The 240,671-nt window shown below is 43.7% G+C and overlaps 2 protein-coding genes across 3 annotated transcripts; one reads left to right on the top strand and one right to left on the bottom strand.

The window, feature by feature from the left end:
• Positions 1–1,405: 1,405 nt before the first annotated feature.
• On the bottom strand, positions 1,406–237,055 carry CYFIP1 (cytoplasmic FMR1 interacting protein 1). 2 transcript variants are annotated; one of them, XM_082244824.1, is made up of 31 exons: positions 236,815–237,055; positions 192,808–192,931; positions 188,776–188,865; positions 185,848–185,925; positions 177,947–178,048; positions 173,514–173,695; positions 171,019–171,115; positions 161,026–161,154; positions 157,690–157,794; positions 155,250–155,341; positions 136,181–136,298; positions 129,052–129,174; positions 122,552–122,677; positions 120,644–120,810; positions 119,991–120,138; positions 116,044–116,191; positions 109,877–110,033; positions 109,654–109,750; positions 106,819–106,895; positions 106,632–106,740; positions 94,704–94,823; positions 77,144–77,343; positions 69,637–69,724; positions 46,829–46,972; positions 30,600–30,690; positions 13,405–13,535; positions 6,878–6,950; positions 2,888–2,982; positions 2,479–2,717; positions 1,833–1,980; positions 1,406–1,660 (listed from the first exon to the last, which is right to left on the bottom strand). In XM_082244824.1, exons 2-31 carry the CDS (start codon positions 192,922–192,924, stop codon positions 1,496–1,498), a joined length of 3,756 nt encoding a protein of 1,251 aa, XP_082100950.1. In that variant the 5' UTR covers positions 192,925–192,931; positions 236,815–237,055; the 3' UTR covers positions 1,406–1,495. The 2 variants fall into 2 exon arrangements, with proteins under 2 accessions (XP_082100950.1, XP_082100949.1); XM_082244823.1 differs by lacking the exon at positions 116,044–116,191 and adding an exon at positions 115,079–115,232 and having other exon boundaries at positions 236,815–237,054.
• On the top strand, positions 50,079–59,087 carry FNDC9 (fibronectin type III domain containing 9). The gene is made up of 2 exons (XM_082248575.1): positions 50,079–50,372; positions 58,121–59,087. Exon 2 carries the CDS (start codon positions 58,164–58,166, stop codon positions 58,833–58,835), a length of 672 nt encoding a protein of 223 aa, XP_082104701.1. The 5' UTR covers positions 50,079–50,372; positions 58,121–58,163; the 3' UTR covers positions 58,836–59,087.
• Positions 237,056–240,671: the final 3,616 nt, after the last annotated feature.

A 240,671-nucleotide genomic window follows, 5' to 3' on the forward strand; every position in this document is an offset into this window, starting at 1 on the left:
GTCACACTGCAGAGTATAGAGCAGGAATAGGGGTGTAACTGGAGAGGAGGAAATAGACAACCCTCTCTACATAGGAGCTTATAGAGAAACAGTGGTGGTGGCATAACCGGTCAGAAGTGACTTATGCAGCTAGAGGGGGGAGAGAGGAGACAGAAATCACACTAGGTGCTTTGGATAAAGTCAAGTGCACGCTAGAATGTTTTGTTCAATTTTCATTTCAGAAGTTTACAATCACTTAAAGATTTGTTTTACCTCCATCATGCTGAGTTAAATAGTAGTTAAATATAACACATGTAACCTTGATGAATGCGAAGCACTGTGTTTGACATCTGTCCAGGCTCTAGTTGTCCAGCAATCAGCCAAGAAAAATGCTGGCCACTTAAGATTGACACTATGCACGTCATGGTGTCACCCAGCCCCCCCCCCCCCCCAAGTTATTTACATCCTGTAAATGCAATCCCTGACTTTTAGGCAATATGAGTGATGATTACCCATTTACTCCCTCTACCTCAGGGGTCTTCAAACTATGGCCCTCCAGTTGTTCAGGAACTACAATTCCCATCATGCCTAGTCATGTCTGTGAATGTCAGAGTTTTATAATGCCTCATGGGACGTGTAGTTCCGCAACAGCTGGAGGGCCGTAGTTTGAAGATCCCTGCTCTGCCTGATCTACCCATCTACCAATCTTTTTCTCTGAAAACCAAAAAAACATGCACACATTTAATTTTACCTGCCCAACAGCCACATTTTCTAGTGTTAATATAAACTTTTATTGTAAATGGACAATACAGAATGATCTTGATTACATGATTACATTTTTTGAAATTTCTGAAATATAACCGGAAAATTTAAATCTTAAGAATGTTGTAACTGCACAATTTTATGTTTTCTTATTTCAAAGAAAAATATGGAAAAAAAAATATCAGAATGACTGGTAGTGTTATACACAGTAAATTTTTTTATGGGCTAAATAACTTAAGTTGCACACAGAACAGGCTCCTGTAAGATCATAATATCCTGTTTGTCTGACTGCCTACAAAAAGAATAGTTTGCATACAGCATTGTTTTTTTATTATTTTTTTGCCATGTTTGTTATAGGTTAAATAGGTGTACAATCTGTTAAAAAACAAAACCCTTACCCCTGCAGTGGCACCCCTACATACATTGTTTACAGTTTTCTAGAGCCTCAGCTCCCAAGAAAGGTCCCCCTCAAGTATTCTCAAGTTGCAGACAAATGGGTGGAATCTGCTTTAGGCTGGTCTTCATACACAGACCCTGCCCATTTATCTGCAGCATGAGGACAGCTGGGTCTATTCATATGAACAGTGGTAAATAAAACAAAAAATATACCGATTTAGCATTTTTACAGAATTCATTGCAATTCGTTAACTACTGTTAGGATTTTCCTGCCTTATTTTTCATTCTCTACCAGCAAAATACAGTATAAGGAGTCAACATACAGTGTGGCAATAGAAATAGTACAGTAGGAGGAGCCTTAGTTGCTGGCTAGTGATTGGTGTATGGGAGGCTGAAAGCAGCGCACATGTTCTACCGGTGTATTTTCTCCATCTCCTGACTTCAAGTACTTGTCCAAGATGAAAATTATCTCATCGTTCAGCATCTGGAATTTACGTATGCGCTCTACCATTTTCTTCAAGGGCTGTAAAAGACAGATGAAGACAACAATTAAAAACGTGACGTGTAATTCTGCATGCCATAAGCATAAACATTTTTTTACAACTATTTTATTTTTTACCAAAGCAAAAAATTCTGGTACAAAAGAGAACAAACAAGAGAGCATATTGTATCCAGAAACTTTGTTATTTACATACCACATTTTTGATAATCTCATCCTTGCCATCATGTTTCTGTACTTTCAGAAGATGATAACAGAAGTCCATAACATCAAAGCGACGGTGCTGACCCAAAAGGACAATGATCATACAGCCGGCCCAGTGAAGTCCATCACCAAAACACTGCCTATTATAAAAGAGATATGAAATATTACCACATTTTATGTTTATATACTTACCAAAGAAGACTACAAATTAAATTTGCACATGGGAGGACTATAAAAATGAATGTAATACATGTCAATGCTGGAGGCTCAAACGACAATTTATCAAACATCTAGCAATCTTTTCTAACACTTGTACACATTAGAGGGATTGAGCATTTTGAAGTGACAGATCCATTATTCTTCTAGAGGATGAATACGTCATTGGCAACACACGAAGAACATGAATAGAACAATGACTGACCACGTGCTCAAATGCATCATTATCATGCAACTGAACTAGAAATGATTTGGAGTCTGGTCATTCAAGGAAAGACACTATATAGCTACATGGTTACCTCGCACAAAATATTTACTAAATAATTTAGCTGCAGTGAGCTCCACAAATGTTTAAATGAATCACATTTGATATTACAAAATAGGCCTGTCTGATAATGCTTGATGTGACACAGTATACTTACTCCACAGTGAATTCATGAGTACCCACAGGTATGCAGTAGACGAATTGCATAGCACTCCAGAGTCTATGAAATTCTACACACTCATCTACATGCATCACACCATTGCTGGGAAGGGGGCCACGCCAGATAGGATCATCGAGATAACCACGGATTCGGGTAAGAATAACTTCAAACATTGACAGGCCGCAGCAGAGACGTTCTTTGGTCAGTAAGTCGCCTTCTCTTGCTATGGCAATTTGCTGTGAAAAAAAGGCCAATATGAAAACTAGCATTCTAATATGTATAACTAACTAGCATTCTAATATGCACAAGAATAGTAATGACTAAATGTTTGAATCGCTATTTTACCACCCATTTAAAACAATCATCCAATTTGAATATTTTAGGTTTGCAGTCACTGAGGAAATACCTGAGGAGTCCCTAATCTTTCTATGAGTGGTACCAGGTGGAGTGGAGCATACTTTGATTCCAGTCTTTTCATTTTTGCCTCCAGACGTTCTCCCTCTGGAAATCAAAGCATATACATATATGTCAAAGGGAATCTAGAGCTTTTTATATACTTATTGTACACTAAAATACACCAATTGTTTTGGTTTTTCATTTCTTTTTACCACAGAAAATATCAAATGCTACACACAGGGGAGGGGGGGTTTATGTACTAAAACTGGAGCATGCAAAATTTGGAGCAGCTGTGCACAGAAACAAATCAGCTTCCTCATTTAAGCCCTCGTTCACACTGAACTCTGGTTTGAAATTGTGAGTCAGTCAGCCTAACAGGAGAGAGAGGGGGCGGGGCGGGCTGGGTCACAGCTACGTGTCTGAATGGACACAGGGAGCTGTGACACAGCTTGGGTGCCCCCATAGCAAGCTGATTTCAGTGGTGGCACTCAAAAGGAGGGAGGGACGGGGAGCACAGAAGAGGTACTTGAGAAGAGGAGAATCTGAGCCACTCTGTGCAAAACCAACTGCACAAAGGTGGTAGGTAAAACTAGACTGTACAATCACTTTAATTGACCAAGCTGAAGTTAGAAGCTGATTGGCTATCATGCGCAGCTGCAACAGAGTCTGTGTGCACCGGTTTTAGTAAATAGACCCCACAGATATTATATATATATACATATATTTAATTTGCAGCTAGCAGGGAGAGACCTATGCAAAAGCCAGCCTCTGAAATCTCATCCATTCAGGTTATGCTAAAAATAGGCTCTGCTAGCACAGAAAAAGTCTTAACAGTGTGAAAACGAATTAAAGCATAGTTTTCTAAATACAATGTCATGGATGTGCCCTGTAATGTACATTTGTAGATTAAATGTTCTGAAAATAACTAAAAAGAAAGTGTTATAAAACACCAGTTTACAAACCTGTAAATTAAAATTAGTTAAATGTTTCCTTGTAACAGATTCTTCTCAAATGTTCATAACATTGTTGACTTAGTGTTCATAAGGTTAGATTTCTGCTTAGCAATATCAGCTATAAATGTGTGTGTACATATAGCTAAAGTGGGGTACACACTACAAGAAAATCGGGCAAACGATTGTCCGATTTTCCTCGTTGTTTCACGGCAAATCATAACCGATGAAAGAATTTTCTTACGAAAATTCGTACGAAAATTCTCATACAACAAAGGCTTTTTTTGTTGTTTGTTTCTGATAATGCGCAGTCTTTCTTTTCTAATTTTTCTTGTGCAAAAATTGTACAAAAACGGTACACATTAAACGAAAACAGTTTTTTACCGTATGAGAAAAATTTTGGAGTTTGTCCCTTCAAGAATGTTCGTACGAAAATTCTGAATCGTCTGTAGAAAGTTCTGTACACACTATACGAAAATCGTACATTCTTTGGACGAAAACGTTTGCCGATTTTCTTCTAGTGTTTGCGAGCCTTTATTCCACACTATCCAGACATCTTTCATCTCCATACACCTCCACACCATAACTGTGTAGACCACCAACCCTCCGCCCCACACAAACCATTCTATTCCTGACTGTACAGACCTACAACCCCATCTCAATCTCTTTTGCACTACATACTGTATATACCATTTTTTTTTTCGGATATTCAGACGCCCCTAGCTCAATCCCCCTCTACACACATAAATATGTTATGGTCATTCCAATTTCCCCATCTCAATCCCCCTCTACCCCACGTACACCATTTTATTCCTGTTGTCCAAAAATCCTCCATCTCAGCTACATATCAGTCTATTCCAGTTATCCGGACATACTCCATCTACGCACAAACACAATTCTACTGCTCTCCCATATGTACACAGTTCTCCACATCTGTACTTACACAACCCCCCCCACCCACACCTAAACATACACACAGCCCCCACCTGTACACAGAGCCCCTCCCATCTCATCCTGTACACCAGTGGTCCTCAACTCCGGTCCTCGGGGCCCACTAACAGGCCAAATTTTAAGTATAACCTTAGGGAGATGCAGACTAGAATACTGCAATCACTGAGCAGCAAATGTGATCACCTGTGTTGTAATTTAGTTATCTTGCAAACCTGGCCTGTTAGTGGGCCCCGAGGACCGGAGTTGGGGACCACTGCTGTACACACACAATCTCCACCTGTACAAAATCTCCACCTGTACTCACACAACTTCACTACCAAGCCATACACCGCCTTCCCCAACCTGTGCACACAAAGCCCCTCCCATCACATCCTGTATATACACACACACACACACACACACCTATTCCCATCCCCACTCATACATACACACACCTATTCCCATCCCCACTCATACATATAGACGCACAGCACCCCCCCCCCCCCCTTAAACATAAAGGCTAAGCACATTGGCAGGTGTCTTCCCTGTTTCATCCCTTGTTGTCTGATGCCATGATCGAGACACAGAGCTAAGCTGGAGCACACACAGGTGGAGCACACATGCAGCAAGCAGCCAGAAGTGGAAGCAATTAGCCAGACGTGAACTCAATGACGAGAATGCAGCACAGCAGTGCCCCTCACCCACATAAAAACATTGCATCTGAGGCAGGTGCCCCTCCTGCATCTCCCCACCCCTGATTTCCATTATTCAGATATGCTATCTAAATACCCATCTACCCTTTCCTATTTCAGCTATCTAGACACCCTCTATATCAGACACCCTACCCCGCACACATACCATTCTATTTCCGCTATGTAGACCTCCCCTCACCTCCACTTCACACACACCATTCTACTCAGACCTCTTCCCACTCCACATATAAAATAATATTGACACTATCCAGACCAAGCTCGCTCAACTTTTTTTTAGCCCTTGAATTATCGTTCAGGTCTTAAGGATTGCCTGCTAAAATTATTATATCTATAGCTCACAGTACTTAAAAAAAAAAAAAGTGGTGTTTATGCATTTGACATCTAGAGTGGATCGCTTCTTAACTTCCCTTGTACTATACACTAAAAATTATTTTAGTAATAGCCAGAAATGAAACACAGACAATTCAAACTGTAGCATTCCTTTACAATGGTGGTCAGTGGAAAAATGTCCCTATACTTTAGTGGTTAGGGAAAATGTGCTCAATTACACTGGGGGTCAATAAGTGAATAGGTCACCTCTTTGATCTACAAATGAATAAAAATAAAGTGCGACAACTGTTGCATTTAATTTACTCCATTATACTTTCTAACTACTGCACTCATGCTATGCGATACATGGAAAGTCCTGGCTATCATTTTGACAGGTCATATGAGATAAACTCTAGAAACCTTGTTGAAGTTTTTTTAAAACGCATCTACATCTACAGCTAAGGACCTACAAGCACCACATTATTTATTTATTTTTTCCTGGTACAATAAATTTTTATTGAGAAATACACATATGCAGATCAACAAGTCACCCGCGCAGGGGGATCAGGTGAATAACATAGGATTACACAGAACATCAATGAATGAACCAAAAACAGGTCTATTTTATAGAGCAAGTGCTCAGAGTATGACCCCGCAAGCACATGCCATAGGTCTGTGAAAATGACCGAAGTCTAAAGGCCCTGACAAATAAGAAAAGCACGAGGGTGAGAATGGGCAGAAGCCCAGAGAGAATGAGAAAGAAAGTGGAAAAAGAAGAAAGAGGGAAAAAAAGGGGGGGGGGAACAAAGGGAGGAGAAGGGGGTGATGGGCAGGGTTCGTGGGTCTTCAATCATTTTTAGAAAATTGTACCTTTTTAGTACAAACATATTACATTAAATGCTAAATGCTTAATAAGCTACAATCATTTCTTTAGCCTTTCTACTGCTTCCACTACTGTGGTCAAATGTAAAACAATGGTTCATGTGTGTTTTCTGATCATCAGTTACCACTTCATTCTAACCTGCTGAGCCAATTAAAAAAAAGTGAAAATAACCTCGTCTGAGGGTCTATAAAACCAACCTCTAGGGATACACTCACCTTTAACATGGACTCTGGGCAGAATGTTTTGAAAAGGTGCTGCATGAAGCAGGTCACACACTTCTTCTAGTGACTAAATGGTTAAATAACATACAGTTAGAGAAAGAAATATGTGCCATACATAAGAAACATCTTGAAAAAGAGATACAGGCATACAAATTCATAACTTGCTGACTGCAGTGATATCAATCTTCTTCTGTTTTATTCTTTCCTGTGATACTGCTGCTTGCTGCCAGCAAACAAGAAACATTTCTTTCAATTAGTGTCTAATGTTCTAGTTAAATGAAGCCAAATTGCTGCACTTCAATGACTAGGCTAATACTGTTGCTATGATACATCGAGCTTTCAAAAGCATGTGATTAGCCAGTCATTTTGTCGGACCCCTCAGCGCATTAATCATAAAATCTCCTGTATTTCCCTAGAATGATTGTTATTGAACTGGTACAATTCAGCAAACGCACAACAATCTCCAAAGAAGTCCAGTCCCATTTTATAGTGTCCCCTGTATCACACAGAAACCCTTACAAGGACATGCACTAATACATCACTCTCATGCAAACACCCGAGAGATCAACAGAGAATAGTGAAGCCAGGGCTAATATAGGCACAATTATGAAGACCTGCAATAGCTGAATAACTCATCTCTATATCCAAAGAGTTAATATAATCACCAAGATGATTTCAACCAGCTGCTGCTTAAAAATGAACCCTCTTACACTTACACTTGATTATTTGGCAATATCTATGTCATTACTTAAAGTAGCATTAAAAACAAAAAAAAATATTAATTTGCAGCTTGCAATTGTTAGATGTGGTGTCTGTGATCCAGCCAATTAGTCTTCTTTTTTTTAACTTCTATTACCAGACCAAGCTGTCCAGACAAAGTAGTAGTTGTAGAACACTAACAGGGGTGCTTACAATAGCCAGCTTTTATTTATGTAATGCCTTGATCTCCAAAGGAAAAAATGCTTGCACAAAGTGTTTGCTGGAGTTCAGCTTTATATATTAGTCAAGTCAATCTATATCTGCTAGTGTAACATTACCCTTTCCCCAGGCTGACAATACTGCTGTCCAAAGGCGTCTGCTTTACTACTTCATCCAGAATGCAAATATCCTAAGACATGAAGTGTGTTACTAGCTGGATCACCAGGTGAAACAAAGAAAATTCGAATGAAAGTAATACATACAGTGCCTTGCGAAAGCATTCAGCCCCCTTTAACTTTTTGACCTTTTGCCACATTTCAGGCTTCAAACATAAAGATATAAATCTGTAATTTTTTGTGAAGGATCAACAACAAGTGGGACACAATCATGAAGTGGAATGAAATTTATTGGATATTTCAAACTTTAACAAAAAAAAAAAAAAGTGAAAAATTGGGCGTGCAAAATTATTCAGCCCCTTTACTTTCAGTGCAGCAAACTCTCTCCAGAAGTTCAGTGAGGATCTCTGAATGATCCAATGTTGACCTAAGGCTGGCCATACACTATACAATTTTCTTATTCCATTTCCTTTAGATTTACCTTAAACTATGTAGTGCAAGGGCCTGCCTGACTGCATACAAATTGAAAGTGTTTAGGTTTGACCCTATATTACATGGTTTTTGTAAATCTAAAGGAAAGTTGAACAAGAAAATTGTATAGTGTATGGCCAGCCTAAATGACTAATGATGATAAATAGAATCCACCTGTGTGTAATCAAGTCTCCGTATAAATGCACCTGCACTGTGATAGTCTCAGAGGTCCATTTAAAGCGCAGAGAGCATCATGAAAAACAAGGAACACACCAGGCAGGTCCGAGATACTGTTGTGGAGAAGTTTAAAGCCGGATTTGAATACAAAGAGATTTCCCAAGCTTTAAACATCCCAGGGAGCACTGTGCAAGCGATAATATTGAAATGGGAGTATTAGACCACTGCAAATTTACGAAGACCTGGCCGTCCCTCTAAACTTTCAGCTCATACAAGGAGAAGACTGATCAGAGATGCAGCCAACAGGCCCATGATCACTCTGGATGAACTGCAGAGATCTAAAGCTGAGGTGAGAGACTCTGTCCATAGGACAACAATCAGTCGTATACTGCACAAATCAGGCCTTTATGGAAGAGTGGCAAGAAGAAAGCCATTTCTTAAAGATATCCATAAAAAGTGTTGTTTAAAGTTTGCAACAAGCCACCTGGGAGACACACCAAACATGTGGAAGAAGGTGCTCTGGTCAGATGAAACCAAAATCGAACTTTTTGGCAACAATGCAAAACGTTATGTTTGGCGTGAAAGCAACACAGCTCATCACCCTGAACACACCATCCCCACTGTCAAACATGGTGGTGGCAGCATCATGGTTTGGGCCTGCTTTTCTTCAGCAGGGACAGGGAAGATGGTTCAAATTGATGGGAAGACGGATGGAGCCAAATACAGGGCCATTTTGGAAGAAAACCTGAAGGAGTCTGCAAAAGACCTGAGACCGGGACGGAGATTTGTCTTCCAACAAGACAATGATCCAAAACATAAAGCAAAATCTACAATGGAATGGTTCACAAATAAACATATTCAGGTGTTAGAATGGCCAAGTCAAAGTCCAGACCTGAATCCAATCGAGAATCTGTGGAAAGAACTGAAAACTGCTGTTCACAAACGCTCTCCATCCAACCTCACTGAGCTCGAGCTGTTTTGCAAGTAGAAATGGGCAAAAATTTCAGTCTCTCGATGTGCAAAACTGATAGAGACATACCCCAAGCGACTTACAGCTGTAATCGCAGCAAAAGGTGGCGCTACAAAGTATTAACTTAAGGGGGCTGAATAATTTTGCACACCCAATTTTTCAGTTTTTTTATTTGTTAAAAAAGTTTGCAATATCCAATAAATTTCATTCCACTTCATGATTGTGTCCCACTTGTTGTTGATTCTTCACAAAAAATTACAGTTTTATATCTTTATGTTTGAAGCCTGAAACGTGGCAAAAGGTCGAAAAGTGCAAGGGGGCTCAATACTTTCGCAAGGCACCGTATATACAGTGGGGAAAATATTTGATCCCCTGCAGATTTTGTACAGAGAAATGAAGGGTCTATAATTTTTATCATGGGTGTATTTTCAATGATAGAGACAGAATATCAACCAAAATTGATCCCCTACCAACAATAATTCTCACTCCCACAAACTGGCTACAGTATGTGCTCATGTGGTAAACAGATTAGTCCTATCAATTTAAGAAGGTGCTCCTAAGGACAACTCGTTATGTGTATAAAAGACACCTGTATACAGAATCTCTTTCTTCCATTCAAACACACCATCATGGGCAAGACCAAAGAGCTGTTAAAGAACATCAGGAACAAGACTGGAATGGGCTACAAGACCATCAGCAAAAAGCTTGGTGAGAAGGAGACAGCTGTTGGAGTGAAAGGAAGAAATACAAAATGACAATCAATCGCCCTCTGTCTATGCAAGATTTTTACCTCATGAGGTAAGGGTGATCATGAAAAAAGTTAGGGGATTAGCCCATCACTACACGGAAGGAGCTTGTGAATAATCTCAAGACAGTTGGGATCACAGTCACCAAACAAACATTGGTAACGCAATACTCTGCCTTTGAAATCCTGCAGCGCCAGCAAGGTCCACCCTCCTCAAGAAGGCACATGTTCAAGCACGTCTGAAGTTTGCTATTGAACATCTAAATGATTCAGAGTAGGAATAGGAGAAAGTGCTGTGGTCCGAGGAGACCAAAATTGAGCTTGACATTAACTCGACTCCATGTTTGAAGGAAGAAAAATGCTGACTATGACCCTAAGAACAATATCCCTACAACCATCCCTACTATCAAGCACGGAGGTAGAAACCTTATGCTTTGGGGCCGTTTCTCTTCTAAAAGGTACAGGCTGACTTTGCTGCATTGAGAGGCCAATGGACAGGGGCCCTGTATTGTAAAATCTTGGATGAGAACCTTCTTCCCCCGAACACTGAAGATGGGTCGTTATTAGGTCTTCTAGCATGACAATGAGCCAAAACATACCACAAAGGCAACAAAGGATTGGCTCAAGAAAAAGCACATTAAGGTCATGGAGTGGCCTTGCCAGTCTCCAGACCTTAATCCTATAGAAAATTTATGGAGGGAGCTGAAACTTCGAGTTGCCAAGCTACAGCCAAGAAACCTTAAGGATTTAGAGAAGATATGTAAAGAAGAGTGGACCAAAATCCCCCCTAAGATGTGTGCAGACCTGGTCACAAACTACAAGAAACATCTTACCTCTGTGCGTGCCAACAAGAATTTCTCAACCAAGAACTAAGCCATGTTTTGCTTGGGGATCAAATAATTATTTCACTCACTGAACTGCAACTCAATTTATAACATTTGTATCGTGATTTTTCTGGATTTTTGGATGGTATTCTGTCACCTATGATAAAAATTTTAGACCCTTCATTTCTTAGTAAGTGGGTAAACTTACAAAATCTACAGGGGTTCTAATAATTATTTTCCTATATATATATATATATATATATATATATATATATATATATATATTTTGGGTGCCTGCAAATATTGTCCTGCAGCAATTTTACTCCAGTTTTTCATTCGTGTCCTTGGATGATGGATCCGCTCCCCTCTGAAGAAGTATTTTTCTTTTTAAATCCTTAATTTCTTTCTTCTGACACTTCTATCAAGAACTGACTACTTGTTGTTTTGGGGTATCTAACAGTTTCTGGATCAGTAAGCATCAGTGTGTACCTTAGAGAGCGTACCCAGAGCCACTGTGTGAGCTGGCCCATGATGTTTAATATGGGAACATGATTCTCAGTAAGGCACTCACGTTGGCGAGAAGTGCACTATGTGAAGTTACCTGCAGGGTGCTATACAGGTCCAGCCCTGTTGTCAATTTCTATAGGTCCAGGACCATGAAGACCCCTTTGGGGAGTATCCTCATTGTGACTAGTGAATCATGAAACTCTAGTAGGCTCAGGATCATAGAAAAGGTAAAACAGGGTTTCCCTTTATGATGGTATACATTCCGGGCTTTTGATAAGGCAACCCCCCCCCCCCCCCCGTAAAAAGATTTAAAAACAAAATGCCCAAGAAATGAACTCTTTTCACCAAAGATGCCTACTAGAAAATTCTGGGCCTCACATACAGAGGCTATCAAAAACGAGGAAGTGCTGAAACTCAGTGTTATGCAGAAGTTAGAAGATATTGTCACTGATACTGCTGACCAGATATATCTTGTGCTTACCTGACCCACTGCATACCCAATATTGTAATGTGCTGGTTAGCACCACCTAGAAGAAAGGGAAACCGCTGGCAACCTGGAACAGATCTGACCACCACTGAGGTCCCATGGGATGAGGCTGACAGATTTCAATGGAAAAGCATGTACTGCCCAATGCGCCAAAATGCAGTGGAGAAGCCAAGTCTAAGTCCCCTCGCCTTGTCTCTCAGGCCTGCGCCACCTGGCCTTGCAAAAGCAGATATTTCTGTTACCATGTCTGAATTCTTTGGTAAATTTTTGGTACTTCTAGAACTTTTCGTTTTCAGAGGCCAGAAAAGCTACACATCCTTTAGTCTTCCTAGCCTCATACTAAAGTTAGAGTCAGCGTTATTTTGTTGTGGTTTGCACTAATCTTTGCCTAACAGCACCTGACTCTTCACAACCAAAGCAAGCCCTTATGGGCACTAAGGGGATGGCTAAGAAAGACTTTTTTCCATACAAGCACAGACTGTGCACTTTATGAAGACAGGCTCAACCCTGAGAGGGTATTCACTCCTCCCAAGCTTTCTGGGGAGATTTACCCTATGGAAAAGGATATTATTAAAAATTGCTATTACGGTAGTGGATCCTGCTATTTCAGTTCCTACGTAATGTTCCCTCTTACATGCATTTTGATAAAAGCGTGTCAAAGATCCATGAAGGAGGTTTTTTTTTTTCTTCTTTAAACACACCACACCTAAATAACAATAATAATTAACAGGGCCTTACTGCTTGTGTTGACGCTCCAAAGAATGTAATCTTCGAAGTCTCTAGAGTGTCCCTCATCACTGAGAAGCCCAAGTCTCCTACTTCTGCTCAGCTAAAGAGATATTTTCACTCTCGCCAGACATCAACCTTAAACCAAAGCTTAACACTCCATTTCGTCACAAGCCCTGGACTTCTAGGTCCACCAAGCCTACCCAGAAGCCCTCTTAACAATGAAGGGGCATCCCTATTTCTCAGAGAGGAAACCCTCTGTTGGGGTTTATGCCAGTATGGATCTGAGTCATCCCAAAACTCTGGATCCAATCTGTTATTTCAAAGGGGTGCAAAAAAGAGTTTCTACAGTATCTCTGCCCTTACTTTTTTTTTTTTTTTTAAGGTAAAAAGAAATGCTAGAAATATATCACTCTGTGTGTAACACATCTATACAACATATATGAGTTTCACGTTTTTGATTTAAATGATTGAAATAAATTAATATTTACATTTTTTAAGATGCACCTGTATATACCAATTGCACTAGGACAAGAAACTATACAATATCCAACTAGGTGTCATGGAATAATATACATACCAAACTTTGTTCAATAAGAAGACAGAAGAGCAGAGTATTGCCTACTTCCCTCAGATTCTGGAAGCACACAGTCTTCAGTTCAGCATATTCTACTATGTCTTTCAGCTGATGATGGAAGAATTCCAAGATACCTAATGTACAAGTTCAAAAAGAAATATACATACATATTTTTATTTATAGTTAATTTTTGCAAGAAACAAAAAAAATAATGAAAAAGGGTACAAGAGAACACTACCGAAATGATGGAAATTCATAGTAAGTGTATTTTTTAAACTGTTGACAGCCCTAAGTTTTTTGGTACTTGGACATTCATGGTTAAAACATGGTGAAATCATGGTTAAATAGTAACCTGTTAGCCCCAGAGTATAAGTGTATACTCTTATCCATATGTGCTTCTTTGCTCCAACAGAGTGGGCTTTCAGGTATTGGTGAACATGTAACCTCTCCTAGGCCTGTACCACTGCTCAGGCCTGAGTGGCCAGTTACCTTGGGTGGACTCCTAACAGCAGGGAGGTGGCAAGGTGGCATGGATCAGTGAGTATACCTTGCTGGAGGTGAGATATCTGGTTGCACTGTCATTCTGCCCAGAATGGGCCAAGAAAAAAGACTGTGCATCAATTTACTTCTGTGCTAATGGTCATGTCTCTTTTTTTGAGCTGCTATGTCTAGGTACTGTAGGTTTTCAAAAACCTAGCAAAATGAGATTCTCTATAAGCAAAAATGTTTAGCACAGAAGTAAAATTGATGCACAATCTATTCAGAAACGAAAACCAAGTTTTCTTTGTTTCATTCCGGATGTGAATTCTCCTAATTTTATTAAAATGATAATATTTTTACTTACTTTTAATAAAGATCTATTGTGAAAATGTTTTTTTATTAAAATGAAGATATTTTATGGATAGGCAAATATTCGAACACATTGCTCTTAATTCACGTGTGATATGGTGCAATACAAGGAAACATCACTGAAGCACATACTTGCTTCAGGTCAGCGACTCACTAGGGGATTATATAAAAGCTAAAGCTCAAAATCTGGATATTGCACCTCCAAAAAAAAAAAAAATGGCAGCTCTCATAGCTTCTCCTGACAGGTTCCTTCCTTCAACTTCAGATATTGGCACTTCCATCAGATTTTTTCACCTTCCTCTGGATCAACTGCGGGTGTAGGATTGTGTATATGGGATTGTATGGTTGGGTTTTCTTTACTGTTTTTTGTTTTTTATTGGTTGAGCCAGATGGACTTGTGTCTTTTTTCAACCTAACTATGCAAGATTAAAACTGGTCATAAATGTCAAGGTTTTTCCCATTCAGCCCACAGGGCTAAACAAAAGAAATCACTTCCATCCAAACTAATCAGCATGGATGGATAAATCTGCAGTGTGGGCTATTGTATTTTGAAAGCTGGCTGCCAGAATGCTGAAATGGGGCTGATTTGATTGGATGCAGCTGCTGTATTGCCACAAACCTTAAGTGCAATTGAATCAGTGATATGGCCAGCTTTAAATTTCTAGTTTCCAGTGAAGACTGATGTATTTACTGATCCAGTGATACAGATTAATTCATATGTGCAAACTAACAAATTCTGGTAACATAACTTCTCTGGGAAACACTGAAAAACTGACATATATGACTGAGCTAACTAGTTTCACATCTGCCTCCAATCTGACAGAGAAAACCTATAGCAGTAATGACGAACCTTGGCACCCTAGATGTTTTGAAACTACATTTCTCCTGATGCTCAACCACACTGCAGAGTGCTTAAGCATCATGGGAAATGTAGTTCCAAAACACCTGGGGTGCCAAGTTTCGCCATCACTGACCTATATAGCCTTTTTAAAACAGAACTATAAATAAAAACTCTGCACTTAGTGTAACAAATTAACCACTTCTGGGCCAATTCTGAGACATTCCTCTCCTACATGAAGAAATATTTTTTTTAAAGTGGTAGTATACTCCACTTTTTCCTTTTACCTACAGGTAAACCTATTATAAGGCTTACCTGTAGGTATAATTAATATCTCCTAAACCTGCAAGGTTTAGGAGATATTCATCCTGCATGCAGCCGCTGAAACCAGCGGCGCATGCGCTCTGAAGGTCCGGCAGACCTGCAGAGCTCTTTGACGGTTCCTTGCCAGAAAGTAACTTGCGCACGCATGCGCGGGAGTGACATCATCGCGGCTCCGGCCACTCACAGCGCCGGAGCCACCGAACCAGGAAGAGACCCTGAGGGAACATGACAGCTCCCTCAGCAGTGATCGGGTGACCATGTCGGGGCTTAGTTTTAAGGAATTCCATAATGAGCTAGTATGCGATTGTTGGCGAGTTTACAACCGCTTTAAGCAAGGGCCTTGAGAATAAAAATGCTGAGAGTTACATATTTTTATATCACACAATATTTGCGTGGTGGTTTTTCAAATGCAAATTTTATAGCAAAAAAACACTATATAATACTAAACTGTTTGGTGTAGTATAAAAGATGATCTTACACCAAGTGAACAGATACCAAACATGGCACACTTTAAAATTGCGTCTGCTCGTGGAACAGTGTAAAACTACGGTTCCTAAAAATCTCCATAGGCAATGTTATAAACACTTAAATGCTGGACACTTTCATCCAGTTCCTGCCCAGGCCAATTTTCAGGGTTCAGCGCTGTCACATTTTGAACAACAAATGAGTGGTCATGCAACCCTGTACCCATATGACATTTTTATAATTTTTTTGAGACAGACAGAGCTTTCTTTTGGCGATATATAATCATGTTTTTTTTCTGCTAAACAAAAAAAGGCTAAAAATTTTGAAAAGAAAAGAAAAAAACCACAACATTTTCCTTGGTTTCGATTAGAAAATTTTGCAAATAAGTAATTTTTTTTTTTCTTCACTGATATGCGCTGATGAGGCTGTACTGATGGGCACAGATGAGGCTGCCCTGATTATCAGTGTAAACAGTGTGCCGATAGCCTCCTTGCCGGCTATCGGCACTCTTTTCCCCACACAGACACAGAGCATAAGGAAAGGACTGCCGATAAATCGGCAAGACTGTTTACGTGTGATTAGACACAGCTGATTATATGGTAAAGGGCAGCTGTGATTGGCCCTTTACCCCGATCTGTAAACATCTGTGTCCAAGGGACACAGCAGTCACAGAGCATGCCCGATGCATCTATGGACGCCCACCCAGAACTATAGTACAACGCCGTAGCCGGTTTTTGGCTATAGAGCAGTACTAGAGTGGTTAAACGTCTTTACAGGTTACTAGTTTAGAGTTACAGAAGTGGTCTGGTGATAAAATAATTTCACTCGCGCTGACGTTCACAGCAACACCTCACGTGTGGTGTGATCAGTGTTTATATGTGTGCGGGACCTACAAGCATGGTTCCATTTGCACGTGAGCACGGGGGTACTGCATTGGAATTTTTTTTATTTTATTTTACATTTTTTGTACATCTCTTTTATTGCTATGAGAAAGGATGAACAACATCCCTTGTGATAGCATGGGCCATGACAGGTCCTTTTTATGGAAAGATCTGGGGTCTACGAGACCCCATAGCGCTCCTCTGCCCTGAAAGCATCTGATCAAACCAAGTTTGGCTTGTTCAGATACTTATTCAAGCTGCTAATGGCTTCTTTACAGGAGACTGAAACAAAGTGACAAAATCTTCGTCACTTCTGGTTTCTGTGATCACACAGTGGGAGGAACAACATCAGTGCTTCTCACTGTGTTCCAGGAACCGGATGCTACCAGTCGCGTTTTTAGCGAACTCCCCAATCGCACAGGAGAGCCTGGTAAAGGCGGCGGCGAGGGGGGTATATATATATATATATATATATATATATATATATATATATATATACACATATATACACACACACAGACACACACACACGTACACCGGAATGTGGCCAGTGGGAGTAGAAAATTCACCAGCGTTAGTGGAAGTAAACCATGCCTCAGACTTGGTTTACAGTAGGAGTAAAAAATATTACGTCACGTTTGTGGTCAGTAGGAGGAGGAATAGTGAGCCTTCACTGGTATTGGTGAGAGGAATAGTGGTAATTGTTGATATTCATGTGAGAAATAATGCCCTATTGTTGTGGGAGAACTAGTGCCCCATTGTTGATGTCAGTGGAAGGTATAGTGTCCCATCGTTGGTGTCAGTGGGAGAAATAAAAGGCACAAGTGGAATACCCGTAGATTAGTTCTAAAATGGGCCAGTGAGGGTGCCTTTCTTGCATAGTTTACATGTGTATGTGATTTTTTTTCTCCAACATTTCCCATAGCGCTGTATAAAAAGAATCAAAAACTGCATTTTTGTCTTACCTAAAAATCCTTTTCTCTGATGTTCATTGACGAACATAGCGACATATCTTCATTAGTCCAATGGGACGTCCAAAGCAGTATCAGCATGAAGGGTGGTAAACAAACACAGCCAGAAACAATTCCCAACAGATATGTCACTGTGTCCGTCAATGAACAAAAGAGAATAATGTTTACGCTCTCCACACTGTCAGCTAGTATCATTTCTGTGGGAGGAAGTTCTACATTTTCACCGCTCTAACACTAAGGAACCCTTTCTGTAATCTAAGGTTAAATCTCCTTTCTTCGAACGTCAAATCTTGCCAATGTTTCCTCCGCAGGGACCTTAGAGTAAACAGTTTATTACAGTTACTAAAGTCACCTTTAATATTTTTGTACAATGTAATCAGATCCCCCCTCAAGCAACTGACGACTGGTGTCAGTGGATGGAATAGTGCCCCGTCATTGGCGTTAGCAGGAAGAATAGTGCTTTGTGAATGAGGGGGGGGGGGGAATAGTGCCACAAGGGCCGGATAAAAGGCAAGCAAAGGGCCACACCTGGCCCACAAGCTGCAGTTTAGAGACCACTGGGATAGAATAAGTGTTACAATCTATTATATTGCTATTTGAGTTTCCACTGGGAAGAATTATTCTCTCTAATTGTCCTGGTGACCATAGTCCCCAAAACCAAAATTTATGGCAATGCAGAATTTTAGAACTGTCACCAGAACAGGAAGTGAAGCGAAATCTCTCAGATAAAAACAAACTACAAAATAAAACCAAAAAAGGGTTGGCTTTACATGAATTACAATGTTTTTTTCATAGAAATAAATGTGAAATACATTACAAAAATGTAAATCTCAACAAACTGTTAAATGATTTAAAAATCTTGTTTCCATGTAAAGTTTGTAGCTGCTGTGCATACACAAAAAGTGGAACCTGTATTGACTAAGCCGTTTTTATTTATGCTGACCCTCTTAATTATAAGAAAGCATAAACACATATCCAAGTGGCACTGGCGTTTTAAACACTTTGCCTAGGTTTACATCTATGTGTTGGGAACACATTCAAAATCACACACTTTCTTGACATGCACAGAAACATGCTGTCCTTTAACAGACACACGGTGGTCCAATTAGTTGTTAATGGCACCCCCATGCATCTGCAAACAGTTGTGATGCATTTTTGGAAGAGTCAGTGACTTCTCTTCCATGTTTCTTGCATGTACGGCAGCCCATTGATTTCAACACGCGGAAACAAGCATGTGCTTTGTCGCACCTATAGGTGTGAACCAAGCCTTATTTGTTCAGAGTAATGAAAGATGCACTCAATAAGCTCATTGGCTCAAGGTAGGCTGCTCACATAAAAACAAGGATCTTTTCCATATCCATCTAATCGTACAGAGCCTGGTTACGGAATCTGCCTAAGGCTGGCGATGCACAAAGCAAATTTCTTTCCTACAACCATGGGTTGACAGGGGAATCCCTCCTGCCATGCAATTGTCTTCTCTTGGAAACCGTCTCCGCCGATAATTGCAACAGAATCCAGCAAGCTAGTTGTAACAAAGTTGATCGATCGATCAACTTGGTACATTCAGCCTCCCCATTAACAGTTCGCAACTGGACCGGTTTCTTGCTGAACCGGCAGAGATTCGAACAGTCCATGGCTGGCCTAAGCTTGGTTAAAGTTCAGTGAGTCATGATGAGCGGGTGTGTGTTGTGGGCCTCTAAAAGATGCTGGATGTTTTATATGATGTTACTAAAAACCATTAAAAGCATTTTGGACTCTTTACCCTTTAGGCTTGGTGCTCCTGTTGTAGATTTATGAATTTATTACAGTAGGCTCTCTGCAGTCGCAAGTCATTTTAAACAACCAAAATGCACTTGGTAGCCACAGACTTCTTTGCCTAGGCAGTAAGAGCAGCATTCCCCCCCCCCCCCCCAAAAAAAAGATACTTTTTTACTCAAGAATAGGTTATATGCTAATGCTGACAAGTATGGTATGATTTTTAATTACAGGTCTTTAACATCATCTCAGATCACAACTTTGCTGTTCTCATTTTTTCGAGGGTGAAATGTAAGGTTTCATGCTTGAATAATGAGTTATTTTTCCTATAACAAAGAGAGGAGTTCTTTATGCTAAAAAGGCGCTTAGCAATTATCAGAAAACAATAAATGCAGTCTCACAGATACACTGGAGCACAAGCGTCATCTTCAGCAAATATAACAATAATAATACCTTATTTAAACTGACCTGTGTCATGAGCAACTTTTGTATCCATTGTCATTTTCCTCCAAGTGCTGCTACTAAGCCACATAACACAGACAATGGAGGCAAAGTAGTCAAGTATTACGTATAGTAACCATTCGCTTCACTATAAATATTGAATTTTAGGAGCACTGTAATTTCTTTATCTTTATACAAGTTCCAGCAGCATACATAATCCAAGATATTAATATCACAGCAAGTGGAAAACCTAAGGAAACTGCACCCAATACATTGTGAAAAGTTGTTAAACTGATGCAAAATACTTTCCCTATTATTAGTAGGTAAAAGTAAGCTTTTGTGTGGCAAGCTTTTGTTATTAGTTTTAAGCACGTTAATGGTCTGTTAGTTTCTCCCAAAATCACGAATTCATAACATTTAGCAACATTTCTAACTATATTTAAGGAGGACTAAAAGTCCACAAATAAATCTTCAGAGGATCAACCGGTCAATTATAAACCGCTTTAGCAAAAGTATATTTGGTAAAAAAAAAAAAAAGAACATGAAAAATTGCAAAAACCTCCGACATAACAAAAAGTTAAAATGACATTGTCAAAACTAGACAAGAAAGCAGCTGCAGACACCCACACAAACCACACACTTAAGCCCCGTACACACGTACCGATCGTCGGCCAAACGATCGGCCATCTTTTGTCCAGGGCTGTCGTGTCTGTTGAAAAGTGCAAAAGACTGCACACAAATTTTGTCGGCCAACAACAGCCGACTGCAGAAGTGATGTCATGTGATGGTTAACTTTCCTTGTCTTTTTTCTTTTCTGAGCATGCCCAGTCTTGCTAATCTGCTGTCTGCCGGCCGAAATCTGTACTGACTGGCGAACAATCGGCCGTTCTGGTGACGGCCAACAAAAATTTTAATGCTTGCACGACAGATTCTGTTCGGCCGAAAATGCGCTGTTGGCTGTCGGAAGCATCATACTAACAAGCCTACAATCGGCCGATCGGTCGTCGGCCGAATATTTACAGCCGACAATCGGTACATGTGTACGGGGCTTTATCCAATCCAATGGTTTAATCAAAGAGGCACTAGTGCAAATTGCTACAGATGGAGTATAATAATTTGGCTAGTCTGACTTCAAAAGCAGTACAGGGCCAGACGTGATGTGGAGTATATAAAGGGATGGATGGCTGGATCTGCTAAAACTGAGTCAATCTGTGGTGCATTTGCATATTACAGCTGTAAGTACAGGTGAAGGCTGAATGGGGTCTGCGCACCGATGAATGGTAGCCCAACGGCTAACCTGGCTGTGTAAAGCTGGACTGTGGGCGGGTGGGCAGAAGCCGATAGGAGCGGTGTGCCTGCACTATCTTGCTAGGAGGCCATTTACATATGGGTGAGTTGTTGTCCTATGGACAGTATACACAAAGTAAGTCAGTGCAATCCCACCACTCCCCAGCCATGCTTAAGGCTTCTAATGCCTCATGGACAGAATCCACACAGAGGTAGTCCACCAGAGCACTCTTCGTTTGTGCAGCTCCATGTGTGCAATGTCGGTCCACAGGTAGATAACATGGGTGTGGGAGTCTGCAGGATCTGTTCTAGGAATGGACGTCACAAGGGTAATGACGCTGTGCGGACATGTTTCGCATGTGAACATGAGCTTCTTCAGAGGAGTTCAACTGAGGTGCCTTAAATAGGATAATTAGTAGTTGCACAGTTTTCAACAGTAGGGGTTCTCAGCATGACCTATCCATCCAGCATTCTTTGCAACAAATAGGAAAAAGGAAACCCTGAGCACAACATTAAACAGCATATTTTTTAAAAATAAAAAACAACAAACTTCCTTCTAGGAGGGGATAGATCAATTTAAGAGACAGGGAGCCCTGAGTGTAAAGTCCACCCAAATATTTTTAAGAAAAAAGGAGTACTAGGAAGGCCTCTTTTTGTGAGGGAATGGCTAATTATACAAGAAAAACAATAACTGGAGGGAACAATTTAAAGTACTATGACTTGTCCCTATTACTAGCAGACACTACATGTAAACAACTGCCTTTCAATTGGGATAACGTAAAGGGATTGTAAACTCTCAAAGTTTTTCACCTAATGCATTCTAGGCATTAAGGTGAAAGATCCTTCTTTGCTGCAGCGCCCCCCAGACCCCCCCATTTCCTACCTGAACTCATTCGTTCCAGCGCCGTGCATGAGCCCAGAAGCTCCAATCTCATTAAACAGATTGATAGCAGCAGGAGCCTTTGGCTCCCACTGCTGTGAATCAAATCCAGTGATGTGGGGGGCGGGGCCAAGTCCCTCTGCCTGTGTCAATAGATGCAGCAGCAGGACTCTGGAGTGCGCCCCCTCCCCCCATGGGAAGCGGCTTTCCATAGGGGCACCCGATGAAGAGGAAGATGGGGCTGCTCGCTGCTCTGTGCAAAACCCTTGCACAGAGCAGGTAAGTATAACATGTTTGTTATTTTTATTTGAAAAAATCTGAACCATTACAACCCCTTTAAAAGAGAAAGATATCCAATTCCAACTTTTGCTGAACGCACACTTCCCACACAGACTGGTAAAGAAGATGGATTTAGTTTTTACTTTTTTACATTAATCAGGGTTCCAGGAAGACTGCCAAGTTACATTCGGTATGGAGTCCTCTTGGATGTAAGGTTCCCAATCTAAATATTCTTCTTTCTGGGTCAAGCCATAGATGCCCTGCACTCTCATTCCGCTTGGGTTACCTCTTTAGCATTGTAAGAAGTGAACCGCAAGTGGGTGTTGATCATCCTTTTTGATGCTTTGGATATGTTACCCTAGTTGGAATTAGATATCTTCCTCTGTTAAGTTATCCAAATTGAAAGGCAGTTGTTTACTATGGCTTGTCCCTAGTACTATCAGACACTACATGTACTTTAACCACTTCAGCTCCGGAAGGTTTTACTCCCTTAATGACCAGGCCATTTTTTGCGATACGGCACTGCATTACTTTAACCACAAATTGCACAGTCGTACGACGTTGTAGCCAAATACAATTGATGTCATTTTTTTCCCACATATAGAGCTTTCTATTGGTGGTATTTGATCACCTCTGCAATTTTTAGATTTTGCGCTGTAAACAAAAAGAGCGATGATATTGAAAAAAACACACAATATTTTTTACTTTCTGCTATAAAACATTCCCAATAAAAAAATGTAAAAAATCTTAATTTTATCAGTTTAGTATTTGTATTCAGCTACATATTTTTGGTAAAAAAAAACACAATCCAAAAAAGCGTATTTTAATTGGTTTGCACAAAAGTTATAGCGTTTACAAACTTCAGGATAGATTTTTGGATTTTCTTTTGTTTTTTTAGTAATGACGGCAATCAGGAATTTTAGTGGGACTTCGACATGGTGGACAGATCGGACCCCTAACTGATATTTTTGACACTTTTTGGGGACCAGTGACATTAATACAGTAATCAGTGCTAAATAATATGCACTGTTACAGTATAAATGACACTGGCAGGGAAGGGGTTAACACTGGGGGTGCTCAAAGGGTTAAATGTATGCCTGTGTGTGCTTACTGACTGTGGGGGGGGGGCTCTTTGACAGGCACAGAGAGATCGGGATTTCACCTTAGCTGAAACTCATGATCTCTCTCTGCCTGTGTGACAGAAGACCCGCCTGCTTTGTTTACACAAGCAGAAGGGTCTTGTGTCAGTTTCTGTGAAGATCGGAGGAGGCTGGTTGCAATCGCCCTCGCTCCTCCCGCAGTCTGGCTTCCGCTGTGTAATCCACGCCGGTTCCACGTGCACATAATCACGTAGTTCTACGTGATTATGCGCAGCTGAGCTGCCCTGCCGCAGTAAATCTGCGTGGGGCAGTCGGCAAGTGGTTAAAATTGTCCCCTCCAGTTATTGTTTCTCTTGTATAATTTGCTATTCCCTCTCAAAAAGAAGCCTTCCTATTACTCCTATTACTATTTTTCTTAAAATATTCAGCCCTTTACACTCAGGGCTCCCTGTCTCTCTTATTGATCTATCCCCTCCTGGAAAGAAGTTTGTTGTTATTATTTCTAAAAAATATGCTGTTTAATGTTGCACTCAGGGTTCCCCTTTACCGATTTGTTGTATTAAATGCTGTATTACACACAATGTGAATAAAATGACACATACAGTAAAAACGAATATATCAGCCTTCAAACCCAGTGCCACTAAATCCAACCAGAACAACTAGGAGCGGCTACTATAAAACACATTAAAAATCATAGCGGACGCCCGCTAAAGAAGACGGAATTACGAAACGCGTCCGGGGCGTGACCACAGCATGGAGAAGCCAGATCGTTCGGTATCACCCGGGAATCACCGCTGGACAGCTGGTGAGAGATACCGGATGACCGGTGTTCTGGATATTTTGATATGCGATTTTATCACTTTTACCATGCGAGTGTGATTATATAATGTACAGTGATTAATAAAGGTTAAAACAGGGTCACGCTATGTGTGGCCTTGTATGTTTTATATATAAGCATTAAGGATCGGTGGAGGAGATGAGCTATTAAAACTATTAAGGATTCCACTCTGGATCTAAAACTGATTACTATCAGGAGCACTGGGTCTGATCTTGTTCTTAAACATATAGAAGCAATTCCTGATGTTGGAGGTGGAGGAGAGATATTTGAGGTTGTATCCAAAGCCCTTATACATCACCTTCCGGTGAGCTTGTTTGCTAAAGGGAGAGGACAACCACAAGGTGTGGTGGAAGTAACACATTTTTTGAATATTTCCAACCGAGTCACTTATAATCATGTGGTGGACTGATATATATGCAACATAGAATTTTATTGATGCAGGGTTTATAGCGCTACTATTGTGGTGATTAATTGTGGACTGTTTTTATGGAGTACACTTTTTTTACTACATACTATGAATGAATGCTGTATGGATGAGTGCACACTGAGGAAAACCTAACGGTGTAACCACTAATTATCCTATTAGGGGGAACCTTAGCTGAACCCATCCTTGCTCTGAAGAAGCTCGTGTTCATGAGCGAAACATGTCAGCATGGCATCATTACCCTTGGGACGTCCATTCCTAGACCAGACCCTGCAGACTCACACACCCACGTCGCCTACCTGTACACCGACACTGCACACACGGAGCGGCGCAAAACTCTAGTAGACTACCTCGATGCGTATTCCGTCCATGAGGCATTAAGAGCCTTCAGAATGGCTGGGGATTGGTGAGATTGCATGGACTTAATTTGTGTATACTGTCCATAGGACACCAACTCACCCATATGTAGCCGGCCTCCTAGCAAGATACTGCACGCAAACCGCTCCTATTTGGACCTGTCCAGCCGCCCACAGTTCAGCTTTACACAGGAAGGTCATCAGTTGGGCTACCATTCAGTACATCGGTGGAAAGACCCCATTCAGCCTTCACCTGTACTTACAGTTGTACTATGCAAATGCTCCACTGACTGTTTTCAGCGAACCCAGCCTACCATTCCTTATATACTCCACATCACGTCTGGCCCTGTTCTACCTTTGAAGTCAGATTGGCCAACTGTGGTTAAAAACCACATTATACTCCATCTGCAGCCACTTGCACTAGTGCCTCTTTGACTGGTGGATGTATGGTTTTTGTGGGTGTCTGCAGCTGCTTTCTTGTTTAGTTTTGACAACGTTGTAATTTTAACTTTTTGTTACGTCAGAGATTTTTGCAATTTTTATGTTCTATTTTTACTAAATACACTTTTATCCTGGGACCACCACAAATCTATATTACGCTAATTTGATCAGTGTACACCATTATTCACCTTCAGACAGGCTAACAAAGCAATACCTAAACTAGAATATGGTAGGGTGTAAAACTATATTAGGCTTAAACATTGCTATTTTCAGTCAGTTTATTTTTTACTGGAAACCATCAATAGTCCTAGAACTGTGAACTTTTGTTGACAATTATGCTTTTGGCACTTCTGCCCCCTCAGCAGGCTGCAAACCACGACCCATGATTGACTTCTGTATGATTTATGATCTCTGTTAAGTATTATTCCTGCTCTATGCAAAATATATCCAGAAACGTACAGGATTAGCACAAAGGATTAAGACCTTAGCCCCATCTCCCTCTCACAAATCCCTTCAGAAGGGCTCACACGACAGATGACACATTTTAGCTGTGTATTTCTGGTATTTCATTAAAAAAACAGATATATCTGTAAAACTGGCCTTCAGGTCTACAACAAAGTATGCCTCAGTTAAAACACATTTATTGCACAAAGGCGTTTGGTAAACTAAAGCAGATTATGCATTTTATTTGCCTTATAAATCAGAAATAATAGGATCTGCTTCCTATATTGCCTACAGCAGTGGTCACAGCAGTCACTGGTGAGTGGAACACAAAGTTGTAAAGGCTTGTTGTATGCATGAAGTTAAAAAACTTCAGTATGCAGCACCCCCTAATACTTACCTGAGTCTGTTCTTGATCCAGCAATGTGCATGGGAGCAGCTGCTGTCCAGTCTCTCTGCCTCCTCATTGGCCATTGGCTCCCGCTGCTGTAAATCAGTCAGTGAGGAGGGAGGGAGGGAGCGGAGCCATGCCTCGTTTTGTGTATCCTATGGACACACAGAGCTGAGCTCGGGAGTGAGCATGCACGAGTTCCCCCACAGCAAGCAGTTTGTTATGGGAGCAATCAGCAAGTAACCCGAGAAGAGGCGGATTGGAGCTGCTCTGTGCAAAACTAATGCACAGAGCAGGTTAGTACATGTTTGTAATTTATAAAGAGCATTTGAGCTTTTTTTATTCCTTTAACCTTGTTTTGGCAATACTTCTCTTGTTCGTCACAGGAGTGCCCTTACTTTGGCTCTCTTGTGACCCAGAGTTAGCCAACAGAGGGCTATAGTCTTTGCTCTGAGCTGACCGATAGTTGAGCAATCAACGGTCATGAGCACTCAGTTCTTGGTCATAGAGTTGACATGGGACAGCTGCAGCATAGAGGTATGAAGATTTTTACAAGACGTGCACCTAACTTTAGACAATCAGACTGTAATATAGGGAGCCAACTTCAGGATGAACATATACAGGCAGATATGTTTGTAATATTGAGGTATGGAGTGCTGTCTGTCTGCTACCATGCAAGTTGTCAGTGTTGACATCAGTAAAACTTGTCCAATGGTGATAGAAGCACATATACAGTACTTTTATTATTCACACAAACACTCTAGAGGCTGTGAACAGGCCAACTAGCAATGCCACAAACTGGTAGTGGCGATCCTCTACTGTGAATTGCAGAAACAATTAATGAGGCTAGAAAAAAAAGTCGTAGTTAGGTACTCTTGATGCCAGAAAGTTCCCTCGATGAAGTGGAGCAATCACCAACTGGGTAGACTTTATCCTAAACTTTTGTACCTTCAGGAGACGTACAGGTCTCTTTTTGGCTTGTGAACAGTTTGGAATAGAACTCATGAGACCTCTTTAAACACAGGTTTTAAAAACAACTGGGAGAACAGTTTTTCCAGAGCTGCAAAGTAAACCTCTCTTGTGGCCCTGAAAATACCCTTATGTGCATAATTTATGGAGGGAGAAAAGCAGCATCCCTTCACCTAGCAACCTCTAGACACCCTTTAGTCATCTGTGACTTCCCTGAGTCCAGATGGTTGCAATTGATGAAAATGATGTCCCCCACCTGTGTGAGTGGGGAGGCACTGCTTCACAGTGAAGAAGACAGGTCTCAAGTTCCGGAGGACAGGAGGGGGCCAGTTCTTCTTACTAAACTGGAATACGGACTTCTGCTTAGAGTCAGAGGCTTACTGCTTATAAAAATAACTTCCTGGATTATGAAGGTGGCACCATTTTCTGACCTGTCAACCCTGCCTTCTTCTTTAGGGAGTAGGAGTGTGCTTTTGCCCTCAGTTACCTTCTGGATAAAGGCATTCAAGGATTGTCATAGCAGGCGCACATCCTCAAAGGGCAGCCTCTCTATTTGCTTACTGCAGAAAAAAGTCCACCAACCAGCATTTGAGCCAAAAGTTCCATCTCAAAGGAAAATTTCCACATATTCCACCACAGTAGCACTCATCATTCTATGCTGCATGGCCATCAGAACTCGATTAAACCCCCCTTTCCTAAACAAAAGGTATAATGCCCAGGACTTGTACAGCACCCTAGTTGGCGAGGTCACCAGACGTATTCTACCCTGTCGGCAGGATCCATTATAGACCATCCCTGCTTTTGCATATGGGGTATGGGTACAGTCCCTCTTGGCCATATGTTTCCAATTCCAATGCCTTCCCCTTCTCCAGCAGGGGTACTCAGAATTGGCCATAAATAAATTAAAGCCCATGAAAGGAACTCTTCAGAGAGACATCTATAGACACATCCTTCAACTAACAGCAGCAGCTACAAACTGGAGCTTAACTGAGCTGGGAGGGGTTATACCTGGGTGGTGAATTGCTGCCTTTTTTGGCCCATGTCCCTTGCCCTTAAGATGACAGCATAAACTCAAGTAATCATGAATATTAAGTAAAGTGTCCTGTGATTTACAATTAAGTAAAAAAAAAAAAAAAAACTGAGCAGGTTGGCTGTACACCCACGTATGCATCTCATGACTTTTTCTTCTGTTTGGACTGTACTGCGTTTAAAAAGACTAATATTGCAATGCCCCTTTAGATTTTTCGCTTCCGGGAATCAACCATGTTCAGGCGTGATAGCCAATCCATGAATTTGTTTCATGCACCTCTCATCCATGTTTGTTCTATTACGCTGTTTGCATTTAAATATGACTTCTACTCTCTTATTCAATTATTTTTTCAAGTTACCATGCTGCTTATGCTTCGATGGTGTACTACCGGACATGCTGTAACCCGAACATCTAAAAGTTTGCAGCTGGAACTCTAATATATGCTGGGAAAATTATGCCTGAACAGTTATGAAATATTAGCATCACATATTGAGAAGAAATAAAAAGACACCACAAACAGAAAGGCCTTTTTTTCAGTCAGATTAATGTGAAGGTTCTTCCACCTACAAAGCACTCTCTTTGTACAAATAGTCACTGGAATTAAAACCACATGAAGGTTATTGCAGTACTATTCTCAGATGCAGTACATTATTGCAGATAGTTCATTGAACAAAATTAAAGGTTCAGTTTACCTTTAAAAAAAAAAAAATAGTAAAACCAATTTTTACAAAACAAAAAAAAAATAAATGTATTATTTTTTATTCTAAGGAGCCTGCAGGGCATTGCACCCTCGATCAGCAGACTGTGGATCAAATATCCGGCTGCTTCAGACTCTCAGGATAGCAGTCTACCCGTACCTCTGATAAGGAAAATCAATTACAAGGATGCTCACCAGTGCCCTCAACGTTCACTGAGAACTTCAAGTCATCAGCTGCAATGGTGACGGTGCTTGTAATCTATTGACTCAAAGGAAACTGTGAATGAATGATGCAGCTGGGCTGTTTTCAAAGTGTGACAGTGGGTGCAGAGAGAAGATCCCCCGTCTGCTGTCAGGGGGGAGGGCTGGGGTATCGGGGGGAGAAGGTGCAGATGCTGGAACCCCTGAATAAGCAATTTTAAAAACCCTGATTAACCAATTCCAAAGAGCATGCAAGCTGCAATTTAAACAATGACCAATTAATTCTTTTGGAGCCAAAACTCATCATTTTTTTCCTAAAGTAAATCAGACAACATTACAAAATCAAAAAGTATCTTAAAAACTCTGACAAGCAATTCCCCCAACCCCCATGAATCTTTGCCTACTCCTCTAGGAGGCATGTCCTGGATCAACATATGAGAGGGCATGAATCTCTCTGCTCAGCTGTAAACTCAGGTTTACTCCCTGAACACCTGATTACCCATAAAGCCACTCCACAGAACCCTGAAGGCACTAGTGAGAGATGGGATTTTCTTAGATTGCCTTATGACCTGCACAAACAGATGAACACCTGGCCTCAGATCAGCAAGCAGAACCACACATTTTGCTTAAAAAAAAAAAAAAAAAACAGACAAAAGGCCATAGCTCAGTCCTCAAAACTTTCAAGCAAAGACAGAAATCGCAAGTTTCCACAGCTTGCTGGAAACCATTTAGTCTTCTACCTATCCTGAAGGGTATTCTGGGGAGGACTCTAATAATGCCATCTTGGAGACATCTGGGATCAGGGTGTAGGCTACCAAACTAGCTGCCTGTAAGTGTCTGTACATAAGGGCAGTCACTCAACTTGCATGACTTATTCCAGGTACACATGGAAGTTTTTTTTTTTTTTCAAACCAGCGGGCTCCCAACTGAGCAGAACACAATGGCTGCGAGCACTGATTAGATGCTGGTTTTACAGCATGCTCGTATGGCTTCTGTCAAATGAGGATCTGTACACACGGGCTGAAAGTCCGCTGGTAACTGCCGAACCGAACGTTTTCGACCAGTGTGTTCCTAGCTTTAGAAAGATACAGTATAATGAATTCATATAAACAATGATACTCATGGTGGCAGTAACCATATATTCACTGTCAGGGATATTGAAAAACGGTAATGGTAATAAGTCAATTCACTGTAAGTACCCACAGCTTTAACAAACACATATTCATAGCAAACACTACACAAAGCTCAGCTGTAATATATAGATGTTCACAGAGCTGTAAGTGGGAACAGAACATTCACTCCTTAATTAGGCTTTTTTTGGAAAGTACAGCAGAACACACCTGGGGATCCATACTCATGTCTGGGCAACCTGCAGATTTTCGGCATCACTTCCATCAAGGTGTTCACATACTGCAGAATTGTACCTTGTAACTGAAAATAATAAAGACAAAATTAAAACACCCTTCAAGAACATTCTGAAAGAAACACTTGTACAGTGGGGAAAAATTTGATTTTTGTCTTACCGTAAAATCCTTTTCTCTGATGTTCATTGATGGACATCTGGCTCCAGAATCTTCTTGACCATTGGGCTATGCTGCCCCCTACAGGAGTAGGATACAAAGCTTTTTCCTGCCTAACCATGCCCATGGGGCAGTTCCAGGGGGTATACTCCCACTTCCTGCTATAGTCATTCAGTTTAATTGCAAGCATTGTCAGAAGAAAAATAACTCAGCTCAATAGAGGGGTGGGTGCTGTGTCCGTCAATGAACATCAGAAAAAAGGATTTTACAGCGGGAAAAAAATCCAATTTTCTCTTTCGTTCATTGGCGGACACAGCTCCAGAATCTTCTTAACCATTGGGAGGACCCAAAGCAGTATCAAACATGATGGGTGGGAAAACACAGCAGATGAAAATTCCCAACAAGCTAAACCTAGCCAGCCAGAGAACATGGAGCTCAACCAGGAACAACTGGACCTCACCTGAAAAAAACATACACCCTCAAAGAGGACTAATCCTCTCAAACAGCAGCCTGCAAAATGTTGCAGCCAAAAGCAGCATCCACAGATGCCAGCATATCTATTGTATAAAATTTTGTGAAAGTGTGCACATACGACCAAGTGGCCTGATAGCAGAAGGCCTAGGAGGCACTAAGCACCCATGTGGAATAAACCTCAACAGGGAACAGAGGAACCTGACCCTTGATGGAATAGGCCTGCACCTCCGCCTGTCTTGTCCATCTTGAAATGGTTGCGGCAGACGCGACCAACCCTTGCGAGGTGCATCCGTAAGTACAAATAGTAAGGCTGATTTCCTAAATGATTCGGTTGCCGCAAGATACACCCTGATTGACAACCTAGAAACTAAGGGAGCTGCATCCAGAAAGGCTCCACAGACAAACCGCAACCCCTGGACCAACTGGTCCTCCAGCTCGCAAGGGCAGGGAGAAGCTGTTCCCCCTCCAGATCATGGCTCAAAAGCTTTGTCTACTCCGTTAAGTCTGGTACACCAATGCTATGGTGAACACTGGCCTAGGGACCAAACTGGCCACAGCAAACATGTGGCGGACCAAAGACTCGGCTCTCCAGTCAAAGGGGTCTTTAAAAACCGGAGACTCCTCCACCGCAATTAGAGTGGAGTTATTCAGCCTGAAAACATGAGAATCCACCACATGGGACTGTCCACTTGTTTTTATTTTTATTTTTTATTTTAACAGGGACTCTTTAAAGGGATACCGTCTAGTGAAAATGCAAAGGCACCGACATAAAGCATTTAGGTCACTGACTCGTGAGAATTTTGTCAAGTAGGCGGAAAAAGGGGATACCTTTTGCCGCTTTTTGGGGAGCTTCGGGTACCTTCGGGCTTCGAGCTTCGGGAGGAATAATCCTTACTATCAGAGCACTCCAAGGGCATGGATGCAGACCCCGTAGGGTCGCTACATACTAAGCTCACCCTGAAACATAACGATCAGGATTTTTAAATAGACAAAAATAGGCAGGTGAGGGTCAACGACTGCGATCAGCAAGGGGACCCCAACCCAGCGCTCATGAATGAACCACCTACTAGACCCCGTGAAAAACCCATAAAAAGGGGGTCGCCCTCCAAGCCCCTCCATAGAGACCCGCATGAAAATAAATAACCCCCTTAATAAGGACTGCTAGCTGTGACGCAGACGCACAGGTAAGATACCCGAATGGTCCGCAGCGCTAAAGGGGTGGTGCCTTATGCAATAATGGTGGCATGCTGTCTTCAAACAAAGGTGACCACCCCCACAGCATCCCCCCCCCCTCTCCAGGGAAGGCGCTAAGCTGGCCGCAAGACGCGGCCTAAATTTTGGTGGAGGCCCAGACGCACAGATCCCATCCAAGAGAAGGCGGGTGGCTACAGGACATTCACAGGGGGCCGCGCCCCACAGAGGCGCTCACTCGGCCATGGCCTAAATTTCTCTGGGGGCCCCGCCGCCTGGGCGCAAAGCCTGCAGAAGCCGACTGCCCAGGAACAACAGGGGAGAGGGCGGATGCCCAAACGGAGGGTGGTGGCTCCAGCCACCCTTACTGGGGCCTCCCAAAATAGCGTCCGGCCAGTAGGCTGTGGCCTACATTTTCGGTCAGGTCTGGGTGTGTGAGCCCATCCGCTCCCCCAGCCCAACACAGCCGGGAGCCCTTTGGACCCCCCTGCCCAGGTCACTAACCCCCAGGATGGCGAAGGACCCTGTTGAAGCCCCCAGTGTGCGCCCTGAGAAAACCAGCCAGCAGCAGCCCAAAAGGAAGCGCCCCTACAGAGCACATGGCAAAAGCCAGCTCACAACCTCCAGAGGGGGTGGGGGATATGGAACACCCACGGTGACCCAAGAGGGGCTGGGGAGAAGGAAGGGAACGCAGGGAGGGGCCCACATCCACCCAAAAACCCTCAAGGGGGGGGACTACTTCCCATACCGTGGAACCGGGTGGGCACTGCTCCAGACAGATCACCTGTCCACCAGAATGGGGGTGCAGTCGACCAAGAGGAACAGTGCGACTCAGGCCGGGACCAGGTCGAATGCGTCCTTGCGAGACGTTTAACTCGCAGGCCAGCCCCCGTTCAGTAGGGCTAAGTCATGACCGACCTAGTGAAGAGCTGAGGCCTGCGTGCACTCGCTGGCTGGACTGGGGAGCCATAAGTATCTAGAATACCCAGTCCAGAAGTTGATTGTAGTTCTCACAGGAACAGAAAATAAAAGAGTAAAAAAAAATCCATTGAAAAAGGAAAAAATGCTAGGACCAGAGATCCCAGCAAACTAGGTCCTTACTCCTGACTAGGCAGAAAAAAAACTGAATGCCTATAGCAGGAAGTGGGAGTTTACCCCCTGTGGTAAAGTATTTTCCTGCCTAGTGTCCTACTCCTGTAGGGGGCAGCATAACCCAATGATCAAGAAGATTCTGGAGCTGTGTCCGTCAATGAACGAAAGAGAAATAAATATTTGATGCCCTGCAGATTTTATAAGTTTGCCCACTTACAAAGAATGAAGGGTCAATAAATTTTAACAAAAAAGGTTTTTACCACCTCTAAGAATTGGGACTTTACAGGCAAACATTACACCAAGGACATTTAGTAAAATATATCAATTTATTTTAACATGTTAAAATGGTTTTACAAAAACAGACAGAAAAGAAAAACAAACATATACATGACATTGTAATGGAAATTGGTACAGATCACGTAAAAAATGACACACATTCTTACACAGTATATACCACTGTATAAAGAACAAAAAGAGGGCACACCGACCTTGTGCATTACTCAAGTAGAATTTATTAAAATGAATCAAGAAGAGTTCTACTCACAAAAAAAAATTAGGTAAAAACATATCGATCCACAAAATGGACCCAAAGCAACCAGGTCTCAAGGACAGTGACCAGCATGCCAGAGAACCCTCCGAATGGCTGTCTGAGGAAGAGGGGATCTTACCTCCAAACAAGTCAACCATTCGGAGGATCCTCTGGCGTGCTGGTCACTGTCCTGGAAACCTGGTTGCTTTGGGTCCATTTTGTGGATCAAAATGCTTTTACCTTTTGTGAGTAGAACTTAATTCATTTTAATAAATTCTACTTGGGTAATGCACAAGGTCAGTGTGCCTTCTTTTTGATCTTTATATAGTGTTCTCATCGGCTTTCCCTTGACCCCAGGAGGGCAGCAAAATCTGTGCATATACCCAGAGCCTTAGAGACTTACAGCCACCACATCTCAGTTGAGCACAGGAGAATTTGTCTGTCCACAGTACCTACCATCTCAGATGTTAAGGTAAGGTATGGCTGTATGGTACTATACAGAGGTTATATCTGCCTGGGTGGGATGGGTCAGCGAGAGTGCCACTATCACAGAGTCCCAAAACTTCCCCACAGAGGTCCCCTGAACGGGGGGGGGGGGGGGGGGCATCGATATATGGTCACCAATCGGTGAATAAGTGCTGCAAAACGTAGTAAAAATGCTTTCAGTCTATGTTGTACTTGAGCTATGCATATTAGAGTGAGCAAAATATGAAGTGGGATTTTTGACTTACCGTAAAATCCATTTCTCTTATGTTCATTAACAGACACAGCTCTTCATCTTCATGACCGTAGGGTTATACTGCCTACAGAATTAGAACACTAGGCAGAGAAAAAAGCTTGAGCACGCCTATGTGGCAGTCCCTGGAGGTATACTCCCACTCCTGCTATAGTATTTAGTTTTGTAACAAGCAGTGTCAGAAGAAAAAATCCCAACTCCAAAGAGGGTCGGGTGTTGTGTCCGTCAATGAACATTTAAAATGGATTTTACGGTAAGTCAAAAATCACATTTTCTCTTTCGTCCATTGACGGACACAGCTCTTCATCTTCATGACCGTAGGGATGTCCCAAAGCAGTGTCAAACATGAGGGCTGGGAACAACAGAAAACGAACTTCCCAAGGCTAAACCTAGCCAACCAGGTAACTTGGAGCTCAACTATTAACAACTGGAGCTCACCTGAAAAAAACACCCTCAAAGAGGACAAGTCCTCTAAGCAGTAGCCTGCAAAACTTTGCAGCCAAAAGAAGCATCAGCCAATGCCAACACATCCACTTTATAAAACTTTGTGACTATGTGCACAGACGACCAGGTGGCCACCTTGCAAACCTGCACCACTGATGCCTGATGACGGAAGGCCCAGGAGGCACTAAGCGCCCGAGTGGAGTGCACCCTGCCCTGACAGGCAAAGGAGGAACCTGACCCTTAATAGAATGAGCCTGAACCACAGTCTGTCTGATCCATCTGGCAATGGTCGCAGCAGAAGCAGCCAGCCCCTTACTTGGTCCATCTGTGAGGACAAATAGTGAATCTGACTTCCTAAATGACTCCGCAGCTGCCAGGTACAACCTTATTGCCCGAACCACATCCAGAGAATACAAAGCAACTTCCTTAGGATGCTTAGGCTTTGGAGACAGGGAGGGCAACACAATGTCTTCACATCGGAGATGACCTTTGGAAGAAAAGACGGACATGGCTGAAGAACCACCCTATCCCTGTGAACCACTAGAGAAGGAGAAAGACAAGACTGCACTTCCAGATCAGATACCCTGTGCGCAGAAGTAATATCCACCAAAAAGGCCACCTTCTGGGACAACGTAAGCAGGGGAATCTCCCGAATATTTTCAAAGGGGGGTTTATGGAGAACTGACAACACCAAATTGAGGTCTCACGGTGGCAATGGAGACCGCACCGGGGGAACCAAGTGTCTCACTCCCTGGAGAAAGGTACGCATCAAGGAAGGAGTGTGTGGCCAAAAGACGTTGAAAGAAAACCGCCAAGGCCGAGCCCTGGCCCTTGATGGTACTCAAGGCCAGACGCTACACAACTTCTCGCTGGAGGAAGGCCAAGATCTGAGTCATGGAAAAGGAGCGGGGGTGAACCCTTTATTTTACACCATGCAATGTACGTTTCCAAGTACAATGTTAGATCTTCCTAGAGGTAGATTTTCTAGCATTTAACAGTGTAGGAATCACCGATTCAGACAACCCTCTATCCTTCGGCACCTGGCTTTCAACAGCCAAGCCGTCAAAGCCAGTGACTGTAAAGCAGGATGGAAGATTGTCCTTGGGACAGCAAATCTTCCCTGAGAGGAAGTCTCCAAGGAGCATCAATGACCAGCCGTACCAGATCGGCGTAACAAGACTGGCAAGGCCAGCCTGTAGCCACTAGGATGATCGGAATCTTTTCTGCTTCTGATCCTGCGCAGGAGTCTCGGCAGAAGCTTGAGAGGAGGAAAGACGTAAATCAGACGATACTGAAGCCACTAAGGCGTCTGTGGTGTCGACTAGAGGATCCCAAGACTATGCCACAAAACCTCTGTACTTTCCTGTTGAGGCGAGAGGCTAACGGATCCACCTCGGGAGTCCCCTATTGGAGACACAACTGATGGAACACCTCTGGATTAAGTGACCATTCTCCTTGGTCTAAAGCAGGCATGTCCAACCCGTGGCCCTCATGCAGCCCGGAACCGCAGGCAATGCGGGCCACCGGCCGCGGAACTCCAGACAGCCTCCTGCCTTTGGCCGGCGGCTCACGGACACCCGCAAGTGCCATGCGATCTCCTGGCTGCTGCAGGAGACTTAGGATGTCTGCAGTCCGTTACAGAGCTGCTGCTTCCTGTACAGTTCTGGCGGAGTGATATGAAATGCACCCCGCCTGTGACAGGAGCCATACAGGAAGTAGCGGCTCTGCCCTCTACTGCTGCCGCTGCTTCCTCCAGCAGTACCAGACGTTATGACCAGCAGTACCTGCATTACCAGCATTACCCGCCAGCAGTACCCACCAGCATTACCCGCCAGCAGTAAATCACCAGCATTACCTGCCACCAGTACCCGCCAGCAGTAACCGCCAGCATTACCCGCCAACACTACCCGCCAGCAGTAACTGCACCAGCAGTAACCACACCAGCAGTCTGCAAAATAAGTAGAAAAGATATGTGCATTAGCGTGTGTAAATTGTTGCAATATTTTTTTTTAATAACTAGTTGTCTTTTGTCATAATATGTTGTGTCCTTGTTCATACATGTATGAATAAGGACATGACAAGTCATATGTGCTAGGGTTACAACTAGCCCCCAGCATAGAACTGTAAATATCCCAGCATGTGCAGTGTTTCTGACTCCTACCACCATGACCACTTCAAATCACTGAAGTGGTCATGGTGGTTAGAGTGTTCCTTTAATCTCTCAGAAGAAGTAAACCTCTGTATATTGATTCCATTTCATTTGATTATCGTCTAGTTCTCTAGTTGTGTTAAATTAGTGCGGGGGGTGCGGCGGCGTTTTAATACTTATATACCGTACCGTACTTATATATTTTTTATATGCGACCCGAGAATATTTCTCTACACTCAGTATGGCCCAGAGAAGCCAAAAGGTTGGACACCCATGGTCTAAAGCCTGTCAATTGAGATAGTCCGCCTGCCAATTTTCCACTCCTGGAATGTGCACAGCAGAGAGGGCTGGAACGAATCGATCTTCCCACCTTAGAATGCCGGCTACTTTCACACCAGGAACAGGGTGGGCAGCGCTCCGGACAGGCAGCCAGGAGGAAATGCTGCGACTCAGGCCGAAGACAGTTTGTATGTGCACTCGCGTTTAACTCGCTTAGACGTTTAACTCGCAGGCCAGCCCCCAGTCAGTGGGGCTAGGTCGTGGGCAACCTATCCCGAAGCTGCGGTCTGCACGCACTCCCTGGCCGGACTTGGGGGCCCAAGGATCTAGATTATCCAGTTCGTCGCCCAGTCCGACACTTGATTGTAGATTCTCACAGGAACAAAATAAAAAGGTGGAAAAAATTCCATTGAAAAAAAAATTGCCAGGAGCAGAGATCCCAGCAAGGAACTAGGTCCTTACTCCGTACTAGGCAAAAAAAAAAAAAAAAAATATCTATAGCAGGAAGTGGGAGTATACACCCAGGGACTTTCCCATAGGCATGCTCAAACTTTTTTCTCTACCTAGTGTCCTACTCCTGTAGGGGGCAGTATAACCCTTCGGTCATGAAGATGAAGAGCTGTCTTCGTCAATGAACGAAAGAGAAAAGCACTTTTTTGCTGCCCATGTGGAAATCTACTCATACTGGAACCATATTAAATGCAAGGTTATTAGTGTCAGAATGTTAAAAGGTTTATAGTTGCTTGCTGACAGTTAAAAAAGATGGTATTATCACAATATGGGCTGGTTCCTATAATATATAAACAGAGCTGGATCTATAGTCCTCTGCAGTCCCAAATACAAGGTTTGCCCACTATTCATTTACCTTCAGCCGTGGTGGCAGAGCAAGATGTATATCCTCCCAGGTTCTGCATACAATGTCCAGTCTCCCCTGTTATTTAAGTATGGCGCCGGACGCCCATGCCCTGCGATATCATCTGCGCGCAGGACAGCAGCCAATGGGACCAAAAGTGGGGCGGCGCCATGCATTCCACGGCCACACACAGACAATAATGCCAACTCGGCAATGTCACCCCAATTGAGAACTGGGAGAGCCCACCAAAGCTGGCACCGTTCAAACAAAGGGCCTCCTGTACGCAATGGCCCAAAGGACCCTTTTGAGTGCCGAGTGGGAACGATACAGAACCCGCCCCCGGATACACCCACCGAACCCACCCCTCATCAACTGGCAGAGACACCTCTAAAGAAAAGGCAGCAGATTACATGAGAACAGTGTGAGTTAACAAATAGAGATAAGGGAGAAGAGGGAGAGAAAGACCAAACTAAAATAAACTAAAAATAAAAAAATAAGAGCTATGATGCTAGCCACACGGCAAAGAACCACTGTGACAAAGCCTCCTTAGATGACTATGTATTCTGCACCATATCCTGGATTCCCATATAGCAATATAGTGTTAGGTTGCAATCAGAAACTCTACAATATGAAGTTCCTACTTTCAATAGATTTGGACCTCTGGAAAATGAATCACCTCAACAACACTATCAATCAACCCAAAACCATGGACATAACCAAAGGGGTCCGAGAGGTGGACCACGTGGCTACCACAATAGAGGGTTTAGAAGAGGTAGAGGACAACATCAAGGCCACTACCAGAACAACTATTCCCGGGAGGATTTTCAGAGGAGGGGATCTGGGAGACCCCCCTGGAGAGGGAGGGGGTGGAACAATCCCAGAGGGAGAGGAACCAGCAACTATTACCAGCAGGAACAAAGAGAAGATTGGAGACCATGGCAACCCATGGGGCCCCCTCAGACACAAGGGAGAGAAGCAGAAAGAGAAAGACCAGAGGAAGCAGAGGGGGGAAGAGGAAAAAGAAAACGAAAAATCTAACCGAAGGAATTAGCGGATAACCAGCAGATAAGGGGGGAGGATTGGTGGTTTTAAACCAGAAAGATTTGGATGAACTGGATAGGTTGTTTAATGATACTGAAACATATGAGGAATTAAAAGGAAATCCTAGCAACAAATATAAGGCCAAACTTACAAGATCAATCAAGAAAGCAGCAAAGGATGACATTTTTAACAAAAAGGAAGGTAGGTATCTGGTGCCGGATGCACCTAGAATACCGGTGATCTACCAGTTGCCAAAGATCCATAAAAATAGAGATAGACCTCCTGGAAGACAGATAATAAGCGGAGTGGATTCTTTGTTTTCCAGGGTTGGCGAATATTTGGACTTTTTTTCAACCTGTAGCCCAACAAGGCAAGTCCTATCTAAGGGATAGTAAGCACCTTATGGGTATATTGAATGGGATGGAGATTGAATACGAAGATCTATTAGTGAGTATAGATGTGAACTCACTTTATAATAATATCCAACAACTTCATGCCTTAGAAGCGGCAAAATGGGCCATTGACACTACAAAGATAAAAAGAAAACAAAAAGGAGTTCCTGTTACAGGCCTTAGATTTAGCAATAAGCCATAATTTTTTCTGGCATAACAAAGATTTTTTAGACAAAAAAGGGGAGTGGCTATGGGAGCCAAATATGCTCCGTCCATAGCTAATATTTTTATGAGGAAATGGGAGGAAGAAACGTTTTTTTCTCACCGCCCAGCCCAACTCAAGATATACCATAGGTATAAAGACAATATTTTAATCATGTGGAGGGGCTCACCAGACTCCCTTGCCAGTTTTTTAATTTTCATTGGGGATAACCACTATGGCATATCATTTTCGGAGACAATTGGAATCGGATCCATCAATTTCCTAGACTTGGAGATATTTAAACATGAAGGCAAGCTAATCACCCGCACTCACTTCAAAGAGGTAGATAGAAACGGTACATCCCGACGGGTAGCTGCCATCACCCTAAATGGTTGAGCTCTGTTCCTAAGAGCCAGTTGCTTAGGGTGAGGAGGAACTGTGATTTAGAAGACGATTACAACCAACAAGCTGATATGTTAATCGAGAGGTTTGAGGAAAAGGGATATAATACCAAAGAACTCCAGAGAACCAAAGAAGACGTCAGGAAAATGGACAGAAAACACCTGCTTAAAGACAAAGAAGTAAATACTAGAACAAATGATTATGGCCTGGCTTTTACTACAGGGTTCTCCAGACAATATAAACATTTGGAGCGGATAATAAAAAAAACATTGGCCATTGCTTTTAAAGGATCAAGTCTTAAATACCATTTTACCAACCAAGCCCAAGTTCATTTATACAAAACCCAAGACGTTAAGATTGAAATTAACTCATAATGTAGTTAACCCCCGTCAAAACTTGTACATTTTTAGATCAAATTGGTTTTTTTAGTTGTGGGAAATGCGTGACATGTAGGACCTCAAAAAATAGGAAAAGGAAAACTATTAATTTTAAATCTAATGTTTATGGGAAACAATATACCATCAAAAAATGTATTACTTGTGCCTCCACCCACGTCACATACTTATTAACATGTCCTTGTGGGCTTCAATATGTGGGTAGGACCACCAGGGAACTAAAAATTAGACTACGAGAACACGTCACAAATATAAAGAAAGGGTTTAGCTATCACAGCGTGTCCAATCATTTTAGATTGGTTCATGACTGTGACCCCAGTGGTTAACATTTTGTGGCATAGATACGGTGGAAGCCCATTGGAGGGGAGCGAAACTTAAAAGAGCAATCTCACAAAATGAGACCCAGTGGATACATCACCTGGGGACCCTCCAACCTCGAGGGCTTAATATCGATTTGGACTTAAATTGCTTTCTTTCCAATTGGTAAATTTTATTACAACATACCTTTGTATTTTATACTGTACAAGATTTTTAAACATCTTTTAATTTTTTATTTTCTACCTTTATTTTCATTTTTATTTATTTTACTTTTTTTATTTATTATTTTTTTTTTATTATTTTTTATTTTTATTTTAAATTTTTTTATTTTTATTTTACTTTATTTTATGTTCTAGGTTTTGTAACATTTAGGAATATACATTTATATTTATCTTTTTTTATCAAGTTCATGTGCTAATATTTTCTAAATTTTTTACTAGTTATAAATTATAAATTGCTATTATTGTTTTGAATTAATACTTACTGTGAAGGGGAAGTGATGTAGTGTTTTAAACAAGTCCCCTCCGGGTATTAATAACTGGCTTTTTATATTTAATATATCAATAAATGTAATATTTTTTCTATCAGCTTCCTGGTTGCTTGTTGGGATACCCATGGACTGACCATAATGTCAGGAAGTATTATCATTATCTTTTTGAGTGGGATTTACCCCGATTTTTATGGTAAGAAATGTAACTTATTAGGTCTTTTTTCTCAACTTCTTGGATGTTCGTGGGGACACTGACAGATTGGACCCTAATAACAGGAAGTATTTATTTTCTTCAATGAGCGTCTATTCCGATCTGTTGATTGGCTAATTTAGTTGCCAGTCTTGTATAAATAGACGTAGCCGTAAACAGGAAGTGATGTCTTTGATAACGCCCATTAAGGCGGGTGAAACGCGTTGACGCACTTCCAGCGGACGGCTTAACCACACGACGTCACTTCCGCCTATTCGTGGAACGCCTGCCAGCTAGCGATCCTGGAAGTGGACGCAAGTTATGCTGATGTGGTATTTTAATGCTGTCTGCCATTTCTACATGTGTGGGTACCTTTCTTTATGATGATATTTACCTAATAAATTTTGCGGGCTTCACGATGTTTGGCTCCTTCCCTCTTTTCTTTGAGCATCTGATCAAGAGGGGCTATTGTCCTAAGTTGGAGGCTTGCTTGTTGGTGTGCTGATCCATCCATGCCCTGGTCCACATTGGAGCTATCATCTCTTTTTGAGGCTTGAATATTCTTAATATCTGGTGAGTGGATCCCCAAAAGGGTCGGTTTTGGAGCACATATCACTGTGCGGAGCACTTCCAGCACTTTTTGTCCAGCACTTTATTTTTGGCAACTCAGTGGACTCATATGTTTGGACTGCACTTTATTTTTGCTCTATTTCACTTCAGCACCTAATTTTCATATGTTTGATATATGGTGAATTTTTTTACATGTATTTATTGGCATATATATATATATATATATATATATATATATATATATATATACATACACACACACACACATATATATATATATATATATATATATATATATATATATATATATATATATACATGATTTATTTTCATTATTGAATGCACTTTATATTTATGAATTAGATTTTCATATACCTAAGTATTGAAGTATTGTATTTATCATCATTTATAATCACATTCCTGGTAGCGCTGTGTTTTTATAATGTTTTATTCCATCTTGGCCTTTGCCTAAGTGAACAGCTGCTCCAGGTAACACTTGGTTCACGTATAATTTTAGTGCGGGTTTTAATTTAACATATTTTTAAAGCAATATAGCTTGGTGCAAACTGAGACTATCTTTAAATGAAAACGGTGGCTTATTTTTACATTGTGTGCATGCCAGATACAGACCACTATCATACAATAGCTGTTTTAGTGCCAACTTCAAATTAAATGATTAGAGAGCAGCACTCAGTTAAATTACTCTACCACGGAATTAACCGTGTTGGTTTGTAAAAAATTAACATATTCCTAAGAACTAAAACATGCTATGTATGACAGGTAGATTGTGTGTGGCATGATTACCCCCATTTTTTTGAATGATTATTACTTTTCACAGCCCCCTGAAGTGAACCCTTCTAAGAAGGACAGTAACTAACCATATCATTCAAGCCGGGAGGTGAGGTGGCCTTTAAAGTCACTATCCAGCGTGTTTCTCACTGAAGGTGGTCTTATCCCAGTCACACCCCCCCCCCCACCCGCCAGTGGCCAGATGAACCTGGTCCAACACCAGAAATTTGATCTTGGGATGTTTGCCTTGGTGTACATCCCTAACATGCCTCTCCAATGGGAGATCCGGGTCTCTTGTTTTCATACTAAGTAGATGTCTATATATTTAATTATAGTACTCCAAATTTGGTTTTCCCTACGTAGAAACGACCGCAGGGGCATGACAAAAGATAGACCACCCCAATTGTTTTGCAATTGGCAAAATTGAGGGGGTCTGTAGATTCTACCGTTGGGAAATCTGATGTTTGTGTCGGTGTAGAGTATGAACCTCTACATGCTTACCCCAGGACCAGATCTATAAAGGATTACCTGGTCCATAGTGAATTTACCGGCAAATATAGGAAGGACCCGTGCAAATGTTCAGGGATCTTTAAATGTGAAGGTTGTTCGTACTGTAGGTACAACGTAGACTGAAAGCATTTTTACTACGATTTGCAGCACCCATTCATCGATTGGTGACCATATATCAGTGGCTCATATATCGGTGCCCCCCCTCCTTGTTCAGGGGACCTCTGTGGGGCTGTGTAATAGTGGCACTCTCGCTCTCCCATCCCTCCCAGACAGATATAACATCTTACCCTCTGCATAGTACCACACGCCGGCCATCCCTTGACATCTCAGGTGGTAGGTACTGTGTAAGAATGTGTGTAATTTTTGACAAGTGATCTGTACCTATTTCCATTACAATGCTATTTTTTCTTTTAATAGAAACTGTTGAATATATGCATCTCCCTCCTAATACCCCTGAGGAAAGGTTGTAGACCTGAAACGCATCAGAATGGAGAAAGCATACCTCAGACGGTGGTCCAATACCGAGATGTCTGTATAAAAAGTTGTTTTTATCATCATGTATATATTTTTCTGTCTAATTTTAGAAAACAATTTTAACATGTTGAAATAAATCAATATATTTTACTATATGTTCTTGGTGTACTGCCTGTCTGTAAAATCCCAATTCATAAAAGGAGGTTAAAAACCTTTTTTGATGTGTATTTGGGATGTTGGAAAACAGACACATGATTCTACATTCGTGGAAACCTTTGTCCATAATTTTTTTTTATTATAGGTGTTTTTAAAGATAGACAGAACATCAACCAAAAATACAGAAAAAACAGATATTATACAAATATATATTATAAATATAAATATTATAAATTGAGCTGCAGTTCAGTGAATAAAATTGCAAAACATTGCTTAGTACTTGGTGAAGAAACTCTTGTTGGCAAGCAGCCAAGCACAGAGGTAAGACGTTTCTTGTAGTTGGTTATCAGGTTTGCACAAATCTCAGGAGGGATTTTGGTCCACTCTCCTTTACAGACCTTCTCTAAATCCTTAAGGTTTCTTGACTGTCGCTTGGCAATTCGAGGTTTCAGCTCCCTCCATACATTTTTTATAGGATTAAGGTCTGGAGACTAGCTAGGCCACTCCATGACCTTAACTTCTTCTTCAGCCACTCCTTGTTGCCTTGGCGGTATGTTTTTGGTCATTGTCATCCTGGAAGACCAATCCACGACCCATTTTCAGTGTTCTGGCTGAGGGAAGAACGTTCTCATCCAAGATTTTAAAATACATGGCCCTGTCCATTCGCCCCTCAATGCGGCAAAGTCGGCCTGTAGCTTGAGCAGAGAAACAGCTTTAAAGCATATTTTTCCATCTCAGTGCTTGACTGCAGGGATGGTGTTCTTAGTGTCAGACTGAGGGCGATTGATGGTTATTTTGTATTTCTTCCATTTGCGAAAAATTACTCCAACAGTTGTCTCCTCCTCAACAAGCTTCTTGCTGGTGGTCTTGTAGCCCATTCCAGCTTTGTGCAGGTCTACAATCTTGCCCCTGACGTTCTTTGACAGCTCATTGGTCTTGCCCATGATGGTGAGGTTTGAATGGAAGAAATATTCTGTGGACAGGTGTCTTATACACATAACGAGTCAATAGGAGCACCTTCTTAAATTGACAGGACTAATCTGTGTACCACATGAGAAGATACTGTATAGCCAGTCTGTGGGAGCCAGAATTTTTGTTGGTTGGTAGGGGATCGAATACCTATTTTACTCACTGAACTGTAACTCAATTTATAACATTTGTATCTTTTTTTTTTTACATGGATTTTTGGTTGACATGCTGTCTCTATCATTTAAAATACACCTATGATAACAATTATAGAGCCTTTATTTCTTTGTAAATGTGCAAAATTACAAAATCTCCAGGGGATCAAAAATTATTTTCAAAAAGAGGCTTTCAAAATATACCATATATAAATGCCAATATTGTTTGCCCAAAGTCACAAATTTTTCAAACCTCCTCCTCTTTGTTGTATTTCAGCTTGTCTATTTTTTATTTGGGATCATTTGTCAAGGGGATTTTTGGTTGTTCCAAAACTGGTTCTAAAATCTCTTGGATATTTTCTAAGCCCTATAACTGGAAAAGAACTATACAATGGTTCCCATTAGGAGTTTGTATCATTTAACAGATGCAATGCGCTTTTATAGTTTAAGTACCAACAATTTTTAATAGATAGAAGTGTTGAATTACCAGTAGAGCCTAAAAATCTATGTGAAAAACAGTCCATGTGGTAACCCACTTAGGAACAGTTGTTCTAAAGCAAGCCATATATGGTTCAAATTTATTTTCTGCAACTGCAGGAAGACCTCCCCAAGGAGAAGATAGCTATCGGCTATAGCAGCTGCTAGCGATAATTACAAGAGAATCCTGCAGGCTGGTTGTACCCAAGTTGATCGATTAACTTGGCACATTCAGCCTGCCCATTGGCGGTTTGAATCTCTATGAGTTCCTGCTGAACTGGCCGAGGTTCAAACCTTGTATGAATGGCCTTAGGCTAGCATTGCAAATAAGTCAATCTGTGCGCTTTACTAAAAAGAAAAGAGTTGATGCAACAGGGGAAAAATCAGTCTCCCAAAATGACAGCAAATCCTATATCTGACAGCTGTCACCACATCTTTCACACCATTGCCTTACCTTTTGCTAAAGCAGAAGGCAGCAACTCTCTGAATCAGTAATTTACACCTAAGGGTGGATAGACTATTTTACATCCCATGTATATCTTCAACACAGTAAGACCTTTTCCTTCTTGTTTTGCTATGTATCATTTTAGAGCAATTATGATTGTTATACCTATATTGGATTTAACATTACATAAAATTTACTCCACCTTTTACAATGGCGGTTCCCCGATTTTTCTGTCCCGCTGACAACCATCATTTACATAAGAGAAATATACCCAACAGGGTCACAGACCGCATTAAAGGCTTTACAGGAGGTCAGCTCGGATATACTCACCAGGCTTTTTACAACTTTCAGTAACTCCTCCATCACCACTGCAATGCCTTGATATCCTAGGAGGCGGCAGATCGCTTTAAAATGAGGAGGACCAACAAAGTTTCTGTAGGTAGTGAAAATGCTGCTATATGCCTGGTTAAGATTCTGTAGAGACACAATAATTGTTTATTATATATTGGATTTCTGTTTCTTATGGCTTTTTCATTAGAGCAAGTTCTAAATGAAAACAGACTTACTGGCCAGATTACCAGGTGAAAACAAACAAAACAAAAACCACTAACACAGCCATCAAAAAATTGGTAAACTGCAAAAAAAAAAATTCTTAACATATGTTCTAGCTCTTACCAACAAAGCAAACAAGAAAAAATAAAACACATGCCAGTCTACTGAAAAGGGACCCCCATAAAGGTCTCAGAAATCCACTTTACAAGGAAAACAGTACTAACTGAAGTTTTCTGCTGCTGTACATTTTTATGGCAAGATTGTGCTCCTATACTTATGTGCTACTATAGTGAACTCAGAATCATAAAAATAAGTGAATCACCATCTGCTCCAGATGGAATCCGCAGTGTTGCAGTTGAATTTTCTTAGTGTTAAAGTACAATATATGCTTGACCTTAATATTGTTCATTCTACTGACCCAGAGTTGTGGTCTTACATAAAAGTACTTTTACCAAGCAACCCGGGTGAGCAGTTTGCCTTGTTTTCTTTAATTTGTAATGAACTCTTACTACACCAGATGCTGAGCAGATTAAGCATGACCCTGTTCTATAAGAGCTTTGGCATACTGTTCTGTGATTGTGTTTAATTGAAAAACTATCATGTCAAATGACGCTGCCCTACTTCTTTTTAACAGAAGACACTAACGTGTGAGTGGAAGCTTGTCCATCTCACCTCCAATGAACTCTACTTCTAGTAAGAAAAATTATACAAGATAGGACACGTTATACTTCAGAATAAAATGGATACATAATAATTCACCCTAGTTTGTGAAATGAATTGATACCTTTGCATGTTGGAGTAAGTCTGGGTATCAGACAACGGAATCTCTCAAAGATTCCCCTAACTCAAAGTAGGAAGAAGTGTTATTACATTTAAAAGAGAAACGTTGTTCTTATTTGATTTTTTTCGGTCCATGTGTTTGTAAATTGGTGTATTAGTTATGTTTTTTTTTTTGTTCTTTTTCACTGTAAAACCTTTGTTTTTAAAATAAACACTAAGGCGGAGTTCCACCCAAAAGTGCAAGTTCTGCTTTGAAGGACTTCTGACCACTGACATGCCACATTTGGCATGTCTTTTTTTTTTTGTGGGGAGGGGGCGGGAGCGGGTACCTAGTTTTGACAGGTACCCGCTCCCACTGCTGCTCAGGCAGCCTAGGCAGCTCAAGCTGAAGTTCTCCTCTTCCCCTTCCTCCTTGCAATCTTCTGGGACACGTCACATGTCCCAGAAAATTGCCCGGCCTTTCAGAATGTGCAGTGCGACTCGCGAATGCGCGGTGGGCACTCGGCTGTGAAGCCACAAGCCGTTACCGCCGGGTGCCCACACTAGTGATGCCGGTGCCAAGGAGAACCGAGGGAAAGAAAAAAGGCTTCGGGCGGCCGCATCGCTGGATCATGGTACAGGTGAGAGTGTGTGTTTATTAAAAGTCAGCAGTTACACTTTTTGTAGTTGCTGACTTAATACACACAGAAACGGCTGGAACTCCCTTTTTTTTTTTGATAAAGCGGAGGACTCCAACAATACAATTGGTTACCTAAACAGAAAGCAGTAGTTGCATGCTTGCTTAATCTGAATGACATTTCAGTTAGAGTTATTCAGTAAGAGATGAGTAACTGCAGTGTGGCAGCCACCCTTGTTTTCAAATTGCAGCTTGAGCTGCAGAGGGCTGTAAACCATTGTTTTTTCTTCAAGTGGGCTAAAAGGAGTTTCTAAACATGTAAAACACAAATGAGCTCCCTCTGCTGGCTAAGGCCCCATGTATAGTGGGCATTTAGCCCAATTAAACGAGATTCCGGTGTTTAGGTGTAGGAGGAAAGCAAAGGTAAACCATCCAGCCCTGCTTCTGACCGCCCGATAAACTCTATGAGAGGCTGAAAGCTTCTGTGGCTGGACAGTGCACTGTGTGCTTCAAATGTTTAGGGCAGTATGCACCCAGAGATAAATGCCTGCAAAATGCTGACTTCGTGCAGCTCGGGGGAACCTCAAGCCTGCAAAAACGTAGTATATCTGCACACAACTTTGTCCATATTCACTGGAAAAGCTCCTATTTCATATTTTAGACCATATCTAACCCTTTATCTAGCTAGGAACAAATTACCAGTTTTCTCTTGATAAAGGGCTAGACAGGGTCTAAAGGGTTGCTATGTAAAATGGGAGTTTGACTTTTTTGTGGTGTCCATTCACCATACTTTACCCACCACGCTGTCACAGATAATACTTTTAATCCTTGATCTTTGAGAACTCTCACTGATCATGTGAGCGGAGATCTGACATTCAGGCCATGACAGCAGACCAGGATCTCACAAGAATCAAAGTGACATCTACAGATGCAGAACTGTCCTGCTCCTTTTTGTCCATGAGCTAATGTCAGTTGATAAAAGGCATGTAGAGAGGGCAGAGGAATCTAGCTTTACTTGAAGAGAAGAACTTTGTTTTTAGAACATAAAACACTAATTGAAGCATTCCATTTTAAGAGCCATCTTTGGATTTAAAGATATGCTTGAAGAAAAATTCTGCATTTCACCTGTCTTTTCAGCCACCATGACACAGTGAAGAGAGTGGGCAGGGCCACATAGTATTTAGGAGTATAATATATGTATTTGCATTAACAGGTTATATTTTGCGATATAAATAATCCCCAGATTTCAGTTAGCCTGGATTTCCTTAAGATAAATACATAATAAAAAGTCAATAAATAATATTCTACATGCAAAAGCATAATTGTTTGTGCACAGGGCTTTGCCAAGGATAATTTAAAGCTATGGAAGCCACTTTTTTGCAACAAGACTACCAAGATATTTATTTCTGTCCATGCAGAAAAAAAAAAAAAAAATTACATGCAAAAAGGCACCAGGAAGCATTTTAAACAATCACCTGATGCACTATTGCTGAACAGGCAGCAAAAGAAAAAATAACCCTTTCACTTTAGGAAAATAACTGCCTTTCCGAATGACATGCTATCTTTTCAGTGTCTGGTGACGATCTCAAAAAGGGGAGGGTCATACTAGAATGTAGTGTTCTTCCTAAAAGAGAGAGCATAAGGCAGCAAAGTAAGTCAGGCTGTAGAGGGGGGAGGGTGAAAAAAAATCATCTATATAAGTCTTTGAAAACCAAGGCAACTGAACAAGGGAATATGCATTCACACATGAATTCAAGCAGCACAGACAAAGGAGTCACTTTATCAGTGTCCCTGGAGAACATAAATAGACGTGATGGGCATTGGGAGCTGGCAAACTGAGGAATGCAGGCAGCGATAAGCCACAGGTGCATACTGCATCAAACAGATCTTCCTACAGCAAGAGCATACATCATTTCCACAGCTAAGGTAGGATATTACTTTCCAACTAGGACTCTACATCTGAGAAATCATATAGGAAAGTGTTTCCATTTTTATTCTTTGCTGCCAAAATGTATTTTCCTAGATGAATTACAACATACGGACTATTCCAAATGAGGAAAGGAAAGTGTATAGAAGGCGCTGAACATATTCGCAGTAAACTGATGACACACATGTAAAGAGAACAGCGCACAGATCATTAGAACTTGGGCTGTGTGTCAAAAAACATGCATAAAAACACACACACACACACATATATATATATATATATATACACACACACATACATACACACACACATACATACACACACACACACACACACACAATGAAAACACATTCTGGAAGTGCTGTTCTTGGAAACCTGACTCCAGAAAAAAAATGCAGCTATCAGAGTAACATCAAATAATCTGAAAATGTACAGGGATTTCTATGTAATATCAATTAAGTGTGATAACCCATAGTGGCATTTTAGCTCGCACTTGTCTGGTACTATTAAAACATGAAATATGTTGGTTGTTGGCTTTCCACAGATTTAGACTCCTGTAACTACATATTGTGATATACCTACATCTACATTTAATACATCTGTATGTACATATCAGTATCGCAGGCAAAAAGTAAACAATATAAATAGACACAACACATACATACAACTGACACTCCACACACATACAGCTGTAAGAAAACGGATGCCAGAGTAAATCCATCATAAAGCCCATTTGCTAAGCTGTAGCGTGTTAAGTGAACTCTGCAGCTGTCTCATACATACCTCTGCCACAAACACAAGCATTTGGATCTAAGGGAGAACACTTACAAGTATATATTTCAAATAATTCAGACATTATAATGTATCTATTTCTGTTAGGCTGAAAGTAGAACCCAGACTAACTATTTGAGGGTGATCTATTTGACTAGGAAATTCTGATGGCCAGGGCTGTCTTTGCACCATATAACAAAAGAAAGAGAAAAAAAAAAGCACACTGAACCAGAAACTGATATGCAAGTTTCACTTAGCCACATGCAGTACATGGACGGATATCAGTGACATACAAGCCTCACTTAGCCATATGCATACGCTACATAATGGATGGAGATCAATGACATACAACCTTCACTTCGCTATATGCAGAACACAATGGATGGACATCTGTGACAGTGTAGTTTGCCAGCAGTGTTGATTTAGTAGAGGTGGGCACAAATAGAAGCTCCACAAGGTTCCAGATTTTTTGTACACAGGATGATTTCAAGCTAAATTCTAGCACAGTGAGACTAAAACAGATTATACTGCACTTTTCCTACAGAGGAACTTAAACAGTCAACTAGTTTTATTAAAATAAACACATTTTACTTAATTAATAAAAATATATATAAAAGTTCTTTAGATCTTTAAAATTACCACGCAAAAAAGCAATCTGGGTTGAAAAAACTCCAACGGATGAAAATAATTGATGTCCACTGTATGATCTTTGGAAAGGATAAGCAGGTATTCGACTACCTACACTAACAGAAGATTTTCCATTCCACACAGCATTTTCACACCATACATGCACAAGTGGAATATCTGTAGATTCATTCTAAAACAGCCATTACACAATATACAAAATTGAAAAAAAAAAAAAAAAAGGACACAGGTCCATCCAGTTCAACCTAAAGGGATGATTTTTTTAAAACTGGAATGTGCAAAAATTGGATTTTTGACTTGCCGTAAAATCCATTTCTCTGATGTTCATTGACAGACAGAACTCCTGATCTTCTTAACCATCGGGTTATACTGCCCCCTACAGGAGGACGACACTAGGCAGAAAAAAAAAAAAAGTTTGGCTATGTCTATAGGCAGTCGCAGGGGGTATACTCCCTCTCTCTGCTATAGGTACTCAGTTTTGTTACAAGCAGTGTCAGAAGAATTACAACTCCACAGAGGGGTGGGTGCTGTGTCCGTCAATGAACATCAGAGAAATGGATTTTAAGATAAGTCAAAAATCCCATTTTCTCCTTCGTTCATTGACGGACACAGCTCCTGATCTTCTTGATCATTGGGACATCCCAAAGCAGTGTCAAACATGAGGGGTGGGAACAGCGAAAAAGAAACGCCCAAGGCTAAACTATAGCCAACCAGGTAAACAGGAGCTTAACCAAAACAACTGGAGCTCATCTGGAAAAAAATATATATATAAACCCTCAGAGGACCAGGTCCTCTAAACAGCAGCCTACAACACCTTGAAGCCAAAGAAAGCATCTGCAGATGCCAACACATCCACTTTATAGAACTTTGTAAAAGTTGTCCCACCGGAGACACAAGTGAGGAAACCCCTCCGAATGAATGGACCACTCCCCTTGGTCCAACGCCTGCCGACTGAGGTAATCTACCTGCCAGTTTTCCCCCCTCGGAATGTGTACGGCGGAGAGGACTGGGACGAACCTTTCTACCCACGTTAGAATGCCGGCTACCTCCAGAGCCTTTAGGACACTTCTTGTGCCCCCCTGGTGATTGAGATAAGCCACGGCCGTGGCATTGTCTGATTGAATGCGCACTGGACATCCCTAAAGAAGATCCGTCCAATGTTCCAGGCACAGTCTGATGGCTCGGAGTACCAAGACATTGATCGGTAGTCTGGACTCTTCCAGTGTCCAGACCCCCTGAGCAGAAATTTTGCCGAGGATGCCACCCCAACTGGACAAGCTGGTATCCATGGTGATCACTGTGCAATACAAGTGGAGGAAGGATTTGCCCAGCCACCAGTACGAAGTACGAAGCCACCATATCAGTCAGATCGGATTGTCCAGAAACTGCGGATTCTTGTCCATTTTGCCAGAATCTCCCTTGCACGGACCTCGTATGGAACTGTGCAAACGGAACCGCCTCGAAGATAGACACCATCAGGCCCAGCACCCGCATGCAAGTCCGGAGGAATTACCATCTGCTGGACAGCAGGAGACGAATTACAGCCTGCAGTTTCTGGAGTTTGCCCAGAGGAAGGAGCACTCTGGCTAAGGCAGAGTCCAGAGTCAGACCCAGATAGCCCAGCTTTGTAGCAGAACCCGAGCAGACTTCTGAAAATTCAGAATAAAGCCAAACACCCTCAAGCTCGTATGGTGATTTCCAGGTTTTCCACCAGAGCAGTTGGAGACTCCGCTCGCAGAAGGAGGTCATCCAAATAGCCCAGTACCACGATCCCCCATTGGCATAACAATGCTAGTACTGGGGCCAACACTTTTGTGAAGACCCGAGGAGCAAAAGTGAGACCAAAGGGTAATGCCACAAACTGATCATGCTCCTCTCCCACGGCAAAGCGGAGGAAGCACTGGAGACCGACACATATTGGAATGTGAAGGTAAGCATTCTTGATGTTGATGGAGGCAAAAAAAATCCCCCTGATGAAGGGAAGCCACCACCGTGTGAACAGACTCCATTCTGAACTTCTGCACCCGCTCAAAGCAGTTCAGCTCTTTGAGGTCCAGAATTGGACGCACCTTGCCTTTCTTCCTGGGGACTGTAAACAGGTTTGATTAAAACCCCTGAAAACATAGCGAAGTTGGAACCAGGACCATCACACTTTAAATTAAAAGGTCTTGCACCGCCCCAAAAAGCCTGCAAGCGGACTGGGGACAGTCGCACATTGGAAGGAAGAAAATTACCGGAAGGTAAGAACGAAACTCTACTCTATCTTCTAGCCAGACTGAATGACCTTGTGGACCCACCTGACTTGTATCAGGGGAGCCCACGGGTCAGGAAACCAGCAAAGACATCCTCCCACCCCAGATACAGGTGAGGGCGCACCTTGCTGCTGAAGGGGCCTTGTCTGCGGGTCTGGAGAAGCCCACTCTTGAATTGCCAGACCCAGTTTTCTTGGATCCTCCAGAGGAGGCCCTGAAGGGCTCCGATCCCTTGTCAGTCGACCTTGAGGGACTATAAATTTCTTATGAGCCGAGAAGGAAGGCCCATGTCTACGACGAGGGTCCTTGCCCTTAGTAGCCTGCGGAAGAAAAGGTACCCCCCGTGAGATCTTTAATGATGTCATCCAGGGTAGTACCAAACAGGCGATCTCCTTCAAAGGGAAGATCAGTCAAGGCCTTTTTAGAAGTCTGGTCCGCAGACCAGCATTTGATGCCAAAAGACACGCTGAAGGAACACTGCCGAAACAGAGAGCCGAGCGACTAGGGGAGCCGCATCCAAAAGAGATATCACAGATAAACTGTAGCCCCTGGACCAGCTGGTCTGCCAGATCAGCAAAGGCAGGGGGGAGCTATCCCCCCCCCCCAGGTCACGGCACAAAAGTCTAGCCCATTTCAGTCAGAGTCTGCGACACAAGGGCAATGGTGAATATTTGCCTCAGTGCCGAACCAGCCAGGGTGTACATATAGCAGGCCACAGCCTCTGCCTTCCTGTCAGCCCGGGTCCCTAAAGGCCGGGGACTCTTCAACTGGAATCATGGTTGCCTTGTTTAATCTGGAAACCAGAGGGTCCACCAACGGTGGAACTGTCCACTTCTTAAGAAAGGACCCCTCATTGGGGTATAGCCTAGCAAAGCCCCTTAGGGCTTTGGTTGTCCCCACTATTTAGTGACAATTCTGTCAAAGTAGGAGGGGAAAGGGAACACTTTCTGCTCTGGCCAGCTTGTAAATGCCAAAGGGAACCTGCGCCCTTGCCGCATCTTCAGCTGTGTCCTCCATCTTTAAGGTCTCATGCACAGCTACAATCAGTGCGTCCACCAGCACCTTTTTGTACGCAGTTGCAGAAGTGGAATCCTCCTCACTTTATGAGGATTCAGGGTGCCCCAGGGTTCAGGATCTGATAAGGCAGGGGGCACTTTTTGCCAGCCCATCGCCCAAAAAACACCTCCACCTGGGACCCAAGGATTCTAGGACCGCCGTCAGTGCTTTGATGGATGGGTGGATGGATGGGACCCGGAGGGCCCTGCAGCGTCTGAGAAGGGATCAGGTGGGGAGATGTGCTCCTAAGACTCCATGAGTCACCAGGGGGACCCCACAAAAAAGTGTAAAACACTGCTAAGGGACAACTTCCACTGCTCTGGCACCCCACCCGGTTGCCAGCCACAGAGCACCAATCGATCCTCAGTAGAGAGGGAGAGGACCCCACCAGACTTATCACCCTGCAGAAACCAGGCAACGCAGGTAGCAGGAGAATCTGCACTGCATGAACGGCGATCAGGAAATGAAAAGATCCAGGAGTCAGCACCAGGGTATGAGGAGGGAGATAGAGAGTGAATATACCCCCTGGGGCTGCCCATAGGCATAGCCAGACTTTTTCTGCCTAGTGTCCTACTCCTGTAGGGAGCAGTATAACCCAATGGTTAAGATGATCAGGAGTTGTGTCCGTCAATGAACGAAAGAGAAAATCTGGTGCAGCTCTGCATAGAAACCAATCTGCTTCTAGTTTTTTTGTCAAAACGCAATAGAATAAGCTGAAGTTAGAAGCTGATTGGCTACCATGCACAGCTGCACCACAATTTGCACTCTCCAGTTTAAGTAAATCAACCCCACTGTGTATGGATTTTATTCCCTAATAATTCCCATAGCCCTGTATATTTTGCTTATTGAAGAAGGCATCTAACCGTTTTGAAGCTGTCAACATTTACAGCTAGCAACATTTCCTAGGGGAGTAAGTTCCACAATTTTACTACTCTGATAGTAAAGAAGACTTTCCCAAATCTAAGGTTAAACCTGCTTCCTTATGACCTCAATCCATGGTCACATGTCCTTCTCAGGGACCCTACAGTACACAGTTTTTTACAGCTATTGGAGTTCCCTTTGATTTACAGTGCCGTGAAAAAGTATTCATACCCCTTGACATTTTCCACATTTTGTCAGGTTATAACCAAAAAACGTAAATGGTCATCCATCCTCCTTATTAATTGTATTGTCCTCTTTGTAATTCAACAACATCCTTCCTGAAGATTAGTGACCAAAACTGAACTGCAATGCAATGCCAAGATCATATTTTGCTAGCTGCGGCTTGGCATTGCAAGCTATTGCGAAGTCTGGTTTACAAGAGCCCCCAGATCCATTTCCATCACGGATTCTCCCACCATAGCCCCTTCTAATGAGTAATTTGCTTGTGGATTTTTGGTACTCAAGTGCATAGCTTTACATTTCTCAGTATTGAACCTCGAATGCCATGTAGTAGGCAGCCCAATCCCCTATTTTGTCAAGGTTTTCCTGTAACAATACTACATACGGTGCCAAGATTATTTCCTGGCATACTTTGAGATCATCAGCAACCACTGAATTAGGGCTCCTAATTTCAACCTTTAAATCATTAATAAACTGAACAGCTTTGCAGAACCCTATGACACACCACTTTAGACTATTCGGATACTTAGTTATTCATCACTACTCTATGGACCAGTTCATGTAACCAGTTTCCTGTCCATGTACATACAATTCCAACAGACCTTATTTTATAGATTAAACATTTATGTGATACAGTATCAAATGCCATTGTATAATCTAGATAAACTATGTCCATTGGACATTTGCAGAGGAAAGAAATAGAAAGGATTACCGAACTATTAATAATACAATTGATGGCCAGATCATGTTGGTTAGTTGCAGTGTCCATATAAAGAAAAGTAAACTGGACTACTATAAAGGTTAGGGAGATACATTCATGGGCGTGTAAGACTTTTGACTACTAAGAATGTAACAGTTTATTTGCAGCACTCTCCTATAGTCTTTAGTATAACAACTTTTGGAGACTTCCCACTTACCCAATTTAAAAAAGTATTTGTATTTTACTATCAATATACAAAAAATTATAAACAAGCCAACTCTGATATTCTTTGTCCAGACAAATTCATAGCATATATATAATTATTACCTCCAAATAGTGTATGCCTGTGGTCACTGCGGTTCACTGGATACATGTAAAATTACAACTGCATTGTGCAAATTAGAATTGCAACATAATTATGTCAAGAGATGTCAATGTCACTCATTCGAATGGGCCTTCCTTCGTTCCAAAAAGGTGCAAAAACAGCTCATGTAGCAAATTTTGGACATGAGTCAAGCGTGATTGGGTTATGAGGTTTGCCGTGTGTAAAAAATGCTGCAAATGCATGACTGCTATTGGCATTTGGTGTGCCATTAAGAAATAATAGCTCCACAAGAGTGTTGTGCCTTTTAACGCATTTCTTGTACATTTTTGCTACACCCAAGTGTAAACTGGGTCTAAAAAAGGTGAATATTGTACAATATTGCCCTTTTTCTATTATTCTCTCACAACAGAGAGCATACAAAGGTAATGCTACAAACCGCTGAGGTTACCCAACATGTACTGTATACTGTAGGCATTTGGACAAAAAGGTGTCAGGGAAACAGGGAATGTTATCAAAATAAAAAAAAATATTGATGGACCATGGTAAGCATTTTTTTTTAATTTAGCAAGAAATTTAACAGATCAATAAAATTGTATTTTGTTTATGATAAAAATTGTAAAATGAGGGATTGAAAAACATTTTTTTTTTTTTTTTTTTTTTACACAAATCAAAATACAGTATGTTTCAGGAAGTGTGTAGTTATTTTTCACTTTTATTATTGCATTGTCATTGGCCACTCTGTTTCTTAGGAGTTGATACAACTGTGGCTGAACTGCTCTGTGGCTGAACTGCTCGTTTTTACTGCCTGTGTGAACAAGACCTTAGACAGAAAGGAAGAGCCTGTGCATACACAAGGTCTAGATACACTTTAAATAGAATATTGTTTTTGTGTTTCAGAACTTTCATTGTCCCCTCATCTGAAGAAATTTCTCAAGATACCATGGCCATCTCTGTTCAGAATATTACAGGCAACACGGCTGTGGTCATTTGGCCATCAATCGCAAGCTGTGCTGACAGCTTCTATAGTATCATGTATCAGTCCAACTGGAATACAATGTTGTCTGGGTATTCCAGAGAGAAATTTAAGGAGGAGCGGATTCCTACAAGCCGGACATTCTATACTGTGGAGAACCTCACCCCTCTCACCGCATATATTCTGTGTGTGACTTGTCAGTCCGCCAATCCATCCAGTGACCAGTGCAAAATCTTTCACACTTTAGGCCAAGATCCAGCAACTGTAAACAGCAAGAAAAAAGATCTAGCACTAGGTATATGGCTCACAAGCAGCATTATACTTCTTATTATAGCCTGCATTTTAATCTATGGCTGCTTACACATATGGTGGCGAAAACGTCAAGAACGTGCTATGGCCCAAAATGTCGAAAGCAATGATAGGAACAAGAGACAGACCTGGACAAAAAATGAAGAACCAGTAGAGGAGTATGAGAAGCCTGGCCTGTTAGCAGTGACCAAGGAGGACAAGAGAGAGGAAGTCTGTGCAGAGAACACCCCAGAAGACACACAGAATGATCCTTTAACAGCAGATGAAACCAATAGCCTGAACTGCACTGATCAAGAACAAAAAGCTGCACAACCAACTGCAGTGAACTGACAATGGCCATGCCTCAATGCGTCACCTGACAACAGCTAGTCTTCAATAGTTTACCAATCTAGCCGTTCTTAAAGAATCAAAACCGCAGTAAATCAGTAACAGATTTTGCTGAGATTTAAGCCTAGTACACACGATCAGAAAATCGTACAAAAAATACAGCTTTTGAAGCGATCGTACAACAATCTGATCATTAGAACACAGCTTACATCTAAACTTATCCAAAGGGGCAAACATGAAAATTTCACATATGATACAAGATGGGATGATTTCCGTTTAATCAGCACAGTTTTTATCCAAAAATACAATAGATTACATCACTTCTGAATTTTTTCCCTGTAGTATGAGAGCCTTCGTAACTCTAGTAATCTCTTCATTTTCACTACAGACTAGCACGCAAAAAAAAATTCATCTGATAATAATCTTATCGTGTGTATCAGACTTAACCCCAAAGGGTTCAAATCTCGGCTGGTTCGAACCATGTATGGGTAGGCTGAATGCACCAAGTTGATCGTTCAAACTGCGTACAACCAGCCTGCCAGATTTTACATGCAATTATCGTTAGTGGCTGGTATAGCTGCTAGGAATAATTACAGTCTTCTCATGGCAGGGGGGCTCAGTGGGAGGGATTCTCCTGTCTACACTGTCTGTATTGATGGGGAAAAAGAGCAAATTTCTTTCCTGCAACCACATGTTTTAACAAGAAATTTGCTCCGTGTATGGCTGGCTTTAGGTTACAGATATTTACAGAGTACACACGAGGCATTGTGACAAAAGGCTGGATAACATAAAACTACCTTCACACTCTCCATTTCAAATCTTTTGCCATCAAGTATGCTCAGGATTCCTTTTTAACATATTATATTACAATTGAATGTAATTTGCATGTAAGAAATGGATGCCAGGCAAACTTTTACATTTCATACAAAACTCTGATATTTGATACACTGCTACCATCTAAAAAGGCAGCAAATGTCTTTTAGCATGAGGTATTGATCATTGATAAATATAGGTTTCAGATTAAGAAAACATGAAAATTTTATAACAAGTGAACAGTAAGAAACAAATGTGCCACTTAATACAATAATCGTCTGTATTTTAGATGTACAGGAAAAAGACCAGCTTAATGTAAGATATGATATCAATGTGTGAAAAGGTTTCAGCAAACTTTGGATCTTTAGAGAGTTAATAATTATGTATATGTACATGGCCATATTTGCTCAATATACGAAGAGTATAGAACAGAATCACCCCCTATAAAATAATCACATTTTGTTGCTTTGCAACCTGAAATGAAGACACACATTTTGTTTTATCCAGCAGTATTTCCTTTAAACATTCAAGCAAAAAATATAACACCAACATGTCAGAGAAAAATTGTAAACCTTTCCAAAAAAGAATCAGAGCTGGAAAAGGGATCAAAATGCACCTTGAAGAGTTTGACACCACACAGAAAAAGGTGTTGTGTCCGATGAGACTAAAATGGAATTAATTGGACTCAACACCAAACGATATGTCTGGCGGAAATCCAGTACAGCTCACTATCTAAATAACACTATTCCTACAGTAAAAGTGTGGAGGTGGTAAAATCCTGTTATGAGGGTTTTTCTCCGCAGCATAGACTGGAGTACTTGTCAGGATAGAAGGAAAAATAGATGGGGCAAAATGCTAACAAATTCTTAAGGAAAATCTGCTGCTCTCTGAAAAAAAGTTGTCAATGGGAAGAAGATTTACCTTCCTATGTGACAATGACCCCAAGCACACAGCAAAAACGACCACACAGTGGTTGAAGGAGAAAAGGGTGAACGTCTTGCATGGCCTAGTCAGAGTCCAGACTTAAACCCCACTGAAAATCTGTGGAATGACTTGAAGATTGCAGTCCACGAACTGTCACCATCAAATTTAACTGAACATGAGCAGTTCTGCAAAGAAGAGTGGGCAAATAATGCAAAGTCTAGGTGTGCAAAGTTAATCGAGACATATACCAAAAGACTAAAGGCTGCAATTAAAGCAAAAGGTGGTTCAACAAAATACTGACACAAGGGGTGATCCTTTTTTTGAACTCAGGGATTCTGTTTTTGTTTGTTTTTTGTTTTTTTTCCTCTGCACGTTGGGGGTTATATCTTTCACTTGGATGTTACAAGTTGTGCTGAGTAAATACAGCTGGATAAAAAAAAAAAAAAAAAAAAAACTGTGCCTGTCTTAATTTCAGACTGCAAAGCAACAAAATGTGATTTAAAAGGGGGCGATTCATTTTTTTTTTTTTTTTTTATTCCCACTGTACACTCTGGCTCTGCTTCCTGCTTTGCAGTGCTACAGTGCCTCTGCTTAACTGCTAATTTTCTTAATGCAAATTTCCTCCTTGTGTTGTTGATATCTTATCATGCCTTTTTTTGTTTTTGAGGTAGCCAATTTACAATGGTTTTAGTAGCTTATATACACATTTCTATATTTAATTAAATCAAAAATATACGAGCAAGCATATCAAATTTAAAAGTCACTAGTCACTTTAAAGTAAAGTAAACACTGCATAGCTTGTATTTGTACTCCCAAGAAATGCACATTATTATCCCTCCAGGCAAAAACATCTTTACATGTCCTTGTTCTTGATTTCCTACCTTCACTAAATTAGGTTATTCATTTTCTGGTTCATTCAGTAGTTGCTCCGAAATAGCCTATGCATTTCCAAATCAAACCGTTAATTCTCTTTGGTTTCCTGTTTGTAAGACCGCTGGGTGCTATGCCTCCTATTCCCCCAACCACTTGTCTTGGCAAATCCCTTCCGTGTTTTTTTCTCCAGGAAGCAGTGATGTAATTCAGGCCCACTTGCTGTGGTGGGCGGACCGGGATGCTCAGACACATTCAACATGTACAGGCCTAGTGTACCCTATCCACCCACATTTACTAAGAATCCCTGTGGTTGACGGGAACTGTAGTTTCCTTTAGAGGGGAGGATATGACATAATCCCAGCTGATACACCTCCTTGGCAGAGCAGATGCGGTTACCTTTTGAAGAGTTAAGCTAATGAAAATTCAATAAGACTTTTGCCCTCAATGGTAAGGATTTTCAAAATTGTATTAACTGCTTAGTATTTTGTGTAGGGGGTGTAATAATGGGTTATTCTTTTGGAGTTCTTCTTTAATGTGAAAGGATGCAACAAAAACAAGACGCTACATGAAAAAGTAATGCTTTATATAGTCGTACACTTAAAAGTCCTATGTATACATGTTAAGTGAAATTATTATTTAATATGGGCCTTTTTTCTCAATTCTATTTATCAAACCCAACACTATGTGGAGACACAATCATGCTGTTTAACTAGGTGTGCAAAATTATCATTGTAAAATTAAATAGTCTTCAAGACCATTTTAAAGGGGTAATGGACAATAAATGATTAAACAAACCATATGATCTCTTTTTCATAGTCTGATGAAGTTTACAATGAAATCAAAGTGGTTACAGTGCATGATGACCTTATTTCTTTCAGGACTATATATAAAAAAAAAAATGTACACTGGGTGTGCAGCTATTCCCAACTACAGTATATGGTATAAAAAAAGAGGTCCAGATCTTAGGTCATTTAGAAAGAAAATTGCACAGGGCATTTTACACAGGCAGAGCTTACTCTTTCACATGGATTTGGGAACACATCACCCAAAAAGGTTTTCAAAATTGTATTAACTATTTCTTCTTTATTAAGCCAATTAGTTCATTCTTTATGTTCAAATGTCTGTTTGTCACTTCTATACACAAAAAAACACAGGAAAAGAAAAAAGGAGAGTAACCCTTTGCTGTCCAGGATATGGATATCTGCCAACATTGGCATTGAATCTTCTGATCAGCTTGGGTATCATTCATAGAATGTCTATACACATTAAATCATGGGCACTCTTACAGGGCATGTTAAAATTTGGCTACATAGGGGGTCATGTGCGCAGTAGGACTAAATATTTCAGACTAGGGTGCAAATACATTTGAATATATTTTTTTCTGATTTAACGTTAGATGTTAGTTATCTGTGCTTGGTGCAGCCATTTTGTTTGCTGCCATATTCTATTTTCAATGAAAATGGGTCATCAGAACTGATATAATGCTATTAAAGCGCAACACCATGCAGATATAGGAGGCTCAAAAAGCAGTTTATAAACACTATTAAATGTCTTAATTTAAATGCATGCAATACCTCATTTGACTTGGTATCAGCCTCTTTCATGTCCTGTACAACAGAGCTCAGACAGGGAAAGAAGCAGCACAGGGAAAGAAGCAGCACAGGGAACCAAGTTGTGCTGCAGTAATCATGTGCCAACTAGGAATATCCCGAAAGGGGGAGGAGGAGAGCAGAGTGACAGCGAAAGGAGCTCATCAGGCTGGTGCCTCTACTGTCCAGTCAAAAGCTGGGGAATGGACGGAGGACAGGACCTGTAAGTGTAACTTCATGCTTAACAAAGATTCCGGTCTTCGGCCCTGCCAAACAGGGTTGTGCTGCGTGCTAGAGCAATACGAATCCTTTGGCAGGTAAAACCGCTGCCTCATATGTATTTTCTCTATGTATTTAGCAATTTTTCTGGAGGTCTGCTTTAATTTAAACAAAGTATAGCAAAAACTAATGAAAAATAAAACAGAAAGACAAATTATTAAAAATGTATAGATTGGAGGAGGTCATGAACTGAGAAGTATAAAGAGGCAGATTCAGATTTGACTGTACACAGCATTATAGCTTTAACATTATGCAGGCTAATGCATTTAGAGTGAATAAAGTCATGTTCAGTACCGCCACACAATGAAGACTTTAAAGATCTTTCTCCGCATGGTCTTCTATGTGAACTTGCACCAAACATATTACTGAGAGGTCGAGTGCAAGGGTATGAGCCCCAAACCCTCATTGTATTTCTTGCCTTTTGTGGTTTATAAATAGATCAGATTTAGCAAAATTTATTTTGTTCATCTCTGACTCAGTTCAGTCCATTTACACACACGCACACATCTTTTCTCCAAGTCCCTGAGTTTTGCATTATAATCAGATACCAAGTTACACTACAAACAGAAATGCAATTTGAGCAAGCTATTAGACAGATATGGCACTTTTACAACAAGTAAACTCGAGGATTAGGCTAGATTAATACTGGTGCGATGAGGGAACCACAGCAAATCCTGTGCGGGTTCCCACACCGCAACAGAATAGCAGGCAGTTCACACTGCGCTCCGTGAACTGCTGTGGGTGTCAATACAAAGTTAATGACACCCCCTAACCGGTTTGCAGAACACAGCTCAAACTGTGGAATCAGATCACATGGGTCTGAACACCCATGCAATCCTATTCCAGTGTGGGGAGAAAAAAAAAAAAAAAGGTCCTGCCCCATGCACCATTTTGGTGCGAATGCGATGCGAATTCGCAACACACAGACATTGCATGTGATATTCACAGGAATGCGGTGTGAATCAAATGCAATGTCTGTGCGGTGCAAGTGTTGAAGCTGAACTGTACCCAAGCTACAAAGGTTTTATTTTAAGATACTCCTGTATACTGCAATGTGGGCATTTCCAGGAGTGCTGGCGGCGTGTCAGAGGCCACACCCATTACAGTTTCAGGCACTGCTGCACTTTGGTCAATATCTTTAGGACAGTGATAAGTAAGGCATGTTTAAAAGGGTACAACAGCTGCTAAACTTGCCAAAACCTTGCAGAGAAAGGCCATATTAACTGTGGTACAGTTTAATTTTGAGAATTATCAATGCAATGATTATAAAAATGACTACAGTCATTTTTAGGAACAGACAGAGTGGAGCCCAATGGACCTTTGGTATGCTTCTGTGGCAGCACTAGCCACGTAAACATACAGTGGGTACGGAAAGTATTCAGACCCCCTTAAATTTTTCACTCTTTGTTATATTGCAGCCATTTGCTAAAATCATTTAAGTTCATTCTTCTTCCTCATGAATGTACACATAGCACCCCATACTGACAGAAAAACACAGAATTGTTGACATTGTTGCAGATTTATTAAAAAAGAAAAACTGAAATATCACATGGTCCTAATTATTCAGACCCTTTGCTGTGACACTCATATATTTAACTCAGGTGCTTTCCATTTCTTCTGATCATCCTTGAGATGGTTCTACACCTTCATTTGAGTCCAGCTGTGTTTGATTATACTGATTGGACTTGATTAGGAAAGCCACACACCTGTCTATATAAGACCTTCCAGATCACAATGCATGTCAGAGCAAATGAGAATCATGAGGTCAAAGGAACTGCCTGAAGAGCTCAGAGACAGAATTGTGGCAAGGCACAGATCTGGCCAAGGTTACAAAAAGATTTCTGCTGCACTTAAGGTTCCTAAGAGCACAGTGGCCTCCATAATCCTCAAATGGAAGACATTTGGGACGACCAGAACCCTTCCTAGAGCTGGCCGTCCGGCCAAACTGAGCTATCGGGGGAGAAGAGCCTTGGTGAGAGGTAAAGAAGAACCCAAAGATCACTGTGGCTGAGCTCCAGAGATGCAGTCAGGAGATGGGAGAAAGTTGTAGAAAGTCAACCATCACTGCAGCCCTCCACCAGTCGGGGCTTTATGGCAGAGAGGCCCGACGGAAGCCTCTCCTCAGTGTAAGACACATGAAAGCCCGCATGGAGTTTGCTAAAAAAACACCTGAAGGACTCCAAGATGGTGAGAAATAAGATTCTCTGGTCTGATGAGACCAAAATATAACTTTTTGGCCTTAATTCTAAGCGGTATGTGTGGAGAAAACCAGGCACTGCTCATCACCTGTCCAATACAGTCCCAACAGTGAAGCATGGTGGTGGCAGCATCATGCTGTGGGGGTGTTTTTCAGCTGCAGGGACAGGACGACTGGTTGCAATCGAAGGAAAGATGAATGCGGCCAAGTACAGGGATATCCTGGACAAAAACCTTCTCCAGAGTGCTCTGGACCTCAGACTGGGCCGAAGGTTTACCTTCCAACAAGACAATGACCCTAAGCACACAGCTAAAATAACGAAGGAGTGGCTTCACAACAACTCCGTGACTGTTCTTGAATGGCCCAGCCAGAGCCCTGACTTAAACCCAATTGAGCATCTCTGGAGAGACCTAAAAATGGCTGTCCACCAACGTTTACCATCCAACCTGACAGAACTGGAGAGGATCTGCAAGGAGGAATGGCAGAGGATCCCCAAATCCAGGTGTGAAAGACTTGTTGCATCTTTCCCAAAAAGACTCCTGGCTGTATTAGATCAAAAGGGGGCTTCTACTAAATACTGAGCAAAGGGTCTGAATACTTAGGACCATGTGATATTTCAGTTTTTCTTTTTTAATAAATCTGCAACAATGTCAACAATTCTGTGTTTTTCGGTCAGCATGGGGTGCTATGTGTACATTCATGAGGAAGAAGAATGAACTTAAATGATTTTAGCAAATGGCTGCAATATAACAAAGAGTGAAAAATTTAAGGGGGTCTGAATACTTTCCGTACCCACTGTACATTTCTATGTTAAATAGGAATAAGATAAGAAAGGAAAACTGCAACTAAAATAAACAATTTAGGATAAGGCAGCCTCAGCAGTATTATATACCTGCTGTATTTAAACTTTAAGGCTGATCTGTCTCTGTTTAGATTGTTAAGCCCATATTTTTCAATTTGCTGGGCCCAATTAATGTATTGTCCTTAGGCACAGAGACCGTAAGAGCAGTAGGAGGATCCTGAAGAGTATGCAAACCAAACATTTCATATTCCTGATATGTGCCTGCTGTACCACGTACTAGTATGAGAATGTTTCTTGTTCTTGTTTTTTTTTTTTTCTTCTATTGTGTCAAATCCCTGGTGTTCCTGCCAGTCCCTCTGCTTTCCTATAAACAAAAAAAGTGACCACTCTGGGCATGAGTACACGTCGTGGTCAGTTCTCTAGCTGTGCTGAGAACTAAGCCTGCCCTCCTCAAACGATCAGACTTGTCCTGACACCCCCCCTCTCTTCCCTTCCCCACAGCCTTTCACTGGGAAATTCAGTGTATTGCGGTTTCTCCTCCCTCAGCTCTGATGCAGCTGAGAACAGTGAGAATGTGATAACTTACAAAAAAAGGGAAGAAGGTATTCATAATACTTTTTATATCTATACAAAAATAGTTTGCCTTTCATTTATATTTTAAACTGAATGAGATGTTTTACAAGGTGATCGTTTACAATCACTTTAAGACTGTGGCAACAAATGACAGAATAATTGCGCTAGCATAGATTCCTTATTACTCTTCAAAGTAAAACAATGTATTTTCTCAAAAGGAAATACTCTTTCCCGGTGTAGTTTTTTTTTTTGGATATACGACAAAGGTAAATGTCCTAAAGACTGTCCCTTACCCCCCTATCAGCTCTCTACAGGTTTACATAAAACTTGACATAACACTATTATCTCAAATTGTACTTAAAGCGGAGTTCCACCCGCTTTTGTTTCCTCTCCCCCTTCGGTGCCACATTTGGCACCTTTCAGGGGGGAAAGGTGAATAAGTACCTGTTGTTGACAGGTACCCTTCCCCACTTCCGGGATACAGCACCGCGGCGCCGTCCCTCAGTAGCTCGGCCCCCTCCTCTGACGCCGAGCCAGTAGGAATGTGCAGCACGCTTTGTGCATGCACAGTAGGGACCTGCCCGTGAAGCCGCAAGGCTTCACTGCCGGGTTCCCTCACTGGCAATGGCGGCGGCAGCACCCGACAGCCGATGGAAACATCGGCTGCGGTGCCGACATCGCTGGACTCCAGGACAGGTAAGTGTCCTAATATTAAAAGTCAGCAGCTACAGTATGTGTAGCTGCTGACTTAATTTTTGGAGGGGGAGGCGGAACTCTGCTTTAAACAGGATAAGCTTACTATAATTACTATATTTATAGTTACAACAAACACACAAATCTTAAAGTAGAAGTCCAGTTAGATCCTAAGTATACTCAACCCTGCTGCCACTCCCATTCTAAGCCTTTTCTAACCTGGTAAAGGAAAGATGTCTATACCCATTTACACTGAGGGCACTCTGGTCCGGTCACATGATCTCCTCAGCTTCAGTGGAGAGATTTCTGACAAAGGCTGAAGAGCCTGGGTGGTGACCTCACCCATAGGCTCATCATGGAGCATCCGTTGTAGACAGTCTCTCCTCTACAATGAGGCCAGTGCCGGGAGCTGATCATGTGACCAGATTAGAGCACCCTGAAGCATATTTAAGCACAGACATCTTTCCTGTACAGGGTAGTTAAAATAGACTTAGAATGGAGGTGGGAGCAGGTGCAAGTTAAAGAGGCATTCCAGTCATCTGTCAAAAAAAATAAAAGTCAGCAGCTACAAAAACTGTAGCTGCTGACTTTTAAAAAACAGCCACTCACCCATCCCATGATCGTCCCATGATCCAGCGGTGCACTCAGCCCAGCAGTCTTCCTCCTCTGCCCTCCCTCGGCGGCGCCGGCATCTTCACTATGGGCACCCGGCTGTGACCGCTTGCGGCTTCACAGCCGGGTGCCCACTACGCATGCACGAGTTGTGCTGCGCATTTTGAATGGTAGATGCAGTCTTCTGGGACTCCCAGAAGACTGCAGGGGGAGGGAGGAACGGAAGAGGGAAGCGGCTACCTGACAAAACCGGGTACCCCCCCCCCCCACCCCTCAAAAGGGCCAACTGTGCAAGAGGAGCGGGGGACGAGTCCTTAAAGTGGAAATTCCCCTTTTGGGTGGAGTTCCGCTTTAAGGTTTGACTGAACTTCCACTTAAAACTCCATAGCTTATATAAAAATGGGAAAATGACTGGGGGATTAAAGCCCAACTACGGGGAACACAAAAATTCTCCCTTACAATTAAAATGCCCTAGCACCACAAGACGTAAATACTCCTATGTTTAGGGTATCGAAAAAAAGCAGTTTTCCATACCTGATCTGCCGATGTACTCGCAGCTAGTGCGATTTTCTTCTCTCTTACGTTTCAGCTTGTGGACTGCCACTCAACTGCTTCTTGTCTAATGCAGGGCTATGCATTATACTTAAAGCAGAATTCTAGGCTTTACCTAACTAGTTTGAAAAATACTCCATCTCCCCCCTCCTAACCTGTGTGAGAAAGCTCTTTATACTTAAATAGTTTTAGATTGCTCTGGTCCAGTCACATGATCCGGCTTCCCACTGCAGGGGAGAGGAGGGAGCACCGACAACCATAGGAGCCTATGAGTGACGTCACTAGTCCCAGGCATTCCCAGCCATTGTTGAGGGCTCTCTCCTCTCCCCTGCAGCTAGCATTGGCTGACACAGGGGATATCACGTGACTGAAACAGAGCGGGCTAAAAAGAATACACTTCTTTTTTCCATGGTTAGTTAGAACAGGTGTTAAGTGGAGGGAGTGTTAGATGAAGCCTGGAATTCTACTTTAAAGACATTTGTAGGCATACATCCACTGCAGTATAGGGAAAAACAGGCTGTTGGTGTTGGTCTTACTAGTATTAGAACCCTTGCAATGCTAAGGCAGTTTCAATTAAAGAGAGGATATTTGTTTTTTCCAAGATTCAGCTTTAAGTCAATATCTACATTATACCAAGAACATGAATTCTTAGCATTTATGTTTGTTGGCAATGAGGGGAAGACTGGATAGAAGACTGTAGTGGCCATTTATTTCACCTGCTTTATTTTGCTATACAATTTTTGTTCTGCAACAAAAAAAAAAAAAAGAAAAAAAAAAAAGAAAAACGAACGGGGGAGAAAAAATAAAAAAAAAAGGATATTGGCATTTACAAACACACTGGGTCAAGTTAATTTAGAATTCCCAAACAAACATTCTACTAAAAAGAAGTGTCCTTACCTTGGAGCCATATAAATATTGTGGTTGGGCATTGGGTGGTTTGTCACGTTGAAATTCTTGAGAAAATGGAAGAACTGTACGAACAAATCTGGAGAATTATTCAGAAGAGTAAACAATTAAGGCTGAAATATATGGATATACTATGCAAAATAAAAATTACAAGTGTGTGGTACTCCAATTAACTGATACATTTACATTAATGACATCAGATATCTGTAAGCTTATGGTGTGGTATTGTGAAAATAAACAGAAGACATGCCACAACCTCAAATTGTGCTGCCCCCATTAAAAGAGCAGCTGCTGAAACACTTCTAACTTCTCTGGGCACTTACTACTCTTCTTGGAGTGCAGATTTTCAGAGGCAGGTGATTTTTACCTTTTGCGGATTTCATATTACACTACTTCTTAGTACTGATACTGTACTGTAAGAGTTCACAGGAGTTTAAGGCATGGTAAGTAGTCAAAGCTGAACTCTAAACTGAAAAAAAATTGGATTTTTAACTTGCCGTAAAATCCATTTCTCTGATGTTCATTGACGGACACAGCTCCAGATCTTCATAACCATTGGGTTATATTGTCCCTTTTAGGATACTAGGCAGAAAAAGAATGTGGCTACGCCTATGGGCAGTCCCAGGAGATATTCTCCCTCTCTCTGCTATAGGTACATCAGAGAAATGTATTTTATGGTAAGTCAAAAATCCTATTTTCTCTTTCACTCATTGACGGACACAGCTCCTGATCGTCATAACCATTGGGACGTCCCAAAGCAGTGTTAAACAGGAGGGGTGAGAACAGCAAAACAATTCCCAAGGCTAAAAACAGTAGCCAACCAGGCAACATGAGCTCAACCAAAACAACTGGAGCCCACCTGAAAAAAACAATACACCCTCAAAGAGGATCAAGTACTCTAAAGAGCAGCCTGCAAAACCTTGCGGCCAAAAGAAACATCGGCAGATGCCAACACATCTACTTTATAGAACGTTTTGAAAGTGTGCGCCGACCACCACCAGGTGACCGCCTTGCAAACCTGCATCGATGACGCATGATGAAGGAAGGCCCAGGAGGCACTAAGTGCCAGAGTACAGTGCATCTCGACAGGAAAAGGAGGAATCTGCCCCCTGATGGAATAGGCCTGAATAACCGTCCATCTGATCCATCTGGAAATGGTCGCAGAGGAAGTGGAAAACCCTTTGCGAGGTCCATTCGAGAGCACAAATAGGGAGTCTGACTTCCTAAAAGAATCCAGAGCTGGCAGGTACATCCTAATTGCCTGGACCACACCCAAGGCATGCAAGGCAATTTCCTTCGGATGTTTTGGCATGGGACACAGGGAAAGCAACACAATGTCTTCATTCAAATGAAAATCAGACAACTTTTGGGAGGAACGACGGACAGGGGAGAAGAGCCACCTTATCTCATTGAATCACCAGGTAAGGTGAACGACAGGATAACACCGCCAGTTCCGGCACCCTGCGTGAACAGGTGATAGCCACCAAAAAATCCACCTTCTGAGACAGCGTAAGCAAGGGAATCTCCCGAAAATTCTCAAAGGAAGACTTCTGGAGGACCGAAAGCACCAAATTGAGGTCCCAAGGCGGCAACGGAGACCACACTGGAGGAACTAAATGTCGGACACCCTGAAGAAAGGTAGGCACAAGGCAGTGTGTGGCCAAGAGTCATTGGAAGAAGACTTCCAATGACTCTTGACTGACACCTCGCCATTGATGGTACTCATGGCAAATTTCTGTTCAACCCCCTGTTGAAGGAAGGTCAAGATCCGAGCCACCGAGAAGAAGCAAGGATGAACCTCAAGAGACTCATACAACGCAACGTACGTCTTCCACGTACGAGGATAGATCTTCCTGGATTTCCTAGCTTTTAACAGCGTTGGAATCACCGACTCCGATAAACCTCTATCCATCCGCACCTGGCGTTCAACAGCAAAGCCGTCAAAGCTAGCGACTAAAGTAGGATGGAAGATTGGTCCTTGGGGCAGCAGATCCCCCCTGAGAGGAAGCTTCCAGGTAACGTCGGCGACCAGCCGCACCAGATCGGCGCTCCAAGCCAGGAGAGGACAATCCGGAGCCACTAAGATGACTGGAATCCCTTCGATCTCGATCCTGTGTAGAAGTCTTGGCAGAAGCTTGAGAGGCGGGAAGGTGTAAATCAGATGATACTGACCCCATGGGGCCAACAGCGTGTCTGTGGCGTCCGCCACAGAATCCCGTGACTGAGCCACAAACCTCTGCACCTTTCTGTGGAGCCGATATGTCAATAGATCCACCTCGGGGATGCTCCACCAGAGACACAACTGATGAAACATCTCTGGATGAAGGGACAACCCCCCTTGGTTGAACGCCTGCCGACTGAGGTATTCCACCTGCCAGTTTTCCACCCTGGAAATGTGTACGGCGGAGAGGGCTGGGACGAAAACGTTCTGCCCACCTTAGAATGCAGACTACCTTCAGAGTCGCCAAGACACTTTTTTGTGTCCCCTCCTTGGTGATGGACATAAGCCACGGTCATGACATTGTCCAATTGAATGAGCGTGGGACAACCCTGAAGACGATCCGTCCAATGGTCCAGGCACAGTCTGATTGCTCGGAGTTCCAAGACATTGATCGGTAGTCCGGACTCTTCCAGTGTCCAGATCCCCCCCAACAGAATTTTTGCCGAGGATGCCTCCCCAGCCGGACAGGCTGGCATCCATGGTGACTACTGTCAAATACAAGGGGAGGAAGGATTTGCCCAGTCAAAGTGCCAGAGAACGAAGCCACCATATCAGGGACTCCTTAATTTCGCGGCTCAGCCAGATCCGATTGTCCAGAGACTGTGGAGTTTTGTCCCATTTGGCCAGAATCTCCCTTTGCAGGGACCTAGTATGGAACTGTGCAAACGGAACCCCCTTAAAAAGGTAGACACCATGAGGCCCAACACCCGCATGCAAGTCCGGAGGAATGACCATCTGCTGAATAGCAGGAGATGAATTGCAGCCTACAATTTCTGGAGTTTGTCCACAGGAAGGAGCACTCTGGCTAAAGCCGAGTCCAGAGTCAGACCTAGATAGTCCAGCTTTGTGGAAGGCACCAGAGCAAACTTCTGAAAATTCAGAATCCAGGCAAACTCCCTCAGAGTTCGTATGGTGATTTCCAGGTTTTCCACCAGAGCAGTAGGGGACTTTACTTGCAGAAGGAGGTCGTCCAAGTAGCCCAGTACAACGTTCCCCCGTTGGCGCAACAAAGCTAGCACCGAGGCTAACGCTTTTGTGAAGACCCGAGGAGCACGGGTGAGACCAAAAGGTAACGCCACAAACTGAAAATGCTCCTCTCCCATGGCAAAGCGGAGGAAGGGCTGGTGACTGGCACATATTGGAATGTGAAGGTAAGCATCCTTGATGTCGATAGATTGGATGTACCTTACCATCCTTCCTGGAAAATGTAAACAGGTTAACCTGTCGGAACCGGGACAATTACCCCTTGAAGCAACAGGTCTTGTACTGCCCCAAACAGACCCTGTAAATGGTCCGGGGACAGGTGCAAGTTGGAAGGAAAGAACATTGTCGGGGGACAAGAGTGAAATTCGATCTTGTAGCCGGACCAATTGAATTGGTGGACTCACTTGTCTTGTACCAGGGAAGTCCACGGATCCGGAAACCAATGAAGACGTCCCCCCACCTCCGATACGAGGGCACACCTTCATACTTTAGGAGCCTTGTCCATGGGTCTGGAGAAGCCGCTCTAGGCTTGCCAGACCAGGTTTGTTTGGATCCTACAGAGGAGGCCTGAAAGGCTTCAAGCCCTTGTCAGTGGACCCTGAGGGATGAAAAAAACTTCTTATGAGCCGAGAAGGAGGGCCCACGTCTACGACGAGATTCCTTGCTCTTAGTAGCCTGTGGAAGAAAAAGTACTCTTTCCCCCGTGAAACCTTTAATGATGTCATCCAGGATAGCCCCAAACAGGCAATCCCCTTGAAAGGGGAGATCAGTCAAGGACTTTTTAGAAGTCTGGTCCGCAGACCAGTATAGGCCAAAACACACGCCGAAGGACCCACTGCCAAAACTAGGGGAGCTGCATCAAAAGAGGCATCACAGATAAACTGCAGCCCCTGGACCAGCTGGTCCGCCAGCTCAGTAAAGGCAGGGGAGAGCTGTTCTCCCACCAGGTCACGGCGTAAAAGCTTAGACCACTCGGTCAGAGTTTGCGACACCAGGGCAATGGTGAATACCGGCCTCAGTACCGAACCAGCCAAAGTGTACATATTGCGAGCCAAAGCCTCTGGCTTCCTGTCAGCCGGATCCTTAAAGGCCGGGGACTCTTCAACCGGAATCATGTTTTTTTTCACCTTGTTCAATCTGGAAACCGGAGGGTCCACGACCGGTGGAACAGTCCACTTCTTAAAAAGGGACTTCACACAGGGATAACCCCTCGTAAATCGCTTAGGGACCAAGGAGACACTTTAGTCGCCCCTGCTCTTTAGCAACAATTCTGTCAAAATAGGCGGGGAAAGGAAACACCTTTGCTGCCCTGGACGGCTTGTGAGTGCCAAAGGGAACCTGCGCCTCTGTCGTAGCTGCGTACTCTATCTTCAAGGTCTCAAGCACAGATACAAATCAGTGCTTCCACCAGCACCTTTTCGTGCGCGGTTGCAGACGTTGAGGAATCATCCTCACTATCTAAGGATTCCGGGCGCGAGGTTGGAGACCCAGCAGGGTGACCCACGCCTGCATCAGATTCAAGATCTGATAAAACAGTTGAGTCAGGGGGAAGGAGGTGGACGCTTTTTGCTAGCCCATCGCCCGAAAGCCACCTCCACCCGGGACACAAAGGACTCCAGGACCGCCGTCAGTGGATAGATGGGTGGTGGCCTCAGAGAGGGGATCAGGTGGGGAGATGTGCGCCAAAGACTCCATGAGTCACCAGGGGGACCCCCCAAAAAGCGTAAAACACTGCAAAGGGACAACCCCCTCCACTCTGGAAGCACCACCTGGTCGCAAGGCACAAAGCACCAAGCGATCCGCAGCAGAGAGGGAGAGAACTCCACCAGACTCACCACCCAGCAGAAACAAGCACCTGCAGCCACCAGGATAATCTGCATTCCATGTGCGGCGATCAGGAAGTGAAAAGATCTAGGAGTCAGCACCAGGGGATAAGGAGGGGCTCCCACCGCCGAAATCGCCACCCACAGAACTCTACTGTCATGGCCGCCACTATTTTCAATGGCAAACCACTGCAAAACGACCGCTGGACTACACAAACATGCAACTGTGCATAGAAACACAGACTACAGCAAAATGCAGCACTACGATGCTCCCAGGGACCCAGGAGGGATCCCTAGGCCTCAAGGACAGGCCCAGGCAGGACAGAGAGCCCTGGCAGGAGCCCCCACCAAGTACAACCCCCTACAGCCGATCATTTGGTTGCAGGCGGCGCACCCCTCCCCTCGGACCCATCGCCAGCATAGCGCCCTGCCCCCACCACAGGAAGCGGACCAGACCACCAACACAGTCCAAGCATAAGTGGAAGGGGGGTAGGATGGGGTACAGATAAAAGGGGGGTACCTGGCGGGAAGGAGGGCGACCCAAGGGTCCGACCCTCCACCCCAAAACCATCCAGGGGGAGAGGGGGGACAGCTACTCACCATACCAGGAACTGCTCGAGAAAGGACCCCTCACCATTGAAATGGGGGGGGGGGCTGACGGCCAGCAGGAGCGCTGTGAGTCGGGCTGAGACCCGGCCGTATGCGACCTCGCGAGGCATTTAACTTGCAGGCCAGCCCCATCCAGTAGGGCTATTTCACGGCCGACCTAGCGCGGAGCTGCTCCCTGGCCAATCTGAGGTGACCACTGGATCTAGATTATCCAGCCCATCACCCAGTCCCGCAGTTTGATTGTAGATTTTACAGAAAAAAAAAAACAGAAGAAAAAATTCTACCTAAAAAGGAAAAAAATTGCCAGGACCAGAGATCCCAGCAAGGAACTAGGTCCTTACTCTTGACTAGGCAGAGAAGAAACTGAGTAGAAATAGCAGAGAGGGGGAGTATACCCCCTAGGACTGCACATAGGCGTGGCCAGATTCTTTTTCTGCCTTGTGTCCTACTCCCATATGGGGCAGTATAACCCAATAGTTATGAAGATCAGGAGCTGTGTCAGTCAATGAACGAAAGAGAAATTTTATTTAAATACATTACTTCATAGCTGCAAAGGATATATTTACACTTTGTGTGAACCAAATGCCTTTACCTTATAAAAGCAGTACTTGAATCATCAATGTGCTGCACAGCTTTGTTAGAAGGGGGGGGGGATTTCAGGGGCAGGGTTATTTGTGTTAGAAGGGGGAAAATACATTTTGCTGTGAGGAAGAACAGAGGTGGGCAATTTGTACAGGAAAATGAATTTTAGAAGGCGGGGAGAGACTTGTGTTGGGAGAGGAAGAGGATTTGTGAGAGGGGGGACTGCTGGGAGGGGTAAGCGTGCAGACTGGTGCTTTGTTTTCTTTGGAGGGGGGGGGGGTGGGGATTGGCTAAATGCGTAAAGTGGGAGAGAATATTGCTTGCAGTAGGAATTTTTGCACTCTGACCTCTACACTGCAAAACACACCCTATACTCCTGTCTTTTTTTTTTGTGTGCTCCTGACCTTTACTATGCAATACATGCACCTGGGCCCCATGTTCCATCCATTTACCTTTGACCTCTGCTCTGACTGCAGCACTCTATGCATTACATACTCCAGAACCTTGAACTTCTTGCATTACACACCCCAGGCTCCTGCACTCTACGCATTACACCCTCCTGACACCTGCATTGTTTTTCTAAACCCAACACTGACTGAAGCACTCTGTGCATTATGTACTCTTGTCCCTTGCACACCACTGACCCCTGCATTCTGCCTTGTAGACTCTTGCACTATATAAACTCTTTTGTACACGTCACCAAAGTGCTGCTTGTCTCAACAGGTTTTGGTTGCTAAGCAAGCCTCAGACAAAGTGTTAGCGCTATTATTATGATTAGTATTCGCTCTATTTTGAGAGTGCACAAAAGCATATGCCATGGAAGCGTTTATTTTTATTTTTTCCTCGTTTGTGAATGTAAATTAAAAATAGGGGCATGAGAAATAAAAAGGAATTAAGGGGCTAAATGTCCTAGAATACTTTCTGCTTCAGTCCCTTAGTCAAGTAACATCAAACAGAATCCCAGCATAATTCTTAGCTAGACATCTGTCCATTCCAACCCTGAAACACTAAGGGGCTATCCATAAATGACATCAAAGATTTATACAACTTCATCCATGATTTACATATCCAATTTGAAAAATGTGTGAATCATGCGATTACATTTATAAACAGATATCGAAGGTATCAAATACAACAACAAAAAAAAAAAAAAAATAATCACATTATCTACAACATAAGAAACAGACCTTCACAATGTTGGTTTTAGCATGCTGAAGTATTAATGAAATATCAATGGCAGATACCACATCGGTAAATAAGATTTAGTCAGAGCATTTACCTGTATGTGGAACCATTATAGCAGTAATTTGGGAGGAAATCATAATTGAGTTCCCAGAAGACATGAAGGGTGATTCTTCCATAGGGGGCAGAGACATTATGATTCGCTTCCCGAAACATGGCATCATAGCTGTCCAAGGTCAGGTACTTGCTCAGTAATTTGTGAGTCAGTCGGTTTATTTCAAGAAGGCCATCTAGCTCCTGTCCGTAAAAAAATAAAAATAAAATAAAAATGAATCAACCAAAATAAGTGTTTACTGTATTTCATAAAATGGATTATCTATTCCACCCATAGATTTACTTCCCTTAATCTTGTACCCCCTCAAATAAAAAATAAAAGTTTCACATAAAGTAGGTATTTTGTACTCATTCTGCCTTCAATGCAAAGCAGCATTAAAGCGGTTCTAAAGTCACAAGTGTTTTTTATTTTTTTACCTTAAAAGGAGTTGTAAAGGCAGAAGGTTTTTTATTTTAATGCATTCTATGCATTAAAATAAAAAGCCTTCTGGGGAGCAGCCTTTCCAGCACCCCCTAATACTTAGCTGAGCCCCATCTCTCTCCAGCGAAGTCCACTGGTCCCTGGGCCATCCGGGACTTTCCCTCCTAATTGGCTGAGACGCAGCCACTGCGCCATTGGCTCACACGGCTGTCAATCAAAGTCAGGTCAGCCAATCGGGAGAGAGAGGGGGCAGGGCCAAAAAGCAGCTCCATGTCTGAATGGACACACCGAGCAGCAGCTCGGCTCAGATGCCCCCATAGCAAGCTGCTTACTGTGGGGGCACTCAATAGGAGGGAGGGGCCAGGAGCAGCAACGAGGGACTCGAGAAGAGGAGGATCCGGCTGCTCTGTGCAAAACCAACTGCACAGAAGAAGCAAAACACGTTTGTTATTTAACAAAAAAAAAAAAAAAAAAGAGACTTTGCAATCACTTTAATGCATTACCTGAATTGGGGGGGGGGGGGTGGGAAACAAAAAACAAACCTTTACCTAGCTGTTTAATCCCCCCCCCCCCTTTCCAATTACTTACCCAGAGACCTATGTCAATACAGCGCTTGGCATGTCTGCAGCAGTGCTGGTCTCTCCCTACTCTCACAGGCCAGATTGATAGTGGCAGGAGGCATTGGCTCCGGCAGCTGTCAATCAAAACCAGTAAAAAGGGAGTGGAAGACGGGTTGAGGTGCTATGGATGGACACAGCCTGGCTCGGGAGCATGCCTGCAAGTGTGCCCCATAGAACACGGTTTGCTATGGGGGAATACTAAAAATAAGGAGGAGCAGACAGCACTCTCAGGGAACACCAGAAGAGGAGATAAGGAGTATGCTCTGTGCAAGGATATGCTGGACAAAAATAAGGAAAAACACTACATGATTTGCAGGTGTGAAAGTGATGACATGTTTTGCATTGAAAGCGGAAGTGATTTAACATGGGACAATAGGTGACAAACTCCAAACATACAAAAAATGCTAGACACACCAAACTGGATTAATAACAGCTGCGGCCTTGTTCATTGGTTTTCACAAATCTAAACAATTCACCATAACTCTTAAATTGGAAGTAAACTTCCATCTTTAAGATTTACCTATAGGTAAGCCTATATTAGGTGTTACCGATAGGTAGTGTAAATATCTCCTAAAAACCATGCACCGTTTAGGAGTTATTTAATGTCCTATCAGCCAGTTACGTCACTGGCACATGCACGCTAAAGGAACGGTCGCCCGTGGCATTCCTTCAGAGCACTGTGCCGTGACCGGCGGCGGCGCAGGAGTGACGTCATCGTGGTTCTGGCTAGTCACACACCAGGACCCAAAAACCGGGAAAGAAGACCAGGTATAGATGGATGCCGTCTCCAGCAATCACATCGCATTGCTGGAAGGCTTCGTTTTCAGATAAGTTTCACATAATGTACTAGTACACGATGCATACTAATAATGTACTAGTACACTATGCATACTAGCACATTATGCCTTTGCCTTGCAGGTAATGAAAAAAAAAAAAAAAGTGCAGCGTTTGACAACCAGTCACGTACCTGGAATGTCACCAGTCTTCAAGTGGTTGTATCAGGATGATGCCTGCAGCTGCAGGCATGGCACGGGTACTTTTTATTTTTTATTTTTAAGAGACAGCAGTCGGCTCTCTTGTAATAGCAATCAGAGCGGCTAAGTAACCGCTCAATTGCGATTACAAGCAGTGGGAGGGGACGTCCACGAGCATCCCGTCTATGGATAGAAAAATTTACGTTTTTTGTCGCCGCTGCGCGGGCATCGGGTAGAATTTTAAAGCGTGACAGGTTTGGTATCTATTTACTTGGCATAACAACATCTTTTATATTTTACAAAAAGAAATAGTGTATTGTGTTTTCACATCAGATCTCAATAGGTAAAAATATAATTCTGGATATCTATACTGAAATGGACTGGGTAATGTGTTAGGAATGCAAGGATGCCACATTGTTAAATGGAAATGAAAATTATCAACCTACAGAGGGCTGAATTCAAAGACACCCCGAGAATCAAAGTGAAAAAAATGATGCAGCAGGCTAGTGCATTTTGCTGAAATTTCATTGCAGCTACTCAAAAATGGTGCTCAGTACTTTGTATGGCCCCCCACGTGCTTGTATGCATGCCTGCAAATGTCGGCACATGCTCCTTTTGAGACAACAGATGGTTTCCTGGGGTATTTTCTTCCATATTTTAACCAGGGCATCACGGAGCTCCTTAACAGACTGAGGTGCAACCTGGTGGCTTCAGATGGACCAAAACATAACGTCCCAGAGGTGTTCTATTGGATTTAGGTCATACGGGCCATTCAATTGTATCAATTCCTTCATCCTCCTGGAACTGGCTGCATAATCTATCCACATGAGGCTGGGCAATATCGGGCACCAGGAGAAACCCAGGACCCACTGCACCAGAGTACAGTCTGACAATGGGTCCATGGATTTCATGCCAATTACCTTATGGCAGTCAGGGTGCCATTGTCTAGCCTGTAGAGGTCTGTGCGTCCCTTAATGGACATGCCTCCCCAGACCATCACTGACCCATCAAACTGGTCATGGTAAACAATGTTACAGGCAGCATAAGGTCCTCCACGGCTTATCCAGACCCTTTCACGTCTCATCTGTGCTCTGGGTGAACCTGCTCTCATTTGTGAAAAGTACAGGGGGCCAGTGGTGGCTCTGTCAATGCTGGTGTTCAATAACAAATGCCAATCGAGCTCCAAAGTGCCGGGCAGTGAGCACAGGCCCACTAGAGGACATCATGCCCTCAGGCCACCCTCATGAAGTCTGTTTCTGATTGTTTGGTCAGAGGCATTCACACCAGTGGCCTGCTGGAGGTCATTTTGTAGGGCTCTGTCAGAGCTCATCCTGTTCCTCCTTGCACAGCAGATACTGCGGATGGGTTAAGGACCGTCTTCGGCTCTGTCTAGCTCTCCTAGACTAGCTGCCTATCTCCTGGAATCTCCTCCATGCTTGAGACTGTGCTGGGAGACTCAGAAAACCTTCTGTAAATGGCACGTACTGATGTGCCATGCTGGAGGAGTTGGACTGCCTGTGCAACCTCTATAGGGTCCAGGTTTTGCCTCACACTACCAGTAGTGACACTAACCCTAGTCAAATGCAAAACTAGAGAAAAAAACGGTCAAAAAGGAGGAGTAGGGAAAACTTGTGGGCCACTTCATTAACATTTTCCTTACTTGGGCCACTCCAGCTAATAAAAGTGTCTATTTAAAAAGAAAAAAAAAAAAACTTCTCTAATGAAGGTGTTCTATTGCTCAAACCAAAATAGGTAACACACTGCTACACAGACTACCAGAGCAACTAAATAACAAGGCCACAGTGTCTATGCAAGGAATTTTATGGAAAGTGCATCCTTCGGACCTGGTTATACCCACCTCTGCCTCATAGCTCCCTGCAGTTGGATGTGAATTTGGCTTTGTTGTTGACCTTAGATTAGTGAGGTGATAGTGTCATCAAGTGTAAAAAAGTTTATTTCAAATGATGAAAAATGTAATATCTTCCTCCCCCAAGCAACTTTGAAAGTACATTATGAATGGATTAATGTAAGTCTTGCGCTTTATAAAGTATAAGATTGGCACACTAACTTTAGAGCAGTGTTAAAATTCCCAACCACCTCAGAAATAACTACTACCCAAAGACCTAGGCAAAATTATACTTGCAAGCTTACATTTAAACAAAGACAGTTGTAAAAACAAATGTTTTGTAACCCAATATCATCCTTCCTATTGGGAAACACTGTGGGGTTAATTTACTAAAACTGGAGAGTGCAAAATCTGGTGCAGCTATGCATCTTCAGCTTGTTCAATTAAGCGTTGAAAAAAACAAAAACAAAAAAAACAAAAACTGGTTTCTATGCAGAGCTGCACCAGATTTAGCACTCATCAGTGTTAGTAAATCAACCCATATGTTAAGTAGCTTAGTTTCTCTGGGAATGACTAAATATTTTCTGAAATCTGGACTTGATAAACCTAGGGGGCTATGCTTATAACTGGGCATATTTCACAGGCAGACATTTCTGCATCATTCCTATTTGCTCTTGTAAAAACTCAATACAAAACAAAAAACATACAGGGCTGTCAGCCAATTTGAAAGGCTCTATTTTATACATTAGTCTTTTCTAATCTAAACCTGTAAACTCTAAAGAGCATCATGTTCAGAAAGCATTAACAATTCAATTACAAAGCACAACTCAACCTTTCAAATTGCTTGTTTTAAGCTAAAAAAGTTTTTAAGTTTTTAAACAGGCAGTGTTAACTTTTAAGGACAGAAAAGAAAAAGGCAGGTGCATTGCTCATTAGCTTTTTAAAGATGCAAACTTTGAGGGATCGCCTTAACGTTTGTTTAGCTAACTTTTGGAGTAAGCATGCAGAATTAGGAGTTATTGATCCATGTCAGACAGAAGTCAGATTCACAATGCAGGTACTGTGTTTCTATCTTCACAGAATCACTTTTAAGTCTATCTACAGCCCAAACTTATAGACGCATCTCAAAAAATTAGAAAAATCATCAAAGTATTTATTTTAGTAATTCAATTCAAAACGTGATTCATTACACATGAGTGATATATTTCAAGCATTTCTTTCATTTAATTTTGATGATTATGGCTTACAGCTAGTAAAAAAAAACAAAATTCAGTAGCTCAGAAAATTAGATTCCATAAGACCAATAAAAAAAAAAAAAAAAGAAAAAAAAAAGGATTTTTAATACAGAAATGTTGGCTTACTGAAAAGTATGTCCATGTAAAGTATAGTATGCACGCAATGGTCAAGATACGCGCGTGTGTGTGTGTGTGTGTGGTGGCTCATGTAGCACTGACACCAGTCGTAGTCTGCTCCTTGTGAATCTCCCCCCAAATTCGTGAATGGCCTTTGCTTCACAATCCTCTCAAGACTGCGGTTATACCTGTTGCTTGTGCACCTTTTTCTTGTGACATTTTCACACTAATGGGTTTTTTGACTTACCGTAAAATCCATTTCCCTGATGTTCATTGATGGACACAGCTCCTTATCTTCTCGACCATTGGGTTATACTGCCCCCTATAGGAGTAGGACACTAGGGAGGAAAAAGCTTTACTACGCCTATGGGGCAGTCCCAGGGGGTATACTCCCACTCTCAGCTATAGGCAACTCAGTTTTGTTGCAAGCAGTGTCAGAAGAAAACCAACTCCGCAGAGGGGTGGGTGCTGTGTCCGTCAATGATCAGAGAAATTGACTTACGGTAAGTCAATCCCATTTTCTCTTTCGTTCACTGACAGGCACAGCTCCATGTCTTCTAGACCATTGGGCTTATGCTGCTCTCTTCATGAGTAGGACTAGGCGGGAGCGATTTTGGGTACGCCCCTGAGGCAGTCCCAGAGAGTATACCATCACTTCCTGCTATAGGACTCAAGTTTTTTGCGGTGGACTGCTGGGAGTAATGCCCATCTGATGCCATGGCGTGGGGAGTAATGTCCCTCCTCCTTTCTTTTGAAATTGCTGGGGTGGTCATGGGCCCTCCCTGGGGATAGTAGGCCACCTCCTGTGTCCTTCCTCCCCTCACATTTTCCCCCCTCTCCCTAGCGGGGTTCAGTTGCCCTCACCTGCCCCGTCTCCCCCCCTTAACTCCCTTTTGGGGGGCACATGTGTATTTTTGGGTAAGGTGGCTTCTCTGGTGTTGGGCCAGAGAGGGGTGGGTGGGTGTCGATGTCGGCCCCCCTTTTGGGGTTGCCTGTACCTGGGTGCTGTGGGGGGGGCCCTGGGGGGTCCCCTCCTGGTGGATGCCTTCTTCCCTGGGGTCCAGGGTCCCGTGCAGCGCTGCCATTTTGCCATGGATGCTGCATTCCTGGCTTTGGTGGCCATGTCTGTGTAGTCCAGCGGCCATGTTTTTGGTTTCCCATTGAGAATAGCGGCAGCAATTTTCTTGTAGCCAGAGTGTGGTGATGTGCTGCGGGGGCCTCTAGTGTCAGTGTCAGCGCTCCCTCTTCAATCGCAGTGTGGCAGGCTGTTTGGCGCTCTCCAGATCTGGGGTGGTGAGTCTCTGTGGGTATACGATCCTTCCTCTGCTATATAGCGCTGTGGGTGCGCCGATTCTTGTGGTGCTCCAGTGGTGTGTGGGGTTTTCTTTTTTTTAACTTTTTCTTTTTGTGCACGCCATGGCTCTGATTAACCATGGAACCTCAGGAGCGTGTATCACCACCAGGCCCACTCCTGGAAGCTGCGGGACCCTCTGGGTCTCAGTCTGCCCTGGCGGCCATGACGGCAGCCCTGCAGTCACTTGTTTCCAAGGTAGATATGGCCCTGCAAAAGATCCTAGCAAGAAACGCCCCCCGCCTTCACTTGTATCTTCTGCCTCCTCAGAGTCTGAGGTGGATTTGGCTGCTGGGGACGAGAGTCAGCCCACTGGGTCTGCGTCCACACACACTGAGTGCTCTAATAGGATGAATCCACCTCCTCCTCCGCAGCCGCGCATGAAAAAGCGCTGGTGGAGGCATTGCGTTAGTGCGGGAAACCTTAAAAGTTGGAGGACTCAGCTGATGCCGAGTCGGCGAAGCCGGTGCAGTTTGGCACCCACAAATCTTCCAAGGTGACAAAAGTGTTTCCCTTTCCTGCCTACTTTGACGAGATTGTCACTAGTCAGTGGGGTTCCCCGAAATGGTTGGAAAACCTAAGCGTTTCGCAAGGAGGAGTCTCTTCTGAAGAAACTTAAGGTTCCACCATCAGTGGACTCCGTTTTCCAGGTTAAATAAGGCCACACTCTTGCCGGTGGAGGATTTTCTATCCTTTAAGGATCCAGTGGACAAGAGAGCTGAGGCCCTGGTCCTTTACCTTTTCACCTAGGAAGGTTCAATGTTGAGGACGGGGTTTGTTATCACCTTGGTATCCGGAATGGACAAAACTTTTACGCCAGGATCTAGAAGGGGGTAAACACCCTCCTGAGCTGGCGGAGCTGGCTGATCAGTTGATCCTGGGGTTACAGTACATTTGTGATGCAGCCTCCTTGGCCGGCAGGGTATCTGTGATGACGGTCATTCTTTGCCGCATGATTTGGTTGAAGTACTGGTTGGCCAACCAGGCTTCTAAAAAGGTGCTGACTGATCTACCTTTTGTGGTGACTGTTTGTTCGGTGCCTCTATGCAAGAGATCATTAAGGGCTTTACGGGAGGTAAGAGTACATTACTTCCGCAAGTTGCTGGGGATAAGGAACCACGTCGTAAACGTGGTCCTTTTTTCTCGGCTCATAAGCGGCCCTTTCATCCGTCTGGATCGCAGGAAAATGGTTTCAGATCCACCTGTAACTTTGCGGGAGGCTCCAAGAGACACTGGAATGGTAAGTCAAAGGAGGGCACCACCGGTTCCACAGACAAGCCTTTCCCAGCCTGAAAAAGGTTCCCTCACCCGCATCTGGGCTGGAGGGGATGTCCTCCCCTTTTTCTAGGACCATGGGCCTTGCTCATTCAGGACAAATGGGTCCACGCGTTGATTCAGTTTGGTTACAAGATCGAGTTTCGGTCCTTGCCTCCGGCAAGGTTCTTTCCTTCCAACTTGAACCTGTCTAAAGATCGGCTACAGGGCCTTTCAGGAGCAGTGCAGGACCTGTTAGAACAAGGAGTCATTGTGGCGGTACCAGAGTCTGAACTTTTTTTATTTCAAATTGGTTAACAGCTCCCAGGTAGGAAGGCAAGGTTTGTCGATCTTGGACCTCAAGGCTCTGAACCACTTTGTGGGGGTTCAGAAATTTTGGATGGGTTCAGGAATTTCGGATGGAGTTCATTTGCACGGTATTAGCTTTCCTCCATCAAGAGGATCTTCTGGCTTCTATCTATCGTAAGGACGCTTACCTTCATATTCCAATATATGTCGGGAATGAGCGTTTTGTTTTGTTTTACCTTTGGCGAGGAGCACTATCAATTCGTGGCGTTAACCTTTGGTCACGCCTCAGCTCCTCGGGTGTTCACAAAAGGTTTTGGCCCCAATGCTGGCCTTGCTACGGAAGAAGGGGATCGCGGTATTGGGTTACCTGGACAATCTGCTTCTGCGTGCAGTCTTCTTCGGCTTTAGAAGCCAACTTGGACATCATGCCACAGCACCCAGATAGGATAACTTAGGCACTGATTCAGCGAGTGGCAGTATGCGGCCCAATCAGACCTTGTATTACTGCCACAAATGCTGAAATAGTGCCGGCATGCCACAGATTGCTACTAATGTTCATTGATAATTAAAAATTCAGATAAGGCCGGCAGTACAATGTTTTTGGGCGTTAGCATCCATATCTTTCAGTGCAGTATTGAGTCACATAACTTTCTGCGATTTTGACCAGTGTGAATCAAAGAGGGATCCTCTGATTAATGATGGAGGCAGCCACGCCGCTAAGTTACTCAAATTTCTCAGCTTAACTGTTCACAAAGTAAAAGTACTGTTCCAGCAAATATGGATATATGTGCATATAAATCCTTTCATATTATTCCATAGCAGCATAGAGTGAGGTAGTGAGATTTTCGGACAATCTACGGTTTGTGGTAAATCACACTGAACTATACATATGCAGATGGAGTATCGTCAAGAATTCTTGACCAAGTGCCTGCTAGTCCGAGATGGACGGTGGGGGAGGGATGAACCCTACAGGGAAGAAGCTTTTGGTTAACAGATAGATAAACCTCAGTGTCCACAATGCGATAACAGGGAGAGACGCTGTGTAGTGGAACAGCGAGGGCTCGCACCAGGTGGATCTCCTACGGTATAGGGAATCCAAGCCGCGGTTAGGTAGAAAAAATCTAGTCATATGGATTCTAGCAGGTTGCTTACCGCATCACCGGAGTATTCCATAGTTCACAAATACCTGGTGATCACGGCCCTTTCTCTATCCCCTTCGCTGGTTCAGTGGATCATCCGACGATAGCTTTACTTCCGGGTCTTATTCCTAGAAGGGGATTCAAATGCGCCCACAATATCCAGGTTCCTCCTATTGGTGTATTCAGTTCAGCTCATCATTTCCGCTGGTAGTACTACAGGCAGCGTCAACTCAAAGCCGTCACTTAAACATAGGCAGTGTTTGGCTCTGGGCACCATCAAGGGCCAGATCACCATCAAGGGCCAGATCTCCACTTTGGCCATATTTTTCCAAAGGCCATTGGCTGCGAAGTCCAGTCCTTGTGCAGGGAGTTTGCCATATGGCTCCTCCGGTGCAATCCCTGGTACCTCCATGGGATCTCAATTTGGTACTGTGGTACTTCAAAAGTCTCCTTTTGAAAACATTTGTGAACTTCCTCTGCTCACTTTTTTCAGAAGGTGGCCTTTTTAGTCGCCAATTACTTCTGCATGTAGGGTGTCGGAGTTATCGGCGTTGTCCTGTCGGTCTCCTTACCTGGTGATTCATAGGGACAAAGTGGTGTTGTGACCCTGTCAGGCATTCCTTCCTAAGGTTGTCTTGGGGTTTCATCTGAATGAGGATATTGTGTTACCATCCTTATGTCCCAAGCCAAAAAATCCTAAAGAAATTGCTTTACATTCCTTGAATGTGGTTAGGGCGATTCGGGAATCTATTTGTTTGTTCATACGGATGGACTTCGTAAAGGGCAGGCTGCATCTGCTGCGACCATTTTTAGGTGGATCAGGTAGATGGTGGTGCATGCTTAGTCTATTAGAAGGGTCCATTTCCCACTTTCCCTGTCAAGGTGCATTCTACACTCAGTGCCTCCTTGCCCTTTCGTCATCAGGCATTTGTTGGGTTAGGTCATGGAGGAGTGGAAGTGGAAACAGCAGCCTGCAAAACCTTGAGGCTAAAAGAAGCATCAGCAGATGCCAACACATCCACCTTAAAAACTTTTTGAATGTGTGCACAGACGACCTTGAAAACCTGCATCACTGACCTCGGACGTCGGAAGGCCCAGGAGGCACTAAGCGTCCAAGTAGAATGCGCCTTAACATAATAACGGGGTGGGCAACTACATGGCAGATGAGGTTTAATGTTGGAAAATGTAAAGTAATGCACCTGGGGGCCAGAAACCAGAAAGCAAACTACTCACTAGGGGGGGAACCTCTGGGTGAGTCTAGGATGGAAAAGGACTTGGGGGTACTGGTAGACAACAGGCTTGGCAGTGGCATGCAATGCCAAGCCGCCGCAAGCAAAGCCAACAGAATACTGGGATGTATAAAAAAGGGGATTCACTCCAGAAATAAAGAGATTATTCTCCCACTCTACAAGACTCTGGTCCGGCCACATCTGGAGTATGCTGTCCAGTTCTGGGCACCGGTCCTCAGGAAGGATGTGCTGGAACTGGAGAAAGTCCAGAGAAGGGCAACAAAAATGATTAGGGGAATGGAGGACATCAGCTATGAGGAAAGCCTACAAGCACTGAACCTATTCTCTCTGGAGAAGAGACGATTGAGGGGGGATATGATATCAATGTACAAATACTGTACTGGCGACCCTAGCATAAGGAACAAACTATTCAGAGAAAGGGAGATACAATAAGACACGTGGCCACTCACTAAAACTAGAGGAAAGGCGGTTTAACCTTAAAGTGCGTAAGGGGTTCTTCACTGTAAGAGCGGTAAGGATGTGGAATTCTCTTCCACAAGCAGTCATATCAGCAGGGAGCATTGATAGTTTCAAAAAACTATTAGATGGGCACCTTAGAGACCACAACATACAGGGGTATACGATGTACGGTTAAAAGCAAACACACACACATCATAGGTTGAACTGGATGGACTGATGTCTTTTTTCAACCTCACTAACTATGTAACTATGTAACATGAAAAGGAGGAATCTGACCCTTAATTGAAAAGATCTGAATCACTGTCTGTCTGATCCATCTGCAAATGGTCGCAGCAGAAGCAGCCAGCCGTTTGAGGTCCATCCGTGAGTACTAATCGTGAGTCTGACTTTCTAAAAGGCTCCGTAGCTCCCGGGTACACCCTGATTGCCCGAACCACATCCAGGGAATGCAAGGCAATTTCCTTGGGATGTTTAGGCCTGGGGCATAGGGAAGGCAACACAATGTCTTTATTCAAATTGAAATCAGAGATGACCTTTGTAAGTAACGACGGATAGGGACAAAGAACCACCTTATCGCTGTGAACCACCAGGTAGGGTGAATGACAAGACAACACCGCCAGCTCAGACACCCTGCGTGCAGAAGGAATTGCCACCAAAAAGGCCACCTTCTGGGACAACGTAAGCAGGGGAACCTTCCAAAGACTTTCGAAAGGAGGTTTCTGAAGAACTGACAGCACCAAATTGAGGTCCCACATCGGCAATGGAGACCGCGCTGGAGGAGTCAAGTGTCGAACTCCTTGGATAAAGGTATACACCAAAGCATGTGTGGCCAATGGACGTTGAAAGAAAGCCGCTAAGGCCGAAACCTGGCCCTTGATGGTACTCAAGGCCAGACGCTGCTCAATTCCCCATTGGAGGAAAGCCAATACCTGAACCACCGGAAAGTGCAAGGGTGAACTCCAAGAGACACACATCACACGATATACAGTATCTCACAAAAGTGAGTACACACCTCACATTTTTGTAAATATTTTATGATATTTTTTCATGTGACAACACTGAAAAAATGACACTTTGCTGCAATGTATTGTAGTGAGCATATAGCGTATATAACAGTGTAAATTTGCTGTCCCCTCAAAAGAACTCAACACACAGCCATTAATGTCTAAACTGCTGGCAACAGCACCCCTAAGTGAAAATGTCCAAATTGGGCCCAAAGTGTCAATATTTTGTGTGGCCACTGTTATTTTTCAGAACTGAATTAATCCTCTGGGGCATGGAGTTCACCAGAGCTTCACAGGCTGCCACTGAAGTCCTCTTCCACTCCTCCATGACAACATCACCGAGCTGGTGGATGTTAGAGACCTTGCGCTCCTCCACCTTCTGTTTGAGGAGGCCCCACAGATGCTCAATAGGGTTTAGGTCTAGGTCTGGAGACATGCTTGGCAGTTCCATCACCTTTACCCTCAGCTTCTTTAGCAAGGCAGTGGTAGTCTTGGAGGTGTGTTTGGGGTACTTATGTTGGAATACTTCCCTGCAGCCCAGTCTCTGAAGGGAGGGGGATCATGCTCTGCTTCAGTATGTCACAGTACATGTTGGCATTCATGGTTCCCTTAATGAACTGTAGCTCCCCAGTGCCGGCAGCACTCGTGCACTCCAGACCATTACACTTTCACCATCATGCTTGACTGTAGGCAAGACACATTGGTCTTTGTGCTCCTCACCTGTATGCCGCCACACATGCTTGACACCATCTGGACCAAATAAGTTTAGTTTGGTCTCATCAGACCACAGGACATGGTTCCAGCAATCCATGTCCTTCGTCTGCTTGTCTTTAGCAAACTGTGGGCTTTCTTGTGCATCATCTTTCGAAGAGGCTTCTTTCTGGGATGACAGCCATGCAGACCAATTTGATGCAGTGTGTGGTGTGTGGGCTGAGCACTGACAGGCTGACCTCCCCACCGCTTCAACCTCTGCAGCAATGCTTGCAGCACTCATACGTCTATATCCCAAAGACAACCTCTGGATAGGACGCTGAGCACATGCACTCAACCACCTTGGTCGACCATAGCGAGGCCTGTTTGCAGTGGAATCTGTCCTGTTAAACTGCTGTATGGTCTTGGCCACCATGCTGCAGCTCAGTTTCAGGGTCTTGGCATTCTTCTTATAGCCTAGACCTCCTTTATGTAGAGCGACAATTATTTTTTTCAGATCTCCGAGTTCTTTGCCAGGAGGAGCCATGTTGAACTTCAAGTTACCAGTATGAGAGAGTGAGAATGATAACACCAAATTTAACACCTGCTCCCCATTCACACCTTGTAACATTAATGAGTCACATAACATCGGGGAGGGAAAATAGCTAATTAGGCCTAATTTGGACATTTTGACTTAGGGGTGTACTCACTTTTGTTGCCAGTGGTTTAGACATTAATGACTGTGTGTTGAGTTATTTTGAGGGGACAGCAAATTTACACTGTTACACAAGCTGTACACTCACTACTTTACATTGTAGCAAAGTGTAATTTCTTCAGTGTTGTCACATGAAAAAATATAATAAAATATTTACAAAAATGTTAGGGGGGTTTTTGTGAGATACTGAACGTCTTCCAAGTACGATGGTAGATCTCCCTAGAGGTAGAATTTTTAGTATTCAACAGCGTAGGAATCACGGATTCAGACAAACCTCTATCCTTCAGCACCTGGCTTTCAACAGCGAAGCCATTTAAGCCAGCGATTGTAAAGCAGGATGGAAGCTTGGCCCTTGGGACAGCAGATCTCCCCTGAGAGGAAGTTTCCAAGGAGCATCGGTGACCAAATGTGCCAGATCGGCATACCAAGACCAGTGAGGCCAGTCTGGAGCCACTAGAATGACTGGAATCACTTCTGCCTCGATCCTGCACAGGGGTCTTGGCAAAAATTTGAGGGGGGAGGCGTAAATTAGACGATACTGACTCCAATGAGACACTTTAGAACACCGTCTTTTTCCCGAACCGCCAGGGCACTTCTTGTGCCCCCTTGGTGATTGACATAGGCCATGGCCGTGGCATTATCCGTTTGAATGTGTACCATCCCCCCCAACCCAGATATGGGGGAGGGCGCCCCTTTTGCAAGTCTTGAAGAGCCCCCTCGTGGATTGCCAGGCAAGGTCCTCTTAGAACCTCCGGTGGAGGTCCTGAAGGGCTTAGATACCTTCTCTTGAGACCCTGAGGGATGAAAAGACCTCCTATGAGCTGAGAAGAATGGCCCCCACCTACGACAGGGCTCCTTGCTCTTAGAAGCCTGTGAAAGAAGAGTACCCCCCCCCCCCCCGTGAGGCCCTTAATGTTATCATTCAAGGGAGCTCCAAACAGGGGATCCCCCACAAATGGGAGATCAAATAAGGCCTTCTTAGAAGTCTGGTCCGCAGACGAGCATTTCAGCCAGATAATACCCCGAAGGACCACTGCTGAGACAGACAGCCTAGAATTCAATGGAGCCGCATCCAAAGAGTCATCGCAGACAAACTGTAGCCCCTGGACCAACTGATCTGCCAGCTCCGCAAAGGCAGGGTAAAGCGGTTCCCCTTCCAGATCCCGGCATAAAAGTTTAGCTCACTTGGTCATCGTTTGCGACACCAGGGCAACAGTAAATGAGTAAATATGTGTCAAAGTGCTGAACCAGCCACAGAACATATGGCGGTCCAGAGCCTTTGACCTCCTATCAGCCGAATCTTTAAAGGCCGAAGATTCATCAACCAGAATTAAGGTGACTTTATTTAACCTGGAAACCGGTGAGCCCACTACAGGTGGGAATATGCACTTCGTAAGCAGGGAATCCGCATAAGGATACCGCATCGCAAAATGGTTAGGGACCACAAAAGTGCGTTTTGTTACAATATTACCAAAGTAAGTAAGAGGACACCCTCGTCGCCTTAGAGGGCCTGTGGGTTCCAAAAGGGACTGGTGCTTCCGGCGCAGCATCAGCCGCATCATCCATCTTTAAAGTATCATGCACTGACACAATCGGCGCACCCACCAGCACCTTTTCATGTGCGGCTAGAGGAGCAGAGGAATCATCCTCACTATCTGAGCACGCAGGGTGTGTGGAAGCAGACCCAGAAGGGTAACTCGCATCTGCGGCGGCCGAATCAGATTCAGGATCTGATGAGACAGATGAAGCAGGTGAAGGTGGGGGATGCTTTTTGCTATCCCCTTTTACCAGGACCAAATCCACCTTGGACACTAAGGACTCCAGGACCGTCGTCAGTGCAGTCAGAGATTGTTGTGATCTGGAGGGCCAGGCAGTCTCTTAGAGCGGATCAGGTGGGGAAATGTGCTCCAGGGACTCCTTTAGGGGGACCCCTCGACTAAAGATTACAACACTGCTAGGGGCACTCCCACCACGCTGGCGGCACCACAGGGCCCAGCACAGAGCACTACCGCTGCTATAGCAGAGAGAGGAAGAGAGAACCCCACAAAAAGACTCACCACCACCGATCAGGCACTTACAGCACCAAGCTAATTGCACACCATGCGGTGATCAGGAAGAGAACTAGGGACTAGGTGATGAGGAGGGGCCCCCATCACCAAATCACAGTCATATAGCTTCAAAAACATGGCCACCGCTATTTTCAATGAGAAAACCACAAGAAATCGGCAGCCAATCTACAGCACAAAGGCACAAGAAAATAGCGCCACCACATGGCTCCCGGGGGCCAGGGGGGACCCCAGGAGCTCCGAACATGATCCCAGCAAGAAGGTGGGGCCCTGGCAGGAGCCCCCACCAGGTACAGCCCCCTCCCAAAAAAGTTGATAGTTTGGTGATGGGAGGGGGGGCGGGGGGGTATTCTGCATGGGAAGGAGGGGAACCCAGGAAGGGGCCATGTCCACCCCAAAACCCCCCAGGGGTAGAGGGAGGACAGCTACTTGCCATACCAGGAACAGGGTGGGCAAAGCTCCTAACAGACCACTGCTCCATCAGAACGAGGGGACTGTCGGCCAGGAGGAACGCTGCGACTCAGGCCGAGGCCAGGTCATATGCGCCCTCGCGAGACGTTTTAACTCGCAGGCCAGCCCCCGTTCAGTGGGGCTATGTCACAGCCGACCAAGCGTGACGCTGAGGTCTGCGCGCACTCGCTGCCCAGACTGGGGGCACCCTCTGGATCTAGATTATCCAGTCCATCGCCCAGTCTGGCAGTTGATTGTAGATTCTCACAGGAACAAAATAACAAAGATAGGAAAAAGTTCAATTTAAAAGGAAAAAAGAATTGCCAGGACCAGAAACACGAGCAATGTCCTTACTCCTGACTAGGCAGAAACAAAACTGAGTGCCTATAGCTGAGAGTGGGAGTATACCCCCTGCGACTGTCCCATAGGCATAGTCAAGTTTTTTCCTGTCTATGCTTTTTCCTGCCTAGTGTCCTACTCCTCTAGGGGGCAGTATAACCAAATGTTCAAGAAGATAAGGAGCTGTGTCCCTCAATGAACGGAGGAGAAATTCTAATTTTCAGAGTAAATGAGTTTTGGGTTTTTACTAGCTGTAAAGCCATAATCATCAAAATTAACAAATTAAGAAACAAAACGCTTGAAATATATCACTCTATGTGTAATGAATCTATATAATATATCGGTTTCACTTTTTGAATTAAATTACTTAAAAAAAAAAAAAAAAAGAAAAAATGTCTTTTTGATATTCTAATTTTTTAAGATGCACCTGTCAGTTTTTTGTGCTCATCGTCCCTTTGGTAATAATTCCATTCACTGCATGCCCCATAGACTGAACACAAAGTGGGAGTAAATCTCTTCAAAACAAGAAAATCTCCTCAGACATTTGTCCTCATGTAAAAATTCCCCCTCTATCCCTTCCTAATCACAACTCAAAATTTAGAATTTTCTCTCACTTTCAGTCCCGTTGCCAATGGTCAGCAGGACAGACAGAGAAAATTAATCTCTTGAGCGGGACACGGAGCAATAAACTTGACAGTTGTTATAACTCTTCTTCATATTATATTAAAGTGGTTGTAAACCTCACACAGGAAAGGTGAACAAAGCACATTCTTCTATAGTATGTACTAGCCCGAATCCTAAGGACTCAGTTTGTTTTCTCTCTAAACTTTCCTTCCTCTGCTATCTTTAGGAGTCACTGATAAGACACAGCAGGTGAATGACAGCCTCAGCTTTGTAAATTTACATAGGTCAGTGTGCAGAAGGGGTTATGTATTTCCTGAGGTTTCACTGGAGCTCTGTGCTGTAGATCTACAGTGTGTGATGTCAAACTCCTGCCCCCTGACTCATAGAGCAAAGAAAAGTCCTTTGATCTATGTGTTTTAGAAAGCTTGACAGGAAAAACGGCTGCAGATAGATAAAACTTCTATAGGAAAATTGGTTTCATTGCTGTTTATCACCTAGGGCTAACCACTTAAACAAAAAAAAAAAAAAAGGACAACAGGGATACAAGAATGCAGATTGCTCACATTTAAACTGTTTTTAATCTTGCTGAATCAGATAATCTTCTATACTAGAGTTTACCTGCTGCAACCAAAAATGCATTATGTGCAAGACTTTCATAAGCAAAACACACTGTTCCTTACCACTATGGAAGTAAGATCTTCACTCTCAAATCGTCCTATTGCCAGTTCTAGTGACTTGTACATGGCTGCAGTGATCCTCTGTGTAATTAATCGATTAAGATCAATTGATCTGCCCAAGAGCTAAAAAAGGAAAGCATACTTTACTTTAGTTTTCAGATAAAGACTCAAGACAGTTCAAAAGATTTTTTTCAGCACCAAAAAAAATAAAAATACTTTGCACAGAATTTACATTAGCAAATATTTTCAATGGAAGAAGTGTGTTTTTGAAAAAAACATTAAAAATTGTCTGTTTTTGCTTTCTGTAAAAGAGTGATAAATGTTGGAACAGGATAAGAGAAAGCATACCATTTTGCATATGCTTTTCACCTCAAAAAGTGTTCAATCTTTAACATTAAATATCCAATTATCACAAAAAAAAAGTGAAAAGCAAGGAATCTTGGCTTACCTGTAAACTCTATAGCTTGAAGTGCAGCAAAGGACACAGGACTTATATTCATAGACCATGAGTTATATGCATGCTACCTTCAGGTGACTGGACAAAAACATGCTAGGGCTGCCCCTATAGCACATTCATATTACCCTGCCAGCTCCATGAGATTCTGTTTTTTTACCAAGAAATAATGAATGATCAAGACACAGAGGGGCTTGTGGAATGAAGAGGTCTGCAGTGAAAGATGTATTCAACTCAAAAGCAAACATTTATTATATTGCAGCTTACCAATTCTTAGGTGTGATGGCTGTATTTGTTTCCTTTTTTTAGGTTTTATTTCCAGTTTTGCTGGTAATCCAGCCAGCAAAACTGTTTTTCACAGCACAAATGCTCCATACATAGTTTACATAGATGAGACAAACCATTTAACACTGGCATGGGTGACTAAAATGTTGCTTTATTCATGCAAAACCTTTATCCCAAAAGGAAAAAAAACTGCTGCAACTGCTTAGAAAGTATGAGCTAGAGTTTGGCTTTAATTTGTTGGTGGTTCTAAATCTTCTAATACATTTAACCACTTGCCGACTGCCTAACGACGATTTACGTCAGCAGTCAGCCCCTCACAGGCAAAGTGACGTAGATCTACGTCACTAGCCTGTGAGGGTCTAGGGAGCGAGTGCGCGCCGCCGGAGGCACGCTCCCGCGGGGTCACGGACCCCCCCGCGCGTGTGACCGGCGGACCCGATGTCCGCCGGTCACTCTGCGATCGCCGCTGCAGAGGGAGAAAGTCTGGCGGCTAGTGTAAACAAGCCGCCTGTCATTCTCCCCTGTGTAGAAACTGTGATCACACGGTTCTACTATGTAGGACCGTTGATCACTGTTTCTACAGCTCAACCCACAGCCAATCACAGTTAGAATCACGCCCCTAGGGACACACGCAGCCCCTCCCTCTCAAATAAAGTTAACCCCATCACTACCAGTGTCATTTTGCAGTAACAGTGAATATGTATAGCACTGATTACTGCAGTAATGTCACTGGTAACCCCAAAAGTGTCAAAAATGTCAGTCAAGGGTCCGATCTGTCCGCTGCAATGTCGCAGTACCGCAAAAAAAAATTGCAGATCGCCGCCCTTACGCGTTAAAAAAAAAACAACAAAAATGACAAAAATCTTTCCCTTTGTTAGTAAACGCGATAACTTTTGCGCAAACCAATCAAAATACGCTTTATGCGATTTTTTTTACCAAACATAGGTAGCATAAAACAAATTGGCCGAAAATGTTAAAAAATTGATTTTTATATTTTTTTTTGGGGAATTTCATATAAAAAAATGTGAAAAATATTGCTATTTTTGCAAAATTGACGCTCTTTTTTTGTTTATAGCGCATGATCAAAAAAAAAAAAAAAAAAATCGCACAGGTGATCAAATACCATCAAAAGAAAGCTGTTTGTGGGGAAAAAAGGGACGTCAAATTTGTTTAAGTACAGCGTCGCACGACCGCGCAATTGTCCGTTAAAGTGACGCAGTGCCGAATCGCAACATACCCCCTGGTCAGGAAGGGGGTAAAATCTTCCGGGGCTTAAGTGGTTAACGACCCCCCCCCCTCCCCCCAAGGGTGTGTCTGAGAAGTCCTTTAGTAAGGTAACCAGTGAATTCAATGTCCAGGTTCCCTCTCATACACCATGTATGTGGCCAGTCTGACAAAAACAATTTTCTGTCACAATGTCTGAATTCTTTGTAAAACCTTCAACACTTGTACAGGTGAATCTCATAAAATTCAAATACCCTCAAAAAGTTAATTTCAGTAATTAAATTCAAAAAGTGAAACTCCTATTTCAGGGGGTCTCCAAACTTACTAAACAAAGGGCCACTTTACTGTCCTTCAGACTTTAGGGGGCCAGACAAAGGCCAGTGGGAGTAGAAAATGTCCTTGCGCCCAGTGGGAGTAAACATTGCCCTATCTTTGGTGTCAATGGAAGGAATGGTGGCCCATTGTTGGTGCAGTTGGAGAAATAGTGCCCCATCTTTGGTGTCAATAGGAGGAATAGAGCTCCATTGTTGATGTCAGTGGGAGGAATAGTTCCCCATAGTTGGTATCAGTAGAAGGAATTGTGTCCATCATTGGTGTCAATGAAAATAACTTTGCCCCGTCATTGGTGTCAGTGGGAGGAAATGGTGCTCAGTGGGAGGAATAGTGCCCCATTTTTTGTGTCAGCTTCCCCTCATTTACTAAGCTCTAGAGCAGGGGTCTCTAAACTTTCTAAACAAAGGGCCACTTTACTGTCCTTCAGACTTTAGGGGGCCAGATTAAGGCCAGTGAGAGTAGAAAATGTCCTTGCGCCCAGTGGGAGTAAAAAATGGTGTCAGTGGAAGGAATGGTGCCCTATTTTTGGTGTCAATGGGAGAACTAGTACCCCATCATTGGTGTCAGTGGGAGGAATAGTGCCCCATCGTTGGTGTCAATGGGAGGAATAGAGCTCCATTGTTGATGTCAGTGAGAGGAATTGTTGGTATCAATAGAAGGAATTGTGCCCATCATTGGTGTCAATGGAAAGAACTTAACCCCATCATTGGTGTTTTGATGGTGTTCAGTGGGAGGAATAGTGCCCCATTGTTTGGGTCAACGACAAACATTTTGCCACATTGTTGGTGTCCATGGATGAAATAGTGCCCCAATGGCCAGATAAAGGCAAACAAAGGGCCGTATCTGGCCCTTGGGCCACAGTTTGGAGACCACTGTCCTATTTTATATAGATGCATTATACACAGTGATATAGTTCAAGCATTCCTTTCTTTTACTTTTGACGAATATGGCTTACAGCTAGTGAAAACCCAATATTCAATATCTTAGCAAATTACAATATTACATAAGACCGTGGGAAAAAAAAAAAAAAAGATTTTTAATACAGAAATGTTGGCTTACTGAAAAGTATGTCCATGTACAGTATATGCACTCAATATCTGGTCGGAGCTCCTTTTGCATGAATTACTGTATCAATGCGGTGTGGCATAGAAGCGATCAGCCTGTGGCACGGCTGAGGTGTTATGGAAGCCCAGGCTGCTTTGATAGCGGCCTTCAGCTCATCTGCATTGTTGGGTCTGGTGTCTCTAATCTTATGGACCATACACACTATAAGATTTTCTGAAGACTTTTTCCTTTAGACTTACCAAAACCATATAATATGAGGTCAAACCTAAAGACTTTCAATTTGTATGCAATCTGGCAGGCCCTTGCACTACATAGAAAAGGTAAATCTGAAGGAAAAAGTCTTCAGAAAATCTTATAGTGTGCATCCAGCTTTACTCTTTACAATACCCCACAGATTCTCATCACTGACTGTGGAAACTTTACACTGGACGGCATGCAACTTGGATTCTGTGCCGCTCTACTCTTCCTCCAGACTCTGGGACCTTGATGTCCAAATGAAATGCAAAATTTTCCACAGTCGGTGATGATTTAGGGAGTCATGTCATCTGCTGGTGTAGCCCACTGTGTTTTATATACAAAGTCAAAGCAGCCCTCTACCAGGGAATTCTAGAGCACTTCATGCCTCCCTCAGCTGACCAGTTTTTTGGAGATGCTGATTTCGATTTCCAGCAGGACTTGGCATCTGCCCACACTGCCAAAAGTACCAATACCTGGTTTAACCTCCCTGGCGGTATGATTATTTCAGATTTTAGGTGCTGAAAGCGGTACATTGTTTTGCATAGAAATCTGTTTTACATTTTAAAGCTCACCTTCCCCTGCGATCCCCCGTCGTCGTCCTGCTGTGTGCTCGGCCGATGCCGGGACCAGTCTTCTGGTTCCCTTCCCTCTGAGCGTTGTGACGCAGGGGGTGGAACCGGCGGCAAATTCAAAACGGATTACATTGTATCATGCCATTTCACCACAGGATTTCACCTGGTGACTTTTCCAGTGCCCTGCCTGTGCTTTTCCAGTTCTTTGTGCCTGGAAAATAGAGAACGACCATGGCGTCCAAAAAGCCTTATTTTTGTACAAAATCGCTTTTAGAGGAACTAGAAAACAGTGACAGTGAAACTGAGTTACTTGAAGAACTGAGCGATAGCGATTCGTGGGAAAATTCGTCATCAGGTACGGAAAGTGACGACAGCGACGATTCTGATGTCTCTTTCTGGCACATAGCTCGTCGCTGTCGTCACTTTCTGTACCGGACGACAAATTTTCCCACAAATCGCTATCGCTCAGTTCTTCAAGTAACTCGGTGTCACTGATGCCGTTTTCCAGTTCGTCTAAAAGCGATTTTGCGCAAAAAAACGCTTTTTGGACGCTATGGTCGTTCAAAACTTTCTAGGCACAAAGCACTGGAAAAGCACAGGCAGGGCACTGGAAAAGTCACCAGGTACAATCCTTTGCTGAAATGGCATGATACAGTGTAATCCGTTAGGATCACAGCTTTGTATCAGGTCATTTAGTGTTTTTACACTTTTGAATTTGCCACCGGTTCCACCGGAAGGCAAGTGCCGGCAATCGGCCTTGCACAGAGCAGGGAGAGACTGTAAGGAGGATAGGGAGGACGGCAGGGGATCTCAGGGAAGGTGAGTAACAACATTGCAGGGTAATGTTGGTTCGGGGTTACCGCTTTTGGTACTGAAAATTAACCCCGAGCCACTCGGGAATACCGCCAGGGAGGTTAATGATCCTGATATCATTGTGCTTGATTGGCCAGCAAACTCGCCTGACCTAAACCCCATAGAGAATCTGTGGGGTATTGTCAAGAGGAAGATGACACACACAAAACCCAAGAATGCAGATGAGCTGAAGGACGCTATCAAAGCAACCTGGGCTTCCATAACAGCTCGATAAAGAAAAAAGTTACCAAGACTTGGTAATGAGTAAGCGACATCTCTAGTCGTGAAACCCGTCTACCTTTTGTCCCATGTCTCACAGTTTGAATCCTTGATGTTTATTTGATGTGGAATAAATCACTCCTTTTTGATTTCTACTTCGGAGTGCGGTCACTTTTTTCTTGATCAACCAGTTACCGGATTACGGATCTGACCAGCACCCGACACTGCCTCACCTGGAGCGGTCACACCCAAGCTTGGAGCCCAGATAATTTTTTCCATAACAGCTCAACAGCGCCTCCATGCCACGCCGCATTGATGCAGTAATTCATGCAAAAGGAGCCCTGACCAAGTATTGTGTGCATATTACACTGGACATGCATGGACAAACTTTTCAGTACGCCAATATTTCTGTAATAAAAATCCTTTTTTTTTTTTTTAACGGTCTTATGTAATATTGTAAATTGCTAAGATATTGAATATTGGGTTTTCACTAGCTGTAAGCCATAACCAACAAACGTAAAAGAAAGATATGCTTGAATACACTGCTCAAAAAATTAAAGGAACACTTTGAAAACACATCAGTTCTCAATGGGGAAAAGTATCTATACTGATATGGACTGGGTAATGTGTTTGGAACCAAAGGATGCCACATCATTTGGTGGAAATGAAAATTATCAACCTACAGAGGGCTGAATTCAAAGACACACAGAAAATCAAAGTGAAAAAATGATGCAGCAGTCTAGTCCATTTTGCTGAAATTAATTGAAGCAACTCAAAAATGGTACTCCGTAGTCTGTATGCTTGTACACATGTCTGACAATGTTGGGGCATGCTCCTAATGAGACGATGGATGTGTCCTGGGGTATTTCCTCCCAGATCTGGACCAGGGCATCACTGAGCTTCTGAAAAGATTGAGGTGCAAACTGGCATCGGATGGACCTAAACAATGTCACAGAAGTTAACTAGGAGTAGAACAAATCACAATTAATAAATCCTACTCACCCAGCGCTCTAAAATCAATAAAATATCCTGCTAGAAGAAATTTACAACTAGCAGGGCAATAAGTGAAAAAGGTGTATTCAAAGAAAAATAATAATAAACCTCCCAAGAATCCACTAGCGACGCTAATGATATATCATCAAAAATATACCAGTACTGCTATAAAAACCAGCACATAAAATCATGTGAGTATAACTGAACCTCAGGGGGAAAAAGTCCTCAATGCAAACTCACTGGTTAAAACAGGATTACGCTATGTGTATCTCGCTATTTGTTTACATGCACACCCGGGTATGCTGAATGCGTTCCATCCACCTTGGTGAGGAGTCACTTTGTTCCAGGGTTCCAGTGTCTTGAGGAAAAGACCATCCTTTTTGAAACAGGCTTAATTTTAAGCCGCCTCTGGTAAGTGTATTACCATAAGGCGTGCACAGCGGTGAGGTGGAGGCTTTCTGCATGTTGTATGCACGTTGCTGGATGTTCTTACTCACCTTGGAATCATTTGGACTGTATTCCCAATTTACATTGTATACATGAAGAACTTTTAGCGTTCATCCTTACCTGAAGTTTGCATTGAGGACTTTTTTCCCCTGAGGTTCAATTATACTCACATGATTTTATGTGCTGGTTTTTATAGCAGTACTGGTATATTTTTGATGATATATCATTAGTGCCGCTAGTGGATTCTTGGGAGGTTTATTATTAATATTTTTCTTTGAATACCTTTTTGACAATGCCACAGAAGTGCTCTACTGGATTTAGGTTAGGCAAGTGTGGGGTCCATTCAATGGTATCAATTCCTTCATCCTTCTGGAACTGCCTGCATACTCTCGCCACATGAGGCCGGGCATTGTCGTGCACTAGGAGGAACCCAGGACCCACTGCACCAGCGTAGGGTCCGACAATGGGTCCAAGGATTTCATCCAGATACTGAATGGCAGTCAGGGCGCCATTGTCTAGCCTGTAGAGGTCTGTGCATTCCTCCATGGATATGCCTCCCCAGATTATCACTAACCCACCACCAAACCAGTTATGCTGAACGATGTTACATACAGCATTACTTTCTATAACTTGGTGCGCAGAAATTTTCGGAGGAAAACGGGCCGATCCCATTTCGGCCGAAAACGGGCCAATCCCATTTCGGCCGAAAACGGGCCAATCCCATTTCGGCCGAAAACGGGCCAATCCCATTTCGGCCGAAAACGGGCCTATCCCATTTCGGCCGAAAACGGGCCTATCCCATTTCGGCCGAAAACGGGCCTATCCCATTTCGACCGAAAACGGGCCTATCCCATTTCGGCCGAAAACGGGCCTATCCCATTTCGGCTGAAAACGGGCCTATCCCATTTCGGCCGAAAAATTGTCAAGGATGCCGAAAGTTAATGGCCGCCGCGAGGAAGGGGGGCGCAGCACAGGTGAAGTGTATATGAATTAACCCACCGGGCAGGCGGACGAGCGGCCACTAATAGCTGTAACGAAGTGAGCCCTTCTCAAAGTGAGGGCTCACTTTGTTACAGCTATTAGCGGCCGCTCGTCCGCCCGCCCGGTGTGTTAGGTCATATACATAGTCACGTAGTAGTGACATCACTGAGAGGTGGGCCGCGGGCCAGAGGCAGGATTTTGAGAGGAGGACGCAAAAGGAGAGGAGCAGAGAGTTCGCCTGCCTGTGACATGGAGGAGCCGGCGAGCGGGAAGAAACGAGCACATTGTTAATCCCACAAGTACTAAGCAGATTGCCATGATTAACTCTTTGGGGGGGGGGGGTGGCTGAGGCAAGGTTAATTACCAATGGTATTTGTATTATGCAGCTTTAGGGGGTTAACATATTGCCACTATGCTACCAGTAGTGATACGGACCCTAGCCAAATGCAAAACTAGTGAAACAGTCAGAAAAGATGAGTAGGGAAACAAAGAAAATGTCAGTGGCCTTCACCTTTAAAATCATTCCTGTTTTAGAGGTTGTCTCATTGTTGCCCATCTAGTGCACCTGCTAATTTAACACCAAAGCAGCTGAAACTGACTAACAACCCCTCCTGCTACTTGACCAGATCAGTTTATTTGACTTGATGCTATACTCTGATTAAAAAGTGTTCCTTTCATTTTTTGAGCAGTGTATATCACTGTGTGTAATGCATCTATATGAAATAGGAGTTTCACTTTTTTAATTGGATTACTAAAATAAATTAACTTTTTTATTCTAATTTTGTGAGATGGCACCTGTAGAACCTTCAAATTTCAATAGGTCAAAAATGCCACACAACCTTTATCCCCTTATCCCTGTTCAAGAATCAGAGGTGGAACCTCCTTTACTTGAGGGTATTATGGAGGAAAGTATTGAGGACCTGGATCTTGGTATCAAGAATGCACAGAATTTCCCTTTCCCCTTCATTTTATGAGCCACTACCATGGACACGTTAATTGATGCGGTGACACTAGCGTTTTGCCTACCTGCACCTGACTCTCCACCACCAAAATAAGCCCACCTGGGCACCAAGGCTAGCTAAGTCAAGAAGGACTTTTCCCATAGACGTGCAGTTTGTTTCTGAACTTTGTGAGGACTGGCCCAATTCTGAGCATCTTCCAGGTCTAATAATCTGGAATAAAGCATATTCTTTGCATGGGACCCCTGGGCTTGACATCTCCCACCCCACCAGTCACTGCAGGCTGCAAAGCCACTACTACCAGACAAGATGCTTTAAAGAGGAGCTCTAACCTCCTATCTGTGCACCTTTAAAAACAAAGACCTCTTTTACTGGAGCTGCTTAGGTCCTATTTAACCAGTTACCGCTGGAGGTACGCATATATGCGGCCTCTCAACAGTTGGGCTTTAATGCCGAGAGACTGAATATATGAGTCCCGATGTATACATATTTCTGTGCTCCTGGCACAGTTACCAGTGGGTAATGGAAAACTTCTGATGCATATTTGAGATCGGGAGCTTTCCAATCATGTGACCGTAGTGACTGCCAATCACAGTGGTCACGATTGGAATGCCCGCCTCCATCTCCTGGCATTTAGAACCTCTTAAAGGGGATAAGTAGGAAATAGCCTGATCAATAGCGGAAGAACCCAATTTCTTGTACAGTTTCTCTTCCATGGGGTATTGGTGAGCAAAATGCTTCAGTGGTGAAAACAATTTCTGTTGGTGAGCTCATCTGACATATATTATTTTTTCTTAAAGTGAAGTTTCCTTGCAAATGAGAATGTTTTTGATGGCCGCCAGTGTCCAAAAACAATGAATTTAGAAAACGGGGACTCTAGCAGCAATGATTTTAGATTACTTAGAAAGAGATTTAGAAAGCCCACTGTGGTCTTCGGTGTCTGAGACAGCCCTGGGCCCCAAGATTCCAGCTTCGAGAACTCGCCTATAGAGAATTCCTGATTCCCAGCAGCTTCCTTTCCTTTATCATGAGAAGTTTCTTTCAACACTACATCCTTTACAAGAGTACGAGAGGGAAAGGTGGCGCCCATGTTTACGACCCAGGCAGTCCAAACCAGAGAAAACCCCTGACAGCCGATCACATAGTTCAGATATGGCAGCAGAAAATTCCTCCCTTAAAACAAAAGAAGTGGAGGATTGAGCTCCTAAAACAGTGGAAATACCAAATAAGGGGCAGGGATTCAGGGCTAATATGAGACCCCCTTTTTGTACTTCCTACTTAAAAGCAGGATTTCGAAGCCCACCCCATCGTCTTTTCCCCCTGCCTGCATGAAGCCATGACCTGCTGAAGGTAAAATTAACTGTAAACCGACAGAGGCAAGTTGCCACCTCATGGAAAGGAGTGTCAGCATTTCCACAACACGGAGTGCCACCTCCCTGAAATTAGTTTTTGATCTGGCGCTCTGTCCTTACCGGTGAGTGGACAGGGAGTGTGGGGCAGCTGGTTGTAACGGCCTCCATTTACAACCTCACAAAGATGGAAACAGTTTTTTTTTTTTTCATAAAACTAAAATGTATTATTTTTCATTCTCTCCCTGTCATGCCACACAGCCGAAGGCCCCTTTCACATGGGCTGTTAAATCAGGTTCGCCTGTCCATTTTTAAGGCTGACCTAATCGGATTCTTCAGTATCCTCTATGGAGCGGGGATGTCCACTGACAACCACTGCCATCCGATCCTGTCCGCCAAAAACAGACGGATGGTGGTCCTATTTTTCACCCGCCTGGCGGATTGAATCATCAGGCAGTTTATTTTCATTTGAATGCCCCGTAGAGGAGAGTGGGACTGTGTTAGTGTTCGCTCTGCAAAGCGGAGCGGACAGGACCGGCCATCTGCCTGCTCAGCTGGGATTAGCGGAAAAACATCAGCCGGTTCAATAAAAACTGGCCGCCATTCAGCCGGTGTGTATGGCAAGTGGTCCAACAGAAGCTGACCATTCAGCAAGCACGAAAAAAAAAAAAAAAAAGACTGGCTCCTAACTTTTTTAGCTGGCTCCTTGATTCCTAGTAAATTTGTCAAGCCCTGACCTAAGGACACTATTACAAAACTAAGGCTTAGTGGAACTGTAAGAGGTTATTCCTAGGACAGGGATTTTTGACTTTTTAGGTCAGTGTCCATTCACCTAAAGTTGGCTGTATGAGCTCAGTAGTCACGAGTCTAATGTCCTTGGTGTCCTGTAATGTACAATTAATATTAAACAAATACATAGGGTTATATGGTGAGATAGTACCATATATTCACTGCAAACAAAGCAGGAGCACAGTTTTGTTGACATTACATGCTATGGCCATGTAAAGGAAACAAAAAATGGACGAGATGATGCCACTAAACTATATAAATGCAGCAAGATATGTTATGTAAAGGTCATATTGCCTACAGCATCCTTGCAATAACATGCATCCCACACAGCATATATTCAAAACCCATATACACATTTTATACTGACTTAAGGATAGGATAAAGAAAGATAGGATATTAATCCTGCTTTCATGTATAAACTATTGTGAATTGGGCTGTGAATGTAATTTGAGCTCTCCTATTAATGTCCATAGAGCTTGTCCTGCACAGTGATAGACAACATAGTAATAAAATGAAGTAAAAACAATGCCCAGAGAAGTAGATAGCCAAGCAGTGAGTGGGCTTTTTCATAATGTAGTGTTCTCTGTAGTTGTTCAAACAACTCTGCAAACTCCCAAAACCACTTTGCATTACAAGTCATTCCAAAAATATCAAAAGTCACAATTTACATTAACTATTACAGTTCAACCTGTTGTAAAGATTGAATAACCAATTTTGCTATCTTAGTACTGTATTTGAGACACAACACAGTCTTTACATGCAAAACTGCCCCAAACTGTCTCTATAACATTTTTTATATTTGTGTCCATCATATAATTGATTACATATAGCATCACTGGGCAAACAAAACAATGTCACAAAGATGTAATATAAATATACTATTATTTGGAACCAGGCCCTGACATTTTCATTGTCTTAAGCATTATGATCTTTTAACATAAGCAGTTTAGGAAAAAAACAAAAAACAAAAGTAGGTTGGGTGGGTGTACAATTGCCCCTATAGTCTGTAAAATAAAAAGGTGCTGGCCTTCAAAGCCCAGGAACGATTACTGAAAGAAAGCGTATACTTGGGCTTTGGCTACAGGCACCAGCCTTACTTTTTTCCTCATTTCTTTTATAGGTTAACCCCAGTGCAGGTTTAGGTCAACATTAGTTTGCAGACGCGTACTAACCTGGACATGTCTCTGCTTTAGCAAAGTATCATAGCGATTGGATGCGGGTTGTGAGATATGGGCTCCTTGATTTTTACAATCTGATCGTAATCGTTTGTCCAACAGTAAACTGTTAAAAAAAAGGCAAAGGTTATAAGTAAAGCCTGTACACAAACTGGAAAAATGGAGTGATGGGTGATATACACACCTGCCAGCTACAATTTTATAGTGCGCAAATATTTGGTCAGCTAGTTTGTAGACAAACTGGTCAAAACACAGGTTTACCTAAGGATAGTTTTAGAAAAAAATAGGATTAGACTATAAAAATGGGGAAAAAAACAAGCACACACATCAATCTAAACAGCTTTTCAACTAAGTGTAACTAAAAGGCAAAACATTTTCTTCCCCCATTTTGGATTGACTAAAGGGAGGGTTATAATGAGAGACAGAGAATTAGTTATAATTCCTCTCCACTCTATCCAAAACTGAAAAAAAAAAAAAAAAGTTTTTCCTTTAGTTCCTGCGGATGCAAGAATCTGTTTTTTTTTTTCATTCAGCCTGCTGGTTAAACAAAAATAAAAATGCAGTATATCAAAATACCTTTCTTCCATATGAACAAAAAATAATCAGTTAAAGCCCCTAAAAATTTTGAAAGTGACACAGCTGCTATGTCACACAAAATACAGCGCTGAAAACAAATAACAAATAAATCATTGCTAACATAATCCATTCTTATTGTATGTTAGTGCAAATAAAAAAAGTATCACGGACAGTTCTCAATTGTCTCTGTCGCAAGTGCACTAATACAGCTACAATGACCTTAAGCATAATCCATTCTTCAAAGAAAAGTGCATAGGCAAAAGGACAAAACAATCTACTGTGAAAAAACTAATTAAACAATTCAACAAATGTCCAAAGCAATATAAAGTCCAATGGAGTGTTGTCTAAAATTTTCCTTCACCAGGTAGTTCTTCCCAGGTGCTTGAGAAAGTTAAATCAAAAAGTGCTCCTTCCACCACAATCAAGGATTGCACTTTCCGGTCCGAGGATTTGAGCGGCTGGATGATTTCTGCATCCTGCTGCCGCAGGCATTCTCCACAGGGATTTTTAATTTGCCTGTTTACTTGCAGTCTATGCGAGTAGTTTTTTTATTGACCTTTAATTATCCCAATGTTCTCACAACAACATTCTCCTATGCTCTTTTTATGAATCCATCTGAGAGATTTGTGAAGAGAGAGCAGAGCAAGTGGTGGATTACAGCCCATGTACCTGACATGAGCCTTGTTCGCCTAATCCAGGGATCCTCAAACTACACAACCCATGAGACATTGTAAAACTCTGACATTCACAGCCATGACTAGGCATGATGGGAATTGTAGTTCCTGAACAACTGGAGGGCCATAGTTTGAAGACCCCTAGCCTAATCTGTTCCTAGATAGGTGTATAGGTTTGGTATATGCAACCCTTGATTGTGGTGGAGGGAGCACTTTTTGATTTAACTTACTCAAGCACCTGGCAAGAAATGCTTTGTGGAGGAAAATTTTAGACAACACTCTACTGGACTTTGTATTGCTACTGACATTTGTTGAATTTTTTTTTAGTTCCTTTTTCACTGTGGATGCTTTTGTCATTTTTATATGCACCTTCGCTAGTTGATTATGTTAGCAATGATATTTTTTATTGTTTTCAGAGAAGTATGTTGTGTATTTGATAATCCCCAGCTTTATAGACACTATTAAAATACCTATACTACATGTGAATTTTGCCCAGAATACCATATACCCCAATAAACAGCGGGAAACTTCTAGGGTAAGCTTTCCACCATTGAATACATCTTAGAACACCTGACTCTATAACCAAAAAATATGGCAAATATTCCTGACTTATAAATGAAAAAAACAGTGCAGCACTCTAGAAATTTAAAAGAATCAAACAGTAACGAAAACCATAAATATATGTGCTGAATGATATACAGTGACAAACGTAAGTAGTGCAACATATGATAAAAAATAACACAATCACTTAAAACAGCTCAGTGTAAATAAATACAATATGTGTAAATCAAGTCCATATAAAATAGACCACAGCACACTGGAAGATTTTTTCTGCTGTTATCCCCACACGAGCGTAAAGTAGACATTTGTCATGCTATAATTCACAGTGGGGACTACTTTTTATTAGACTCCATATACACATTTATTTCCACTGAGCGGATCTAAGGGATTGTGGTATTTTTATCATCCGTTACATCACGTATGTCACCCACTGTATATGATTCAGCACATATATTTATAGTTATCGTTGTGGTATACTAGGTTTGTAATTGACAAGTGAGGCAGTTTTAATTTCTACAGTGCTGCTTTTTTTTCCATTATTGGTTAGTGTGTGAAGCAAATTTTAGAAGTGGCCGCTTTGGGTGTAGTGCAAACATTTTTTTTTTTTTTGGTTTGGCAGCACGGGGTTGCCATCTGTCTGAAATATTTCTTGACTTTACCATATATAAAGGCAGCTATTTGTGGGTTGCAGAAATATTCAGAATAATTCAGTCCATCAAATTTAAAATTGCATGAGTTTCTGCCTTAGTGAGGTTTCTGCCTTAGTGAGGTTTCTAGGATTTGTTTAAATCATGCTTTAGCCCTGGTTCACACTGGTGCGGCTATGAAATTGTGCTACTTCAGCGCGATTTCAAAGCCGCAGATCAGTGTGATTTGCACCTACGATTTCATTGCAGCTTGACACTTTAACAGAAGTCTAGGCAAGTCGCAATAAAATTGGCAAAAAGTAGTGCAGGAGCCTTTTTCAAGGTAGACGCAGCATAAATCACAGCAATTTGAACGATTCCTTAGCCGACAATAGGGTGCAACTGGTCATGTGATTTGAAACTGTCAAAACGCATTACAAATTGTACAGGTGTGAAAGGGGGCTTAAATAAGTTCAGTCCTCAATAGCCTCCATATCATTTAACATACTGTCACAGATTTAACACTTTTTTTTTTTTTAACAAAGTTCACAAAATTATTAACAAATAGAATGATATACTTACTTCGGCCTCAATCTCATCATAGAGGAATTGTTTTTTAAATTTTGTGAGGGCATAGTGTGCACTGTCATTATACAGATCCAGAGAGTAGAGAACATACCTAGAGAAAACATTAACATTTAATACTTCAGATATCATATCTAACATTTGTAGAAAAAAAAAACTAAGATATGTACATACAGTAACTTTTACACAGAAAAAAATAATAGATTATAGATGTCCTTACTCCATCATGGATGCCTCCTTTGTTTCTAGGATGTGGTCAGTTAAAATCCAGGGCATGGACATTTCAATAGGGAACTGAATCCTGCGACCCATGGTCAGCTCCAAGAAGAATTCTCTGAACCAGAGCTGGGAAAGGTCACAACACTGCTGTAGGGTTTCTTCAAGAAGAAGTGGATATGGAAGCAAATAAATCAGATACAAGCATAGTCTAATACCATTACACAAAGAAAATACATAAAAAGCAATGACCACAAGACAGACGCAGTCCTATATATTCATGTACTTGATTTTTAAATTTGTGAAAAGTTGCATGAAGGGAAAACAAAAAGGTTGCTTTATGCATTGCAACTCAGCAATCTAAATTTTTGTTATAAATGCACATTAAAATGCCATCATAAATAACTTCAAGCAAAATTTCCAAACATTTTACAGCTTTGCTCTTGCTGTGCTAGGAGAGGTCTGCTGGAATCCTCAGCTGTTCTGCCTATTTACTGTTTCCTGTGATTAATAAAAGTCATTCACAGACACCTTTACACACAGCATTATAACAAATAAAGTATTCCTTAGCATAATTTAGAAGTGCATACTTTTACTTTAAAATCTGCTCTTATCAAACTAATCTAAGCCATCATATGTCAAGTTTATAAATAATTACTGTACTTAACCCTCTGCATTTTAACATATACTGTATGTGGAAATGTGCTAAATGGCCTAAACAACATTAAACATTAACATCTGGTAAGAACAGAATATTTAAATACAGATTTGATCATCACATTCATTGGTGTTAAAACCTGTAAACGCTTGTGGAAGTACATTTGTTACCTATCATTTTATATTCTCCAGTAAAGCAATGCAATTTCAGATATGTCTCTTATTCTTAGACCATAATCTTTACTCCCATCAACATTTGTCGCTACTTGGGAGGCAGAAGAAAAAACTGGAAACTATTGCTAGCTTACTGGTAGGATGTATAGTCAGTTAATTCTAAAACTCCAATAATTTCACTGCAATAATGGGATTTTTGATTTACAGTAAAACCCATTTCTCTGATGTTCATTGACGGACACAGCTCCTGATATTCATAACTATTGGGTTATACTGCCCCCTACAGGAGTAGGACACTAGGCAGAAAAAAAAAAAAAAAGTCTGGCAACGCCTTTGGGCAGTCCCAGGGGATATACGCCCTCTTTCTGCTATAGGTACTCAGTTTTGTTACAAGCAGTGTCTGAAGAATACAACTCCACAGAGGGGTGGGTGCTGTGTCCGCCAATGAACATCAGAGAAATGGATTTTACGATAAGTCAAAAATCCCATTATTGCAGTGAAAAAAACTTTCCCTGTATTATGGGCAGGAGGATAGGACCAGGAGTTTGTAGTATAAGTCAGGAAAGCAGCCTAGGATGACAATGATGCTGGGGGCCATCACTGCATCCGCTGACACCAATGCTGGGTGCTGGGGATTATTATTGCATATATTGATACCGATGCTATGGATTATTGCATCCAGTGAAACCAATGCTAGGGGTTAATATTGCGTCCACTGACACCAATGTTTGGGCTTATTATTGCATCCATTTACATCAATGCTGGGAGGTTATTATTGAATACACTGGCGCAAATGTTGGGGATGATTATTGTATTCTCTGACACCATTTCTGTGGGTTTTTTATTGCACTCACTGACACCAATGCTGGGAATTATTATTGTGTCTACTGACACCAAGACTAGGGGTTACGATTGCATCCACTGACCCAAACACTGGGGTTATAAGTGTACTCAACACCAATGCTGAAGGTTACTGTACTTCCAACTTTTTAAGCATGCAATGCAATCTGCTACAGAAAATGCAGCAGATTGCAGAAATATTTGGGCGATCAGGGGCGAAAACACACTGCCCTCTGGAAGTTTCAGGGAGGCACCACTTGAGGCCCTCTATAATTTTTAAGTTGAACACTACTGACCTACGGCCTAATAAACAACAATATATTACATTTTTGATCTTGAGTTTAGATATACTTAAAGGTTTAGGTTAACAAATCCTAAAGTATTGGTAATGGTTTAAAAAAAAAAAAGATATTATACAATTTCTAAGAACAGTACTCATACCATCCCATCTAGAAGCATAACAAAGCACTTTTTACTGTTTTTGCTCTAGTATAGAGCGTTAAAGGAAAAGTGGATTTTTGTCTTACTGTAAAACACTTTTCTCTGATGTTCATTGACGGACACAGCTCCAGATCTTCTTGACCCTTGGGTTTATGCTGCCCCCTACAGGGGTAGGACACTAGGCGGAAAAAAGTTTGACTACGCCTACAGGGCAGTCCCAGGGGGTATACTCCCACTTCCTGCAATAGGTCTTCAATTTTGTAACAAGCAGTGTCAGAAGAGCATAAAACCCAACTCAATAGAGGGACAGGTGCTGTGTCCGTCAATGAACATCAGAAGAAGAGGATTTTACGGTAAGACAAAAATCCAGTTTTCTCTTTCGTTCATTGACGGGACAAGGCTCCATATCTTCTTTGACCCTTGGGACATCCCAAAGCAGTGTCATATGAGGGGTGGGAAGAACACAGCAAGAAAAACACACTCCCCAAAGACTAAATATAGCCAACCAGGTAAAACAGGAGCTCAACCAGGAACAACTGGAGATCACCTGACAAAAAACACCCCCAAAAGAGGACTAATCCTCTCCAACAGCGGCCTGCAAAACCTTGTGGCCAAAAGAAGATGCCAACACATCCACCTCATAAAATTTTGTGAAAGTGTGTACGGATGACCAGGTTGCCGCCTTGCAAACCTGCACTACCGACGCCTGAAGACGCAAAGCCCAAGAGACACTAAGCGGCCTAACAGAGAAAGGAGGATCCTGACCCTTAATGGAATAGACCTGCACCACCGTTTGCCTGATCCATCTAGAAATGGTCGCAGCAGACGTGGCCAGCCCCTTACTGGGTCCATTCCTAAGGACAAAAAGAGAATCTGATTTACGGGACGATTCAGTTGCCGCCAGGTACATCCTAATTGCCCGAACCACATCCAAAGAAAGCAAGGCAATCTCTTTAGGATGCTTAGGCTTAGGAAGGCAACACAATGTCTTCATTTAAATGGAAACCAGAGACAACCTCGAAAGGAACGACTGGCAGGACCATCTGGTCTCTGTGAACCACCAGATTGGGTGAACGACAAGAAAACACAGCCAACTCTGACACCCTGCTCTCAGAAGTAATAGCTACCAAGAAGGCTACTTTCTGTAACGGAGTAAGCAGAGAAACCGCACAAATATTTTCAAAAGGCGGTTTCTGAAGAACCGACCGCACCAAATTGAGATCCCACGAAGGTAACTGAGATCTCACCGGGGGAGCCAGGTGGCGGACCCCCTAAACATTGGGGTGTGAACCAAGGAATTCGTGGCCAACGGGCGCTGAAAGAATATCGCCAGGGCTGAAATCTGGCCCTTGATGGTACCCAAGGCCAAAACCTGATCTACACCTCATTGGAGAAAATCTAAAACATGAGACACCGAAAAGGAACTGGAATATGCACAGCAGAGATGGCTGGAATGAACCCTTCTGCCCACCTTAGAATGCCTGGAACTTCCCGGGCTGCAAGCATACTTTGGTGCCCCCTTAATGATTGACATATGAAACTGCAGTGGCATTGTCCGACTGAATCCTTACCAGGCGCTCCTGCAGAGGAACCATCCATTGGGTCAGGCAAAGCCTGATTGCCGGAAATTTCAGGATATTGATCGGCAGGCTGGACTCCTTCAGAGTCCAAACCCCCTGAGCACAATCTGTGCCCAAGACACCTCCCCACCCGGACAGGCTGGCATCCTTGGTGACCACCATCCAGTAGAGAAAGGATTTTCAATGTCAAAGTGCCCGGAGAGCAGAGCCACCCGATCAGGGACCCCCTCATACCCCGGCTCAACAGGATCAGATTGTCTAGAGACTGTGGCTTCTTGTTCCATTTGGCAAAAATCTCCATTTTGCAGACATCTGGTATGGAACTGAGCAAACAGAACCGCCTCAAATTTGGAGACCATCAAGCCCAGCACTTGCATACAAGTCCTGAGAGATGACGGCCGGCTGGACAACAGGAGCCATATCGTATCCTGCATCTTCTGGAGTTTCACCCCTGGAAGAAACACCCGGGCTGAGGCCGTGTTCAGGGTCAGACCCAGATAGTCCAGCTTTGTAGATGGGACCAGAACAGGGGGGTTTGCTAGGCATGGGTGAATGGTCAGCAGAGGGACCCCGATAGAGAGGGGGAGCGACATGAGGGAAGGAGGGACATTCGGGGGTTCGACCAACCTAGGGATGGGCCAATGTCCACCCCGAAAAACCACCAGAAGAGAGGGAGGACACTACTCACCACACCTTGGGACCAGGAGGGCACCACTCCAGGGGCAGACCATTGTACCATCTTGGAATGGGGTTGCTGCGGGCCAGAAGCATGCTGCGACTCAGGTAGTGACCAGGGCCGTGACCAGGGCTATGCATCCTCACGAGCCATTTAACTCGCTGGCCAGCCCCCGTCTAGTGGGACTATGCCATGGCCAACCTAGAGCAGAGCTAAGGTCGGGTCGCGCTCGCTGGCCAGACTGGGAAGACCGTAAGGATCTAGGATATCCAGTATGTCGCCCAGTCCGGCAGTTGAATGTAGTTCTCACAGGAACAGAAAATAAATGAAAAAATAATTCTGTTTAAAAAGGAAAAAAAAGTTAGAACCAGAGATCCCAGCAAGGAACTTAGTCCTTACTCCTAACTAGGCAGAAAAAAACGGAAAACCTATAGCAAGAAGTGGGAGTATACCCCCGGCACTGCCCTATAGGCATAGTCAAACGTTTTTCTGCCTAGTGTCCTACTCCTGTAGGGGGCAGCATAAACCCAAGCGTCAAGAAGATCTGGAGCTGTGTCCGACTGTCCGTCAATGAACAAAAGAGAAATAGAGGTTTACAAATACTTGCATTATACCTACTAATAATTACCAAAGTAGTGCTTTCCTTTTTGGTGGCTGCACTGTGAAAGAAAGCCTACAGGAGAGAGGCCTCATTTATACACAGACGCCCTAAAAACAAATATATGCTACTGTTTGACAAGCATTAGTTGATAAATGTGACAAATACAGTACATATTCCTAACAGCAAGGTTAAAGCTGTCACCAAAGCACCAGCATTGAAAACAGACCATACTCTTACCACTGAAATTAAGCAAGTGTGTGTAGAAGAATGATTCACGGTGAAATTTTTCTATGTCCAAAATGGTGGGGCCCTCTAGGCTACTTCGCAGCGTTTTCTTGGAACCGCTTTTTTCAGCAATGAGGGACTCTAGCATGGTTCTCACCATGTACAGCTGTGTCGTTTAAAAGGAAATATATTTGCAGATAGAGAAATACAAGAAGAAAAATAAAATATATTCATGCAAAAAGACCTAATGACCTTTCAAAACTGATCTGCATTTTACTACCCTTGCCTTTTAAGATGCTACCTACATGTTTCACCTGTAGCAAACAGCACTAAAACAAATGCACCAAGCAGAATTCTTCTTAATTTAGAATGTTAATTTAATAATGTAGATAGTTCTACAAAACTGAAGGGAACCCATCAAAACTAATCAGAATGCACATTTACTGAATTGAGATATGATTGGCAGTTGTGGGTTATTGCACTTTGTAAATCATTGCTGCTCTATGTACTTCCTTACTAAAGAAGACTGCAGTATGTTGAGCCATCCTAAAAGTGAAATGGTTATCAATATAGAGTGAAATAATCCATAAAAAGACAAGTATAAGTAGTGTGCAGACTTTAGGTAGTTGCTCCACTTGCAGAGTGAAGACTTTTCTTTTCTGCAGTGGAGACTGTATTTTCACTAAGATGAAGAGATCATAAAAATGTAACATTTAGGCACAAACATCATCAGGTTGTGGCATGTGTCCAGCACAGATTTATAAAAGCATTTATTTTATATAGCACAGTTATCTAACATTTGGTGAAAAATGCTGCAGAGTACAGGCAAAACATTTAAAGAACATGTAAAAGATCTGGGTATAAAATGCCACTTGCAGTGGTCTCCTGTCTCAAACACTAGTTTGGCAAAACCATTTTTTATCATACAAGTACAGAGTCAATTTACTAAAATGGTGCAAAAATAAATATCGGCTTACCACCAAAGTTTAACAGAGTTGGATAGGCGTAGGACTGCCTCAGAAACTTTTTTACCACAAGCAACAACTTTTCCATCCCAAGAGACTTGAGCTGTTTGAACAGCTCAGCAGAGCTCAGAGACTCTGCCATTGTGCGCACCATGAAGAGCTGAAATCCAACAGACAGGGAATACAGGAGACCAAGAAGAAGGAGCAAGGGAAACATTCAGAGGTAGCGGTAGAAGGAGGAAAGCAAAAAAGGAAAGAATCATTAGTGTGTTAGAGTTACAGACCTACCACTAATCTGACTTCCATTTTTTTGTTCAAGCACTTTAGAACCCCTAAACTGAAAATAGTACAAGGGAGTAATGTGTTAAAATTAGTTTTAAAAACAAGTCGTATTTACGGACCTTAATTATGGTGTCCACTTTTACACATATATTTATAATAGAAAGTAGATTTTAGCATATACTCCTTGAAATTGAAGGTGTACACAGCAGATAGCAAGCGCCAATGATGACATAATATATTGGTTTACCAATTTCCCTTTGACTTGACTACGAGTGCATTCTGTCCCTATGAGCCCAAAAAAATATATTCAGAATTAAACAGGGGTCTATTTGAGACTAGCTGGAACTGTACTGTGTAGAGAGTAGGTTAATGTTATAGCTAAAATAGAGAATTCCAAGAGCATGCAGCCAGTTTAATTGCTAGTTTTACTGAAAATCAGCAGTTTTCTTAGTATAGTTACCAGGTAGAAAGAACAGCACTAAACTTGTTAGCAGGAAAGCAACACATAGAAGATTGCAGCCCAGTAACCCAGTGAGAGTTGCACATCACTTCCAGCCATCAAAAGCAAAGCAGCAGAGAAGAGAAGAAAACATTGGTGGTAATCGATTGGTTCATTTGTAAGATTAACCTGGTCATTTTTGAATTAGATGAAGCTGAAATCACGTCATTCCCGTCAATCTCTATCATTACAACTTAAATGATAAAAACATACAATTAAGCAACATTCACAGCAATTACACATTTAACAACAACTAAACACAAAATTAAGAACAAATATGTCAAAACTATGGATCAAGGAATTTCATCAATTCAGAACAAAAATTAATACAATTTTTTGTTTTTCATAAACTATTCATTCCTGTTGTACCCTCGGATTGTAGGGAGTATTTCAATGCTGGAAAGGGGGCAGGCTGTAAGGTCTAACACAGAGGAGAAGCACCTTCCTTGTTGTCTATGTTGCGCTCTAGGAGTGCGCCTCTTCTGCGCTCCAGTGATACACAGCGTGGAATTACTCTCACCGCCTGTGTAAGTCTTCTGCTATCTCTACTGGCTGCAGTTGCACAAGGCAGGATGTGAAAAGCTTATGGGTCACAGCCTTCTTGCAGCAGTGGTGCTGGGTGAAGGGGGTGTCTAAATTTAAACAGACACAGGCATGCCAATGCTTGCATCTCTTTTATGGAAAGAGACACAAACTGACCACACTTGCATGGATCTTCTTCCATGCCCAACGTGCTCAGTTTGGAAAAGTAAAAGGGACTGGCAGGGTTATTGGGTAATTGTACTTTAAAAACACATACAGAAAAACAAGGGGCTTTTGTGTGTGCCAAAACCATACCCTATTAAAAACATATACACTATAACAATTTTAGAGGTGACAAATGTTTTAAACTGGTCATATATGGCTCCAATTGTGCCCAAATGTCTGTGTGACACCACCCAGATTGATAAACTTCTATTGAAAAATTGAAGGGGCTGGGGGGAAAAAGGAAACTGAACAGTGACTGTCAGACTACAACGCCCATTAGCGGGTGATTCATCCTCCTACGCTGTTTAGTGTGGATGGGGGAATCTATGAATTTCCCTTATTCAGCTCAGAGGACTTTGCATGTACAGTATAGCTAACCTAACACTTCTGCACTTGTAGTAAAGTAAGCAGACGTTTTGTCCCAAAGTCCAATTGACAACAAGTCCCATGATACTAATAGTGCTGTACTCCTAGCAGAGGTTTTGGCTGTCTACAACTAGTGTACTGTATTTTCTGGCGTATAAGACTACTTTTGAACCTCAAAAAAATCCCCCAAAAATGGGGGGTCGTCTTATACGCCGAGTATAATATCTCCAAGGTAACCTAAGTATAAGTATTACCGGTAGATCATGTAATAGGGGGGTCGTCTTATACGCCCAATCGTCTTATACGCCGGAAAATACAGTATTTTTTTTCAATCAAGTCACATATTACTGTAAAGGAGGGAGGAACGGTCTTTTATTGTTGCATAAAGTGCAGTAAAGTAAAAAACTGTCTGACTGTCATAAGCAAAAAACAACTTTCATTGACATTTCCTTCCCTGTTACTAACACTCCTGTACTGCTAGCAAAGTTGTAAGCTGTCCCTGAGACCAGAAGGAGAAATTATGTTTTAACCATACTTAACCAATTATTATTTTCTGTAACCTGGTAACCCAAACTGAGGAGATGGATAAAATGCATTAGCAGAGGTCATCTTCAGTGCATGTCAAAGCAATCAGAAAACTGAGAAACCGAGGTAGACAAAGCTTATGGAAATTCCAACTGTTCCTGTATAATTCGACCTCAGACTTGTTTCTTCCACATTCCTATTGGTCTTTCAATGAGATGGAAGATTTCCTAACCAAGATGTATAGATTCCTATATTTCAGGATCAAGTAATCTTTGTAACGTACAGTGTTCACTGATTGTAACCTCTGCTTATGCAGTTTTTCATCATATTGTCAGTGACAGGTTTCTTTTAACTACTTGCTGACCAGGCCCTTTTTCTGACATTTGTTGCTTACAAGTTAAAATCTGTATTTTTTGCTAGACAATTACCTCCAAACATTATAGATTTTTTTATTTTTAGCAGAGACCCTAGAGAATAAAATGGCGGCTGTTGAAATTTTTTATGTCACGCAGTTTTTGCACAGTGTTTTTTTAAACGCAATTTCTTTGGGGAAAAAAAAGAACAAAAAAAAAAAACCTAAGATAAACCCCAATTTGTTTGTATAAAATATGAAGGATGATATTACGCCTATTAAATAGATACCAAACATGTCATGCTTTAAAATTGCACGCGCTCGCGCAATGCCACCAAACGACGGTACAAAAAAATCTCCATAGGCAATTCTTTAAAAATTTCTACAGGTTACCAATTTAGAGTTAGAGGTGGTCTAGTGCTATTATTGTTCTCGCTCAGACATTCATGGCGATACCTCATATGCAAACACCGCTTACATATGTGGGCATGACCAACGTATGTGTTCAGTACTGCACGCGAGCACGCGGGGGCGCTTTAAAAAAAAAAATTTTCTTTAATTTTTACACTATCTTTTAAAAAAAAAAAAAATTTTTTATCACTTTTATTGCTATCACAAGGATTGTTAACATTTCTTGCGATAACAATACAGCATAACAGGTCCTCTGTATGGAGAGGTCTCATCTGGGGTCTAAAATCTCTCCTTTACCCTAAAAAGCAAAAGATTTAAAAAGAAAAAGTATTTTTTGCTTTAAGGAAAAAAAAAAAAAAAATCATGTTCACATGGCTCGAGAACAGGAAGGGACGTTGACTCGCTTGGGTCCTCCAAGGACAGATAAGAGATGGTCATCTAGCCATCACTCATCTCTATGAAAAAACACAGCCGATCCTGGATGGGTCCCAGGTTCTGCATTCTGCAACGTTAGCCCGGTGCACCTCTCCCGCCGCTTGTAAAAATGACCTTGCGGCCAATCTGCCGCTGCGATCGATTATCGGAAAGCCGGACGCCTAAGGAAAAAAAAAGAAGATACAGGGTTATGACATCTAGCTGTAGCCATAACCCAGGTACTTAAATGTAAAATACACGTTTACAGTTAGGTGGCCCGCAAGTTGTTAAACAATTACCTAATGCAGAAGGAAGCATTTTACCTACCATTCCTAATCACAAAAAAAAAAAAAAATGAAGTACCTGAGTGCTGGATGGTCCTACTGCACGTCTTGGAACTTTGATGTCAAACCCCGTCTTAGGGTCTTTTTCCCCTCTAAGAGCAGGGTCATTAAATGGTTCACATCCTGTACCCCAGTCACAGATGGTTTTTCTGATTGCCTGAAGCACACTAGAACAAAGATAAGTAGACTTTATTAGTTTTATTTGACAGTGGGCCAGCACAAATTTGCAGCATTCCCAAAAACATGCAAACAAAATTATTAGACAACAAACAAAAATGGTAACGGTTTCTGCAAAATCTGTTGACGGTAGTTTAAATCAACCAAGGCCACACTGTAAAATAGTTTTAGATATTTAAAACAGCAGACAACTATACGTAAATATTTTCCCATAAAAAAAAAAAAAACATGCATTGTATGCTTTTACTCTACTAATAAATTTAGTCTGACTCTTTATGACTATTGTGGCAACCTCATATAAAGTCCCACCTGGGCGACCGTTCTCTTGTCTTTACAAAATTTAGGGAGGTGTACACAATTGCAAGTGCTAGACCATTCTCTTCTTTTATAAAAAAAAAAAAAAAACAAACAAAAAAAAGTACACAGGTGTTTCAGACACTTAAATGCCTCCAATATGCACTTTACTTTACATATAAACATGCTCATCAGTTTAACCTTTGGATAACATTTTTCTTCTTTTTGATGGCTTGTCTTAATGGCTCACGAAGGGTGACCTGTGCAAAGTCTTGCAGAGCTGCATATATTGTGTGACGAATCGCATGGTTAAACACACTTTCCATACGACCCATGAGAACTTGTAAACCTTTAATCATGGCAACCACCTAAAATGGATAACAAAAAGGGATCAAATCCTCCAGGTTACATGTATGAGAGAAATTTAAATATATAATTTTTCATTTTGTTAACCATTTGACCAAGACAGACTAGTGAAAGCTACTACAAGTTTGAACTGCTGGGCATAAAGATACTGACCATAAAGTGGCAAAACAGGCAATAGACAGATACAAGTAGTAGTTTTGATACAAGTCCAAAATAGAGCTTATTTCACACACTTAACAGTGATTTTATTACCCACTCTCTCTTGATATATTCCAGAAGACCAAGCAGTTATAGAATACCTTTAAGCTCTGTTTTTCATTTTTTGCAGTTTGAAAGCAGCCACTACAGGGACTGGCTAGTGAAAAGCATTGCTATGTTTAAATTCAAACAATCTGTACTGATCAGCAATGCAACATAGAGAGACATCTCTGCAGATTAGGAACAGGAACATTAAAAATAATAAAACAAATACAACCACTGGAGGAAGACAACCCTCTACATCAGTTTAGCCAAGCTCTGCCCATCTCCATTTAAGGGCTTCCAAACAGAATCACATGTCTGAGGAAGGGGTCATGCAGGGCTCTGAAGCATTGCACTCTTTTTACTTGTGATGTGATCATCGTTTAATAAAAAAAATGGTTTGGACTTAACTTGAAGATCCGTGGTGTGCTGCTAAATATTTACACTTTAACAGAATGCACACAGAGGGATTCCTGTTGCATTCCCGGACGTTCTCAGTCCTTGTCTGCAGACACAGTATGTGCCTCTATATTTAGGGCTGATCATAAATGAATCTGTTTATGCAGGCTTAAACAGATATTAAACAGATGTAAAGTCAATATTAAAAATGTAAAAAGGAGAGGAGGTAATTGGCGCTGCCTAAAAAATATATATATATAATATATGGAGGACAAATTAAATTAAAACCAATACCTAATATATAGGTGTTCTCAGACTAAAATATGTATGGGTGTAAAGTGCAATAGATCAATCAATACAATCAAAAAAATAAATAAATATACATATATCTTATATAAACATTTAAAGTGCAAAGAAAAATAGTGCAATAAACACACGCAATTTGTCCTCCATATATTATATATATATTTTTTAGGCAGCGCCAATTACCTCATCTCCTTTTTACATTTTTAATATTGACTTTACAGTCTATATTTTAGGGGTAGGCACCAGCCTTTTCAATCGTTTAAATTATTTAAATTATTATTTCTCCATAGCGCGGATATTATCGCCTTTTAATATTTTTTAACATTTAACGAACATGTAATCCAATGACAATGTGATCTAGAATATCAACATGGTATCCTTTTTTTCTTCTTCAATTCACCCCGTCAGACAAGCGGTTTCCATTATCTGCTAAGCAGCAGAGCAGGTGACCCTGCTGAATGAGACCAGAAGGCATGACATTCTTGTCTGTTCAATGTTTTCCTCTCACTGAGCTGAAAGTACCCCTGTTAGATCTATGGGCAGGCATATGTAAATTAGCATGCATCCCCTTATATCTCTGAGCCATTACATTTAGGTGTGAACATAAAGAAAAGCCTTTTTTTTTTTTATTCCCCGACCTAGACAGACTCAGGTGTAGTCAGATATAAACCGGCATTCATCTGTTGAAATCCATTGAAACCTGCCTGAAAACTGCTACATTTAAACATTGCTACTTTCTTTCAAATGGATGTTACAAATCATTACATAAGGGGTAAGAAAGACCAACTTATCACATACTTCCACCAAAGCAAACTTCTCCTCGCTGGTGTAATTGTAGCGTGTTGCTCGTTCATACTCTTCAGCATTGTCTGGACAATCTTTGTTAGAATATTTGTCAGTTGGGTGCACCAGCTTCCAGGAATACTAGAACAAAATAAAATTCAGAGCTAAGCATTGATAAATTAAAGTATGTTTAAAAACGTGTCTTACAAACGCAATTTTGGAAAAAATACACTTTTTTGAATTAAAAAATAAGAAAAAATAAGTTACCCAATTTTTTTCTATAATGTTCTAATCTTCTAGATTGTAAGCTCTAACGAGCAGGGCCCTCTAGTTCCTCCTGTTTTGAACTGTATTGTCTTCCCTCACATTGTAAAGCGCTGCGCAAACTGTTGGCGCTATATAAATCATGTATAATATAATGTGAAAGATGTAGTAAACTGGTACCTAAAAAACTCCAAAGGGGGCGCTTTAAAAATCTCTACAGGTTACCAGTTTAGATCACTTTTATTCCTATTACAAGGAATGTAAACATCCCTTGTAATAGCAATAAGCAAGGACAGGGACTCTAATGTGCGATCTGGGGTCAGATCTCACATTTAAAAAAAAAAAAAAAAAAAAAGGGACACAGCTCCTGATAGTCTTAACCATTGTGTTATACTGCCCCCTACATGAGTAGGACACTAGGCAGAAAAAAAGACTGGCTTTGCCTATGGGCAGTCCTAGGGGGTATATGCCCTCTCTCTGCTATAGGTACTCAGATTTGTTACAAGCAGTGTCAGAGAAAATACAACTCCAGAGGGGTAGGTGCTGTGTCCGTCAATGATCATCAGAGAAATGGATTTTACGCTAAGTCAAAAATGCCATTTTCTCTTTCATTCAATGACGGATACAGCTCCTGATATTATTAACCATTGGAACATCTCAAAGCAGTGTTAAACATGAGGGGTGGGAACAGCAAAAAATTCCCATAGCTAAAAACAGTAGCCAACCAGGCAACAGGGGCTCAACCAAAACAACTGGAGCCCACCTGAAAAAAATTTCCCCCTTTAAAGAGGACCAAGTCCTCTAAACAGCAGCCTGAAAAACCTTGCGGCCAAAAGAGGCATTCGCAGATACCAACACATCCACTTTACAGAACTTTGTGAAATTGCGCACCGACGTCGAGATGGCCATCTGAAGACAGAAGGCTCAGAAGGCACTAAGCACCCAAGTAGAGTGCGCCTTGATTGGGAAAGGAGGAACCTAGCCCCTGATGGAATAGGCCCCAATCGCCATCTGTGTGATCCACCTGGGAATGGTCGCAGAGGAAGCGGACAACCCCATCCGAGACCAATCCGTAAGCACAAATAGTGAGTCTAACTTCCTAAAAGACTCCATAGCTACTAGGTACACAATACTTGCCCAAGCCACATCCAAGGCATGCAAGGAAATTTCCTTAGGATGTTTTGGCCTTGGACACGGGGAAAGCAACACAATGTCTTCATTTAAATGGAAATCAGAGACAACCTTTGGAAGGAACGACGGACAGGGTCTTAGAACCACCTTATCTCTGAACCACCAAGTAAGGTGAATGACAGGATAATGCCGCCAGTCACCACAATGTCATTTCATTTCCACCTTTTGAGACATTGTAAACAAGGGAATTTCCCAAAGAATCTGAAAGGTAAACTTCTGGAGGACCGAAAGCACCAAATTGAGGTCCCAAGGCAGCAACAGAGACCACACTTGAGGAACCAAATGGGGAACACCCTGAAGAAAGGTACGCACCAGGGAGTGTGTGCCCGAGGGTCTTTGAGAGAAGACTGCCAAAGCCAACACCTGGCCCTTGATAATACTCCAGGCCAATTTCTGTTCAACCCCCCCCCCCCCCTCCATGAAGGAAAGTCAAGACCTGAGCCACCGAGAAGGAGCGAGGATAAACCCCAAAGGGACTCACACCACGCGATGTATGTCTTCCACGTACGATGGTAGATCTTCCTAGAAGTAGATTTCCTAGCTTTTAACAGCATTGGAATCATCAATTCAGACCAAGCCCTATCCTTCAGTTCCTGGCTTTAAACAGCCAAGCCATCAAAGCCAGGGACTGAAGCAGGATGGAAGATTGACCCTTGGGACAAGCAGATCCTCCCTGAGAGGAAGCTTCCAAGGAACGTTGGCGACCAGCCGCACCAGATCAGCATACCAAGCCTGGCGAGGCCAGTCCAGGGCCACCAAGAAGACTGGAATCCCTTCTGCCTCGATCCTGCTTAGAAGTCTTGGCAGAAGCTTGAGAGGAGGGAAGGCGTAAATCAGACAATACTGACCCCACGGGGCCACCAGCGCGTCTGTGGCGTCCGCCAGATGATTCCATGACCATGCCACTAACCTCTGCACCTTTCTGTTGAGCCAAGATGTCAACAGATCCAACTCGGGGTTGCCCCACCGAGACACAATTGATGAAACACCTCTGGACGAAGAGACCATTCCCCCTGGTTCAACACCTGCCGACTGAGGTAATCCGCCTGCCAGTTTTCCACTCCAGGAATGTCTACGGCAGAAAGGGCTGGAACAAACGTTTTGCCCACCTGAGAATGCTGGCTACCTCAAGAGCCGCCAATACACTTCTTGTGCCTCCTTGGCGATTGACATAAGCCACAGCTGTGGCATTGTCTGATTGAATGCGCACTGGACATCCCTGAAGACGAACTGTCCAATGTTCCAGGCACAGTCTGGTCGCTCAGAGCTCCAGGATATTGATCGGTAGTCTGGACTCTTCAGGGTTCAGAACCCCTGAACAGAATTTGTCGAGAACGCCTCCCCACCCCGAAAGGCTGCCATCCGTGGTGACCACCATCCAATACATGGGGAGGAAGGATTTGCCCTGCCAGGAAAAGAAGCCACCAGATCAGGGACCCTTTTGCACCCTGGCTCAGCTGTACTTTGTTGTCCCATTTAATCAGATTCTCCCTTGCAGGGACCTCGTATGGAACTGTGCAAACGGGACCACCTCAGAAGGTAGACACAATCAGGCTCAGCACTCACATGTAAGTCCAAGAGAATGACCATCTGCTGGACAGCAGGAGGCAAATTGCAGTTTCTGGAGTTTGTCCAGAGGAAGGAGTACTCTGGCCGAGTCCAGAGTCAGACCCAGATAGTCTAGTTTTGTGGAAGGAACCAAGGCAGACTTCTGAAGATTCCGCCACAGCCACAGTCTTCCTGTCATCCGGGTTCTTAAAGGCCAGGGACTCTTCAACCGGAATCATTGTTGCCTTGTTAAATCTGGAAACCGGAGGGTCCACCACCGGTGGAACAGTCCACTTCTTAGGAAGGACTCCTGATGGGGGTATTGCCTAGAAAAGTGCTTAAGGACCCCAAGAGGACGCTTTGGTCATCCCCACTCTAACAATTCTCTCAAAATAGGAGGGAAAGATTACACCTTTGCCGCTCTGGATGGCTTGTGAGTGCCAAAGGGGACCTGCACCTCCGTCACAGCTGCGTCCCCCATCTTTAAGGTCTCAGGCACAGATACAATCAGTGCGTCCCCCAACGCCTCTTCATGCACAGTTGCAGAAGTAGAGAAATCCTGCTATCTGAGGATTCAAGGCGCGTGTTCGCAGACACATGCAGGGTGACCCACAATCTGCAGTGGCTGAATCAGATTCAGGATCTGAGGGGACAGATGAGGCAGGGGAAGGCGGGGGTGCTTGTTTGCTAGCCCATCTCCCAAAAGCCAACTTCACCCGAGACACAAACGACTTCAGGACCGCCGTCAGTATGTCGATGGATGGTTGGGACCCGGAGGGCCCCGCAGCCTCAGAGGAGATAAGGTGGGGAGATGTGCTCAAAAAAAAAACTCCATGAGTGACCAGGGGGACCCCACAAAAAAGTGTAACACACTACTAAGGGACACCCCCACCGCTCTGGCATCACACCTGGTTGCCAGTCACAGAGCCCCAATCAATCCTCAGCAGAGAAGGAGAGGACCCCACCAGACTCACCACTCTGCAGAAACCAGGCACCGCAGCAACCAGGAGAATCTGCGCCGCACGTACGGCGATCAGGAAAAGAAAAAATCCAAGAGTCAGCACCAGGGGATGAGAAGGGGTTCCCACCGCCAAAATCGCCGCCCATAGGTCTCCAACGTCATGGCTGCCGCTGTTTTCTATGGCAAGCGGGCGTGCATTACAGCACAAAGGCCACAAGAAAATGGCGGCCGCACACGGCACCACTAGGCTCCAGGAGGGATCCCTAGGCCTCAGGACAGGCACAGGCAGGACGAGGGGCCCTGGTTGGATCGCCCACCAGGTACAAACCCCCCCCTTCTGCACAGTCAATCGTCCAGTTGCCGGCAGCTGAGCCCCCCCAATCCCCATCACAGCGACCTGCCCCCACCCCGGGAGGTGTACCTGACAAACCACACAGCCCCACCATTAGTGGAGTAGTGGAGGGGGGGGGGGGGGTAGGATGGGGAGACAGATGAGGGGGGTGCCTAACGGGAAAGAGGGGAATCAGGGGGTCTGACCGTCCCATGGAGAGGCCCGCGTCCACCCCAAAACCCTCCAGGGGGGAGACAGCTACTCACCATACCAGGAACCAGATGGGCACCGCTTCAGGCAGAACCTCTAGCTATCGAAATGGGGGGGCTGTCAGCCAAGAGTAACGTATGCGACCTTGCGAGGCATTTAACTTGCAGGCCAGCCCTTTAAGACTGGAGGGCGGAAAGGACATTTGACGTCGCTCCGGTCCTCCAAGGGCACAGAGTCGAGTGGGGGCCATCTTGCCCTCACTCGGCTTCCTGCCCACCAGCACAGGGTAACAGATATTTTTCCCCACCACCGACGGCTCCAGTTAGAGGGGAAAACAACCGGGAAGCGGCAGGAGGGGGGTGGGCACCTCTCACGCGGCCCATAAAAGTGATCCTGTGGCGAAGCGAATCCACCACTGGGACCACTTTTATGTTAAAGCGGACCACCTGCGGTGTAAAAAAATACTGGGTTATGGCAGCTATCTGCTGCCATAACTCCGGTATTTAACGTCAAGGTAGCAACGTAAATACACGGTGGGCAGTCCGGAAGTGGTTAATAAAAAAAAATTTAAAAAACAAACATTCAGTCTTTCAGTTACTGTAAGGCCTGGTTGACACTAGTGCCCCTTCTGATGGGGCTTGAGCAGTACAGAACCGCACAAGGGAAATCTCATGGTTTTCAATGGTGCTAATTTTAACCACTTGCCGACCGTCTGCCGCGTTTTTATTGCGGTAGTGTGGCTCTATTATGGGAATCGACGTACCTGTACGTCGTTTCGTTCAATAGCCACTAGATGGCGGTGTGATTGGCTAGCGGGGATATCAATCAACCAATGTCCGCCGGCCACCCGCAATCATCCCTGGGAGAGGCACAGATGGCATTTTCTCATGTGGTAACTTACTGCATTGAACTGGTTGTTAAGGAGCAGGCCAGGAAGCCTGCGCACCTACTCATCATGGGATGGCCATGCCCCACGGCTATACAAGAACTAGCGGACACTGGAGCTGACAATTAAGAGAGCGAGCGTCAGAGGACGACCGTTTTTTTCTTTTTAACGGGTTGGCGGTGGAGGGAGAAGACATTGGTGGCGGAATCAGAAAAAGACACGTTGGAGCTACGAAGGGGACATTCTCCATTTTTAATATAGGACTCGTCAAAAACCGTCTCTTGTTTTTTGTAATACCCCACTACCTTTTTTCGGATGAATGGGAAGGTGTACAATGTACACTATAGTCATACACATTGGGGGGGGTGGTGTAGACGGGATCCTGGGGCCCCTTTCTTAAAGGGGGCTTCCAGATTCTGATAAGGCCCCTGCCCGCAGACCCCTACAACCAAAGCCCAGGGTTGTCAGAAAGAGGCCCCTTGCCCCCATCAACATGGGGACAAGGCGCTTGCTTGTCTCCCCCCTTCCCTCTAACCTTTTCTGACCTGCCAGGCTGCATGCTCGGATAAGGGTCATGGATTTTGGGGGGCGACCCTACGCAGTTTTTATTTTTTTGAGTGTAGAGTTTTTCCTCAAAATCCATACCAGACCGTCTTGGGGAGGGGGAACCCCATGCCGTGTTTTTTTTTTTTTTTTTTTTTTAATTTTGGCGTGTGGTGCCCCTTTAAGATCCTCAGATCACAAGTCGCATGCCACAAGTTGGATCAGTTAAAATGATGATCCGACTTGGATGCAACTTGCATTCAAATCAATGGGCTGAAATTGTGCTCAAGTTGGACAAAAGTAGTGCAGGAAACTTTTTCAGTCAGGCCAACACAAGTCAGACCAGTTAAGACAGCTCTTATGGGGAACAATGCAACTTGTGCTCTCGAGCGCATGTCAGAACAGAGTGAGCTACCCCTAATTCTTTGGTAACACTAGGGCGTAAACACCTACAAGGCCCAACTGCTACAAAGAGTGGTTGTATTGGTTGCAAATATCAGGTCATGTATGAAAAGTCTAAGCATATGTATATAGATGCACAGCTCCCAGAATGTATGCTTTGCTTGTGTTTGTGGACATACCACTTCCATTACATGAGCACTCCACTGAGATAAGAGCTGAAGTCCTTGCAAGGCCAGGTCAAAGAGTTTCCGGTATTCAGCATCTGTCTTTTGTGCTTCCTGACGACCAGATCCGGTCACTACCTGAAGAAATGGGTAGAATGGAAGATTACTCTTTTTGTACAGCATAGACAGTATAACCATACATGTTATGGTGAGGAAAGACTAAAAGGAATCTACATCTCAACTCTAATCAGTGCGTAGCTCAGTAAAGCTTTAAAAAGTGGGTGGGGCCCTGCAAACTGTTCCTTTGTGCCCCATTAGCCAGATGCACATCCTGAACTGCTGGTGTATGGTGCAAATATAGCCCAATTTTAATGAGCCATTTATACCAAACTGTATACAGCTGTTTTTAGATTTTTGGCCATACTTAGTGCAGTGTATGAAAACACACTAATTAGAGCAGAGATCTCTAAATTGTGCAGTATGAAGGCCACATTGTATACTTTAAAGTTACTGGCAGGCAGAAAAGTACCAAATCGGAGTCCATCCCTTACAACAGGGTCCCCCTTAGATTCTCCAACATTAAGGTCCCTACCATTGTTCCTAGAGGAATCCCCCTTACAGAGTTCAGGTGCAAGTTGGGGGGAAGTAAAACAAAGGCCATAGGCAACCCTAATCCTCAATCTGTGTACATTATGGATTCACCATTTATTATAGCTTTGTGCCAGGTAAAATCTTGTAGAGGGTCAGCTGTGGCCTGCGGGCCGTTGTTTGCCAGTCCCTGGATTATGGAAATTGATGTTCGAAATGAGGACTATGCCTCTACTCCTTGTGATATGTGGTGGAATGAGACATGTGAATACCTGTTTTAAGAAGGCTTCACTGTGTTTTTCTACAGCATAAAAACAATTAAAATGATAGTAAACCCTAATAAAATGAAAACAGTGCTGTAGACCTCAGCACTTTACTTCTTTGCATATCTTATCTAATATGAACAATGTGCTTGCTTCCAAATCCTCCTGTGAAAACTACCAGCTTACGGGTTCCGGTTTTGGGGGTGACCGTCTCCCTACAGAGACTTATGGAGTCACCTTTGCATGTGTGCTCCCGTCTGGCTACATGGATAAGTCTCCTTACAACCAAATTAACCCATCGTCTCCAAACCACACCCCTGATTCTCCCTCGAGCTGCTGATTTACAGAGGTTGGAGCCTACACTGTCCTTTTACGGGTATATGAAATGTGCAAGGAGCATGCTCTACCATCTGGAAGTTTGAGTGAAGCAGTGCTGAGGACCTGGAGCCAGCAGCAGAGGGTAATAAATGTTTGAGAACAGGTGTTAAGGAAAAATGTGTTTTTTGTCTTACCGTAAAATCCTTTTCTCTGATGTTCATTGACGGACACAGCACCAGAAGCTTCTTGACCATTGGGTTATGCTGCCTACTACAGGAATAGGACACTAGGTAGGAAAAATCGTTACCACGCCTATGGGGCAGTCTCATGGGGTATACTCCCACTTCCTGCTATAGACATTCAGTTTTGTTGCAAGCAGCGTCAGCAGAAACATAACCCAACTCAGTACAGGGGTGGATGCTGTGTCCGTAAGTGAACATTCGAGAAAAGGATTTTATAGTAAGACAAAAATCCAATTCTCAGAGATGACTACTCCTCTCAAACAGCATCCTGCAAAACCTTGCGGCCAAAGGCAGCGTCTCCATGTGGCAACACATCCACTTTGTAATATTTTGTGAAAATGTGCACAGACAACCAGGTGGACGCCTTGCAAACCTGCACCATGGACGCCTGATAACGAAAGGCCCAAGAGGCATTAAGCGCCCTTGTAGAATGCGCCTTAACAGTGAAAGAAGGATCCTGAGTCTTCATGCAATAGGCCTGCAACACTGTCTGCCTGATCCATCTGGAAATGGTCGCAGCAGACGCAGCCAGCCCTTTAAGAGGTCCATTCGCAAGGACAAATAGAGAGTCTGACTTTCTAAACTACTCAGTCACCGCCAGACACCCTGATTGCCCGAACCACATCCAAGGAATCTAAGGAAACCTCCTTAGGGTGTTTAGGCTTAGGACACAAGGAAGGCAACACAATGTCTTCATTTAGATGGAAACCAGAAACGACCTTATGAAGGAACGATTGATAGGGATGAAGCACCACTTTGTCTCTGTGTACCACCAGATAAGGTGAACAACAAGACAACACAACCAACTCCCGACACCCTACATGCAGAAGTAATAGCCACCAAGAAAGCTACCTTCTGTGTCAAAGTGAGCAGAGGAATCTCACAAATATTTTCAAAAGGTGGTTCCTGAAGAACCGACAGCACCAAATTGAGGTCCCACGGAGGCAACAGAGACCCCAACGGGGGAGCCAGGTGGCGAACCCTCTAAATAAAAAGTATGAATCAAGGAGTGCATAGCCAACGGCCGTTGAAAGAAAATTGCCAAGGCCGAAACTTGGCCCTTGATTGTTCCCAAGGCCAAGCGTTGATCTATTCCATTTTGAAGGAGCGCCAAGATTCTAGCCATGAAAAGGAACAGGGAGAGACCCCCTCGAGCCTCACACGTCTTTCCAGACATGATAATAAATCTTCCTAGAAGTACACTTTCTAGCTTTCAGCGTGGGAATCACCAATTCCGACACCCCCTCTATCCCTCAGCACCTGGCTTTCAATAGCCATGCCGTCAAAGCAACTGTAAAGCAGGATGGAAGTTCGTCCCTTGAGCCAGAAGATCTTCTCTGAGAGAGAATCTTCAAGGAATGTCAGCGACCAACCATACCAGATCGGAGTACCAAGACCGGTGAGGCCAGTCTGGGTCCACTAAAATGACCGGAATCCCTTCTTCCTCGATTCTTTGCAGAAGTCTTGGCAGAAGTTTTAGAGGGTGAAAAGCGTATATCAAACAATACTGGCCCCAAGGGGCCACCAGAGCATCTGTGGCATCCAGGCCAGAGGATTCCGAGACCTTGCTAGAAACCTCTGTACCTTCCTGTTGAGACAAGAGGCCAACAAATACACTTCGGGAGTTCCCCACCGGAGACACAATTGATCAAAAGCCTCCAGGTGAAGTGACCATTCCCCCTAGTCCAATGCCTGCCAGGTAGTCCGCCTGCCAATTTTCCACCCCTGGGATATGCACAGCAGAGAGGGCTGAAACTAAGTGTTCTGCCCACCTTAGAATGTGAGCAACTTCCCGGGCCGCAAGGACAATTTTTGTGCACCCTTGGTGGTTGACATATGCCACGGCCCTGGCATTGTCTGATTGAATTCTGACCGGGCGCCCCTGCAGACTATCTGTCCAATGTGTTAGGCAAGGCCTGATCCCCAGAAGTTGCAGGATATTGATCGGCAGTCTGCACTCCTCCAGAGCCCAAACACCCTGAGCACAATCTGTGCCCAAGACATCTCCCCATCCGGACAGGCTGGCATACGTGGTGACCACCGTCCAGTACAGGGGAAAAAAGGATTTTCCCTGTCGAATTGCCAGAGAGCGAAGCCACCAAATCCGGGACCCTCTCGTACCCCGACTCAACAGGATCAGATTGTCTAGAGACAATGGATTTTTGTCCCACTTGGAAAGAATCTCCCTTTGCAGAGGTCTCGTATGGAACTGTGCAAACGGGACCGCCTAGAAGGTGGAAACCATCAGACTCAGCACTTGCAGACAAGTCCTGAGATGGCCTCCTGTTGGACAACAGGAGCGGAATCGCATCCTGCAGCTTCTGGAGTGTTTTTCCCCTGGAAGAAACCCTCGGGCTGAGTCGGAGTCCAAGGTCAGGCCCAGGTAGTCCAGCTTGGACAAAACCAGAGCAGATTTTTGGAAATTCAGTTTCTATCCGAACTCTTGCAAGGTTCGCACAGTGATGTTCAGGTTGTCTTTCAAGGCAGTAGGAGACTCTGCTCGCAGAAGGAGATCTTCCAGGTACCCTAGTACCGCAATCCCCAGAAGGCGCAACAATGTCCTCCCGCCCCAGATACTGTTGAGGACAGGTGGAAGTAGGCTTGTCTGCAGGTCTAAAGGGACCTGCTTTTGGCTTAGCAGACCAGGGCCTCTTGGAACCTCCCAAGGGGCTTCAAATAGATTTTGATCCCTTGTCCTGAGATCCTGAGGAAGGAAAGGGCTGCTTTTGACCCGAGAAGAAAAGCTCCCGTTTGCGACGAGCCTCCTTGCTCCTGGTGACCTGTGGCAAGAGAGTACTCTTCCCCCCGTAAGATGCTTAATGATCTCATCCATGGAAGCTCCGAACAGGCGATCTTCTACAAAAGGGAGGATCAGCCATGACCTTCTTTAAAGCCTGGTCCCCAGACCAATGTTTGAGCCAAATCATGCGGTTACAGATACCCTGCAGACTAAAGGAGCCGCATCCAGAGAGGCATCACAGGTGAACTGCAACCCCCTAGACCAACTGGTCCGCCAGCCCTGCGAGGTTAAGGGAAATCTGTTCCCTCTTCAAATCCCGGCGCAAAAGCTCTGGGAGACCAAACTCATGGTAAACACATGTCTAAGGATGGAACCAGCCATGGGAAAAAGATGTCGGACCAATCGCCTTATAGGATTTGCGGGTACTGAAACAGACCGGCTCCTCCGATGCAGCAGCAGCTGCGTCCTCCAGTTTTAAAGTTTCCCGCGCTGCTACAATCAGTGCATCCACTAGCGCCTTTTTGTGCACAGCTGTAGTGGAAGAGGAATCATCCTCACTATCCGAGCACTCAGGGTGCATGGACGCAGACCCAGTAGGGTGACTCGCGTCCGCAGGTGCCAAATCAACCTCCGAATCTGAGGAGACAGAGGATGCAGGTGAAGGCAGGGGGTGCTTTTTGCGCGTCCTGTTTTTCAGGATCATATCTACCTTGGACACTAGTGACTCCAGGACCGCCGTCATAGCAGACAAAGCAGACTGGGCCCCAGAGAGCCCCGCAGCCTCAGAGAGGGTCAGGTGGAGAAACATGCTCCAGGGACTCCATAGTGAACCCAGGGACTACCTTAGCAAAAAAGGAACAAAAGCTGCTAAAAAAATCCCCACCGCCACGCAAGCGGCACCACAAGTCCCAGCACACCAAGTTGCTGCTATGGCAGAGAAAAGGGAGAGCCGTTTACACCCACATGAACTCACCACCACCGACCCAGGTACCGAGCAGAGCGTCCAACTGCACACCGTGCGGCGATCAGAGAGAAAGAGGAATTGCAGGAGTTAACACTAGAGGCCCACCGCTGAATCACGGCTCTGTAGGCTTCAAAAACATGGCCGCTGCTATATTCAATAGGAAACTACAATAAAATGGCCGCCGGACTACATAAACATGGCCGATACAGCAGCCATCCACGACAAAATGGCAGCTCCAAGCATCTCCCGAGACCCCCAAAAATGAATAGGCAGGAAGGGGGGCCCTGGCAGGACCCCCCACCAGGACCATCCCCCCAAAACCACTTTTTTTTTGCAGTCGGTGCATCCCACCCCCCCTTTCACCCTCTCAACATCCAAAAACAGCTAATCCTGTATGGTGGGGGAGGTGGGGGAAGGAGCGGGGAGCTAGATGTGGGCAAATGGGGGGTGGTCCCCGACAGGACCCCGATAAATAAGGGGGGACGTCATGTGGGAAGGACAAGAACTCGGGGAGTCTGATCATCATCCCACGTCCCCTCCCTGAGTGCCTATAGCAGGAAGTGGGAGTATACCCCCTGGGACTGCCTCATAGGCGTGGTAAAGTATTTTCCTGCCTAGTGTCCTACTCCTGTAGGGGGCAGCATACCCAATGGTCAAGAAGATTCTGGAGCTGTGTCCGTCAATGAACAAAAAGAGAAAATATATTGGATAATGGAAAGCAGTGGAAATTTACCCAGTATGTTAAAAAGGGTTTAATGCAAACATTCTTCTTAAAAAAAAATTAACAAAAACCTGAAAAATTGTCTATAAATGTTTCAGATTTTTTTCCAGTTGACGAATAAGGTTTTAAATATTTTTAACTTGTCCTTTTACATATAACCTTTATGTAAAACATTTATACAAGATGCATCCAAACCACTTTCCAGTATGCTGTTTTGGCAGCTTCTACAAACTACTTGGAGACAGGAAGGGAGATGAGGTCCTTTTCAAACTCATGCACATGTCCCTTTGCAGCACAACAGCATTAACAAAGGACCTTGCCAAGATGCGTTGGTCTGTGAATTCCATTGGTGATAATCAGCAAATTCTTGGATTCAGAATTGACAATGTTTGCAATTAGCTGCTGCTCTGCCTCCATGAGTGAACGACAAGTAGTCAGATATGTCAGTGGCTGTACACACAGGTAAATGCATATGCAATGGTTATCTGTGATTAGGGATAGAGGATTGCCCATGGATTCCAAATTGTGTCCAGGGGTGATCATTCGTGCCTGTCAGGAGGTCATTGCTGCATATGTGTTTACCTGGGGACATATCTGCCCGCTGTAAATTTGTCCTTCATTCATACGTGCAGGTAATTATAAAATATTCACATGTTATCAGTCAAATTTACTTTATTAACATTACCTATATATTTGTATTACTGACAAATAATAAAGCAACACTTTGCATTTCTTTCACAGTCCTTGTATATGCAATGTAACTCTACAGAAAACTCCAAACAATCAGCCCCAAGGGAAAAGTCTACTGCTGCCCTGCTGAGGTAAAAGCAGGATTTTGGGATGCTCTCCTGAGGCCAGATATACAAGGTCACATCTAAAAGAAAGCATAGGGGACATATAGAAGTCTAACCGCTGTCTAATGCCAGTATGCTTATAGTCAAATGGTGAAAAGACTGTCTAATTCTGGACAGCATGGTTATGGACAAATGGCAACACTGATGACCCTGATCACAAGAATTTGGTAATGCAGTCTCAGATTGTCTCAATACTGTATACATCATGTATAGACTTGATATAATTGGGAAAGGTTTTATCAATATTTTTTTTCAATGCCTTGCTATGAAACAGTGCCAAACAAATGCTTAAAGCCTGTCTATCATCCAGAAATTTGAAACAATTTTAAGGCTTGAAAAAAAAACACTTGCCAAAAGCACATAAATAATACAAGTTTTATTATCAAAAGCAATGTTATCACTTTAATAAATTATTGCTGTACTAATGCGAAAGGAGTATGTTGTCAAAACTTACTTCACTATTGCTGTAGCGAGCCAACTCTGAGATGAAGCGCATGTGGTCTTCTCTAATCTGGATCATCTGCTCACAGATGTTGTACTGAGGACTACTGCTGGATGAGGTGCAGGTCCATCTGTTTCAGAGCAGCAGGAAGAACATTAATACCTTGCAAACTCTTAAGAGCATTCATCTAAAAAGATGCTAGAGTTGAATATTATGTATTATTGCATCTCAGTCAGTTTGAATGTCTTTTTTATTAATTACACTGACACATTCGCTCGATTACTTTAGCTATGAAAGCAATGAAATATGCATGGTATTAAAACAGAAAACATTATTAAAGAAAAAGAGCCTTATCGATCATCCTCTTTTCCTGGTAATCTAGCACACCCTATATTACACTTTGGGGCAGATGTTTAAAGCTTGTGGAACCAATGCTAATTAACTGCGTAAATATAATCCACAATATAGCTTTTTAAGATGGACGTAAAAGTCTCTCTAAAAAATTTCGCTTCTTTAAAAAAAAAAAACAAACAAACTGGATTTTTGTCTTAGCGTAAAATCCTTTTCTCTGATGTTCATTGACGGACACAGCTCCATATATTGTTTGACCCTTGGGTTATGCTGCTCTCCATAGGAATAGGACACTAGGCAGAAAAAAAAATTGACTACGCCCATAGGGCCATCCTAGGGGGTATACTCCCACTTCTTGCTATAGGACTTCAGTTTGTAACAAGCAGTGTCAGAAGAATACATAACCCAACTCAACAGAGGTGAGTGTCCGTCAATGAACATCAGAGAAAAGGATTTTACGGTAAGACAAAAATCCAGTTCTCTTTTGTTCATTGACAAACACAGCTCCATATCTTCTTTGACCCTTGGGACATCCCAAAGCAGTGTCAACATGAGGGGTGGGAAAAAACACAGCAATAAATATATTTCCCAAAAGGGCTAAACGTAGCCAACCAGGTAAACCAGAAACTCAACCAAGACTAACTGGAGCTCACCTACCAAAGAAAAATACACCCTCAGGAGGCAGGAGCCTCTGCAACAGCAGCCTGCAAAACTTTGCGGCGAAAAGCAGCACCCACAGATGCGAGTACATCCACCTTGTAAAACGTTATGAATGTGTGAACAGATGACCAGGTGGCCGCCTTGCAAACCTGCATCACTGATGTCTGATGGCGGAAGGCCCAGGAGGCACTAAGAGCCCTCGTAGAATGCGCCTTACCAGGGAAAGGAGGAACCTGACCCTTGATGGAAAAGGCCTGCACCACTGTTATGGAAATTTTATTAGGTTTAGTGTGGACATTTTTCAGCATGTGCTTTATTTAGATTGTCATTATGGCTCCTGCTGTAGGTTGGCTTGCAATAGGCTATTTAGAGCATATTTGGGCAAATTGGCATTAAGGAAAGACTACTGGCAGTGAAAACCTTCCCTTAGATGTGTAGACTCGTTTGCTCTACATAGACACCTCCCCCAGTCAACACTCTGTGTGCAGGTCTGTTTGCTAGTAGAGATCTATGTGTATGGTGGTGCGGAGTCAATATTGTTATGATATCCATCTGTCTTTGTGAAGGGATACAATCACATGTCTTTCTACTATGCTTGATCACCCTAGTGGAAACATGGTTATTTCCCTGCAGATAGCCTCACGTCTATGGGAACAGTAGTATAGTCCTATTAGGCATTGTTCGCTGATGGGATTCACACCAGTAGTAATGGAGAAAGTCCATGCCCGGGTTTGATTGGAGCAGGGTTCATGGTTCTACATGCTGGTTTCCTTGTGTAGGGTTAGGCAATAAGCCATGCACACTGTTCTGTTTATTCACATACTTCCTCTTCCTGTTATATATTTGAATGTATACAAGTGTGTCATTGGTTGATTCTATGTGAGTAACTTATGTCATGTGACTGTACATCTGGAACCGATTGGCTGATGGCTATCACTTCCCGTCTCTGTTCTTTTGTTGACCTATAAACGAAGCCCATTGTTCAACAGAGGACTGCTCCTATGGACATCGACCGTGATACAGTGTGTGCCCGTCCCTCTCTTTGTCAACGTGCGCGCTAGGATTTCTTTATACAAAAGAGCTGTACATTGTACTTTTCAGTACAAGGGATTAATGTCCCTTGGCAGTATTAATATCAGCAAGTGCGCTTTTCAGCACAGCTATGTTTTCAGCGCATTGAGGGAATTTCTATGCTCCAAACCCCATTAAATTTACAAAACACCACCGTCTGCCTGATCTATCTGGAAATGGTCGCAGCACATGTGGCCCACCCCTTACAAGAGCCATCCGTCAGAACAAACAAGGAATCCGATTTTTTCGAATTGACGTAGCACCGCCAGGTACATCCCGATTGCCCGAACCACATCCAGGGAATGCAAGGCAATGTCTTTAGGATGTTTTGGCTTAGGGCACAAGGAAGGTAACACAATGTCTTCATTTAAGTGGAAACTCAAGATGACCTTAGGAAGGAACAACTGGCAGGGACGTAGCACCACTTTCTCCCTGTGAGTTACCAGGTAAGGTGACCGACAGGACAACGCAACCAACTCGGACACCCTGCGTGCAGAAGTAATAGCCACCAAAAAAGCCACCTTCTGTGACAAAGTAAGCTGAGGAAGTTCACAAATATTTTCAAAAGGCGGTTTTTGAAGAACGGACAGTACCATACTGAGGTCCCACAGAGGCACCGGGGACCTTACCGGAGGAACCAGGTGGTGTACTCCCTGAACGAAAGTGTGAACCAAGGAATTTGTGGCCAACGGGTGTTGGAAGAAGATTGCCAAAGCAGAAATCTGGCTCTTGATGGCGCCCAGGGCCAAACGCTGGTCTACACCTCCTTTGTAGAAACCCCCTGAAACTCACACCAAGTGATGTACACCCTCCAAACTCGATGATAAATCTTCCTAGAAGTAAATTTTCTAGCTTTCAACAGTGTAGGAATGACCGAATCCGACAACCCTGTCCCTCAGTACCTGGCTTTCAAAAGCCAGGCCGTTAAAGCCAGCGACCGTAAAACAGGATGGAAGATTGGTCCTTGAGAAAAAAGATCTTCTCTGAGAGGGAGTCTCCAAGGGGCATCGGCTACCAGTTTTACTAATCCTGCATACCAAGACCAGCGAGGCAAGTCTGGGGCCACCAGAATGACTGGAATCCTTTCTGCCTCAATTCTGCGCAGATGTCTCGGCAGAAGTTGAATGGAGGAAAGGCATAAATTAGAGGATAGCGACCCCAAGGTGCCACTAGAGTGTCCGAGGCGTCCACCACAGGATCCCGAGACCTTGCCACAAACCTCTGAACCTTCCAGTTGAGATAGGCCCAAAGGTCCACATCGGGAGTCCCCCACCGGAGACACAGTTGACTAAACACCTCCAGGTGTAGAGGCCATTCGCCCGGATCCAGCGCCTGCCGACTAGGGTAGTCCGCCTGCCAATTTTCCACCCCTGGAATGTATACAGTAGAAAGCTGGAACAAAACGTTCTGCCCACCTTAAAATGCCGGACACTTCTCTGGCCGCCAGGGCACTTTTGGTGCCCCCTTGGTGATTGACATATGCCACAGTTGTGGCATTGTTCGATTGAATCCCTACCGGGCGCCCCTGCACACGATCAGTCCATAGAGACAGGCAAAGCCTGACCGCCCGAATCTCCAGGCTATTGATTGGCAGACTGGACTCCTGAGTCCAAACCCCTTGAGCTGGATCTGTGCCCAAGACACCTCCCCACCCGGACAGGCTGGCATCCGTGGTAACCACCGTCCAGTACAGGGGGGAGAAAGGATTTTCCCTTTCGAAGCGCCAGGGGGCAGAGGCACCATATCAAGGACCCCTCGTACCCCAGCTCAACAGGATCAGATTGTCTAGGGACTGTGGATTTTTGTCCCATTTGGCAAGAAACTCCTTTTGCAGAGGTCTGATATGGAACTGAGCAAACTGAACCGCCTCGAAGGTGGAGACCATCAAGCCCAGCAGTTGCATACAAGTCCTGAGAGATAACCTCCTGTTGGATAATAGGAGCCGAATCGCATGCTGTAACTTCAGAATTTTTGTCTTTGGAAGAAACACCCGAACTGAGGCTGAATCCAGAGTCAAGCCCAGGTTGTTCAGTTTGTTGGACGGATTTAGAGCGGATTTCTGAAAATTCAGTGTCCAGCCGAACTCTTGCAAGGTTGCAATGTCAAGCTGCAGCTGCCAAAGCCGGCAGAATATTTGCATGCATTAGCAAGGGGATGTTTTCCAGAGATAAAACTATAATCCTACAACTTTATAAAACACTGGTTCAACCACATCTGGAGTATTCTGTACAGTTCTGGTCGCCAGTCCTCAGAAGGGATGTGTTGGAGCTGGAGAGAGTCCAGCGAAGGGCAACTAAACTGATTAGGGGATTGGAGGACCTAAATTATGAAGCGCTTATTATGAATTATGAAATTATTACAAGTGCTTGATTTATTCTCCCTGGAGAAGAAACGCCTGAGAGGAGACATGATAGCAATTTATAAATGCCTCAATGGTGATATCAACATAGAAAAAAAAAGATTCAGTCGCAAAGAATGTATGAGGACACGAGGCCATACAATGCGATTATAGGGGAAGCGTTTTAACCTCAGGCTACGCAGTGGGTTCTTTACAGTAAGGGCTACTAGACTGTGGAATTCTCTACCACAAATGGTAGTTACTGGGGGGAGTATGGCTACTTTAAAAAGACTCTTGGACATACATCTCAAGGATCAAAACATTCAGGGGTATGGGAAATGAATATGTCCACACACACACCCCTACACAGTTTGAACTAGATGGTCTATAGTCTTTATTCAACCTCAACTACTATGTTACTATGTTATGTTAGTATAGCCAACCAGGTAACAGAGCTCAACCAAAAGCAACTGGAGCGCACCAAAAAAAATACACCCTCAAAGAGGACCAGGTTCCCTAAACAGCAGCCAGCAAAAACCTTGCGGCCAAAAGAAGCACCTGCAGATGCCAACGCAACCACTTTACTAAAACTTTGTAAAAGCGTGCACCGACGACCAGGTGGCCGCCTTGCAAACCTGAGCCACTGGTGCTTGATGATGGAAAGCCTGGGAGACATGAAGTGCCCTAGTAGAGTGTACTAAACGGGGAAAGGGGGAACCTGACTCCTGATTCAATAGGCCTGAACCACCATCTGATCCATCTGGAAATGTTCGCAGAAGAAGCTGACAACCCTTTGTGAGGTCTGTCCGTGAGCTCAAATAGAGAGTCTGACTTCCTAAAAGACTCCATAGCTGTCAGGTACACCCTAATTGCCTGGACCACATCAAAGACATGTAAGGCAATTTCCTTCAGATGTTTAGGCCTGGGACACAGGGAAGGCAACATAATGTCTTCATTCAAATGAGTCAGATACCACCTTAGGAAAGAATGACTGACAGAGGCAAAGCACCACCTTATCCTTGTAAATCACCATAAGGTGAACGACAGGATAATGTCATCAGTTCCGACACCCTGCATGCAGAGGTGATAGCCACCAAAGAAGGCCACCTTCTTGGGCAGCATAGGCAGGGAAACCTCCCGAATATTTTTAAAGAGAAGCTTCAGTAGAGCTAAAAGCACCATATTAAGATTCCAGGGTGGCAACGGAGCCCGCACAGAAGGAACCCAATGTCGGATACCCTGAAGAAAAGGTACACACTAGGGAGTGTGTGGCCAAAGATTCGTTGGAAAAAGGCCAAAACCCGATACCTGGCCCTTTATGGTACTAAAGGCCAATTTCTGTTCAACCCCTCATTGAAGGAAGGTTAAGATCTGATCCACAAAAGGACTCACACCACGCGATGTATGTCTTACACGTACAATGGTAGATCTTCCTAGAGACAGATTTCCAACCTTTTAACAGCATAGGAATCACTGATTCAAACAAACCTCCATCCTTTAGCATCTGGCGTTCAACAGCCAAGCCATTAAAGCCAGCGACTGTAAAGCAGGATAGACGATTGGTCCTTGGGACAGCAGATCCTCCCTTAGAGGAAGTCCACAAGAGCATCGGTGACCAGCCGCACCAGATCGGCATACCAAGACCAGTGAGGCCAGTCTGGAGCCACTAGAATGACCAGAATCCCTTCTGCCTGAATCCTGCACAGGAGTGGTGGCAGAAGTTTGAGAGAGCTGGAAGGAATCAGTCAGCCCACCTTAGAATGCCGGCTACTTACTGCTCCGCCAGGACACTTCTTGTGCCCCCTTCGTGACTGACAAACCACGGCTGTGGCATTGCCTGAATGAATTCGTACCGGACACCCGGAAAACGATTGTCCAATGAGCCAAACAAAGCCTGATCGCTCGGAGTTCCTTTACACCAATCGGCAGTCTGGGCTCTGCCAGAGTTCAGACCCTCTGAGCACATCTGTCTGACACTTCTCTACCCAGACAGGATGGCATCCGTGGAGAAGGATTTTCCTTGACCAAGTGCAAGAGAGTGAAGCCACCTCTAGAGACCGTGGATCCTTTACCCATTTCACCAGAATCTCTTTAACAGAGATCTTGTGTGGAACTGTGCAAACAGACCGCCTCCAGGGTGGACGTTATCAGGCCAAGCACACACATGCAAGCCCAGGGGGATGACCGTCTGCTGAGCAACTGAAGCTAAATGGTCTCCTGTGATGTCTGGAGTTTTTACCAAGGAAGAAACACTCTTCCACTCTGGAGGCCGAGTCAGAGTCAGACCCAGATAGTTCAGTCTTGTGGACATAACCAAAGCAGATTCCTGAATGTTCAGGATGTAACCAAACTCCCCCAGAATTCGCAGAGCAATCTCCAGTAGTCAGAGACTGCGCTCGCAGAAGATCGTCCAGATACCACAGTACCGCGATCCCCCGCTGACTCAAACAATGCCAGCATCGGGGCCAACACTCCTGTGAAGACCTGAGGTTCACAGGGGAGACCAAAGGTCAGCGCCACAAACGGATAACGCTCCTCGCCCACGGCAAAAACAGAGGAAGCGCTGGTATTTGAATGTGCAGGTAGGTGTCCTTGATGTCGATAGAAGCGAGAAGTAATCCCTCCGAGGGAGGGGAACCCAGGGGACCATCCCAGGGAGGGGTCCATGTCCACCCCAAAACCCTCCAGGGGTAGTGGAAGGACAGCTACTTAACACACCAGGAACAAGATGGGCACCGCTCCGGACAGGACACTGCTTCATCGTAATGTGGGTGCTGTCGGCCAGGAGGAACGCTGCGAGTCAGGCTGAAGCCAGTTCGTATGCGTCCTCGCGAGGTGTTTAAATCGCAGGCCAGCCCCAGTCCAGTGGGGCTATGTTGCAGCCAACCTAGTGCAGAGCTGCAATCTGCATGCACTCGCTGGCCGGACTAGGGGGACCATAAGGATCTATATTATCCAGTTCGTCGCCCAGTCTGGCACTTAATTGTAGTTCTCACAGAAACAAAATAATTAAATGAGGAAAAAAAAAAAAATTCCATTAAAAATGAAAAAACAATTGCCAGAAACCGAGATCCCAGCAAGGAACTAGGTCCTTTCTCCTGACTAGACAGGAAAAAAAAAAGTGCCTATGGCTGAGTGTAGGTGCATACCCCCTGGGACTGCCCATAGGTTTAGTCAAGCTTTTTCCAGCCTAGTGTCCTACTCCTGTAGGGGGCAGTATAACCCAATGGTTAAGAAGAATCAGGAGTTCTGTCTGTCAAACAAAACAGACTCAAACCATAAAATGTACGCTTTCCACGTACGATGGTAGATCTTCCTAGAGGTAGACTTCCTAGCTTTCAGTAGTGTCGGGATCACTGACCCCGGCAAACCTTTATCCTACAGCACCTGGGTTTTAACAGCCAAGCCGTCAAAGCCAGCGACTAAAGCAGGATGGGAGATTGGCCCATGGAACAACAGATCCTCTCTGAGAGGTAGTCTCCAAGGGACTTCGGCGACAAGCCACACCAGGTTGGCGTACCAAGACCAGCGAGGCCAGTCCGGGGCTACTAGAATGACCGAAATCCCTACTGCCTTGATCCTGCGCAAGAGTCAACAGAAGCTTGATAGGAGGGAAGGCATAAGTCAGACGATACTGGCCCCATCAGCATGTCTGTGGCATCCGCCAGAGTATACCATGACCGTGTCACAAACCTCTGAACCTTTCTATTGAGCCAACAGATCCACCACAGGTGTGCCCCACTGGAGACATAACCGATGAAACCCATACGAATGAAGGGACCACTCCCCTTAGTCCAACGCCTGCTGACTGAGATAATCCGCCTGCCAGTTTTCCACCCCTGGAATTTGTACAGCGAGGAGGGCTGGAATGATGCATTCTGCCCACAGTAGAATGCCGGCTACCTTCAGTGTTGCCAAACACACTTCTTGTTCCACCCTGGTGTTTGACATTAACCACAGCCATAGCGTTGTCTGACTGAATTCACACTGGACACCCCTGAAGACGATCATTCCAGTGATCCAGGAACACTCTGATCGCTCGAAGTTCCAGGACATTGATCGCGAGCCTGGACTGTTCCAGTGTCTAAACACCCTGAGCGGAGCTCCGGCCCAGGACACCTCCCCACCCGGACAGACTGGCATTCATGGTGACCACTGTTCAATACAAGGGGAGAAAGGATTTGCCCTGACGAAGAGCCGGAGGGCGAAGCCACCAGACCAGAGAATCTTTCGTTTCCCAGCTCAGCTGGATCAGATTGTCCGAGATTTTGGACACCTGTCCCATTTGGTCAAGATCTCCCTTTGCATTATGGAACTGTGCAAACAGAACTGCCTGGAAGGTAGAAACCATCAGACCCAGCACCCATATGCAAGTCCAGAGGGATGACCATCTGTTGGACAGCAGGAGATGAATTGCAGCATGCAATTTCTGGAGTTTGTCCAGAGGAAGGAACCCTCTGGTTAAAGCAGAGTCCAGGGTCAGACAAAGATAATCCAACTTTCTGGAGGGAACCAGAGCAGACTTCCGGTAATTTATAAGCCAGCCAAACTCTCTCAGAGTCCGTATCGTGACTTCGCTCACAGGAGAAGGTCATCCAGGTAGCCCAGTACTGCGATCCCCCGCTGACGTAGCAACGGCTGGGGGCAAACACTTTTTGTGAAGACCCAAGTAGCGGAGACGAGACCAAAGTGTAACACCACAAACTGATAATGCTCCTCTCCCATGGCAAAGAGGGGAGGAAGCGCTGGTGACGGACACAGATTGGAATGTGCAAGTAAGCATCCTTGATGTCGATAGAGGCAAGGAAATCCGTGTGATGCAGGGATGCCACCGTGTGAATGGACTCCCATTCTGAACTTCTATACCCGCACAAAGCAGTTCAGTGCCTTGAGATCCAGAATTGGATGCACCTTGTCCTCTTTCTTTGGGATCGTGAACAGGTTTGAAAAAAAACCCTGAGAATGTTCCAAGGTCAGAACCAGGACAATCACACCCTGAAGCAACAGGTCTTGCAACACTTCAAAGAGACCGGGGACAGGTGAACATTGGAAGGAAAACGGAATTTTTGTAAAATCTTACCTGTAAAATTCCTTTCTCTGAGTCCTCCGACAGTCGCCGCCTCACCATATTCGTCACTATGGGGTTATTGACCTTTGCTCCGTAGGAGTAGCTAAGTAACAGGATATGTCAATATTAAAAGCTTTTAGCATATCCCACCCCCAGGGGGTGGTCCCCTCAGTCAATACCCTCCTGCTTCCTGTATCCATACCTCAGTTTCAGTAGAATAGCAGTAGAGTACATAAACAAACCCCAAAAGAGGGGCGGGGGCGGCGACTGTCGGAGGACTCAGAGAAAGGAATTTTACAGGTAAGATTTTACAAAAATTCAGTTTTCTCTTATGTCCTCCGACAGTTGCCGCCTCACCATATTCGTCACTATGGGGACGTCCCAAAGCAGTGCATACATGAGGGGTGGGAAACGCAGTCGCGCCTAAGGCAACGCCGGACCCACATCAGAGAAAGTAACCTTACCAAAGGAAGGAAAACCAGCTGGGCAGCATGAAAAAAAAAAAACTTTGCTCAACAGGAGCAATAACCCAGGAAAAACAAATAACCCAGGGATAAAAACATCCCAACAGCCAAGGGCCCAAAAACAAGGGACCCTAATGTACTGCCGCACTAAGAACCTTGCGGCCAAAGGAAGCATCTGCCGATGCCTGAACATCCACTTTGTAGAACTTTGAGAAAGTGTGAACGGACAACCAAGTCGCCGCCTTACACACCTGGGCCACAGAGGCCCGATGATGACAGGCCCAAGACGTACTCAGAGATCTGGTAGAGTGCGCCTTCACAGGCATAGGGGGAACTTTTCCCCTCAAATCATATGCCTGCTCAATAGTCTGTCTGATCCATTTGGCGATGGTAGAAGCCGACGCTGCCAAGCCCTTCCGAGGCCCCTCAGGAAGGACAAAGAGAGAATCCGTCTTGCGAAAAGATTTAGTCGCTGACAGGTAAACCCTGATCGCCCGAACAACATCCAAGGAATGTAAATCTACCTCCCTCGGATGCTTAGGCTTCGCGCAAAGCGAAGGCAAGACAATGTCCTCATTGAGATGAAATTCCGAGATCCTTTTCGGAAGAAAAGAAGGGTTAGGTCGCAAGACCACCTTATCTAAGTGAATCACCAGATATGGAGACCTGCAGGACAAGGCTGCCAGCTCCGACACTCTGCGAGCCGAAGTGATCGCCACCAAAAAGGCGACTTTCTTGGACAACAGAAGCAACGAGATCTCCCTGATCTTTTCAAAGGGAGCATGTTGCAACACGGACAGAACGAGGTTCAAGTCCCATGGAGGCAAAGGCTCCCTCCGAGGAGGGACCAGGTGTCGCACCCCTTGAACAAAGGTGCTAACCAGAGAATTAGACGCCACAGGGCGTTGAAAAAGAATGGCCAGAGCAGAAATCTGACCCTTAATCGTGGCCAACGCCAAAAGCTGGTCCACACCTGTTTGAAGGAAAGACAACACCCTAGACACCGAGCATGAGCGAGGGGAAAACCCCCTGGACTCACACCAGGCAAAATAGGCCTTCCAAGTACGGTAGTAAATCTTCCCCGAAGAGGCTTTTCTAGCGTTGATCAAAGTATGAATGACCTCCGGGGAGAGACCCCTATCCTTCAGGACCTCGGTTTCAACAGCCAGGCCGTCAAAGCCAGCGACTGTAAAGTAGGATGGAATATCGGTCCTTGAGACAGAAGATCTTCTCGAAGAGGCAGACGCCATGGAGCGTCGACCGCCATATTCACGAGGTCTGCGTACCCAGACCGGCGAGGCCAGTCTGGCGCCACCAGAATCACCGTGAGCGGTTCCGAGGACAACCTGCGAAGGAACCGGGATAGCAACTGAATCGGTGGGAATGCATACATCAGTAGATACTGATGCCACGGAGCCACTAACGCGTCCGACGCGTCTGCCCGAGGATCGCGCGTCCTTGCCACGAACCTTCCCACCTTGTTGTTCAGACGAGACGCGAACAGGTCCACATCTGGGAGACCCCACATCGCGCACAACATCTGGAAGACATCCGGGTGGAGCGACCATTCCCCCTGGTCCAGAGTCTGGCGACTCAGATAATCCGCCTGCCAGTTCTCCACCCCCGGAATGTGAACCGCCGTGGTTGCCGGGACGTGCGTCTCGGCCCAAGACAGAATATCGGCCACCTCCCGAGCCGCTCGGGCACTCCTGGTGCCCCCTTGGTGGTTGATGTAGGCCACCGCTGTGGCATTGTCCGTCTGCACCCGAACCGGACGGCCCTGAAGCCTGTCCATCCAACGCCGAAGGCAGAGATTTATCGCCCGCAATTCCAGAATGTTTATCGGAAGGGAGGATTCCCCCTCCGACCAAGTACCCTGGGCGGACAGGACGCCCAGAACACCACCCCAGCCCGACAGGCTGGCATCCGTGGTGATCACCGTCCACGAAAGAGGACGAAAAGACTTGCCCCCCGACACTGCCGGGGACTGTAGCCACCACAGAAGATCCCTTCTGGTGCGAGGACTCAACGAGATCTGAAGATCCAGAGATTGTGGTCGCCTGTCCCACCTGGACAGGATCTCCGCCTGGAGACCCCTCGTGTGAAACTGGGCAAAGGGAATCGCCTCGAAAGCCGAGACCATCAAACCTAGACACCTCATGCCCGTCCGGAGGGATGAGCACGGAACGTCCCAGAGGGACCTGACTTCTTCCTGAAATGTCCTGAGCTTGTCTTCCGGCAGGAAGACCTTCGCCTGAACAGAGTCCAGGATCATTCCCAGGTAGGGAAGACGAACCGACGGGCACAGCGTCAATTTTGGAAAGTTTATCGTCCAACCAAACTCCTGTAGAGTTTGCATCGTGACGGACAGGGCCTTCACCAGACCCTGACTGGTCGCAGACCGAACCAGAACGTCGTCCAGATACCCCAGGACCGAGAGGCCCTGGGCTCTCAAAGCCAGAACCGGTGCAAGCACCTTGGTGAACACCCGCAGAGCCGAAGCGAGACCGAAGGGTAACGCCACGAATTGGTAATGATCCTCCGCAATGGCGAATCGAAGGTACCTCTGGTGACCCTCGAAAATGGGGATGTGAAGGTACGCATCCTTCAAGTCGATGGATGCCATGAATTCTCCCGGAACTAGAGCAGCCACCACCGAGCGCAGGGATTCCATGCGGAACTTGCGAACCCGCACAAAGCGGTTCAGAGCTTTTAAGTCCAGAATTGGACGTACCTTGCCCTCCTTCCTGGGCACAGTGAACAGATTTGAATAAAACCCCCGAAATCTGTCCCGATGAGGCACCGGAACCACCACTCCCTGAGCCCGCAGGTCCTGCACCGCCAGGTGCAGATCCCGCAAACGCTCCGGAGACAGTTGAAGATTTGAGGGAAAAAATCTGCTCGCCGGCCGAGAGAGGAACTCGATCTTGTAACCGGACCAAACGATCTCCTGAACCCACCTGTCCCGAACGCGGGCCAGCCAGGGTTGAAGAAAACCGAGCAAACGTCCCCCCACCCCAGAACTGGGTGAGGGCGTCCCTTTAGGCCGCATTGTTATGGGCAGCGGACCCGGACTGGCCCGGACTTCTGCTTACCTGTCCACGGCTTCTTTTGGGAGCCTTGACCTTTGAAGGGTTTGCCCTTATAGTGCGACCGAAAGGCACGAAAGGACCCCTGAGAGGGCCTAAACGAAGCATGCTTCTTACCTTGAGCACCCTTAGCCTTGTGAGACTGGGGCAAGAGCGTGCTCTTACCCCCAGAGATCCCCTTTATCAGCGTATCCAGGGAGTCGCCAATAAGACAAGATCCCGTATAGGGCAGATTAGCTAAAGTTTTGCGAGAAGATTGGTCCACAGACCAACATTTCAGCCAAATCAAACGACGTGTCAACACAGCCACGCTGTGCACACGTGCAGCCAAAGGGATTACATCTAATTCCGCATCACACAAATACATGACACCCTGATGAATTTGATCCACCATAGCCAACGTTGTCGGGGCAGAATCAGCCACCAGGACGCGCCTGAGCACCTGCGTCCAATCCGCGACAGCCTGAGCTGCCATAAGGGAAGCAAAAATAGCTTTCAGCATGGAACCAGTAACCGAGTAAGTATGGCAGGCAAGAGACTCCAGTCTCCTGTCCGTGGGGTCCCGGAACACCGGGGTATCTTCCGCCGGAATCGCAGTAGATTTATTCAAAACCGCCACCGCGTGATCCACCGGAGGCGGCACACACCAGCGTTCATCAGTGGCGGGCGTGAAGGGATAACGCAGCTTGAACCTACTTGGCACAGCAAAAGGCTTCTTTATATTGCGCCATTGTTCACTAACAGCGCGCTGAAAATCCTCAGTGCAAGGGAAAACCTGCAATGTTTTGCGTCTCCGCTGCGTCCCATAAGAGGCCAGGACGGCAGGAGGACACGGTTCATCCTGCAAATGCAGCGTTTGTTTGATAGAAGCAACCAATTCATCCATGATTGCAAGCTCTTCAGACGAGCCAGGGGGGGAATAATCAACCCCTTCAACCTCTGCCTACCCTTCCGACCCTGCAAAGTCCAGGGACGAACGGGACCCCGATAAGGGGACCCCAGCCATAGCAGCCCCATCACCATCGCCCTCTGAATCAGAGGAGATTGAAACTCTGGGCCGTTTTGTGGATTGAGCAGCCACAAGCATCTGCACCTGAGCAGCCAGGTTAGCCACAATGGTAGCCAAATCGCCCCCATCAGGGGGAGCAGCAGCAGCCCCTTGGCCTCCCATGAAAGTGGGAGGAAATTTGCTTTCCTGAGAATCCATGCCCCCAAAAGTTTGCAGGAAAAAAAGGGTAACTGCCCCTTTAAAATCGATGAATACAGGAATAAGAGAAGGTAAACCTGGAGAGATCACTTAGGCTGCTGCATCGATCGCTGTGCTCAGGGAAAAGGAAGTGATGCAATAACGACCGCTCCTATAAAGCCTATGGAAGGCTACAAAAAAATGGCCGCCGGAGGAGGATGCAAAGGCAGGAGGCTGGAGCGATCGCCGCCAGAATGGCGGCGTTTGGCGCCAAAAACGCTGCTCCCACCCCAGAACTGGGTGAGGGCGTCCCTTTAGGCCGCATTGTTATGGGCAGCGGACCCGGACTGGCCCGGACTTCTGCTTACCTGTCCACGGCTTCTTTTGGGAGCCTTGACCTTTGAAGGGTTTGCCCTTATAGTGCGACCGAAAGGCACGAAAGGACCCCTGAGAGGGCCTAAACGAAGCATGCTTCTTACCTTGAGCACCCTTAGCCTTGTGAGACTGGGGCAAGAGCGTGCTCTTACCCCCAGAGATCCCCTTTATCAGCGTATCCAGGGAGTCGCCAATAAGACAAGATCCCGTATAGGGCAGATTAGCTAAAGTTTTGCGAGAAGATTGGTCCACAGACCAACATTTCAGCCAAATCAAACGACGTGTCAACACAGCCACGCTGTGCACACGTGCAGCCAAAGGGATTACATCTAATTCCGCATCACACAAATACATGACACCCTGATGAATTTGATCCACCATAGCCAACGTTGTCGGGGCAGAATCAGCCACCAGGACGCGCCTGAGCACCTGCGTCCAATCCGCGACAGCCTGAGCTGCCATAAGGGAAGCAAAAATAGCTTTCAGCATGGAACCAGTAACCGAGTAAGTATGGCAGGCAAGAGACTCCAGTCTCCTGTCCGTGGGGTCCCGGAACACCGGGGTATCTTCCGCCGGAATCGCAGTAGATTTATTCAAAACCGCCACCGCGTGATCCACCGGAGGCGGCACACACCAGCGTTCATCAGTGGCGGGCGTGAAGGGATAACGCAGCTTGAACCTACTTGGCACAGCAAAAGGCTTCTTTATATTGCGCCATTGTTCACTAACAGCGCGCTGAAAATCCTCAGTGCAAGGGAAAACCTGCAATGTTTTGCGTCTCCGCTGCGTCCCATAAGAGGCCAGGACGGCAGGAGGACACGGTTCATCCTGCAAATGCAGCGTTTGTTTGATAGAAGCAACCAATTCATCCATGATTGCAAGCTCTTCAGACGAGCCAGGGGGGGAATAATCAACCCCTTCAACCTCTGCCTACCCTTCCGACCCTGCAAAGTCCAGGGACGAACGGGACCCCGATAAGGGGACCCCAGCCATAGCAGCCCCATCACCATCGCCCTCTGAATCAGAGGAGATTGAAACTCTGGGCCGTTTTGTGGATTGAGCAGCCACAAGCATCTGCACCTGAGCAGCCAGGTTAGCCACAATGGTAGCCAAATCGCCCCCATCAGGGGGAGCAGCAGCAGCCCCTTGGCCTCCCATGAAAGTGGGAGGAAATTTGCTTTCCTGAGAATCCATGCCCCCAAAAGTTTGCAGGAAAAAAAGGGTAACTGCCCCTTTAAAATCGATGAATACAGGAATAAGAGAAGGTAAACCTGGAGAGATCACTTAGGCTGCTGCATCGATCGCTGTGCTCAGGGAAAAGGAAGTGATGCAATAACGACCGCTCCTATAAAGCCTATGGAAGGCTACAAAAAAATGGCCGCCGGAGGAGGATGCAAAGGCAGGAGGCTGGAGCGATCGCCGCCAGAATGGCGGCGTTTGGCGCCAAAAACGCTGCTCCCTGTATATAGTAATCGCCATCACACGCCTGCAGTATAATAAAACAATGGCGGACCGCAGCAGCGGCCGCCGCATGTATGCACAAACATGGTCACATCATGCCCCACAGCATACAGCCTGTCACACAGAAAAAAAGCACCCAGTCTGAAACACAAAACAGTGCAGGATGGCCCCCCTCCTTGTAGCCCACAGAAGGCAGCAAAACAGACAGGGAGCCCAATAGTGTGTACAGAAAAGCAGGGTTACACAGTCCCAGACTGACACCCACTAAACAGACAGGTCCCCACACAGATACACTTACCTTCTGAATGGCGTGGGGAGCCCGCCCAAGCGATCAAGCCGCTGCACAGAGGACAGGGAGAGTCGCAGCCAGGACGCAGCAGAACTGCGGTGCGAAACCGCATGGCGTCCAGTGAGGTAGCCACCTCACCGCAGCATCCCTGCAGCGAACAGGGATGGGTCGTTCACACATGCCAGGAAAAAAACCTGACTGAACGCTCGATGGCAGGCTGGGAAGCCACTGACCCACAACCTGCAAACCGGGGGGCCAGCCCGAGACCCAGCCCGCACGATCCTCTTCATCAGAAGAACTAACTAAAGCTGAAGAAATAAACAGCTAAGTAAAGATAGAGAAAAAAACACTCAAATAAAATCAAAAAGAAGATAAAGGCTGAGACAAAAAGCCCCAGCACAGAAACAGCCTGCTACTCCTGATAGCTAGACAATGAAACTGAGGTATGGATACAGGAAGCAGGAGGGTATTGACTGAGAGGACCACCCCCTGGGGGTGGGATATGCTAAAAGCTTTTAATATTGACATTTTCTGTTGCCTAGCTACTCCTACGGAGCAAAGGTCAATAACCCCATAGTGACGAAAATGGTGAGGTGGCGAATGTCGGAGGACGTAAGAGAAAGTACCTTTCCAGAGGGGGAAGAAAAAAAACTTGATCTTGTTGCGTCCTCCATTTTTAAAGTTTTACGCACAGACAATCAGTGCATTCACCAGCGCCATTTCGTGCGCAGCTACAGGTGTGGAGGAATCATCCTCACTATCCGAAAAATCAGGGCACAAGGCCGCAGGCTCCTCAGGGTGGGCCACGTACATGGTGGCCAAATCAGATTCAGGATCTGAGGAGACAAATGAGTCAGGAGAAGACAGGGATGCTTTTTGCTAGCCCCCTGCCTAAAAGCCACCTTCACACAGGACACAAAGTGGGAGGGGGTCAGGTGGGGAAACATGCTCCAAAGACTCCACGAGTAAATAGGGGAGCCCACAAAAAGTGAAAAACACTGCTAAGGGACACCCCCCACCACGCTGGTAACACCGCCCGGTCGCCAGAAACAGAGTACCCCACAATCCTGCAGCAGAGAGGGAGGGCCTCACCAGACAGGCATCGGCAGCACCAGGTTAAACTGCACTCCATGTGCGGCATCCAGGAAAGGAAGAGATCTGGGAGGCAGCACCAGGATATAAGGAGAGGCTCCCACAGCTAAAAATCACCGTCCAGAGGCTTCCTCTTAAGAGGAGGGCCAAGGCCAGGCACAGAAAGGAAAGGGGGGGACCAGGCAGGACCCCCCAGCCCAGGCGTTTAACTAGCAGGCCAGCCCCCCTCTGGTGGACTGTACATAGGTGTAGTCAAGTCTTTTTCTGCCTAGTGTCCTACTCCTGTAGGGGGCAGTATAACCCAATGGTCAAGATTCTCAGAAGCTGTGTCTGTCAATGAATGAAAAAGAAAGTAAGAATCCCATTTAATCAATCAGCCTTAAAGTAAACATGTACTAGGTGCAGGTTTCATTTGCTACCTGTCAGGAAGTGTAGCATGTAACTTACCGTGCATTCTCTACCTTAAAATGCTTCTCCAATGCCTAATCTAGTGTTGAAGCTTCTGGGTAAATGGGAAGGCTCTTCTGCCTCCCACAAATCAGTGCTGAGTGCCTTAGTAGCCAATCACCAGGCTAGTGATTGGTCACTAGAGACAGGAGGGAGTTTGCTTACAATATGCAAATTTCAAACTTTTCCTAAAGTGGATGTAAACCCTCACATATACCCAGTGAAGTGAACAGCCTCAGATGATACAGAGATTAAACAAATCTCCCTACATAAGTTTTACATGCATATTTGCTATCTTCAGCTTTATATATTCTTTAGAAAGTGCACATCGTGTTAAGAGATTTTCTTTTCCTGTTCAGCACTGGGAGTGTTGTGTTGGTACACACTGAGAATGCTTATCTATAGGTACTGTAAATATCTCCTAAACATGCACCGTTTAGGAAAGATTTACTTTGCATGCAGCCAGTGACATCACTGGCCCATGCGCTCTGAAGAAACGGCCGCCCGTGCCGTTCCTCCAGAGCCCTGTGCCGTGAACGGCAGCTCCCATGCGCATGCACAGGAGTGACATGTTTGCAGCCCTGGTCAATCAGATGGCTGGAGGACGCGAACTCGGAAGGAAGACGGGTTAACAAGTCGGCCGTGTAAGTGTTGTGCAGGCGGCGCTGCGGGGGCTTCGTTTTAAGGTAGGTATTTCATAATGAGCTAGTATGCGATGCATTCTAGCTCATTATGTCTTTGCCTTTCAGGTTATTTTTTTTTATTTTTTTTGGGGAGGTTTACAACCTCTTTAAGTAAACTAAAAAAACGATTTCTAAGTAACACCGACATGACACAGGATCATTGTTCTTCAAATATGTTGGCTGGCACTTTTGACCTGCCTCTGAATATGCTAATTTTCTGGTTGTCGTGCTGACATCTGGCTACAGAACTTTCTCAATCACTAAAAGTAGACTAATCAAGAGTTCTGCTTTTATTTGTTGCATACTTGTATGAGGGTCTGAGACTCCAATTGCAAAAACCAGAGTGTCACCAAGATAACAAATAGCATTTTGAAGAAGAGGTCAGCAAGTGGAACATGTTTCTCTCAGAGGTTTACCGTAATTTAAATAAGTATTGGATAGACTGGTAAAGCGAGGAAAAAAAAAACGTTTTAAAATATAAAAAAAGACTGAAGGAAAAATTCTTACCTAGACTTATTCTCCTCATAATGTGCACTGGTCTTAATGTATCTTGCCAATTCTATCTGCATGTCACCAAACAAGGGAACCACCTGCAGCTGCTGTACTCAGAGGGATAAAACACAAGACGATATTACCACAGTGAATACAATAGGATACTAGTGATCATAGCCCATATAGCATGTTGGCCAACCAAACATTGTATTCACTAGTCTTGTAGTAAAAAAAAAAAAAAAAAAAAAAAAAAGAACCTAGTTTACAGCACGATGGCTAGTCTCATTAAAGTTGATCTCCAAGCAATGATTTATTTTGGCTTTTGGGCAGAGTAGTCAAGAATTAAAATTTCATCTTGTCTGTCTGTGACCCAATGGTCTTTTTTTCTTTACTTTGTCTTTGGAAGAAATGGGGGGTATAAGTGAGGTGTCTGTCCTAACAGTTGAAAAATAAAATGCATGTGTTGGGGAAGCAGCCTACGATAAAAACATGGCAGAGGTTGTTTGCCTTCTCCGCTCTGTCCAAACGAAACAAAAAAAAAAAACATTTTTGGCTGAATTTGTGTTCCTTTGAGTATCTATGAACAATTAGGCCAAGGAATGGCCAGGTTAAAGACTAAATCAATACTAAAATTTGTGATCACGCTGCCTCTAAATCACGATTCATAGATGGACTGGCCAAGAATGTCTCCAGTCCTAAATCCTATTGAGCATTTGTGGGGCATCTTCAAACGAAAGGTGGCAGGGTGCAAAGTCTCTAACATCCCACAGCTCCATGAGGTTATCATGGAGGAGTGGAAGAGGACTCCAGTGACAACCTGTGAAGCTCTGGTGAACTCCATGCCCAAGAGGGTTATGGCAGTGCTTAAAAATAATGGTGGCCACAAAAAAAATTGACACTTTGGGCACAATTAGGACATTTTCACTTAGGGGGGTACTCCCTTTGGTTGCTAGTGGTTTAGACATTAATGGCTATGTGTTGAGTTATTTTGAGGGGACAGCAAATTTACACTGTTATACAAGCTGTACACTCACTACTTTACATTGTAGCAAAGTGTCATTTCTTCAGTGTTGTCACATTAAAAGATATAATAAAATATTAACAAAAATGTGAGGGGTGTACTCACTTTTGTGAGATACTGTGTAGAGCTCCATATGAAGCTATGAAGCTACATGCGCTGGTGGTGTAACACGTCGAGGTGGAGCCTGGCGGCTGGAGTTTTCACTGAATTACGTGAGAAGCTGGATTCTATTATTTGCTTGTTTTCTCCCTAATAAACGCGAGTGCATTCAATAAAGTGGGTTCTGTGCGGTGTGTTGAGCTTAACTCAGGTAATGCACTATTAGAGGCTGTATTTTCTGTTTTTTGCCTATGACCTAAGTGTGAGCTGCATGGAGCCATCTTGGAGAGGGAATTCCATTGTTCTTAAAGGAACCTGAACCCCAGAGTTTGGTCCATCAGATTGATCTGCATTTGTGCTTTGTTGACCTTTAGGGGTCTATAATGGAGGGGAGCACTTCACCTGATGAAAAGAGCACAAGTGGAAAATTGCCGTTACACTGTGGTGTTATCTATATGAAGCGCCTTATCAAATAGGGACTACTACTTTCATTGCACAATCTATAAGAAGCTTTATTATTTATTGCATTGGCCTTTTTTGCATTATAGGTTTATGGATTTAATTTGCACTGGCACTTATATATATGAAACACTTAAGTCATTTGTCACTTTCTAGTTATTTTACCTTGATTTAGAGGCAGTGCCATCACACATTTTAGCATCGATTTATTGTGGATTTGGGAACACATTTGGTGATTGCAGCATCTGCATCCTGTAATTTCCTAATTTCTATTACTAGGTGGCAACGCGCTACTACCATATTTAAAGGCTTAAAGACTAACTCCACTTTTGTTGAGGAAAAGTGGGTGATCTATGTACATTAGAAGAATTTTAACAAACTTTCCTGCAGATTCCTACCTTTTTCTATTCTGAAGAAATCCTTGTGCGTGTTGTCCCTTGTGGAAAGTTAATCTAATGGGAGTGATTTCATAATTCTAAATCAACTGCAGCACTTGCAGGACATTATTAATGGAAAGGCTGGGCCTGCATCACTTTAGACAAGATTTCCTATTGGGAGTATCTCACCAAAAATCAGTGAGCCAATCACACAAGCAAAAAATGATGTTTCTGGGGGGCATTCTTTACAGATTCTGCGTACAGAACACCTCCAGGTAGCCTTAAAACATTGCATTTCACAGAAAATTACAGAGCTGCAGATTGAAAAGGAAAGGTAATTTTTAATAACATTCAATTACAATATGACTTGTGTCACAATTGTATATATTAATATTTTTTCTTTGCTTTTTTTCCCCACGAAAGTGGAGTTACTCTTTAAATATGGGTCAAAAGGCAACATATTCAATGTATACAATGTACATCAGCCTTTTCATTTTACCTTAAAGAACTTGTCAATTCTGTTCAGGTTTATTCTCTTTTTAGCATCCAGTTTGTAGATGTTGCTCACACTCCCATCCATGAGGTACAATCCAAACCCCATCACCTAGAAACCAGTCAAAAAGAAAATGAATTAATGTATACACATCACATTTAACCCACAAGTGCTTTGCTATTTAACAGAGCGAACAACAGCTGGGCAGGCTGCACAACAGGGTGTTAAAAAGTGAAGTTCAACTTTACAAAAAAAAAATTAAAAATTGCACACATTTATGCGGGGGGAAAAAATGTACAATTTTTTTCCATAGTTGCCTACAAAGCATTGCACCTATGATCAATGAACTTTGGGTGGAGTGTCAGGCTCCTGCATACACTTCCTCCAGCTCTCTGCCATCACTCTAAAAGAAAGGTGGAGGAAGGATCAGTAGAGAAGAAGCTCTAAGCGCAGTCAAGGGAGGGAGCCCTCTGGGGAGGTGGGAAGCGGGTATTAATATAACATGTTCCTAAAAGGTGAACCAGGCTTTTAAACACTTTTATTTGAAGGTAGGCCTTTTTTTAAATCATCTTCAGTTTCTTTAAAGTGGAACTAAGAGCAAATCTTTTTGTTAATTTTGGATGGAGCAGAGAAGGGTATATCCCTGTCAATTTTTGTGTTACCTGTGCTCCACAGGGAAAATTTTCCTTCACTTCTTGTCTTATAGCCAAAACAGAAAGGGAGAGGAAATTCCTCCAAAGTGTCACCAGAGCTAGTGTCCCCATTGTAAGATTACCCCTTTATAAATTGCTCTAGGACAACCCATATAAAAAAAAAAAATATTTAATTTTTGGTGTTAACCGTAAACATGACAGAACGTGAATCTCCCCAACAGGGACACAGACCGCAATAAAAACTTGACAGGTATTTGAACCTTTAGTTTTACCTTTAGTTATACTTTAATGGCTGCATAAAAAAAGGAAAGGTGCACATAGAACACTAGGCTCCATTCATGAAAGCATAATTGGGCATTAATATGTGTTATTAATACGTTTTTCCTAATCTACCAAGGATTTTTAACTTCATATTACTGCACGGATCCTCTGAATTTATAATATACACTTTTTTTTTATCAATTTTGATATATTTTGACTGTAAATGGTTTACCGCACCTTAAAATACAACCTCAGGCTGGCGGTAGCAATGTGTTTCAAGATATCTATTGAGCAGAAATAAAATAATTCATGAATTATATTTGTTGATTGAACATTTTTAAATGTTAAAATAACCCCATGTAAGTGAACTGAGCCTAGAGCTCTGATAAAAACTTGAAGTCAAAATCAGACCTTAGTAATATCTGATCTAAGAACTATGCACACTTGGGCAGTCAAATGCTTGGGGAGGTGATATGAAAAGTCCTGTAAATAGCATCTTGGCAAAAAATGTATCTGCCATAGACATATTTGTCATAGCCTGAAACATACACAATACATGCATTTAAATATAAGCCCGTCCCATTATACCAGTCTCTCAGCTATGATTTAGTGGGAGAATACATTTTACAATTGTCTAAAATTAGAGATGGTGCCATAACAGGAAGTAATGGGCAGAGCTATCCACGATTGTTTGATGATACCATCTCTCTCTCCCCCCCCCTTCCTAGACACACACATGTAAAAAATGTATTACAAATTCTTTAAATAAATATACACAAAAAATGTTTGGAAAAAAAAAACAACAATTTTTTCAAATATGAACCTGCCCATAGATCTTTCTGAAGATGACCAATAAGTACAAAAAAAAAAAAAAATGGGGCCAGATAGATGTGCAGGCTTTGTCAAAAGAAAACTTCTTTTGGAAAATGCCAGTCCCAGCAGACATTTCAAGTCACAAGCTGATCCAAGTTGCAAACTAATCTCACTTAAATTTATGCCACAAACTTAGCGCATTTAAAAGAAAATATATGGTTTCCACATATCTGCAAACAATTGTGATCTTTACTTGTAAAGAATACTTTTTGCTTATTCAAATTTCCTGCTTAAATAGCAAAGATCTATGACTTAGGTAAAGGAGGTGACATACTGTATTGTCAGTCCTGGTCACTCTAGCACTGAGACCTGCCATGATACTGGTTTATTACAGGCAAGATCCACACATTACATTTGATAATCTGTTCTTCTCTTTCAATATGGAAAATTTGCCTGTTCTACATCTAACCACAGTTCCAGATACACTCCTTATTGTTCAATACAACATCAAAAAACCTGACTGGACTAAACGGAAACTGCACCTCTATCAGGCTGTTTATGATGGCCACCCTATTACTAAATATGCAAGCAAGAACCACATTAAAGTCACACAGAAGAAAAATCATTCTGGTAATCAGACACCAGACCCTTTCAAGGCATTTGTGCTAAACAATGACCAAGCAGGTTGTTAAAGACGAAAGGCTTCACTGTCGGTTTCCCTTACCTTGAATGGCGGCAGCAGCACCCGAGAGCCGATCTGAAAATCGGCTTTGGGTGCCGACATCACGGGAACCCTGGACAGGCAAGTCCTAAAATTAAAAGTCAGCAGCTGCTGACTTTTTCATTTTTTCATGGCGGGCAGAACTCCTCTTTAAGTGGTCCCACTAATGCCCACTGTTCTAAGAAGAAGTTTAATAAAAAAAATAGAATAAGAAAGCACAAGAGACATTATTTATCTACAGTAAGATGTGTCCCTTGTGCTTCCGTCTTTTAGTTCAGTAGTATTCTTCCTCCCCCAATGCTGTAATATGGCTTCTATGAATGCAGGAGCTGGGCAGAAAAAGTGTGGGCATAGTTGGGCAACACTTGTTGAGCGATTGCAAAAGCTTCTCACTTCTTTCATCCCCCACCGTACTGGAAAATTATGGTGGTGGGGGTTTCGGAGAAGGCAGATTACTACTGAACTAGAACACAGAAGCAAAAAAGGACACGCCATAATGAAGGCAATTAATGTCCCTTGTGATTATTTTGAATTTTTTTTTTTTTTTTTTTTTAGCCAAACTGTGTAGACATGAGGGAAACGATTGAACTTTTTAGCACGCAAAATCCCCCAGAAGACAATCATTATACAGAGACTTAACATTTCATGCTTAGCAGTGAACATTTCTACAAAGAATAAAATGATCATTCTAAATCCATACAACAGCTTCACTTCTCAGGCATATCATTAGGAACTTTGTAATATACTTATCCTTAGGATTACCAAACTGCACAATTCAATTTAACCTACTGGTGGGTAAGCTGTGTTACTTCATGATACAGCATGATGCCACTTTATTACCAACTCTCTCTTTAAACACACTTAGCGTACTAAGGCAATTTGTTTTTTCCTTACTTTTAGTAGCATGTGCTTCTCCCCAGGCGTCAAGTACATTTTGTTGTCATAGTAGTCAACGCACAAGTTCACTATATCTGCAAGCAGTTCTTCATAGCCTGGAATAACTTCAAGCTGCTGTTGTAACGACTGCAACAAAGACAAAACATTACAGCAAATAAGTGACGCTCTTGGTTATATTATAGCAATGAATAAAAATGTAATAATTCCGTAAGAAGCAATCTATACAATGGCAGTTTTGTACAGGTCTTAAGGTTTACACATATTTGCTTAAGTGTTCAGGACACTTTGCGACACACTCTACCAGTGCTGCACCGATACCATTTTTTTTTTTAACACCGAGTACGAGTACTGATACTTTTTTCAAGTACTCGCCGATACCAATTACTGATACCCATGCCTAGGAAGAGTAGGTAGAGGGGTGGTTTGGGAGGGCCCCTTCTTGGGCACCCAATAGAGAATTATAAGGTGGCCCATGGGTGTGACAACATTTTGTGAACAGTGGTAAGGGCTTAAAACTTAAGCCTATGCATAGATTGTGGGTGTCAGGTGCATTTAAGGTATAGAGTACAGGGCTCAGGAGTGGGTAACACAGAGTTCGAGGGTCAGGAATGTGTAATGTGCAAAGTGCATGGTCATCCACTGGTTTTTAAAAGGTCAGTTCTTTCAGACCAATAATTTTGCCCCCTTTAAGATTTTTTTTATCTTGTGGGCAGTGATAAAAACCAGCAGCTCAGCTGCAATTTTACTGCCCCTTCGCTGCCCATCTTAAGTCTAGAATCCAGCTGGAGACGGCCATTCACATATGCCACAGCTACAATGGTTTGTGTCACGCCCATGTGAAATTTGGCCATTCAGGTCAATGGGGCCGTGCCACAACCATAAGCCAAACACCTAGCTTGTGGTTGCAGCCCCATAATAAACTGCCACTTTACAAAAAAAAAAAAAAAAAAAAAAGACAGGGTTCAGGAGGATTATCTTTAATAATTTTGCCCCCTTTAATAAAGTAATTGTAATTCCAGCCATATTGCGGTCCTTTAACAAGATGACAGTAAGCTGACACTAATGCTGCACAGGTGTCAGCTTACTGTCAACCCTGTTAAAAGGGCAGCAATATGGCTGGCGTTACAATTACTAATTTAAAGGGGTAAAATTATTTAAGAGAAGCATAGGTTGCATGGGAACAGGCACTTCTTTCAGCTCCCCAGTTTTCCTCTATTACTACTTGGGCAAAATGCAAAACCTTCAATCAGCTCATGGCAGGCAGCCCAGGAGCTCTGTTTAGAGCCGCTGCATCCCACATCTACACCAAGACCGGAAGATCGCGGGATGAAGATTTAAAGTATGTGATGGACAGCGCTCCCTGTGCACCCATTGGCTGAGGAGGCAGCAGGAAGCGGTGCAGCCTGTAGAGCTTTAGGCTGCACTGCCTCCCTAGCCAGTGGGTATTTGAGGTTCCTTTATTAGTCCCTCCCTCTATTAGTCCCTCCCTCATGACATAGCCCGGGATCTCCTGAGTCCCGGCCTGCTAGTTTACTATGTGGGCAGGCCAGGAGGACACGTAGAGGATTTGTTATTGACAACCATCACATACATGTTCCCTGCCTGGCCCATTTGCTGACTCTTTGGGACCCGGGCCCAGTAGAGCAGGTACCCCCTTACCCCTGCACCTAAGGAGACAGCCGGCCAGAGGGGAGGGGAGGCGTTCCGCTACCAAGCTGACGTCACTTCCGGTATCAGCGCATTTTTGTGAGTACCAATACTCGTGAAATGCCTAGTGTCAGCACCGATACCAGTATCGGTATCTGTGCAACCCTAAACTCATCACGCATTTATATTGTCTAAGATTATACACAACCATTCAGTATCTCAGTCCTGGATGCATTGGTTTTCTTTTTTTCCCAGGCCAAGCACATTTTCTGCAAGTACAGAAACACCTGTTGATCCTGACCAATATCTAGGAGCCTTTTTAACTTTCTGTGCACTACACTGAAAACTCACACAAGGTTATACTTACTAGTTCTCTTCTGTGAGCTACAGAATACATCAGCCTTTATGCAATAGAGATGAGGGGAGCAGGATGAGTATGTCTAAATATTAAAATACTGTTTATTAGATAAAATTAGTGTACTCGCATAGCATTAGAATTAAACCGACAATATTATACATGAGTCATGCCCCTAAGTCGAACGTATGATGAAACGCCTTGGGTGGTGCCTAACATGATATCATCATGCACAGCGGCCGCCGATCGGAAGAACGGCACAGTGGATGGTACAAGTGCTGCAGCTTAATTGTATTTTGATGCCGGTTTACTTCTAATGCTATGTGAGTGCACTACTGATCTAAAAAACTGTATTTTAAGGACAATTTGCACTATGAGCTTTTATATTTGACATGCTCCCATCGTTTCTGAGTTGTGCTGGAGTGAAGCCTAAGGGATTACTTGGGTAACACCCATCGCGGATAGATTTGGGATTTTTTCCCTAAAGTGCTATTAGTTTCTTGGTAGTATGAGTGCTATTGGGCTCTGGTAAGCATCCATCCTCACTTTTGTCTTCATAGATTTCTGGGAGCTTTCCTTTTGGATATTTGGAGCACCCACTACACCTTTGGACTTTGTTGTGCACATGAGCACTGTTCATTACTGGACTTTAATTTTTTTTAAGGGTATAATTTATATATCACCTTTTTGGTTGTACTTTTGATAAAAATGCTGCTCTTTATATATTTATATATACCACTTCTGTGGCATTAACTCTACCCTGACTGGATAACCTTGAAGAAGAAGAGAGGCCCAGTGTTCTAAGAGATAATCTGATGGCTCTTGTAAACTCCACTTCGGCCTGTAAGGCTGGCATCCAATGTCATTACCTTCCAGGGCATGTGAAGGAATGTCTTTCCCAATTCCAGGGCAGGATTGGAGATTCACCATATTATGGAGAGCCTTGTCTGGCTGGACAGAAGCACTAGGCAATCTAAGGATTGGATTTGCTTGTTCCATGTCATGAGTATGTTGGATTGACAAAGTCTGGAGAGAAATTGGGCTAAGAGAACTGCCTCAAAGGAGGATACCATCAAGCCAAGAATCAATATGCAGAAGCAAACTGAGGGTGCTGTTTTGACCTAAGAGTCCTCATGTGGTTACTTAGGAAAGCAACTTTCTCCTGAGAAAGGAGAACTCAGTCTTCAGCTTTGTCAAAGATTAGACCCAGGTACTGGATCTGGAGAGCAAGCTTTGAAAAGATGATTATCCAGCCATTGGCTTGAAGGAACTGAATCGTTGTTTAGACAAGGTTGTGGCTGAGGAGTCCTTCAGTATGAGGTCATCCAGGTCAACCCATAACAATAATGCCGTGGGTATGCAGAAGATCCAGAAGCGGGCAAGCAATTCTGTAAACACTTGGGCTTCAGGAGAGACCAAATGATAGTGCTACAAATTGGAAGTGCTAGTCTACCACAGCAAGATGCAGAAAACATTGATGAGGGGAAGATAGGGATGTGCAGATAGGCATGTTGTAGGTTTACGGATGCCAGAAATTTTCCTTGTCTGAGAGAAGCACTGACAGATCTTGTAGATTCTATCTGGAACTTTGGTACACAAAGAAATTGGTTTAGCAATTTTAGGTCCAGTAAGGTTTTGGGACTTGTAAAGAGTTGAAATAGAAACTTTGAAAACATTCTTCTAAAGGAACTGGTACAATTAACCTCTGTGCCTGAAGTTGGTGCACTGAGGTAATTAAATCATTTTTTTTTCTTTTGGTCTGAAGTCAGCAGACTGAAAGGCAAATAGCAACAAGGGAACAGAGACAAAAACTCAATTTGTTATCCCTTTAAAATGACAGATACGGTTTGGGACTTCTTGGATCCAGACTGGGTAAATTGCCACAGATGTTCCCCCCCCCCCCCAAACCAAGAAGTGGGGGCATCCATTCACTGTGAAAAGAGCTTTTTGGCAAGCCTGGTGGACCTGTGAGTCCAGAGCTGGTGACGAAAGGAAGTGCTAAGCCTTGGTCTGGAAGTTGATGCCTGGAGAAAGTGAAAAGGTCCCTTATGCCAAGTAAAGGTAGCAGCCGCAGGAGGCTTAGGAGTTTTCTTATGGGGTAGGAGTACCTTTCTCCCAGTGACTTCCATATTGGATTTATCAAAGGATTCCCCAAACAGGAGTTCACTGTCAAAAGGCATGCATTGAAGACATTTCTTACATAGAAGACCAAGCTTTTAACCACAAATCCTGTGTTTATGCAAACAGATCAGTGAAATTCTAGAGACCTGGTGAATTACACTTTAGAGCACCAACATAAAACAATAAGGCTGAGGGAATCAGTTGCAATTGTTCCAAGAGAACACAGTCATCAAAGAAAGGTTCCTAGTCTCTGTTCATTTGTCTTATCAAGTTAGCATTAGTCTAGGAAACCGACATAGCTGCAATTGCTGGCTGCAGGACTGGACCTGCAAGAGTAATTAGGCCTTTAATAGGGCTTCAAAAACACTGATCAACAGAACACCCTCAATAGGAACGGTAAGATGTTCATTGCAAACTGAAATTGCAGGATTCACTGCCGAATAGCAAATTTCTTCTTAAAATCCTTTTCCTAGGATAAATCAAAGCAAAAAACGAAGGAGTGAACACCCTCTCAGGGGTTTAACCAGTCCTCATAAAATGCACAAATCGATGAAGCCGCCTCTTCAGGAAGGATGAAACATCTGCCCAATGTGGCGGGCAGCTTTCCTCGGCCAACAGAAACATGGTGTCTGCCGAGCAACACGCTGCTGCGAGTTTGTCTGCCATAAAAACTGGGGCAGCACCCCCTGCCAGTGCAGGCTCTCCCCAAGCATAAAAAGTGAGGAGAAGGAGCCCACACTACAAACCCACTAGGAGGCAAGTGGGAGGATCTGAGTCTTCAGGAAAATATAGGTAAGGGAACACGTCTCCCAGGACACCCCTGAGAGATCACAGCTCCCCACAGGAGGTGTTCTTGCCAGACTGGAGGAAACACACTGAAGAGGAGCAGGTGGAGGCCTCCTTTAAAAGGTTGGGTTCATATATAGGCAGGGCCAGTTTCTCTGCAGAGTTTGATGCGATTTCCCATTCAGCTGTTCAAGTGCAGATTTGACACTGAAACCGCACCTGAACTGGACTGAAAAATGCACAGGACCATTTGTTAACTCGCACCACAAACAGCCCGCAAATGTGTGAACCGGCTCAGTTGAAATCCAGTCTGGTTCACGTTATGCAAATCAGATGCAGTTTAAAACACATTTGATTCACATATATGTGAACAAAGCCTAAATCGATTCTATTACGAGACGTTTCCTGCGGCCTGTGGGAGGAGAAATGATCTCAAGTGCTGTCCTGAAAGAAGTCTAGGGAAAAGTCTTAGTGCCCACAGAGGCTTGTATTGGGTGTGGAGAGTCAGGTACCGTTAGGCAAAGACTACTGTACAACAAATTAATGGGAGAACATTTGATGTGAAGCCATAGCTTGCACCTCAAAAAAATGCAGGGGAAGAAAAATCCTCTGCAGTCTCCGCTTCAAAGTCAGGGTCCCTCATACTCACCTACAAATAATCCTCAGGTAAAGGTGAATACTGAATAGGATTAAGGGGGAATGGAGAATGCGTAAAGTTTCTGGCCTCTGGAAACCAAAGGTTTTAGACGTGCTGAAAGATTTCCAACCAATTCAAAAAAGCAGCAATTGGCTTTTGTCAGAGAGACTGCGTAGTGCCTGCCTGAGGAGGGAGCTAGAGCCATATAAGGGAAGCAGTACCATAATAAAATCATTGCACCTGGACAACAAAACAGCAGCTGTCAACCTAAGTGGTGTTTTGAGATTCAAAATAGGCAGTCTGCAGAACACAAGTCATATGGCCCTGTTGTCCCAGCTTCCTTGCACCTATGATTCTGCTATTGCTAACTAAGGTACTCACGGAATGCAGAACAGAGAGGGGTTTGCATGTCTGGATACAGAAACTGCTATAACCCAGGTCCTGATCCTGTTTCTCTGTAGAAGGCGGCACCAAGAGTGCAACAAAGTGTATAAATGTGGTAGTAGCACGCTGCCACCTATTAGGAGAAATTAGGAAATTACAGGGTGCAGCTGCTGCAATCACCAAATGTGTTCCCACATCCGCAACAAGTCAATAATAAAATGTGTGATCGCGCTGCCTCTAAATCAAGGTAACAATCACAACTAGAAAGTGACAAAAAAAATATATCACTAAATAGGTAGAAACAAAAAGCAAAAAAGGCCAATGCAATCAATATAGCTTGTGCAATCAAAAAAGTCTCTATTAGATAAGGTGCTTCATAGGGATGACACCATAGTGTAGAGGCAATTTTCCACTTGTGCTCCTTTCACCAGGTTAAGTGCAAGCTCACCTCCATAATAGACTCTCAACGGTCAACAAAGCATAAACACAGATAGATCTGATGGACCAAACTCTGGTGTTCAGGTTCCTTGAAGAACGATGGACTTCTCTCTTCAAGATGGCTCCACACAGCTCACACCTGGGTTATTAAGCTCAACACACCGCACAGAACCCACTTCATAAAATGCACTCACATTAAGGAAAAAACAAGCATATCATAAAATCAACGCTCAACCTCTACGCGTTATGCCACCAACACACGTTTTCCCTCCAGATGAAGCCACGTGCGTTGGTGGCGTAAGGCGTAGAGGTTGAGCCTGGTGGCAGGAGTTTTCACTGGATCACGTGAGAAGCTGAATTTTATTATATGCTTGGTTTTTACTTACCCTTAGGGTTCTATAATAGAGGCAAGCTTGCAGTTCACCTGGTGAAAGGAGCACAAGTGGAAAATGGTCATTACACTGTGGTGTCATCCCTATAAAGCACCTCATCAAATTGAGACTTTGATTGCACAAGCTATAAGAAGCTTTATTCTTGATTGCATTGGCCTTTTTTGCTTTATATGTTTGTTTATTGATTTTATTTGCACTGGCACATATATATAAGAAACACTTACCTATTTAGCCATTTTTTGGTCACTTTAGATTTATTATTTTTACCCTGATTTAGAGGCAGCGCAATCACACATTTTATTATTGAAAGACTGCAACATGCTGCACAATTTCAGTGAAAAAGGTGAGTAGGAATTCGTTATCCATTTGGAGTGACGCAGTTAAGCTATCTTCCTGAGACTAAGTCTAGATAGGAGGAGAAATATATGTATGTAGCAGAATTTCCAAGCATTGGGCCTGATGTGGGTCTGCCATGGTTACCGGAAGCGCCAGCCGCCCCATTTAAGCTTAATACCCAAGTGTGATATCTGAGACAATGAACAGTCGGGCATCTTTGTTTTGTTTATTTTGTATGAGGATGGGAGAAGGGAATGAGTGGGATACTCCTCTGGCTCAACTAGGTACAAATTGGGACTCTTGAAGAAAAATGCCTACTGACGCTGCCTTGACTTTGGCTGAATGCCGGTCAACGCCCAATGGCGCTTGTGATTCTGACTTGCTGTCTGTGAAGTTGAGTATAACTTCTGACACTTCTGGTTAGCTCAAAAGTCAAGCAATGTACTGAAGACTGACTTGACACTCTGGTTAGCTCAAAAGTCTAGCACTGCTCCCTCCAGTCCTTCCTGACTGAGGTAGCCTTTGTACACTGCATCTGCTGCAACTCTCAACACTGCACGCTGTACACTTAACACTTCAGGGCCCAACCGCTGGCACCCCCTTTACTCTACTGTACACTGCATGCTGTACACTTAACACTTCAGGGCCCAACCGCTGGCACCCTCTCTACTCTTCAGGGCCAACACTGGCACCCCATTTTACTCTTCAGGGTCAACACTGGCACCCCCTTTCCTTTTGCTCCTGCACTGGCTAGCTAGCTCCCGGATCCCTCTGACCTTCTCCGGAGTGGTCCCCTCTCACTAGGGGGACCCCCAGGGGCAGTTTGCAGTACTCACGACTGGGAATGCTTTCCTGAAACTCGACCCCTCTCAGCTCCGCTGGTCCTCTAAACACCGGATCCTCTCTGCAGCTCAGCTCAGCCCTCTGTCCCCTCAGGCCAGCCACCTGGGACACCCGATTCCTCTTGACAGGAGGAGAGACAGCCGTGCTCTCCCTCCTGGGACTCTGCTTCCTGCCAAAGACGCTGCGTCATGTGCACCCCTCAAACTTATACCCACTCCAAGAATGCTGTGCGGCAGAATCTGACTTTCTGGGGTAGATACAAGCCTGGGTGTGCCATTGGCCGGGTTTCCTCCACTGTCCAATGAGAGCCCTCATTGAGCACAGTGGGGATACTTCCTTAGTCTCAACAGCCACACCTGGGAACCATGACATCCTAGCTGAAAATCATGGCCCTGCTGATAAGCAGACAAGACCTACTACACTTTATCTAGCACCTACCTTGTAGGGTGCTACATGTAAATTGCTTATGCCGAGAAATGTTAGAGAGAAAATGGCAGGGGGAACCACAATAAATGGAATAACTCCCAAATCCTGTGCCGAGGTGTAGGCTTTGCTCATCACAGTATGTAGACCCTTTTAGGAGTATGCCGATTCTGGGATCATAGAAAGGGACCTGTATATAACCCTGCAGCAAACTACTTTGGCAGTATGTGCCAAGGTGATAGATGAACACAGGATCCAAACCCTGAATCAAACATTACAGGCCAGACCCACATAGTGGGGTCTGGGTATATAGCCCCCAAAGTGCACACGGAGGACAACCAATTTGGAAACTGCTAGAGAACCGAATGCAGTAAGCAGCCAAATCTTAAAGAGGAAGTAAACCCTCCTCTGACACTTGTACCTATAGGTAAGCCTATAATAAGGCTTACCTATAGGTACTGTAAATATCTCCTAAACATGCACCGTTTAGGAGATATTTACCTTAGATGCATCCAGTGACGTCACTGGCGCATGCGCTCTGAAGGAACGGCCGCTGGTGCCGTTCCTTCAGAACTCCGTGCCGTGACCGTCGGCTCCCGTGCATGCGTCACCGCGGCTCCGGCCAATCAGATGGCCGGATGCCGCGATCCCGGAAGACGGGCGACTGGACATGTCGCTCGTCATACAGCTAAGCGGGAGGCACGGCGGGGGTTCGTTCTAAGGTAAGTATTTCATAATGAGCTAGTATGCGATGCATACTAGCTCATTATGTGTTTGTCTTTAAGGGTGAAAAAAAAAAAAAGGGTTTACAACCTCTAATAGAATCTTCAGAGAAAAAAAAATAATAGTTAAAAAATACTTCCTAACAACGTAAGATTTTTTTTTTCTGTTGTTTTTCCTGAGCAAACCATTATGTCTGCCTTTTAACCAGGAATAGATCTTTGTTTGTTTTAGACATATATATGAGTGCAAGTTATTTTAAAGTTTATACATTTTTTTTTTTTCATTACCATTCAAAGCTGTTTTCTTAAGAAATCAGTTTTTGTGGTGCAGATTTCTTTTTTGGTACAATATTTTGTTTACTAGGGTGGTGGTAATTTAATTTCAACAATTTGGTTTGGTGCGACTTGTCAGGTGATTTGACAGTTCTAAATCGCATAACAAGTTGCACCCTATTGCCGGCAATTGAACCGATAATGTTGCAGCGATTATGAAAAAGGTTTCTGCACTACTCTTTACCAATTTAATTGCGACTTGCATAGACTTTTGTTAAATTAGGTCACAAGCCGCAATGCAAATCGCACTGATGTGCGGCTTTGAAATCCTTCTGCAATAGTGTGGTTTCTAAGCTGCACCAGTGTGAATGGGGATATAGCCATGCAGTAGCCTGTGTTTTAAGAGTTTCTCCCAACAAAATCTGCTCATTGCTAGTGAAATAGTAAACACATTAAAAGTAATTTGCTATAACTTGTGTACCGCTTGCATTTCATAGACAATAATATTTTATTATGTACAACTATAACCAGTATTTAGGTACTTCAGAGCAATAGATGCACCAGGGAATTGGCACTGTATAACAAAATGGTAATATGCACAAATGATGAGAAATGTAGGCAATTTCCACATACCTGGGTTATCTTATTGTGATTTGCAAGAAACATGGAGAGATTCTGCGACTCCTGGATCGACTGAGGGTCTGCCATTTTTCGCAAAAACTGTGCTGCCCTTTAGTAAAATAAAAAAAAAATTGAAATTTAAGAAGGATATTAGGTAAAAATATAAAAAAAAACAAATTATAAAACCAAAACAACTAGCCTGATACTAAAACTTGGAGGGTTTTGGGACAAGAAAATAAATGTATAGTCAAAATGTCAAGTCCAAGGTAAAGATAAATAAAGAATAAGGGCCAGTTCAAACCACAATGCAGTGCAGGTCCCTCTCAAATGCACTGCCCTTGCAATCTGCTAAGAATGCTATTGTATTCCAAACGGCACCCCAAATGCAGATTGCAAGCCCAGTACGTTTGTACCGCAGTACCACAGGATTTGGTGCAGCGCATTTCTAAAAGTATTGTTTGCACTATTTTTTCTGCATTCCAGTGCAATTTGTACCACACAGGAACACATCCTTGTGTGACTCCAGTGTGAACCAGCCCTAAAAGTTAAACTGAAAAAACAAATTACCTTTCCTACACAAAATGTATGATCTCTTGCGAAGATGGGATCAGCGTCCATACCAGTTGATCTTTCCCTTCAACAAAGATCATGTAATGCCTAGTATACACAGGCCAAATGTCAGGAAACATCGGCCGGTTCAATAAAAACCAGCCGACATTTGGCCCATGTGTATGGCAGCCGTTTCGCCCATCTTCTGACAGGCGAGCATGCTGGAAAACCAGCAGCCGGCTGGCTCCCGATTAGTACTCTCAGCCAAAGGCTGAGAGCGCCCCCCCCCCCGTCAGATCACAGCAGCAGGGGAGATCGCTGTACTAACATCATATTGTTAGTACTGCAGCTCCAACCGGAACTAGTGGTGTGTACTAGGATTAATCTGATAATCAGGCCAAATAAAGTCTGGAGGAGCATTATACATCACAGCAGGACTGTCAACATCAAATTTTTAGGTGACTCTGGGTCTGATTTTGCCATCCCAGTGGCTTTGTGCTCTTTGTGTTGCATTTTTGATTTATTTTTATTGAGAATGCAACAGTAGATGCTTAAACACACAAACCTGATTGGGAACAAATAAAACTCCCAGGTAGACAGAAACAATCTAAATAATACTTTTGGGTGCATGGACCCTTTAACTAATTAAAAAAGCAAAGTCTAAGCTAAAGAATGAACGTTTATATTTGCAAAATACAATCTGAAGTGGTTGAAAATGATGGTCTGGATAAATCGGGCAGACCACAGCAGGTAGCTCAAGCCTACAGGTTGCTTTGTAAGCACAAAAACAACCTGTAATAATTTGACAACATACACCTATTTCAGCTCTACAACACAAAGAACCCGTATGGTAACACAGTACCACTAATCAACTTTGGCCCAAGCAGCAGATACATGGTGGAATAGAAGACCGCTTCTCCTGATTCGATTGCCATTACCAATATCAACGACACAAATATTAACACCAAGTTGGTTTACCAATGTTAGTGACTTTAATGGTTCCTACAATGGGAAAACGTTCATGAATGAAAACCTATTACTTCAGGATTGCACTGAATTAAATTGCAAATAAACCCTAACAAGTATTTCAATTTGGGCTACTTCGGTCTGTTAAATGAACCATTGAAAGTGTTTTGTTACTATCCGTTTGATATGTATGAAAAAATTAAATAAAATAAAAATGTTGCTTTAGCCAGAAATCAAGGGAGCTTGTGACTTCATGTAGTGAGCCGACAACACAGTGTCTCCGCCAACTAAAACCTAACTCTTCTTAACCTTGCCCAGATTACCTCTGAACTACAGAACACCTCCCCTATCGTATAAAGAACACCTGCTCTACGGTGACAACATTGAAAAAGCATGGTCTTTTCTGGTAAAAATAAAGAAAGCCCCCCCCAAAAAACAAATTATACACACACAATTTTTAGGTTTTCCTTATTTGTACCGAAAGATTCTAAAAAAAAAAATATATATATATATATATATATATATATATATATACACACACACACACACACACACACACCAGGATCTTAAGTTCAAATAAGGAAAAACTAAACACAGTGTGTGTGTATTATTTATTATGTTGCAGCCACAGTTAAGGACTGGTAAGCTGGAACATATATTCAGTTAGATACTAAATTTAGCGATAAAGAGAATAAAAGTTGACAATCATGAGTAGTTGTAGTATAATCCATGCATGCATGTATGTATGTACGTTATGTAAATATGCAAAACGTTTAGAAATTGTCCATTATGGTGCTCGGGTTGTATGGCATACTTAAAAATGGAAACCGGTAATTTTAAGGCAATTTTGAAGGAGGCACTCCAGGATATCATACATTTCCTTTATGATATAGTGCAAGTAACAGCTTTTAAAAGTAAGGGATATCATTGCTGCCACCTTCTGAAATAAGTGAAAAAAAAAAAAGGAACAAACCGAGCCCCAGGTGGATTACCTTTTGTAGGCTGAATGATCATTTTTTACACTGCACTTCATGTTTTTCAATTCATCCAAGACAGCGAACATGTTGATGAATTTGCCAAGGGTAAGTAAATAAGCTTCAGATACAAAGTCTTTTCTTCTTTCAGCATGGCACAAACGTTTTACTTCTGCACAAAAGCGTTCAGTGGCATTTCTCTGAATAGAATAAAACAGGGTGCGGTTATTTACACCATCATCAGGTCAGCTAACAAATTGCAAGCTTGAGACATGATGATCGTTTTGATGCAATAAGGGAGTTAGGCAAACACTGAAAGACTTGGTTCAAAACTACATGCGATGCCAAGGAATTGGCTACGGATTTCGCACCGCATTACAATCACAACCCGTTTATGCAAACCGACTGCGTAGTGTATGTTTAGTTAACGACAAAAAAGGGTCCTGCACTAGTTTGGTGAGAATGCGGTGCGAATTGAGCCAAATCAATGGCTCAAATCACCCCCCCACCCCATGTAATTCACACAGGAATGTGCTGAAATTCCTGTGCAAATTATTTATGTGTCCCGCATCGCAATAGTGTGAACCCAGGCTAATTCTTAACACCCAATTAAACCCTTAGTTTAAAATCGGCTAAATACATTGCAAGTGTGTACAAAAAGGTGTTCAATACCCTTTCATTTCATTTTCTCTCAAAAGCTGCTACAGCCTGAGCAGAAAAGCCTGTCTTTTGCCAGCAACCTTGGAAAGGGGACCCTTGCTCTAGGTGGAGAAGCAGTGGTCTAATATCACACCCCCTTCTGTGCCACACCTGCAAAAGCTTGGCAATCAGGAAAACTCTGATTTAGCAGGGGGGCATGATGTCTGCCCTCCACTAAATGAGAACTACTTATTCATAGAGAGCGAGGGTTACACTTTGCAGCATGAAGGCAAGACACAGCTCCCAAGCTGCATTTACCCTTAGAAAAGCTAAATTATATTTCCTTTTAAGTGGAACTTCACTCTCCCAATTATATCTCCTTTTAAGTGGAACTTCACTCTCCCAATTAACATTGATTATTTTTAACCCTCGTGCTGCTAGCATTAGTTAATAGATAGGAAAGTATATCATATTTACTTGTTTTAAACATTTTTTAATTTATTCAGTCACTTTCTGGTTTCTAGCCAAGGGAAACGATGTCATGCATCCCAGGAGTCTTCAGGAAGGGAGGGGTTTTCTCTGCTAAGCACACGCTCATGCATGCTTGAGCTAAGGGCATATGGATTCCAGGAAGTAAATGCTACATGAATCATTCGCCCTTACTCAAGATGGCCATGGGCAGAAATGCTAGGGGTTTTTTTTCAAAGTGATTTATTAACAAAATAAAGCACGAAGACATGGATGGATGGGAGAGTTTGATTTAAATAATGAAAAACAAATTAAAATAGTGTGTTTGGTTTGTGGTGCTCAGATGCAGTGTAGTTCTGCCTTAAGACAAGCCAACTTGCATCAAAAAATTGGATTTTTGACTTACTGTAAAATCAATTTCTAGGATGTTCATTGATGGATACAGCTTCTTATCTTGACCACTGGATTATACTGCCCCCTACAGGAGTAGGGCACTAGGCAGGAAAAATCTTGACTATGCCTATGGGGCAGTCCCAGGGGGTATACTCCCACTCTCAGCTATAGGCACTCAGTTTTGTAACGATTGCCCGAACCACATCCAGGGAATGCAAGGCAATTTCTTAGGATGTTTAGGCCTGAAACATAGGGAAGGAAACACAATGTCTTTATTCAAATGGAAATCAGAGACGACCTTTGGAAGGAACGATGGACAGGGATGAAGAACCACCTTATCTCTGTGAACCACCAGGTAAGGTAAATGACAAGACAACGCTGCCAGCTCCAACACCCTGCGTGCAGAAGTAATAGCCACCAAAAAGGTAACTGTAAACAGGTTTGAGTAAAACCCCTGAAAGCGTTCCGAAGTCAGGACCGGGACAATTACCCCTTGAAGTAACAAGTCTTGCACCGCCCCAAAGATACCCCGTAAGCGATCTAGGGACAAGCGCACGTTGGAGGGGGAAGAACCTTTCCGGAGGATAAGACAAACTCGATCTTGTAGCCGGATCGAATTACTTTGTGGACCCACTTGTCCTTTACCAAGGAGGTCTATGGATCTGGAAACAAGTGAAGACATCCCCCACCCAAGATAAGGGTGAGGGTGCCCTTTCATCCAGAGGAAGCTTTGTCCACAGGGCCGGAAGAGCCCGCTCATGACTTGCCAGACCAGGTCCTCCTGGAACCTCCGGTGGAGAGTCTGAAGGGTTTAGATCCCGTCTTGAGACCCTGAGGGATGAACGGGCCTCTTATAAGCCGAGAATAATTGCCCTTGGAAGCCTGCGAAAGAGGAGTACTCTTCCCCCCCTGTGAGGCCCCTAATGATGTCATTCAAGGAAGCTCCAAACAGGCGATTCCACGCAAATGGCACATCAGATAAGGCCTTAGAAGTCTGATCTGCAAACGAGCATGTCAGCCAGCTAATGCGCCGAAAGACCACTGCTGAGACAGTCTGGAAATCCAAGGAGCCGCATCCAAAGAGGCATCACAGACCAACTGTAGCCCCTCGACTAATTGATGCGCCAGCTCCGCAAAGGCAGGGGGAAGCTGCCCCCCCCCCCCAGGTCCCGGCGTAAAAGTTTAGCCCACACGGTTAGAGTTTGCGACACCGGGGCAATAGTAAATATCGGCCTTAAACCCGAACCAGCCACAGAGAATATATGGTGGGACAGAGCCTCCAACCGCCTATCAGACAGATCTTGAAAGGCCAGGGACTTCTCAACTGGATTTAGGGTGGCTTTATTTAAGCTGAAAACCGGCGAGTCCGCTACAGGTAGGGCCGTCCACTTTTTAAGCAGGGAATCCTCAAAGATACCGCATCGCAAAACGCTTAGGACCACAAAAGTGCGTTTTTGACAACCCCACTGTTTAGTGGCAATATTATCAAAGTAAGCGGGGAAGGGGAACATCCTCGCCTCCTTGGAGGGCCTGTGGGTGCCAAAAGGGACCGGCGCCTCAGACGCAGCATCAGCCACATCCTCCATTTTCAAAGTTTCAAGTACTGACACAATCAGCGCATCCACCAACGCCTAAAGGAGCAGAGGAATCATCCTCAATATCTGAGGACGCAGGATGCATGGACGCAGACCCAGAAGGGTAACTCGCATCAGCGGCGGCTGCATCAGATTCAGGATCGGATGAGACAGATGAAGCAGGTGAAGGTGGGGGACTCTTTTTTGCTAGCCCGTTTTCTCAGGACCAAATCTATCTTGGACACTAAGCACTCCAGGACCATCGTCAGTACAGCCAGGGATTGTTGGGACCCAGAGGGCCCGGCAGCCTCAGAGGAGATCAGGTGGGGAAATGTGCTCTAGGGACTCCAGAGGGCGTGGGCAGATGGGGGTAACAAGTCTGCAGAGGACCATCGAGAAGAGGGAGGTGCTGCATGAGGAGGAGGGGAACCGGGTCCCAGGGATGGGCCCACGTCCACCCCAAAAACAGGGTAAGAGGGGGCACAGCTACTTCCCATACTAGGAACATGGTGGGCACCACTCCCGGCAGACCCCTGCTCTATCAGAATGTTGGATGTCCTGTCGGCCAGGAGGAACGCTGCGACTCAGGCCGAGGCCAGGTCGTATGAGCCCTCGCGAGACTTTTAACTCACAGGCCAGCCCCGTTCCAGTGGAGCTATGCCGCGGCCGACCTAGCGCGAAGCCGAGGCCTACGCGCGCTCTCTGGCGAGACTAGGGGGACCCTTGGATCTAGATTATCCAGTCCGCAGCCCAGTCCGGCAGTTGATCGTAGATTCTCACAGGTACATAAGATAGGAAAAATTCCATTTAAAAAGGAAAAAATTGCCAGGACCAGAGATCCCAGCAAGGAACTAGGTCCTTACTCCTGACTAAGCAGAAAAAAAACTGAGTGCCTATAGCAGAGAGTGGGAGTATACCCCTGGGACTGCCCCATAGGTGTAGTCAAGCTTTTTTTTTTCTGCCTAGTGTGGTACTCCAGTAAGGGGCAGTATAACCTAATGGTCAAGAAGATAAGGAGCTGTGTCTATCAATGAACAAAAGAGGAATATATGTTTAGTTTCAAGGACTTAAAGCATTATAATTTATTTATTTTTTTTAAAGGAGAGATGGATAAGATCAGGGTACAATAGTCCCTCTTTAACAAAGACCACTCTTGCTCACTGTTATTAGCAAGTCAAAGATTACTATTGCAGTAATTGTTGCTCTTGGCCCTGTTTAAGACTAACCACCAGAACTCAGGGAACCCTCGATGCCTACAATGACATCACTGGGATTTCCAACGTAACTACAATGGAGAAGAAGGAAGTGCTAGCTGTATCAGAGATTGAAGATTGAAAGCTACAAATTTGAAAATTAAAGTAGCATGAAAACAGGTACCTGAAAATACATAAAATTCATCAGCTTGTTGACCTCTGGTTCCAATACTTCCACTGTCTTCTCATAGATTTCCACACGATTAGGCTGTTCATTACATTTCACCTACAGGAAAACAAAAGTACATATGCGTTTTTTGTTAACCAAAATATAGCAACGTCAAGCAAACCTAACACGTGAATAAATATCTGGCTCAAATCACTAAACATACACATTTCATGCAATTGCAGGACTGTTTTATGCACTTTACAACTCAACTGTACACTGCTACTGAACAAACGCAGAGCAACCTGACTAGAACCAGTAATGGTGTGGTTAATTACATAATATAATATATATATATATATATATATATATATATATATATATATATATATATATATATATATATATATATATATATATATATACACACATATATACATACATACACACACACACACACACACACACTTTTTTTTTTTACCTTAAGGGTCCTTTTACACGGCCGCTCCGTGTGTCCGCAAATCATCCTATTTTTTTGCGGATGATTTGCGGACATAATGTAAGTGAATGGCACTGCGGATGTCAGCGGAATACCATCCGCTGACATCCGATTTTCCTCCTTCCAGTTCTGTTCCGTTTTTTCGAATGGAACGGAACCCTATTTTTTCTTCCGTGTAAAAAACGGAAAGGAAGGAAAATCGGATGTCAGCGGTGTCATCCGCTGACATCCGCAGTGCCATATACTTACATTATGTCCGCATATCATCCGCAAACGGATGGGATGATATGCGGGCACACGGAGCGGATGACAGAAATGTCATCCGCTCCGTGGGAAGAAAAAAAAAAAAAAAAGTCCCGCAGCGGACCTTTCACACGGAGCGGCCGTCTGAAAGAAGCCTTAATGTGACCTATAAACTGTACAACTCAGTTGAACAACAAACCAAAATATTCTAGGTAGAGGGAAGTATAAATAAAAAACTGCACACCCTTAAATGAATACTTTGTTGAAGCACTTGACTTGCCCACTCTTCTTTGCAAAAACACTCCAAATCTGTCAGAATGTGAGGGCACCTCCTGTGCACAGCCCTCTTCAGATCACCCCACAGATTTTCAATCGGATGGGCCATTCCAAAAATGGGATTTTTGTACTTACCATAAATTCCATTTTTCCGAGTTCATCGACTGACACAGAGCTCCATAAATCATAACTAGTGGGTTATATTACCTCCTCCAGGAGTAGGACTAGGCAGAACAAAAAACACCTGGCTATGCCGATGGGCTGCCCTCAGCTGGTATTTAACCCCCCTCTCTGCTCTAGGTAATCAGTTTAGTAGCAGGCAGCATTATAAGGATCAGAACTCTATAGAGGGGTGAGTGCTGTGTCCGTCAAACTCGGAGAAATGGATGGTTTCACATTTCCCTGTAAGGCCTCGCGCACACAGGGCATTCGAAAAAACGAGCTGTGGAACCACTACCAAAGCTAGGAAAAAGCAGCTGTAAAAACACGCTTTTAATAGCTGTCCATTGGCGTTAATGCACGTTTAGCCATGTTAGCCTTTAGCAGCGTTTTTTTCTGCCTCTATTCAAAATCAATGGTTGCCTATGAGCCGTCTTTGATACGGCTTTAAGCCCATTGATTTGAATAGAAGTCGCATCCAAGTCGGATCATGATGATCCAACTTGTGGTGCGACTTGTGCTCTGAGGATCTAGAGGGGGAACTCCACGCCAAAATGGGGAAAAGAATGGTGTGGGGGTCCCCCTTAGGTTTCATACCAGGTCCTTTGAGTCTGGTATAGATTTTGAGGGAAAACTCCCAGAAAGAAATGGCGCGGGGTTCCCCCCCAAATTCCATACCAGACCCTTATCCGACCATGCAACCCTGCAGGTCAGGAAAGGTGAGGGGACGAGTGAGTGGCTCTGCACCCCACCATCCCAAAGCACCTTTTCCCCATGTTGATGGGGACAAGGGTCTCTTCCCAACAACCCTGGGATGTGGCTGTGGGGAACTGCGGGCAGGGGATTTATCGGAATCTGGACACCCCCTGTAACAAGGGGGCCCCCCAGATCCTGCGCCCCCAATGTGAATGGGTATGGGGTACATTGTACTAGGGATTGACCGAATATCGGCAAAGCCGTTATATCGAGGGCCGATATGCACTTTTCCCGATATATATCGGAATCGGCCCCGGAGGTTACAGATATTGCCAATATTTCGGGAAAGTGCAGCTAGAGGCATCACCCCGGTACCGGTGTCCATAGCCGACAGTCGGCTGTCTTGTAATGACAACCGATGCAGTTGAGAAGATGCTCAGCTGTCATTACAAGGAGCGGGAGGGGATGCCCCCCCCCCTCTCCCGCCACCTTGCGTGGCTCGCCCGGGCAAACAGCCTGCACGGCCATCGAAGTCCCAATCAAAGCTGCATTCGTCTCTGATCGGGTCTAAATGCAAAAACCTAGAAGTGATGTCATGAGTGACATCACTTCCGGGTACTGTTTGGCGCCAGATTTAAAAAAATGACAGCATTCAAAACAGCCAAACTTGGCGTTTTTGAATGCTTTTAAGTGCAGAGGAGGGGTTTGGGATCTTTTAGACCCCCAAATCTCTCCGCAAAAGTACCTGTAAAAAAAAAAAAAAAAAAAAATTTTAAATGCACAAAAATATCAGCCAATACCGATAGGCATTGGCCAAAATATCGGTATCAGGAACGAAAAACTGATAATCGGTCGATCACTACATTGTACTCCTACCCATTTATCCCAAAAAAGGCAGTGTAGTGTAAATAATGACACGAGACAGTTTTGAGAAGTCCTTTATTAAAAATCTGCCTCCGGTCTTCTCCGCTGCCAATCCGGTCCTCCTCCGACGATGTCTCCAGTGATTATGCCGGCTCTGCTCTTTGCGGCTTCTTATATAGCCGTGGGGCGCGGCCACCCTGTGACGTTACCTGGAGACAACGCCCCCCTTGTGTCGTCGTCTGACGAGGCATGACACAAGGGGGCGGGGTCTCCGTGTGACATCACCGGGTGGCCATGTCCTACTGCTATACAAGAAGCCGCAAAGAGCGGAGCTGGCATAATCACAGGAGACCAGATTGGCAGCGGAGAAGACCGGAGGAAGATTTTTAATAAAGGACTTCTCAAAACCATCTCTTGTCATTATTTACACTACACTGTCTTTTTTGGGGTGAATGGGTAGGGGTACAATGTTGGATGCGACTTCCATTCAAATCAATGGGCTCCCATATGAACCTGATTTTCACATTAAAAAACAAAACAAAAAAAAAAAAAACAAACAAACAAGGTATGACGTGGCTTAACACTGTATAAGCAACGTTTAGCAGCGTCAGACATTTTTACAGCTAACGCCAGTCCTCAGAACGCACTGGCCCTGGGTTTTTTTTTGCAGCTTAAAAACACCTATGCCACTTACAGATTCAAAACGTTCTGCCTAGTTCTACTCCTGGAGGAGGCAATAAAACCCACTAGTTATGATTTATGGAAAGCTGTGTTCATAGATGAACAAAAGAGAAACTTTAATTTTCTTCTGGTGAAGCCATTCTTTTGTTGATTTGGATGTATGCTTTGGGTCCTTGTAACGCTGAAAGATGAAGTTCCTCTGTTTTTAGCTTTCTAGCAGAAGCCTGAAGGTTTTGTGCCAATATTGACTGGTATATGGAACTGTTCATATTTCCCTCTACCCTGAATAAGGCCCCTGTTTTAGCTGAAGAAAAACAGCACCAAAGCATGATGCTGCCACTACTATGGGTATGGTGTTCTTTTGGTGATGTGCAGTGTTTTTGTGCCAAACATATCTTTTGGAAATATGGCCAAAATGTTCAACCTTGGTTTCATCAGACCAGAACACATTTTCCCACATGTTTTTGGGAGACTTCATATCGGGCTTGAAGGTTTTTCTTCTTAAGAAAAGGCTACCCTTTGCCACTCTACTCCATAGTCCAGACATATGAAGAAAATGTGAGATTGTGGTCACATGTACCACAAAGCCAGTAAATGCCAGGTATTCCTGCAGCTCCTTTGATGTTACTGTAGACCTCTTGGCAGCCTCCCCGACCAGTTTTCTTCTTGTCTTTTCATTCATTTTGGAGGGACGTCCAGTTCCTGGTAATGTCACAGTTGTGCCATATTTTCTCCACTTGATGAGGACTGTCTTCACTGTGTTCCATGGTATATCTAATGCCTTGGAAATTCTTTTTTACCCTTCCCCTGACTGATACCTTTTAACAATGAGATCCCTCTGATGCTTTCGAAGCTCTCTGCTGATCATGGCTTTTGCTGTAGGATGAGACTAAAGAAAATGTCAGGAAAGACCTGCTAGAACAGCTGAACTTTATTTGGGGTTAATCAGAGGCACTTTTAACTGGTTGCCGACCGCCGCATGACGATATACGTCGGCAGTCAGCCCCGGCCAGGCAAAGTAACGTATATATACACGTCACTAGCCTGTCACTTGCTAGGGAGCCAATAGCGGGCAAGCGCGCGCCCGTGGAGGCGTGCTCCCACCCCCGGCTCGTTCCCCAGCAAGTCCGTGCGTGTGACCGGCGGACCCGATGTCCGCCGGTCACTCGCCGATCGCCGCAGCAGAGGGAGAAAGTCAGGCGGCTGATGTAAACAAGCTGCCTGTCATTCTCCCTGGTGTAGAAACAGTGATCATATGGTTCTACTATGTAGGACCGTTGATCACTGTTCCTACACCTCAAGCCACAGCCAATCACAGTAAGAATCACGCCCCTAGGGACACACACCACCCCTCCCTCTCAAATAAAGTTAACCCCTTCACTACCAGTGTCATTTTGCAGTAACAGTGCATATGTATAGCACTGATTACTGTAGTAATGTCACTGGTAACCCCAAAAGTGTCAAAAATGTCAGTCAAGGGTCCGATCTGTCCGCCGCAATGTCGCAGTACCGCAAAAAAAAAAAAAAAACGCAGATTGCCGCCATTACGCGTAAAAAAAAAAAAACACCAAAAATGACAGAAATCTTTCCCTTAGTTAGTAAACACAATAACTTTTGCGCAACCCAATCAAAATACGCTTTTTGCGATTTTTTTTACCAAACATATGTAGCAGAAAACAAATTGGCCAAAAATTTTAAAAAAATTTTGATTTTTAAATTTTTTTGGGGGGGAATTTCATATAAAAAAATTTGAAAAATATTGTTGTTTTTGCAAAATTTACGCTCTTTTTTTGTTTATAGCGCAAAAAGTAAAAATCGCACAGGTGATCAAATACCACCAAAAGAAAGCTCTGTTTGTGGGAAAAAAGGATGTCAAATTTGTTTAGGTACAGCGTTGCACGACTGCGCAATTGTTCGTTAAAGTCACGCAGTAAAAAAAAAAAAAAAACGCGAAAAACCCCCTGGTCAGGAAGGGGGTAAAATCTTCCGGGGCTTAAGTGGTTAAATGATGGCAGGTGTGTACGGACTCCTATTAAGCCCACGTTCACATTAGGCCGATTTGACATATCAAATTGCATGTCAAATCAGAGCCTATTGCCAGGATTTGCGGCGCCGCACTGATTCCGAAAAGTAGTATCTGCACTATTTTTGACAACTTTAGGGGGCGATTGCAATAGACATCTGTGCAGGAACCCGCACAGAGGTCTTTCAAATCGCCCCTGAAGTCAGACTGAAAATGCTGATTTGAAATCATGCGAGTTCAGCGGAACTCACAGGATTTCAAACCGGCCCTCAGAGTGAACCTAGGCTTAACATGAGTTTGAATGTGAATGCTCATTTTGAACACACCTACATCTGCAGTTATAGGAGGGTGTGCACACTTATGCAACGACATTATTTTAGTTTTTTAGTTTTACTTTGCCCCCCCCTAAAAGATTTCAGTTTGCATTTCAATTGAGTTGTACAGTTTATAGGTCACATTAAAGATGGAAAAAGTTCTGAAATGATATATCTTTGCCTCTTTTTTTCGTCACAGAAACCCGACATCTTAACAGGGGTGTGTAGACTTATTATAATCAGCGTTTGTGTATATATATTATTATTATACACACACACACACACACACACACACACACACACACATATATATTAATAAATGAATAAAAAAAAAAAAATGAAAACACAGCTTAAGCCATTTATCAGTAAAGAATGATTTACTAAAATCTTAAAGTGATACTGAAAGTCTTTTTTTTTTTTTTGCTAAAAATAACAAACATGTCATACTTACCTGCTCTGTGTAGTAGTTTTGCACAGAGCAACCCAGATCATCCTCCTCTCAGGTCTTTCTTCCTTGCTCCTGGCCCCTTCCCTCCTGTTGAGTGCCCCCAAAACAATCAGCTTGCTTTGGGGGCACCCAAGCCAAGCCACAGCTCCCTGTGTCCATTCAGACATGGAGCTGTGGCCTGGCCCTACCCCCTTTCTCTCCTCATTGGTTGACTGACTTTGACAACAGACGGAGCCAATGGCACCACGCTGCTTTCTCAGCCAATGAGGATGGGAGTACTGGGCAGCCGAGACACTCTTGCAACATCTAGATGGACCTCAGGTAAGTATTAGTGGGGCTGCTGCACACAGAAGGCTTTTTATCTTAATTTACATAATTACATAGTTTGTGAGGTTGAAAAAAGACATCAGTCCATCCAGTTCAACCTGTGTGTGTGTGTGTGTGTGTGTGTGTGTTAGTACATTGTATACCCCTGTATGTTGTGGTCTTTAAGGTGCCCATCTAATAGTTTTTTGAAACTATCGATGCTCCCAGCTGATACGACTGCTTGTGGAAGAGAATTCCACATCCTTACTGCTCTTAGAGTGAAGAGAACCCCTACGTATTTTAAGGTTAAACCGCCTTTCCTCTAGTTTTAGTGAGTGGCCATGTGTCTTCTTGTATTCCCTTTCTCTAAAAAGTTTGTTCCTTATGCTAGGGTCCTCACCAGTACGGTATTTATACATTGATATCATATCCCCCCTCAATCGTCTCTTCTCCAGAGAGAATAGGTTCAGTGCTTGTAGTCTTTCCTCATAGCTGATGTCCTCCATTCCCCTAATTATTTTTGTTGCCCTTCTCTGGACTCTCTCCAGTTCCAGCACATCCTTCCTGAGGACCGGTGCCCAGAACTGGACAGCATACTCCAGATGTGGCCGGACCAGAGTCTTGTAGAGTGGGAGAATCTCTTTATTTCTGGAGTGAATCCCCTTTTTTATACATCCCAGTATTCTGTTGGCTTTGTTTGCAGAAAGCATTAGGATAAAAAAAAAACCTTCTGCCTTTACAACCACTAAGTCTGCAAACTAGCCTCTCCAATGGTGAAAGAACGTCTGAGTAAAATCTACCTGTTTTTCATGGCAGGGATACAGATCAAGGACTCATTCACAGCATTTTACACTATGTATTCTGGTTTAGTACATATTTCCATTCTCTAGGTTTAGGTTCTTTTAATATGGCAAATGAATGCAGACAGCAAAACATGTTCTTTACAACCTCATAGCTCAATGTAAAATAAACACAATCGCACACATCTCTTAGGCCAACTAATAGCGCTCTGTGAAACCTTTGTTTGAACTGAGGCAAGTAAGTCACTGTAAATAATGCTACAAAAGTTATGTTCTGCCATGGAAATGCCAGCACTTCAAAGAGTTAGAAACAGCAGCCCTAAACACTAGATGGGAGTCACAACATGAAAGAGAAGCCAAGACAGGTTCCTTTTAAAATAAGTGTATCTTAGACAGCCAATATATGGTCAATGTTTGAATACAAGAATGCATCTTTATCGAAGATTCTGCCTGTTCTTTAATTTACCTAGCTTGTCCAGTGTTGGTGTAACTTTCACATTCTCGTAAGCATTTTACATACATAGTACTGCACTAAATCGAGCTTAATAAAAAAATATTCTGACCTGGCATGTTCTACTATTATTTCTCTAGAAGCATGGTTTACTATTACCTGTGGTATAGCCCTTGAGCAGCTTCTCCATGTGTACAGCATAATTGCATACTCTTGCCCTTCTTCCAGCATTTCATTCTATAAAAGCCCAAAATTAATTAATACAGTATTTTTTCAGCAGTCCACTGACAAAATGCATTTCATGAAAAGAAAAAAAATATTTTAACACACCAAACCACATTAGAAAGCTTCAGAAAGCAAAAATTTGAAGAATCAGATGGTAAGATGATTAAATGTGTGTCTCAAGATAAGCTGCTTGCTTTATTTTTTTTTTAAATATAATCATAAAAATAAGGGAACAAACTTATAGGGAGTAATCTTACCCCTGGTCTGTTGCCCTCTCACTTAGTATGACTCAACAGTCTAAAATGCATACTCGACATATTATTATACAGATTATTTGACAGAAAGAAAGGTCTGTCAATACAAGGACCATTCATGTGAGCATCCGGGGCTTTTAATAGACCTTAAAAAATGTAATTTAGCCTACGAAATTACAAATCACTTTATTGAAAAATCTATTAGAATGCTAACACAAGAATAAAACATTCAATTATTTTTTACTCCAAACATTGTCCAGGTATCACTTAAGCCTGATTTATCAGATATTATGGCATAACGGTCATGTTCTGTATATGTGCCTGTTAATTGTCTGCTTACTTTCTAGAAAAATGTAAGTTATCAGCATTGTTTCCTAAGTAAACATGAATACAGAAAAAAGCCATTTCTTAAAGCAAAACTAAAGGCAAAACTTCTATTTTCTAGTTTGGATAGCACAAGGGAGGGTTATAAACTCGACTGATTTTTTTTTGTGCTGCTTAAGTCCTATTGTGGAGATTTTTCTTCAAGGAACAAGGAAGACCGAAGAATGGGCAGACATTTCAAATCGTTGGCTTATATTGCAAGAACAAAGTTTATAAACCATGCTCATTTTTCTTGCCACCCTCTACCCACTCCAGTCAGCGAGTGTTTACTGCCAAAACAGACATAAAACTCAGAAATTACAAAAATCTCTGGACAATACAACAAAATCTCTGACAGACGAGGCATTTAACTAATAGGTTTACCACTGTGTATTTAGTAGTTTGCTTGCAGTACATCTTTAACTACTTCCCGCCCGCATGACGTCATAGGAGGTTGTCTATATCTGGTTAATACAGCTACAGGCATCATTAAAGATCTCTTTTTTTTCAGCAGGCGATTCCCTACATTGTAAAAGTCATCTTAGCGGCTGATTAGCTGATGGGTTGCTTTTATAGGCAGCGGGAGGGGACAAACCCCCCCCCACTGCCGCCTCTCCGGGATCTCCAGTTCAATCTGGAAGCTAGAGAGCCAATCCGGCAGCGGCACCAGATTACCACAGAGCTTGCCGAGAACCAGATGGTCCCCAGCCCTCTCTATGATCCTGGTAGACCAGAAGTGACAACAAAGTTACGTTTTTGATCTCATGCTTTTCAGGGTAGAGGGGATATCAGGGGTCTTATAGACCCCAGATTTCTCCATAAAGAGCATGTCATGCTTTATTTCTATCAAAAGGGATGCTTAAATTTCTTGCGACAGGAAAAAAAGTGATAAAAAGGGGACAGTGTAAATATAAAAAACAAAAGAAAAAAAAAAATTTAAAGTGCCCCCGTCCCCTCGTGCGTAGGTCACTCTGGCATACGTAAACGGTGTTTGCACCACACATTCAATATCACCAAGAGCGTTACAGCGCGAGCAATAATTCTAGCACTAGACCTTCTCTCGAATTATAAATTGGTTACCTGTAAAAAGGTTTAATGCGTAGATTTTAAAGTACCGCAGTTTGGCACCATTCCATGAATGTGCACAATTTTAAAGCGTGACACCTTAGATATTTACTCATCTTTTATATTTTACAAAAAATTGAGATCTATATATACACACAGTGTGTGTGTGTATTTTTTTTTTCACAAAAAAATTGTGTTTGACAAATCGCTGCGCAAATACCATGTGACATAACAAATTGCAATGACAACCATTTTATTCTCTAGGGTCTCTGCTAAAAAAAAAACAACACAACATATTTGGGGTTCTGAGTAATTGTCTAGCAAAAAAAAAAAAAAAATACTGGATTTTTGCATGTAGGAGAGAAATGTCCGAATTGGCCTGGGTGAGAATTAGTTTAACCTGCCCTTGTATGTCTAGCAGGTTAAAGCGGAACTTCATGAAAAAATATAAAGTTAGGGAACAGGCAGGTTTTTTTAATACAGAAGAGATATGCAATAAAAAGTTATATACCAGCCTGTCAACTCTTGTACACTGAGTTGTGCATACACAGCTCATTGTACAATTTTGCCAATGCTGAGATGAATGAAATCCCACGCTTATGCAGGAGTGACACCATCTCAGCCCAGCCAATGAAAGAAGCTAGCGATTGATACCTGTAAGTCAGCATTGATCTTATTGTTACTCAAGGTGAAAAGACCCTACTTGTAATTACTGCCAATAACCTTTTACTGTCACTTTAGTGTTTACCAGGTAAACAAGCTACCATTTCCCATGAATACCCTGTCAAGTCTAATTACCATCAATGAATACTTATTTCATGGTTCTTTATTATCCTTATGTAAACTATGTACCTTTTGAAATATTTAGTTAACCAGGCTGTTCCCCACATACGGAAAAGACCTTGCATAAAAGAACTATAACAAAATCAACAGGCCTCCTTTTGTATGTAAAATATAGTTGGCTTCTGTCAAAACATAGCCTGCATGTCTTAACACAGAAGGAAGAATGTGTGGGACATAATATAGACAGACACACTGAATATCCTACATAAATCATAGCCTACAGCTGGGAGCTCAAGGATACCACATCTCTGGAATGAAGGATGGTATAGCTCCGATTTAAACATTCAAAGTAGCGGATAATCCAAAAAAAAAAAAAAAAAACAGAGTTCTTGCTTACCATACTAGAATGGACAGTTGCTTGTTCAATGTATCTCGCAATGCCAGTGACAAAGGCATTTCGGTCTTCAAAGTTAGTGTTAAAATTTGGCTGTCAATTTACAAAACACAAATGTATAACATTAGGCATTTGTTCATTAACAGTATATGAGTTACAAAAAATTACTACCATAAGAACATGCATAAAAAAATCATACACACACATTTCATTCATGTAGCAATCAAAGGCGTGAACTACCTTGTGCGTATTTTTTTTTTTACTAAAAACTTAGGCTTTAAAGAGGCTGTAAACCCTCTCTTATAACTTGTACCTATAGGTACAGTAAATATCTCCTAAACTTGCGCAGTTTAGGAAATATTTACTTTTAATGCAGCCGATGACGTCATCCGCGCATACGTTCTGAAGGAACGGCCACCCGTGCCGTTCCTTCAGAGCCCTGTGCCGTGAACAGCGGCTCCCGCGAGCATGTGCGGGAGTGATGTCATCGTGCCTCTGAACAATCAGATGGCCGGAGGACGCAAACCATGAAGCAGGACAGCTGAACATGTTGGCCGTGTCACCGGTGAGCAGGCAGCACTGCGGAGGCTTCGTTCTAAAGTATTTCATGATGAGCTAGTATGCAAAGCAACTTTTCTCTTCAACATCAGATTGATCTCCCTATATCTGTGGCTTTATATGATTTAGGATTATTGTAAAATTGAATAATTTTGAAGTAGCTTCATAGCGATTATGCGATGTTGTCTGGCATTTTTCCTTAATCTCTTATTTGATCTTTTTATTTGAGAATCAGAAGGCGGCTTTTTTTATATTTTATATCCTATATTTTAACTGTTATTTTAGACCTATTGAAAGACGGACATTTTATTTGTTTTAGGTCTTGGATTACTTTTAAGATTCGGATTTTAATATGAAAAAAAAAAATGTCTCCCCTCATATATGTGACCACAATTATACGGATTGTAGACATGTTGTTTCCCATCATAGCATATCAGAGATATTAGGGAGCCCAAGTCGAAGCGCTCTTTGAGATTTTCCTTAACTTGCGCCGACTCATTCTATTATTTTATATTTATACTGGTATGGAGTGAACATACTAGGAGTTGGCTGCATGTGGGGTAGGATTGGATCCTAATCTCATAGTTTGATCATCTGCAATTGACATCTATTAGGGATTTATTTACTACAGCTGATTAGAATTACAATTATCCCTCGTATACCGTATACCGAAGTGACAGCGCGCATATCACCCCTTACTTCTATTTTGGACTCTGTATAGTCTTTCCATACTTCATGAAAGAATGAATGCAATAAAAGTATCTGGCGCTGTACACCTTTTTTACATTAAAATATTATGCATTACTTTGTTGCACTGAGATGCAAAGGTAAGGTAGTTTGAAATGTTTGGTTTATGGTATGGAGAATAGATTCCCCAGTAGAGATGAGCTTGGGCGTGTTTGGGATCCCACCTGCCCGATCCCGCCAGAAAGCCGACACTGCACACAGCTAATCACAGGCAGTGGGACATTTCCCAGTAGGCAACTGCACAGCCGTGTAGCAGTGTTGGCTTCCTGGCAGGATCAGGCAGGTGGAATCCCGAACATGCCTGAGCCCATTCCCAATTCCCAGGATCTATGTAATTTTGGGCAACACCACAACATCTCCATGATCTATGATCCATGATCCCCCCTACTGCATTTTGGACACACAAGTTCCGTTAGGAAACCCATTTTAAACAAATTCAAGGGGGGTGTGGTGCACTCTCAGTAAAAAATAGAATAAAAAAAAAGACGCTTAGAGGTAGTCAAAGATGTGGAATGGACAGCCTCTAATGCCACCTCCCATAGCTCACCGGTCAGGACTCCCACATTCAATCCTCAGTTTTGCAAGGCCCTATGGAAGTACACTTCCAAGTAAACTGTCAGTAAGGATGCATAGCAGTTAGATATAAAGTCTCTGTATAGACCCATGTTGCATCATACCAAAGATAGGAGGTGGAGAAAGGCAAAAGTACATTTTGGGCCATGACTGCATGTTACAGCTGTAAATAATAAAAGTGCATGGACTGCGTTAAGTGATACAGGGATTGCAGGGAAAAATACGTCAGCAGTTTACCCCCACGGAAAATATGCCTGTGAGATACCATATATACACCATTTTTTTTTTTTGCATACGGAAGTTTAGCACGCTCTGGGTACTACTAACCGTTACAGATATGACTGCATTTCATAAAGACAGACACCCCTTGCATCTGCTTGACTTGGACTCAAATCTTGTGCGATAGGTAGGGAAAAGCTGGTTAGATTTAGTGTGCCACATATGTTGTAATTGAGCAGCCAGGTAGTATATAGTATTTAGGTGGAACGCATGCCGTCAAACCCGGAAGTCTAGCCTGGAACGCAAACCGCTCTCCACGCTACAGACATTTACCGATGGACAGCGAGTAGCGGTTTTTATCCATGTTTTGCCTTTAAACCTCAATAAATATTTTTAATGGTACTGCACCATCTGGAACCTCTTTTTTCTTTTCCCTAAATCAGAATTGGAGGACCTCGGGACCCGATCCATTTATTGTGGAGGATCCCGGTCTAGGGGGATCAGAGCCCAGCAGTCACCATTTCCCTGACCTGAATGGTCATAAAGCACTATTGGTCTCTTTGTCGTATGGCATTTGAGACCCAACATATCTGGTGAGTTTACACCTTATCTTTCTTCTGAAAGCCACCTTTGTGATTGGATTTCCTGGAAAATTGGAGGATCCAGCAACAAGCACTTGCACTTTTCCTGGCACTTTTTTTGGACTATATATCACAAAGTCACTTATGAACTATTTTGGACTTCACTTGGCACTATTACTACACCTATTTATTTATATTGTCATTTATTTATTTATACTGTCTCACTGTGCATTTTTAAGGGCATAGATTTTAGTTATTTTTGCTATTAGCCTTTTAATTGGTATTTTATCCCTATTTGCATCTGTTCTTACTAGCAAGTGCTACATTATCCCATCTAGCTTGGGGTTTTTTTACTTAACCATTTTATAACCTATAGCAGCTGCTCCGTTTTATACTTAATAGTGCACATACACGTTATATTAGGTACTCCTAGGCGCGAGGTATATTCTTTGAATATATATATTTAGTATATAGTATATGATCTCCAGTCCCAGAAGCTGACTTGTTAGTGGAAATGCGTCGGAGGGAGCCAGCCGTGCTGCTATAAGTCCCGGATCGTTCTGCAGGCGTCCATGACTGTATTGAATATATGCTGTATATCGTTTGGATTGATGCAAGTGTCTTTCTACTTGGTTTTAATAATAAATTTTGGAGGTAATGCACTATCAGTCCCATTCACTTTTTGGTGTGATCTCCTTGGTGGCATTCTCACCCCTGGAAGCCCATAGATCCCCCCACCCGAGAAGCTGATGATCCATCCATTCCAGTTGGGATCCTGTTCCATCTAGCTGGCCAATTTGATTTGCAGATACCACAGTATATGCGTTCATCTCTCTCATATGTGGTAAGAGTCCACACACATCACTGTGTGTCATCACAGAATTGTGTTTTAGTCACGTATTTGGACTGTGTGCTGGGAAGAGGTTAAATCATCTATCCATCACGTTTAACACCCATCATTTACCAGTTCACATGCCTGTATTTATTTGGTATCACCTCCTTTTGGATGTTAAAGGACTTCCTTTCAAGTTGTTGATTCACCTTGATATTATTTATATGGACATTTATGTTCTCTTGATTAGCGCACTTTTGTAACATAAGTAACACAAGTATATAGAATAGTAGTTGCCTGTAGCTGCAGGTATCGTCCCGGTATAACAACTCAAACTGCCACCGTGTATATAGTATTGCGGTTAGCAAGTGGTTAAAGGGTGCCCTTAATAGCTAGATACATTAACGTAATAACTAAATTAACTTTGTAATTAACATATGCTCAGATTTAAATATTTTTTTTTTATCTACATTTAGTAGATGGCAGACCCTAGCTATATACCAAGGCAGAATCTTTAGAACATACCTGATACAACAGCGATGAGGGAGGTGGTTCAATGCAGGGTTGCTGGTCAGGCAAAGGCAGCTCCTCCAGCAGGTCAACATTAGACAAGGCATCTTCAAGTGTTACTTGGGTCGTCATTCTTATGCTGTAAAATCAAAGAGCAGATTTAGAACAGAACCATTTAAAAACATTAGCCAAGGCCAATGTAGAAAAGCAAGAACAGATGTGTGTCATAACCTCCTTAGTAATTTTAATAGATGCATTTCACATCAAGCTATTTTGATATTGAAAATGTTAAACATTTTTAAATGTTTGGTCCTACAGAGAAAAAAGGGAACAAACAAAAAACAGAACAGAACAAAGAGGCTTATAGCGCAGAAAGATCCATATACATGCAGTGATATCATGCAAAAGCCTCAGTTACAACCAGAAATGGACTAAAATGTTAACATTTAAAATTAGGATGCAAGGTGGGCTTTAGGTTTATGAACATGAAGAGGTATTTACCAGAATAACCCTTACAGTTATTAGATAGCAATTGTCTTTGTTCACATATTTATTATCAGTTTAAAATAACCACCAGTTCTTCGTGAACAGGAACCACTATGAACTACACCTATGTGGCATGTTTTCTCTAAATACGACTAATTCAGGAGGTGCAAGAGAAGAATGATGAAAGCCATCTATCCCTAATCAACTGTGGATGTCTTAGCAACAACAAAAACATGTGGTTATCACCTTATAGGTTTCTGCTTGAATCATATAACCTTGTTTTACATATTAAACAAGTGCTGGGTGAAGGAATTTAAGGCAGGCAAGAAAAAGATTTAATTTTTTTTCACCTTATTGTATTCTATGCATTAAGGTGAAAAACCTTCTTGGTTGCAGCTGCCTTCCAGACCCCCCCCCCCCCTCCCCGTTATTCTTATCTGAACCAGAACGTTCCAGCGACAAGCCCAGCAGCTCCAGCCGCTCTCTCGGGTCCTCATTGGATAGACATAGACTAATAGCAGAAGGAGCGGTCAATCAAATCCAGTGACACGAGGGGGGGGCACCCCCCCCCCGAGTCCTGCTGTCTGTGTTAATGGACGCAGCAGAAGGACTCGGGACGGAGTGTTGCCCCATGGAATGGGCCTCTCTGTGGGGGCACCCGATGAAGAGGAGGAGCCAGAAGCAACGCCGGGGGAACCCCAGAAGAGGAGGATCTGGGCTGCTCTGTGCATAACCCTTGCACAGAGCAGGTAGGAATATGTTATTTATATATAAAAAAATAAAAAAAACACAGACCTTTACAATCACTTGAAACTTGGCACTATTCTTTCTGCACAACTGTGCTCCTTTAAATCAAAAACGCAGGGTTACGGAGAAAAACCTCCACAATAAAATTTTTTGCTCTGGATTTAAAATGATGGAAACCATAGGGCTGGCTTGACACCTATGCAGTTATGCTTTCTTAGCAATAAAAACACACAGGTGAGTAAATCCTAAAATTGGCATGCAGTTAAATGGTTTTGCCATTACAGAGCCAAATAAAGTATTTTAGTAAAAAAAAGTGACAATCCTAATAAGATCATATAGTTGTCGTCACCACAGGCACTCGGTCCTATAAAAAAGTGTTACCCTGGAAAAATTGGTGACACACCCTGGAAAAAAATAGTCACCACGCAGTAATTCTGAACAGAGCCAGCTGTCTAATGCTCCATGTCCAGCTCTACTCTAGATCACACCCTGCAAAAGAGATAAAAACGGAACCAGCAACTTCCTGTAACATTGACAAGTTTGTAATCAGTCTGTAGCAGCATGCTATATATTGTTCCTCTTACCATAACAGAAAGTTCAGTGTGAAAATATAAGAGCCTAAAATTTACAAAATCAGCAAAAGTAAACACTAGGCTGATGCAAAAATTTACAAATAAGGGCCGGTTCACATTAGTGCGATGCCAGACAGCGCATGCAATTCACACCGCATTGCTGTGCAGATCATATGCGATGTCTGTGCGATGCGATTTCAGCCACACAAACTGTATGGCTGAAATTTCATCACATTCGCACCAAAATGGTGCAGAACCCTATTTTTGGTCCGCATTGGAATCGGATCACATGGGTGTTCACACCTATGTGATCCAATACCTGCATCCTTTCACAGTTCGCACTGTGTTCTGTCAACTGATCTGGGGGTGTCATTAACTTTACATTGACACACCCAACGGTTCGCAGATCTCAGTGTGAACCACTGGGCGATTCTGGTGCTATGCAGGAACCAGCACTGAATCGCAGGCTTTCCGGCATTGCAACAGTGTGAACCGGGACTAATGCCCGCAGGGCCGCTGATAAGGGGGGGGGACCACCAGCCCTGTTGTAGGGGGCCTGAGCACACAGGGGGGCCCACACAGAGAGGGGGATTAGTGATGGACAACAAATACAGAAATCTTCCTCAAGCACCTGAATCTGATCTGTCCCTCTCCCTGCTATCAGCTTTTATCTGTTGAGAAAGAGACAGTCATCCCTCACTAATCCCCCTCCCTTGTGTGGGCCCCCCCTCCCAGCACTTATCTCTGCTCAGGAGTTTATTTGTAAACTGTAACTTCGTTTCTCTCTCTCTGTCTCTCTGATCACTGAGCTCCAACTGCCCAGCCTGTATATTTTTCCCATCTCATCTTTTTTATTTAACATTGTTTTTTGTTTAGATTTAGCAGGAATTATGTGAGTTATGTTATATTTGTGTCTGATAATAGTGATTTTGTTGTAATTTTAGCTAAATATATATCTTTAATATTTTATTGGGGGGGGGCCTGCCAGGTAGTCTGTTCGGGGCCCCGCGATTTCTAACAGCAGCCCTGAATGCCCGCTACATACTGCAACCCAGTGGGCTGGAGAAAAAAAAAAAAAAAAGAAAAAAAGTGACAGATTACTGTACCAACCAAATCAATCTTGGTACATTGATGTCCCCTGCACAGAGCAGCCACTGGCTGCAAGCTCTGAACGGATGCTGGTTTTCCAGCATATCCCTTCCTCAATAACCAGTCAGTGGTTAGACCAGATTCTGTCAGACCAGCAGCTGTACATACTGTTTGAAAGTTGGCAAAAAAGACAACCTTTGGAAGGGACGATGGACAGGGGCGAAGAACTACCTTATCGCTGTGAACCACCAGGTAAGGTGAATGACAGGACAACACCGTCAGCTCCGACACCATGCACATAGAAGAAATAGCCACCCAAAAGGCCACCTTCTGGGACAACAAAAGCAGGGGGAATCTCCCAAACATTTTTGAAGGGAGGGTTCTGAAGAACGGACAGCACCAAATTGAGGTCCCACGCCAGCAATCCAAACAGCACTAGAGGAGCCAAGTGACGAATTCCCTGGAGAAAAGTACGCACCAAGGAATGTGTGGCCATGTTGAAATAAAACTGCCAAGGCTGAAACCTGGCTCTTTATGGTACTCAAGGCAAAGCGCTGCTTGTGCCACCTTGGTGATTGACATAGGCCACAGCTGTGGCAGTGTCCAATTGAAACCGTACCAGACACATCTAAAGACGATTGGTCCAATGATCCAGACAAGGTCTGATCGCATGGAGTTCCAGTACATTGACACCTCAGCACAATCTGTGCCAAGAACCCCTCTCCACACGGACACGCTGGTATCCGTAGTGATCACCGTCTAGTACAGGGGAAGGAAAAATTTGCCCTGTTGAAGTGCCGGAGAACGAAGCCACCAGCCCAGGGATCCTCTCCTACTCTAGCTCAACAGGATCAGATTGCCTAGAGACTGTGGATCCTTGTCCCATTTGAGAAAAAAAATGTTTTTCCAGAGATCTGGAACTGCGCAAACGGAACTGTCTCGAAGGTAGACACCATCAGGCCCAGCACCCGAATGCAAGTCCTGAGATATGACCGTCTGCTGGACAACAGCTGCTGAATTGCATCTTGCAGTTTCTGGCAGTTTGTCCAGAGGAAGGAACACTCTGGCAGAGTCCAGAAGTCAGACCCAGATAGTCTAACTCGGTGGACAGAACCAGAGCAGACTTCTGGATGTCCAGAAACCAACCAAACTCCCTCAGAGTTCACAGAGAAATCTCCAAGTTGTCCATCAGAGCAGTCAGAGACTCCCCTCACAGAGGATCGCCCAGGTACCCCAGTACCACAATCCCCCGCTGACGCAACAATGCTAGCACTGAGGCCAATACTTTTATGAAGATTCAAGGAGCAAAGGCGAGACCATAGGGTAACACCACAAACTGATAATGCTCCTCGCCCACGGCAAAGCAGAGGAAGCGCTGGTGACCGACACATATTGGAATGTGAAGGCAAGCGTCCTTGTTGTTGATAGAAGCAAGAAAATCCCCGATGTAGGGACTGTGCGAGAAAATCCCGATGATGTAGGGACGCTGCTACTGCGCGAAGAGACTTCATAAGCGGTATGGGGACAAGTGCAGATTGGAGGGAAAGAACCTTTCCGGAGGATAAGACCAAAACTTGATCTGTAGCCGGACTGAATAACTTTGTGGACCCACTTGTCCTGAACCAGGGAGGTCCACGGGACCAGGAAACCAGCGAAGACATGCCCCCACCCCAGATATAGGTGAGGGCGCCCCTTCGTGCAGAGGAAGTCTTGTCCGCAGGTCTGGAAGAGCCCGCTCATGGCTTGTCAGACCAGGTCGGCTTGGAACCTCCGGTGAAGGCCGTGAAGGGCATTGATCACTTGTCGTGAGACCCTGAGGGATGAAAAGGCCTCTTATGAGCCAAAAAGAATAGCCCACATCTACGACGGGGCTCCTTGCCCTTGGTAGCCTGGGGAAGAAGAGTACCCTTCCCCCCTGCGAGACCCTTAATGATGTCATCCAGGGAAGCTCCAAACAGGCAATCCCCCACAAAAGAAAGATCAGAAAAGGCCTTCTTAGAAGTCTGGTCCGCAGACCAGCATTTCAGCCAAATAACACACCGAAGGACCACTGCTGATATAGACAGCCTAGAGACCAAGGGAGCCGCATTCAAAAAGAGTCATCACTGACAAACCGCAGCCCCTGGACCAACTGGTCTACCAGTTCCGCAAAAGCAGGGGGAAAGCTGCTCCCCCTCCAGGCCCCGGCGTAAAAGGTTAGCCCACTCGGTCAGATTTTGCAACACCAGGGCAATAGTAAATACCGGCCAAAGTGCCGAACCAGCCACAGTGAACATATGGCGGGCCAGAGCCTCTGCCCTCCTATCAGCCGGTTCTTTAAAACCCCGGGACTCCTCAACCGGGATTAAGTTAGATTTATTAGGGACTCGTTAAGGACTGGAATAGTACCACTGGATTGGGGTAGGGTCAATGTGGTGTCTATATTTAGAAACGCATCAAAGTCTTTGCCAAGTAACTATAAACCTGTTATGCCCCGTACACACGTGCAGATTATCTGAAGACTTTTGTCTGCAGACTTACCTTTTCTATGTAGAGCAAGGGCCTGCCGGATTGCATACAAATTGAAAATGTTTAGGTTTGACCTCATATTATATGGTTTTGGTAAGTCTGCAGACAAAAGTCTTCAGATAATCTGCACGTGTGTACGGGCATTAGTTTAATTTCTATAGTCTGGATGATACTGGAGAGTTTAATAAAAGACCACATAGATGAGTTCTTGCTGGAAAAAAATATTTTAAGCAACAGACAGCATGGATTCATGAAAGACAGACGTTGTCAAACAAACCTGATTTCTTTTTAGGAGGCGGTACGTAAAACTTTGGACAGGGGGGTGGCTGTGGATGTAGTATACTTGGATTTTGCAAAAGCGTTTGACACAGTTCCCCATACATGGCTAATGTGTAAGGTAAAGTCTACTGGCTTGGAAAGATCAGTTTGTAAATGGATAGAAAACCGGCTAAAAGCTAGAATTTAGAGAGTAGTGGTTAATTATTATTTTTCTGAATGGTCTAAGGTTATCAGTGATGTACCCCAAAGTTCAGTGTTGGGACCCTTACTTTTTAATATCTTTATAAATTATATAGGCTCTGGGATTAAAAGTACCATTTCAGTCTTTTCAGATGACACCAAGCTTTGCAGTGGAATAACTTCTTTACAGAATATCTCCAACTTGCAAGCTGACCTCAATACACTGTTTCATTGGGCAACTATGTGGCAAATGAGGTTTAATGTTGATAAATGTAAAGTTATGCACTTGGGGGCTAGGAATATGCATGCATCATACATACTAGGCGGAGTAGAACTGTGGGAATCCATAGAGAAGGATCTGGGTGTTCTGGTAGATCATAAGCTTAATGATAGCATGCAATGCCAAGCTGCGGTTTCCAAAGAAAGCAAAGTCCTTTCTTGTATTAACAGAGGCATGGACTCCAGAGAGAGATATCATTTTGCCCCTGTACAAATCATTAGTAAGACCTCATCTGAAATATGCAGTTCAGTTTTGGGCACCAGTTCTTAAAAAGGATAATGGGGGGAACTGAAGAAAATGCAGAGAAAGGCAAACAAACTGATAAAGAGGCATGGAGGAGCTCAGCTATGAGAAAAGATTAGAGGAACTGAATTTATTCTCCCTTGAGAAGAGGAGATTAAGGGGGGATATGATCAACATGTATAAATACACAAGGGGTCCATATAGTGAACTGGTGTTGAGTTGTTCACTTTAAGGTCAACACAGAGGACAAGGGGGCACTCTTTACATCTAGAGGAAAACAGATTTTGTCTCCAAATATGGAAAGGTTCCTTCACCGTAAGAGCTATGAAAATGTGGAATAGACTTTCTCCATAGGTGGTTCTTGCTAGCTCACTAGATTGCTTTAAAAAAATGCCTGGTTTATTTCCTGGGTGTACTTAATATGTGGGCACGAACATTTTTTTAAGGTAAAGTTGATGCAGGGAAAATCCGACTGCCTCTCGGGGGGATCAGGAAGGAATTTTTTTTTCCCCTGCTGTAGCAAATTGGATCATGCTTTGCTGGGGTTTTTCCCCTTCCTCTGGATCAACTGCGGGTATAGGATTGTGTATATGGTATTGTATGGTTGGGTTTTCATTACTGTTTTTTTTTTTTTTTTGGTTGAACCAGATGGACTTGTGTCTTTTTTTCAACCTGACTATTCAACCTAGAAACCGGCGAGTCTACTACAGGTGGAACCGTCCACTTTTTAAGCAGGGAATCCTCATAAGGATACTGCATAGCAAAACGCTTAGGGACCACAAGAGTGCGTTTTGGACAATCCCACTCTTTTGCGACAATTTTGTCAAAGAAAGCAGGAAAGGTGAACACCCTTGCCGATATGGAGGGCCTGTGGGTAGCAAAAAGGGATTGACACTTCTGACGCAGTATCAGCCGGATGCTTCATTTTATAGGTCACAGATACAAAACAATCAGGGGAGAGCTGCCGACTGCGATCCCACAAGGGGGACAAGAAATAGCCTCACCCAGCGTGATGTGAACAAGCAGGCAGGGTACCCCGATGGTCCCATAGCACCAAAAAGGGCAGGTGCTCTACACAATGGCAGCATGGCTGCAATCAAAAAATAAACTGTCCCTACAGTGCCACCCCTTCCAAGGGAGGTGCCAAGCTTGCCGTATGGCTTAGTAGGCTGCAATTTTTGTGGGCCCAGGGCAGCCACCCTCACTGGGGCTGCCCCACATGGTTCCTGACCAGTAGGCCGCAAAGCCGCGGCCTAAATATTTGTCTGGATCCGGCCGTGCGAGGTACAGACCTGCGGATGCTAAACCATCCGCTCCCCCAGCCAAACAGCAGCAGGGAGCTCATAGGACATCTCTGCCCTAGTCAACAACCCCCTGGGTGACAGGGAACCCTAATCAACCCCCCATTATGCACCAGGACAAAAACAGGCCAGCAGCAACCCCAACAAGCCCCCCTTAAGAGCAAGTGGAAAAAGCCAGCTCATAATCTTACCCAGGGAGGGGCCCACGTCCACCCTAAAACCCTCCAGGGGTGGAGGAAGGACAGCTACGTATGCAACCTCGCGAGGCATTTAAATAGCAGGCCAGCGTCCATCTGGTGGGGCTGTCACGACCGACCTAGCAAAAGGCTGTTTTCTGCGCGCACTCACTGGCCAGACTAGGGTGAACACTGAATCTACATTATCCAACCCATTGCCAGTCGGGCAGTTGATTGAAGATCTCACAGGAAAAAAACCAGGAGAAAGAAAAATGAACTAAAAAGAAAAAATTGCCAGGAAAAAAGATCCCAGCAAGGAACTTATATATTGAGTATCTATAGCGGAGAGAGCGAGTATACCTCCTGGGACTGCCCATAGGCATAAATAGAGCTGCATGATTCTGGATAAAATAGGAATCATGATTTGTTTTGTTTAGAATAAAGATCACGATTCTCTCATGATTCCTGGGGGCAACATCTTTTACATTATACAAAAAAATTGGGCTAACTTTACTGTTTTGTTTAATTCATTAAAGTGTATTTTTTCCCCAAAAAATGTGTTTGAAAGACTTCTGCGCAAATACAGTGTAACATAAAAGATTGCAACGACAGTCTCTGCTTTATATATATATATATATATATATATATATATATACATACAATATATGTATATATGTGCGTGTGTGTTGGGGGGTTCCAAATAATTTTCTAGCAACAAGTGTCAGAAAAAGGCTTAAGATTGGCCATACTATAGCCGAAAAATCATTCGAAAAATCTGACATTTGGTCTGATCGTTCGTTTTTCGTCCAGTTAATGGGCACAAATAGAAAATCGCTAACTTTTCAGAGCAGAAAAATCGAAGGAACAGTTTGGAAAATTCTGCCGAACTAATGATAAATTGAAAGGTAAATGTGTTTCTTGGCCGAACTGTTTGCACTAGGCATATGTGACAAACTGAACGAAAAACTGATTAATTTATGTCCATTGAATGATTTATTGTTTGAAAATTCGTTATTACATGATGGCACGATCGTCTGCTCTCACGGCCAATTTTTCAAAAATGTAAACGATTTTTCGGCTAGTGTATGGCCAGCTTTAGGCCCCTTTCACACTTGTGCGACTTCAAAGTCGCGCGATTTACCGCGATTTTGACTAGGCTTGAATGTCTTTGGCCTCAAAATCGTGCCAAAGTAGTGCAGGGACTACTTTGAAGTCAGTGCGACTTGAAGTCGCACTGATATGAATGGGGCTCATTGAAAATCATGGAAAACGACTTGTCATTCGATTTTGCGGTCCAAAATCGCGGTACAAGTCGCACTAGTGTGAAAGGGACCTTAGTCTTTAAGAGGTTAAACTGCCCTCACTTAGTCCCCGTTCACACTGGGGCGACCTGTGAGGCGACCTGGTCGCCTCACAGGTCGCCTTCCATAGGGAAGCTGCGGACCCGTTCTAATAGCTCCAACTTAGAAAAAGGGTCCGGAGCGTCTTTGGGGCGACCCGGAGCGACCGTCATAGACTTCAATGTTATGAAGTCCATGCCGGCCACTCCGAGGTCGCGGGGCGAGCAGCGCGCCGCGACCTCGGAGGTCGCCCTGGGAAGTAGCGTCGCTGCTATGTGAACGGGGCCTTACAGATGGAAGTTTCATTCCTTTGATCTATAAGAATGAACTGATACATTGTAAAGCATTGTGTTTACAGTTATCTTGCAGCCTTAACGATGTTGATAAACATTTGCTGGAGGCTCTTTTTTTTGTTGACAGCTGTGAGTGAGCAGAGAACAGCTCTGTAAGAATCAAAGCAAGCCGTTTTATCATGTAATGATTTATCGTGCAGCTCTAGGGGAAGTCAGTCTTTTTTTCTGACTAGTGTCCTACTCCTGAAGGGGAAGTATGACTCAATGGTCAAGAAGATCAGGAGCTGAGTCCATCAATGAACAAAAGAGGAAAAACCTGTTGACTCTTGCTACAAATGCAGTGTCCCTATGAGCTGAACAGAAAACACAAAAGGGGGACATTTATCAAATTTTGTTGCATCCGGTATATTGTCATACGGCATCATTCAATCACAAATTGTGACTGATTTACTATTTTTGTGTCAGTCGTAAAAATTAAAAAAAAAAAAAAAGAAAGAGACTCACAAGAAAGCAAGTGGCACACCATTTGAAGCTGCTTTTGCCACTGTGCATTCATTCAAATGTGCTACTATGTGTCAGAAGGGAGAGGAGAAAACAGATCTCTGCTCCTGCCAATGAAACATGGATTCAGAAGATGAACAGCAGAATAAATGGGAAGCAGGAGTCCTCATTTGCTCCAGATGTCACTTAAAAATTGTATCAAATAGAGGGATTTGTATCCAGCAATGTACAAGCCACTAGAATATGTATCCAATTTGTAATCCAACTTGTAACAAGCAAAACAAATAGAAAAGCTATGATAATTTGCTCAGTATGTATGTACCCTTGCTAGAAGAGGCAAAGCCAACTTTTATCTAGCACTGATCTAGGGAATATAAACAGGTAAACAGTACAAAAGTGCAGGTAATTAAAACTGCTGTGTGTAAGGTCCGGGTCACACTTATGAGATGCGGGAAGGCTGCGAATTTGCAGCCTGTTCCAACATCGCAAACGCACCCCTTGCAGTTCACACTGCCATATGCGATACGCTGGGGGTGTCAATGAAATGTTAACGACACCCTCAGTTTGATCGCATATCGCAGTGCGATCTTTACAGTTCGCATAGGATCGGATCGCACAAGTGTGAACCACTGTGCGATCCGATCCTGATGCGGCTGAAAAAAAAGGGTCCTGTGCGTCTTTGCTGCGAGTGCATTGCGAATTTAGCCATACAAATTGTATGGCTGAATTTGCACCGCACAGCCGATCGCATGTAATGAAGGAGCAGTGCGCTCCGATATTACATGCGATCGCCGGAGCCGCAAGAATGTGAACCGGCACTTAGTCCCAATTCACATCTGTGTGGTGAGCTTTTACATGTGTCTTTTAAATGCATTTTAGGTGCCTTACTATTAACCACTTGCCGACTGCCGCAAGTACATATACTGCGGCGGTCAGCCCCTCACAGGCAAAGTGACGTATGGGTACGTCCCTAGCCTGTGAGGCTTTGAAGAGCGAGCACGCGGAGGCGGGCTCCCGATCCCGCTCGGTCACAGTCCCCCCCCCCCCACGCGTGTGTGCCCGGCGGACCCGATGTCCGCTGGGCACTCGCGATCATCCGTTACAGCGGGAGAAAGGCAGGCGGCTGATGTAAACAAGCCACCGGTCATTCTCCCCTGTGTAAGAACAGTGATCATACGGTTCTACTATGTAGGACCATTGATCACTGTTCCTACACCTCAAGTCACAGCCAATCACAGTTAGAATCACGCCCCTAGGGACACACACAACCCCTCCCTCTCACAAAAAGTTAACCCCTTGATTGCCAGTGTCATTTTACAGTAACAGTGCATATGTATAGCACTGATTACTGTAGTAATGTCGCTGGTAACCCCAAAAGTGTCAAAAATGTCAGTCAAGGGTCCGATCTGTCAGCCGCAGTGTCGCAGTCCAGCAAAAATCGCAGATCACCGCCATTACGCGTTAAAAAAAAAAAAAAAAAAAAATTACATAAATCTTTCTCTTAGTTAGTAAACGCAATAACTTTTGCGCAAACCAATCAAAATACGCTTTTTGTGATTTTTTTTTTACCAAAAATATGTAGCATAAAACAAAATTGGCCTAAAATGTTAAAAAATTTCGATTTTTACATTTTTTTGGGGAATTTCATATAAAAAAAATGTGAAAAATTTTATTTTTGCAAAATTGTCGCTCTTTTTTTGTTTATAGCGCATGATCAAAAAATCTCACAGGTGATCAAATACTGCCAAAAGAAAGCTCTGTTTGTGGGAAAAAAAGGACGTCAAATTCGTTTAGGTACAGCGTCGCACAACCGCGCAATTGTCCGTTAAACACACGCAGTGCCGAATCGCAAAATAGGCCCTGGTCAGGAAGGGGGTAAAATCTTCCGGGGCTTAAGTGGTTAAACTCTAAATGTGCAATGAACAGGGCCTTAGGAAAGTAGCAAGCGATCCTCTGAGGAAACCTGTCAGCAGCAAAATAAACAGTAGTGGATGTATTGCTTGGAATTCTAGCAAAAAAACAAAAACAAACTTGCATCCAGCAGTATATTAATTATTGTAAACAGCCAGCATACACCAAGAGCCCATTCACACTTGAGCGACTCGTCATGCAACTTTGGACATCAAAATCAGACACATCGCACACCATTAATGGCAACAGTTCAAATCACTGCGACAAAGTTGCAGAGTCTTTAAAAAGGTGCCTGCACTACTTTGGTGAGACTTTTGATGTGATTTTGATCCATAGAATGTAAAGACAAATCAAACCGCTCCAAAGTCGCAATGAAAATTGTGCGGCTTTGAACATGCTGTAATGTGAAAGGAGCCTAAAAAAGCAGGTATTTCAGAAGCAGATTGCTGTATGTTGACTACCTATACTTCTAAAATGAAAGTAGCATGTGACCCTTTGTAAGGAAAAGAGACTGCTGTATAACTCCAGTTTGGGGATTGCAGATTTTTTAATAACAAACATGTCAGTCATACTTGCCAGCTCTGTGTAATGTTTTTGCACAGAGCAGCCCCGATCCTCCTCTTTTCAGGTCCCCCACCAGTGCTCTGGGCTCCTTGCCCTTGCTTGCTAAATGGGCACTTATGCCTGCTTGCTCCCAAGCCTGCTTTCTGTATTTATTAAGACAGAGGGAGCGCCTCTCAGCACCGCCTCACTGGCTGTGATTGACAGCAGCAGGAGCCCATGGGCACCTCAGCCAATCAGGAGGAAGAGACCTGCAAGAGCCTCGGCTCTCATGCACATAGCTGGATGGAGTTTGGGCTTAGGTATTAGGGGGGCTAAGGGGGCACCTGCACTTTGAAGGTTGTTTTTCTTCATGCACGGAATGAAAGGTAAAAACCTTCAGTCTTTACAACCACTTTAAAATGTATTAGTATGTCAACCCAAAATGTCAATCCTGATAGGTGTCTGTTGTACTTGGTGTTAAAAAGTATCCTGTTCTTTGTATTGCTCCCTTTGTGTAAGATACCTGGTGATCCTGCCAGTTCCCCTGTTTTAAACTGACCATGCTATGCATTGAGGCACATCCATCCCCAGTGTGGTAACTTTTTTGGTTGACATCAATTGTAACATTTTAGGATTTACGTTCATTTTAAAGCTTTTCAGTTTGCATTAAATTAAGTGCTCAAGACGGCTTCTAGGCATCTGCGTTTGAACAGTAAAGATTTCGGTCACAGTGAGATTTGTGAGCACTAGCACATCGGATGCTAAAGTTGTGTAGTATTTGCACATAAGTGACAATATGAAAACGGCTGCATCACTGAGAAAATTAGAGCAGAGCTTTTAGGGTTTGTTTCTGTAACAGTAGTACACCAAAACTGCATATGCAACAAGCTTAAAGCGGAGTTCAGGCCACAAAATCGACATAGTCCTTGTGTGTGCAGCAGCCCCCCTAATACTTACCTGAGCCCATCTTTACCCAGCAATATTGCAGGAGTTTCTCAGCTGCCCAGGGCCCAGGACTCCCCTCCTCATTGGCTTAGACAGCAACTGGCTCCCGCTACTGTCAAAGTCAGTCAGTCAGCCAGCCAATCAAGAGGGAGGGGGCAGGGCCGGATCAAGGCTCCGTGTCTGAAAGGAGACAGGGAGTTGGGACTCTGCTCGGGTGCCCCCATAGCAAGCTGAGCTGCTTGCTGTGGGGGCACCCAACAGGAGGGAGGACAGAAGAGGGACTTGAGAAGGGGAGGAATTCTGGCCACTGTGTGCAAAACCAACTGCACAGAGCAGGTAGGAATAACATGTTTTTTTTTTTTCTTAAAAACAAAAAGGGACTTTACCATAACTTCAGGGCTTACCTATAGGTACTGTAAATATCTCCCAAACGCGCACCATTTAGGAGATATTTACTGTACATGCAGGCCCTGCCGTTCCTTCAGAGTCCTTTGACACAAACAGCGGCACCCTGCGCACATGCCCGGGAGTGACGTCATTGCAGCTCCGGCCACTCACAAAGCAATACATACTAGCACATTATTAAATTTGCCTTGCAGGTTAAAAAAGAAAAAAAAAAGAAAAAAAAAAAAAAGAAACAGCGCTTTACTACCACTTAAGCGGAGTTCCGGGCACAAAATCGACCTAATCGATTTTGTGGCCATCCGCTTGCTCTTCTTCACCTGAAAAGGAATTGGATACTTAGGATTATTTTTTTTTTTTACTTACCTTGTAATTGTAGAAAGAAATACTCACCTATTTTCCACTTCCTCCCTCTGTGGCCGCGGCCCGCGCCATCACTTCCGGTTTGCAATGATTCCTGGGAGCTGAACGTCATCACTCCCAGGAAACAATGCGACGGCACCCGCCCCGCTTGTCACTTCCGGTGCGACGCCGCATTCCCTGCTAAACAGCTTCTGGGCATGCCCAGAAGCTGTGTAGGAATGCAGCGCCGCACCGGAAGTGACGAGAGGGGCCGTTGCAGGCGCATTCTGGGAGAAGAAGACGCGGAAGAGGACGCAGAAGAGGATCGCGCTGGCTTCAGCTGCCCACAACAGAGATGGCAACGCTGGAGAAGAAATTTTATAAGTGAGTATTTCTTCTTGCAGGTAAGTGCGAACCGGGACAGATCAGAGGCTAGCCATTGTGGAATGTACTAGCCCTGACTGTCCCGGGGGTATGTTCATTGAAAGAATAAGTTATTACCTGATAACTCCCTTTCCAGGAATCCTCCAGGACGGTCACATGAGAGAGATGGCTCCTCCTCCTACAGGAAACACAAGCACAATTAAGTTTAAAAGGCCGCCCCCAAGGCTGCCCCACAGTTGTTAAAAGATGAACTGGCCTGCTTAAGCGACTAGCTCAAACTATAATTCTAAGTATACAATTTATTAATAGGGTGAGGGTCCACCGTCCTGGAGGATTCCTGGAAAGGGAGTTATCAGGTAATAACTTATTCTTTCCCAAGTCATCCTCCAGGACGGTCACATGAGACCCCAACGATGCATACCTAGGGTGGGACTACTGCCTGGAGCACTTTGCGACCGAAGGATAGATCCTGGGCGGAGACCAGGTCGACCCTGTAGTGTTTGACAAACGTCAGGTCACTTGACCAGGTAGCTGCTTTGCAGATTTGCTCTGCTGAGGCCCCAGCCTTTTCTGCCCAAGATGTTGATATCGCCCGGGTAGAGTGTGCTTTGATGCCGGCTGGTAAACTCTGGTCTTGCGCTGTGTACGCTGCACCGATGGACATTCTGATCCGCCTGGCTATGGATGATTTTGAGGCTGCTTGCCCTTTTTGAGTGCCTCCGAAAAGGATGAATAAGTTGGCGGATTTTCTGATTTCTCTGGTGACTCTTATGTAGTGTAGGATACACCTCTTGACGTCCAGAGTAGCAAATACCTCCTCCCCTGGGGAGGTTGGATTTTGGCAAAAAGATGGGAGGACCACTTCCTGAGTCCGATGAAAATCTGATGAGACTTTCGGGAGAAAAAGAGGGTCCGTTTTGAGGATTAATTTATCCGGAAAAATCGTTAAGAAAGGTTCCTTGATGGAAAGAGCCTGTAGATCACTCACCCTCCTGGCAGATGTGATTGCCACTAAAAATGCCGCTTTTAGAGTAAGGTTCTTTAGGTTGCATTCTTCTAAAGGCTCAAACGGAGCTTTGGTGAGTGCCTGTAGAACTAATGTTAGGTCGCATGGGGCCAGACTAAGATCTTTGCTGGGCCTGGATCTTTTGATGGATTTAAAGAATCTCTTTACTAAAGGATCTTCTCCTATAGGTTTTTCCAGAAAAATCGATAGAGCTGCCGCCTGCACTTTGAGAGTGCTTACGGCTAGACCTTTGTCTGCTCCATCTAGAAAAAAATCAAGCACAGTACTAATGTCCCTTAGGTTCCTGTTGCTTGGCTCCATTTTCAGTTTGTATGTCTTCCAGATTTTATTGTAAATTTTCCTGGTCACTGGTTTTCTGCTTTGAAGTAGTACCTCCGTGACTCTTGTGGATAGCCCTTTATTCAATAGTATGCACCGTTCAGGATCCATGCTGCTAATTGTAGCGTCCAACTGGAAGGGTGATGTGCACCCTTTTGAGCCAGAAGATCTTCCTGGGCTGGTAGCATCCATGGTTCCTCTTCTGCCATCTTCTGGAGTGGAGTAAACCATGCTCGTTTCGGCCAAAATGGTGCCACTAGGATTACCCTTGTCCCCTCCAGGTGGATTTTTCTGACTGTTCTTGGAATCAGCTGGATCGGGGGAAATGCATACGCAAGACCGAATCTCCAAGGGAAAGCTAGAGCGTCTATTCCCAGTGCATTCCTTTCTTTGTGTAAAGAGTAGAACTTCTTCACTTTTTTGTTGTTCTCTGTGGCGAAAATGTCCACCTCTGGTGTTCCCCATTTCTGGACCAGTTGGTTGAAAACCTGCTGGTTTAGTTCCCACACCGCTGAGTCCAGGTGCCTCCGGCTTAGGAGATCTGCCAGTACGTTTGCTGACCCCTTTATGTGCACTGCCGAAAGGGATAAAAGGTTTGCTTCCGCCTCTGAGAGAATGTCTTGTGCTATTCTCATCAGGTGCTTTGAGCGTGTGCCACCTTGGTGGTTTATGTAAGAGACTGTCGTAATATTGTCCGACTGGATTTGAACATGTTTCCCTTTTATTTCTTGTTGGAATCCCATCAGAGCTTCTCTTACCGCCGCTAGCTCCCTCATGTTTGAGGATACTTCCTCCCCAGACTGGCACCACGTTCCCTGTCTCACTTGATGACCTATGTGGGCTCCCCAACCGAAAAGACTTGCATCCGTCGTTATTCTGACCTGAACTGTTGGCATCCAGAGTCTCCCTTGAGAGAGGGAGTCTTCCTTTAGCCACCATGTTAGCGATCTTTTTACGGTTGGTGGGACTGATATTAAGACCGTCCAACTCCGAGGTCTTTCTGTTCCAGTGGCTCAGGAAATGTCCCTAAAGTGGTCTCATATGTAGCTGAGCCCACTGTACTGCTGGGATGGCTGCTGACATGAGGCCCAGAACCACCATGGTGTCCCTTCTTGAAATTTGGTGCAGTTCTATTAAGCGCCTTGTAGCTTCTCTGAGCTTCACAATCTTGTTTTCTGGTAGTAAGATTTTCTGCGTGACTGTGTTTATCTGGTAACCCAGGAACAGCATCTCCTGTGAAGGAGTTTTGTGGGATTTCTGGGCATTGATCACCCATCCCAGAGATGTGAGGAAATCCTCTGTTATTTGTAGGTTTTCCAACACTTCTGACTCTGATTTGCCGTATATCAGGAAATCGTCTCAGTAGGGGATTATTTGGACCCCTCTTACCCTGAGATCCTGGACTACCTCCGCCATAATTTTGGTGAATATCCTGGGTGCCGATGAGATTCCGAATGGAAGTGCCTGGAATTGGAATAGGCGCGTTTGTGACCCCCGTCTGGTTGCGAACCTCAGGAACTTCTGGTGCCTTGGATGGATTGGCACGTGTAAGTAGGCGTCTTGAAGATCCAGGGTCACTAGGAATGCACCTTCGGGGAGTAGAGTTCTCACTGAGAAGATGGATTCCACCTTGAACCTCCTGTACCTTACTCTGCGGTTGAGGTCTTTGAGATTTAGAATCAGGCGGTGTTTGCCTGATGGTTTTATCCTTAAGAAGATTCTGGAAAAGAAACCTTCCCCTTGATGTGATAGGGGTATTTCCTTTATTACTTCCTCTTGTAGTAGGTTCGAGATGGATCCCTCCCAGGCTTCCTTCGCTGGTGATGTTCTCGGTAGAGATGTTACCCGGAATTTGTGAGGAGGGGTTGTCACAAATTCTATCCTGTAGCCTTGTTTGACAATCTGTACTATGAACTGATTCGTACAGAACCTTTCCCATTGGGGGGAAGAAGAATCTTAATTTTCCCCCTACCTGCCGTCTGGCGTCACTGGGGCTTGTTGACATTGCTACTATTGGTCGGAAAGGAGTTGTTTGATCTGCCCTTGTTTTTAATTGTATACCCACTTCCTCTGGGTATTTGGTTTTCCTCCCTTGGTTTGTGTGTCGCCTCTTGGGCGGCAAAAAAATCTCTTCTGTTTCTCCCTCTTCTTAGAAGGGAACCCTTTGGACTTGTCTGCCGATCTTTCCAGAACTTTGTCTAGTTCCTGGCCAAAAAGTAGCTTCCCCCTCAAAGGGGATACTGCACAGCCTTTTCCTGGAGGCATAATCTCCTTCCCATGTTTTGAGCCAGAGGGCTCTTCTGGCTGAATTTACTAGCCCGGTGGTTCGGGCTGCAATTCGTACTCCTTCAGCCATGTAGGCCACCCCTTTCTCTATCAAGAGGAGGGAGTCTTGTGCCTTCTCATTACCCGGGACTTTTTCCAGCTGTTCCCTAAGCTGTTCCAGCCAAAAGGATACGTTTCTAGCCACACAGGTATTAGCCATGTTTGGCTGAAAAGATGCCGCCCCCGCCTCGTAAGCTCTCCGAAGTGTCACGTCGATCTTCTTATCCATAGGATCTTTTAGGTGGCCCATGTCTTCGAACGACAGGTCCGACTTTTTCGACACCTTGGCTAGAGGCGTGTCAATTTTCGGGCATTTGGACCAAATGCCTACTGATTCCTCGAACGGGAATCTCTTTTTCATCGCTTTTGGGAAGAAAAGTTTGTTTTCAGGGCATTTCTATTCTTTCTTTATGATCCCTTTCAGGGATTGGTGGACTGGAAAGGTGCGTGTTTTCGGGACCTGTAGGCCCCTATAGAGTCGGTCTCTCACCGTTCTTGGTTCTTCCTCTTCTTGCAAGTCTTCGGTTACATATATTGCTTTCAGGAGTTCTTCCGTCTCTTCGGTTGGAAATAAGTGTCTAGTCACCTTTTCCTGAACTTCGCTACCCTGCTCTTCTGAGTCTGAGCTGTCCCCCGGCAGGAGTTCCCCTTCCTCATCCTGGGAATCTGATTCCGAGGATTCCTCCATAAGTCTGGTGACCTTTTGGATCCTTGCTGTTTTTGTGCGGTATCCTGACGTGGAGGGTTGGTCTGCTCTTTTCATCCCTTCTATGGAGGATTGTAGCGATTTCAAAGTGGATGTGACCTCTTTTTTGAAATCAAGGAAATCCTTTCCTATTGGTTTAGATTCTTCATTGATTACTTTCCTGATGCACTTTTGGCATAATAGCTTGTCTGAGTCCGTTGGCATTTTTGTCCCGCAGGTACGGCAATGCTTTTTCTTTGGTTTAGCAGAAGTGTCAGTAGCTTCTGTAGGTTTGGGCTGTAACGGAAAAAGAGACAGAGATACATAGCTAATTATCTGTCGCCTAGGGGTTATGTACACCCTACCCTTCCCCAGGCTAGCCCCCCCTTTTTTCCCCCTCCCCTGACCCCCAGGGATCAATGAAAAAATAAAAAATTTTCCCCCTCTTTTTTTTTTATTTTTTTTTGGGGGGGGGGGGGCCTCCCGGGTAGGGAGTGGGGCATCCCCCTCTTCTTCCCTTCACTTACCATACTCGGGCTGGGGCCACACGCAACAGCCTCTGGTAACAGGGACTGGTCCTCCGCCACTGGACTTCCGCCTGGAGGGAAGGAATTCTGCAGCAGGTGAACGTAGCCAAGCCGATCCATCTGTGAACTGGAGCCATTTATGTCTGAATTTCCCGCCAGAGCCCTCTGACGCTATTCCGGCGCTTTTGCCCACATCCAATATGGCCGCCGCCCCACTTCCGGTGGCGGCGCCATATTAGCTACGTCACTTCCGCCGCGCCAGCGGCGACGCTGGCTGTCACAACACACGCTGGAAACTCCACCGGGAGCCCAGCGTGGAGAGGACTCTTCCGAGGGGAGATGGCGAGCGGCTCAGCACGGCCTCCGGTAGGCCGCCATGGTCCCCTCTTGGTCGGCTATTCCTCAGTCCCACACGGAGCAAGGTAAGCTGTTTTTGGGCAGTATACTGGACTCTACCTGCTTTGGTCTCCAGCCTCCATTTGCCCAAAGATAACAGGGGGAAGAGGGTGTCTTCTCGGTTGCATTCTGGCCCCCTCCTCTCCCTTAGGACGTCCTCCTCCCTTGCCCCTATTGCTGGTACCTGCCCGCCGGATACTCTTATCGGCTCGGGCCGGTAAAGGGAGGAGGTATCCCGGGACGCCTGCCCAGGATAGGGAAATCAAAAAAACAAACGGGGGATGTTTAGAATCATGCTTGTGTAAGCAGGACAGGAAACACAAGAACTGTGGGGCAGCCTTTTAAACTTAATTGTGCTTGTGTTTCCTGTAGGAGGAGGAGCCATCTCTCTCATGTGACCGTCCTGGAGGATGACTTGGGAAAAAATGTTTTTGTGCCCGGAACTCCGCTTTAAATACACAAGACAAAATAGCTGCCAATGGACAAACACAGTGTGCTAGTTCGCACCTGACTTGTCTTCGCTGCTTTTCAGCTAGTGAACAAAAGCCAGGCAACACCAGAATTTTTGTTCAGGCTGATTTGCCCTAATAAGTCTGCTTACACACCCAAACAGGAGGTTACACAGAGCTGAAAACATCAAGAGAAGAAATAATGCAATAATATATATATAGATTACACACACCTAGTGACCACAAACAAGGAAACCTTTCACTTCTAAATCTCTTGTGGCTTGGTAGTGGTAGTGGTTCAATACAGGAAATTGTGGCAGTTAGCAATAAGGCAAACAAAATGTCTTTTTTTTTTTTTTTGCTTGGTTCAAGTAATCACAACAATATTTTTTTTTTTTTTTATCTAACATGTACCAGCGTAGGAATAACCAAACGTTAAAGTAGAACTAAAGGCAAAACTTTATTTTAAGTTTTGGATAGAGTGGAGAATGAATAAAAACGCTTTTAGTTTTTAATGCAGTCTGTGTCCCGTTTGGGAGATTCACCCTATTTGTCCTGTTTAATTTTATCATTGAAAGCGAAAGTAAAAGAAAATCCCAAGTTCTGGGTTGTACCCAGAAAGGTAATAGTGGGGAAATCTTCCAATGGGGACACTAGTTCTGGTGACCTGGGGGTCCCAACAGAATGCCCTTAATTAGCAGGGATTTGCTCTCACTTCCTGTTTGGTTATGGGACAGGAAGTGAAGGGAAATCACAGCAATAAGACCCAAAAGGTGAAATGAAATCTGACAGGGGTTATAACTCCCCCTTGCTCTCTAAAGTGAAAGAACATTTTTGCCTATAATTCTACTTTAATACATAACAATTTGAGCTAAAAGATGAGCAGGTAGGAAAGTCACCATGCACATGGGCGTTAGAAAAGACAAGCTGCGAAGCCAGTACCAACACCAGGAAAAAAACAGCTATAAAAAGAAAAAAAAAATGCTTTTAGTAGATTTTTACATCGGGCATCAAGTCGTGTTTTTCTGCCTCTTCTACTGTACTTTCCACTCTCAAATACAATTAGTACAGAGCTTGTCACATTGCCCCACCCCAAAGCATCCACCCCCTCCATGTTGAGGGCAAGTGGACTGGTATGGGGGGGGTGCTTACTAATTCACCCTCCCCCATTCCTAACCTGCCGGGCTGCATACTCTGAGAAGGGTCTGGTAAGGATTTTTTTTTTGGGGGGGGGGGGGGGGGGACGACTCCACTTTTTTTTGCTGTGGGGTTTCTCCTCAAAATCCATACCAGACCTAAGGGGTCGCGAATGGTCTTGAGGGTGGTGGGGGACCCACCCCATGCATTTTTTTACTTTTCTTTTTCGGCGTGGGGCTCCCTTTCAAAGATCTATATCAGACTCTAAGGGTCTGGTATGGATCCGGGGGAGGGACCCCACACCATGTGCAAGTAGGATCATGATCATCTGACTTGGATGCAACCTCCATTTACATAAATGGACTGAAAGTTGGATTCGTTAAGACTACTCTCATAGGGAACCAATGATTCCCTGTCAGACGTTTTTACAGCTGTAACGCTGGTCTTCAGAATGCACTGTCTCTAGATTTTTTTTTACAGTTTGAAAACGCCTATGCCACTTACAGCTCCTAAAATCCTGTGTGTGCATGGACACATAGAATAGAGGCATTTTTAAGCTGCAAAAAAAACTAAATTAAAAAAAAAAAAAAAAAAAAAAAAAAAAGCATGATGCTGGTAAAAGAGGCTGTAAAAAGCCCTGTGTGCATGAGGCCTAAATACAAATCTCAATGCTCCCTAATTTAAAGTTCCATCAAAATGAGTTTTTGTTCTAAATTAAAGTTCAGAAAATGTTAAGACAACGGGGGTTTTAATTTTGAGTGTTTTGTAGCTTCAAGTTTTGAGCTACAAAACACTAAAGTCCACCATAGACAGCTCAAATCTCAGCTGGTTCAGAAGACACAGATCAAGATTCGAACCATGTATGGGCAAGTTGAATTTTCTCAAGCTGATTGATCAGTTTGGGTACAACCAGCCTGTTGGGATTTTACAAGCAATTATTGCTAGCTGGTATTATAGCCAATAGCAGTAATCACTGTGTTCTCCTGGTGGGGATGGCTTCTGCCGTTGGGAGAAAACAATGGCTCCACGGGAGGGATTCCCCCATCATCGGCCTTGTTGTTGGGGGAAACAAGTGATTTTCTTTCTTGCAACCTGTGGTTGTAGGAAAGAAATCACTCAATGACTGACTTAAGGCACGAAAGGGATCCAAAATAACACTCCATGACAGATGCAGAGAGAGTGCTTTTGCTTGCAACAGTGATATCCTGACCAAATTTCTATATCTTACAATATTTTACCAAGACAATATTCACAAGTGATAGATTTGTGATATTGTGCTTTACATGGCTATTATAGCACAAAGCAAAACTAATCACAGAAAAAGTTCCAAACAAAAACAGCTGGATCAGTACACTTATTTCATTTTCACAATATAGTCAATGAATATACTTTTCCAGCTCCTTAGACGCTGCTAGTTCTCACAACATAATAAAAGGCTTCTAAAATCAACATAAATGTTCTCAATGCAGTATCATTATCATGATAAAGTATAAAGCAGCTTCTACTGTATCTCTTCACACAAGCATTTTGTTTATGGGCTTGAAGAGAATACAACAAAACTACAGTGGTGTCACACTAAAGGGTGTGCTGACAAACCACATTTTACCTATTATAAAATGAACAATGGTGGAAAAAAACTGGACTGAACAGAGAGACAGCAATGACAATCAAACGCAACACAGACCACAGCTTCACTCTATGCTTACACATGCAGCAAGATTAACCCCTACATTAGAAAAAGAACGAATTGGGCTTATTACAATCGGCTATTACATAAAGTTAATATGGTGTCTTGTTTATTCACAGTAGGAATACCCAGAATGACCAGAACTTCTGCAAAAAAAACAAATGGATTTTTTGCAAAATGATTCCACAGCTATATACAGTATATCCCCATCATTTCCTGACAAACTATAAATACTTTTTTCAGAACAGAAAGAGTAAATTACTCAGTGTAAAGAACAAAACCAAAATGTTCAAAGAAGACATGGAAAAATAAAGCGTCCCGAGTATTACTTGTTAAAGTGGAACTTTAGTCAGAAATTTAAGTCCTGCTAGATCACATCAGGCTGGCCCCTTTTAAAGATAAACCTATGTAAAACATTCAAAATAAGTGCCTATACTGCTGAGAATTTAGTAATACACTGTCTCATCATGCTCTGCACATGCCCAGTTGCTCCCCATTTTTGGGATTGTGCTGAAAATCAGAGCCACTAGATGCCAATCTGCTGACCTCTTAAAGATTTACTGCTGCTCAACAGCTCTGGACTTCAGCAAAATGGAATCTTCCAGCAAGAAGAAACAGGAGCAATACTGGAGGCAATTTACAGCACACTCATTTTGGTGGTATAATTATTAATTTGGAATGTATGTTCCTTGCTAAAGAACATTTTTTTTATCAAGTTGTTATGAGTAAAGTCCCGCTTTAAATGACAAGCTTTATCTGTGCAACTAAAAAAAAAAAAAAGGGAGGTTGGGATTTTAAAAGGAGCACAGAAAAACGTGCCCCCATCCCTAATTGCTTGAATAGAGGAAGAGATTGGGACTTTAGATGAGGTGGAAACCAGAACGCTGGGAAATAGGAGCAATGGAAACATTTTATTGCTATACACCAGCAATTAAATTACAACATGTGAAATATCAATTCATGTATAATCAACACAATCAAAACACTTGGATCAGTCTGATATATGTGAAGGTACACAAATTATATGTATATATCAAGAGTATAGGAACTAATGGCATACCGTATAGGCCACACAGTCCATAATTATTCTGGTGTTGCCATGTTATAGATCAGGCATCACTAAATGGCAGCCCGCGGTCCAGTTCCGGCCCCAATCACTCTCTCACCTGGACCGCAGCCGTCGCGCCATTTAGGAGCCTGTTCTTCTCCCAGCTGTCATGCTTTCATCTTCACAGAGCCAACAGCGGGAGGCGGGGAAAGTTCTGGAGGGAGGGCGGAAGCTAAACAAGTCAGTGATTGGTTGTTAAGATAAAGGGCGGTCCAAGCAGCCAATCACCAGCTTGCAGCTTCGTCCATTCAGAGCTACTGTGCCTCCCGTCTGTGTAAGACAGGGGAAATGTTATGTGTGAAGAGAGAGAGGTGATGTGTGGCGAGGACGGAGGAGGAGGAAGCAGGGAGTGCAGCACAACAAGGTGCAGTGTTTAACCACTTAAGCCCCGGAAGATTTTACCCCCTTCCTGACCAGGGGGGATTTTGCGATTCGGCACTGCGTGACTTTAACGGACAATTGCGCGGTCGTGCGACGCTGTACCTAAACGAATTTGACGTCCTTTTTTTCCCACAAACAGAGCTTTCTTTTGGTGGTATTTGATCACCTGTGCGATTTTTTGATCACGCGCTATAAACAAAAAAAGAGCGTCAATTTTGCAAAAATAACAATATTTTTCACATTTTTTTTATATGAAATTCCCCCAAAAAAAAAAGTAAAAATCAAAATTTTTTAAAATTTTCGGCCAATTTGTTTTATGCTACCTATGTTTGGTAAAAAAAAAAAAAAAAAAAAAAAAAAAAAAAAAAAATCGCAAAAAGCGTATTTTGATTGGTTTGCGCAAAAGTTATCGCGTTTACTAACAAAGGGAAAGATTTTTGTCATTTTTGTTGTTTTTTTTTTTAACGCGTAATGGCGGCGATCTGCGATTTTTTTTGCGGTACTGCGACATTGGGGCGGACAGATCGGACCCTTGCTTGACATTTGTGACACTTTTGGGGTTACCAGTGACATTTCTACAGTAATCAGTGCTATACATATGCACTGTTACTGTAAAAATACACTGGTTGTGAAGGGGTTAACTTTATTTGGGAGGGAGGGGCTGTGTGTATCCCTAGGGGCGTGCTTTCTACTGTGATTGGCTGTGGCTTGAGCTGTAAGGACACTGATCAACGGATCTACATACTAGATCCGTTTTATCAGTGTCTTTACAGCGAGGAGAATGACAGGCAGCTTGTTTACACAAGCTGCCTGACATTCTCCCTCTCCCCCGCCGATCGCCGAGTGACCGGCGGACATCGGGTCCGCTGGTCACACGCGCGGGGGGGGGGGGGGTCCGTGACCACGCGGGAGCGTGCCTCCGGGGGCGCGCGCTCGCTCCCTAGACCCTCACAAGCTAGTGACGTAGCCCTACGTCACTTTGCCTGTGAGAGGCTGACTGCCGACGTAGATCGGCGTTAGGCAGTCGGCAAGTGGTTAAATAGGTCACTATTTTTTCAGCATAAGAAAATCATGATCACTGAGTAGCAGCAGTGATCACTGTGAAGGAGGTAGTAAGCAGTGATCACTGCTGCTGATTGATGGGAGATCAATGTCTGAACCTGTGTAAACCCTACATCTGGTGCCTGCTATGTCTGCTGTGTGTGATGGTTGCAGGAGATTGAAAGGGATCAAAATGCTAAGTAATTGTCAGAGTGCTATAGTGCTTTTATTCTCCTATCTCAAATCTTAAGTGCAGTCATTGTTTGCTGCCCCTTATTTTATGTTAAGGGGCACACTGATGGGCACAGCAAAATGTGTCCATCAGCATGCCCCTTAAAGTGGTTGTAAACCCTCCCCCTCCCCCAAGTAGTGTTTGTACCTACCTATAGGTAAGCCTGTGATAAGGCTTACCTATAGGTACTGTTAATATCTCCTAAACTTGCACAGTTTAGGAGAAATTGACATTGCATGCAGTCAGTGACGTTATCAGCACATGCGCTCTGAATGAACCCGTCTGCCCTGTGCCATGAACGGCATCTCCCGCGGGCATGCACGGGAGTGACGTTATCACTGCTCTGGATGATGCGAACCTGGAAGTGAGACGGCTGAACATGTCAGCCATGTTACCAGTGAGCGGCCGGTGCTGCGGGGGCTTCGTTCTAAGGTAAGTATTTCATAATGAGCTAGTATGCGATGTCTTTCAGGTTTTCTTTTTTTTTTTTTTTCTGAGGTTTACATCCTCTTTAACATAAAATTTTCCCGATCAGAGTGCCCCTTAGCATAAAATAAGGGGCATGCTGATAGGTACATATGTTAGTGGGCTTACGCTGATGGGCACATATGTTAAGGGGGCACTCTGATGAGGACACCTGATGTAAGGGGGCACACTGATCTGAATACCTGATGTAAGGTGGCACTCTGATGGTGCCACCTGATGTAAGGGGGCACTCTGATGGGGACTCCTGATGTAAAGGAGCACTCTAACCTGATTTGATGGGTACAAATGATGTAAGGGGGCACTCTGATGATGGAACCTAATGTAAGGGGGCCTTATGAAGAAACCTGATGTAAGGGGGGCATTCTGATGGGGACATCTGATATAAGGGGGTACCCTGACAGTGGCAACTGTTTCCTGGGGGGACCCAATGTAATGAATCACTCTGGTAGGGTCACCTGATGTAAGGGGGAACACTATTGGGGACAGTTACAGAGTACTACCAGAGCGTGTGGAGAAAACATTAAGAAAAACATCAGAGCGCGTGGCTGTGCCAAAAAAAGGAAAGTATAAGCGTACAATCTTTCATGGTACAGACTTGAGATTCAGACCTCGACCAGAAGAAAATTTTAGTGACCGGACCTCCTTGAATTTTAATTCACTACCCTGGTTATAGATAATCTGCAGGGTACACCATGGCAATGAATGCTGAATTATCAACTTGCTGCAGAAGTCATGGACCTAGTTAGTATAGCGTATATAAAAACACAATAAGCATTTAAAAAGGTAAGTAAACGTTTAAAAGTGATTATGTAGCGATGAAGTCCTGTGCGGTTAAAAAATTGATGACATCCTTGTAGCTCTACACATTTCGTGGTTTAATACCAATCTTCAGGAGCGGATGCCAAAAACTCTGTAAAAAAGTATAAAATGTTCCAATAATCTTTTGGTCTACTAAAATCCCATACATTCAAATTAAAAAGGAGGAAATTGTGACTGTCATTGGCAATGTGCGGTCCTGTGGATGCAAGGCATCGCATGTGCCTCTCCTGGTAATCCCCGCTGTCCTGCAAAACGCACCACACACATCCCCATATAAAAACAAAGTGCAATATGGTGAAAGAAAATAAGTGAGGACTGTGTTGCTGTGAAAAAACAAAAAACTGTACTGAGTGTCCGAAATACAAAAAATTGGTAGAAAAGCTTTATCTGTGCCTCTTCACATAACATATGTTGTTAAGAGGACCTAATTTACCAAATAGCCATTCACGGGCGAAAAAAAAAATGTTCCTTTGCCATTACCTGCACGTGATTTAGTATTTGTGTTGATGAGACTGAAACCTTAGATGCCCATGTCCCTTCCCTGGTCCAGAGTATAGAATCAGTAAGTGACTGGATCTCCTAAACTCTTGGCTTTTGGACAGCCCTTGAAGATCCACAACCTTCCTGGCTGTAGTAATTGCTAACAAAAGAAAAAAAAATTTAGAGTTAGAAACCTAAAGGAAACCTCCTCTATAGATCCGATTTGGTGTTTAGATAACGTCTCTAACACTCTTGTCAGGTCCCATTGTGGGAAACTGCCCTTGGTAACCAGGGTGACCCTTTCCTTGGTACCAGGAAACGCTTAATCAAGGCGTCTTCTGTTAGTCTTGTATCAAGGTAAACCGATAGCGCTGCAGTTTGTACTCGAAGGGTGCTGACCACTAACCCCTTCTCTGCGTCATCCTTGAGAAACTCCAGCATCACTGGAACTGCGGTGGAGGTCACCCGTTTTTGTTTCCACCAGGAACAGAAAGTTTTCCAAACTTTGGAGTAAATTTTCTTAGTGACAGGCTTCCTGCTCAGAAGAAGAGTATCGATCACGCTGTCCGAGCAGCCCTTTTGTTTTAGGATCTGGCACTCACTAGCCATGCTGTTAGCTGGAAAAATTCTGGCCTCGGGTGTAACACTGGGCCCTGCCTAAGAAGATCTGGCCTGTTTGGGAGCCTCCAAGGCTCTGCCACCGCCATGAATCTTAGGCCTATGAACCAAGCTATCCCCGGCCACCAGTGAGCAATCAGAAGGACCTGGCCTGGGGACTGGTTGAGCTTCTGCAAGACCCACAGATTTAGCGCTAGAGGTGGGAAGGCGTATGCTAAACCTGCACTGCAAAGTCTGAGTCAGGGCTTCTAAGCCTTCTGACTCCTCTCAGGAAATAAAGAGAAATCTCTTCACCTTCCTGTTCTATTTGTTGGCAGATAGGTCTATGTCAGGATTTCCAAAGCGCTGTACCAAGGTCTGAAACACCTCTGGGTTCAGTTCTTGCTCCCCTTGTCTTATCGGCTGAGGAGGTCTGCCTCCATGCTGCTTGTCCCTTTTATGTTGACAGCCGATATGGAGAGAATATTCCCCTTGGCCTAAACCAGGATCTCCTTGGATGAGTCCAGGAGAGGTCTGGATCTGGTTCCTCCCTGGTGATTCAAGTAAGCCACAACGGTGGCATTGTCAAAGCGGACTTGAACCTCTCTGTTCATGATGTCTTCCTTGAAGGCCTTCGGGGCCTTTCCCACTGCTCTGAGCTCCTTGTAGTTGGATGACATCCAACCTAGGGAGCTGTCCCATGGACCCGGAGCTTTGGCTTTTCCTAGATGAGTCCCCCACCCCCAGGTGCTGGCATCTGTGATGACCTTCAGGGGATCCCACTGTGCCCAAGGTTTGCCTCCCTTTTGGTTGTCAGGCACTGTCCACCACTCTAGGGAAGACAAGACCTGAGGAGTGAGCACTATCTACTGGTCTGAAACATGACGGGGCTTTCATTAGGGGACACCCCCAACCCACCCACTGAAAAGACCAATCATACTACTTTGTCTTCTGGTAAAAAGAGTTTCTGTCGTCTTGTGTCTATGAAGTAGCCTAGGAAGGTCTTGACCTGTTCTGGCTCGAGGGAGGATTTTTCCATGCTAACTATTCAGCCCAAAGTCTCCAGGACAGAAATTACCCTGATGGTGTCTGATCTGACCTGGGCTACTGAGGGACCGAAGATTAGCAGGTTGTCCAGGTAGGGAAGTAGAGTTATACTCTTGAGATGCAGAAAGGCTCCTGCTTCGGCTAGGATTTTGGTATAAATCCTTGGGCTGGCTGATAACCCGAATGGAAGAGCTCGGAAGTGCCAGTGGAAGATCCCCCCTCTGGTGACTACTGCGAACCTCAAGAATGCCTGATGATCCGGGTGAATTGGAACATGCAGCTAGGCATCCTTGAGGTACAGTGTCATCATGAAGGCCTCCTTCAGAAGATTTTTGCGTACGGAGTACATACTCTCCATTGAAAATCTTTTGAATTCCAGGAACTTGTTCAGATTCCTTAGCTTATAAGACAATATTTTCCTGATTGCTTGCTAATAATGAATATGTAGCAATAAAATCCCTGGTATTGTTCTTTTGGCACAGGTACCACCACCTGCTGCTCTGCCAAACATTGGATTCCCTCCAGAAGGGCTAACTTTTTCAAAGCATCCCTGAAGCAATGTGTAAGGGTGATCATGCACTTACATCCAAGACCTTAAAAATCGAGCAATGTATGGTATAGTTGTGCATGGCTGCCTGCAGAAAAGCCCGCACATCTGGACGTCACATTGCTAGGGCCGAAAATAGCAACATGACGTACATATGTGCGGGCTGTAAGTGCATTATTCAATAAACCCGGTTTTTTATAGTAATGCACTATGAGCCTCTTCCATTGCCTTACGTATCTTTTGATGAGATAAACGAGATCGAGGAAACCTATAAGCTTGAGTTTGCTTCCTGAAGCCAGGTGACCACTTGATTTCAAAGAATTCAAAATACACGCATATGATCTCTTGGTGGAATCATTTAATTTGGTAAGCGGTCAACCTTATGTATATATCATGGTGGTGATGCACTTCTAATGTGGAATCAATCTATTTGCACAACGATCATTTCCTGGGAATATCCTCATGTTTTGATTTTGTGCAACTCACAGTTTTCAGTTATTTGGGGGGATCACATTTCAGATTAGTATATAGTGTCAATTGTTACATATCTGATATTGTTAAAGATTTTGGCATAGTCAAAATACAGCGCATCCTATTTTTTCACAACTCGCATTTCTTCACTATTCAAGGATTTTTTTGATTGCAGCAGTTTTTGATCGCACCTCCTGTATTATTTTAATATGGTTCTGCATTGTATGGTCTGACAGTGATGGGAAGGGGCTTTGGGAGACCAGTCACACAGCATGGAGGAAAGCCTGCAAGGATGAGAAATAAGGCAAGTACATAACCTTATTCATCATCCCTTAGTCTAAACAAGTTTTTTAACCTCAGCAATACAGAGGGGGACACACTGCAAAGGTAAATCCTAACCAACGAGTTCAGCTTTAATATTTAAAGGCAGTTAAGCTTTAAAGTACAGGAAAAAAAAGAAGGCAAGACCAGCACTTCACTGTATAAACCTGGTATGTAGCATAGTTCTCCTTTAATGAAGTATCCACATATACTGTAGTGTCAGCCAACAGACTGCACATCTTCTAGTGAGAATCTGACATTAATGAGGCTAAAGTGTGAATAGGCTGTCTTCCTGTCTGTTTATACTCCCCCCCCCCCCCCCAATGGTTGTTAAAGAGAGAAGTGAATGTTTCGCATTCCTCACCAATAATGTTGACAAAGCAACCCTGAAATGACTAAAGTTCTGTTAAAAAGGAGGAACAAATAGTGCACACTGCAAGGACAGAAAAAGCAATATTACTATTAACAAATAAATATTATAATATCTCTCTCTCTCTCTATATATATATATATATATATATATATATATATATATATATATATATATATATATATATATATATATATATATATATATATATATATATATAATATCTTTATATTATATACACATACATATATATACACACACACACACATTTTTATTAAAATATATAATTTATGCACGCGTACGCACGCACACACACACACAGTATCTCACAAAAGTGAGTACACCCTAACATTTTTGTAATTATATTTTAGCATATCTTTTCATGTAACACTGAAGAAATGACACTTTGCTACAATGTAAAGTAGTGAGTGTACAGCTTGTAGAACAGTGTAAATTTGCTGTCCCCTCAAAATAACTCCACACACAGCCATTAATGTCTAAACCACTGGCAACAAAAGTGAGTACTTTTTTTTTTATACCTTCCTGCGACTTTATTGATAAGATCTTTACATTATAGTACCTGAGTCTATGCAACTGCTGTGGGCACAGTAAAGGGTTTCTGCTCTCCCTGCTGGAGTTAGTATTTATTCTAAATAGAGAATGCGATAGGATGAGTCAGAAAATAAAGTGGGCTGCAACACACAACAACATTCCCATGGGATTGATTCCAGAATTAGTACCAGGAGATGAGTTTTAAAGACATAAGCCAGGGGCTGACCTAACCTACTAGGCTTCACCTACAGCTAAAACATCACTCCTGGGTGGACTGGCCCTTTATCTGGAGGAAGCCACTTGCCACACTCAATGGATGATGCTGCATTTTCCAGATTTTTGTATTTTTAATTAGGGGAAAGCTAGTAAGGACTTCAGAGTAAAACTGGCCACGCACTAATCAAAATTTTGATTACTGTGTGGGCTCCACCACTCAACAGAAGTTGATCATTTAAAAGTACAGACCCCCCCCAATCATACTTACCTAGGTGGATGCATCATCCTCCACAGGCTCAATCACTGAGAACCCATCAATCTAACACCGCTGATCGCTCGGTTCTCACAATTACTCCCGCCCCCCCCCCATGCTCACTGGAGCACTGGGCTGTGGAGGGGGTGGGAGCAGCCAGCTCAGGCTCTCAGCAGCTCTCTGAGAAGTTGAGCCAGGTGCCGGTCCAGGCTTGTGGGCAGATTTTGACTCCATTGCTGCAGTGTTGCTTGAGCATTGACTGGCTCTGACATCAGCAGGCAGCGGATTTTAGGCTGCTGTGTGCTGAAAAGGGGTCACAGGAGTGCAAAACGAACATGTGATCCACAGGTGGGGTACAGCCAAACAAGGGCTCTTTCACACTATCCGCTCTGTCGGCGGACTCCGTTTATCTCAGCGGGGGTCGATTTTTGATTTTCTTTTCCCCAACTTCCAAGCCCTTGTACCTTTACCTTTGAAGTAGCCACTTACCTAAAGTGGTTATAATGGCTGAAGGTTTTTTACCTTAATGCATAATGCATTCTCTGCAATAAAGTGATTGTAAAGTCTTTTTTTTTTTTTAAATATCAAACATTATATACGTAACTGCTCTGTGTTTTGAACAGGGCAGCCTGGATCCTCCTCTTCTTGGGTCCCTCGATGCTGCTCCTAGCCCCTCCCTCTGTCGAGTGCCCTTACAGCAAACAGCTTGCTTTGGGGCACCCAAGCAGGTGTCAGACGGCTCCGATTGCGGCCTGACACCCACGATCGGTCTCTGCCGAGAGAGATGGAGGGTCAGCTGTTGTAAACACAGCCAACCGTCCTCCCTGGCTCATCTTCACCCTGGGATGATCACAGAGCTGATGCGATCCTGCTAAATAGGATCCCATGTCTCTGATCATTTCACAAGCCCAACCCTCCCACAGTTACAATCACTCCCCTAGGCTTACATTTAACCCCTTGATCACCAAAAGGGTTAACTTCTTCCCTGCTAGTGCCATTATAGTAACAGTGCATATTTTTAGCACTGATTACTGTAGTAATGTCACTGATACCCCCAAAAGTGTCAATAATGTCAGTTAGGAGTGCGATCTGTCCGCCGCAATGTCACAGTCTCGCAAAAAAAAAAAAAAAAAAAAATCGCAGATCGCCATTGTTTATAAAAAAAAAAAAAAGTTAGTAGACGTGATAACTTTTGCGCAAACCAATCAAAATACGCTTATTGCGATTTTTTTTTTTTTTACTAAAAAAAGTTCAATGTGCATATTTTTCATAAATAACTGTGCTGTCATCATAGGCTACCACAGCGCTTCTTCGAATATTTTACATTTTTTAAAGGATCACATTATTAATCATTACACTGAAACAGCCAGGAACACCACATAAGGTAGATGTGTCACAAAAACTAATATTTGGTTTGCAGGTTACAAATTTTCCACAAATGCTTCAATAGTTTACATCTGTCCATACTATATGGAATAGAAACAAAAAAGAGTAGTAGTAATAAAGAGAGTAACGGCTCCTTGAGACATATGCAATTAACCATAATCTGAAATAAGTAATAAATACCTTTTATGCTCCCTGATGATTATCAAAGGACAGCTAAGGCCACATACAAAACGTCAAGTCTATGAAAAATATAGCAGGTATGCTGCTTTAAGTTTAAAACAATGGAGCAAAAGGAAAGATGTTTATATTGTCTGAATAAGGCCCCATTCACATATTGCCTATCAAGAAAGCAGGTTCCAGCTAGCAATTTTCAAAGCGCAATTGACTCATGTTTCCACATGTCACATGGGTAGCCCATTCACTTAAAAGAAGCTCAAGAACCAAACTTTAGCCCTGAGCCAGGAGCAATTGTACACACGTTTTCTGCGTGAAATCGTGGCAAAAATGCACCCCGCTTGGAATTGGGGCAGAATCTCGCTGATTCTGCAAACAATTCCTAATCGCCCAAATGTGAACGGGGCCTACACTAAATTAAAATTTTCTTCTAGAACACCTTGGCCACCACTTTTTTTTTTTTAAACTTACATTTTTTATAGATAAGCTCCTGTTCATTCCTCTAGATCAGTGGCCAAAAACCTACACAGTTGAAAGAAAAATCTCTCATATAAAAAAGGACAAATCTATGGATTAAAGCTGGCCAAACACACCTCAAAATTCAGCAGATTCCTGTTGAATCTCTCCAAAACTTTAGCCACGGGTGACTCTGTCGGCACCATCCAGCTCAACACAAGTCAACTGAAATTTTAATTAAAAGGTGATTTGAAAATGTTTGGATTGTCAGATGAACAGTGACAGCATCAAATGCAGTCAATGTTTGGGTATTCAAACAGCTTCAAGTGCTGTTGCTATCTAAATACAAATAGCCAACAGGGGAGATTCCCACATCCATAAGTAATCTATTCATTTTTTTTTCTTTTGTGTGTCTAGTCCGCAGGGGCTGAACAAGAAAGTTTAAAGCTGGGTTCACACTGCCGAATAGGGTGGCTCACAGCAGGGGTCTGGTGCGTCCCTGTTCACTGTTTCAGGTCCGATTTCATTCCGAATTTTTGGCTGAATTTGGACCTAAATGGACCAGAAGACACACAGGACTCCTGTGCAATTCGCACCAGAGCCACTCCGGAGATATTTGAACCCAGCCTAAAAGTATATGGCTAGCTTAAGTAAAAAGCTGTACTTATAAAGGCAGTTTATTAGGCAGCACATATACACTACCGTTCAAAAGTTTGGGGTCACTTAGAAATGTCCTTATTTTTGGAAGAAAAGCACAGTTTTTTTTCAATGAAGATAACATTAAATTACTCAGAAATACAGTCTAGACATTGTTATTGTGGTAAATGACTATTTTAGCTGGAAATGGCTGATTTTTAATGGAATATCTACATAGGTGTACAGAGGCCCATTTCCAGCAACCATCACTCCTGTGTTCTAATGGTACATTGTGTTAGCTAATCATGTTAAAAGGCTAATTGATGATTACAAAACCCTTGTGCAATTATGTTAGCACAGCTAAAAACTGTTGTGCTGATTAGAGAAGCTATAAAACTGGCCTTCATTTGAGCTAGTTGAGTATCTGGAGCATCAGCATTTGTGATTTTGATTATACTCTCAAAAATGGCCAGAAAAAGAGAACTTTCTTCTGAAACTCGACAGTCTATTCTTGTTCTGAGAAATGAAGGCTATTCCATGCAAGAAATTGCCAAAACACTGAAGATTTCCTACAAATGGTGTGTACTACTCCCTTCACAGAACAGCACAAACAGGCTCTAACCAGAATAGAAAGAGAAGTGGGAGGCCCTGGTGCACAAATAAGCAAGAGGACAAGTACATTAGAGTCTCTAGCATTGGAAATAGACTCCTCACAGATCCTTAACTGGCAGCTTCATTAAACAGTACCCGCAAAACGCCAGTCTCAATGTCCGCAGTTAAGAGGCGACTGCGGGATGCTGGCCTTCTAGGCAGAGTGGCAGAGAAAAAGCCATATCTGAGACTGGCCAATAAAAGGAAAAGATTAGGATGGGCAAAAGGAACACATTGGACAGAGGAAGATTGGAAAAAAAGTGTGATGGACAGACATCTAAGTTTGAGTCGTTTGGAACATTTGTGAGACGCAGAACAAGTGATCAGATCCTGGAGGAGTGCCTGACACCAATTGTTCAGCATGGTGGAGGTAAGGTGATGGTCTGGGGCTGCTTTGGTGCTGGTATGTGTACAAGGTAAAAAGGATTTTGAATAAGGAAGACTATCACTTAATTTTGAAATGCCATGCCATACCCTGTGGACAGTGTTTGATTGGAGCCAATTTCCTCCTACAACAGCTCAATGACCCAAAGCACACCTCCAAACTATGCAAGATCTGTTTAGGGAAGAAGCAGTCAGCTGGTATTCTGTCTTTAATGGAGTGCAGTCCCCAGATCTCAACCCTATTGAGCTGTTGTGGGAGCAGCTTGACCATATGGTACATAAGAAGTGCCCATCAAGCCAATCCAACTTGTGGGAGGTGCTTCAGGAAGCGTGGGGTGAAATTTCTTCAGATTACCTCAACAAATTGACAGCTAGAATGCCAAAGGTCTGCAAGGCTGTAATTGCTGCACAAGGAGAATTCTTTGATGAAAGCAAAGTTTGAAGGACAAAATAATTTCAAATAAAAATCATTAAGAAGAAAAGGTGAGAAGCCACGCTAGTTCACAACAAAAATTAACAACAGGCCAAAGGGCCAACAGCACCCAGATAAAGAGGCTGAGGAAAGACTAGGCTGCCAGCACAATAAGATACGATTGATCCAAAGAAACACAGAGCAATGAAAGTGCAGCGCCAAATAGAAGTGACACTATATGTGCTATAGATAATATAGGAAAAAATAACACATTAACGCATCACCACAACAGTTGATAGTATAAAGCATACAAATGACACAACCCTCATAATGAGTCCATAAGAAGGGGGCATGAATTGGAAACAATGTCACAGACCATGACAAGACAAAAGTCCTTCAACAGCTTGGTGTAGAAAGCAGAAGATGCAAGCAGAATTAGGTTGTAATTCCACCGCTGTGCTCCGTACAGTAAAACTCTTACCAGAATGAGTTGACCCTCAAATTAATGAGAGGTCAGATATATGGTATGGCACACTTGTCCTAACAGCGTGTAAGGAGCATTCCATCAACCTATCCACGTCTCCAGCATTGTTCAATGATCATAAGAAATAACCGCTTCTAAGGCTCCGTGAGTCGTCAGCCATCCGATGTGTACTCATGAAGTCTTGAGTATATGTGGAAGGAGAGAATTAAAGACCTTAGGGGTCCTTCACTGATGGTGTGCTATACCCGGCCTGCATATAATCTGGTCTCTTCTCAGGCAAAGCAAACCACACTAGTGCAGGCCTTTATATAAAAACATAGGTTGGATTGATAGCACACCTACACCCACCCACTCAGAAAAATAAAAATCATTATTTCTAACCTCGTCAATGTCTTGACTATATTTTCTATTTATTTTGCAACTCATTTGATGAATAAAAGTGTGGGTTTTCATGGAAAACATGAAATTGTCTGGGTGACCCCAAACATTTGAACGGTAGTGTAAATTTTGGATGACAGACACTTGGAGAATGTAGAAATTCACTGATAAGTTTTCTTCCACCAGAAAAATCTATTCGTAAAAAAGATAAAGAATAATACAGACCATTACAGTCTGTACATAAACTAGCCTATTCTATCCAGAGCATGGACATCTGCTGCAACTGTATCATTTCTGAACTGGACAGCGTAATAAAGAGACCTTAAAATTTGGCTAACAATGCTGTTTTCTTTTTTTGTAATTCAAAAAATTGTATTTTTTTTTTAAAAAAAAATTGCGTTTGTACGACAGCAACGATCTCCATTTTATTCTGTAGAGATCCTGCTAATATATATATATATATATATATATATATATATATATATATATATATATATATATATATATATAAAAATGTTTGGGGTTCTAAGTGATTTTCTAGCAAAAAAATGACTAACTTGTAAACAACAAGTGTCAGAAAAAGGCCCGGTCTAGAAGTGGTTAATGGCTGTGTGTACAAATTTACACTGCTATACAAGCTGTACACTCACTACTTTACATTGTAGCAAAGTGTTATTTCTTCAGAGCCGGTTCACACTACCACGACCAGAAAGTCGCCCCGTGACTTGAAGAGACTTGGAAGAGACTTGTGCACTACTTTGAAGAGACAGGCGACTTTGTCTGTGGGGAATGCCTGGCTAATCTCTTTCTTCTTCCTGGAAAGTCTGATAACAAGTCGCTTCAATTAAGATAAGGATGCGACTCCCATTGAAGTATATGGGACAGTCGGATCACAGGTCGCCTCAAAGTAGTACAGGACCCTTTTCTGAAGTCGGAGCAACTTCAGTAGTGACAATTAAGACGGCACTGATTGATTAACACTGCTTTTGTTATGTCAAGCGACCTGGGGCTACACAAGTCATCTCACAAGTCGTGCTAGTGTGAATGGGCTATTAGTGTTGTCCAATGAAAAGATATAAGAAAATATTTACAAAAATGTGAGGGATGTACTGACTTGTGTGAGATACTAGATTTTATTTATTTATATATATATATATATATATATATATATATATATATATATATATATATACACACACACACACATATACACACACACACACATACACATTTTATTAGGGATGGGTTAAATGACAGAATTTATTTTCTGTCAGTATACCATTCTGTGTATCTTCATTTCCTGTTCCAGAGACACAACAGGAAGTTAGAGGAAATCTCTCAAAGTGGATAATTCCCCTCAGACCATAGAACTTAGGTCTCCATTAGAAGCTTTCCTTTTATTTTTTTTCCTTCTAGTGACAACTTTAACATTTTGGATTTCCCCTCACTTGTTTTTCTCAGTAACAATGGTGACCAGTACAAATAGAGGTGTATTTAATAAAACTCAGTTACTCAAAATAATGTAAAGAAAGAAAAATGCTCACGTTAGTAGGTACAATATAAAGTTTTACAGTTTAGTTAACAAGGTAATATGCATGCATCAACATTTTTTGAATAGAGAAGAATTGGAACCCCAATCAAGTTTATACTGCCATGTTGCATGTGACAGTTAAAAGCTGGCCAGAGATGGACAGAATATCGAATGAAAATTCTTTGGAAAGGGCAGAACATTTAAATGTCTTTCAAAAGATTTTGTTAACTTTTTACATTCTAATTTGGAATGAATAGACTTTACCAAACAAAAAACCACATACACGGTTATAAATGGTTAGTTCTAGAAAAATTTTCAATCATGCTCCCTCTAATTTTCTCAGCACTATGGTCAAAAATGAATACCAATTAGATCCACTAATGAATGGAAAAATAAAAGGAAATTTCTTGGAGCATTCTTCTAAGAATTTTCAATCAAAATTCTACCCATCCATGGGCAGCTTTACCCTATTTGTCCTGCTGACCACTGTCACCAAGACATGAAATGAGGAGAAATCCAAAGCCACCAGGACAAGAGACTGTCCATTCACACCATTTGCATTGGGCTCCATTGGGCAATTAGCTTTATTTTATATGAAGTCATCAAAGTCAACTCACACCACCAGATTGCTATGGTGTGTGCTGAAAAAAGTACTGCATGTATTGCATCATAACATTGCTGCAGGCATAGAACTCAATGAAATGTGAATTTTTTATAAAAAAACAGCGTGATGTGTTGGGATCTGAGCATAAGCACTGGTTCTCTCAGCGCACACCAGTGGCTGTGCTTTCAGCTGGTTTGCAGTTGTAAACAAGCCCTAAATCTTTTAATGAACACAGTCTACAATCTACAGGTGGTCTCCTCTCCCCTCATTTTGGGGAAATCTCCTGTTATTTCCTGCTGCATCTCTGGGACAGGAAGTGAAGGGAAATTTCTCCAATCAGAAGCAGAATACAAATATACTAGAGGTAGGTTTACCCCCTTCCTATTCAAAACAAAATAAAAAGGGGCTTTGCCTATAAATTAGATTTACTTAACTGCATAACATCATACTTATGAACACATTGAATTATTTTATCAATCCAATCCGATAGCGTTTCTGGATAGGATTGCGATGCGTTTACATTCAGGCAACTTCAACTAGTGAGTAGCTTAATCACACTCCATAAGCACGACAAATACTGTAGGTTACAAATCTAACTGGACAATGATGTTTAGGCTCACCAAACATGTTGCATTCTGACTGTATAATTACCTAAAAGGTGGCAATAGATGGATTGGAATTTGTCTGGTTCAGCAGAGACTGCCCGTATTTCGGCAACACTGCAACTGAACAGAAGTTGCTCTATTACCTTCTGTTCTAACTGTCCTGTCAGATAAAAGCCACTTTATCAGCAGCTGCAGCGCTGATCTGTGTATTCTGATGTTGGAGGAACCCTGCAGTCAGAATACACTAGCGCAGCGTGGAAGATTTCCCATTCTCAAACTGAAAAAAACTGAACCAGCTTTAGATCTACCATAACTATGCGATATGGGGGCCTACCTAAACTATACAATCTGTAGCCAATCAGGCATGCCCTTGTACTACATACTAGTCAGTAGACCTAAAAAAGATTGTACAATCCGATTCTCAAGTGTGTGTGTGGTGAGCTTTAGGTTCATTCTACATGTCACAATCTGACTGTGCAATATCTGTAAAACCAACATTCAATCTACCAAAGCTATACAATATGAGGGCCTACCTAAACTACAGTATATAATCAATCTGTTCCCAATCAGGCACTATATGCATGTAATGTCTATGGTGAGCCTGGAATTTTCCATCAATCTGGTTGTACAATCAACTTTAGATTTACCAAAGCTATGTAATATGAGGACCTCTCTTGCACTACATAGTAGTGTTGTTAGATCTAAAGCCTAGTACACGATAAGAAAATTGGATGAAAAACACTGCTTTCAAAGATAATCGGATTGTTAGTACACAGCTTTTAAGAGCCAATCACAATTACTCTGAAATTATCTGAAGGGACAAACATGAACATTTTTCTCATAGGATAACAGATTGTACAATTTTAGTTTAATCAGTATTCGTCTGAAAAATAACAAAAGAGCACAGCCACGCATGTTACATTACAATACATCACTTCTGAAGTAGTATTCTGTCGTACGAGAATTTTCCTAACTTTAGTAACCTCTTTATTTTTGATACGAGATGAGCATGCAAAAAAAAAGGAGGAGATCATTTGTACCCAAGGTCTATCAACAACTATGTAATGTAGGGGTCTTTCTGATTTCATCCAGACTGTTTGGCTAGTTCAGAAGGTCCTCGCATTACATGATTGTGTTAGATATAAGGCTCATCACAGATTTGGATTAGGGAGGAGCTCAGGTGTATTTGGATGGGAGTCTGAACCTGCCTGAGCTATCCCACCAAGAAGTTGTCACTGCAGACCGCTCACATAAGCTGCAGGGCTATCCTGCCACCCAGCTACATCTGTACAAGGCAGCCTTTTCCAACCAGGGTGCCTTGAGGTTCCTTCAGGAGCGCCTTGGCAAAAAGCCTAAAAATTGTATACAAGCTGGCGTATGGATGAAGCCTGCCTTTTAGTTACACAAAGTCACAGGTTATCGTTGTACACCATTATGACCTTCTAGCTTCAGCCATCCTAACAACCAATGGCATCATCAGTTGATATGGAGGCTGTCAGTCCCCTGAATAGCATCTTTGCCTGACCCTCCCCATCAGTGTTGGGGTCACATTAGCTGAGTGATGGAGAAAAACTGAGGGAGAAGAGAAACATCGGAATACTAGTCAGTACCAATTTGCAAAAGTGTACAGTAAAACCTTGGATAGAGAGTACCTTGGTTTGAGAGCGTTTTGCAAGACTAGCAACATTTTTTTTTATACATTTTGGACTTGATAAACAAGCGATGTCTTGATATACACGTAGCGTCATGGGACAACTGAGTATAAAAGGGAAGAGAGGCACCTCTGTGTAGCAACTTGGTTACATTTAATGAAGGTACAACATTTAGCATCTCACATGGTTGATGATTAAAACAGGCAAATCTAAGTACGCAGGCATCCGGGGTAAAGGTGTCCACATAGATTATCCTCCGCACCGCCATCAACATCATCCCTTCCACACTGCGCTCCATGAGTGTGTCAAGCCTCACTTTCAGATTGCACTACTGCAGGGTAGTCTTCTCGGTCATGATTGCAGACCGACAACGGTGAGACCGGCGGTGTGGAGGATGATCTATGTGGACAGCTTTACCCCAAAGGCCTCCATACTTGGATGGGTCTGTTTTAATCATCAACCATGTAAGTTGCTAAATGTTGTACCTTCATTAAATGTAACAATATTGCTACACTTAAGAGGAGCCTCTCTTCTCTTTTATACTCTGCTGGATTTTGCTTCTAATCCCCTTGTGGAGGCGCCATTTGTGGATGGACATTTTATGGTTACACAACCAATCACATGGCTATAATCTTTTTATATGGACTATAAACTGAAGGACTTATGAATAAATGGTTGTGTAAGGAATCCTCTGAGTTTCCATTATTTCTTATGGGGAAATTTGCTTTGATATAAGAGTGCTTTGGATTACAAGCACGATTCCGGAACAAATTATGCTCGCAATCCAAGGTTTAACTGTATTTGCTTTGGAAGAATAAATCACCTCTAACATTGGGTGTCCTACTTGCGGGGATGTTGCTGCATTAAGTAAAGCTATTGGAATCCTTTTTAAATTTAAGAATGGGGGTGACTCCATATTGTCTATAAAATTTTAAGGGGTGCTTTGACTGAAAAAAGGTTGAGAAACACGGGTATAAGGGGTGTGTACATGGGTGATGGGGAATGGGGCTTATGTCTGGCTGTCTGCAATGACAACTTCTTGGTGGGATAGCTCAGGGTGGTTCAAACTAAATATTTGAAGATGCCTGAGCTCATCCCAATTTCCATACAATCAACTTTATATTTACCAAAATGATGTCATTCGAGAGGACCTACCTGTCAAGTCAGACAGGCCCTTCTATAACATACATATCGGCAGATCTAAAGTGGATTGCACAATCAGTGTGTAATGTGTGTAGCCAGTTTACAGTTGATAGCGCAGAAGTTGTCATGTCAGATTGGAATGTGTATAGTGAGCTGCACAGCAGTTCATCTGGATCATTAGGGCCCATTTACACCAGCTGCTACGTCACAACGCAGTTGCTGATGTGCATTGCGGTGCAGGCAACGCCGATGTGCCAAAACTGTTCACTTTTTTTTTCTTTTTATGAACTTTCTTGAAATGTCACATAGTGACATTTAATGAAGTTCTTTGAGCTGGCGTGCAGCGATGGTCAGACATACTTTGTTTCAGCGCACAGTGCCTGTATGGCAGAGATGTGAACTGACCACACAGGAGACGAGGTATCCTACCTTGGTGTGTGGCGGAAATGTGCTGGAATAGCTGCCCAATGCAGACCCCCTGCACCTGGCGTGAAGTTGCCCCATATGGCATAGTATGGGGGGCATCCTACAGATCAGTACAACATGTACACATGATATGTCACCTCACCCTGCTAATAGCTGCCCAATGCAGACCCCCTGCACCTGGTGTGAATGAGCCCCCATAGGGCATAGTATGGGGGGCATCCTACAGATCAGTACATGTACACATGATATGTCACCTCACCCTGCTAATAGCTGCCCAATGCAGACCCCCTGCACCTGGTGTGAATGTGCCCCCATAGGGCATAGTATGGGGGGGCATCTTACAGATCAGTACATGTACACATAATATGTCACCTCACCCTGCTAATAGCTGCCCAATGCAGAACCCCTGCACCTGGTGTGAATGTGCCCCCTTAGGGCATAGTATGGGGGGCATCCTACAGATCAGTACATGTACACATGATAGGTGAGGTGACACCCTACTAATAGCTGCCCAATGCAGACCCCCTGCACCTGGTGTGAATGAGCCCCCTTAGGGCATAGTATGGGGGGGCATCTTACAGATCAGTACATGTACACATGATAGGTGAGGTGACACCCTACTAATAGCTGCCCAATGCAGACCCTCTGCACCTGGTGTGAATGAGCCCCCATAGGGCATAGTATGGGGGGCATCCTACAGATCAGTACATGTACACATGATAGGTGAGGTGACACCCTGCTAATAGCTGCCCAATGCAGACCCCCTGCACCTGGTGTGAATGAGCCCCCTTAGGGCATAGTATGGGGGGCATCCTACAGATCAGTACATGTACACATGATAGGTGAGGTGACCCCCTGCACCTGGTGTGAATGAGCCCCCATAGGGCATAGTATGGGGGGCATCTTACAGATCAGTACATGTACACATGATAGGTGAGGTGACACCCTGCTAATAGCTGCCATTCCACACCTCACATCTACTCCCTCACCCAGAGTGGGAGGAACAGCACACCCAACACAGCCAGGTCTATGGGGGGCGTCCTGCTCCCTCCTCTATGTACCCCCTAGAAGTCAGGAAATGCTGAGCACTGATTTCACTTCCTCACCCTCACTTCACAACTTCTCCGGCCCAGCGCTCACTCCACACTTCTCCCACTTCTGTCACCGCCAGCTGCTGCACTGCTCACATGAAGTACTTCTCTGGGAGGCCGCCTCACCAGACTTAGGGCTCCGGGGTCCCTTCTCCACCTTCACCTCACAACAAGCTACGAGGCCGAAACTTCCTACAGGCGACCAGGAAACACCCTTCCTCCCAGGCCACAGAGCAGGGGGCGGGCACTGCTCCAACCGAGACCCCGCCTCCACATCACGGATTCACACCACGCCCACCAGCTGCGGGACAACGCTCGCTGGCTGTGCTGCCACTCGCTGCGGAGACTGCTTGTGGGCACAGCTTTACCCCGTGTGGGCATAGCTTCACCCTGTGTGGCACAGCTTCACCTTGTGTGGGTACAACTTCATCCCGTGTGGGCACAGCTACACCCCGTGTGTGCCACAGCTTCACCTTGGGTGGGTACAGCTTCACCCTGTATGGGCACAGGTTCACCCTGTGTGGGCACAGCTTCACACTATGTGGGCACATGTTCTCCTTGTATGGTCACAGGTTCACCCTGTATGGGCATAGATTCACTTTGTGTATAGACAGCTTCACATTATGTGGGCACATCTTCACCCTGTATGGGCACAGCATCACACTATGTGGGCGAAGCTTCACCCTGTATGGGCCCAGCTTTACCCTGTGTGAGCACAGCTTCACACTATGTGGGTACAGGTTCACCCTGTGTATGCACAGCTTCACACTATGTGGGCACAGCTATACTCTGTGTATGAAAGCTTAATTGAACAAGCTAAAGTTAGAATCTAATTGGCTACCATGCACAGCTGCACCAGACTTTGCACTCTCTAGTTTTAGTAAATGCCCCCCTCGACCATCATGTCATTGGAACCTTAAAGCGGAGTTCCACCCAAAATTTATACTTACCTCCATCTTCTCGCTCCCGGTCACCTGAAAAACAAATGGATAATCGCAATTTTTTTTTTTTTTTCACTTACCTTTTAGAGAAAATATACTCACCTTACTTCCTTCTTCCTCCCCTCGGCGGCCACAGCGATTCGTCACTTCCTGGCTTTTGCAATGATTCCTGGGAGCTGAACGTCATCGCTCCCAGGAATCATTGCGCCTGCACCGGCCCCGACGTCAGTTCCGGGGCGCGCGCGTCATTCCCTTCTAAACAGCTTCTGGGCATGCCCAGAAGCTGTGGAGGGATGACGCGCGTGACCCGGAAGTGACGTCGAGGCCGGTGCAGTGCATCGTGGGACCGAAGAAGGAGGAAGAGGACCGAAGAGGATGCGGAAGAGGATCGTGCTGGCTTCAAGCTGCCCACACCTGAGATGGCAGCGCTGGAGAAGACAATTTCAAGGTAAGTATTTCTCCTGAAAGGTAAGTGCAACCCGGGACAGATCAGAGGCTAGCCATTGTGGAATGTGCTAGCCCTGACTGTCCCGGGGGTATTTTTGTAAAAAAATGTATAACCAGGGTGGAACTCCGCTTTAAGGCTCCATTCACACATAGGCGATTCTGCCCACAATTCCAGAATTGCAGCAAAACACAGGATGTAAAGTTAATAACACCCCCAGATCGGTTTGCAAATCGCAGTGCGAACTGTCAAATGGTGCAGGAATCGGATTGCATTCCATGCAATCCGATTCTAGTGCAGACCAAAAAAAAGGGTCCTGCACCATTGTGGTGCGAGTGCGATTCGATTTCAGCCATACAGTTTGTATGGCTGAATTTGCATCGCACAGCCATGGCATGTGATCTGCACAGCAATGCGGTGTGAATCACATGCAATGTCTGTGATTGCACAAGTGTGAACCGAGCCAGAGAGGTAAAACAAAACAACGGAACATGAGTATCATAGTACAAAGCTTTCAAGATTGAGTAGGAACACAGCAAAATAATGGGTACCTCATAGTGCTTTAAAGTGATAGTAAAGCCTTAGGCTGGGTTCACATATAATACAGATGTGGCTCACAGCAGGAGTCTGGTGCGTACGTGTGCGTACCTATTCTCCCTTTCAGGGACAAATCAGGCCCAAATTTTTGCCTGAATTCGGACCTGAAACGGAGCCAAAGACCCACAGGACCCCTGTGCAATCTGCTCCATTGAGAGCTAGGCACACTCTCCTGTCATGCGAATTGATTTCAGAAAAAACCATATCCAAATCGCATAAGTGTAAACCCAGCCTTGTTTTTTTCACCTTAATGCATTCTGTGGTTTTTTTTTTTCACAGATGTGTGCTGGAAACAACTTATATTATCCATTTTTGTTATATCCGAGATGGTTAAAACAGCAAACTTGGGGAAAAAAGATTGAATAAGAGCTTGATTATTTTCACTTTGTATGTTGCTGTTGGTAGCCATAGCATGGTTACAGGGCTTGTTAAAGATTCATTGATGTGTGGTGGGGCGATGTCAAAAGGGTGACTCTGCCACAGTCAGCAGCAGGAATGAGAAGAGGCTGCCTGTCGAAATCCCTTTAGACGTGATTAACCCCTTGGGAGTATCTCACCAAAATTATATTTTTGTTGCAGAGGATGCAAGGATGTCCAAAATCTGATTTGTATCTTAGTGCAGACTTCTGAGAAAAATCAGTGAGCCAATCACATAGGCAAGAATTAAAATTCCTGGGGGCGGGCGTCCCATACACTGTCTTTGTACAAAATGCCTCCAGGCTGCCTTATTGCATATAACTTTACAAAAGAAATTACAGAGCTGCAGATTGAAACAGACAGTATACATATTTTTTTAATTATTTGCCATTGCGAGTTTCCCACAAAAGTAGAGTTACCCTTTAAAGTGATTGTAAAGCCTCCACCCCTTCAAAAAACAAACCTGTTATACTTACCTGCTCTGTGCATTTGTTTTGCACAGAGTGGCCCTGATCCTACTATTCTGGAGACCCCCACCAGCGCTCTGGGCTCCTCCTGTTCTTCGCGTGCCACCATAGGAATCAGCTTACTATGGAGGCATAATTGTGGGCTCTATGCTGTGCGCTGTATGTGTCTCTTGCTGTCCCCTCCTCCCTCGTCACTGGGTTTGACTGACAGCAGCAGCAGGAGTCAATGGCTCCCTCTGCTCTGAGTCCAGTGATGAGGGGGAGAGAGAGAGAGAGAGAAAGAGAGCAGCGCTGGATCGAGATTGGGCTGAGGGAAGTATTTAGGGAGGCTGGGGGGGAGCTGCACACGAAAGTTTTTTTTTTTACCCTAATGCATTTCATGCATTAAAGTGGTTGTGAAGGCTGATAAAAACTTCTGCATGCGTTCCCCCCCCCCCCCCCCCCAGCCCCACCTTATACTTACCTAACCCCGATCTCAATCCAAGGCTGTGCACAAGAGCAAAGGCTCTCTCCCACCTCATTGGCTCAGAGACAGCAGCAAGAGCTACTGGCTCCCCCTGCTGTCAATCACAGCTAGTGACAAGGGAGCTGGGGGATGGGGCCTGGAAGAACAGCTAATGCTGTCCACTACAGCTACACTGGATTTACATTAAGCTCTGAAACCTATTCCAGATTGCAAGGAGCATCTTCAGGGAAGAGGGTTAGCTTTTCTACTTCCCGAAGCTGTTACTTAATTGTCACACTCTCATTTGGCTGTATCTGTAAATTCCAACCTTAACACCATTCTCTGTAAAGCTGACCATACACACTACAATTAGACTGTACAATCACTATACTGCCTGTACAGTACAATCTCTTTTAGATTTACAAAAACTAATATAAACTGGGGATTTACCTAAACTATCCAATCAATTGGTACCCAGTTAGGCTTCTGCACTATACAGTTGTTGGTAGATCCAAAGGCAATCGCACAATCAGACTGTAACGTGTTGTCAGATATAAACA

This window comes from Pelophylax lessonae (genome assembly GCF_965119305.1).
Source record: "Pelophylax lessonae genome assembly, chromosome: 2".
NCBI classification, from domain to species: Eukaryota; Metazoa; Chordata; class Amphibia; order Anura; family Ranidae; genus Pelophylax; species Pelophylax lessonae.

Bases quoted from the DNA above. Each gene is read 5' to 3' on its own strand.
- FNDC9 (XM_082248575.1), top strand. From the start codon at position 58,164: ATGGCCATCTCTGTTCAGAATATTACAGGCAACACGGCTGTGGTCATT.
- CYFIP1 (XM_082244823.1), bottom strand. From the start codon at position 192,924: ATGACGACCCAAGTAACACTTGAAGATGCCTTGTCTAATGTTGACCTG. The intron at 185,926-188,775 runs GTAAGCAAGAAC...GGGCTTTTATAG, and splicing joins CAACTGTCCATTCTAGTATG to AATGAAATGCTGGAAGAAGG. The intron at 46,973-69,636 runs GTAAGGACACTT...GTGTCTCTACAG, and splicing joins AATATTTATATGGCTCCAAG to AATCTTAACCAGGCATATAG.